We start from the raw sequence: 243,793 nt of genomic DNA, 5'->3' as shown, positions 1-243,793 counted from the left end.
AATAATGTTAAAAAAACATTTTGAGATAAATTTAGCAGAGTTTATTTGAGCAAAAAAATGATTCATGAATTGGCCAGCACTTGGAACCAGTCAAGGTTCAGAGAGGTCTACCCAGCAGCTTCTTTAGGTAGTATCTACAGACAGAAAAAGGAAGGAACATACAGAAACAGCCTGATTGGTTATAGTTTGGTATTTGCCTTATTAGAACATGTCTGACCAGTTTGCCACTTGTGATTGGCTGATATGATTGGGCAAAACTTGGTTGTTTAAAAAATACACTTTTAGTTACATTTCAGTTTGTTTACGTATAGATTATGGTGCAGTGTGTATGAAGGTTTCTTTAGGCCAAATTTAATTTAATTTACTAAGCCTTCAAAAGAAAGAAAAGGCAAACACTCTTCTTCTTATTCACAATTGTTGTGCAGGCTAGATTGGACGGTGGAAAACTACTGGTCTTAGCTTTGGGCTTCATCTTACTCTTTTGTAAAATAAAATTGTTCAAGCTGCTAACGTTATTTTCACCTCCCAAATTTAATGATGACATATACTTACCTCTGTTTTATTTTTAGTGTGTTTACTTTTATTTTGTTTGTTACCAAAACTCCCTAGTTTTCCTAAGTGTTTTTCTTTAATTTGAATATATAAAATAATACAGCAACAAGTGGATCAGCATAAGAATTGGAGGAGGAGAAAATCAAACACAGACATGATTAAAAGAAACTATCAGTGCTATAAAACTTTCTAAATACTTCTGTGATCAATACTGTTCTCTGTTTGGAGTAGTTGGGAGTATAAGTGATTACAGGTAACAGTAATTCAGTACTTACCATACCCCTAATACTGCTCTGTGCTTTAAATATTAACTTATTTAGTCTTCTTAACAATTTTCTGAGGTGTTAGTCTGATATTACAGCTGAAGTACACAGAGAAGTTAAGTAACTTTTCCAACTGAATAGCTAGTGAGTAGTAATATTAAGGTCTGAACGCCAGTGACCTATTTCTGGAGACCAAGCTGTTAACTGCTACATTATATTATCTAGCTTTATAGTGCTCATCATCTGGTAGAGAACATTAAACAAACAAACAAAAATATGCTATAACTATAATACAAGGACTATGCAAGTGTAATAAGTCTTATAGAGCAGTGGTCCCCAATCTGAGGGCTGCAAACCAGTACTACACAGCGAGATGGGGTACGCAGCAGGATGGGGTGCACAGCAGGAGGCCAGCTGCAGGGCAGGAAAGGAAGCATTACCCCAAGCTCCACTTGCTGTCAGATGAGCGAGGCATTAGATTCTTGTAGGAATGCAAACCCCATTATAAACTGTGCATGCGAGGGATCTAGGCTGCATGCTTCTTAGATAAGAATCTGATGATCTGAGGTGCAGTAGTTTCATCCTGAAACCATCCCCCCTACCCCTATCCATGGAAAATTTATCTTCTGTGAATTGTCTTCCACCAAATTGGTCCTTGGTGCCAAAATGGTTGGGGACCGCTGCTACAGAGCACTACATGTTTAATGGAAACTATTGGTTATACAATGCCTATTACGTGTCAGGAACTTTTAATATGTCTGTAAGGCATTCAGTTTCTTTAGTAAATAAGGAAAATGAGGCTTAGGGAAATTACTTCCGCAAGTCACAAAAGTAGATAGCATAATAGGAGCTCCACCTCAGATGCAGGAGAGGGTATTCTTGCCACTACACTGTGATATTTTTATACCCATCCAGTTATGGTGATCCTTAAAGACTTCACGAAATTTGAAAAGAACTCAGAAGAAAGAGATTTTCTCAGGTGAAGAAAGGGCTCAAAACAAAGTAGGGGAAAGCATTCCCAGAAGAAGGAATATTTGTCCCACTGAGCCGGAATAAAGGCTCCTTGAAGGGGAGGTAGAAGATAAGGCTTGAAAAGACAATGAGGTGAAGGGTCTTGGATATCAGACTCAAAAGTTTGTAGCTAGTAAAAGTGAGCCGATAAAAATGTTACTGCTAAGGAACACATCGATTTTTCAGGGAAGACAAGAGTTTTTCCTGGCCTGAGATCCAAAATAAATTTCTTACATGAGATCTAATCAGGGCACAGGGCACACCAAGTCACTGTGAGTGTCAAAGCAAATCTCAGAGTACTTTTATTCCAACAAACATTTATGAAACGTCAGGCTTGGTGTTTCATGCTAAATAATTCAACCTTAGAACAAAATTCAGTGAAGAGAATACGAGGCTAAATTAATATGACTTTAAAGAGCTCCAAAAGGTAGGTTGATCATCTGTTCTGTTAACCATGATCCTGAGATATATCCTTACAGATGAACTTTTCTCTTATAACCAAAGGTTTTACAGTTCAAGATTATACACTTCATTGAGCACCCTGGCCTTGTGGCATTCTTTGCTGTATACCAAGTGCGGATTAATCCGCAGCTTTGAAAATCAGACAAACGGATATCACCAGTTGTTCATCACCACAGACATTTAGCTGGACTACGAATATTGGAAAGGAAAAAAAATGCTCCTGAAAATATGTGGTGAATCCCTTTAAAAAGAAACCAGTGAGAAATATTGCTTCACCTTAAAGCCTAGGATAGTAGCTACCTTTTTTTCTCAAGACTGTCCTTACATAACCTATTGGCATGGGGGAAAAGTCAGTTTATAAACTCCTTAAGAAACTTAAAATCTGAAAAAGACAACTACGTATCATGTCAACTAAAGTAAGATAATTAACACTAGGATCAAAATTTGGAATCCACGTGAAAGATTCTGCGAAGATCACTTAAATCTCAGACCTTAAGCACTATTTTAAATATTTATTTAAGCAGAAATAGAAAATGTCTTAGTCTATTATATTTCCATTTAATTTTCTGGACTTAAGAAATCTATGTGTAACTGATCGAGTTGCCTACTGGGTGCAAACATAAAAAATTTGTATTGGGATTCATTTTATTCTCAGTTTAAAATCAACAGTATCATTTAAAACACAGACACTAATTTTCTGGAAGTTTAACTTATTTGTCCCTCTTATTATCGGGGCTGGTAAAAACGGGCTAACTGAACATGCATTCTAACAAAGATTGCAGCAACGCCTGCAAAGACGGGCCCAAGCTCACCGCATTTCTGTTAAAAACGGGTATTTTTCTGCGCCACCTTGTGGCCATAAAACAACTTGCCCACGTGAAAGTTGACCGCTTTTTCCCGCGCCGGCAGAGCCTTGCCGAGAGCCGCACTGCGGGAATCGGCCTCCAGACAAACGTACAGAAAATGGTGTCTTCCTTTACAACCAGTGACAGGAAACAGACTTCCCCTTCTTCCTACTCAGTTTCCTTTATTCCTTAATTCAATTTCCTCGGCCCGTCCACCCACTGTCCTCACACAGCCGTTTCCCAGTGTGACCTCCTTTTCCAGCTGCACTACCCGACGGAGGCCCTTTTCCCAGCCCCAATCCTCCAGGGTCGCCCTCGCAGCTCTCCCTCCCGGTCCCCGCCCCGCCTTCTCCACTACAGCACGATCCCCGCCACACAGGCCCGCCCCTCCCTCCGACAGCCAATGGCGGCGCGACCCCGCCCCTCCCGCCGGGTCCCTGGGAGTTAGCTGGCTCCGGGAGGCTGGGGACACTGAATTCTGCATCTTGTTTTGGGCTGCGGCGATACAACGCCCCCCAGCCCCGCGGCCCAGCCTCGGGGCAGCCATGGACTCCCAGGAATTGAAGGTGACCGGGCGGGCGGGCGGAGTTCCTTTGCGGCCTGTTGGCCCAGGGGCGCGGAGGGAGCTCGGGTGGCTTCCCTAGGCCGCTGTTTCTCTGCGATGCCCCGGCCGCTCGGGTTGCAGGGTGGGCCTGCAGCCTCTGCCTACGGCGGGTCTCCGCGGGCCCTGCTGGGGAAGCCCAGGTCTGGGCAGCCAGCCCGCGCGCTGTTTCTGAATTGCTGCTAGTCCCCATGCTGTTGGTTGTGTTTACTTTTGCATCATATTTACTAGGAAAGCTTGGGTTACCTATGACACTGCGCCTCCAGGTGCGATTTTTAAGGTCTTAAGGCAAACTAGTGTCAGCTCCCACAATGGACAGTAAAAAGAGCCCAGAAAGATATATTATAGGAAACCCATTAAAGACGTGAGACTTAAAAGTGGAGGAGTCGTTATTTTAGGGTGATGGTCTAATCTGTTTATCACTGACTCATCCATTCAGCAATGACGGTCAACTTAAGAAAGGCTGATATAAAACAGTCAAAGACACGAGGCTTGAAAATAAAATAACTTTTCGGATGTTGGTCTTCCCTATTCATTTGTTCACTGAATCACTCGTTCAGCAAATATTTATGAAGGGTTTACTGTATGTCTATTAGAAGCTGGAGATGGCAGTGAGCGAAACTGAACAGTTTCTGCCTTCTCAGATTTTACAGGCTAATTAATGCTGGGGAAAAACCCGAATTCAGTTGACTCAACAAGTATCTGTCGAATGCCTCATATGTATCTAGCACTGTTCTACGCACTGAAATAATAAAACCAAGAAAAACTCTTCCAATCTTGGAGCTTACATTTGAGTAGGAGGAGTCAGACAACAAATAGGTAAATAAGATGTGTATCCTGTGAGATGGTGATAAGTGGATGGAGGACAATTTGGCAGTGCGGGAGGTTAGGGAATGCTGAAATGTCTTATTTTTCTGCCTGAAGTTTTACATTATCCTCTGTTCTAGCTATCCCCCTATATCCTTAAATTTTTTCATTCCCGTAAATGTATTCTTTGCACTGCCACCCAAATTAACTTTCTAATAAAAACACTTTAATGTAAAAATGGGGTTCCTCATCACTTAGACTTGAGGATCAAGCCCAAGTACTTAATGTGAGGCTCTTCACCCCACCTTCCTCTCCAACCTCATCATCCAATACTCTCTGTCCTACTTAAGCCTCCAGAGCAGGGAATGGCAAACTTTCTCAACAAAGGGCCAAATAGTACACATTTTAGACTTTATGTACCATATGGTCTATCACATCTATTTGGCCATTGTCATTCAAAACAGCCATAGACAATACTTAAATGAGCATGGCTGTTTCAATAAAACTTTATTTATGAACACTGAAATTTGACTTTCATGAATTTTCACGTTATGAAATATTTTTCTTTTTTTTTTTTCTTGACAGCTGGAAAATATAAAAACCATTCTTAGTTCACTGGCTGTACAGACAGCCAGCCAGATATGGCCCACAGCCTGTAGTTTGCCAAACCCTGCTCTAGAGTATGGAGTGGCTTTTACTCATCTTCATCACCACTACCATCCCAATGTACCATTGATGATTTCTTATCTGTGTTGTTGCAGTTCCTCTTCCTAACTCCTATACCCTCCTCAAGAATCATGAAAAGAAAATAGAGTGTATATGTGTGTGAAGGGAGAGTGAGGGGTTTGCAATTCAAGAGTCAGCTCTGAAATCCTCCCCAATAATCTTTCCCTTGATTTTAGTCATCCATCCTCCCCTCACGCCACATTCAGTTTTCAAAGCTGTCCAAATGTTACTATCCCACGTGCCCAAAGCAGTTTATAAGCTCTTTTCTTACATTTACTACATTGTATTTCAGTTAGTCTTCAGATTACAGTCTCATCTGAAAAATATAAGTTTTTTGGGGGGACAGGAACTGTGTCTTACTCATCTTTCTATTCATAGTACCTAGCCCAGTGCCTGGGTACTAGTAGGCAGTCAGTAAATGTTTTAGATTGAACCATCTAACCTGAACCAAGGCAGTGGCACTAGGTATGTTTAGTGGGAGTTAGACTAGAGAAATAGAAGAACCTACTGAGTGGTTCGACTTAGAGAGACTTGGCAAATAGGAAGGGAGGATTCATGAGTAACAGAGTACCTGACTTGGGTAGCAGGTGGAAAATGGAAATACGAATCTGGAACATAGAGAAGAGGTCTTGGTAGGACACATTTTTTTTTTTATTCCATTAACATATGGGATCAGAGGAACTTATTTTTTTCAGAATAGAACTCTTATACTATGATATCTTAATTAATTCTCACAGTGACCTGTATATTTGCATTACTAACAGCATTTTATAAATGAGCAGACTGAGGCATTGTAAGAAGGACTAGAGATTTGAAGCCGGGTCTTTTTGCCTTTAAATTCCTGTCCTTTTTATGGTTCTATATCACTGCCTTTCAGGAGGATTATAGATGCTTAGTGATAGTGTGCAGAAGTCAAGTAACGTATCAAATGTGTCCTTAGTTGTGGCAAAGTAAGAGGTCATTTTGCAACTTTAGGGAATGGAGCATTGAAGGAAAACTGCACTTCACTGAAGTGTGTTGTGGGGGTCTGGAGATGGGGTGTAGATCACACTTTTAAGAAACATGGCTAAAAAGGAGAGTAGGGAGCAGTGATCACAAGGAGGGAGGCAGAGTAAAATTACAGAGAACGGTTGCCTAACTGATCTAGAGAAGTACATGGACTATAGCCCTCCAAAATCAAGAGACGATATACAACAGAGCTGTCGGACGGGCGTGGTGGCTCACACCTGTAATCTCAGCACTTTGGGAGGCCTAGGTGGGCGGATCACTTGTGGTCAGGAGTTCAAGACCAGTCTGGCCAACATGGGGAGCCCCATCTCTACTTAAAAATACAAAAATTAGCCAGGCGTGGTAGTGCGTGCCTGTAGTCCCAGCTCAGGAGGCTGAGGCAGGAGAATCGCTTAAACCTAGGAGGCAGAGATTGCAGTGAGCAGAGATTGCGCCACTCCAGCCTGAGTAACAGAATCTCAAACAAAACAAAACAAACAAACAAAAAAACCAGAGCTGTCTAGACACCCTTAGATTTCAGTCGTGTCACTTAGTTACTGTATTTCTCACTGCTACTGAACAAGCTGTAGAGTACAGGTAGGTAGGAGGTATGGGGTGGCCCAAACTGCTTTCTGGTGAATCAGGTGTATCGTAGTGATGGCGGGAAAGTGTAGTTTCTGTCTTTGATTAGGTTAGCAACCAAGCCTTAGACATAATCCTAAGAAAAATGGTAGACAGCACAGGCCCATTTTTATTCAGAAGTTAGTAGGTCCTGATAGTTTTGTCTTGTATATGGAAATAATATAATTTTGGAAAAAGCTTAAAGACAACCATTTTCATTGAAAAATAGTTTATTTATTTTTAACTGACAATTTATTTGTCACAGAACTCAAAGCCAAGTAAGATAACATTTGATGATACGTTGAAGAATTTAATTTGTCATTACTTTGTAATGCTGTAATAAAATACTGGATATTTTGAAAAGAAGGTTTTTTTTTTTTTTTTTTTAAAGAAACCTATGGTCTGGCAATGGAAGCCTTTTGTCTTTTTTTTTTAATTTTAATTTTTATTGTTTTAGTTCATGTTTATTGTCTGCCTTTCTGTTTTCTAAAACATTCAGGAAAATGTGGGCAAAGGAAAAATGGCGAAAGCAGCCTCATTTCGATGCTGTTAACAAAAACTTTAGGAAAAAGGATTTAAATTATTAGAAAACATTGAATTATTTCAGTAATTTTATGATCATTCAGTTCTGCAATTCTTAGCATTGAGTTCTAGCCATTAACAGTATTTTAAGAAACTTGGAAGAAAAAAGTCACATTGCCTAAATTTTACATTATTCTAGATGTTAGATTAATATCTGCTTCTTAAGAGTATTTCAGAGCACCAGAATTCCTTTATAACATTTTTTCATTATTTCCATTTAGACTTTGATTAATTACTATTGTCAAGAGAGATATTTCCATCATGTGTTACTGGTTGCCAGTGAAGGAATTAAGAGGTATGGAAGTGATCCAGTCTTCAGGTTTTATCATGCCTATGGCACATTAATGGAAGGTACGTGTTAATCATTAAACATGTTCCATCAGTTTTGAATTCTTGCTTTTTACTAAGAACAGTTTTTCATATCATAATCTTGATTTTCAGGTAAAACTCAAGAAGCTCTTCGAGAATTTGAGGCTATTAAAAATAAACAAGATGTATCACTTTGTTCTCTAATTGCACTGATATATGCCCATAAAATGAGTCCTAATCCAGGTATGGTATTTAAATACAATGCTTAGGACAATTTTTCCTATTCAGTTTATTTTGATTTTTCTCAGTTATCAAGTCATTCAGTCTGATCACACTATATTATGTGTTTTCAATAGATATAATTTATACTATATTTATCTTCCTGATAAGGGTATAAATTCATCAGGCACAAGAAATGTGTCTTCTACTACTTTCGTGTTCTTTATATCCTACGGCAGAGATTTCATTAGTACATAGGGATTTTTTTTAGACAACTTAAAGGGGAATGTATATTAGTAATTGTTGTACCAAAAAACAGGTACTATATATGCATAAATTGCTCTGCAGCAGCCAAGTTTACAACTTATGTGCAAATATACAGCCAATGCAGTTTATTTCTGTATATTAAGCTTCTTGAGAGCCTTAAAACACTTTATGAGGGCTATATCTTGAGAGATACTCAGCAAATTTTTATGCAATAGTAGGTTGACTAGATTATAGAAGGAAATTTATACATAAACCAGCAATTAAAGTTGTGTAAACTGCCAGGCTAAGTGGCTCAAACCAGTAATCCCAGGAACTCGGAAGGCTGAGGTGAAGGATTACTTGAGCCCAGGAGTTCGAGGCCAGCCTGGGCAACATAGTTAGACCCCCATCTCTAAAAAAAACAGAAAATAAAAAATAAAGTTATGTGAACTGTCTTAATGTATAGTTAACTTAATGGCGAAGGCAGAAGAGTTTCCCAATTATATGTAATAAAGAAGAAGTAGTGTTATATTCTTCCATATATATCCAGTAACAGCTAATAGGATTGTAAATATAGATTGTGTTTCAAAAAATTAGATAATAAACAAAAGTCGTAGACTGGTTCCTTGAATATTAGATGAGACTTTTTTCTAAAGTCAAGTATGGCATACCTCCTTCACACATATGCAAATCAATACAAAGTTATTTTTTTTTTTTTTTTTTTGAGACGGAGTCTCGCTCTGTCGCCCAGGCTGGAGTGCAGTGGCCGGATCTCAGCTCACTGCAAGCTCCGCCTCCCGGGTTTACGCCATTCTCCTGCCTCAGCCTCCCGAGTAGCTGGGACTACAGGCGCCTGCCACCTCGCCCGGCTAGTTTTTTGTATTTTTAGTAGAGACGGGGTTTCACCATGTTAGCCAGGATGGTCTCGATCTCCTGACCTTGTGATCCGCCTGTCTCGGCCTCCCAAAGTGCTGGGATTACAGGCTTGAGCCACCGCGCCCAGCAATACAAAGTTATTTAAAACATGTAAATATGTGCTTAATTTATCCAAGAAACTATGCCTAATACAGTGAGAAGCTACAAAAGAATTGTAATAATTGGTTCATGCCATCAAGTTGGTAATCTAGTGGAAAAAACAAAATGTAAAAACCACAAAGATTAAATTCCAGTGTTTCTATTAAATAATACAAAATGAAACAAATGAGTTTATAATTAATTGAAGTTGATATGCACTATTAATTTGGAAGAGTAGGCTGAGAAGGCTTTTGAAAGTTTGCACCTTAATCTGATCTTTGAAGGACTGGTAGAATTTGAATATGAAGAGTATTGGCCAGAGAGGAGAAATGGATGGGCAAATACATGGAAGTGGTTCAGGTTTAGGCTCTTCTGTGGATCCCCTTTCTCCATACTCCAGTGGGAGTGTGTTTAGCTAGAGCAGAGAATTTTCATGGGAGAGCTGTAGTCAGTATAAATAAAAGAAATTAGTAAAAAAATAATTTCTTTTTAGAATCAAGTTTTTATTTAATTGGTTATTCTTACCAGTGTTGATTCTGTTGGAAACTGATTTGCAGGACACTGAAACGATGGAATCAGAAATACTGTTTAGAGGAACCTGAGTGCTAACTCTACTTTGCACCAAGGATGATACTGAATGGACTTGAACTCTAGTAGGGGCCCAGATGTCTGTAAATACCACCTAGGAAAGTCCTAGATTGTTAGTATACATTGTTCCAGGATGCCTATGTAAACCCTGCTTATAAAAAAGCTGAGATCTGGCAACAGCTTTGTGCAGACAGTGTTAGAGCTAATTGATACCTCATTAGGGACGTGATGGAAAGCTGAGTAGGAAAGATTTCCTGTACAATGCCTGCTCCTGCCTGGTGAGGTTTTTTTGTTTTGTTTTGTTTTTGTTTTTTTTTCTCTTTTTCCATTTCTGTATCATGGCTGTTTAATGAACGCTTCTGAAGGGGTTGTAGGGATGGGGAGTGGGGAGAGGAGAAAAGGGTCTTCTTGCTAAGCAATCTGTAGACTTACAGAAACAGTTTTGTTTCCTTAACTTGTTATATTGTACCTTGTTAATTTCACATTTAAATTTGTATCATTAGAGTTGAAAGGAAGAGTCACATACCTTTCTCCTTGGTAGCCATTCCTGGAAGATAGAACTGTTGGAATCACGGGGCTCAACTTACATTTCTTCTTCCTCATTGCATGGCTGATTCTGATTCTGATTCCATCCAGGGTTTGGGTATAATTGACTTCTGTGTCCTAAGCAGATACTTTTATATATATATATATGTGTGTGTGTGTGTGTGTGTGTATATATATATGTGTGTATATATATATATGTGTATATATATATATAGAGAGAGAGAAAGCAGGAGAGAGAGAGAGTATATAGATTTAATGTAAGTGAATAGAGTTATCTATTTAAGGGAGCAGTCAGTATTAAACTACATCAGCAATTACGCCATCTTTTTACTGGCCCATAACAGTAACTGGCATGTTTATATATTTTAGAATTGTATTTAAGAAGTATTAATACTTTGAGTACCAGTAGTGGACCTGTTCCTAATAATTGTGATTAGAAACATTATACATTTTTACAAGTCTTATTATTAAAAAATATTAGCCTATACAGCCTTTCTATTTTGGAAATGATGTGAACTCTATAGCTGTATTGTGCATTGCAGTGATCCTTGACCATATACCTCCTCTGTTGCCCAGACTGGAGTGCAGTGGTGCGATCTAGGCTCACTGCAACCTCCACCCCCCAGGTTCAAGCAATTCTCCCTGTCTCAGCCTCCCAAGTAGCTGGGATTACAGGCACCCACCACCACACCCACCTATTTTTTTTTTTCTTTTTTCAGTTGGGGTTTCACCATGTTGGCCAGGCTGGTCTCAAACTTGTGACCTCAGGTGATCCACCCACCTTGGCCTCCCAAAGTGCTGGGATTACAGGTGTGAGCCACCATGCCCGGCCATATACAGCTTTTTTAGTAAGTTTGAGGAACTGAATTTAAAATTTGATTTAATTCTAATTAATTTACTTTTTAAATTTAAAAATGATACTTGATTCAGTTATTAGAAAACTTATTTCGCAATAACTTGAGTCTAAAAATCTGCTTTTCAGCCATAAGTTTTATGAAAACTACAAATCAAGTATTTTTGAATAAAATATAGCCTTTTTTTTTTTTTTTTTTTGAGTCAGAGTCTTGCTCTGTCACCCAGGCTGTAGTGCAGTGGCGTGGTCTCGGCTCACTGCAAGCTCTCTGCCTCCCAGATTCATGCCATTCTCCTGCCTCAGCCTCCCCAGCAGCTGGGACTACAGGTGTATGCCACTGCACCTGGCTAATTTTTTTTTTTTTGCATTTTTAGTAGAGACAGGGTTTCACCGTGTTAGCCAGGATGGTCTTGATCTCCTGACCTCGTGATCCACCTGCCTCAGCCTCCCAAAGTGCTAGGATTACAGGCATGAGCCACCGCGCCCAGCCAAAATTTAGCATCTTAATTGTGATGTGCTGTTAGTATGAAATACCACATTTCACAGTTAGTAAGAAAAAAGCATGCAAAATATCTCATTAATATTTCTATCGATGATGCACTGAAATTATATCTTAGATATATTAGCTTAAATAAAACATTAAGATTAATTTTAATTGTTTCCTTCTATTTCTTTGATAGGGCTACTAGAAAATTTTAAGTTATATATATATGGCTTGCATTTTATTTCTATTAGACAGTACCACTATAGAGAGAAGTACATTTTTTGCCTTGTTAATTATCTGACCTTTTATAAATACTTGATCCAGAATTTAATTTTTATTTAATATCATTTTCCCCTCCCAGATAGAGAAGCTATTCTGGAATCAGATGCCAGAGTGAAGGAACAACGTAAAGGAGCTGGAGAGAAAGCCTTATACCATGCAGGCTTATTTTTATGGCACATTGGTCGCCATGATAAAGCAAGAGAATATATTGACAGAATGATCAAAATGTCAGATGGTAGTAAACAGGTAGCTATTTTTCTGATTTTAAAATAATAACATTAAAAATGCTTACGTTATTGATCTATCCAGTAGTATCTGTGGTTTAGTTCTTTATTATTGTCCACTCTATTGCCACTTTGTAAATGACAGCTTTATTTTAACCCACTTATGGTTATCGATATAGTTAATAGTGTATTATAGAATAGGGATTCTCTAAGGTTAGTTTTATGCTACTAACTCTTAAATGATCCCTGCCTGGTTCCTTCCCTCTGTTTTTCTCTTTCTTTTTTTTTCCCTTTTTTTTCCTTCCCTCCATATTTTGTTCTTTCCTTTTCTCCCTCTCTCCTTATTGAACAGCTGTAGATACAAGGCACCATTATTTGTAGTGTTAATAATGTAAAGGAAAATAATACATAAACTTCACTTTCATGAATGAATAATCCAGTAGTGGCATAGAGCACATCCCCAGCTAATATTGTGAGAAAAATGATAGATGATATGAGAGATAAGTGATTAAAGTATGCAAGAAAATAATAGCTAACATATATTGCTTGCTTAGTTTGTGCTAGGCACTGTTTTAAATTAAGGAGAGATCACATGCATAAGTGTTAAGAGAATGTGAAAGAATTTTTTTGAAGGAACTAGCATTTGAACTAAAACCTGAAAGAAGGATACAATTTCAACAGGCAAAGATTATGGAAAAGGGAAGTAGATACTCCCAAGGTGAGAAATAATAGATGGAAATGAGACATGTTACTTCAGTGTACACTGAGATACTCATATTTGATGGAACATAGGATACGTTGGTAATGAGCAGGGAAGAAAAGCTTGGAGAAGTAGACTGAGACAAATTGAAGGATCTTGACTGCTAGTTAGAAATATTTGTGTCTGATTTGACATTCTTTGAGAGGCTACTGAAGACTTTTAATTATGGTAGTGATTTTATTAGAGTGCAAATCCAGAAGATTAATTTAGCAATGGTTTCTTGGATGAAGTGGCTTGAGGATAAACTGAAATGCAGCAAAAATAAAAAAGATAGTCTTTCTTGCAGAAGTTTTTGAGGCATGACACTAAAATATTGTACAGTGAGTACAAAGTTCAGAATTTTTAAATTACCCACAGGACCTGTGAACTGATGATAAATAGTTGGGAAAGATAACAAGTTGTCATGTATTAGGATGTCTTTGAGGCTTTCAGCCTAAATAAATTAGAGACCAGTTAGCATAAATAGAAAATACATTGGCGTAAGAAACTAATCTTAAAGGGAAGTGATCTGACTTAAGACATGCTGTATTTCTGGTTCTGGCAGAACAGTAAGATGGAGATAACAGATGAACTTCTGGAAAAATAAAAATTTAGAAGAGGTTTTGGGCTAGAAATATAGGTTGGGAATCATCTACACAGAGACAATAGTTAAAACCATTCAAATAATGGCACTGATTTAGTGCATAGCATTGGTTAAGGTTCTGATCTGTATTTTCAGTGAAATACAGGGAGGTGAATATAGTCTTGGTTAAACATTTATAAATTTGTCAGTTAACCTAGATTTTTTAAATAGAAGAGCATATTTCACAGTTTTTTATTTGACCTTAAAAAGAAAAATAACCAGTTTTTGTCTTCTTTTCAATCCTGTGTGTCTTACAACCCATTGGCCCACTGACTTGTGTAAAGATAAATATCCATGAGTTCTTCAGTTTCTAATGTTTCAGGCCGTTCACCTGTCATTTGAAATTCAATGGACTAATCAAAGAAGTTAAGAAGATAGTTGCCAGATCATCTGAATGTTTAGGATATGTGAAGCAAGACATCTTCTGTTATTTCATCTTAGTTCATTTAGACTGTTTGCTCAAAAAGAGACAACAAATTCTCATCTATATATTGAATTACATGTTTAAGTGTTATTATTCATCAATTACTAGCAAAGTCTCAGAGAAAATAATGGTTTTAACACTAATAGAATATTTGATAAGCTTCTTAATTTTAATATTGAGCTCAATAGTAATGTTAAAGGCTGAAATTTGTAATATAGTTCCCAAGACACTAGGCTGGCAAGGGTTCAAAAGTGATTTCACTAACAGAATTTTATTGTTCATAACATATTTGTTAGAGTCCTTTTTGTTATTAATTGCCAGAAAAATGACAGTAGGCTCTTTCATTAACATTTATTTATTTTCATTTCTAAAGAAGTAAAAATAGAATTATTCATTTTACAGGGACACGTTTTGAAAGCATGGCTTGATATTACAAGAGGAAAAGACCCTTACACTAAAAAAGCACTGAAGTATTTTGAAGAGGGACTCCAAGATGGGAATGATACTTTTGCTCTGCTGGGTAAGGTGAGTTGGAGTTAGGGTAAATAAATCATGTTTCAAAATGTATTCATAATATATTTGAAACCTGACAAAACCAAGTAGCTCAAAAAAGTTGATAATTTTCATGATGCTGTTGTCAGCTCACAGCTGTAAGGTGGACTGGCATTTGTATAAGACGATGAGCAATACACTAGAGAAATGTATTCCCTGCCAAAGTTCCTGAATCCTGGATCAGCTGTAACTGTTATTGTTGTTGTTATTTTGGTTCAGACATTCTTTCCTCAGCATTTATCATGTGTCTTATGTATGTGAGGCGTCCCTTTAGATACTAGAAACCCTGAGCAAGAGAAAACCTGTTTTTATGGAGCTTGTATTCTACTGATGGAGGCAGACAATAAACAAAATAAGTAAGTTATATAATATATTAGAAGGTGGTAAGTACAATGGAAAATACAGCTGTAAAAGCTGGGGCATGAACTTCCAATTTTACATGAAGTGGTCAGAGAAAGTGACATTTGAGCAAAGACATTTAAGGAGGTGAGGGTTAAAGCCCTCCAAGCATCTTGGGGAAAGTATTTCAAATAGAGGAGATGATGAGTTCAGGTACCTTAAGGCGTATTCAGGGTTAGCAAGGAGGCCAAAGTGGATTGAATAAAGAGAACAGAAGTGAAGGCCTGAGGAAGAAAGGTGGGATGGGGATGAGGAGGAGTGGTGGGCCTGTTCTGTGAGGCCTTTGGCTTCTACCTTCAATTAGAGAGACAGGCAGCCAATACAAAGTTTTGAACAGAGAAATAACATGATTGGACATACATTTTGAGGGATGAGTCGTTAGAACTCATTGATGGGTGGAAATATTTAATTAGGACCCTTTCTTCCATCCCCATTGATGCTTTCTAAATGCCTTAATTTTTTTTTTTGACTCAGCAAAAAGAAATTATGAGTTGGGAACAACAGTCTGTTAGATAAGCAGTAATTTGGAGGGATAAAAAAGAAAGGGGAGAGGATTCATGTGTTGACTTTTGTTGATGTCTCCACATCACTTTTCCTGTCACTTTGTGTGGACAGTAAGCCCGTTGGACATCTTGTTCAGGCCTCAAGTTTTACCTAATGTCACTGCTGTAGAAATTGGCCATACACTTGTCTTGATCATTTTTCTTCTCTTAAAGAAAAGCTGTTGGATAAAAATTTGCCTCATCATCTCTTTTTAATGTACTAACTATATTTATAGCTTTATTTTTTCTGACTATGAAAGTAATAAATGAACATAGTAAAACTTTTTTTAGAAAATACAGTAACATCTGAATGACAAAATGAACATCACCATTGGAAATAAACAGTTAAACTATTATATATAATATCTCTTCATGTCAGTAAATATACATCTACAAATTTAGGTCATCATTTTTAATGATTACTTAACATTTTATTAAATAGATATATTATAATTTTCTCCTCTAGGTACATTTGGGATTATTTTATACATAAACAATTCTGCCATAAATATCATCTATATACTTCTGTGTGATCTTTTCCAGTTATTTCCTTCAGATAATTCATAGAAGTGAAAATGTTGAAGTAGAGGGATTTATTTGAACTTTATTTTGCTTTTTCTTTAAAATTGTATATTCTTTAACCTGAAAATAATTTCTTAAAAAGATGCAAAGTTTCTAAAATTTCTTAAAATTTTAGATACTACTTGAACATTTCCTGGAAGCATTTTAATCTAAAAAGACAATTTTCCTGTTCTAAATGGAAACATTATTTTATGGTATTTCCAAGAACATTTTAAAAAATTTTATCCTTTAATCATGTTTTTCAGCCATTTAAAAGTAAATTTTAAAACACAATAGTTTATATAATGTATTTGTATTATTCTGTGATGTTTTAAAATTTTGTTTTGACAAAAACTTACTGTTTCTCTCATTAAAAGTGATAACTGCTCCTCACAGAAAAGTCAGTAAGTATTAAATGCTCATACTCTGCCTGCTCTGCACCTTTTTTTCTCTTCCATTAGGCACAATGCCTTGAGATGCGCCAGAATTATTCAGGTGCCCTGGAGACTGTGAACCAGATAATCGTGAACTTTCCAAGCTTCCTTCCCGCTTTTGTTAAGAAAATGAAATTACAACTAGCCTTGCAGGATTGGGACCAAACGGTTGAGACAGCACAACGGTTAAGTAATAAAAGTTGACACAAGTCTCTTTGGATTTGGTTATAATTTTGAGAAAAGGCGAAATCTATGTGAATTTTTTTCATAAGAGTTTTTAAATTTGATTGTTTTCAAACAGTGTGGAACCAAGAAAATACTTAAAGTCACACTGCTTTTAAACATTGAATTTATTGATTTACATAAATATTTGATTCCTGTTTTAAGACAGATACTCTCTTTAGGCAAACAGACCAATATCCCTGTGGTCATGAAGCTTATATTCAAGCGAGAGGAACCATATACTAAGCGTACCAAATAAGTATATTCTGTAGTATGTGTTAGAAAGTATAAGTGCTACAGGGGAAGGATAAACCAAGAAAGAGATGGGGAGTGTTGAGGAGTTCGGTCTTATGGGATGGTCATGGACGGCTGAGACCTTTGAGCCATCTTCTAAAGAAGGTAAGGGAGTAAGCCATGCAGATGTTTGAGGGAAGACTTTGCAGAAAGAAGGAAAAGCAAATGCGGAGTCCCTGAGGTGGGAGCACATGTCATATGTTTGAGGAGTGGGAAGGAGTAAGAGAGGTGAGTAGGGTGTGAGGTCTGAGACAAAGGGTGGGAGTGAGCCCGTGCTAGATGATGAAGGGTCTTGTCAGCCATATAAGGATTTGAGGTTTTCTTCTGAAGCATGAGGTTACTGGAGGGTTTTGAGTAGAGGAATGCCATCATCTAAATTCTGTTTTAAAAGAATCACTCTGCCATGTGCAAAACAGACTGGGCGAGCAGGCAAAGGCAGAAGCAGGGAGAACCTTTTGAAAGCTGTTGCCATCATTGAGAAATGGTGGGGGCTGGCCCAGTATAGTTGTGGAAGTGCTTTGAGAAGTGATTGGAGTCTGGGCCTGTAGCAATTTTGTTTAGGAGTAAGAGAAAGGATAGTTTAAGGTGATTCCAAGGTTTGTGGCCTGAACTACCAGAATAACAACAACAATGATGATAATGAACTGTTGTAAAGTGTTCAGAGTGCCTGGCTCATAGGAAGTGCTATCTATTTATTCCCAGGGTAACCCTAAGAGGAAGGTACTATTAGTATTTCTGTTTTACAACTGAGTAGACTAAGGTACAAAGAGGTTGAGAAGTTTCTCCAAAGCCACACAGTTACTTAGTGGTGGAGTCAGGATTCAAATTCAGAGCACTCTAGTCCCAGACTCTGTGCTCTTACCCACTACTTGTACTAGAGGATGCAGTTTGCTTCAGCTGCACAGGATGATTATGGAAAAAGAAGGTTTCAGGGCAAGGAAGGAGTTTAGCCTTCAACATTGTAATTTCGAAATGCCTATGAGAAGTCAAAGTAGAGATGGATGTATGGGCAGGCAGCTGTATGTCTGAATCTGGAGTTCTCGAGAGAGGCCTAGGCTATAGCTAATATTTTGGAGTCACTGACACATAGATGTGATTTAAAGGCATGAGATCAAGAATAAATGTATTTGAGTCACAAATCAATACTTTCTAATGGATGAATTCATGTCACTTAATACTGAAATCACAGAAAAGTAAATTTCATAGGTAATACAAATATACCTTTAAAATCAGAATGTCTTAATAGAACTTCTCATGCAAACAGTAGGCAAGATCCTTTCAAGATACAAATGAAGTATAAATTGCATAGAAAGTCACCTTTACTTCAGTGTGGATCAAGGTTTATAGTCTTAGAATCTTCAGAATAAGTGACTTGCAAGCATGTCTAACTTTCATCCATATCTGACAAAATATTAATGGCTATCTCAGGACCGAACATCTTGGTAACATCTTTGCTAAGATCATCTATCATTTATTATGAAGAATTTCAGATTTATGTAAAAGCAGACAGAATAGCATCATGAGGTACTCTTATCTGTTTCCTGCCCGCAGCTACCATCACCACATGACTAAACCCCCGTTTGCTTCCTGGGTTTAATTTTCAGTTTGAAGCAAATTCAAAACTCTGCATCATTTCATTTGTAAATATCACAAGATGCATTGAAAAAATAGGATAATTCTTTTCCTTCTACAACATGACAATGTCATTATCACATATAAAAAATTAAAAATAGTTTTTTAATATCAAATATCCAGTGTTCAAATTACCATTAGTCTCAAATATTGTGTTTTTTAAATAAATTACTTTTTAATCAGGATCCAAATAAGTCTACATATTGTGATTGGTTTATATCTTTAAAGTCTCTAGGCTCTCTCCTAGTCTCTGTAAGTTCTTTCTCACTCTTTCTTTCTCTCTCCCTTCCTATCTCTCTCCTTCCCCTCTTCCCTCTCCCTCCCTCCTTCTTCCTGCCTTCCTATTTCCCTGTTTCCCTTCTCTTTTTCTTCTTGCCTTCTTTTTAAGGTAAAGAAACCAGTGTTTTGTCCTGTAGCATTTTCCATGATCTAGATTTTGTTGTTTGTCTGCCATGGTGTAGTACAACTTGTTGCTTTATCCTCTGTAGTTGGTGGTTGGATCTGGAGGTTTGGTTAAATTCACATTCAGTTTTGTTGTTTTGGCAATTACTTCATGAGTGGTACTGTTGTGTTTCATCACAGTGACAGAATGTCTGCTTGTCTCTCTCTTTCTGTGGTATCAGCAGTTATTCATGCTCAATACCTAAGTGCTTGATTCTTAGGGATTATAGTAGGATTACATTTGAATTCTATCATTCTTTCTTTGTTTCTTAGCTAGAATACCTATAAAGAAAAACTTCTCATCTCCTGGTTACTTACTGAGTGGTGTAGTTCATATAAGAAAAATAGGATAAGGTGCTTAAGTCTTTTCCTTTATTTCCAGGTTTTAAAAAAAAATGCCAAGAATTCCTTAGCATCCTTCATTGGTAATTGATTAGTGGCTTAGGTTTGTTTGTTTTACATGCCATGGATTTAGATTACTGCTTCTGGACATTTCAGTCATTATAATTGTACAGTCTTATCTCTGACTATTAGGAGCTTCGTCAAGTTGTTCTTAAGTCTTTTTGACATGATCCTAGTAGTCTTTGATAGTTACTTTGCTATTTGGTATGACAAGCTGTCCAGGCTCATTTTGTGTATTACTTCCCCAAGTAGGTATCAGTCATTTGTCCAGGGCAATCTAATCTCTTTTAGTGTGAAATGATATTTGAAGGCCACAATTTGGGCACTAGTAATTTTTTGATGTATGTATCTGTCAAGATTTTTTTTTCTAGGTGCTGTGTGTGTGTGTGTGTGTGTGTGTGGTTTCTATATATTTTTAAAATATGTTTATATTTTGAGGGTGTTTTAAAAGTAAGAAATAGACTCATAATGTACTTTTAAACTTGTTTTTCTCTTTAAGAGAGTGTTCCATAGATATCATTTTATACCTATTCACATAGATACACCAAATTGTTTTTTAATAAACAGTATTTTTAGGGTACTTTTATACTCACAGCAAAATTAAACAGAAGGTACAGAGATTTCCCATACATTCCTGCCTCCACACATAGATGGTCTGCCTAATTATCAACATCTCCCACCAGAGTGGTACATTTGTTATAGTGGATGAACTTACACCATAGTCACCTAAAGTCCCATCATTTATATTACAGTTCACTTTTGGTGTTGTACATTCTAGTGGTTTGGACAAATGTGTAATCACATGTATCCACCATTATAGTATGATACAGAATATTTCTACTTCCCTAAAAATTATCTTTATTGTGTATCCACTGTATATCCCTCCATCTCCCCAACTCCTTGCAATCACTGCTCTTTTTACTGCCTTTAGAGTTCTGCCTCTTCTAGAGTGTCTATAATATAGAATAATGCAATATGTAGCCTTTTCAGATTGACTTCTTTCATTTAGTATTATGCATTTAACTTTCTTCCATGTCTTTTCATGACTTGATAACTCATTTCTTTTTAGTACTGAATAATATTTCATTGTTTGGATGTACCACTGTCTATCCATTGAAGGACATCCTGATTGCTTCCAAATTGTGGCATTTATGAATAAAGCTACTATAACCTTGTGCAGGTTTTTGTATGGGCATCAGTTTTCAACTCCTTTGGATCAAATACCAAGGAACATAATTGCTGAATCATATGATAGGAGCATATTTAGTTTTGTAAGAAACTGCCAAACTATCTTCCAAAGATGTTATACAATATTATATTCCCACCAGCAATGAATGAGAGTTTCTCTTGCTTTAAAACATCTGCATCAGCATTTGATGTTGCCAGTGTTCTGGATTTTGGCCATTCTAATGGGTTTCTAGAGGTATCTCATTGTTATTTTAATTTTAATTTGCATTTCCCTGGTGATATGACGTGGAGCATTTTTAAATATGCTTATTTGCAGTCTGTATATCTTGTTTGGTTAGGTGTCTGTTAAGGTCTTTGGCCCATCTTTTAATTGGTTGTTTGTTTTCTTATTCTTTGGATTAAAGAGTTCTCTGTATATTTTGGAAAACCATCCTTTATCAGGTATATCTTTATCTGATAAATATTTTCTCCCAGTCTGTGGCTTGTCTTTCACAGAGCAGAAATTTTTAATTTTAATGAAGTGCAGCTTATCACCTCTTTCTTTCATGAACTATGCCTTTTGTGTTGTATCTAAAATGTCATCATCAAACTATAGGCCATCAGATTTTCTCCTGTATTATCTTCTAGAGATTTTATAGTTTTATGTTTTACATTTAGCTCTGTGATCTATTTCAGATGGATTTTTGTGAAGAAGGTGAGGTCTGTATCTATATTCATGTTTTCCATGTGTATGTCCAGTTTTTCCAGTGCCATTTATTGAAAAGAGTGTCTTTTCTCCAATGCATTGTCCTTGCTCTTTTGTCAAAGATCAGTTTACTATCTATATGGGGCTATTTCTGTGATTTCTACCCTGTTCCATTGACCTGTTTGTTCTTTCAACAATACCACACTACTGTCTTGATTACTGAAGCTTTATAGTAAGTTTTGAGGTCAACTAATGTCAGACTTCTAAATTTGCTCTTTTCCTTCAATAGTATGTTGCTGTTCTGGGTTTTTTTTTTGCCACTCTGTATAAACTTTAGGATCAGTTTGTCAATATCCACAAAATAACTTGCTGGGATTTTGATTGGGATTGCATTGAATGAGTTTATAGATCAAATTGGGAAGAACTAACATCTTATATTGTCTTTGCATCCATGACATGGAATCTCTCTCCCTTTATTTGGTTTTTCTTTGATTTCTTTTGTCAGAATTTTAAAATTTTCCTCATAGACATCTTGCACATATTTTGTTAGATTTGTGTGTACCTAAGTATTTTACTTTAAGGAGTGCTAATGTAAATGTTACTGTGTTTTTAATTTCATATACCACTTGTTCATTGCTAGCACATAGGAAAGCAGTTGATGTTATATATTAACCTCATAGCCTACAATCTTGCTATAATCACTTGTTGATTCCAAGAGTTTTTTAAATTGATTCTTTTAAATTTTCTACATAGATGTTCATGTCATCTGTGAACATCTATTTATTTCTTCCTTTCCCTAATCATTTTAAAACTGAGTAGCAATCTGTGAATTGGAAACACAAATAATTTATTTAATCTCTCCCCATTGGTATGCACCTAAGCTGTTTCCAATTTTTCACTGTTCAGCATAGTGCGGTGTGCACACACGCATACACACATACCTCTTTGAACCCAGGTAGGACTATATATGCAGAGAAGTTTCCCAAAGGAGAGATTGTTGAATCCAAGATACTGTATTTGTTAGGGTGGGCTAAGCTGCTACAAAAATAGATCTAAACATATAATGATTCAGTATAATAGAAGAATGTTTTCTCATATGTAACTGTTTTGGGTAAATGTTAGAAGTGATCAGGCAGCTTTGCTCCACACTGTTTTTAACAGACCTAGACTCCTTCCATCTTGCAATCCTGCCATCTCCCAAGACCTCATAACAGCTGGCAGAAAGGGAAAGATAATGTAGAGAAGTCATTCCACTTTTTATAAAAGCCCAGGCCCAAAAATGGAATGTATTATTTTATTTCACGTTGACCACCTCTAAATGCAAAGATGTCTAGGAAGTGTTGACTGGCCACATGCCCAAGCAAATAAGGAGAGAATGGATTTGAGGAGACGACAAATTGTAGTCTCTGCCTTAAGTATATAAATTTAAAATTTTGATAGGCACTGCCACATTGCTCTCCTAGGAAATCGTACTAATTTACACTCCTACCAGTAATCTATTGAATGTTCCCTTACCTTATCCTCACCAATTCTGGCCATTTTCAGTGTGTGTTTTGTTTTGTTTTGTTTTGTTTTGTTGTCCAAGCCATCTGAAACAGAGGTGTCTTATTTTTATTTTCATTTATTTTATTGTGTTGAGATTGAGCAACTTTTCATATGCTAAAAGGTCTTTTCTTTGGTATATAACTGGTTCTAAATATGCTTTTTTTTTTTTTTTTTTAAGTGAGCCTATTCTCTCCTTTTTGATGGACTCTGATAATTTTTATCGCAAGTTCTCCATCATGGTTTTTTGTTTTTTGGTTTTTTTTTTTTTTTGAGATAGAATCTTGCTCTGTTGCCCAGACTGGAGTTCAGTGGCGCAATCTTGGCTCACTGCAAGCTCGGCCTCCTGGGTTCAAGCAATTCTCATGCCTCAGCCTCCCGAGTATCTGGGATTACAGCCACCCATCGCCACGTCCTGCTAATTTTTTTGTATTTTTAGTAGAGACAGGGTTTCACCATGTTTCTCTTACAACAGTTTTGTTGTCTCTTTTTTTTGCTCTTGACTGTTATAATCAATTTACAAAATAATAAAAAAGAAACCATAGAAGATTTTGGTTTGAATTGCATTAAATTTGTAGTCATTTGTGGGAAAAAAATTTTTCTTAACCAAAAATGAGCATTATTATATCAGGCCGCTATTGGTGTATAGCAAACAACCACAAATGTCAGGGCATATAATAATAAGTATTCTTTCCTCACATTTTTGTGGGTCATCAAGGGTCTGCTGATCTCAGGCAGGGCTTGGCTGGGGCCCTGCTTCAGTTCAGATCCAGCTGGATGAGTGTGGCACATCATTGCAGTTTGGACTTTTGTCACCTCCAGGAGTGTATTCCCCTGGACTCACAACAAGTGGCAGCCGCTACTCAGAGGAAATTCTTCCTATACTGATAGCAGGTGCAAGAGAACAAACAGAAATATGCAGTGCCTCTAAAATTTAGCCTGGTATACTGCTATTCCTGCCCACATTCCATTGGCCAATATAAGAAAAATGTCTAAGTCCCTAGTCAAGAAGCAGTAGGGTACACCAACTTTTGTAGTTAGTTACATGGCAGAAGACACGTACTCAGGGAGGGTTAAAAAACTAGAACCAGTAATTGTGATGTGTACCACATCATCCATGATAAGAGAAGTCTAGGGCGTTACCTTTTTAGTTCAGTTCTTTTGAAAAATGTCCCTGAATACAGTTTCATAGGAATTTTATAGCTTTTGCATGTTTCTTAAGTTTATGCTTGTTATTTTTTTCTTTTTTCTTTTTGTTCCATTTATTAATAGGATTTTTTAATGTAATATTTTCTCATTTGTTTTTATCACATAGGAATCTGTTGTTGTGAATAATATTAGTAGGTATTGTAATGTTTGACCCAGCTTTGCATTCCTGGAATTCCTGTAATAAATCAGCCTGGTTAAAGTGAATTATTCTTTTACTATGCTGTTGTATATAGTTAGCTAATACTTTATTTAGGATTGCCACAAGATTTAATGAGACTAGTATAATCTATTCATATCTCTTAAAAACATATTAAAAATTAAATTCCAGAAACTTTTATTTGTTTAAATAATAAAGTTGATAAGTTTCACAAAGCAGATATCATTTTACTAATGAAAATTACTTATTTTGATCAGTGGAATAGTGAGGCAAGCAAACCAACTTTTCATGCCCTCAAATAAAAGAAAATATATAAATTTATTTTGACATTAACTAAATTGTTTTCCTGCAGGTTGCTGCTCCAAGATAGCCAAAATGTGGAAGCACTGAGAATGCAGGCACTCTACTATGTGTGTAGGGAGGGGGATATAGAGAAGGTAAGTGGCATTGTATTATTTAAGTTTCCTATATTAAAAAATATATTTCATTACACATACACACCCACATACACACACACACGTGTGTGCATGTGCATATACATTAAAGCCTTGAAGTTCTCTTTTAGACTATATGTCATGGTAGTTTTTAGTTGATTATGAGACTATACCTTAACAAAGAAGTCAGCTTCTGAAATCTATTAGTAAAGCAAAAATATTATACGATTAACATTACCCTTGAAAATCCCTTAAATCATTAATTATAGTATATATGGCTTTCTGTATGAAACTCCTGTGTATGATTAATGTAACCGGTGATACTAGATATGAAAAAATATGTATGCAAAATGTAATTTATAGTATATTTACAATTTAACTGAATTTGCAAAAATTAAATGGGCTTAGGATAAAATCCCATTGTACCTTATAATAAAGTATATCTGTTTCTGTAGTAGTGAACACATTGACTGTAGATTGGATCATGGAGTGCCAAACTCTGATCTGAAGGAAATAGTGTTAGTATAACATGTAGTAGATTTGCATTGTGTTTAGTGTGGTTAAATTGGTTAATGTGACAGTGCCTGATAGATACTTCAGTAAATACTAGGAGTATCTTAGTAGGGGTAAATTTTCCAGGCATTGAAATTACTTGTACTAAGTACCATAATAATTTTTTCTATTCTAGAAAATATTTTGATTATAAACCAGTCTATAGAGGCAACTGAAGGGCTGATCTCATATAATTTGTAAATACATTATCATTCATATTTCATTTGTTCATGAATTAACTGTTGGAGGGGGAGCTGGGCATGTAAAGTTAATGAAATATTATGGGTGTCTTTGCCTATCCAAAGGTTTCCATTCAATAACAAGTATTAAAGAAACACATTCTAAAACACATTTATAATTACTGAGTTTGTTAGAACCTTAAATATGTTTTATAACATGTAATCATCCATTGGAGGAGGAGGAATATATAAAAGCAAAGGTCTTTTAAAATACTAGTCGGGTTATGCTTTGTTAGCATATATGTGCATGTATTATGTTGTTTTTACTTAGTGTATTTTAAAGTTAATACCAGTTGCTTTTGTTTTAGGCTTCCACCAAGCTGGAAAACTTGGGAAATGCATTGGATGCCATGGAACCACAGAATGCTCAACTTTTCTATAACATTACACTCGCCTTCAGCAGAACTGTGAGAGTGCCTACCATGTACCAGAGCTCTGTTATCTATAGTAGAGGGCATAAAATAAGTGGAAAAGGTGGAAGCAGGGAAGAGCATATGGCCTAGAGTGCAAATATGTATTTAAATATATGACATACTCCTAAGAAAGGCAGCTTAGAGGAGATGTGGTTTCCAGCTATAAGAAGCCCTGATGGAGGCTTCGTGGAGGAAATGCCACTTATTGATCTTTTAAGCATAGCCAAGTGCCTTCCAGGCAAAGGAAATAGAAGGTGGTTTATTTTCATCAGAGCATAGATTTATGACCAGGATTGCTCTTAGCTTTTATTTTTTAAAACTATTTTTAAAAAGTTTTAAAGTGTATAAAAGACCATTTTGGTGGAGGAAATGGTTGGTAGCTTATTTTTTTAAAAAAATAGGAAAGAAATGTTTTTATTATAAGCTCCTAGTAAAAAGAAGGTAATCAAGAATGAAATAGAAATATACAATAGAATCTCGAAATCAATACAAGGAATGACAATATTGAAAAGTTCATTAAACTAAGAAGGTTAAAATAATTAGCAAGCATAAAGTTGAAAGAAAAAAATAAAGGATATTAATTGTTAAATGACATGACTATACTGAATTTTCTTATTTAAAAACAAAGATATCAGATTGTGTAAACTTTAGAGGAAGAAAACTCTGTGCTATAACGAAAGTTTGAATTAAGGAGGTATTTACCTTTTTCGCTTACCATAGTCCTAGACACATTATTTCAATTACTTTTTTACTAAGCTTATAAAAATTATATAAGTTGGTTCAAACATTTGAATAAGTATTTTACTATTAAAGATTGTTGTCTTGAAAAGTTATGTACTTATTCTAACAACACTGCTATTTCTTGAAATTTTTTTCAAGAAGATTCTAAGGCATGATCTTTTAAAATATTCTCACTGGTGGCATAGCTAGTGTTTAGGGGGAAAACAGATCCTAGTCCTAGTTTTTTATTCAATAAGAAAAAACATACATATATTATACACACATACACACACACATATACACATGTAACCATAAAATAATGGTTTTCTTGTTTATAAAATAGTCATGAGACAGCTTGGAAAAGGAGTTCAAAAAAATATGTTTATGTAGTGACATCATTAGAAGTGTACTTTTCATACTAGTTATTTTGTAAAAGCTATATGTTCATTAGGATATATAAGTTCTGATAGAATATAAACTCTTGATGCATTGTGTAGATAATAGGAAAGTTTTATTTTTCCTTAATTATTATTTTTTTTCTTTTTCATCACTGCTGTGAAGTACAAATAATATATATGTTTAGAAAAAATAATCCTTCAGTCTTGGTAGAAATGTTTGACTTTGAAATCTTACGTAATCTTTTTTTCTTTTTAGTGTGGACGTAGTCAACTCATTCTTCAAAAAATTCAAACGTTACTTGAGAGAGCTTTTAGTTTAAACCCTCAGCAATCAGAATTTGCTACAGAACTTGGATACCAAATGATTTTACAAGGAAGAGTTAAAGAGGCACTGAAGTGGTATAAGACCGCCATGACACTTGATGAGACTAGTGTGTCTGCCCTAGTTGGTATGACAACTGTTTTCATAAATATTTATAATACAGATACAAGTAGCAATTGCTTTTAACTTGCCATTAGAGAAGAACACAAGTATTTTATGGTTTTCTAAACTTAAATTGTTCTCTACTGCCCAGATTCGAAAAAGTCATGTCTTTAAAAATAAAATTTTTAATTCACAAATAATATCTCGAGAGAACAGATTTATATAAGGTGGTTCCTATAAATTATGAATTCTTCAGTAAATGATTTTATAAGGTCCAAGGCTACCCATTTTATTTTTTTTTCACTGTTTTCATTTTCTTTCTTTCTGTTGTTTTTAATCTAAAATGTTAAAGTATTGTGATGGGGGAAAACGTGTTTTGTTAATGTTGTCATGTTAGCTTGAAGAGTGCATGCCTGAATTGGTGTGGACTTTGACTGTCTTTCTCCTGTTTGATTTTAGGATTTATCCAATGTCAGCTGATAGAAGGGCAATTACAGGATGCAGATCAGCAGCTAGAATTTTTAAATGAAATTCAGCAGTCCATTGGAAAATCTGCGGTACAGTATTTTATTTTATCAGATGGTCGATGCTAGCTGTTTATAAAATATGAAATTATAAATCAGTCTTATTGTTTTGTAATGGCTGGAAAGCACTAATGTACACTAATTTTAATATGTAATTGCATTTATTAATTTACCTCCATGCAAAATGAAACTTTATTCTTCTGAATGATTCTAAAAGTCTATTCAAGCTAATACTTGAGTTTGAACAAATAATTGCGTATCAGTAGCACATTATATGCATTTGAAATCTGAGTAAAAATAAATGGCTTTATAGCTAAATGGAATAATTTATGAAAACTACTTATTTTCTAGGAATTAATCTATTTACATGCAGTTCTTGCCATGAAGAAAAATAAACGACAAGAAGAAGTTATTAATTTGTTAAATGATGTCCTGGACACTCATTTTTCACAAATTGAAGGTTTGCCTCTTGGCATACAGTATTTTGAAAAGCTAAATCCTGATTTCTTGTTGGAAATTGTTACGGAATATCTGAGCTTCTGTCCAATACAGGTAAGTAATTATGGGACTTACTTTCAAGGATGCATTTACATGATGTTTTATGAAAGAACTTAAAAGTTTTCTTTGATGCATTAGACTATATCGGCATCTTAAAATGGTAGTATTTGTATCTATGTTAGTTGAAATTGCTTTTAATCAGACTGTTTTTAGTAATGACTGCTGTCAACTACTGAAAGTATTGGTTTGCAGATATTCATTTGTATTTCATAAAATCTTAAAATCTTCAGTTTAAAGAAATATTAAAAGTCATCTAATTCAGACACCTACATTATATTTGCATCCAGTCTGTAACATCACTGTCAAGTGCCTATCCCACATCTGGACATACTTAGAAATGAAGTTCTTATCATATAACTATGATTGTTAGCCTGTATTTCCTGTGTTAAGTCAAACTCTGCTTTTGGTTTAAAAAAAAAAAAAAAAAAAGGACCATTTACTGGTCCTCCTTCTGCTCCTTGGATTGACATAGAGCAAGTCCAGTTGCTTAGAGCAAGGATCATTCCTCATTCATAAACAGACCTTCAGATATTGGCAATTAGTTTTCATGTTCCACTAAACAACTCCAGGTTTCCAGCCATTTATTTTTTATATGAAATAGTTTTGAGAATTCTGTTTGTGAATCTGATGATATTCTTTATTTTGTCTGTTCCTCTCATTAAGCTCACTATTCCAGATGTGGATTTGACCTGCAAGAACTAGAATAGACCTTTTCCTCCCTTATTCCAGAAGTCCATCCAACTTTCTTTTTATAAATCACATTACATTAATTACCTCTATTGAATCAACAGTTAATTAAAAACTTTCAGTCTCTTGTTGTACCTTTGGACTCAAATGTAGGACTCTACATTTATTCTATGAAATTTTATCTTTTCAGATTCATCTCATGAAATGAATTCAGATTCATTCCATGTTATCATATCCATTCCATGTTATCATATCCATTCCATGTTATCATATTCCTTGTGGATCATGACTGTCACCTATTTTAAATGGATCTTTATTGTCATCTGTCATCTGCTTTATCTAGCTCTGCGATAACTGTTACTATAATGTTCTCTTCCAAGTTTTGAGTAGACCTGAAGATAAAACCCTATGTTGTACTACCAGAGAGTTCTTTCCAAATTGATGTGGATTTATTAGTCAGCACTCTTATTACAGATAGTAAGCAGATACAGATGTCCTAACTTTACTGTATTCAGCTCACATTCAACACAGGGATATCAGGGCAGGCACTATCAAGCATTCCATTGCTGAAAGCAAACTTCTTAGCATTCTCCCTGATCTACAGCTTTGGTAACTGTGTTAACATGGGAAATAAGGAAAATGACCTTCCCTTAGGGAACCCATACAGCCTTTTCGATTATCATGTCCTTTTCTAGGCTTTCATTGCTATTTATTTTTTAAACTTAAACCCTCAGAGAATTGTACCTGGGATTGACCTCAGACTCCCCAGTCATAATCCATTTCACTTGCTTGGAAGTTGGAATACGTTTTTTTCAGTATTAATCTAGTATTCAGGATTCATTCTACGAATGTTTATAGAGTACCTAGCACTCTACTTGGAGCTGGGGAAATACCCATGTAAAACAAACTACATTCCTTTCCCCTGAGGCATGTATTCCAGCGGGAGGAGACAGATAATATAATGAAGTCAATTGTATACTATGTTTAGAAAATGACAGGAGAAAATAATAGAGCATGGTGGGGTGATGGTGATTTTAGATACAGTGGTGAGGATAGGCCTCATGAAGAGGGTAAGATCTGAACAAAGACTTAAAAATAGGGTGTGTGTGTGTGTGTGTATATAACTAATATATATATATAAAATGAATAGTGTATATAACTAATAGTATGTGTGTGTATATATATGGGCGTTTATATATATACTCCTTATATACATATGGGAGTTTATTAAGGAGTATTAACTCACACGATCACATTGTCCCACAGTAGGCTGTCTGTAAGCTGGGGAGCAAAGAAGCCAGTCCAAGTCCCAAAGCTGAAGAACCTGGAGTCTGATGTTCAAGGGCAGGAAGCATCCAGCATGAGAGAAAGATGTAGACTTGGAGGCTAAGCCTGTCTAGTCTTTTCATGTTTTTCTCCCTGCTTTATATTCTGGCCATGCTGGCAGCTGATTAGACAGTGCCCACCCAAATGAGGGTGGGTCTGCCTTTCTCAGCCTATTGGCTCAAATGTTAATCTCCTTTGGCAACATTCTCACAGACACACCCAGAATCAAGACTGCGCCCTGCAGTAAAATCAAGTTGACAGTATTAACCATCACAGAACATGTGAAAATATGGTAGAGTGTTTCGGACAATGGGAGCAGCTGGTACAGAAGCCCAAAGGGACTCGAGGAGACAAATGTGGCTAGGGCAGGGTGAGGAGGAGGAGAGTAGTCAGAGATGAGGTTATCCCAAGGAGACGAGCCCAGGTAGGGCCATAGCAGTTCTTATAACTCCTTTGGCTTTAATTCTGAGTACAGTGGGATACAATGGGAAGTCACCAAAAGGCTTCTAGCATGATGCAAGTCAACACTTTAACCCAGTGTTTTAATGGATTTCTCTATCAGATGTGCTGAGAATAAACTGTAATAGAACAAGAAATAATGCATTAAGTGGTAGTTGGGTCTCTAGTTCAACTAGACATCCTATTTTCCTTTACCAGGAAATTCTGTTTTCCTTTACCAGCATGATAGAAAGTAATCAGCGTATGTGATTCTATTTTCATAGGGAAATATGAGAAAGGCAGAATTGTCTCTTTAGCTCTGTTCCTACTTCTTTGACCTTTTTATAGACATAGTTTTGTTTAGAATTTTAGTTGAACAAATGATATCTTAAAGATTGTCTGCATAACTATTTTTTCTATGATTGCACATTGAAATTGTTTGCAGTAAAATGATGGTTCTCAATAACTCATTCTTAGCAGGTGACAAAGAACATTATCAGAACCTCACCATCACTTACACTTTCACTATTTTTACTTAGGCTAAAAAAAATACATATTTTTAAACTATTTGCTATGTATCTATTATTGTGCAAAGAAGCATAAAAATCTTATCTTCAAGACACATAAAAACCCTTAGGCCTATAAAAGAAGCAAAACTAAATAAGAAACTACCAGTAGAACTGTATAGGTATTATAGAGTGTTAAATTTTATTATATAGATTATATGTGAAGAATTTAAAGAAATTGAAGTATTCTAGGCAATAGTAGTCATATTCTGATTATCTTTTTGAGCGATACATTGTGTGTGTGTAAGTTGTAGCACTTTCTTGTTAGTAATAATGGCTCGTTATAGGAGTGATTTTCCATAAGAAGGCACAGTCCAGTTAAAGATCTTTATGTGTCAGGGGGCGTGGGGTGGAGAGGATCAGCCTCATATAAAGAAACAGCCGTAGTAAGGCAAAGCAGGAGGGATGAACATTTTATATTTAAATTCTGATATCACAGTACTAAACTTGTGATTGGATGACCATTGGATAAAGGTTGGTTGGGTAGACAGCCATGATAAGAATAAGAAACAGTGAAAAGAATTAAGCAGTGTTCTAGTATCACTTTAATTATCATACTCATTATTAATTGAAAGGAAAACTTTGAGGGTCTAAAACATGTCAGGCTGAAGAGTGGGGAATGTAAAGGTATGAGACATTTAGTTTAATATAGTGAATGTTCTACCTTCTGTTTACCAGTGGGGGAAATCTGAATTCTTTAAAAACTGGCTTCACAGTACTCTAGGGGATAATGAGAGTAATTGAATTGAGCAAATCACAAGGCATATCTAGAATTTGAACACTTACTGCCTTGACTGTGTCAATTCTAGCAAGAAACTCTACCTCTCAGTTATCTTTCCTTTAACAGATATATTTATCTGATAAAACTTTTGGACAGATATACTCACTTGATATGTTACCCATTTAGTAATTGTATAATAGTTTCATAATTGTTTTGCTGAATAAGAGCCATTATTTGTATTGTGTGTTCATAGATCCCAGGGAAATAAATTAGTATTAGTTAAGTCATAGTAAAGATATTATGAAATAAGTGAAATCAAAGAAATTTTAGAAAAATATGTATAGTTTGGTTAGTTATACTAAAATTAATATATGTTTATTTTTAGCTAAATATTATTTTACACTTATAAAATGATCTGCTGATTTGTTTTGTTTAGCCTGCAAGTCCTGGGCAACCTCTTTGTCCACTTCTCAGGCGTTGTGTCTCAGTCCTGGAGACCGTAGTAAGAACTGTTCCAGGTCTTCTGCAAACTGTCTTCCTAATAGCAAAAGTGAAATATTTGTCAGGTAGAGTATACCTTAAAAACTTTTAACCTTTTTATTCTGATGTTGATAAAAACAAGTGTGATTAAATTAAGCACTCTGTATATAAGAGAATAGTCACATAAAATGTACATTTTGTATATGCATAGATAAGTAATTTTAATCCAAAATAGAATTGCATAACTTACTATTTAATCCTTTAAAAATTACTATAAACTTGTGTGGCTTAAGTGAATTGCTGGGAAAATGCAGTTGTACCACTTTTAAAAAAGTCTGTCAGAAATTACTGGAGACTAGCAATAAGATTTTACAGTCGTTAATCCATGGTTGTGTTCTTACTGTTATAACCAAATGCAACATTTGCCAGATTTCAGGCCCTAATGAAAAGTACTGAGTAATTCTTGTTTAGTTTCTGTGAATAGTTATGGATAGCTTAAAATAAAAATGACTCAGTTATAACCTTAGTTTTCTAAGGCACAGACAAATACATGACTTTACACATAGAAATAGACCATCATGGCTGGGCACGGTGGCTCACACCTGTAATCCCAGCACTTTGGGAGGCCAAAGTGAGCAGATTACTTGAGCCTGGGAGTTCAAGACCAGCCTGGGCAACATGGTGAAACCTCATCTCTACAAAAAAATACAAAAATTAGCTGGGCTTGGTGGCATGTGCCTGTAGTCCCAGCTACTCAGAAGGCTGAAGTGAGAGGATCACCGGAGCCCAGAGAGGTTGAGGCTGCACTGAGCCAGGATCACGCTACTGCACTCCAGTGTGGGTGAGGGGAGTGAGACCCTGTCTCAAAAAAAAAAAAAAAAAAAAAAAACCGAGCCTGGTGCGGTGGCTCATGCCTGTAATCCCAACACTTTGGGAGGCAGAGGTGGGCAAATCACGAGGACGAGGTCAAGAGATCGAGACCATCTGGCTAACATGGTGAAACCCCGTCTCTACTGAAAATACAAAAAATTAGCGAGGCATAGTGGCGGGTGCCTGTAGTCCCAGCTACTGGGGTGACTGAGGCAGGAGAATGGCCTGAACCCAGGAGGCGGAGCTTGCAGTGAGCCGAGATCGCGCCGCTGCACTCCAGCCTGGGCGATAGAACAAGACTCCATCTCAAAAAAATAAAAATAAAATAAAAATAAAAAACCAAAATTCCATCATATCATGCTTGTCAATATGTACCTTTGCCAACTGAATGCTATAAAAGTAAATAAAGTTTGTAAAACTGTAAGAGCAGAAACCAGCTTAAAAGGTTTTTTCATAAAGTTATTTCCTGTTATATAATGGAGTGATGAGATTGCCTTTACTGCTTCTTTGGACCTCTGTGTTCTTTATTTTTTAATTTTTTATTTCAATTTTTTATTTGTGTTGGGTACAAATAGTTTTTGCTTACATGGATGAATTGTATAGTGCTGAAGTCTGGAATTTTAGTGCACCCATCACGTGAGTAGTGTACATTGTACCCAATATGAAGCTTTCTATCTCACACCCTCTTCCCATCCTGCCTCTTCTAAGTCTCCAAAGTCCACTATATCACTCTGTTTGCCTTTATACCCATAGCTTAGCTACTACTTATAAGTGAGAACATAACAGTATTTGGTTTTTTCCATTCCTCAGTTACTTTATTTAGAGTAATGGCCTCCAGTTCCATCCAGGTTGCTATAAAACACATTATTTCTTTCTCTTTTTTTACGCAGCTAAGTAGTATTCTATGGTGTATACATACCACGTTTTCTTTATCCACTCATCGGTTGATGGGCACTTATGTTGGTTCTATATCTTTGCAGTTATGAATTGTACTGCAATAAACATACACGTGCAGGTGACTTTTTGATATGATGACTTCTTTTCCTTTGGGTAGATATCCAGTAGTGGGATTGCTGGATTGAATGGTAAATCTACTTTTAGTTCTTTGAGAAATCTTCATACTATTCTCCAAAGAGGTTGTACTAGTTTACATTCCCACCAGCAATGTATAAGTGTTCCCTTTGACCACATCCATGCCATGCCAACGTCTTTTTTTTTTTTTTTTGCCTTTGTAATAGTGGCTATTCTGGCTGTGGTAAGGTGGTCCCTAACTGTAGTTTTAATTTACATTTCCCTGATGATCAGCAATGTTGAGCATTTTTTTAAATGTTTGTTGGCCATCTGTGTATCTTCTTTTGGGAAATGTCTATTCATGTCATTTGCCCACTTTTTAATGGGATTATTTTTTTCTTGATGGTTTGTTTAGATTCCTTATAGATTGTGGAAATTACAGACTTCTGTTTTAGCTGTTAAAAACATTTAGATGATGTCCGAGGGTGGTTTTACCTCTGAAATATTTCAGTTGTAAGAAGTGATACTAATACCTTCTGATTGAATTGTACCATTAAACCACAGGATATTTCAGCTTTTCTCCTAATTGGAAGGGTTATCACCCACTATATAATTAGACTGGGACTTTGATTCCTATAATTTATTAAGTGTTTATTTTATATTGTGAAAATTTATATGAGTAAGTCACAATCTAGTAATACTTAATCGTTAAAGTCTCTAGTCATGAAAATTTCTTATATTAATCCCATTTTTAAGAAGAACAGTCTTACATAAGAATGATACAATGGACTTTGGGGACTTAGGGGAAAGGGCAGGAAGAGAGTGAGGGAGGGATAAAAGACTGTATACATTGGATACAGTGACTGGGTGATGAGTGCACCAGAATTTCAGAAATCACCACCAAATAACTTATTCATGTAACCAAATACCACCTGTTCCCCAAAAACCTATTGAAATAAAAAATACAATTTCTAGTAACCAAAAGTTAAAAAAAGGAAGAGCACCCTTAAATCATGTGAAATACTGCTAGCATGTGTCTAAATAGTAGTATTTTTGCTAAATTGCCAACTGAAATGACTTCTGACACCAACTAGTTGGAGTTGGGCCAAACATCACAGGTTAAGGGCACAGTCTTCCATAAAATTGCCCTCACTTCAGACACCAGCCACAGATTTGGGCATTCCTAGAGCCTCCTGTGCTTTTGACTAGCTGCAAATGTGGAGGTCCCTCAGTTTCATTAATTTACTAGAATGAATTACAGAACTCAAGAAAGCACTAGGCTTAAAATTACAGTTTTATTATAGCAACAGGATACTAACCCAAATCAGCAACAGGAAAAGATGCACAGGGTGAGGTCTGATAGGTTCCCAAATGTAAAGCTTCCATTGTCCTCTCCCCATGGAGTCAGGAGATATCACTTCCTGACATGTCGATGTGTGATAATCAGAGTATTAGCATCCAGGGAAGCTCACCAAGGTTTGGTGTCCATAGCTTTTATTGGGATTTCATTAAGTAGACATGGATTAAATCATTGGCCATATGATTGAATTCAATCTCCAGTCCCCACCGACTGATAATGTGGCTCTAAGCCCCAACCCACTAATCACAGGGTTGGTCTTTCTGGCACAGCCAGCCCCCATTTCAAGTCTTATCTTTAGCATAAACTATGTAGGGGCGCACCATAAGTCTCCTCATTAGGATAAACTATCAGGGTCCATAAAGAGTAATACAGATATCCCTAACATGAGGGAAATTCCAAGAGTTAGAGACTCCTTCCAGGAACCCAAGACAAATGCCAGCCAAATGCTTTATTACACAGAACTCTGACAAAGACAGATACACAGGACTGAAATGTCTTTCAGTTTCACTCAAGGGAAATTGCACTGCTCTTAGAAAGAGTTGGTGTTGATCTCTGGTGACGTGGTCTATTTTCCTCAACAGTAATGACCCACTTCTCATTTTTAAATATTTAGTATCCTTCTAAATATTTTAAATATTTCAAAATATTTAAAATATTTAGTTTCCTACCCTACATATCCATCTCCTCACCCTTAAAAGAAACAAAGATTCTCATTTCTGTTACTCATACAGTACTCATTTTCTTCAGTCTCTTACTTGCAAATCTTAATTCTCTATGCACTTTGTCCTGTTAGTACAACCTCTTTCTTCAAATTATCGCCTTAAGCCTTCTCCTTCTTAAGATAATTTTCACACAAATTTATTATGCCTAACTTTTCCTTTTTTTACCTGTGCAGTTTTGAGTGTTGGATTGTATCACAATAAATAAAGAATCTAGCATCGTTAATTATGCTTGACGTTTGATTGCTAAACTTTGATGCTATGTTTAGTAAGTTACTATGCTCTCTCAGCCAGTTAGTTTTCTGTTAATCCTCCGTCTCTGAGAAGAACATTTTCAGTCTCAGTGCATTTCTATTACCAGTAAGTTCAGCCTTATTTTGCTGACATCAGGTGAGGTTGAGGGGCATAATTCAACAGAAAATCATTTAGGCTGTCTTCTTCCCGCATTCTCCTAGCAAGGTTGAATGGGGAGTTGTTCTATTTACATCTTCTTAAGGCCCATTTATGAGGTGACTAAGTGCAGATCAGTGTGGGTTACATCATGAGAAACTTCTAAGACTTAGAATCAATGCAATGTTTTCCTCTGAAGAGCCTCTTCTTACCACATCTATCAGCCCAAGGTCAATTCCTCGATTCCCGTCACTTTAATCTTGATTATTTCCTTCTATTTTAAGACTCCCAGATACATAACTGGCATTATTTCAGTTGGTATTTAAAGGTATTTTAAATCTATAACTCATATTTCTGAATCTCTGAAGTATATCCTTAGGCCTTTTTTGTTATTTTATGTGTAGTAGTAATAGAATTTTTGACCAAGAATGATTACTAGACTAATATGCTCTTTGTTAACGTAAGTGACACTACAAAATTCTAGCTATTTAAATGAAATGTCTTTGTTATGCATTATTTATTTTAATGAAATTATAAATAAAACCTTTCTTTTTTGGACAAGGAAAATAAAGGTCGGTTTATTGGCCTCTCAGTAACGTCAGTGCTTGGCTCTCATCCTTTCCTGCTTTCCCTGGCTTGCTCGTTAGGATCAAGGGCTTGCCTGACTTGCAGGTGTATTCATTCATGTGGACTAGAAGGAAGCTAACTAGTGCAGATGGAATTAAACCATGGCCTATGAACAGCAAACTTTAAGTTTACAAACACTAGGGCTGTCCGTAAACTAAACAGTCTTCTTCCTCTTGCCTCTCAGATCTCTATTTCTTAATCATTTGAATTATAACAATGCATTGTTTTTCTTATTAGGTGATATTGAAGCAGCTTTTAATAACCTTCAGCATTGCTTAGAACACAATCCCTCTTATGCCGATGCTCATCTGCTGCTAGCTCAGGTTTACTTGTCTCAAGAAAAAGTCAAATTGTGTTCTCAGTCTCTTGAACTTTGTCTGAGCTATGATTTTAAGGTAAGTATTCCAGACTGAAGTGGATAAGACATGTCACCCTCCTTGAAAGCTTATATATTCAAGTATTTTGTGTTTTAGCCTGTAGTATTTTGCTAACAGTTGCATGCTTAATGGAAAAAAAAATTGAACTCACAAGCAGTAGGAGGAAAAATTGAGGCAACACAGGTATGGATAAAAAACTATGTGGACTTGGTGACAAACATCCTGAGGTTAATATCTGGTCTTTCACTTCTCTCTGAGCCTCAGTTTTCTTTTCTGTAAAACTCACTTACTAATACTTTGCTGTTACAATGAGAATTAAATGCAATAATGAAGGTATATAAAAATGATGATAAACTCCAGATCCTTATGTCAAATATTTTTATGTATAAAGATAATAATTGTTTATTTCTTGGGCCTTAGTTTTTAATAACTTCTTTTTGGATTCATTGTGAAAGAACATCTTGTCATTTTGAAAGTAATCTTGTGGTTTGAGGATATAAACACAGTACATTTCTATCCAAGATATTACGTGTTACATCCAGTATCCCCTCAACGTTAGGGAAAATCTTAGGTTCAGTTGCTTCCTGTTATCTCGAGTCATGGAGGAGCTCTTATCGCTTTTGCTTTGCTTCACAGGGTCATGAACCCTGTTAAGGGAGAACCCTTCAGTGAATTAGAGAATCCTAATTAAGATTTGCAGAAAATATCACTTGCTTCTTAGGATAGTGGTTTTCAAGACTAGTGGTATGTCAGAGACCCAGTGCTGGTGCCACACCTCTACTGAGTCAAATTCTCTAAGGGAGGAGCACGAGTGTGAGTCTCACACGAAGCTCTGTAAGCAAATGTCCAGGCTGCCTAAGGTTGAGAACTTCAGCATCAGAAGGACTATAGACTTCCTAATCGCTAGGTGACTGCCATGTCACCTCATTCTGGGTCCTGTCCTTCCCTTTTACTTCTTTTTCCTAACTCATTTTATTATTATCTTATGTTTTCTGTATATACTGTTTATAGCCGACGTAAAGATGGAAGCTTTAGAACTGCATATTTAGGAGTAGTGTCAAAGGGGAAGGTCAATGCTTCATTAAAATGTCCTGAAACTTTTAATCTTCAAATTTAAAAAAGGGGAAAAACCGTGTTTCTAGAAATCTAATAACTTTGTATCAGTCCTAGAAGTGCCAGATAAAGAAATTCCTTTCCTGAAAATTCAAATAATCTCTTAGAATGTAGTTGCTAGCCTTATAAACCTTGTTTACACTTTCTCTTCTGTCACAGGAGAAATATGTAATCAACCTCTTTGTCATCTCAAAGGATGCAGGGAGAAGCAATTTTCCTAAATCCAATTTAATATGATAAATAATCAGAGGGTTAATAAGAGGGCAGAGATAGACTTCATGCATACAATCAAAGATGGACTGTTCTCAGTGATCTCATTATTTTAATGTTTGATGGATTATAAATTATGTGTTGATGTTGTAGGCACTCCAAGGAAATATTATTAAATATTATTTTTCAGGTGAGAGAATATCCTTTATATCATTTGATAAAAGCTCAGTCACAAAAGAAAATGGGAGAAATAGCAGATGCAATTAAAACACTGCATATGGCAATGAGTTTACCAGGAATGAAAAGAATTGGAGCTTCCACAAAATCAAAAGACAGAAACACTGAAGTTGATACAAGCCATCGTTTATCGATCTTTCTTGAATTGATAGAGCTTCACCGCTTAAATGGAGAGCAGGTAGGTCAAGTTTTAATTTAAGGGCTCAGATGTGAACTTTCTTATTCTAACATATATATTAGTAGAAAATGAAAAGCTGGCTGGGCACGGTGGCTCACACCTGTAGTCCCAGCACTTTGGAAGGCCGAGTCGGATGGATCATCTGAGGTCAGGAGTTTGAGACTAGCTGGCCAATATGGTGAAACCCTGTCTCTACTAAAAATACACAAAAATTAGCTGGACATGGTAGTATGTGCCTGTAGTTCTAGCTGCTCAGGAGGCTCAGTGAGGCAGGAGAATCGCTTGAACCTAGGAGGTGGAGGTTGCAGTGAGCCGAGATCACGCTATTGCACTCCAGCCTGGGTGACAGAATGAGACTCCATCTCAAAAAAAAAAAAAAAAAAAAAAAAAAGAAATGAAAAGCTAAATGTATTTCCTTGACCAAGTGGTAAACTTTAGAAAAATTTATTTCTCATTACCTTGTACTAAAACATAAACTTCCTGTAAGCCCCTGAAAGTTAAACATAATTTGCTCCTGGGTGACCTAAAGTATCAGTGTGCTCATGTTGACTACAATGGAACATAATAACATGATGTACAACTCTTTTGGTTACTGTGAATGTAATAATATAATGCAGTTATAATCCTATGAATCCCTAAAAAGACTTACACACATATACAGAAACACACATTTATGCACACTCTAGAACTATTGAAATAAAAAGAAAGTACCAACCTGAAATTCTAGTAGATGAGGAAACAAAATAAATGAATGAATACTCATAGGAATATTATAAAGTCAGATATTTTAAAAAATAATAATATATACAGATAAGATAGAAAGTAATTCTGGGAGAATTAAACTTTGTAGAAAATGAGGAACTCAAAGTCATTTGTATCAGTTGTTTTAGGTTGCAGCACTTGCTAATCACTTATTTTTCATATTTTAATGAAAATTAAGAAGGCTGTATTTCTAAATATTTGCCAAATCACAAAGAATTTCCATTTATTTATTGTATTTTTTAGTGATAAGGTCTCACTCTGTCTCCTCGCTGGCATGCAGTGATACAATCATAGCTCACTGCAACCTCCTGGGCCCAAGGGATTTTCCCATCTCAGCCTCTCAAGTAGCTGGGCCATGCCCAGCTAGTTTTAAAAATATTTTGTAGAGGGTCTCCCTACGTTATGCAGGATGGTCTCAAACTCCTGGGCTCAAGTGATCCACCCAGCTCGGCCTCCCAAAGTGCTGGAATTACAGGTGTGAGAGAATTTCTGTTTTACTAATTAACCTAAAGTACATTTAACAAGAAAGGCCAATTATACCCTATATAGTTGATTCTAAGGTACACTTAAATTACATTTTAACATTTCTGGAATTCTTGTAATCTATGAAGTTGAGATGATTCTTAAATGACATTTTCGATTCATCAAGGTACACATTTGGAAATAAGGTAGAATATTCACCTAAAGTGTAGCAACAATGTTGTTCTGGTGGAGGGAATAAAGTAATCTGCCACTTAATGAAGACCCAGTGTGTACAGCTCTTCATTATACAATGCTGGGTGCTAAGTAAGTGCTCATTAATATAGTAGCAGTGACCCTCTGTAGCAGCTGCTGTTGTCCTAGGTGTGAAAACATTTATCTAGCTAACAGTATTTACAGCCTCATCTGATTTTGGTCATGGGTTTAGTTTTAAATTTTTGAGGTTTCAGAAAATTCTATTAATTTATTTCATAAATATTATAAATGCACTAGCATTTATTCTGCGTTATGAGAAAATCTCTCTTTCTAGTGTTATTTGTTCACTATTTTCGAAGAATGATATTTTAATTTCATCTTTACAGCATGAGGCAGCCAAAGTTTTACAAGATGCCATCCATGAATTTTCTGGAACATCTGAAGAAGTGCGGGTTACCATTGCTAATGCAGACCTAGCTCTAGCCCAAGGAGATATTGAACGGGCTTTAAGCATCCTTCAGAATGTTACAGCCGAACAGCCTTATTTTATAGAGGCCAGAGAAAAAATGGCAGATATTTATCTGAAGCACAGAAAAGATAAAATGTTATATATCACTTGTTTTAGGTAAGTAATTGTCTCAACCCATTATACTTTGACACATTTAGCCACTAATATTGATTCCCAATTTTTTTTTTTTTTTTACTTTCTTCAACTGCTTTGCAAATACTTTACAGATCGTTTTCTGAATGTGGTCTTGATTCCTTCTACCACCAACCACAATCACTGTAACCAAGTTGTTTGCTCTCCCTAAAACATAATTATGATTCCTTCAAATTGGCTTACTGTAGTTTCTCAGCTCTCCTTATCAAATATTATTTTCAGACCCTAGATCTTCCTGTTTGAGAAGGGAAAGTGTACCCTGTATTCTAATAACTTAACAGCATCATGTAATGTAACAGTAATCCAGGGGACAGGCAGGCATATTTATTGTAATAGTTATAGAAAAAAAATTATTTTAGTATGTACCGTGCTAAGATGTGGGTTACAGATATTTCTTGGTGAAAGAACATGATCTTAAAAGTATGTCACATTGATGCCCTTATGAGTTATAGGGATACACAACACACACACACACACACATACACACACACGGAGAAAGAGAGAGATTGCTCTTCCTCTTCTCCCCAAACAGAAGGGTAAACATAGAAGCATACACTCTATGTAAGGGAAAATTAACGTTTTTAGCTCTTGAGATCATAGTAAACTGTTGATGAAGTAATTCAGTATTGGTTCACCTATATTATATCAAACTCAAAAAGTTGCTCAGATTCTTTTAAGTGCTGAGTGATTCAAAGAAACTGAGCAGCACTGCATGTTTAGATGGATGGACTGGAGTTCCTAGATTGTATTTTCTAAGGTATTTCCAAAAGATCATCACTGTCATCTCTAATGATATGAAAATAATTCAAAATAGGGTTGACTTATTTTTGATGTAGCATAATGTAATAGTTAAAAGCACAGATTTTGTTTCAGGAAGATCTGACACATCAGCTGCAACTCTTAACATCATCTATAAAACCGAGATAATTCTCAAGAATTTTTGGACCAATTAGATGAAATACTCTATGTTAAAGACTTAACACCACATTGTTATTTCAATAACTTTGGTAATATGACCTTTAGTAGTCTGTGTTTTCAGGTCAAATGTAAGCAACAAATACCGAAATAAAAGACTTTGTATTTTCTTAAGGTAACTTATTTCAGCATATAATTTATGCCATGAGTATCAGCGCTCAAGATGCATAGGAGGACAGTAAAATTTTATTCTCCCATCGTTTTTTTGGTACCTTCACTCCCACATCATTTCAGAAGTAAACATAGCAAAATGTATAGGTCCAGACAAGGAGAACTTAGATATTTACTATCTACCTGTACTCGGTTACCTACATTTCAGAAAATGGAAAGATTCAGTGACAGAAATAACTGATCTAGCATATACAATTTGGTTGTGGGTATGCATGAGGTTTTTATAATATTACACTGTTGGATATATAGAGATATTCTGAAGGCTACTGGCTAACTGAAATAAATGAGCTTATTTTTTATTTTATTTTATTTTACTTTATTTTTGGAAGAAGATACCTGTATTCAATATACTAAATAGTGTTGGTCTGATTTCCAGAGAAATTGCTGAAAGAATGGCTAACCCTCGGTCTTTTCTTCTCCTCGGTGATGCATACATGAATATTCTAGAGGTAAAATTTCTGATGTTACTGAACTGCAATTTTTAAAAAATTATTTGTGATGAGTACAACTTCCTATTAAAAGGATGTTTTTTAAAATAATATTTAATATTTGAAGATCCAGTCATCACAATAAAAGGGAGATATCCATTACAATTTTAAAAAATTGGTTTTTCTCTTTTGAGTTGATGCAGAAATTCAGCACTATTATTATTTGAAATAGAGATGAGACTGGGTGCGGTGGCTCATGCCTGTAATCCCAGCACTTTGGGAGGCCAAGGCGGGCGTATCACTTGAGGTCAGGAGTTCAAGACCAGCTGGCCAACATGGTGAAACCCCATCTCTACTAAAAATACAAAAAATTAGCCGTGCCTGTAGTCCCAGCTATTGAGAAGGCTGAGGCAGGAGAATTGCTTGAACCTGGGAAGTGGAGGTTGCCGTGAGCCAAGATTGCGCCATGCACTCCATCCTGGGCGACAGAGCAAAACTCCATCTCAAAAAAAAAAAAGTAGAGGTGATACCAGAAGTATGTTAGGAATCTTCTTCTTTTTACTAAAGGATAAAGGGAGCTACAGACTAAGATGGTGTTTTCTTCAAAGGGAACCAATCCTCCAGACCTCTATAACTGGCACTTATAATGACTTCTGGAAATGAAAAGTCAACATGGTGTCTCTTAGTTCACATACTGTTATTTATATAGACAAGAGCACAATTAATATGGGTAGAATTATACTAATAAATTATACCTACCCATACCTGCTCTTCTCATTTATCACCTTTTTGAAATTGTTAAAGTTCCTGTGCTTTAATATATGCTTAGTCCTAGGTAATCTTCCACATGTAGAGCTTAATTATAGAAATGTTGCCCTTTAATGGGACCCAGTTATGCTATTTTTTATTGCTTATTTTTTGTGTCTGGCAATATTAGCCTGAAGAAGCCATAGTAGCATACGAGCAAGCATTAAATCAGAACCCGAAAGATGGGACATTGGCAAGTAAAATGGGCAAAGCACTTATCAAAACTCATAACTACTCAATGGTAAGTACTTTATTGTTTGAAATGTGTCTGTTGCATCAAATTTATCACACCCTGTTCTCGAGAAGCTTCAGCAAGCACCATTTGCATCTTTAATGGTTGTGAACTCCAAATTTGTATTTATGAACTGGGATTTGTGTTAAAGTATCTCAGATTCTTCATTGCTTCATTTTGTGATGATTATTTGGACCCTAGAGCTTGCTTCATCTTGCAGCTAGAATCCTTGCTATCAAATCAATTACTGTAAAGTTGCTATTCTTCTATCTCTTTCATTATGTAACAAAACATGATAAATGTTCTTTCTGTTGCACCAGTTTTTGCAAGCTATGTGTTTTGAGTTCATTTTTTTTTTCCAGTAGGGGAAACAGATTTTTCTTTAACTGTTATATTCTTGCCCTATTCCTGGTAATTGTTGACCATATGTACAATAGCTAGCAAAATGTATGCCTTTGATAAGGTTCCCTGGCCTCATAAAACCTGTAACAAAATTATTTGCCAAGTACCGTTCTTTAGTTACTTATCGTAAGAAATGTTAGTTGTTGGCCAGGTGTGGTGGCTCACACCTATAATCCTAACACTTTGGAAGGCCAAGACGGGTGGATCACTTGAGTTCAGGCACTTGAAGCCAGCCTTGCCAACATGGTGAAACCCCATCTCTACAAAAAAAAAATACAAAAAAAAAAAAAAAAAAAAAAAACTGGGCATGGTGGTGAGCTCCTGTAATCCCAGCTACTTGGGAGGCTGAGGCAGGAGAATTGCTTGAACTTGGGAGGCAGAGGTTGCAGTGAGCTGAGATTGCGCCACTAGCTTGAGTGACAGAGTGAGACTCTGTCTCAAAAAAAAAAAAAAAAAAAAGTAAAAGAAAAAGAAATGTTAGTTGTTTCATGTGATGATCTATTCTCTGAGAAGAATGGCATACTTAATTGACAGGCAGGCATATGCCTACAATGCTTCCTGGTTATTTCTAGTTATACCTATGCTTTAAGTCTGTAATGTGTTAAATAGCTGTGCTTGAATGCCATTCTCATTGTCTTGTTCCCTTAAATGAAATGAATTTTGTTTAGGCAATCACTTACTATGAAACTGCTCTGAAAAGTGGACAAAAGAATTATCTTTGCTATGACCTGGCTGAGCTCTTACTAAAATTGAAATGGTATGACAAAGCAGAAAAAGTTCTTCAACATGCTCTGGCTCATGAACCTGGTATGAAAGTCTTTCTGGTTTGAAAAAAGTCTGATAAGTCTGATCCATTTTATTTTTATATTGCATAAATATGTATTTGTATTCTCAATATTTTATATGTGGTTGGTTATATAAATACATGCATATTTTTTCTTTTATCAGAATGCCACTCTACTAAAATGTGATATTTTAAAACCTAGTAGCAGATTTATGAAACAGTTAATTGTGTTATAGAAATATAGCTTACTTCCCAAAATAATAGAAAGTAAATTATCTGTAAATAACAACTACCTCATATTTAAGCACATTAACATTTTTGTAATCTTTACTTTTTACAAAAGTAGCATGTTTCTTTTTTAAAATTCAAGCTCTATAAAAGAATATAATGCATAAGTCATCTGTTTCTCCTATGAATTCCATTTGCCTTGTTCTCAAATTACCTCCCTAGTAGCTTGTAATTTAATATTCTATATATGTTTGTGTATATATAAATGTAATGTGATTTTCCTGCACAAAACTGTTATTCTTGCTTTTCTGCAATTTTTTCCACATACATGTCCCAGATAGTTTGATGTCAGTACATCATGCATTTAATTTGCATTTCTTTGATGAGTGATAAAGTTAGGTATTATTTTGTTTATGTGTCTTATTTTCTTCTAGGAATTTTTATTCATATTATTCTATCTACAGGCATCATAATGTTCCATAATGCCAATAAATTACTTAATTTTCTTGAAATTATTGGATGTTTAGTTTGTTTTCCATTATTTTGATATTATAATCTGTGTTACAACAAATATCATTGTATCATTCCTTAGTGTACATTTGCATGTATTTTTTAAAGTAGGGTGCTGAGTTGAAGATTTTGTACATTTAAAATTTGTTTAGATACTATCAAGTTACCTTCTTTCAAGTTTGTGAAAATTTGCCTTTTAAAGATCTTTATTTTTCAATAAAAGTGATTACCCATTGCGAGAATTTAAAGATTACAGAAGTGAGTAAAAGTTGTGTCCTCTCCTACTCTCCAGAGAAAACCATATTTAACAACTTGTATATCATGATAATCAGTCTCCCTGCCCCCATCTTTACCTGTCTCATATATACACAATTATTATACCTACCACTTTTTTCTTTCTAAATAGATTATAGTGCACCTATAATTCTGCAGTATGCATTTTTCATTTAATAACTCCTTTCCTTATTAGAAATATAGTTCTTCTTTATTTTTTAGCATATGTAGAGTATTCCACTGTATGTGAATATCATAATTGACTTGATGAGTCTCATATTGGAATACACATTTAGCTTGAGGAATAGTTGGAAGCAGTACTGAGATAAAATCCTTCTTTATATACTTATACCTCTCTGTACTTTCTAGAATTGAATCTGGCCCCATTGTTCTTTCTTAAGGCTAAAAACTTCCTGACATTATGTCATATTAGTCATGAAAAATAAACTTATTTTAATTTGCATTTCTTTGATGAGTGATAAGGTTAGGTATTTTATGTATCTTATTTTCTTCTAGGAATTTTTAATTATATTCTTTGTCTTTAATCTTTTACCTAATATTCATGTTGTAGATACTTCCTCCCAGGCTGTCTTTTATCAGATTTGTTTATTGTATCTTTGATCAAGTAGAATATTTAATGATCATATATCTGCTTTTCATGTCTTTTTTTTGTTTCTGAATTTCTTGTCATTCTCTAAAATTTCTTGTCGTTCTTCCCTAATCCTAACATTATGAAAGTACTTCCATATATTTTTGTCATTTATATTGTTTTAATTTTTATGTTGAGAACTTTAATCCATGTACTTTATTCCATATACAAGTTTTAGTATATAGTTTCCAAAGTGTATAGCCAATTTTATTTTCATGCCATTTATGGAACTGCCTCCTTTATTTTATAATAAACTCCTTCATATACATTACTCTGATGATAGGAATCTTTATTTTATTCCATTGTGTATGTTCCTTTTCTTTTGCCAACAACATGTTTAGTGTAGCTTTAAAATACATTTGAACACATGATGAGAGAAGCCGATTGTAAGTTTTCTGATATTTTCAAAATGATCTTTTAGTTTAGCTTTGATGATATTGGTGCTTAAATTCTTCTAATTATAAACGTATTTATTGTATGAAGTATTATTAGTTCCATAAAAATATATGCATGGATTTATCAGATCTTCTTTTGAAACACTTGAAAGGCCTAAATGTGGATATACATTTTGAAAAGTTTGTACGGGGAGAGAGATTCAAGTATCATCTGTTTTAGTTACAGTGGGTATATTATATTCATGTAACATAAAATCTTTCATTTAATATTTGCTGAGCATGCCCATGACATACGCAGATGCCTTCATATACATTTCATACATTATCTCCTCAGGATTCATATTCATCTTTGAGGCAGATATAATCATACCCATTTTAAATTTAGCAATCTGAAACTCAGTTTTATTGATACGTTCAAAACTACCTAGTTGGCAAAATGGCATGGCGTGTCATGAACTGTACACTTGACAGATGGTGGAGGAAACATTTTTGTTAATTATCTAGGGTTATTTTTTTATATAACCCTATTTTTTATAAAATTTTTTATAAAGTATTTGGCATTAACCAAATATTTAAAAAGCACTTACCATGTACCAGAGTTTGTTTTCATTACTTTGCATATTTTAACTTATTTAGTAACTTATTAGCTTTTAAAATCTTACATCCACCCTGTGAGGTAAGTGCTATCATTTTTCCTATTTTACAGATGAGAGGGAATTACAGAATGGTTAAGTACCATGCTCAAAATTAAAGGGCTAGTAAGTGGTAAAGCCTAGATTTGAAACCAGACTGTTCAACATCAAAGTCAGTGCTCTTAATAACTGTACTTTATTGCTTATCAAGTATCTTTGATTTTTAAAAGAGCAGTTATCTTCTTAACTGCATATAGCAACTACCGTATCTTCTTTTAATGACTTCTGTAAACAAATTTTTATACACTTAAGGGTAAAACTGGAAATTATTGTGGTATTAAATTGTTATCTCTTAATATATGTCTAAGAAAAGCCTCTGGTTGTTAACCAGTTCTTAAACTTTTCATCCAGCCAGTTTTTATCTTAAATCTGTTCTTTTCTTTTTTTTTTTTTTAATTTGACCATTCTTCAGGTAACTGAGAAAATTTTAACTGTATTCAGTATTTTTCAAAATCATTTTTTCTAGAGCCCAGTTTTTAAAATTCTGGAAAAATGTGAATATTTATTTAAGATGAATAATTTTTTCCATTACATTCCATTCTTTCATAGTAAATGAACTGTCAGCTCTCATGGAGGATGGACGTTGTCAAGTTCTTCTAGCAAAAGTTTATAGTAAAATGGAAAGACCTGGTGATGCGATCACTGCATTACAACAGGTAAACGCATTTGTCTGTGAGTGTGGTCATGAGGTAGGAGGAGATGGATGCAGAAGGAAATATGCCATGTATAAGAGGAAAGCAATCTCTTTTGGCCAAACAGCTGCAGAAAATATGTCAAAATCGAAATACTTATTGAATGCTTATGGATTATACATTTTAAATATATTATTACTACTATTATAACAATTAGGAAAGATTGGAATTTTTAAATCCTGTTTTATAGCTGAGGAGACTTGGTTGAATAACTTGTGTGAAGTCATATGACTAGTGTCATAATCAGGATTTGAACTTAGTGCTTTCTTCCTCCATTTATTTAGTTGTTCTTTTTTCTCTTAATATTTTGTGGTTCTCAACATAGAGGTTTTACACAGATTTCCTTAGGTATGTTCCCAAGTGGTTGATGTTTTTTTTTGTGATGATTCAGTTTCTGGTTTGCTAACAACTTCTTTATAAGTCACTTAAATTATTATCAAATATACTCTCTGCATCTGTCAAGATGATCATATGTCTTTCCTCCCATTTTTCTTTTCAAATGTGGTATATTAAATTGGTTTATTTTCAAATGTTAAACTACACTTATATCACTGAAATAAATGTTACTTTGATACAATTTTTTAAAAGATTTGTTGGAATGTAAAGATGTTTTACAGTATTTTGTTCAGGATTTCTACATCTGTGTGTTCAACAAATTGATGCTAATTCTTTTTTTCTTTTTTCTTTTTTTGTTTTGTTTTGTTTTTGAGACGGAGTTTCACTCTTGTTGCCCAGGCTGGAGTATAATGGCGTGATCTCAGCTCACTGCAACCTCTGCCTCCCAGGTTGAAGTGATTCTATTGCCTCAGCCTCCCGAGTTGCTGGGATTATAGACGCTTACCACCATGCCCAACTAATTTTTGTAGTTTTCGTATTTTTAGCAGAGACGGGGTTTCACCATGTTGGTTGGGCTGGTCTCAAACTCCTGACCTCAGGTGATCCACCTGCCTTGGCCTTCCAAAGTGCTGGGATTACAGGTGTGAGCCACCGCACCTGGCTGCTAATTCTTTGATGTTTGGAACAATTCAGTGTTCCAGACCTTGAGACCCAACTCTTTGAAGGAAAGGTTTTAATAGACTTCAGACTGATCATTTTCAAATTGCTTCTTATATCAATTTGGATTTTTTTAAGTAGTCAGTTTATTGTTAAATGTATTAACATAAACTTATTTATTGTATCTTTTCTTTTGAATGTCTACAAATGCAGTGAAAAAGATCCCCTTTTACAAACCTGGTATTAGTAATTTTATTTTTCTTCTTTGATAATCAATTATGCTAGGGGTTCATTATCTTATTAATATTTTCGAAGGGTCAACGTTTGCCTTTTCTGGCTTCATGAAATATTTTCTTTCAACCTCATAATTTCTTCTACACTCTTTGGGTTTGGTTTACTAATTTTTATTTTATTTTAATTTTTAGCCTCTTGAAATAGTATGTTAGGTAATGGATTTCAAGCTTTTGTTCTTTTCTTATTCATTTGAAGCAATAAATTTCTCCCTCAACACTGGTTTATCAGCATTCCACAAGTTTATTATTATTTTATTATTATTATATTTATTATTATTATTATAAAACATTTCCTCATTTTCACTTTGACTGGTTCTTTGACCAGTGGGTTATTTAAAAGTGTAGCATTCAATTTTTATGGAGTTCTGATTTGCTTGTTATCTTTTTGATACTGATTTCTAGTACACTTCTGCTGTGCCAAGGCATACTTTGAATGATTCAATCCTTTGCAATTTGTTGAAGCTTGCTTTACATCCCATGTTATAATCAATTTTGGTAAAGGTTCCTTGTGAACTTGAAATAATGTGTTTCTAGCATTGCTGTAACCATAATTATTTTTGCACCAACTTAATAAATACTTAGTTCAACCATATGTCAATTAGGTCAGATTTGTTGATTGATTTCTCTACATCTTCCCTGTTCTTAGGGTTTGGTTGTTATTTGTTTGCTTGGTTTTGGTCTGTTTGTATGAGAGGGATGTTAAAGTCTTTCAGTGTGATTGTGGATTTCTCTTTTTCCATTTAGTTGTATGTATTTTTGCTTCATTTATTTAGAAGATACATTATTGAATGATCCAGATTTAGAATTACAATATCTTCCTGGTGAATTAAGTTCTTTAAAATAATAAAATGGCCTTCTTCATTTCTAGTAATGCTTCTTGCTTTAAAATCTCCTTTGTTTTGTGTTTATATGGCTAAGTCCAGCTTCCTTTTAGCATGGTATATCTCCTGCATTCTTTTACTTTCAATTTTCCGTGTCCTTTTATTGAAGATCTGTCAGCATATAATTTTTTTCTTGACAATCTTAATCTATTATAATTTTTTAACATTTAATATAATTATGAATTATATTTGGATTTGGATTTGCCATCTTATAATTTATTTTTTTCTGAATTTTCTTGACTTTTATGAGTTAAATTATTCTTATTCCACTTTCCCCTCTATTATTGTGTTATTTATACCTCCTTTTATTATTTTTCAGTGTTAGCTACATTACAACACACATTTCTTCTTATTCAAATTCTGTTATTCTACTTTTGCCTTTTCCATTATTGTTGTCAGGCATTTTAAATTAGTTGTTTGAACCTTTGTTTATAGGGAACACAATGTGATATATTTTATTTCAGTATCAGATACTGGAAGATTTTTAAGTAAATCTTCTAGGTTCTCCATCTCATTTAAGCGATTTTGCCTATCTGCTCTATCTATTATGTGTTGATTTTGCAGCTTACTTCTGAGAGGGATATTCTTACTTCCCAAGTTCCCTGGAGGCACTTTACCGTTCCCCAGATAGGATCCATAATATTGGTTTGTTTTGCAGTTGTCTAGTTGTGAAATCATCACTTGCCTTCTTCATACTTGATTTTTTTAAAAAGACCATTTTTATCTCATTCTATTTATCCTGTGTCTGTGAGCTCCTGTGATATGTTGGAAGCACAGGTCTCTGAGGTAAGCAAGCAGTTTATGTAATACTGTGCTCATTTTTCCACAGAGAGTATCTGTCCAAGATTATACAGCTGGTTACTAGAAGAGTTTGAAGTGGAATGCAGATGCCTCAGTCCTAACCCTTTGTGCTTTCCAGGATACTGTACTAGTCACCTTTCGATTTGATTCCCGTGTACCCGGAAGAGTTCTGCATTCTGCAAATAATTTATAGTGTTTTGGTTTTGAGATTTAACCGACAGGGGTGTGTATATGTGTGTGTGCACGTGTGTGTGCATGAGTGTGGGTGCTTACCCAAGTTTCAGTAGAAAGTCCCAAAATTTTTTTGTCCTAGCTGTGAATGAATTGAGCTTGGATTATTAGATTCTGTGATATCCATCTAAGTTTATGATATCATTAAAGTATGTAATCTTAAACAATGTTAATATCTTATCCTTAGTGGTTGGTACATTTTAGCTCTTATTTTCTGAATCACATGATAGAGAATTGCACCCAGCAATAGGTTAGCTATCAGAAGCTAGAAGGAAAGTGTAATCTTTGGTAAATGTAGACTTTTAAAACGTTTTAGAAATAAATTTAGCTCAGTTCACTCCTTTATGAATATCATTAGTCCCAGTCACCATAGTTGTATGAGGCCCTGTGTTATAAAAGCAGACATATGAAGCAACATCAAAAAACAGCATGCCATGGCTAGGCAATACCAGCACCCCAAACTGTTGAGTTTATATGTTAGAGCCCAGGGATTATTCATCTTTGATAAGGTGTGAGGAACTGTAACATTCTTCCCAATGATGACAATGCTGTATATTCTGAATGACAAAGAGACAAATCTGAAGATGCAATTCAAACAGAAACCTGTAAGTGGAGTCAAAGTTTTTGATATTTTCTGTTCATTTATTCAGAGACCATTTATTGAGCTTAATTTTTCACATGATGTAACTTAGGGGTTCTGTCATAGTGTTTTTGCAAAGTTGCTAAACATTTTTGGCAGTGACAGAAATGGTAAATTTAGGGAAATCTCAAGTCTTTGGAATTTTGCTTCCTAAACATTTCAGACTTTTCCAATAACTCTGCATTTCTGTAGCCCTCTCTGTCATCTTTTAGCCGACTCCATCATTATTTCTTGCTTACGGTCCTGAAGTATCCTCCTGATTGATCCCATCCTCTTCCAGTCTCGTTTCCCTCTAGTCAGTTCTTCACAGTGCCACCAGGGTGATGGTTCCCAAAGGCAACCTGGTCCTGTCATGCCAATGCTTATAAACATGGCGTAGTAGCTTCCCATGGCCTCTAGGATAAAATGTAGATTATTTAACAGGCTTACCTGTTGTATATTCTGTGTATCTTTTCAGCCATTTTTTCTTCTAATTATTTTATCAAACAGTGTATCCCTTATTCTCTTTCCTTCACATGTGATTCCTAATGCCTATGAACCATTCCATCTCTTCATGCCATCTCTTTTTCCCCAACTCACCAGGGTGTAACTACTAGCCATTCTTTTAATTCTCACCTGACTTCCAAGACTGAGTTAGGTTTTCTATTATGTACTCCCATGGCAACAGCATTTTCCGCTTATCTTGTTAGAAAAGGGACAACTGTCCTCTGGGGGCAGTTTGCCAGGGTCCTCTGTCACCAATATTTGTTCCACTTTCTCTTTAATTTTCACTTTCTTTCTTACACTTGCAATTCAGAGTCCAGATGTAAAACAGTAGAGGGCCATAAGTGATGGGACATCTTTAACAAAATTCTTGGAGGCTGCTACCTGGAAACTTGTGTCCTTGGGATGGTACCCTTACCCCTGAGGTGCTAGGAATGGGCCCCGGGGTCTTTCCCTGCTTTCTACTTTCCTATCGGCTAAGTGATGTCAGAGGAGGACATCTTGATATGTAGAGGTACAAGAATTCAGGGATGCAAGGATGCCTTCCTGCAAGACAGAGATCGTCCTATCTAAACCAATTGTTTTCAGGTTTTTTACTAGGAGCACATGCATGAGTGTGTGTATATGTGTGTAGCTATGTAAAAACATGAACAGATGTATGCATATGTATAATCCAAAACACACAAAGGTACATATACTGACATACTTAAACACATATTAATATAACCAAAATAAAAATTTCATGAAACAGTTTTAATGTTAACCACATGCTATATACACTTATATTTTTATTTCATTTGCAAAAGAATGCTGTTATGACTCTCTAAACCTCTGGCTTGAGAGGATAAAAAAAAAGAAAACCTGTTTCAAAGCAATTGTTTGCTAACATTTTGACAAGACTCCCAAGAAGGGTGCCCTGTGTGTAGCATAATATATTGCATGTGGTAGGCATTTACTATTTGTTAAATGAATGCATTCATTAGTGAATCATTATGTATAGCTGAAACGTGAATTTTATTTTTGAAGACCTAAAACATGGGAGTTCTTACCATTTATCAAAGGAACATGTCAATGTTCCAGAAACCAGATGGATGGGTGGAAAGGCTGATATTCTTCCAATTTAACAATCTACTCTACATTCTTACCCTGAGGAAGGCCCCACCTCTTTGTATTTGTTTCAAGGTTGTATTTCCTCCTTAGTGAACTTCCTATACACGTGCTTGTAACAGTGAGAAAAGACTCGGTAATTCCGTAAGTGTTTTGTTGGAAAGATACATGCATGCTGGCTCATTTGCAAAGAAGTACATGCTTGAGATCTCAAGAATACATTTTCTTTGGATCAGGATTTGTTAGATCAAGGGTTCATAATGTTTAAATAAATCTGTAAAATTATGCTGTGTGTGAGTTATAGAGAATTTAATTTCCTTTCTTTATTTTTTTTATTCCTTTTATCCTGATTTTTTCTAGGCTCGAGAATTACAAGCTCGGGTACTAAAACGTGTTCAGATGGAACAGCCAGATGCAGTTCCTGCACAGAAACATTTAGCAGCTGAAATTTGTGCAGAGATTGCAAAACATTCTGTTGCTCAGCGAGACTATGAAAAAGCAATTAAGTTTTATAGAGAGGCTCTGGTTCACTGTGAAACAGATAATAAGGTCAGTACCTTTATAAAATTTTAAGTACCTTTTATTCCAGATGTCCTCTAATTTCCTCAGATGTAAAATTTTTTCCAGCTTGTTTTAAAAGAAGATGTAGGCAGGGTGCAGTGGCTCTTGCCTGTAACCCTAGCACTTTGGGAGTCCGAGGCATGTGGATCATCTGAGGTTAGGAGTTTGAGACCAGCCTGACCAACATAGGGAAACCTTGTCTGTACTGAAAATACAAAAATTAGCCAGCATGGTGGGGGGGAGGGGGGGTGCCTCCTGTAATCCCAGCTACTTGGGAGGCTGAGGCAGAAGAATCACTTGAACCTGGGAGGTGGAGGTTGCAGTGACCCAAGATCGCACCACTGCACTCCAGCCTGGGCAATAAAGCGAGACTCTATCTCAAAAAATAAAATAGAGAAAAAGAAGAAGATTTACAAAGAAATATAACAAAAATACAAGTTAAAAGATTAATATTATTCCTCAAAAACTTTCAAAATCTTATATGGTGCCTTACATTAAGAATATTAAAGTTTAAGGCCAGATGCAGTGGCTCATGCCTATAATCCCAGCACTTTGAGAGGCCAAGGCAGGTGGATCACTTTACTCCAGGAGTTCAAGACCAGCCTAGGCAGCATGGCTAAACCCCCATCTACTAAAAAGTACAAAAATTATCCAGACGTGGTGGCATGTACCTGTAGTCCCAGCTCCTCAGGGTGCTGAGGCAGGAGGATCACCTGAGCCCAGAAGGTCAAGGCTGCAGTTAACTATGATAATGCCACTGTACTACAGCCTGGGTAACAAAGCAATACCCTGTCAAAAAAAAAAAAAAAAAAAAGCAGAACATTACAGTTTAAAAACTGTAATGGAACAAGTAATATAAAGCAACTTGCAAATTGTTTTAATATTTATGTTTTTAATTATCAAAATAACTTAAATAATTTTCAAATTAATTTATTTTATCAATTTAATTTATCAAAATAATTGAAATAATTTTAAAATAATTTAAATAATTTCTCAATCACAAATATCTGGATTTAGATAATTCAGTTCCTTTTACTAAACAGCTGTTGTACACTCTGTATTTCAATTGGTGTTTAGTACTAAGGATGCAAAAATGGCTAGGCTGAATCTATGGCCTCATATGGCACAGTGGGAGAATAAATGTAAAGATAATTTTGGTGTAGTACACTTACATACATGACTGGTTATATAAAAACTAAAATGTTTTAACTGTCAAGATCTGAGAAGATCTGGAGAGATTATTAATTTTTGAAAATAATTAATGGCTAAACACTTAAGTAAGTGATCATGTACAAAAGACAACTATCCTCTAGAATTTAATGACTAGTTTGGACATTTTTATTAATATAGTTTTTTCAGATAAAGGGCAAAAACAATCTTTAGCAAGGCATAACCAAACAGATACCTTTTTCAGTGGTGGCTAAAGGAGTTGGAATCCTACTTTTAAATCTGAGGCATACCTTAGAGATTATCTGCTTGAAGCTTTTTATTTTACAAATGAGAAAGCAGATTAAGAGAGGTAGAAGGGACCTGACTTGGCCCTGTCATGGAGGAGCTGGGACTAGAATCCAATCTCCTGGTTTTAAGACCAGTGTTCTTTTCACAATGCATTATGTCACTCTACTTTTGAAGCGAGTTACTACCTATTTCTCTGTTTTTTGTTTGTTTGCTTTGTTTTTTTCTCTAGTGTAAGAGAAAATAGAGATGGTATACATACAGTTTTTTGTGGGGTTTTTTTTTTTGTCTATTATACTTGGCATTTTTATTGCAATGACTTTTGGTCAACTAAAGTTTAATCTGTGTCCACATATTTTCCTCATTCACTTTTTATTCTGTACAGTGTCTGATGAATCTAGCCTTTTGCTTTACAGATTATGTTGGAACTGGCACGATTATACCTGGCACAAGATGACCCTGATTCCTGCCTGCGGCAGTGTGCTTTACTGCTTCAGAGTGACCAGGATAATGAAGCTGCTACCATGGTCAGTCCAAGGAACTTCGGTACAATAAAAGCAGTTGTGTTTTATAAGTTTTAAATTTTACCCCATGGAACTACTACTAGATGATGAGACATGGCTCATGTTGGCTTTTGGAAGAAATAACATTTTTCTTACATTACTACATTTTACCAATAAAGACCCAGAATCATTAGGATTTTATTTATAAGAAAGATAAACCTAGGTCAGGTTTTTACATGCCCTTTTGGGTCTAGTTACTTTTTTATTTATGCCTAAGGGGATGCTTGGTTAGGTGGAGTTCATGTGGTAACACTAATTTGCTAAGAACTAACTTTTAAGTACTTAGGAATGGTGGACACATTTAAGAGTTTGGGTGGAATTTTTGGAGTTACAGGGGAAAAAAACAACTTCATATATCAGTCTAAGATGTTCTATTTTGAATAGAATTTTGGTTGTTTTTTTTTCTTATTTTTATGTGGACTAAAATATTTGTTAGCTGTGCAGACAGCTACGTGGATGACATTTTGTGAGGTTTATTTAAAGTTATTGTGGTTAAAAAGAAATATATGAAATCTGCATTTTAAAGCACATAATAAGAAAAATCTCAGTAGGTCTTGCTCATTTTTAATTTTTCAAAATAGTTATGATTTAAATTTTGTTTTGTTTTTGAATCTTCTCATTGTTATTTTAGTCAGGTTCAGTGAGTTATCTTTTCTACAATAGCACATACAGTGTGCAATTCCTTTCAAATTTCTGTTTTTAAAACAACTGCTAGGAACATATTTTTTGCTAAAAATACAATTTTGCAAGCAGAGCAATCTGTTTCACATCCTTGATTATCTTCTGTTACACTGATCTCCAAGTTATTCTGCTCAAGGTGGGCTTGAACCTTAAATTCCTCCTTTTTATAAAATGCTACCCCCTCCTCATGTTTATCATCTATATTTTTCTAGTGTTAAATCTTGATTGGAAGAAGATGTTGTGTAAAATACATGGCAATATTTTTAGAACCAACTTTTATCTTTATAGATGATGGCTGATCTCATGTTCAGAAAACAAGACTATGAACAAGCGGTATTTCATTTACAGCAGCTTTTAGAACGTAAGCCAGGTAAATACCCACTGATAGTATTTTTTGAGTTCAGTCACCCCTCCCTTACTCCTTTTTCTTCTGTTTAGTGGTTTTGCCCTTGGGCAAACTCCATCCCTAGTTGAATCAGACTGTCTACTTGTTCCACACATGGGCTTGAATAGCTGAAATGGCCATAAGGAAAATGCAACACTGTTGACGGGTCTCACTTTAAATTATGAGCACAAACCTGGCAATCCTACTGTATTCCAAGAATGAATTCATTGATTCTAACTATTTTTTCCCACTTTCTCTTGTCTCCTGAAAACTATCAGGGGAACCAGCCCCCAATATTTCAACGTACGTTCTTTTCTATTTTCCCTACGTGTCAGCTGGTCTAAGAAATAAAGAGAAAGAGTACAAAAGAGAGCAATTTTACAACTGGGCCTCCGGGGGTGACATCACCTGTTGGTAGGTTCCATGATGCTCATTGAGTCGCAAAACCAGCAAGTTTTTATTAGGGATTTCAAAAGGGGAGAGGGATATGAACAGGGAGTAAGTCACAAAGATCACATGCTTCAAAGGGCAATAAAAGATCACAAGGGCAGAGAGGCAGAGCAAGATCAGAAGGCCAGGGTGAAATTAGAATTACTGATGAGGTTCCATGTCCTGCTGGGCACGCATTGTTGTTGATAAACATCTTAACAGGAAACAGCGTTTGAGAGCAGACAACTAGTCTGACTAGGATTCACCAGGCTGGAATTTCCTAATCCTAGCAAGCCTGAGGGCACTGCCGGAGACCAGAGCGTATTTCATCCCTTATCTTGAATCGCATAAGACAGACACTCCCAGAGCAGCCGTCCATAGACCCACCCCTGGGAATGCATTCCTTTCCCAGGGTTATTCCTTACTGGGAAAAGAATTCAGCGATATTTCTCCTATTTGCTTTCTGCAAGAAGAGAAATATGACTCTGTTCTGCCCGGCCCTGCAGGCAGTCAGACCTTATGGTATCTCCCTTGTTCCCTGAAAATCACTGTTATCCGTTCCTTTTCAGGGTGCCCAGATTTCATATTGTTCAAACACACATGTTTTACAAACAATTTATACAGACAATGCAATCATCACAGGGTCCTGAGGTGACATACATCCTCAGCTTATGAAGATGACGGGATTAAGAAATTAAAGACAGGCATAGGAAATTATAAGAGTATTGATTGAGGAAGTGATAAATGTCCATGAAATCTTCACAGTTTATGTTCAGAGATTGCAGTAAAGACAGGCGTAAGAAATTATAAAAGTGTTAATTTGGGGAACTAATAAAAGGCCATGAAATCTTCGCAGTTTATGTTTTTCTGCCGCAGCTTCAGCCAGTCCCTGTGTTTGGGATCCCTGACTTCCTGCAACACAAACCTCCAATACCCTTGCCCCATTTCTTGCCCACAGTTAAAAGCCTTGCCACCTACTTCACTAAGAGAATACTTGCACCTGGAAGAGAACTTCTCCATTCTTTGTCACTAAATTTACCCACTCCTCAGCCTTTGTCCTCCCCAGGCCTGTGATCCCGCCTGTGTCCAGCTTCTCACCTACCAAAGGGCTTTACTCTTACAGTTCTCTCTCTTGAATTATCAATTTTTGCTAATCAACATATAACTGTGCTGTGACATCTTCCTGCTCTAAATAAATCAGTCAATAAAAATCAACTCTTAACTCTTATCCCCTCCCAATTACTGTGCCCTTCTTCAGTTCTTCTTGACAACAAATTTTTCTCTGAAGGATTTTCAAACATGCTGTGTTCACTTTGTCTCATCCACTGCTGCACTCCAGGGAAGTCGCTTCTGCAATGTGGTCGGTGACCCCCATACTGCCAGATCAGATTCAGTTCTCAGTTCTCTGCTGACTTGACCTGTCATCGTATTTGGCACAGTTTATCCCCCTCCACAATGAAAGACTTTCTTCATTTGTCTCTGAGATCCTAAACTCACTTGGTTCTTCTTTTGCCCCATTGCCCACTGTTTCATTCTCCTTTGTTGGAGTTCTCTTCTCTGTATGACCTTTAAATATCAGAACACTCTTAGCTTCAGTTCCTGAACCTCCTTTCTTTTTATATATTCACCCCCTAGGTGACTTTGTCCAGCTGCATGGCTTTATATCCCATGTATGTACTGATGTGTCCTAAACATTTATCTGCAGCCCTTACTTATATACACCTCTGCCTCTTTGCATTCCCACTCAGATGTCTAGGAGTATCTCAAGCTTAACATGTCCGAAATAGAACACCTGATCTTTCCCTCCCCTCTAAGTTTGCTCCACCCCCACCTCTCACCTCAGTGAGTGGCATCACTGCTCCCTGTTATGCCAGCCCAGACCTCACAGTTAATCTTTGTCTCATCTTTCTCTCATATATCACCTCCAGTCTATCAGCAAATCCTTGTTAGTGCTACATTCAAAGTATACCTAGAATGCCATCACTTTTTACTACCTCTGTTACTGCCACCCTGGTCTAAACCATTGCCATCTTCCACATAGATTATTGCAACATCGTCATAACTCATCTCTCTTTCCATCCCTAGCCTATGAAGACTTTAGAAATGCTTTCATCGAAAATGGCAGAGATGCCTCTGAAAATTCTAGGCTAAAAAAGCACAGCTTTTAATTTTCTGTCTGTAAAAGAAATCTAAAAGTACACTGTGTAGGGGTTGGTATGGCAGTTCCACGGTGTCTTCGGGAAACCAGAGCCTTCTCCCTTTTTGTTCTACATTGTTACTCTGACTTGCCTGAGCATCACCTCATGGTTCAAGATGACCACTGCAGTGCTGGGCATTGATGTTCCAGGGCCCAGATGGGGAAGGTGGGTGCAGAGCTGGACAAAAGGGCTTCCCAACCAGCAAAAAAATAAAACCCAACCCTTAGTAGTGTCAACTCCATGGCTGCAAAAGAAGGTGGGAAATGTTATGTTTTAGCTGCATCTAATACCCTGTAGAATAAAATCAGAATTCTGATAGTAAAGAAGAAAGGGATAACAGAAACTAGGTAGGCAAAAGCCCAAGCCAGTTACAGCCTTGAGCCTTTTTGTTTGCTGTTTCTGCTTCCCAGAATGTGCTCCTCCCAAAGGTCCATCTGGCTGCTGCCTCATTTTCTTTTGGGCTTTTGCTCCGGTGCTGCTTCTTCCTTAGAATGCCTTTCCCTCACTGGCCTACATCAAGTAGCACCACTTCTTGCTCTCCATCCCTTTATCCTGTTTTCTGTTCAGTTGGGTTTTTAGGGTTTGGCTTTTTTTTTTTTTTTTTTTTTTTAAGAATTTTTGGGTTTTGTGTAGCTCTTGTGAAACAAAACCAAAAAAAAACTATAAATCATAGAACAGAAGCATCAAGTGACCAGAAACGTTGCCCTTCACTGCTGTGTTTCCAGAATTGAGAAGGATACCTGGCCTAGTTAGTACTCGACAAATACTGGATGGGAAGAAGAGTGAGGGAGAAAAGGAAGAAAGGGAAGCAGGGACGGAGGGAGGAGAGGAAAGAGGAAAAGAAGAAAGAGAGGTGGGAACTGTTTGACTAATAGATGACTGTGTGTTACTACCCGTGTTACTAAAAAAGAGTTTGAAATGGCAGAGAAAGTCCTACAGCTGTGTTTCAGTTCTTCTAAACCCCGGTCAAAGCTGCCTGGTTAGAGCCGCAGAGACACAGAGGTGGCAATCCTTCAAGCAGGGCAACTCAAAGAACTAGATATGCTCTACAGGCTACCTCTACTAATGCTTTTAATAAAAAGACGTTTGAATTTAGAGAACATCAGTTCATACTTAGAAATAAAATATCCCCAGTTGGCACAAAAATTGAAAGGAAAAAATATGGTCTATTTTTTACAGTAGTATCAACACTTTCTCTTTATTATTTTTACTATTTAATTTTTTTTCCACCTTGGGACTACCAGAGGCCATTTCATTTGTTTTTTGCCTTGTCTTTTCCAGAGTATACTTAGATGTTACTTAAAAGAATGCTGTGAATTACTTGACCACCTCACCTCTTCCACTCACCCTGGGTCCAAAATATGGGCTCATCTTGCCACCCACATTGCCCAAACCTACTTTTATTTTCTTCAGGCTTGTGTCGTTTTTTTTTCCCTGCCATTTCTACCGTGTGTTCCACACTGTTTTCTCTTATTCCTCTTCTCTAAACTACCATTTGAAAGTAATATACATAATATTTTCATTCTATCTCAAGCGGTTCCCATTTCACAGTCTTTCCCTTTGAGACAATGATCTAACTTTATTTCTTAAAAAAACAGACTTCTTCTGTTGTGAATATTTTTAAGGCATTAAAAGTATTACCGTTTTCTAAGATTTGAAGAATCTCACACATTATAGTTTTCTAAGATTTGAAGAAGCCTTCATGTGTCTTGTGGGTTTTGTTTCACTTAAGTTTCTGTTAGTTGGCAGCAGCCTTTTTCCCAAAAAAATTGGCTGAGTAGACTGACTGCTTTGGATTGTTGGTAAACAAATATAAAAGCAATTTTTTATAAATGCAATATAAGGATCTTGTATTCCAGCAACACCAAATGACATGCAACCACGCTTCCAAGTCTTTGCTTGGGTTTTTTCCTTTTGCCTAAAATGAACTTTGGCTTCCTTATCTCTTTTCTCTTTCCAAACACATAATCTAAAATATATCCCTCTTGGGAGAAAATACAAAAGTAAATCTGCATCCCATTACCACTACCTACATTAAAAAAAGTCTTAGGTGATGCTGGGTAGCATGAGCCACCATCCTAGATTTGCCTCAGAGCGAAGGGTTTTCCTGAATGCGGGGCTTCCCATGCTAACAGAAAGTCCCAGGCAAACTGGGATGAGTTGGTAACCCTAATCCTCGGTTACTTTGTCCATGCATATTTATTACTTATAGTATTTTACTAAAAATATTTATGTGCATATTTGTGTTGTTTATTAGACTGTAGACTCCTCAAGTTCAGGGAACTCACCATATTTATCTTATATTCCCAATATCAGACAAAATGCCACGCACATGGATGTGGCAACATAGATGTTTATTGGTTGAATGGATCAGTGAATGACTGTAAAACACCAAGTCAATTAAAAATACAACAGGAGAGTCGCTTGAACCTGGGAGGCGGAGGTTGCAGTGAGCCAAGATCACGCCACTGCACTCCAGCCTTGATGACAGAGTGAGATCTCAAAAACAACCACAAAATTTTCAGTAAATTTTTATTGTCTATGTGATATTTTTAATCGTAAGAGTTTTTAATCTTGTGTTGTATGCCTTGTTCTTACTAGTACCTTACACACTTATCCACAGATCTATTTTGTTGGAATTACTCTAAAACATATGTATCTACATTCATTTTATGTGTACATTATTGTTTATCCTCAGTAACTCATCTTGTACTTTAGATTAAGGCTCTATTTTAGCTTATTTCAGAAATGTACCATACAAATTTGACTTAATTTAAGTAGTTGAAAAATTCCTCTTCTAGATCTAATTACTGCTGTCATGACAGATTGCCCCTTTTCTCTGTCAGAATCTCCAGATCGCCTTGAGCTTTCCCCTTCCTTCATAGTAATCGGTTAAGGTGTCTCCTCAGTTCTGTTTGCTTGATAGCTAGCCAACACATCCAGTCAGTCTAGTAAGATCTTCCTCCTATCCTTGAGGCTGCTCAAAGGTCAACTCCTATGTAAAATTTCCCAACTCCTCCAGGCAAAGTTCGGAATCCTGTGCTTTGTAATACCATACCATAGCATTGTATGCTTGCCACATCTCATCACCCTATAACTATTTTCATATCTTCTTACTAACCATCAGTAAAGATGGACCAGCTAAGTTTTTTAGAGGGTAATACACATTTTAGTTTTTAATGGATTTCTTAAGTGCAGAAATTTGCAAATGTCATGGTTAACCAAAAGACAAGTGAATGTAATTTAATCTGTCACTGGTAATTATAACTTGAACTAATAATGAATACATTTCAATAGTATATAAGAAATATTCTAGAAATTGCCTTCCCAATGTTGACAATACTAGCAGTATCATGCAAAAAAAATTTCACCAGAAATTTTAACCTTTAGTTCTTGCTTAATCCAGTACAGCTTCCAGATGCTGTGGCTTTATTATGGGGTATTCTATTTCTTATCAAAATTTTTGAAGTATAAATATTATTAATAACATTTGTAATTTATAAATATTTTTCATGGCTTTATTTATATAGCAGCACTCCTACAGTCAATATTATAATGCTATTTTAAGAAAATAAGTGGATTGGACTCAAAGAATTTGAGAAATTTGTTTGAATTCACATAGCTAAACGACAAGACCAATATTTGAGTTGTCTTTTTCTGAAACCATATTCTTATTGTGCCCTTTTTAGTGATGCTAAAAAGTGTGATGAAGAAAATCTCTGGACTTAAGATTGTGTGTCAAGGGGACAAACGATACTATCAACCTGTATTAGTTTAACATCCTGTAATTGAGTAGATACAGTGTTTCCAGAAGTTCTTTTTTTAAAGAATATTTTGTATTGTGGTGAAACATATATAACACGAAATTCATCATCTTAACCATTTTTAAGTGTATCATTCAGTGGCATGAAATGCATTCACATTGTTTTGTAAGTCATCACCGTTACCCATCTCCAAAACTTTTTTACCATTCCAAACTGTAAGTCGGTACACCAGTTCCTCATTCTTCTTCCCGGAGCCCCTAGCAACCATCATTATACTTTCTGTGTTTATGAATTTAACTATTCTAGGCACCTCATGTAAGCTGTATCACACAGCATTTGTCCTTTTGTGTCTGGCTTATTTCACTTGGTATAATGTCTTCACAATTCATCCGCGTTGAAGTGTATGTCAAAATTTTCTTATTTTTTATGGCTCACATACAATATACAATATTCCTTTATATGTACGTGCTACATTTTGATTATCTATTCAACTGCAATGGACATTTGGGCTCTTTCCACTTTTTCTGTCTATTATGAAGGTGGTTGCTGTGAACATTGGTGTACAAATACCTGTTTGAGTCTCTGCTTTTAATCTTTTGGATATATACTCAGGAAAATTGCTGGATTTACATGATGTCATCTCTTTTCAAATAGCAAAATAGAGTCAAGGATAAATAGCTTTAAAACAAGCTTTTTTGTTTTTGTGTTTTAATTCTAGAAATTCAACCTAAGAACATGTTGAGAATAGCCTAAGGGTTTTTGCAATTCCCCTATGTATCCCTAGTCCTGTGCTAACTGAAACTTGAGCACCCAAACATCTAAAAGATACCACTATAAAGAAATAAATAATGTGAATCATCAGTAAGTAGGCCCTTATGCAACCATTAAAAATCATGTTTTGGAAGATTCTTTAATGACAATTGGGAAATGTTTACTGTTGAATGTTCATCAAAATCAACATTAAAACTAATCAAAACCAATCAAAATCAAAACCCCAAATGTGACTCCAGTTTTGTATATATGTAAATAAACATCGATTTTGTATGAATGTAAACAAAGAGATAACGTATCTTTGCTTACATTTATATATCGGTTGGTTTTCAAATATATGAAAGAAAGCACACCAAAATGTACTAATCTCTAGCTGGAAATATGTTGATTTTTTTTCTTTATACTTTTTATATTTTTTCCTTATTTTCTGTAGTGTCTATACATTATTTTTACAATCCTAAAAAAGATTTATTAAATTATTCTGTAACTTAGTTTGTTAGTGATAAGAGAGAATTAGATAGAATTGGGAGAAGGCTTTCTAGGAACCTGCCAGGAAATTATACCTGAGATCAAAGGAATGAATGAATGAATTAACTTTTTTAGAAGAAGGTGAAACAGGATTAAGATATGGGAACTAATATGCTAAGGTTCTAGTATGGTAAGTTAGCATATGGTATGTTAGCTATATGTACATATCAAAGAGAGACTGGAGAAAAATTTCTTATTGCCCACCCCATACATTATTTGTCAATTGTGCTGTTCCCACGTCCTTCCTAGCAAGAGTAAGTAGGAGAGGGGTTCTCAGAGACCTACAGTGAACTTGCCCTGTCCAATTAAATCGGTATCCCTGAACTACACAGTTGAAAGTCTAGATTACCTAGGTAGAGGCTGTTTCTCTAAGGTTGTCGTCCCCCAAACAGTAGAAAAGTTACAAGAAATATTCATTTTTCCAGATTTGCCTATGTAGATGTGACCAACCCAGCCCAAACTATGTCATTTAGTAGATCATCTAGTTGGCCATACAGCATCTTTAGGGACTTATTCCCTGAGGCATTTTTTACTTATATTTAAAATGTACTTTATATAAGTAAATTATACACTAATGAAGTAGAATTATAACCAACAAAAGAAACAATATAAAATGTTGCCCATATCTGAAGTATTATTTGTTTCCAGATAATTATATGACATTATCTCGTTTGATTGATCTCCTAAGAAGATGTGGAAAACTCGAGGATGTCCCAAGATTTTTCTCAATGGCTGAGAAACGTAACTCCAGAGCAAAGTTGGAGCCAGGATTTCAGTATTGTAAAGGACTATATCTTTGGTAAATCTATTGACAAATAAATGCTACATAATTTTTTTTTCTCATTGTAAATCAAGTAGAATAAGCTTTTCTTTGTAGTAAAAAAAATGTACTTTTCAAAATAGTTCATCAGTTTTATTTACCAGACAGATTATAAACTAATATAAGTTTTGTAGTCAGTGATTGAAATAAATAATTCTTTTAAACATCTAACAAGGTACACTGGAGAACCAAATGATGCCCTTCGACATTTTAATAAAGCTCGGAAAGATCGTGACTGGGGCCAAAATGCCCTTTATAATATGATAGAAATCTGTTTGAATCCAGATAATGAAACTATTGGAGGTGAAGTATTTGAAAACCTGGATGGAGACCTGGGGTGAGTTATTTGACATATTATCCTTTTTTAAAAAACACTTGTTGGAGATAATAAACAGGATACTACACAAAAGAACTAAATTCTAGGATAGCAATAATGAAAGGGCAGATGAATAAAATAAATAGACATTTCATTGCCTGTTTCAGAGAATAGTTATTTTAGCAAATTGAATAGTTATTCAATAGATTAGTTATTGCTAACATAACTATTCTCTGAAACAGGCATAAAATGTTTTTAGGTTTCCTAAATAATAATAGGTATGTTATGAAGACACTCCCCTAATTGTAGAATTTGACAACTATGGCAAAAATTATCCACACAATAATAGTAACTACTTAACAAATGGTAGGTATTTTCCAGACCCTGTCCTCTATACTTTCTATGCACTATCTCATTTGTTTTCTACAGTAGTATTGCAAAATAAGCTGAGTCAACTTGTTTAATGTGATAGTAATGATGGAGGCAAGATTTAGACTGAGTCCTGACTGCTGCTAGTGTGGTATACTGCTAGTCAATGGTTATTTATCAACCTGCATTAGTAGCCTGTCCTCTCTTTAGACTCGGGCAAGGCATGTGGGGAATGTATTAGGACATAAAGGGAATATGAGGTAGTTCCTGCCTTCAGGAGTGTGTAATTTACTTAAGAGGCAAGACAATACCTGAAGCCTTTCAATCTGCAGCTAAACATAAATGGATTTACATGGATATTAAGTATTGTCAGAGTTCATAGGAATCATAGCAGTGCATGAGGTATTCAGGGGAAGATGCATGGAGGAGCAGGAAAAAATACTAGATTGCCAAGAGATTTCAATGACAGATTTTAATGCTTGGATTACAAAGATCAATTAGAGCTAGGAAGTGGCATGTTTATGGTTGTTATAGGAAGGTTGAGGTAACATTGCTGTTACGGAACTATAAGCTATCCAAGTGGAAATCTTCTGCAGGCAATTCAAAATACAAAACTAAAACTCTGAAGAGAGGTCACAGCTAGGGATAGAGATTTGGGAGACATCTGCAGAGTGCATAGTTGGAACTCTATGAATGGCCTCTTTGAAAGTGGTAGAATGAAGTAACAAAAATCTGAGTACTAAATGTTAAGTTTGTTAACATTTAAGGGATCTGGAGGAGGAAGGAAGGTCAGAAAAGGGCAATCAACATGGTAGAAAGAGAACTAAAGCCATGTAGTGTTACAGAAGCCAAGGAAGAAGAACTTTGAAAATGGTAGTCAACAGCGTGACATGTTTTAGGTAAGATAAGCCTAAGGTCTGAGAAGAAGACCAGTGGCTTTAGTGATTGGACTTTGAGTGTTTAATTTCCTTTTATTAATTGATTTGTGTGTATGTGTGTGTGTGTGTGTATAAAACAAGAAAATTACTATTAAATATTCAAATTGCACTTGAAATTACCTTTTGACACACATAATTTCTGAGAGTCTGATAGGCAATATGGTGAGGAGAACAGAGTAGATTTTATATGTCTGATAAACTTAGATTCAGGTCCTAGGTTTACCACTTATTAGCTGCATGACCTTTAGCAAATTACCTGTTTGAGCCTCAGTTTTCCTGTGTGTAAAATGGATTAAACATAGAATGAAATAAGACAGTATTTGTCACTTTTTCCTCCTCCTTTTCTTTCCTTTCACTTTTTGAATAGATATATGTTAATTTTATTGTTCTACTTATAGTTTTATATTTGCTGGAATGCACACATTTACAACATGTAGATATTGTCCAACTTTTGTCTTCATTCTAGAGGAAATTAATGCTTAATGGTGTTTTATTGAGTCCCTATTAATTTTGTTTAAAATGCATTGTAACTGTGCTTCAGTTTGTATTAGAAGAGAATGAGTGACATTCTTCACAAAAGATTACTTTTAAATGAATGACAAAAAGTATAAAAGAATGCCCAGAGATTTTTTGTACAAAAGCCAATTCTAATCTCAATGAATTGTATCATGAGTAAGAGACATAAGTGATTTATTTTTAATTATATACAGTAATTCAACTGAGAAGCAAGAATCTGTGCAATTGGCAGTAAGAACAGCAGAAAAACTTCTTAAGGAACTAAAACCTCAGACTGTTCAGGGTCACGTACAGCTTCGCATAATGGAAAACTATTGCTTAATGGCTACCAAACAGAAATCTAACGTTGAACAAGCATTAAATACCTTCACTGAAATAGCAGCATCTGAGGTTAGTGGATTTTCTTTTTCAGCTTCATATGTTATCTTTATTTGGTAGTATAGAAACATGTATTTTGATTAGTTGTTTATTTTCTGAAGAAACATTGACTTAATTTCCTGTTTTGTTTTGTTTTGCTTTGTTTTGTTTGTTTGTTTGAGACAGAGTCTTGCTCTGTCGCCCAGGCTGGAGTGCAGTGGTGTGATCTCGGCCCACTGCAAGCTCCGCCTCCCAGGTTCATGCCATTCTCCTGCCTCAGCCTCCCGAGTAGCTGGGACTACAGGCGCCCACCACCACACCCGGCTAATTTTTTGTATTTTTTAGTAGAGACGTGGTTACACTGTGTTAGCCAGGATGGTCTTGATCTCCTGACCTCATGATCCACCCACCTTGGCCTCCCAAAGGGCTGGGATTACATGAGCCACCGTGCCTGGCTTAACTTTTATTAAAAATTAGGTATATAGTTGGGCATATACAATGTCCCCTTCTTTGCAGAAGAGACGATGTTACTGTTTTGATGTGTTGTTGATGTATTTCTCTCTACTGGAATGTTAAATTCCAGAGAAAGGGAATTCTTCAAAAGTACATAAGTTAATTCTCAAGGGAGCCACTTTATCCTCTGGAGAATTTCTGTGTTGTAGATGTAGCCAAGATTAACTTACTAAGTGGAAGTAAACACCTGGCTGCCCTGATGTCTTACCTCTTCACTTACATGAACTTGGAATTTTTCCAGCTATATAGCTACATGAGAGCAATACTGACAGCTTCTAACTTAGTCATGCAAATAATTATATAATTTTTTATTTTTTTTATTTTTTTGACACGGAGTCTCACTCTGTCGCCCAGGCTGGAGTGCAGTGGCGCAATCTCAGCTCACTGCAAGCTCCGCCTCCCAGGTTCACGCCATTCTTCTGCCTCAGCCTCCCGAGTAGCTGGGACTACACGCACCCACCACCACGTCCAGCTGATTTTTTGTATTTTTAGTAGAGATGGGGTTTAACCGTGTTAGCCAGGATGGTCTTGATCTTCTGACCTCGTGATCCACCCGCCTCAGCCTCCCAAAGTGCTAGGATTACAGGCGTGAGCCACCGCGCCTGGCCACAAATAATGATATTCTTTGGCAACACTGAAATAACCTCCTGCAATCTTTTCAGATTTGTTATTTTCATAGTATTATTCTTACAAAATCAGAGGCTTTCTTCTCTTCGCTGTGCTTGAATCCACCTTTTTTCCTTTTCTTTGAAACGGAGTTTTGCTGTTGTCGCCCAGGCTGGAGTGCAATGGCGCGGTCTCAGCTCACTGCAACCTCCGCCTCCCAGGTTCAGGCAATTCTTCTGTCTCAGCCTCCCAAGTAACTGGGATTATAGGTGCCTGCCACCATGCCCGGCTGTTTTTTGTATTTTTAGTAGAGAGGGGTTTCGCCATGTTGGCCTGGCTGGTCTGGAACTCCTGACCTCAGGTGATCCACCTACCTCGGCCTCCTCCACCTTTTTTCTTACTCTGTAGATACTGTTTTTCCTTCCCTCACACAGCACTTTATTTCTTCAATTACTTGATATTAAGAAAGGAATTCTAGATACCCTGCCATCAGCAGTTGGTAAGTTACTTTTAAACATATTCATTGGATTTCATGTTTATTCTTCCATTCAGTGATGCTGTAGGCCACTGGAAGCTCATTTTGTGTCTCTCAGAGGACACACAGAATTTTTCTGTGATTTCTTATGGTTCAGTGGTCACAGTGGCAACAATAAACTACCCAAAGCCCTGTACAGTGATCTCTTTCCCCTCACCTTCCAGGGCCCTGGAGGAGATTGAGATGTCAGGGGTTTGGGAGACCTGCAACTCATGTTGTGGCTTGGGTACAAGTATCCTAGATGGCAGCTTTATTACCACACTTGGAACAAAAGAGCAGGGCAGCACATCAGCAGCAACCCTCCAAAGCAAGGCCCTTCTGCACACATTGAAGTAATGTGCTCAGGGGTCATGCTCTGTTGAATTGGCTTTGTGGAACAGATGGATGACAGCTGCTGAATGAAGACAGAGCAGAAGTAGAGTAATCATGTACATCTAAGAGAATCTCTAGGAACATGAGGAAGCACAGTCTCATGTCAAGTGCCATAGCTACTGAATGCTGTGATGTGCTATTCTATCTCATAACAATGATAAAGTTTATTTTGACTAAATCCATTATCCCTACTGTGAAGTCTAAGAGAGGAAAGAAAGCCAAAAGCAGTGAATGATATTACAGCTATTTCCTAGAAAGACTATGCCTGCTTTCTGTTGATGAGACTACGTTATTTTTTTAATCATCCTTACGTATGTGGTTAGTAAAATACTATCTTCAGATATGTTTACTAACCATATTATTCAAAAGATAATGATACATGAGCTGAAGTTTCATAAGCATCAAATTTTATCTCACATTTTTTTCTTTTAACTCATAGGCTGCATATATTCAATATAATGAATATTCATTAAGCAGCCAGCAAGTGCTAAGCATAGTGGGAAACACAAAGATAAATAATGTATGGTCCCTTTTTTCAAGTTTCTCATAGTCTATGGAAGACAAGGCAAGCATACTGACTATGATGACTTAATACAAAGCAAAATGCGTTACATTCCTTACTAGAATTGCAAATAAAAATGCTGTAGGAGACAGTATAAGGAGAGTTGGGGGACCCTTTTGTAAAGAAGGTATGATTTAAGAAAAAATAGGATTTAAGAAGCAGGTATGATTGAAGAACCAGGATAAATTGCATTTTAACAGGCAGAAATGAAGACAGTGTGTTCCAGAGGAAGAAGAAAATGTGAATGAAGTCAGGGAGGCAGAAAAACATAGGGTATGTTCACAATCCTGTGTGTCATTCAGAGGGACTGAAAAAGAGGTATGTGACAGGAAATCATGGAGGACATGCTGGAAGATACATTAAACCCAAGCTAAAGTGTTTCTACTTGCTTTCATTGCATCACCTCAAACCATAAAGATGAGATGTTTGTAATACAGCTGTATTGTCCACATCCGAGTCTTGTCCTTGGCAATCTAGTTACTGCAATTTAGAGTTATTGAGAGACAGAGAGAGAAGCTGGCTCTAGGTCTTAGGATGTCTGCACCAGAAAGAAATACCTAATGCAGGGATTAGAACTCAGGTTTGCTTTTAGAAACTGTTCTTCAGTTCACTCAGGAGTGATCAAGTTGTGAAGAACCCGTAGATTCTAATCAAACTCAAAGTGTAAGTCAGAGAGGTTATTTTTAATTGTGTAGTGTAAGGGGAATGTGGGACCTTTTAATAGGACCCTCTTCCTCTTAGGCTGTCCTAGGACCTTGCTGACAAATACATGGCAGGCCTCTATTTTCTCTCCTCTCCTGGCCCACCTGAGGTGGGCTGGGTTGAGGAGAAGGTGAGGCTCTGTTATTGGTAACATCCAACAGGTCTTCGTAATCTACAACCAATTGGTTGGATTTAACACTCAAACCATTTTGCCACCCCTTACCTAGAGGAACAGATTACATCTTGGAAGTTTATTGATAGACATAGAATTTGAGGTAAGGAAGTTTTTATATTTCTAAAAGCTGTTTTTATAAAACCCTGATGTACTGCCCTTCTCTATTCCAGAGTTATTTCTTACTTCCAACCATAATCAGTTGGACATTGAACATTTTACCACTCTCCTTTTACAATATTCCTTATTAGTTACCCAAATTTGCTATCTTATAGTATACTTCTATTATAGTAATGATATCATCAGTCCTCAGTCACAATTTCTTACCCTTTGTTTTTGTTTTTATTTTGAGACAGGGTCTCATTCTGTCTTCCATGCTGGAGTGCACTGGCATGATCCTAACTCACTGTGGCCTTGAACTCCAAGGCTCGAGATCCTCCCACTCCAGCCTCCTGAGTAGCTGGGACTACAGGGGCCGGCCACCACACTCAGCTAGTTTTTCTTTGTTATTTTTAGTAGAGGTGAGGTCTCGTTATGTACTAGCCTCAGCCTCCCAAAGTGCTTCGATTACAGATGTGAGCTGTCCCCCTGGCCCCTTTATTTGTATGTCAAGCTGAGGCTTCTTTCTTTATAAATGCATCGTAATCTCTCTGCTGAAATTTAAGAAGCATCCTACCTTAATCAAGAACATACACATTATTGCTTATGAAAGTTAGTTGTCTGGATAGATCACTAATGGCCTCCATTTTATATGAATTCTCATTAACCTATTGGTTTCATAGAGTGACATTCTCTGACTTCAAACTCTATCCAAAAGAATATCATATAGATTGTTTTAGGAAGCTGCAGACTCCAAATCTAAAAGCATAATTTAAGGCATTAGTTTATTTCATGTACTTTCCAAGTGGTGAGTTAATTATGTGCCTTATTTTTAACATTTCGTTGTTCAAACTTTATTGGGAGAAGAGGTTTTTGGATAAAAGGAGAAGGGAGGGGAATAAAGCAATAGAAGTCATAATGGGTAAGGACCATCGTCAGGTAAATTATTGTTACTCGTCTTTGACAGGTGAAAGAAGTAAGGAGCCTAAATGTTAAATCTGAAATACAAACTGCTCAATAAGGATTTTACTGAAACAGTTTTATTTTTTCTGTTTCTATACAAAACTAAAACATGACTATTTGAACCCCATTAAAGATAAAGTCTCACTAATTATTGTAATTGTGTGCATGTGGCATCTGAATAGTTGTCATTATCTTGAATTATCTTGACCACACAGTGCTTGACCAAGTTTCTTCATAGCAGCTTGAGGGTACTTGATGTGTTAAATAATGATCTGTAATCACAGTTATCTGTAATGGAGCTAGAAATGGAATCCACAAACTAGTTCTCATGTAGCATTTTCTGCTTTCTGTGTGTTTTTGAGACATTTATGTTTGTGCATCTTGTGGTCTAAAAGTTTATTTTCTTATAGAAGGATCATATCCCAGCACTCTTGGGAATGGCAACGGCTTATATGATCTTGAAACAGACTCCACGAGCCAGAAACCAGCTGAAACGTATTGCGAAAATGAATTGGAATGCTATTGATGCCGAAGAGTTTGAGAAGAGTTGGCTGCTACTTGCTGATATTTACATTCAATCAGCAAAATATGACATGGCAGAAGAACTATTAAAACGGTGCCTGCGTCATAATAGAGTAGGTGATTGAAGAGTAAAAAATAATTATTGACCTTTGCTGCATAAGCTTTCCATATAGATATCATTGAGTGTTAGTCCATTTCCAAGGATTCCTGTGTGATTTTTGAAAATTAAATGTTTATTCTTACCACAATCAGAAAACAAGCATTAATAATAAGAAAAAAGCCATTTGTCCTTTAAAGTTAAAAAAAAAAAAAAAAAGATTTATGCAATTTCAAGTTTCAGCTCTAGTGATGCCCTACTTAACAGAAAGTGTTTTTGGAATGTCAAACATTTGCCTGTGATTATCCATCTCATCCCAGAACTAATGAAAATTGCAGAAGAACATTAATTGCGGACGTCTGTCCCTCCCATTAAGAAATACTCTTGAATTTACTGCAGCTGCATGTCATTTTCTCATTATTAGAATCTATTATGCATAATATATTTTGTGGGAGAAAGTCTTTTCAGCTTTTAATTTCATTTGTTTAATAAAAATTCCTTATCTTTAGGTATAAAATTGAATATTATAAAGTCCTTAGAATTTAAGACTTTTTACTAACATTTTGATGTTTAATTACAAAAGATGGCATTATAGCAGTTCTTTAAAGTTAAGATTTATTTTTTTGTTGAGAAATAATTGCACACAACTTAGAAATGATATTTATCTTCATATATTCATATCAATTACTTCAAAACCTTAATCACAGTAAATCTGTTTTATTCTCCTTGAGTGAATTAGATTACAAATGGACCATTTATTTTTTAAAGAGGAATTGTGATTATCTAGTACTATTAAGATTCTTTCCTAGGAACTTAAGAACCTGAATGATCCAAGCATTTATCAATTTATAAACTATTCTAGATGATTAGTTACATAAATTTTATATTAAATTGGCTTTGAAAAGCAGAATGCTCATTAATAGGTTTTGAAAATCTAAATTGCTGAATAGTTTACCCTTTCATATCTAGTCTAGGATTAACCAAGATTGCATGGGAATTTCAGTGCACACAGAATTTCAGTTTGCCAGAATGCTGATAACAATACTTTGCATGGTTGAACATGATAGCTGCTTTAGAAGCTTCATTCAGCCCTGCTGGTTGAATATGTTGATATTGAAAGCATGACATTTAAGAACTAAAGCTTAGGAACCTTGAATTACATAATTTAAAAAATGGAAGTCATCCATATCTGGGGCAGGAAATGTACAAGATGACACTAGACTGTCTTGCTGTACCAGATGATGAAGGAAGCTATCCATGATGATTAGAGTTTGTGTCAGAGATCTAGAGGCCAACTTGAAGACACCTCCAGCACGCGAAGTTGGGATACTTTAAGTATCGATAAGAATGATAACTGCAATATATTGAAACACATAAAATATGTTTAAATCCATGACTTCTCAAAGATCCAAAATAGAAAAAACAAAACAAACAAAAAACCTAATTGGTGACCACTACAGTATGCTAGTGAACTGACTGCTATTTCTAAAGCTTGCAAATAAATATCCTGCCTTTTCTATACAGAATTGGTTAACCAAATAGTCAATGAGACGTTTCTCATCATAGACATTTTCCAGCTAACAAATGAAGAAAGACTGATAGACTATCCCCATTTTTCAACCCTGATAAATTTATATATGGATATAACATCACAAAAAGATGGAGAATCAGACATTTTGTGCCTCCCAATAGAAGAACATACATCAATGGCAGGGGTAGGGTTGGGATGAGACAAGGGAAACACTCAGTAATCAAGATAAATAATAATTTAATGCAGCTGTGCTGAACTTTATTGGAGCCTGAGTCAAAAGGGAATATGTGCGTTCCTATATTCATATTTTTATGTTTTTTAAAAAATAGGTAATTGGTAATGGTTTTAATGAAAATGTGGCTGGTGAGATTTCTTCCATTAAAGTGAGAAAAGTAAAATGATAAGAAATTAAGTTTAGGTATAAATAAAATGTTCAGTCTTAAATGTAGTGATTTTTAATATATACTTTCAGATTCTTCAGTATTTTTAAACTCATATTCTGGAAAAAAAATACAATTAAGAAATATACAAAAACACGCATCCATGTTTTTACGCCTCAGGCTCCAGTGTGGCTTATCATGGCACTGATGTTAGAAGTAGATTCACCCCTCCCCTCCAGAATCAAAATGGAATCCCAACCTCTAATTACAGTTTTCAGAAAATGTCAGTGACATAGGAATATGTTATATAAACACCACAAAGATGTAGTCAACTAAACCTGCGTTGTGAGAAATTTGGGGATAAATATTCGTTTCTATTGCATTTCATTTCAAGAAAAGAGACACAGAGAGACAGACAGACATACTAAAGGGAAACCTCTAGATCAAAAAAGACTAGATCAAAACATTGACCACTTACAATGTTTGATCCATATTCAGCCCTCATTCTAACAAAAACAAATTATATTGAGACAATAAAAATTTGGACAGTACTGGATATTTGGTGCTATTAAGGAGTCGTAAACATTTTAGGTGTGATAAAATTGTTTCCGTTTAAATAACATCTTTAGAGATGCACACTAACACATTTAGACTTAGTTGATATGATATCTGAGGATTTTTTCTGTTAATACAGAAGGGTAGGTTTGTGAGATAGAGGTGAAACAGTATTAGTCACGAAATAATTGTTGAAGATAAGGGTTCATGGAGTTCATTATGCTCTTATCTCCATTTTTGTATGTGTTGAAATTACTCATAATAGTGTACATGTGCTTGTGTAAAATACAAATGCCCTGTTGTGCATTTCTGATTCTGTAAAGAAAACCCTGATTCTGCAGATTTGTAATGGAGACTTGCCATCAGAATCATTTATTAAGTTCAGTAAAAAATTTGATTGCCTAGCCAAGGTTGAAAACCATTATTTGTTTTGTCATTTAAATGGGTTAATATGATTGACTCTATAGTCACGAACATCCCATAAAATCTTAGTGATATCAGGTTTAATCTATTGATGTCGCCCATTTTTCTTCAGTCTTGCTGCAAAGCTTATGAATACATGGGATACATTATGGAAAAAGAGCAAGCGTATACAGATGCTGCCTTGAACTATGAGATGGCATGGAAATACAGCAATCGGACAAATCCAGCAGTAGGTGAGTTTGGCAATCACCTAGATTTTTCACAGAAAAATTATGTTTTATTTATTACTTTTCATTTAAATGCATTTGATTATTTTCAAAACAATAAACATTGAGTCAATTTTCATCGTCAACCTTTCTGAAAGGAGAATACATTTTATATTTATAATATATTATTAGCTACTAATAGTTCAATTTCCTGAGTTCCAAACTTGTCCTCAGTCACCTCAGTGTACATCTAGTCTAATTCTACCCCCTTCTCTTCCTTCTAAAAGGAGGTGCTATTTTGAAATTGGGAATGCCATGGAAAAAGATGTTTCCATTGCCAAGTAGGTTAGGAAAATATTGCATTAAATTTAATTACACAGGTTTCTTTACTTCTCAAAGCTGTTAAACACTAATGTATATTGCGATGGATATCACAGGGGGGCCATGTTTCCCACAATTATTTGACCATGGGCCATTTTTTTTTCTCCTGAGCATCTCGAAACATCATCCACTCCCAGTGTTTTATAGGCTGTTTGTTTGAGTAATGCTAGTCTACAGTGTCCCTAACAGAGGTGGCATCAGAATATATGTCATGACCAACCTCTCCCCTCATGCCAGGGAGCTCATCCTCATGTTTGTGTACTCTTTCTTTGTGTTGGGTTGAAATATGCCTCCTTGAAACTGCCCAAGTCTGTTTTCCAGAGCAACCTACAGAATGCCTCCCTCTTACAGATCATGACCCTTTAAACTGCAATCTTCTGTCTTGTGTCCTAGGGCTTCTTTTCAAGCCATCTTCAGTTACTTGTCCATTCTTCCTAAGATTGAATTCTGTCTGAGTCTCTCATATTCCTTGTTGCTGTCTCCTGGAAGCTCTAAAATAGTGTTTCCCAAACTGTGCTTTGGAGCACTTGGGGAGATTTTAATAATTATTATTATTTTTAACTAAAAAGAATGGAGTATGAAGGTGGTAGATGCCATGGCCATGTAAGTTTGGAAAGTGCTGCTTTATTTTACCATGCCCCTCTGACCTGTTGTACCATAAATGAAAAACCTCTTAACTATGGTTTGGCTAGTTATAATTAAGCTATTTTTTTCTTTTGAGTAGGCATTTTGTCGTCATTAATTCAGCCTAAGATGGCATCAGTCTTTTCAGCAGCCATGTCACAGTGTGAATTCAATTTTGATTTGCAGTCAAATGAGTCACCCTCACACTAACTGCTGTCAGCTTAGGTCTTCCCTCATCTTTTAGTTTCCTGGAATCTGTTCTTATACTATACTAGACTTGTACAAAGCACAAGAACTAATGATTTTATAGTATTTTTTATTCTAAGGTGTGACATATCTTTCAGAATAAAATCACTTCATAAAATAAAAAGCCCTTAAATGTCCTTAAAATATTAATTTTGACACTTTATTCCACAGAAAGAATGTACATAGAAGTTAAATTATTTATATATTCCATTCCTTGGAAGACCTCAACAAATAAAGAGATTCCCAATGACTAGTTCTTTCATTGTGTCATCATTGTATTTCATAGATTATTTTATCAGTTCCTCCAACTTTGCTTTGGTAAACATTTCTTTCTAAGGCTCTCCATTAATTACTCAATTTCATCCTTAAGATTGTCATTGCATCTCACTTCCTCAACCTGCCTGCCAAATAAACAATGCATTTCATTTTTTCAGTTGTCAGAAAACCCTTAAAATCGTGCTTATGGCCAGGCGTGGTCGCTCACACCTGTAATTCGAACACTTTGGGAGGCCAAGGTGGGCGAATCACGTGAGGTCAGGAGTTTGAGACCAGCCTGGCCAATATGGTGAAACACCGTCTCTACTAAAAATACAAAAATTAACGGGGCATGGTGGTGGCCACCTGTAATCCCAGCAACTCGGGAGGCTGAGGCAGGAGAATTGCTTGAACCCGGGAGGCAGAGTTCGCAGTGAACCGAGATCACACCACTGCACTGCAGCTTGGTTGACAGAGTGAAACTCTGTCTCAAAAAAAAAAAAAAAAAAAAAAAAATCATGCTCATGCTCTTTCCATAGATTTCAGGATTGAATATTATTATGAGAGGCACCAGGATGAATGATGAATGGATAATTTGCTTGACTGCAGTAAATTGCAAAAATTTATTTATAAATAAATATATATCCACACACATATATACACACCCACATCATTTTGTACACCTTAAATATATACGAGGAAAAAAAGAAACACACTAGGAACAACTGAGATCCAATGAGAGAAGAAACTGTTCATGTTGCCCCCTCCATACCCATTCTCAGGTTACGTGACAGTCATTAGACTGTGTACAATGTTTGCGTTCTCTCTGTCTCTCCTGGTTGCATGTGGTTGAGTTCTAGTAAGTGTGGCAGGTACAGTGCAGCTGCAGTGCACATTTTCTTTCCCCTTTTGAGCTCTTTATTTCCTCTGAAATTTTTGTACTAGGTCATGTATCAAGTTTCTTCCAGTGTTAAAATTCTGTGATGATAATATATTGAATGTTTACATATAAAAAAATGCTAATATTTTGTGGTATTCTAAGGTTTTAAAAACCATTTCACAAGTATTTTATGTGATTTTTAAAATTATACTAAGAGTTAGAGGGAGGAGTTGTTATTCCTGGTTTAGCAATGAGGAAACCTGAAAATGACAGCTCAAGCCACTTGCGTAAGATCCCAAAGCTAGTCAGGAAGCCACAAACCAAAACTGACATCTTGACTAGTTTCCATGTAAGTATGTTTGGCATGACATCTTAAAAATTGCTTTTCTTTTTGAATGTCACAAACCATTTTAGTTCATTTTAGACATTTGTTGGTAATGACATCAAATTTACCTCTCTGGAACATCGTATTTTTGTCTAAAATCTGAGCTGTGAGTTTCTGTCATAGGCCCTGCGCACGTGTACCTGTGTGCGTGTGTGTGTGTGTAGATATGTATATATACAGTCATGTGTTGCTTAACAGTGGAAATATTCTGAGATATGCATCATTAAGCAATTTCATTATTGTGTGAACATCTTAAGAGTATACTTACACAAACCTGGGTGCTAGATCCTACTACACACCTGGGCTATCTGGTATAGCCTATTGCTCCTAGGCTGCACGCCTGTACAGCATGTTACTATCCTGAATGCTATAAGCAGTGTGTGTATGTAAACGTATAAAAGGTACAGCAAAAATACAGTATTAAAATCTTTGGGACCACCATGATGTATGTGATCTGTTGTTAATGAAACATCATCATGCAGTGCCCGACTATATAAAATAGTATGAATTTTAGATCATTTCTGTTTCTTTCTTTTTACTACCATCTGATAATGTTCTTTTCAAACACTTAAAATTTTAAACATTTGTTTTGGTACTTTTATTAGAGCCCAAGAGCACTATTCACATTTCTTATTTCATATTTTTAAGAGGTAGAGTGAGATATTTATTATTACACATTATTTTACATTGCATTATATCTTGTTTACTGAGTGCACAGCTGCTGTTACTTTTCTTGTCTTCTTTTCTCATTTTTATAGCATGTTACAGGAGAACAACATCCATTAAAAGGAATGTCTTAAACATTCTTCCAATTGTTGGTAGTAGAAATGTGGCATTTCACTATCACTAATTGTGATAATTCTTACCAGTCATTGATGACTAATCTGCCTTCCTCTGTGTCGCCCTCCTACGTGCTTTGTCTTTTCGCCATACTCCAAGTTCATCAACTCCCTATGTGTCCTACCACTGGCCTTAATCCACGTAGTTTCCTCTGTCTGAGAGTGTCCTTGATTCCCACCTTAGGCTAGTTTATGCCTCATTCTTCAGATTTTGGACATCTCTTGATACTCTCTTCTTCCCCGATTCAGGTTCTTTATGGTAACTCACTTGGCCTGGATCTTTCTTTCATAGCATTTATCTCAGTTTTGAAATTATTCATTTACTCAAGAAACTATTTTAAAATGTATCTTTTCTCCTAATAGAATGCAAACCTCATAACTGTAGGCATCAGTTTGCCTGTGTAAGTGCTAAATAAATCTGTACTGTATAAATGAATGGCTGTGTTGTCATTTACTGCCTTATGATGAGTTTTTACTATAACCTGAAATAAATGAGACTTTTCTAGTAAAGTTATAGAAACCACAGTTGTGGGATGGCAGCTTTCTGACTGATCAGTGTACTCACCGTGATCCTTTTTTCCAACTCCACTTTCTTTTCTTCTTACACTTCTTTTGTGTCACTCTGCCTTCTGTTATCACACAACTTCTCTGTATAGGGTAGTTTAGTTGTTCATTCACCAGCCTCCCTTACAGATTCTCTAGTGAGTAAGCAAAAAGAGGAGGAGGCAAGGAAAAGTAATAGTAGCAGTGTACTCCATCATTCTGTTTTATGGTTTTTGTCTTAACAGGATACAAACTGGCATTTAATTACTTAAAAGCAAAAAGATATGTGGATTCAATTGACATATGTCACCAGGTAAACACTTAAATTTAGATTCCTTAAAATTTTTCAGATGCACAATTTCCTACTTTTTAAAATCTCCAGATGTGTATGAATAGAAGTAGAGGATATATAATTATAGTTAAATAATTTATCAAGTATGTTTAGGAAGATTATCCATGTTCAAAATTTAGAAAGTGATGTTCACCTAAATAAAAAACATGTTTTTACTTTGAGATCAAATAATAAAATGTTTATGTCAATTTAAAGACAAAGACCACTGAAGGGTACATATTAAACAATAAACCATAGAATATTTACATGTATGGAAAGGAGTAGGATTAAAGAGGTGGAGTAAAAGAGACTTTTACTTTAAAAATAAATAAATAAATAAAAAGGACCAGTGGCAGAAACATGTTAAATAAAATTTAGTCTTTAAGTTAGCAGATATTTGAAGATAATATAGATTCTCCAGATCATTGTTCTGATTAGAAGTTCTTATGAATGTGTCTGAATCTGGTTATTAGAGAATTCAGATTGATCAATTAGAGATAAAAAGGAATTCTGTTAGAAGTCATTCAATTACGTTCTGTAATTCATCCCCTACGAAATGATCACCTACTTAAATGACAAATATTTAAATTATGGTTTTAGAATTTACAGTCTCTTTATATATACATTGTCCCATTGATGTTCCATGTAAGACATTCTATTAAACACTGTGAGGACCTCCAAGAGAAGTTCCTTAGAAAAGAATTTTGTAATGCCCCTTATCCCACAGAGCTATCTGTTAGCATCATTACAGTAAATACTTGGCCTTAGTAATTGCGGTTAGTTACTGAGTCTCTGTAAAGCAGTATTTCAGTCAGGTTAGGGTTGTATGCTAATGTAAGGCTATATATTAGGATCGTTTTTGGAGTTATTTAAAAAAAAACAAGTATCTCCCCACTCTTAGACTCAGTAGATCTAGAAATAGGTATATCTCAAGATCATTTCAGGTAAAGCTAATGTGTGCTGCTGTATAAAAGTCACTTTCTAAGGGTTTATCAAATATTATGAATGAAAAGCTAAATTACAAAACTATTCTAAATCATTGATACACAATTGTTTTATACAACTAATCTATTAGCTAAGCAATTATATTTGTTATATTTTCTACATTTGATATTCACATTCTATTGTTCTCATCTCACTACCGTTAATAGAAAGGAATCATCATGTTACATTTAAAATGCCACCATTAAAAAGTGTTATAGCCGTTGTAGTATTAGTACAAGGAAATCTTAACTGTAATGCTCATTTCTAGTAAGTTTTTTAGCTCCGTAGTTTTTGATCATTAGTTACAAGTTTTTGTGGGTTCTTTATTTGTTTTGCAGGTTCTTGAAGCACATCCAACTTATCCAAAAATCAGAAAGGATATACTTGATAAGGCCCGTGCATCTTTAAGACCTTGAAAATAATTTTAACTTAGGTGTTGGTTTAACAGGAAATGAAAGAAATCTAACTTTCAGTTCTTCCTGTTCAAAACAGGTTTGAGCTCAGTGCTTTGTTAATAGAAGTATCCCCTTTTTTGTCCAGCAGAGGTTGCTGCTGTACATCAAGAAAAGTACTGTGGTACTATGTGAAATTGGTGTTTCCTAATGGAGTTGAATGAGAGCTGCTCTATTTGACTCTGTTTTGATTAGGTACAGATTTGGTGACTCTGTGGTAAAGACTATAATTATTTCTATAAAGAATATTTTGTTAAAATCTAGGTAATTAAATACTCTGTATCTTTTCTAAGGAATATTGTTTATTTCAGGAAATATATTTAAAATGCATTGTTCTCTTTTAAAGTGGTTTTGTTATATTCTTTTTTTTTTTTTTTTAAGACGGAGTCTTGATCTGCCACCCAGGCTGGAGTGCAGTGGCACGATTTTGGCTCGCTGCAACCTCTGCCTCCTGGGTTCACGCGATTCTCCTGCCTCAGCCTCGCGAGTAGCTGGAACTAAAGGCATGTGCCATCACGCCCAGCTAATTTTTTGTATTTTTAGTAGAGACAGGATTTCACCATGTTAACCAGGATGGTCGTGATCTCCTGACCTCGTGATCTGCCTGCCTCGGCCTCCCAAAGTGCTGGGATTATAGGCGCGAGCCCATGCTCCCAGCCTGTTTTTGTTGTATTCTGTGTTGTTTCAAAGATTGGAATAAATCTGCCTGCAAATAACTCATGAAAAAGACAATATATATATTTTAAATATATATTTTAATAAAGGTTTTATAAATGTATGGTTTATATTCCTCTTGGAACTCAAAAGACGTGGTAAGTTTTACAAAATCAGGGTAAGCTCCCCCTGCATTCTGTAATGTTAATGGGTGGTGCTATATTGCAGAAAATGTAACTTTCATTAAAAAATCTTTTTTGGAAGAGGATAAAGAGTGTGTGTTTCCCTTTCCTTTCTTGAGCTCATTCTTCCTGCTTTCAAGGCTGCTGTGGTCTTAAGAAATAACCAGGACCTGAAATCTCAATTTAAATAGGTCCCTTATTAGGGATATTTAACCCTAGCCTAGAAAACTTAGTCTGCAGGTGTAATTTCAGACACTGTAACATTTGATGGTAAAGGCTGACCAAATACTTTTGGTCAGCAGGGAGTCACAAAGCACACCATGTGAAGGCAACAGTTTCCCCAGCTCTGTCTAATAGCACCCTGGCATAGAAGCTTTCACTCTTACACTAAATTTAACCTAATCTAGACTTAATCCTTAGCATTATTTTTAATTTCTCATCTACATCTTTTTCAATTTTCCCTAAAATTGTAGTAAACACAGTCCTCAATTTTATTTGCATTTACAATAAACAGTATTTATAAGTCATTTGCTGCTTTTTATTAAATGTCCTGTGTTTGTTTTGAACGACATTCTCTCGTTTCTGATCATTTCTCCCATTTTTCAAAATCCTTTTCATTTCAATTATGTTATAAAATTCCAAATATTCCTCTTTTCACTTAGCAAAACAGTTGTGTGTGTGTGTGTGTGTTTTGTTTATTTTTATTTTTTATTTTTTTGAGAAAGAGTCTCTCTGTCACCCAGGCTGGAGTGCAGTGGTGCTATCTTCCCCACTGCAACCTCTACCTCCTGGATTCAAGCAATTCTCCTGCCTCAGCTTCCTGAGTAGCTGGGACCACAGGCGCACGCCTGACTAATTTTTGTATTTTTAGTAAAGATGGGGTTTCACCATATTGGCCAGGCTGGTCTCGAACTTCTGGCCTCAAGTGATCTGGCCGCCTTGTCACCTAGCTTTTGTTTATGGCATTTCATAGAAATGTTTAATAATAAGAGCATTTATGAGGCACTTCATATATGTTAAAATGCTTTTATATTTCTTACATTTGATCTTCGCAAACCTATAATGCCAGAATTATTATCCCTGTTTTACAAACCTGGAATCATGAAACATTACCTCTTTTTCTTAATTCAGGTGGAAGAATATCTTTCGGCCTGAGTGGACTTTTTTTTTTTTTTTTTTTTTGAGACGGAGTCTTGCTCTGTCCCCCAGGCTGGAGTGCAGTGGCGCGATCTCACTGCACTGTCTCCCAGGCTGGAGTGCAGTGAGTGGCACTCACTGCAACCTCCGTCTCCTGGGTTCACACCATTCTCCTGCCTCTGCCTCCCAAGTAGCTGGAATTACAGGTGCCCGCCACCATGCCTGGCTAATTTTTGTATTTTTAGTAGAGACGGGGTTTCACCGTGTTAGCCAGGATGGTCTCAATCTCCTGACCTTGTGATCCGCCCACCTCAGCCTCCCAAAGTGCTGGGATTACAGGCGTGAGCCACCACGCCTGGCCTCTGAGTGGACATTTTTAAGGACAATGCTATGGACTGAATGTTTGTGTCCCCACAAACTTCATATGTTGACATCCTAATCTTTAATGTGATAGTATTGGGAGGTGAAGCTTTAGGAAATAATTATGTCATAAGGCTGAAGCCCTTGTGAGTGGGATTAGTGCCCTTATAAAGGGGACCCCAGAGAGTACTCTAGCTATCTTTCTACCATGTGAGGATACAATAAGAAGTCAACTATTTGCAACCAAAAGAGGGTCCTCACGAGAACCTGTTGGTGCTGGAACCGTGATCTCAGACTTCCAGCCTCCAGAACTGTAAGAAATAGATTTGTTTTCTTGATAAGCCCACCGGTTTGTGATATTATTGCAGCCGGAGCTGACTTGGGCAGAAATCGCATAACAGAATGCCTTTAGTAGTTCCAATGAACTTGCATCATGGGATGCTAGAATCATGGAAATTGGATAGAGAAATAGAGCATCTGTTCTCTCAGCAAGACATTTCCAAATCAGTTTTCCTATCTGTAAGAGGAGAGGAAGGTTTTGTTTGTTTTTTAAGCAGCCATTTATTTTGCACCTGCCATTTGTTAGATGCTATTTTAGGGACTTTCCTTACTTTATGTCTTTTAATTTTCAGTCAGCTATTAAGAGAAATAATATTCCTACTTTTCAGATAAGAAAGATAAGACCTGGACTAAATGATTTGCCCAGGGTCACAGAGAAAAGTATCAGAGCCTGAATTCCATACTGGCCCAGTCAGCTTCAAAGCCTCTGCCTTATTTATTATATTAAGATGCCTTCTATAACTAAGAGATAATGTTTCTATAAGAAAAAGTTATCTTGTCTACCTCTGGCTAGCAGAAGAAACTGACTGGTGTATCACAGAGATAGCTAAGTAATGAAGAACAAGATGAACTGAGTGTAATGAACAGCTGTTACAAATGGAGAAACTATCAAAGAGCAGTCTAATTGAGGAGCAGTGTAGTGTAGCAGTCAAGAGCACGGATCTGAAATCAGACCAGCCTGGATTTAAGTTTTGGCTCTACCATTACCCAGATGTTTCATCTTTCTCCAAGTTACACACTCTCAGCCTCAGTTTTTTCACCCATAAACAAGCATATAAGGATAATAACCTGCCTCAGGTTGTAAGGATTAAAGGGAACTTATATAAAACCTATAATGAATCTGACTCACTAGGCTCTTAATAAATAGTAGCTCCTCTTATAAGCAGAACAGGGCCAAGTAGTAATTACAACTGAGAAGAGAAAATGCTGTTCAAAGCAAGATGAAAAAGGTGAGTAAAGTCCCTTAGAGAGCTCAGCCCTACAGGATTTGAGATTCTCATTCATACCCTCTCTCCTTCCCTCCTCATTTTTCTTCTTCAACTACTTCCCTCTTTTCCTCTCTCTCTCCCCACCAAATATTATGCTAGACTCCACATGCAGCATGTCATTTTATCCACCTTGAGCTTGCTTTTGCCCTGCTTTCCTCGCTGTGAAATTCTCTTCCTCCTGTCCCTCCCTTCACCCCCACTTCCTACTCTGAGCTTCCTTCTCCAGGTTTGCTCCTTCTTTCCATCAGCTATCACTTTATCACCACCTCCTCAAAGAGGCCATGTTCATGTCCAGGCCCACAATCTCAAGTAGCCATCCTGTGATTCTGTATCATATTATCCTTTTTAAACTCTATGCAGCACTTACTACCTCTGATGTTTGTCTTCTTTAAGGATTTGATTGCCTCATGTGACAAGCCCAAGATCTGTGACAGTTGGAGCTCAAACTAGGCAGTCTTGATTCCAGACTCCTCTAAACTAGTATTTCAAGGAACTAATGCCCATGACATGTTAAATGGAAGTTTGGGGACTTACACTCAGGATGGAAGCAGGGGGACCCAGCAGAAATGAAAGAATTTTCTGTGGATCTGAGATCTGGACACCTGCCCCCCTCATGGTAAGTACGCAGTTGTAAATTTAATGTACTTTTGACCTTAATTCAGCTAGTATGGTGAACTGGGTCCCAAGAGGAAATAGCTTTCTTCCCCAGAAGTCAAGAACCTAGAGCAAATCTGGAATCTGGAAGGCTTTTATGCATGGACAGCTGAGGAAGCGGGTTGAACTTTGCACTAGAGTAGAAGTAGATAATGGAATCACTATGGAAACCAAAAGACCAATTAAGAATCTGACAGGAGCAATCCTAGTTTGTGACTGGAGATGACAAGTGAATAGCTTTAAAATAGGATCATATAACAGCATTCATGCTGATAGATTTTTTTAAATGCAAGGTTGGCAAAGGTGCAAGGAAACCACCACATTCGGACGCTGCTCGTCGCAGTGTAGCACAGCCTTCCTGAAGGGAATTTGGCAGCACAAAATAAGAGTCTGTCGTTTAACCAAGTGATCCCATGTAGAGAAATTTATCACAGGAAATATTCCGAAGTTTTCTCAAAGGTTTCCAATTTTAAAAATTGTAACAGTGAATTTTTTGCTGCTTTTGGTTATCAAAACATCCAACATGAGTTTGTCAAATATGTAAGATTTGACCAATAATATAGTACTAGGTAGTTATTGAAAACTATTTCAAGGGTTTATTTATGTATTTAATTTTTTTGGCTCATGCCTGTAATCTCAACACTTTGGGAGGCCGAGGCGGGTGGTTTGCCTGAGCTCAGGAGTTTGCAACCAGCCTGGGCGACACGGTGAAACCTCGTCTCTACTAAAATACAAAAAATTAGCTGGGCATGGTGGTGTGCACCTGTAATGCCAGCTACTTGGGAGGCTGAGGCAGGAGAATTGCTTGAACCCTGGGAGGTGGAGGTTGCAGTGAACCGAGACTGCGCCACTGCACTCCAGCCTGAGCAACAGCGAGACTCCTTCTCAAAAAAAAAATTTTTTTTGAAAGATTTTAACTGCTAAAATGCTCACAAAATAAGTGAAAAAAGAGGAAAATGTAACTATTCAAATAATAATATATCCATTTGCCAAAAATATAGATGCATATAAGAATATACGAAACTAGATGAAACTAACCCAATTGTTAACATAGTTATATCTGAGTGATGAAATATTTATTTACCATTGTAAAAGTTAACTGGAATTAACATATTATTCTACACTAAAAAAAAGTTTTTGTTGTTTTTTAGAGAACAGCCTTCTCAAACTTGCTTTTTGCTGTTTAAAGTTATTTTTCTGAACACAGACGAAGAGAAAAAGCTAAACAAAAGCTGACATTTCAACTCTCAATACCACACTTTACTATTAATTGTTAATGCAAAATGTAATCTATATTACTTCAATGGCCAGCGGTAGAGATTCAGAAAGTGGAAGATAGAAAAAAAGACAGCGACAAAGTAGTAGTAGGAGTGGTAACAGAAGTGGTACTAGAACTTAAGAGTTCCAGAGGGGATGTGTAAGAGCACAGTCCTGCAATTACATAAAGAATTGAGAGCAAACCCAGTACTCTGTAATTTTAGTCCATTATTCCAGTAACAGAGTTTTAATGATGATTCTACCAAATATAATAAATTAGAAGCCAGTGGAAATATCTGAAATCCTGCCGAGCCTCCACGTGTGGTCATGCGGTGTGTGCACTGCAGAGGGTGACCCAGCCAAGGGCGCAGGAGATGGAGGCAGAAATCCTCCAAGTCTTACCACTCTGCAACTGCATCCGCATGCAGGAGGACTCCCTTTTCTAATTTGAATACAACTTTCTCATAGGCTAGTGGAAGCCCTGTGAATGGAAGGCGAGGAACTCGAGTCGGTATAGAAAAGATTTTAGAAATAAGGCTGAGGGTGAAGAGTGATGTGTCCATAAGAGTGTGAGAAGTCTGTCTTTTAAGATAAGAGCTACTTGGGCATCTATAGAGGAAAAAAAAAAAAGCCAGTAAATATTGAAGGTACGAGAAAGAGAGGAGGGGAAAACCTGAGCAGAAAAATGGTGGCGTCCAGGGGGTGCACAATTTTTGCAAGGGGAGTGAAGGAACAAATGAACTGCAGAAAGAGTCACTGATATAAAGGTGACTTCAGGAGCCCTTATGCTAATTGGCTCCAGTAGTTTTATAATGAATAAAATAGTCTTTGAGCTAAGGGCAGTACCACTCCTTCATATGCATAGGATCTTGGACCTCTGTTTTCTTTGAACTCTTAAGGTATTTTTCACTTATATCTAGGTTCCTGGTTGTGGTTGCTGGAAGTCTGCCTGCCAGATTAGAGGGGAGTTACTGTAACATGATAAGTCCCAGTTATGAGCAAAAATGTGCTACCCTCCTTCTAATACTTTTCTTAAGAACCAGATGTTTTCTAGAAAAATGTTTCACTCTGCAATCTGCCTTACAGTGCACATCAGTGAATCTGGCACAATGCCCATAAAAGCAATCTGATCCCATAAATGAAGGATGCGAAGTAATGAGCAGGTTCTAAATGTCTTACTTCTGAGTGGTATAACATGAGACTCGATGGCAATCCTTAAACCAGGCTGCTTTCAAATAGTATGTATGTTATTTTTATCTTCCTTCAAACAAATTATTTTGGCAATGTAAAAGAAACCCTGTTGTTGTTGTTTTTTTTAAGGGGGTATTTTAAGAAGGTAATTACTATTTCCATTTTCACCAAAAGCAGCCTAGTTTTATTTTTAATGGGTAAGTGATGTAAGAACTTTAAAAAACCACTTGCAACACAGAGGACAGAGCTGCAAAGTGTTCAGTAGTGTCCTTACTTATTTTGGGTCAGGGCAATAGGTCCTTTTTCATGGTTACAGATTCAACTTTCTTTGAAAAACACACTTAAGAACTTTGAGGAAAAAGAATGCACTAAAATGGTAAGCAGTTACAAAAATGTTCTTCATATAGTTTAAGTTTAATATATGAAGTTGCTCTAGTAAATAAATAAAAACTCCTCCCTTACATAGTTTCCTGAAGAATTTTTTGTCCAATTTTTCACATTGACTTAAGTTACAAATTGCAGAGGATAGATTAAGGGGGACTCTGGGTGGGGGCAAACGCAGGACATTGAGAAATCGCAAGTGCAAAGTTAAAATGATTGAATACATACCATGTGAAGAATCAAGGTGAGGAAATGGGACAAACGACGTGTCTAGATCCTGATGTCACTTACTTGTGTTAAACACATAAATCTACTGCCTCTTATAAAATGTATGTGCTGGGTGGTTGTTTTTGTAGATTTTTTAAAATGCCTAATGTGCACTATTAAAGTTTCAATAAAAATGATTTTGTTTCTACAAAAAGGAAACACTTTTTAAATTTTTTATTTGGAAAAAAATTGAACTTACAGAAAATTGCATGAATAAGATTGCAAAGACCATATGTACTAGGTAAACATTACAATATTGCTAATATTTTGGACCATCTGCTTTATCATTTGTGCTATGTGAGTATACGAATTTTATATATACATTTACAGTCACACAGATGTATACACACATATATACATATGATTTTTTTTTCTGAAGATTCTGAAAGTAAGTCGCAAGCATCAGACACATCCCTGTACCCCTAAGTACTTCAGTGATATTTCCTAAGAATATGGATATACTCCTATATAATCAAACTGTGGTTATCAACTTCAGTAAATTTAACACGGATACCATACTTTAATCTATATCATTTACCACCAATTGATCCAATAAAGTCCTTTTCTTCCTCCAGTCAAAGATCCACTCTGGAATCAGATATTGTGTTTACTTGTCATGTCTCTTTATTGTTGCTTAATCTGGAGCATATCCACAGCCTTTCTGTCTTCTACAATATAGACACTTTTTTAAGAAAATGTCCCTCACCCTCTTTTTTTGTAGTAGAATGTTTTTCATTTAGGGTTCGTCTGATATTTCATCATGATTCAATTTGAGCTAAACATCCCTGGCCATAATGCTATGTAAATAATGTGTCCTCGGGGTATCACATATGGATACACACATACTTATCTGCCCTCACTTGTGAATTAATTTTGATTACTCCTTCAAACGTCTACACTACATAGTTTTTTTTTTTCTTGCAACTAATAAGCAATCTGTGAGGAGACACTTGTAAATCAAATATCCTGCTCCTCTTCAAAACTTTCTACTAGATTGATCATTATTCTTGCCCAGTCCCATCTTTACTGTGATGGTTATAAAGGCTCCACATGTACCCAGCAGTCAGTACTCAGTGTTTTACCATAAGCAGGAGCCCCACCTTTGCTTATTTATTATTGTTTTTGCTTTTAATTTTTATCCATTATTTAATATAGAAGGACAGTAGTGGACTCTGGAGCTTAAACAAACTATCACATAGTGAGGACTGAGAGTTGAGCTTTTTTTTTTCCCCTCCTGGAGAAAATAATTTTATTCTATATTATTCTATTCTATTCTATGCTACTCTATTCTATTCTATTCTATATTATTTGTTTAATATAGAAGGAGAATAGGGGACTATGGAGCTTAAACAAACTAGCGCATGGCAAGGATTCAGATTTGAGCTTTTTGTTGTTGTTAAAAATATTTAACATCATACAGTCTTGTGAAATTCTATTTTTTCAATATTTCATCATCCATTAATGTCTTTAATTATTTTGGTGTTCAAATTGTTTCAGATTTGTCCAGCAGGAGCCTCTTCAGGCTTATTCCTGTGTCCTTGTGACATGCTCTCATTGTGCATTTTTCTTTTTTTGAGCACTTTCTTACTTTCTATCCTAACAAGGTATCTCAGGCTCAACTTCTGATTTCCCTGCCTCAATCTTGGAATCAGCCGTTTCTCTAAGGAGCCCTCGTTCCTTTTATTGAGAATGATGTTAGAGATGAAGATCCGAGTGCTAAGTCTGTTCACGCTGATAGGGTGTAATTGCTTCTAGATCCTTTCAGCAGATGGAAAACATATGCGTGCATACATACATATGCATATACAGAAATATGCTCGTAGACACACAGGTGTTTGCATGAATACTGTGCATACACGCAGTCTCACACACACTGACCTCTAGTTCTTATTTGTATAACCCTTTTCCAGAGTGTGATCCTGGATCCTAACAACCTCAACCTATTTGTCCATTTCTTCAGCCTTATAATCTACCTAAAATGGTTTCAGAATTGCTTCACCCAAACACTTATAACAAAAGCAAGTCTACAAAATCTACAAAAACGAGTTCAGAGTTTGTTTTCAGTCTCCCACCTCCCACAATGCCACCAACTTTGGTCGATTTTTAATTTGTTGTTGATAAATTTAACAATCTCTCTTAAAATGTTACCAGAACCATTTCCCAATAGTATGATGTATTCTAAAAATCAAACTAGGCCAGGCACAATGGCTCACACCTGTAATCCCAGCATTTTGGGAGGCCGAGGTGGGTGGATCACCTGAGGTCAGGAGTTTGAGACCAGACTGGCCAACGTGGCAAAACTTATCTCTACTAAAAATACAAAAATTAGCTGGGCATCATGGTGGGTGCCTGTAATCCCAGCTACTCAGGAGGCTGAGGCAGGAGAATCATTGCTTGAAACCAGGAGGTGGAGGTTGCAGTGAGCCGAGATCGCGCCACTGCACTCCAGCCTGGGCAACAAGAGCAAAAGTTGTCTTAAAAAAAAAAAAAAAAAAAAAAACTAAATTAGTTATTGCTGATAAGAGTGTGTGCTCTGTCTCATGGACCAGCTTTGCAATTTCCTTCCAAATATTCATCTACTTGCAAAATAAATGCCATCCCTTCCCACACCAACCATATTGATGATGTAGTGGCAGGAAGGAGAGTGGGGGGCTCTGGAGCTTAAACAAACCATCACATGGTAAGGATTGAGAATTGAGCTTTTTGTTAAAAATATGTTGTAGATCTACATTATTATAAACTGATTTTTCTGTTTGACCTTAAGTATTTTCAGCACTTTTACTGTGGTAGGTTAACTGTCAGCCATAAACATTTCTAAAGAAATAGGAAAATTTTCTTCCTATATTATTCAAAATACAAATTTCTGGTTTATAGCAACTAATGCTATTTTTTCCCCTCAACCTGCCATTTCCAACTGCTTCCTCTTCTTATTGAGTGAATCCTGGTCTTTGCTTGAAAAAGTTAGATTTATATCCTCTATTCTTTATTTTTGCATTTACATTTTATATCTATTTTCTTGAGTCCTACAGCCTCACAAAATCGTTTTGAATAGCAGAGCTGCAGAGCTGATGGGGAGGTCAGTTATGTTAATTCCACAGTGCCCCAGTCTTCGGTGTGAGGTTGCCTAGCAACCCATCTCTCAGGCCTCCTTTGTGGATGAGAGAAGAGAAAGCGATTCTTCTACACACTCTCAAGCCGAGATGATTTTTATAAAGTGAAAAACCTTTCGCAAAGGGTCTAACACAACCCCTGCTTCTCCTCCTCTGCCCACTTTGTACACTTCACATATGATGAGAGAAATATTACATCCTTTTATGCTTTAGATCTGATACAGATATAAAGCAGAACTAGACACTGTATGGCCAAACAGTGGAAGTGACCTGTATCTTCATGTTAAATTGAGACACATTAATTAAACCACTCGTCTTCCCTTTTCCCTTCTATGAAAGCATAGTTACCCCTCAAGTTCTAAAAGCCAGTTACGTTAAATGAAACCGCAACTGCCTGCTGAGCATCAGTTACCATAGCGACGAGAGCCAGGAGTGGTGTTTTTCTCCTTAGGCACAGGATGACTGAAATGTGTTCAACCAGGGGATTCAAGCAGCCTGCTGACTAGAAATCAGGCATCTGGGAAGAGCCTTCTCAGTTGCTTTTTCCTCCACACTCATTTGAAAAAATAACTAACCCCTCTGCTATTCCCTTAAAGCTGTTACCTTTTTTGGAACCAAACTTCAGTGGGTGGTAGAAGTGCCCTACCTTAGGCATATAGGAGAAAGGGGAGCAATGATGCATGCCAGTGAAACCCACACGAACAGCTGAGAGAGCTGGCGAACAGTGCAGAGAGGATGCACTGCCCTTTCAGATGTCTCTGAGAATACAGAGTACCACATGTATTTTCCAGATTGTGAAAATACTTAGGTACATTTTTTGAAACATTTATAATCCTATCACATTATTTTCCAGGCAGATGATGTTATTCAGAAGAATATTGTGGTTCCAATGGATAATGCTTTATGGAGGGTTGTTGTAAGTTAAAACAAGTATAAGGAAAAATGCTTTGTGCTATTCTCATTTGCCTCTAATTATGGCTGAGAATAGAGAGGAGGTTGACCTCCTCTGCCACTTAACAGTGTGACTTGGGGCAAGTTCCATAAGCTGTCTAGGTCTCACTTTTCTAATTTTTACAAAGAAACTAAAAAGAGTATTGTTGCCAGTGTGAAGTAAGAAAATATACATAAAGTACCTGACTGAAACACTGATGACTGTTATAGTTTTGCTTAACTGACCACTCAGTACTGATTGAACACCTGGGTACATGCCCATGCTTGATGTGAGAAGAGTACTGAGGTCCCAGCCAAAAAGAGGGCAGCCAAGTTTGGGGACTGCAACTGCAGGTTGTCTACCTTTCCGATGCTTCAGAAAGGTTTGGTATGTCATCCTCACCAATGTTCTATCCATAGTGACAATGACATGATACTCCTTGTGGGTCTACCTCCATGGCCAGTTCGTAGGGAAAACTCTTACTGCTGTTTCATAACTAAATTTTGCTTTTCTACCTGAACTGTCATTACCAGGTGGCACCCTCAGTCATCACAATCATTAGACTGGACGTCTGTCTCCATGGAGAATATGTGAATACCTCCGAATATACTTCCTGAAGGAGCTGCCAAACCATTTTCAGCAATGGCAAAACATAGAACGTAAGTGAATTCTCAAAGTGCCTTCCCTGGGCATTCTTTTCTAGCAACAGTATACCTTCTGATGACTTTCTAACAAAGCAATTACATAATTCCTGGAAAGCATATACTTTTAAAATTTTAGATCATTGAATCTAAACCTTTCATTTTAGAGATTAAAAGGGAGCTCAGCACATTGATTAAATTGCCCAATTCATTTTTATATATGCATTTTTATATATATATGTATACACCCCAAAATAATACCATATAAATATATACATTTACCTAAACACACATTCATGTATAAATATACACATATGTAAATAGAAGGAATCAGTTATACAAATACATAATTTTTTTTCAAATTGTCTAAAAGTATACTCCAAGTTCCCCCAAACTAGAGACCATTATTATCATTGATTGCTCTATAATTTGCAAGTCGCAGAAACCAGCTTAGGATGGCCTGAGTTATATGTAAGTCTTCAAGTTGGCACTGGAGCTGAAAGGTGGGAAGCAACTGGAATCAGGGACTGGAATGTGGGCAGGACTCTATACCTTTCCTCTGATACTTTCTGCATGTTGGTGTTCACTCACCTATCCATCTGTTTAGGAATCCAAGCCATTTGACAGATATTCACTGAAGACCTATTCTATGCCAAGCACTGTGCCAGGCAGAGGGAAAGCCCTCATATCGGGCAGAGCTGGTCTTCTCCAGTAGATCTTGTGAGACTTATTGGCTCTCATTCTGTCTTGCCACTGCCATGTAAGTAGTAGCTTTTGCCTTCCACTATGATTATGAGGCCTCCCCAACCATGTGGAACTATGAATTTATTAAACCTCTTGTATTAGTCTATTTCCATGCTGGTGATAAAAGACATATACCTGAGACTGGATAGTTTACAGAAAAAAGAAGTTTAATGGGACTTACAGTTCCACATGCCTGGGAAGGCCTCACAATCATGGTGGAAGCCAAGGAGAAGCAAGTCACCTCTTACATGGATGGCAGTAGGCAAAAAGAGAGAGCTTGTGCAGGAAATTCCTCCTTATAATACCGTCAGATATTATGAGACCTATTTGCTATCACAAGAACAGCACAGATATTATGAGACTTATTCTCTATCACAAGAACAGCACCTGCCCCCTTGATTCAATTACCTCCTACTGAGTTCCTCCTGTAACATGTGGGAATTCAAGATGAGATTTGGGTGGGAACACAGCCAAACCATATCACCTCTTTTTCTTCCCAGTCTCAGGTATGTCTTTATCAGCAGCAGGAATACAGCCTAATATAGTAAATTGGAACCAATAGAGTGGGGCACTGCTGAAAAGATATGTAAAAACATGGAAACAACTTTGGAACTGAGTAACAGGCAGAGGTTGGAACAGTTTGGAGGGCTCAAAAGAAGCCAGATCAATGTGGGAGAGTTTGGAACTCCCTAGAGACTTGTTGAATGGCTTTGCCCAAAATGCTGATAGCAATATGGACAATAAAGTCCAGGCTGAGGTGGTCTCAAATGGAGATGAGGAACTTTTTGGGAACTGGAACAAAGGTGACTCTTGTTATATTTTAGCAAAGTGGTTGGCAACAATTTGCCCCTGCCCTAGAGATTTGTGGAACTTTGAACTTGAGAGAGATGATTTAGGGTATCTGGTGGAAGAAATTTCTAAGCAGCAAAGCATTCAAGAGGTGACTTGGGTGCTGTTAAAGGCATTCAGTTTTATAAAGAAAGCAGAGTATAAAAGTTCAGAAATTTGGAGCCTGACAATGTGATAGAAAAGAAAATCCCATATTCTGAGGAGAAATTTAAGCTGGCTGCAGAAGTTTACATAAGTAACGAGGAGTTGAATGTGAATCATCACCAAGACAATGGGGAAAATGTCTCTAGTGCATGTCAGAAGTCTTCAAGGTAGCCCTTCCCATCACAGGCCTGGAGGCCTAGGAGGGAAAAATGGTTTCACTGGCTGGGCCCAGTGTCCCTCTGCTGTGTGCAGTCTAAAGACTTAGTGCTCTGTATCCCAGCCGCTCCAGCCATGACTGGAAGGGGCCAAGGTAGAGCTCAGGCTCTTGATTCAGAGGGTGCAAGCCCCAAGCCTTGGCAGCTTTCATGTGGTGTTGAGCCTGTGAGTGCACAGAATCAAGAACTGGGATTTGGGAACCTCCACCGTGAAAATTGAGAATGTATGGAAATGCCTGGATATCTAGGAACAAGCTTTGCTTCAGGGGCAGACCTCATGGAGAACCTCTGCTGGGGTAGTATGGAAGGCAAATGTGGGGTGGAAGCCCCCACACAGAGTTCCCATTAGGGTGCTGTCTAGTGGAGCTGTGAGAAAAGGGTCTCCATCCTCCAGACCCCAGAATGGAAGATCTACTGACAGCTTGCACCATGCACCTGGAAAACTCACAGACACTCCATCGCCAGCCCATGAAAGCAGCCACACTGGCAGAGCTGCCCAAGACCGTGGGAACCCACTTCTTGCATCAGCATAACCAGGATGTGAGATAAGGAGTCAAAGCAGATCATTTTGGAGCTTTACGATTTAACTGTCCTGCTGGATTTTGGACTTGCATGGAGCATGTAGCCCCTTCATTTTGCCCAATTTCTCCTATTTGGAATTGCTATATTTACCCAATGCCTGTACCTCCATTGTATCTAGGAAGTAGCTAACTTGCTCTTGGTTTTATAGGCTCATAGGCAGAAGGAACTTGCTTTGTCTCTGATGAGACTTTGGACTATAGACATTTAAAAGAGTTAGTGCTGAAATGAGTTAAGACTTTGGGAGACTGTTGGGAAGGCATGATTGTTTTTGACATGTAAGGACATGAGATTTGGGAGGGGCAAGGGAGAGATTGATATGATTTGGCTGTGTCTCCACTCACATATCATCTTGAATTCCCACGTGTTGTGGAAGGGACCTCATGGGAGATAATTGAATCATGGGGGCAGGTGTTTCCCATGATGTTCTCGTGATAGTGAATACATCTCACAAGATCTGATGGTTTTATAAGGGGGAGTTTCTCTGTGCAAGCTCTGTTTGCCTGCTGCCATCCATGTAAGACATTACTTGCTCCTCCTTGGCTTCCACCATGATTGTGAGGCCTCCCCAGCCATGTGGAACTGTGAGTCCATTAAACCTCTTTTTCTTTATAAATTAGCCAATCTTGGGTATCTTTATTAGCAGCATGAAAATGGACGAATACACTAGTTCTCACAGACGTTTCACTACTCCCATGTTGTAAGTTTGGCCACATGTAGGGAATGATGTGTAGTTTCTTAGTCCCTAACCCCACCACCACTCTGGCAAGGAGGAAGTCCAGGAGGTGACACAGGTTACCCAGGCCCACATCTATGGATCAGAAGGTTGCTGGGCAGACACCCTGGAGGCTCCACTGCAGTGTGTTATCCGATCCTTTTGCACTTCTCCCTCCACAGTATTTAGTCCATTTTTTTAAATTCACTCAAGTGCTAGCTTAAACACCTACATTTAAAAACCCACAACTTTTAGTTAAACAATGTAGATAATTACTGAACTTTCATTGATAAAGAAATTTGCAACATGGTAAGTTATTTGTTCAAAATCATAATTCTCCCATCTGTTTTATTTCTCCAAATGTCCAAGAAACCCAAACCAGGACAGTACCAAGGGCTGCACCACCATAATGGTACCACCACAGGGTACTACCATGACTAAACTAGGAGTTTAGTTGGATCTATGCTTCTGAGAGTATCAGTGAGTTGCCCAGGCTTGCACTTTTCCAAAACACAGAAGCAGCAGCCATAAAGAGCTGGGCTCATCAAAATTGAGTATAAGCAATTCTCAAAGACCATGTTGATATATAACAAGACCTTTGACCTTTATATTCTTCGTTTATGTTCTAGGTGGCCCTTACATTGACACGTTTTTAAATTATTCTCTAAAAGGAGCCATTAGCCATTGTCCCAGCTCATGTAAAAGATGAAGAGATGCTGGGAAGATATCAAATCAGTTTGGGTCCAGTTAGCTCCAAGGATTCTTTGTTAGGCCACGCTACTAAGTCTCTCAGACTTTAATCCCGTTTTTGGGGGGCTCACATATATCCTGGGGCATTGTGAGGTAAGAATAAGTCAGTCAGGAACCAAACAAAATTCAAAGAAATGGATAGGCATCACGATATGGTTTGGCTCTGTGTCCCCACCCAAATCTCATCTCAAATTGTAATCCCCACATATGGAGAGAGGGACCTGTTGGGAGGTGATTGAATCATGGGGATGGTTTCCCCCAGGCTGTTCTTGTGATAGTGAGGGAGTTCTCACAATATCTGGTTGTTTGACAAGTGTCTGGCATTTCCCCTGCTTGCTTGCTCTCTCTCCTGCCGCTTTGTGAAGGAGGTAGCTTGCTTCTCCTTTGCCTTCCACCATGATTGTACATTTTGAAAGCCCCCGGCCATGCAGAACTTTCAGTGAATTAAACCTCTTTTCACTGTATCTTTATAGCAACATTATAACAGATTAATATTAATATATAACGCTTCTTTAGGGAAGTCAGCAAACAAGATGCTAACTGATGGAGTGAAATCCCCAGGAGATGCAGAAGGCAAGTGCAGCTAACTGAGGTCTCAGAGGCAGGAGATGCCCATCGGGATGAGAGCTATGGCTTTCTCCAGCGATGACTCTGCTTCTATGAGGTCACTAGTAGTAGAACCATGTATTGCTGGCATACACTTGGGGTAAAAATATCATTGGCAAAGTTGCTTAAGATCCAATCCACTTAACTGTGACTACCTCCCCCTTCCCTATTTCCTACATCTTCCTGTTCATATACACATAGTACTTTCCTCTCCCTTTTTCTAGTTCATCCTCCTGGGAGAACCGCTTTCTTGCTTAGAGTGAAACCCTACTCTCTTGTTTATATTCAACATATTTTGTTGATGCTCCAAATTCTCTTGTTCTGGCTTCTAGCCAAGGCATTTTGTCCTCTTTTTTACAACTAATGTAAAAAAAAGAAAAATCCTTGAACTTCAACCCTTTTTATAATAAACCTTAGTGATCCATCAGACTCAAATGTCTAATCAACAAAAAGAATTTGAAAACATTAACTGTTGCTCAAATACAAGAAGAACTTAAACTCCAGACTCTTCTAGCACAGCAAGGAAAGAGAAACAACAATACAGCTGGTTCCATATTAAAATAATAGGAAAGTTCATCTCCTTCCATAATTCAAAAAATACTACTGAAGAATCAGAAAAGTAAAAATTCTGCTTGTATAAAGAGTTCCTGGATTGTGCTGGCTTCTTATATCAATCATTTCTCTCCTGCTTTCCTGTAGATGGCCCCGCCTCTCCTGGACTTCCATCTGTCATCAGGAGAACATGACCATCTGGAGTCAGTACAGATCATCAATCCTTCCACATATACAAGTTCATTTTAAATTTTTAAAAATATAATACAACTGAGAAGTCTTCATTAAATTGCTCTGGTAGTCCTGTTTTCTGTTAGGGATCCATTACATCTCAGAGTCACATGGGTGATCCCAGATTGCAGGATTGAAACACGGCTTTAGGGGTCTGTTACTTTCCTATTGCTGCTATTAAAAATTACCACAAACTGTGTGGCTTCAAATATCACAAATTTATTTTCTTACACTTCTGGAGGTCAGATGTCCAAAATGAGTCTTAGAACTAAGACCAAGGGGCAACAGAGCTCCCTTCCTTCTGCAAGCTCTAGGGAAGGCTCTGTTCCTTGACTTTTCCGGCTTCTAAGGCCAGCTGCATTCTTTGTCTCATGATCACATCACTGTGACCTCTACTTCTGTCATCATGTTTCCTTCTCTAACTTTCCTGCCTCCCTCTCTCCCTAAAAAGGACCTTTGTGATTATATTTGGGCCTACCTGGATAATGCAGCATATGCTCAAGATCCCTAACTTAATCACATCTGCAAAGTTGCTTTTGCCATGTAAGTTAACACATTCACAGGTTTTAGGGATTAGGATGTGGACATCTTCAGTGGGGGTGGGGGCATTATTCTGCTGACCACAGGGTCTGATATAATCAGAGGCCCACTTCCTAGAAATCAGTGAACCTGAATTCTAGTCCGCAATTAGGACATTCGATTAGGAGAGTGCATAGGGATTGTTGGTATCCCTGTTTTACCTTTGACTTATTAGACTGTAGCCACGAATTCTGGCCCCAGCCTATAGAATGTTACGATGAGAAGCACTGGCTTTAAAGTAATACTAACTTGACTGGGATTTTTTGTTTGTTTGTTTGTTTATTTGTTTTAGACAGTGTCTTGCTCTGTCACCCAGGGTGGGGTGCAGATCATGACTCACTGCAGCCTCAGCCTCCCAGGCTCAAGTGATCCCCACACCTCAGCCTCACAGGTAGCTGGGACTACAGGCGTGCACCCACCCCACCCAGCTAATTTTTTTATTGTTTGAAGAGATAGGGTCTCAGCTATGTTACCCTGGCTGGTCTTGAACTCCTGGGCTCCAACAATCATCCCACTCCAGCCTCCCAGTGCTGGGATTACCCTCATGAGTCACCATGCCTAGTCTCACCTGGATTTTCATCTCATAGGAACCGTGAGAGCTTGGGCAATTTCCTCAACTTCTGTGAACTTCAGTTTTCACCTCTCTTCTCTGGGGAGGTCTTAGAGGAAACAGACTCAGAGACTTACCTGCAGGATACTCTTGGGAATAACACTGGTAAGGGAGTGAGAAAAGCAGGATTGGACTCTAATAAAGTCACAAGGAAGGCTTCAGCTGATCCCAAAGGGACTATGTTGATGGGATGGCCTCCCATGGCCTCCCTTTAAGGCAAAGGAGACAGACATTGGTTTCCCCTGAGTCAATCTGCCAGGGTTGGGACTACATAAGAAGAGTGAGACACGCCTTGAGAACAAAATTTAGAGGGTGTCAAAAAGCTCAGTAGCCAAGATAAATAACATTTTAATACATTACTGTTATTTAAAACGAAATCAATGCAAAAGTCAGTCTTTATTTTAAAATTTCAGTATTTCATTCAGGGTGAACTTTTGCATTGGTTTGTATTTTTTAAATAATGCTTTAATATAGACTGTTTTGGGGAGCCATACTGGAGCCTCAAGCAAAGAGAAAAATCAGTCATATTGATTATATCTTTATTTAAAATTGTGATATTTTGATAATTACAGAATCTTTGCATTTTTTATTTTTAAAATATTACATTAAAATATTGTTTGTTTTGATTACTGAGTCTTTGGCATCTGTTTAAATTTAGCACTCAAGGCCAGTTTTTCACCCTATTCCTGGACTGCATTGTATACAGGCTGCCCCACTCTCTCTTCAGGAGGAAATATAGTCTTAATCCAAGGCCAGTGCTTGGAGAGGGGTTTAACTATGAGCCATTAGCAGTCAATACTCCTGGCATCTGGGAAAATGAGTGTCTTGATTTTGAACAGGGTCATGGTGCCTACCATAGTACCCACTGTGACACTATGATGTCTACCTATAATGAGATTATTTTGTCATATAGTCATTCACTCATTGGGATAGTAAGATTGTCATGAAGGACATAAAGACTTATGTGAGAGGAACTTCAAGAAGGCTGACTGGAGGCATCTGCCACTTACCTTTTCCACAGACAAGAACCAAAATAGCAAGTACATAATCAAACTTCAAATAGAGCATCTTAGAGAGAATACTGGAATTCAACAGAGAAGGAACAGGAAGCACCTGAGGCGTGGAAGGAGCAGGAAGGGAGGGAGTCAGCTCATCTGGGATCAGCGGGGAGCTCATAGAGCCTCCCTAGTTCAGGGAAGCGGTAAGGAGGAATTCCCACCTGTCCATATTCCCACCATGGACTCCTGAGACCTTAGCCATGGGGGACCCCATCACAGGCTCTGAGAATAACATAGGGACCTGCCTGGAGGTGACACAAAGGCATTGCTCTAGAGAAGGAGTTCATAATGGTCCAACACACCACCAAGTCCTAAGCAGATTCACCATTTTGAGAGCCTAGACCCCACTGGGGGGCTGCATCCTGCCCTGGGGCCTGATAGCCCCTGCACCTTCACATCCCTGGAGCCCTATTGATACCCTTCTGTGTCCACCCACAGAGCTGTAGCAGCAATAACACCAGTCAGATCCAGCAGAGTGGCGGGGTCCCCAGCACTCCAGCACACAGTACCCTGTATGCCAGGTAAAGGGTGGTGCAGCACCCTAGGGAGGCTCTCCCAGGACAAAGAAAGCCAAAGCACATACTCTTTATGGCCAGAGAAAGACCTACCTGGGACAGCTACTACATATAACGACCCTGGCCCCAGCAGCAGGGCTGCTGCAATCACACTCTGAGGACGGACTCTCTTATCACCAGCCACAGCCACTATTGCTGCCACCAGAAGCCAAAACACATGCAGCTGGTCACGACTCCATCTACCAAGCAGCAGGGCTGCCATCACACATTTGCACATTTCCTGAGAATTAGTTTTCCCTGCTGCTACTACTGCTGATATACCACTGCCACTGCCACTGGAGACTAAAGCATCCCTCCTCCCGCACAGCCTAAGAACTGCCTGCCTGTGGCTACAGTTACTGTCAGAACCTCTGCCTCTACCCCAACAGCAGGACTGCAGCATACTTGGACATGCCCTAATGGCAGGCTTTCCCTGCACATCACCCCTGTTGTTGCAGCCTCCCAAGCTCTCCACTGGAACCTGAGGGTCACTCTGCCCACCATAGCCAGGACATGATTACATTCCTGGGGTCCCTGGAAACAAGCCTACCTGGCCTGGCACTCCCCTGACTTCAGTGCCCTAGAACACTGTCTAGGGGCTTGCCTCACCCTGTCCACAATCACTGGCATCTGTGCAGTCCTCCTGGGGCTTCCACCACCACAGCAGCACCCACTGCACATGCTACCTGGGGAACGAGGGAATAACCTACCCAGCTCATTGTAGATATGACTAAAACCAATGTGTGTCACTTCAGAGCCCAAGGATTGTCTTGCCATTATTACTGCCATTACCCTGGCTATCCAGGGACCAAGGATCCACTCACCTGACTGACCCACCACTACCACTGCAGCACCAGAGCCACTTGGAGGCCCAAGTATTGGCCTGTTTCAACCCACTAACACTGGTGACTGCATAAACCAACTGGGAGCCCAAGACCAGGCATGTTCGGTCTACTGCTGCCATGACTGGGATATGATGACTGGCCTACCTGTAATCCTCATCCTCAACAAAACCTCACTGTAGCCTCCACTAACAACAATAGCCCAAGCCACTGAGGAAATCACAGACACAACCTTTGCTGTTTACAACTGAATAAATCATATGGAGACTACACTACTGCATGCACCCAGAATCAAAGCTAGTGTCCTACCCAATGAACAGCATCGATGTATCTTCAGGAAAAATTCCTTCCCTTGTAAGAGCCAATCCGAAAAAAAAAAACTGGAAGAAGTGACTGTTATACCAAAGGTACAGTTATCAACATAAAAACACAAGAAACCAATCCAGACAACATAGCAAAGGCTTGTCTGTGCTAAAAATAAAAATAAAATGTTAGCCAGGAATGGCAGCACACTGCAGGCTGTAGTCCTAAATGCTTAGCAGGTTGAGACAGGCTTGAGAGTAGGAACTTGAGTTCATAGTGAGCTATGATTGCAAACACAGAAAAATAATTGAAAGAAATCAGAAAAACAATTCAGGATGTGAGTGAGAAATTCACCAGAGATAGATATAATAAAAAAGAACAAACCAGAAGTCCTGGAAAGAAAGAATTCAATGAATGAAATTTTAAAAATTCATCCAAGAGCTTCAACAACAGAGCAAGCAAAAGCAAGAATCTTAGAACTTGAAGACAAGTCTTTTGAAATTGCCCAGTCAGATTTTTTAAAAAGAAGAAAATACAATAAAAAAGAATGAACAAATCCTGTGACATAAGAACACCATAACACAACTAAATACATGAATTTTGGATGTTTCAGAAGGTGAAGAGACCAAATACATGGAAAACCTATTTAACAAAATAATAGCTGAAAACTTCCCAAGTCTAGGAAGAGATTTAGACATATAGACATGGGATGTTTATAATCCCTAAATAGATATAACTCAAAAAAGTTGTTCTCCAAGGCATATTAAAGTAAAACTCAAAACCAAAGAGAATTCTAAAAACAGCAGAGAAAAGTGTTTAGTCACACATAAGGGAACCTCTGTTAGACTACCTGGGGATTTAAAAATATATATATAGCAAAAACATTGCAGGCTAGGAGACAATAGGATGATATATTCAAAGTGATTTAAAAAAAAAAACCTGTCAGCCCAGAATACAATACCCAGCAAAGTTGTCCTTCATAAATGAAAGAAAAATAAAATATTTCCCAGACAAACAAAAACTGAGAGAATTCATCTCTCCTAGACCAGAGCTACCAGAAATGCTCAAAGGCATTCTATACCTGGAAACAAAAGAATGATGTCTACCATCATGAAAACACATGAAAGTACAAAACTCACTGGTACCGCAAACACACAAATAAGGAAGAAAAATAACCCAAATGTTACCTCTACAGAAAAACACCAAACCACAATGATAAACAACAAAAGAGAAAGAAAGAAAAACAGAAAGGAAAAAGATAGAAAATCACCAGAAGGTAATTAACAAAATGACAAGGATAAATCCATACTTATTAATAATAACCTTGAATGTGAACAAATTAAATTTTCCAGTTAAAATATATAAACTAGCTAAATATAATAGATTTTTTAAAACATGACTCAACTATATGCTACCTATAAGAAACTCATTTTGCCTGTAAAAACACATATAGACTAAAAGTAAACGGATGGAAAAAGACATTTCATACAAATGGAAAACAAAAAAATAAGCAGAAGTATCTATATTTATATCAATATCATATAAAACAGAATTTAAGTCAAAAACAGTAAAAATAGACAAAGAAGGTCATTAAGACACAATAAAGAGATCAATTCAGCAAGAAGATTTAAAAATTCTAAATATATATGCACCAACATTGGTATATATAAATTAAATATTATTAGACCTACAGGCAGAGATAGACTCCAATATAATAATAGTTTTAGACTTCAACACCCCATTATCAGCATTAGACAAATGATCTAGAAAGGAATCAACCAAGAAACATTGAATTTAAATCACAATTTAGACCAAATGGACCTAATCAACATCAACAGAACATTTTCAACAACAGTAGATACACGTTCTTCTCGTCAGCACATGAGACATTCTCCAAAAAAGACCATATATTAGGCTACAAAACAAGTCCCAATAAATTCTTAAAAATTTAAATCATACCCAGCATCTTCTCAGACCATGGCAGAATAAAACTGGAAATCAATAACAAGAGGAACTTTGGAAACTGTACAAATATATGAAAATTAATATGCTCTGAGCAGCCATTGGGTGAATGAAAAAATTAAGAAGGAAATTTAAAAAAATTCTTAAACCAAAAATGAAAACACAACCTACCAAAACCTGTGGGATATAGCAAAAGCAGTGCTAAGAGGGAAGTTTATAGCAATAAATGCCTATATCAATAAGGTTAAAAAATAACAAACTAACAAACCAATAATATACCTAGAGGAACTAGAAAAGCGAGAACAAACCAAACTCAAAATTAGCAGAGGAAAATAAATAATAAAGATAGGGGCAAAACTAAATGAAATAAAGACAAAAAAGTTAAGACAAAGGATCAGCAAAATGATAAGCTGATTTTTCTAAAAGATAAATAAAATGGATAAACTAACCAAGAAACGAGTTCCCAAATAAACACAATCAGAAATGAAAAAGGAGATATTACAACTGATACCACAAGAACACAAAATACCACCAGATACTATTATGAAAATCTATACAACACAGTGAAAAACATAGAGGAAATGGATGAATTCCTGGACATGTATAACCTACCAAGAATGAATCAGGAAGAAATAGAAAACCTGAAAAGGCTAATAACAAATAACAAGATTGAATCAGTAACAAAAAGTCTCCTAACAAAAATGAAAGTCCAGAACCACGTGGTTTCACTGCCAAATTCTACCAAACTTACACAGAAGAATTAACACTAATTGTTATCAAAATATTCCAAGAAATTGAAGAGGAGGGAATTCTTTCCAACTCATTTTACAAGGTTAGCATTACTGTGACACTCAAACCAGACAAGAGCACAACAAAAAAAGAAAACTACACATCACTATACATGGTGAACATAGATGCAAAAATCTTCAACAAAATACTAGTAAACCAAATGCAATAGCACATCAAAAATATAATACAAGTGGGATTTATCCCAGAGATGCAATGGTGGTTCAACATATGCAAATCAATAAATGTGACACAGCACACCAACAGAATGAAGGACAAAAACCATGTGATAACCTCAATAAATGCAAAAAAAAAGCATTTGATAAAGTCCAACAATCCTTCATAGTGAAAACTCTCAACAAACTAGGCATACCAGAAACATACCTGAACATAATAAAGTTCATAAATAACAACCCCTCAATAAGCATCATAATAAATGGGGAAAGACTGCAAGCATTTTCTCAAAGAATTGGAACAAAACAAGGATTCCCACTTTCATCACTCGTATTCAGCATAGTACTGGAAGTCTTAGAGCAATCAGGCAAAGAAGAGAAAGAAAAGGCTTCCAAATTTGAAAGGAGGAAATCAAATTGATCCTCTTTGCTGATGACATTAAACTGTTAGATCTGATAAGTAAATTTAGTAAAGTTGCAAGATACAAAGTCAACATAAAAAAATCAGTAGTGTCTTTACATATCAATAATGATATAGCCGAAAAAGAAATCAAGTAGGCAATCCTATTTCCAATGAATCCCATTTACAATAAACTAAATCCAGGAATAAATTTAATCAAAGATGTGAAAGATCTCTATAAGAAAAACTACAAAATATTGATGAAAGAAATTAGAGAGGACACAAAACAAATGGAAAGTCACCCCATGCTCATGGATTGGAAGAATTAATATTGTTAAAATGACCATACAACCCAAATCAATTTACAGATTCAATGCAATCCCTATTAAGATATCAATGTTATTTTTTCACCAGAATAGAAAAAACAACTCTAAAATTGTTACAGAACAACAACAACAACAAAAAAAACCCAGCTCTAATGGCCAAAGCAATACTGAGAAAAAAGAACAAAGCTGGACGTATTACACTACCTGACTTCAAAATATATTACAAGGCTATAGTTATCAACACATTGCTGTGTTGGTACAAAAACAGACACAGTCCAATGGAACAAATACAGAACCCAAGGCTAGGCATGGTAGCTCACACCTGTAATCCCAGCATTTTGAGAGGCCAAGGTGGGAGGATCACTTGAGGCCAGGAGTTCAAAAACAGTCTGGGCAACATTGCAAGACCCCATGTCTAAAAAACAAAACAAAACAAAATAGCCAGGCATGTGGTCGGCTTCTGTAATCTCAGCTGCTTGGGAGATTGAGGCAGGAGGATCGCTTGGGCCCAGGAGGTTGAGGCTGCAGTGAAACATGATTGTGTGATGGAGCAAAACTGTCTCAAAAACCGAAAACAAACAAAAAAACAAAAAGTAGAGAACCCAGAAATAAACCCACATTTTTATAGCCAACTGATTTTCAACAAAGCCTCCAAGAACACACATTGGGGAAAAGATATCCACTCCAGTACGTGGCGAAGGTAAAACTGGATATTCATATGCAGAAGAATAAAACTAGATAGCTATCTCTCATCATATAAAAATATCAATTCCAAATGGATTAAAGTCCTAAAAATAAGACCCAAAACTATAAAACTACTAGGAGAAAACATAAGGGAAACACCACAGGATATTGGACTAGGCAAAGATTTTATGGCTAAGATCTCAAAAGTGCAGGCAACAAAAACAAGAATAGACTGTGTTAAACTAAAAATCTTCTGCACAGCAAAGGAGATAATCAATAGAGTGAAAAGACAACCTGTTGAATGGGAGAAAATATTTGCAAATTATTCATCTGATAGAGACTAATATCCATAATATGCAAGGAACTCAAACAACTCAGTCAAAAAACACTAATAATCCTATTAAAATATGGGCAAAGTACATGAATAGACATTTCTCTAAAGAAGACATACAAATGGCCAACAGTCATATTTTTAAAATGCTCAGTGTTTCTAAGCATCAGTGAAATGCAAATCAAAACCACAATGAGATATCATCTTACCCCAGTTAGGACTATTAGTAATTTAAAAAAACAAAAAAAACCCAAAAAAATCAGATGTTGTTGAGGATGCAGAGAAAAAGGAGCTCTTATACACTGTTGATGGGAATGTAAATTAGTACAGCCACTATGAAAAATAGCATTTAGATTTCTCAAAAATCATACTATCCAGCAATCCCATTGCTGTGTATCCATAAGAAAGGAAATCGTATCACAAGGATACCTGCACTCACATGTTTATTGCAGCACTGTTCACAAAAGCAAAGCTATAGAATCAACCTGAGTGTCTACTATTGGATGATTGGATAAAGAAAATTTGTATATATACACAATGTAATACTATTCACCTTTCGTTAAGAAAGAATGAAATCTGGTCATTTGCAGCAACATGGATGGAACTGGAGGTCACCATATTAAGTGAAATAAACAAAGCACAGAAAGACAAATATTGCATGTTCTCACTTGTATGTGGGAGCTAAAAAAGTGGATCTCATAGGGGTACAGAGTGCAATATTAGATTGGTACAAAAGTAATTGCAGTTTTTGACATTTAAAAGTGACATTAAAAGTAGTAGTTACCAATTGGCAAGAATGTGTGTGGGTGGGTGGGTAGAGGAATGGATGGGCATAAATTGGTACAAACATACAGTTAAGTAGAAGGAATAAGTTCTAATGTTTGATAGCAGAGTAGGATGTCTATAGTTAGCAACAATGTATTGTATATATATCAAAATAACTGGAAGAGAGGACTAGAAATGTTCTCAACACATTGAAATGACAAATACTCAAGGTGCTGGACACCCTAAATACCCTGACTTGATCTTACACATTCTATGCATGTAACAAAATACCACATGTACTGCATAAAAATCTACAAATAGTATGTATCAATTATATATATATATATATATATAAAACACTATGGCTACCAAAACTCATTATTTCAGGTGCTAGCGAATGTAGTCACAACCAAGACTAGGCTTGAACTCTTCCTTTCAGCTTCCCGACGGCCAAGTAACAGAGTGAAAGGTCAGATAATTTACTTAGACCTCAGGCTGCCATTAATATTGTCAACGAATTGCTTTGATCTATGGCTCATTAGCTTTGGTTAGAATTGCTAAGCAAATAAGCCGAAGTGAAATTTTATTCTATCCCATGGCCTATCTAGTACCTTAACCCCAGACAACCTTTTTACATGATGATCACAACCAAGCTGGTGGATGGGCATGAACCTTTTATTGCTATCAGAAAAAAAAATCAAAGTGCAAGCTCTTTCGAATGTGAGTGAGTGAATGCCCATGGTGTATCTAGAATCTATATACTGTGTTCTAGAAGTGTGTTAGTTTGGCTTAAAGAAAAACTATAAATTCTTTGTCTTCATTCGGAAATCAGTAATTCTCAAAAGAGAAAGTAGTTTATAACCCCTAGGAAGATCAGTGATTCTCAAAAGTGGGTACGGTTTATAACCTCTAGGGGGACACATCAGAATCTCCTGAGGAAAATACTGAACTATGCAATCCCTTCTCAACTTTCCCCTAGAGAGAGATTCTGACAACATTGTCTCCTATCTAAGATTTCATGACGACTGTCATGAATCCCCATTATTGATGGGAGAAAAAGTTTACATCAGGTGTACTGAGATGCAAAAGGAAAAGAATCGTTGTTATAAGCTGAAATTGTTAATAGAAGTGCACACAAAACAAAACAGCAGCAAGATATTATGCAATTAGCTGACATGCGTAGTGACATGTTTGCCACATTATACAGAAAAAAAATAACTAGTTTTTTCATGAGCCAAATTTCAATAACAACTATTAAGTGGTATTTTAAATGCACCATTTATAGAAAGAACCTTTTTCAGAAGCACTGGAAAATTTTAACTCATATATACTAGTTGAAAGAAAAAAGGTACTTGCTTATATTTCAATAAGCCCTCTCTGCACTGAGAAAACAACGTTGTTGACTACCTTTTGTTTCTTGCCTCGATACTGGTTCTCTAGCTTTCTCTTTTTTGTGTGTGGTTTTCTTTTTTTTTTTTTTTTTTTTTTTTTTTTTTGTTAGTACACAATTCTTACTATTGCAAACCTCACATTGACTCAGATGAAGGAGGCAACAGAATTTCTGGACACCGTGTACCCTTTAGATAATGTACCTCAACAATGATTCAGTTTCTTTTTCTAATTTTGCAGATCATTTAACAAAGTGTACAGCTGAAAATGGTTTGTGTAAGTGGTTTTTCATCTGTGAGCTTATTATATTTCCTTTGAAAATTGTTCTTTGTGATTTCAACATCTTCTGGGGGTAGGGTGGTGACATTTTATATATATATATGTATTTTTTTTCTCTGTCTCTCTCTGTATGCTTTTTAAATCCAACAGTCACTTCCCTTTCCTCGTGATAATCACTTCTTTTATAGACTGAAAGCACTTTGTGCTTTTTCCTCTGTAATCCTAGTTGATTATACAGTATCTTCATTGTTGCTCGGTGTATAAGTCTTCGAGGTTTCAGCTGCACTCTCCAAATCATGATGAGCTTCAACCATGGCCACTGACGAAACCTCAGGCATTTCAGCTGGTATTTTGAACAAATTTATTTACTGCCTTTATTATAATGTTGTCGGACAGTTGTGCATCTAGATGAACTGATGGAGTTTACACTTCAGAGTCACTGGGAATGCCAAAGATTTATTTGTCTCTCATTCATTAAGAAGGAAAAAAGAAAGAAAATGTAACTAATTGAAGAGTCTGGATGACAATTATCTTTTTGTGAGTATTTTCTCCTCGATCTTCTCCTAATTTAAACCAATATAATGCTTAACCAATGCCCATTCACATTTCACAGGTATTTGTTCTGTTTTTTTAAGACAACTAACTCCTCCTATACATAAAGGGGAAGAAAATAGAAATATTTTTTAAAACCCAGGAAGAACTTTTAAGTCCTAGAATATTAAAGGAAAGTTGCAGATAAGTTAACCTCGCAAGTATACTACTAAAAGGAATTATTATAACATAGATTCACTTCTGACCTTTAAGGTGGAAAGTATAAGAATGATATTCTTAAGTTTCATGAATTGTACATGTTTTAATTATTGTTGTATTATGCTTTAAAAGTATCTTTCCACTGGACATTCTTAAATCAAGGTAAAAATTACATTAAAATTGTAGTTGCCATTGTATTTCTTCTAATTTATATGTATATGTATATCAGAAAAAATTGTATGTATGCATATATTTCTTTTTACATTTGCCATCATTGACAAGAAAAGTTTGTAAAATGTCACAGAATACATCAAGAGTAGACTATTTTATTTTCACCACTAATGGTAAACTTGATTATTTTCAATAATTTTCTACATTGAATATTGCCACCTATCACTTGTTGGTGATCTTTCTCTGAATGTTACTGCTCAGAAATATAGCTACAGCTGTGTCACTTTTTAAGGAATGAAATTATTTTGGGGGAAACTATTACATGTAAATTTGTGATATAATGTTATTTGTGGCTTGAGAGTATATTGAAGATGTTAGATTTACACAGAAATATTTTCTTAGTATGACATCAGGGTTGATAGTACATTATTACTTAATAATATTAAAGAAATACAGGCACAAATTACAAGATAATTTTCTCATTTTAAAAATTCTTCTCATGAAAATAACCTGTGAACCCTTGAAAAAAAATTTGTTTTAATGTTGATTTAAGACATTATTGGATTATGTGTGATTATAGAAGCCCAGCATATTGCAATTCATGCTTTTTCGAGCTTTTAAGTGTTGCTATCCTTGTGTGCCCTCTGTGCTTACATGTTGAAAATTTTTCATGTGACATTCAGGCTGTTCTGAGGGTCATTTGATGAAACTGTTTGTGCATCCCATGGTGCAGGGCCCAGACCACCCAATGTTTCTTTAACAGTTGCACTTCTGCAAAGAGGCATGATGGTCGATGCTGGGAGGCTCTTAAATTGAGAAAATACAGACCAATTCAGAAATAGTTTTGCCACTGAGCTTGTGTAACCAGCTTGGATGGCCAGATACATCTTCTTTTATAGTGACCAAATGGGACCAAGAGGTTATTTATTTATTTATTTTTCTTAAAAATGAGATAACAATATTTACTAGTTAAGGTTATTTTAAGGATTAAGGGAAGGGAAATGGTGATCTGCTATTTATAGAGTATCGACTATGAATAGGGCATTTTGTTTGGTGTTTGAAAGGCTTTGTTTGCAGGTCACACTTTAGGTACTGTTGGTTATGTTAATAGCTCAACTTCAGAGAACTTCTAACAAAAAGGTGGTTACTGTAATTTTATTACAATTCCACTGCTAAGTGTGGAGATATAGCCCCATTCACAAGGTTTACTCTTTGCAGCTGGAGAGTAGCATTCTAATGAGAAAAAAGGCTGAGAAGTTATTCATACCTCTTCAGATGAAGTAATGTTTGTACCTTCCAATGCTAAATTTTGTTGTTGCTATAACAAGAACTAAATAAGATTTAGATTTTGTTAGCCTCTGAATATTCTGGAGTTAGCCGAAGAGGAAAAAAAAAATAAACACCTTTTTTTAACTCATTGGTAAAATTCAGGAGCTGCAAAATAAAATAGGTACTACTAAATTCTATCTGTTCCTTTTGGTTGATCACCTTATAGAAAGAAATGAACTACGAACCCTAAATGGAACACATATATCTATTAGTAGGCAGAGAAATCCAAATAAAAACCTTGACAATTTATTTAAAGTAATTTTGAACAGAAAGGATTCCCTACTCTGGGTACCACAAAGTTTTTATAACTTCCCCTGGATAATTGAGGTTGGTACATATACCCTAAAGTAAACAGCAAGTAACTTCTCTACATGGTTGTCACAAAACCCATGGACCTTTATATATATATATATGTATTCATATTATATATATATAAGCATACATTTTAGATAGATTAGATAGGTAGATACATAGAGAGATAGATAGATAGACAGACAGATAGATAGATAGATAGATAGATAGATAGATAGATAGATAGATAGATAGACAGACAGATAGATGCACACACACAAACACAGACACAGGAAAGGACATGACCATGATAGGCATAAGGATGGCCAAGGGAGGGTATAACATCTGAAAAAAAATCATGGTAAAAAGAAGTAAAAGAAAACAGAAAACAGAGAGAAAATGTACCAAGAAAAGGCAAATTGAATTTGTAAACACGTGGAAGTTCAAGACTATTCGCATCAGGCCAAGTCCTAACATTCCAGTGACACTTGCAGACATTACTGTTATAGCACATTAATTGTTATGGGTACTTGGATATTCTATGCCATAAGTCTATAGTTAATTTCTAATCACTGCAAACAATCAATAATTCTACTGAAAACATTTAGATTTTTTTTTTTTTTTGAGACGGAGTCTCGCTCTGCTGCCCAGGCTGGAGTGCAGTGGCCGGATCTCAGCTCACTGCAAGCTCTGCCTCCCGGGTCCACGCCATTCTCCTGCCTCAGCCTCCCGAGTAGCTGGGACTACAGGTGCCCGCCACCTCGCCCGGCTATTTTTTTGTATTTTTTTAGTAGAGACGGGGTTTCACCATGTTAGCCAGGATGGTCTCGATCTCCTGACCTCCTGATCCGCCCGTCTCGGCCTCCCAAAGTGCTGGGATTACAGGCTTGAGCCACCGCGCCCGGCCTAGATTTTTTTAAAAAGGGAAGTGAACTAACAAAAAGTAGTCATTAGGTTAAGTGATGAATCACATAAAATAAACCGTAATTCTCAAAAAGTGTAGATAAATGAAGTTATTTCTTATTTACCCTATATTTATCCTTCATCTATCTTATCAAAATGGATAAAATCACTTTCAGCCAAATTATAACATTTATTGTAGGGCATATTACCTCAAATTTATAGCCAAGGGTAAATACTGTATTTAAGGTAAGGACTTGTATCTTAGGTTTTCTGTTTTGTTTCACTTGTTTTCATTTTTTGGTTTACTTATTCACTCATTTATTAATGTATCATTTCCAACTTCCTGAAACACTGGATTGAAAATATATTCTTGACCCTATGTCTAAAAATGTTAAAGTTGTGTGATTATTTGGAGAAGGATTATGTTAGCTTTTCCTAGTATTTCCTTCCTTATGAAATCAGGTTGACCAGGACAAAAGAACAATTCCATTGGCGCATTCTGCCTTGCAGAGCAAGTTGTCCACAGGAACCTGTGTGTGCAGGTTCCATAGCCCTTGATTGGTGAGTGAATGAGAGGGACTGACAGTGGAACTCAGGCTGAAAGGCTCTTTTTGCTATTTATACATAGAGTAACGATCTACCACGAGACTGTTCTGCTCAAAGGCAATGATTTTGTCGAACAGATTCTCTTCCATTAAGATAAGACTAATGAACAAATTCTAACAATGGCCAAAATATTTGCCATCGTGTTTTCTCCAAGTACAAATCTAAGAAATTAATTATTTTATCTTTAGAAAAAATTTTCCTCTGCTCCCCACAGCATTCAAACCACATTTTCCTGATGTGGCTTCCTTTCCCAATAAAATGTTGGGTACATAGTTTTGTAAATTCAAATATCCAAGGTCAGCATAAGCTCTTAGCCAATAACAATAGAGCTTCATTCCACAGCAGTTTTAGTTGTCTTTGGGGATACTTCAACTGCTGAGAGATGAGTTAGTCACACTCTGTAGTTAATAATGTTCAATCATTAGCTGTCTGGTCAGGCCTGTCTCTTTTTTCCCTCCATATTTTTTCAGTTCATTCTTGACCTCATTTCCATTTTCCCTTCCCCCACAAGCAGCCATTCCAATGAGTTTGATATATGTCATTGAGTATATAAATATCTTTGAAAAATACATAAACTCATTATATGCATGCATGTTTTAATTTAAGTAAGTGGTATTGTGCAATAGATTTCATTCTCTGCCATATTTTTTATTCACTCAAACATGCTGTTTTTGAGATGATGCTATAACTACTCATTCATTGCTACCAACTACTGCATGTTATTCCATAGTGTGCATTGAATATATTTTATTTATCTGTTCCCTAATAATAGAACTTGTTTGACACCAGCTCCTAGCTCCCACAAAATACGTGGGAGACCCTATCATTGGATCTAGGGTACACCCACAAATTTCTTCAAACATTACTAACTGACCTCATCAGTCCTAGATTCCCACTAACCTTGTACAAAGGCTGCAAGTCTCACTGTTCCCTCAACACCTAGTATTATGGAAAATTATAATTTTTACAAACCTGATGGATATAAAGGGATATCTCATTTTAATTTGTGTTTTTCTGGTTATTAGTGAGGGTGACCATTTTACCAAACATTGTTAGCCATTTGAAGTTCTCTTCTATTAATTGTGTTTTCAAATCTTTCCAAATATTTAAATTTGTCTTACCTTATAGCACATTCACAGTTTTTTTAATGTAAAATGATTGAAAAAAATTAGGATGGCTACCTATCTAGCATCTTTTGGCTTAGAAGATGGCATAGAAGTTGGAAATTAGATTACTTGGGAAATTTTTCAGATCGTGAGGACTATTAAACATGTGTTTGAATCACAGTTTTACAATCAAATTGCTGGGTGAATTAGAGCAAGATACTTTTTCTTTGTGTGTTTCTGGCTGGCTGTGCGTGTGTAAAATGGGGGAAATAATTGTGACTTATTGTATGGATTTGCTATTTTCTGTAAGATGACATATAAAGTTTGCAGTATAGCGCATGGACAACTGCAGGTGTTTCATAAAAATTAGTTTCTTCCTATTCTATATGATATATATATATATATATGAGGAACTCAGTAAATAAAAGCTCAAAGTACTGATGTCATCATCATCATTATCATTGTTTGGAAGTATTTAGGAAAAGCCTAACCTGAAGATGAGTATAGACCATCTGTCTTCTTAAGATTTTGTCCAGTCCTGTGTATTCATATAATTCACTCACACAAATTTGCCTTAGTGGTGATAAGTTATCAGATTTCTTATGTTCCCTTGCAGGCCTGGTAAATTGCTGATGTTTGTCATTTTCTTAAAATCTTGTAATTTCTTCAGATGTTTTCTATACTGATTTGAAAATCATCAAATTAAACCTAAAAAAATCCATACAATTTAACTAAGGCCATATTCCTTCCATCTTTTCCTTCTCCCTCCTTCTTTCTTTGTCTCCCTTTCTTCTTTCCTTTTCCTTTCTTTTCTTTGCCTTTCTTTCTTTTCTTTCTTTCTTTCTTTTTCTTTCTTTCTTTCTTTCCTTTCTTTCTTCCTTTCTTTCTTTCATTCTTTCTTTCTTTCTTTCTTTCTTTTTCTTTCTTTCTTTTCTCTCTTTCTTTTTCTTTTGGCTATTTTATAGCTTATTTATAACCAAACACCTTATATTACTTACTTTTGCTGTTTAATAAATTACCCCCAAACTTATTATCTTAAAACCAAACACTTTTATTATCTCACACTTTCTGTGAGTCAGGAGACTGGGCATGGCTTAGTTGAGTCCTTTACTTACTGTCTCACCAGTCTTTAAGCAAGGTGTCAACTGGGCTGTATTCTCATCTGGAGGCTTAACTAAGGAGGAATCTGCTTCTAAGCTCATTCACATTGTTGGCAGAATTCACTTCCTTGCAGTTGTAGGACTGAGGGCTCTGGCTTCTTGCTGGGTGTTGACTGGAGGTTACCCTCAGCTCCTAGAGGCCACCCTCAGTGCCCAAAGGCCACCTGCAGTTCCTCATCACCCACGCTTTCCTAACATGGCTGCTATTGTAACTTCATCAAGCCAGGAAGGAGAGTCTCTAGAAGAGTCTGCTAGCAAGACAGAATCTTATATAAATGTAACATAATCACAGAGTGACACCTGATGACCTTTGCCATATTTCATTGGTTAGAAGCAAGTCACAGTAGCTTCTGGCCACATTCAGTGGGAAGGAATTATCCAAAGATGTGAACACCAGGAGGCAGAAATCTTGGAGCATTTCTGCCACATGACTCAAACACCACCATCTGCAGGTAGACAAACAAAGACAAAGACCAGAGACTCTGCTGAATAGTGTTATGCTCTATCCTACTTATTTAGAAATCTTAAAATCTGTGAATTAGGTAACTCTTCAATACTTTACATTTAGTTCTGCTTCTATCTCTTATTCCTTAACGTTCGTTTGCTATTCCATTTTTCATATCAATTTCTGTATGAGTCCCTCCCTCCATCTCTGCTTCCTTCCTTCTTCCTTTTCCTGCAAATGCTTATTTATCCCCCTTTATATTTGCAAACACTATTTTAAGTACTGCGGATACAATGATGAAAAAAATGCCCAGTCAGTCTTAATCTTCACAGAGCTTATAAGTAACTAGGGAATCAAAATTATATAGACAATCCCAAGATACTGTCACAAACAGGATCACAGAGAAAGCCCAAAGTGATGATCGGGCTACCCCACCTGGGAGGGAACCCAACCCATTCTGGAGGGGAAAAAAGACTTCTCAGCAGATGTGACCTCACAAATCTAGTTAAAAACATAGTATAGTAGTGAAGTGGTAGAATGTGGAAATCTATATTGAGGACTAAACATTTTTGATCTAAAGAGCAAGAAGAATTGCCTTTATTTCACATGCTTGAAATTGTAGCTTATACTTCAATCGATAAGTACATATAGTTCTACTGATGCATTAGTAAAAAGAATCTATAAACAAACCCAATGAAGATTATATTTTAATATCATTTAATAAAAATTACGATTATCTAAACTTGGGCAAACTCTTTACTTTTTGTATTACACCATTCTTGTGCTGTTATGAAGAAATATCTGAGAGTGGGTAATTTATAAAATAAGAAGTTTGGCTCACAGTTCTGCAAACTGTGCAAGAAGAGTAGCAGCATCTGCTTCTGGAGTGGCCTCAGGAAGCTTCCAATCATGGCAGAAGGCAAGGCCAGGTGTGGTGGTAGCTCATGCCTATAATCCCAGCACATCGAGAGGCCAAGTGGGGGCAGATCGCTTGGCACAAAATATAGAGACCAGCCTGGGAAACATGGCAAAACCCCATCTCTACAAAAAAATACAAAAATCACCTGGGCATGGTGGTGCATGCCTATGGTCTCATCTATTTGGGAGGCTAAGGTGAGAGAATTGCTTGAGCCTGGAAGCTTGAGGCTACAGTGAGCTATGATTGCACTATTGCATAAAAACCTGAGTGACAGAGTGAGACCCTTTCTCGAAAGAAGTCAAGGGGGAGTACGCACATCATGAGGCAAAAACAGGAGCAAAAGAAAGGAAGTTGGGGTGGGAGGGAGGTGCCACACACTTTTAAACCACGTGATCTCAGTGTTGACTCAGAGCTCACTTATCACCAAGGGGATGGCCCAAGCCATTCATGAAGAATCTGCCCCCATGATCCAAACACCTCCCTCCAGGCTCCACCTCTAACACTGGGGATTACAGTTCAACATGAGATTTGGGTAGGGACAAATATTCAAACTACCTCACTTCTCTATGCTTCAGGTCCCTTATCAACAAAATGAGTGGGTACTGGTCATTTCTAAAGCATTTTACTAGTTCAAAACTCCATAAATCTATGAGTGTGTAGGGGGTGAGAATGGCATGTTATGTCAACAAGAATGATGCTCTTGGAAGACACTTTAGCCGAGATCCAAACTTAGGTCTCTCATCCAGTCAAGGTAAGACCTCCCTCTACTAGCAAAGCCTCCCTCTACTTTGTGTGAATTATCAAAAGGCGCCACCTCCTCGCGGATGCACTGAAAGGCATCCCTTCTGCAAGGCACAGGGCTTTTCAAGAGCTGTGAGGGATGGATTTTAGGCACCCCTGATGCTCCCATGCAGAGCGGAAAAAAAGTACATCATGGTTCTGAGATCAATGTTATTTCTGATCTAGTTGTGACATTTAAAGTTCTGGCTTCATGAGAAATGAGAGACGTTCTGGCAGAGGTGTAGGCAATGATTTGTCCATGGTCACTACCAACCTTATAATACATATAAATTCCTGAACACTGCAGTTTAGGAAAGGAGGTCCTCTTGGATTTTAACAGTATTTTTCTTGGCACTTAACATTTTTGTAGGCAGAATTGTGTGTTTGCATTTAAAAAAATCTATTTTAGTTTTCTCTTTAGCCAGTCTTTTTTCAGACTTTGGTATAATTATACTTAAGATGTTTTGGGAACAGCAAAATGATCAGCTTTACAATGCACAGCCCACTGTCTATTGAGGTAGATTTACCATTCACCCCTTCTGGGTGAGGGCTCCTGTCGCAGCCCCTCCTCTGCTGCGGAGCTGACAGACTGCATTTCTTGCTCTTCCTGGGATCCCAGACACCCCTCTTCCCTTCTCCGAGGGACTTGCTACTACCCACGGCTCAGCCTGTGACTCATCTCTCCAGAGTAGGCTGCACCACTGGCTGCCTGGTGGCTATTCAAGAGTCATTATTTATACCTGTTTAAATCCCCACTGGTTTCAAAGCCTCAGAGGAGGTGAGTCCCATCCAGCAGATGTCTTTCTTTTAGATAGAATTAACTTAGGCTTGTAAATGCCCTAGAAGCTAAATACCTTCTTTGCTGCCTCACTAGCTGACAGATGGATGGATTGTATTTTTTAATTCAATTTTGGCACTGTACTAGGTCGCCATGGGCTGGGCAGATCCTGAAGAGAACCAACTTGAGTCTGACAGTCCTTCCAGAACATGGCACCCACCTCCACCATATGACACAGCCAAGTACGGCCTTAAAATGAAAATATAAGATGGGAATATTATATACAAATGTACATATTGGGCAATTAAATAAAATAAACCACTTCTCTGACAACAGAAATTTACTGAGAGTGAGCTTAGAGAGAGAGTCATCTTTAATCCTCACTATCATCAATATCATAATGGCTAATATTTATTCATCAATCATTTACAATCTGCCAAACTTTTGCTAAGCATTTTTCTGAATTACCTTATTTAATCCTAGCTAAGTTGCTATTTTATTTTAAGGGCAGTCTCCTTTATTTTACAAACAACTTTCCAATAATTAATTAGTAAAAATGTTTAAATGACTCCGTATATGGTGTTAAATATGGGATTGATGAATATGTATTTACATGGAAAGATGCCCATGAGACATTTTAAGTTGGGAAATGAACAAAACAAAAAAGCTGTTGCAAAAGATTTTCTTTTCAACAACTTTGAACTTTATGCAAAAAAAGGATTTTTTTTTCATTTGGAAATAGAAAATGTATATTATACATGTGTATATCCCATTATATAAAAACGATATTTACATACAAGGAATAATTGGTTACATTGTAATATGGTTAATTCCAAAGAATGGGATGGAAGTGAAGGAAGGGGGTGAACTCTCTTCTTTCACTTTACTCACGTCCTTATAATTTATTTTAACTACAAACACTATATTGATTTTTGTAATAGAGAACTTTTTAAGGTAAAAGTAAATGAATGAAAGATGTCATAGACTCATCAAGTTCTAAGCATTTTCTTTATACCACCCAAATGAGTGTTTCATCTAAGTTCTGAAGCATCAATGTAATGGCAAGCCTATAAACATTCACAATTGACTAAAGTTAAGTAAACCTAACAAAAACAAAGAAGTCTGTATCTATTTTTCAATTGACCTAAATAGAGATTGTTCATAGTAGAGCATGCTGGCAGTTAGCCAGTTCCTTGTAATAATTTAATGGCGGTGATGATAATTATAACCAACATTTATACAGTGATTCTCAGATTTACAGATTAAAAAAGCAAGCTCACTTATAGGTTTCATCTGACCCTTATAGTGACGCTTTTAAGGAGATATTTTATGCTAGCAATAAAAGCAGTGCTATATTAAGCACCTGCATTCCCAGGTGCCAAGCACTGTACAAAGTGGACTACATATGCCATCCCATTTAATCCTCAAAAAGATCCTATGGATTAAGCATGTGTTGGGTTCAGCAGCAAGTTAGAGAAAATAAGTAACAACAATGGTTAAAAAAAAATAGAAATGCATTTCTTTCTTCTCTAAAACCCTGGGCTTTGGTGGTGATTCCATGGTCAGGAGGGATCCAGGGCTCTGCTCTTGTTCTACTGTTCTCAACACAGTTTACATTTCATGGTTCAAGATGACTTCTCTAGCTCCACCCATCATGTCTGAATTCTAGCCATAAGGAAGAAAATGGCATTCTCCCTCCTTTTTAAAACTTTTAAAACTTCTTGGAAGTTACAGCCACCACTTTTATTTAGACCTCCGTGTCCAGAATTTAACCACATAAACACATCTAGCTGCAAGAACAGGCTGACAACATGGACTTCTTTCTGGCATCTGTGTCTAGCTAACTTTTGGGGGTATTTACTGATGAAGAAGGGGAGAATGGATATTGAGGTAAAACTAGCAGTCTCAGACATAATATATTATTATTCTCATTCTACAAGTGAGAAGCTAATGAATATATCCAGTGTTACAAAGCCAGTAAGTGATAGGGTTAAGTTTGTTTGACTGTGAAGTTTATGCTCTTTCCACCACAGTAGACTGTCTCTTATACTCTTAATCTATTTCCTAAGATAGGTAAGTTAGAATTCAGCTAATCAGATATAAAACACTTTTTAAACAAAAGGCCAGCTATCAAAGTTTTGCTTTTGGCCTGGATACCTATTTGCTACATCAGCTAGTGGGCTTACCAGAAATAAGCAGGTACCCCATACATGTGTACTTTTGGTTAATACATAGTTTAAAAATAGAAGTTTCTAGAATAAATTATAATATTCCCATCTAATAGCTGTAAAAGTGACATTCAGTAAAGAATAATAAGGAAATCTTTGGATAAAGAGAAATGACATCTCTATAGCCATCAAGACTGGCTTATATCTCAATACAAGAAACTGTTTCATGTAAGATTGCATTAAATCAGATATGGGGTTGGAATGACACTTGTTTAATGATGATTGCAATAACAATGTAATACAGTTACGTAATTAATTAGATGCTAAACGCTATGTGTCTAAGAGTTTTATGCTGTAACAGAAGTAAAGGAGATTCATGTGTGGCTACAACCGTGCTGTCTATTGAGCACTTGAAATGTGGCTGGTCCAAATTGCGATGTGCTCTAAGTGCAAAATACACACAGGATTTTGAAGACATAGTATAAAAATAAGAATGTAGGCCGGGTGCGGTGGCTCATGCCTGTAATCCCAGCACTTTGGGAGGCCAAGGTGGGTGGATCATGAGGTCAGGAGATCGAGACCATCCTGGCTAACACAGTGAAACCCCGTCTCTACTAAAAATACAAAAATTAGCCGGGTGCGGTGGCGGGCACCTGTAGTCCCAGCTACTCCAGAGGCTGAGGCAGGAGAATGACGTGAACCCGGGAGATGCAGCTTGCAGTGAGCTGAGATGGTGCCACTGCACTCCAGCCTGGGCAACAGAGCGAGACTCCATCTCAAAAAAAAAAAAAAAAAAAAAAAAAGAAGAGAGAGAATGTAAAATAACTCTATAGTTTTTATGTTAATTACATGTTGAAGTGATATTTTAGATATATTGGGTTAAATAAAACATAATATTAACTTTATTTTCACCTATTTCTTTTTACTTTTTAAATGTAACTGCTAGAAAAATTTAAACTACATATATGTAGCTTGCATGAGAAGCTCATGTGAGATATACTTTTTGAACAATGATGGTCTACACAAAGAGAAGCAAAGGAGAAAACAAGGACAGAGGGTCTTCACCATTGTTTACGAAGAAAAAAAAAGTTCTCACTGTGAAGTGTCTTGAATCTCCCAGTCACTAGAGAGGGGATCTTGTTTCTGGGTTGCAGTACTTCAACAGGATTTCTAAAGATTTATTTCAAGCTCTCTGAAAATTCATCCCATTCCCTTTTAAAGAACTCACCTTCAGGAGGGAAGGGAGGAGTTGAGGCAGAGAAATTTCCAATAACTAATTTGGTTTCCCAGATCTTCCAATAGAGGAAGGAGTGTCTAGGGGAAGCAACTAATGCCTTGTGGTTATTGGAAAGAATATGCCCCACTGGAAGTAAATGCACTGATCTTGAATCAATTATAGCACTTTTCACTGCAAATAATAGAAAAACTGGCTTAAGCAATGAGGAAACATATTGTCTCAACACCAAGTCCAGAGATAAAGCAGGCTTCTGCTCCATTTTTCTGCAGTTTCTCAGGCTCTGCTTTTCTGGGTATGTTGGTTTTCTTTTCAAATTATTTTTAATAACATAATGAATTCGTGGCTTCATTTCTTCTTATTATTCTATTTATTTTTTACCACACTATCATTAAAACTTTCCAAGAATTTTGCAGGCTTTTTTTGGCCTTTATTTATTTATTTATTTATTTATTTATTTATGTAGTGAATATATTTATTGAGCACCTACAATGTGCCAGACATAACACAATTCTTGTTCTTATGGAGTTCGCCATCTCTCTCTTATTAGATAAAACAGACAAGTACACACAAATCATCTCTCAAGTTTGTCAAAACAATAAGGTTCTTCAATAGACTTAAAGTTACCTAAATTCAAGTCCAAAACTGTCTTTGAAATCCAGTGGCCAAATTTGGTGGAAGAACCAGCCTGGTCAGTCCAAGCCATTCCTGAGAAGGGACTTGTATCAGCAGGTTTTTCTGTTCTTCAGTCCGTGCTTTGGATCCATCAATGACTAATGCTTGTGGAACTGTGTGATGAATCTTGCCAAATATCTTTGTCAAAGAAAGAGAGTGAAGCTTTAATTTTCTGTGAAATTCTGTTTTTCTTTTTGCCCAGGTGAAACACTAGGGAGGCTCCGTAAGGCATGACTCTTTGAAGAAGGCCACTATCTTTTACTGCCACGACACCATTTCTCAGAACGCATCACATGGCCCCTGAGTGGTCAGAAGTCCAGAGAAAAACAAATCAAGCCCTCGTTTAATAGTAAAATTGTTGTCTGACCCTCTCAAATGGCTTTTTAGATCTCTTGCAAACTGAACCAGAAGATCTTTGGTTCAAGTTCCTGACTTAGCAATTTTGGATATGTTATCTCACATGCAATGATCAGGTTCTTTGTGGAAGTTCTCTTTAATTCTTTGTGAAATAGGTTGTGCTTTGTTTTATTTTTCAATGCCTATTTGAAATCTGAGGAAACAAAAGCTCGGAAAGTGACTGGGTCCTTGACTTCCCAGCTCTTTGCTACAGTTATTGGGGAACACAGTGACCCCATCCCTAATCGCTTCTTCAAGAGGTGCAAGTGACCCAGGAATTCCCCGGCCATTGCACAATGAACTTTCCATACCTTTATTGGGAATTCAATTGTGGGGAGGAAATCAAAACTTCCAAAAACATTATCAGGAGGCAAAAATGAAACCCCATCTGCATTTTAATTTTCCAGTTTCTCAGTGTCAGTCACTTTGTCATGGTTTGGCTCCCACTCGTTTTCTGCTTCAACGCTCAACAAGAAGACACAGAAGTGCAGCACCACCTAGAAGTCACTTGGTAAATCCTGTTGAAAGAAAGAAAGAATGAACGAATGAGCCCAGGTTTTCTCATCCTAGAGATTGCTATGAACTTCTGTCTTTAAAGATTGGTTTAATTTCAGGCCCATCTCAGAAAGAATAACCAGTTGGTGTGATGAAGAGTTTTTACATATGGGGTTTCCTTCTAGAGCTTTTATTACATTTCATTACCATTCTCCAGAGCAGACATTTTTTTTGTTTTTGTTTTTGTTTGTTTGCTTGTTTTGTTTTGTTGTTTGAGACGGAGTCTCGCTTTGTCGCCCAGGAGTGGAGCGATCTCGGCTCACTGCAAGCTTTGCCTCCCAGGTTCACGCCATTCTCCTGCCTCAGCAGAGCAGCAGAGCAGACAATTTTAACCAAGGATTAGGAGAGCTCAAAATATCTTTAGCATGCCTCGGTTTTCCCACATTTTTGACCAAGATACAGGAAAGAGAACAAAAAGTAGGGAGAATGACTAGCCAACTCTTAATTCTTCAGGTTGGAAAGAAATGCATTTCCTGTGAGTTGGAAAAGTCCTTCCGTTCTTTACAGGTGAGTGGACAGCAGAAGTATTTTTCTTGGTATTCTAAGTAGAAGTGGCCCTGGAAGCTGCTGAATCTTGGTTTTAACCAGTCAACTGAATTTGGCTGTGTTATGGGAAGTGGACCGCTAATCATGAGTGCCTCTTCCGGTATTCCATAAAATCCTCCCACTCCATTTCTTGGCACTATAGGCCCCTTGTTTTGACAGATAGCTCTTACCTAATGATACAGATAGTTGTTCCAATTTATGCATAATGTTTTTAGTGCTAAATTCATAACACACCATGTACTGTTTACAGCAGTGTATTGATAACACACACATATGTATGTGTAGCTAAAGACTAATAACTTTCTATTTTGTCACTTACAACAATTTGCACTTGTTAATGATTTTTTCCCAATACTTACAATCCAGAGGTAGAGTCATTACAAATAAAGTGAGGGACCTATGGCAAGAGAGGGTTTGCTTTTCCCCAAACTACTCTCTACCATACCCCCTGACATCCTATCTCTATCTCCCTTCCCTCATCTAAAAAAAAGAAAACCACAAAATCTCTCCTAAGGATGTTTGTCAATGATTAAAATTCTACCTTCAATGGCATATATTCCTTTGATAGACTGCATCTCTTAATGGTATATAAATTACTCTGGAGAAAGGTTAACGTTGTGATTTTGCTATTTAGCCTTTGATGTTGATGGCGAAGAATGCATAGATCATGAAGCTGCTAAATAAATCCTCACAGTGGTATTGGTGGTAGGTGAGATTGCACCAGGCAATTTTGAGTATCAAGGGAAATTTTTGTCTACTGAACACTGTGGGCAGGGTTGGCATTCAGATTGTGCTTCTTTCTTCTTGCTTGTGGCTATAGAAGGCTAGAAAAGTATTATATAATCATGAAAAGCACTTGGAACGACTCCTGGTACTATCAGCTTTGTTGAAATTTGTACTGACTTGAGTTATGTTAACTAAAGTCTAATTGTTAAAACATTTATTATCAGAATGTATTTCTGATAATGTTTATACAATTAAGAAGTGGCAAAGTTGGCCTAAGAAGCCGAATGTATCTGATTCTGGATACAAACCTTACTGTTTTGGAATCATATACATTAGGCTTCTTAGGCCAACTTTGCCACTTCTTGATCATATAAACTTCAACTATCAGAGCCTCATTTTCAGTTAAAGTTTATTTAAGTCAAGAGTAGTCTCCCTTTATCCATGGTTTCAATTTTTGCAGTTTCAGTTAGCCCTGGTCAACCTGAAAATATTAAATGGAAAATTCCAGAATTAAACAATTCTTAAGTTTTAAATTTTGTGCCCTTCTGAGTAGCGTGATGAAATCTCATGCTGTCCCGCTCTGTCCTCCTCGAGACATGAATCCTCACCTGCACGCTGTACACACTACTTGCCTATTAGTCACTTAGTATCCGTCTTGGTTATCAGATTGACTGTCCTGGCAGCCCAGTGCTTGGACTCAAATAACCTTTATTTTACTTACTAATGGCTCCAAAGTGCAAGAAGAGGGATACTAGCAATTTGAATATGCCAAAAAGAAGGCGTCAGTTGCTTCCTTTAAGTGAAAAGATAAAAGTCGTCAATTTTAGGGAGGAAAAAAATCATACGCTGAGATTGCTAAGATGTTCTGTCTGTGAAATTGTGAAGAAGGAAAAGAAATTTCTGCCAGTTTGGTTGTCACATCACAAATTGCAGAAATTACAGCCACAGTGCATGCTAAGTGCTTGGTTAGATGGAAAAGGCATTAAACTTGTGAGTGGAAGACATGAACAGATACGTATTCCAACTGATGGCCATCAGGTGTGGTACTCTTCTAGGTTTCAGCTATCCACTGGGGTCTTGGAACTTATCCCCCATGGATTAGTGGGGGACTGTTGTACTTATTTTATAGTATTAGTATAGTATATTGTATAGTACTTTATAGTATTACATATTAAGTAAGATAATGTGTGGTGGTTATTTAACACAGTGTAGATTTACTTAAATAATAAAGGTAACAATGATGATAATGATGATGATAGATGAGACTTTAACAGATGCATGTCAAGGTTTTACTCTTTTCAGTTGCTATATTAGTATTAAAATAAAACCTCTTAGGTTCCTAAGTAAAGACGTTTTTGACGACATGGTAATAGAATTTTTGAACATTAATGTCTTTTGACATGATAAGTCCAAATCTATACCTATTCCCAAGGCCCAACCTAGATCTATTATTACTAAAGATATTAATACATGCTTTGAGTTCTTTGCAATATAAGTAAGTCAAATGCTACATATCATCTTACCTCTTTCCTTGACAGTCTGTGAGCTCCTTGAGTTCCATCCTGCATACTTTTTAGACCGTGCTTCCGTTTTGACTTCAATCATTTTCATAGAATCAACCTACAGTGATTCCTTACCCTGTATGCATCCATATACCCAACCACCTATGGTTGTCTCCATCTGAATGCCCCTCCCCAGCCCACCCTTACCTTCTTGGAGCCTTTAGAATTTGGTTTAGATATCACCTCTTCTAGAAACCTTCCCTTTCATATATAGTTCAAGAGTTCCTCTTCTGAATACTTACAAGTTAGATTATATACTTTGTGTAACGTGACTAGTTGGCAACACACATGCTTGATATATAATTAGTATATCATGAATAAAGTCACTTGGTCCTTTCAACCACTTCTATTTTCACACACATATGCTTCACTCATTTATATTGCACATGTCTTATAGATTACTAATTTATTTATCTATGCTTAATGCATCTTCTGAGCTTCACGCATCCTGTTTATTTTCTTGCCTTCTACAGCCGAATTGATTACTTGCAAATACGCATTACAGATTATGTATTTTTATCATTCAGTACCACCAATTTGAAATACTATCTCTTCTTGAAATTTACCCTTGACAGTTTACCCTTTGAACCTAATCCAGGTATTAAAGATTTCTAATTTAAAGGAAAAACAATTTGTTCCTTTAAGTCTCAAGGTGATTTACAGAAGTCAAGTTAAATGGCACCTTGGTTAACTACTTTAACCTCTCTAAGCTTTAGCTTCCTCTATCATAAAAGTAAGACTTTATATCAGATACATGTGAATGCTGCCATTTCAGCTTCATAGGGGCACGGGGGCATGTTCACTTTTGAATGGTTTAGCAGATCATATAGAGTGAGTATCTCTCAGGTCTAAGGATAGGTGGAGAGGGTTGAATATCTAAATCAATACAAGGAAAAATACCCTATAAGGCTGGGCATGGCAACTCAGACCTGTAATCCCAGCACTTTGGGAAGGTGAGGAAGCAGGATCGCCTGAGTCCAGGAGTTTGAGATCACCCTGGAAACACAGTGAGACCCCAAATTTTAAAATTTTTTAAATTAAAAATTAAACTAGCCGAGCAAGGTGGCGGGTACCTGTAGTCCCAGCTACTCAGGAGGCTGAGGCAGGAGAATGGCATAAACCCAGGAGGTGGAGCTTGCAGTGAGCTGAGATCGTGCCACTGCACTGCAGCCTGGGTGACAGAGCGAGACTCCATCTCAAAAAAAATAAAATAAAATAAAAATAAAATAAAATTTTAAAAAAATTAGCCAGACATGGTGGCAGGCACCTGTCATCCTAGCTACTTGGGAGGCTAAGGTGGGAGGATCCTTTGAGCCCAGGAGTTCGAGGCTGCAGTGAGCTATGGTTGTATCACTGCACTCCAGCCTGGGTGACACAGCAAGGCTCTGTCTCCAAAAAAGGAAGATACCCTATAACACAGAAAGAAATGCTTGCTGCCATGTGGAGTTGCTTTCAAACCTTTAGTGCAGTAGGCCTACCCATGCCTTTTCCATGACCAGTTAGTAAGTAAGTGGCCTGCTGCTGAATAAGGTGACCAACCATTCTGGTTTGCCCAGGAGTCTCCTGGTGTTAAGAGTGAAAATTCTGCAACCTGGGAAACCTCTCAGTCTCGGGCAAATCAGGATGGTTGTTGAACCTATTGCTTAGTCTCTGTTTCCTCAAATATAGAGGGGGAGATATAGACATATCCATCACAGCAGTTACAAGGGCTAAAAGAGGTAATGAGAGTAGAGTGTTTAACAACAATGCCTTCACTATGAAGGCCATGAACATCATGTTTCTCAACCACCAATCTAGTTTGGGGTTTCATCATTTCTGAGTAAACTTGTGCTTATTTTTATTTTATTTTACTTTATCTCATTTTTCATGAAACACATGTAAACTGTCAGAGAATGGCAGATGGTTCCTCCTAAAAGTGCTGGTTTGTAACAAACTTAAAGGATAGAGTTTCCTCCTCTGCATATTATTATATGCAGCATTTGACTGCTAAGGGTTAAGGTTCCTCCTGTGTGTGGTGTTCATAGTTCAAATCTTTGGTGCAGTAGGCTTAGCCATGCCTTTCCCACAACCAGTTAGTAACTAAGTGACCTATGCAGATCATAGTTTCAGTCAATATCTTCCAGGCAACTGATTAACTTCCCGTAGTTCACTGTAAATCAGAATAGGCAAAATTTTCCCTACTAGCCAAATATGATGTTCAACCTAAACTTAGAGTTTCAAAACATTTCAAACAAATGCAGAGTAAAATGTTCGGTAAGTGTAGCCAGATTTGACAATTACATTTTGAATGGCTGATTACATGTTTTACAGCTGTTTAAATTTAAGTGTTTCAATTTGGATGCTTAGTTACCTTCTCCCCTGTGAGAGCACCTTGACTACTCTGAGCTTTTATACCCTTCCTTGTAGCAATGACTTCTTTGGAGGAAGTCAAATCTCATTCTCGGTGGCAGAAATAAAGTGAGCAGTGAAATGTAAACAAGGTCTCTTGACTTGACAAGATGTTCAAAATCCAAAATCCCTCTTCGCAGTGTAATAGCTATTGACAAAGTTTAAACATATATACTCTTAGCAATCATGTTGCACCTCATTTAACACTGAATTATCTGCCTCTATAAATCAAGCTGCAACATTTGTGGGCATCTGTTTTCAAAGATTGTTTTAGCTTTGGAGAAGGTTTCACTGGCACTCTCATCTCCCTTTCTTTTCCCTAAATTTGAGACACTTTTGAATTTGCAAAGTAATCTATTTTCTGAAATTCTGTTTCTGGCATAGGAATGTATTTAGATAAGAGAGGGAACTGATGAAATGTGAAGAGAAAAAGAGGATTATTAATCCAGGTAACAGTTATATTGTGTTTGTCGTAGGTAATTTATCATTATGTGTCATCTCGACTCTTAGAAAACAAGGGATTGCTATGCCTCAGAGGGGCATCCTCTCCAACACTCCAACTTACCTTCAGCTGGGATTGGATGACCTGTCTTAAACTTCAAGGAAAGATTAACACTTTAAAATGTCTATAGAGAATCAAACAAGGATATTGTCTAGTAGATTTTAAAGGAATAGAGATTGAGAGGCTGTTCCTAGATGGGAAGGGAAACTTACAAGTCACAAGGTCTGATACTAGGTGGGGCTCTTGCTCATTCTAGGGCCTATTCTTCTCTGCATAATTTGTCTATTGTACATGACTTGATGGCACAAATCAACAGCAATCACTTCTTGTTATTATGACGTCTCATGGTTTTGGGTGCTTACTGGACTCAGTGAGGCGGTTCTTATTGGGGTGTCTCATATGGCCGCAGGCAGTGATTGCAACATCTGGTGCTCCTTGATCACCACTCTCTATCATGAGGTCTTTCTAGCATTGCAGCTCTGGGGTGTTAGATTCCCGCATGGCTCTTCAGGAGTTCAAAGGCACACAGTTTCCAGTCTACTTCTTAGTTCTTCATTATTAAACATGAACACACAGCCAAGGATCATCAGGCATTTGAGGAAACTGTCTAACACAAATGATAAAGACTAAAATAAAACAGGAAAAAAAGGAACTTAGAGGAAATGGATATAATAACATATCATATAGGCTTCCTCTTTTCCAGCTACTGTTCTGAGTGCCAGGTACATTTTGCTCTCGTTTGTACCTCACAATAATGCCATGTGTTATTGTGTACTCTTATTGTTTCTATTTTACTGAGACAACTGATGAGCAGAGGTTAGATAACTTGCCCAAAGTCATAGGCACAGTCAATGGCAGTACTGATTGGCATTTAAGCTGGATGCAGAGTCTAAATTTCCAGCCAGTACACTATATACTAGAAACCATTCATGGAGTAACAGGAAAAGTTTCTGTAAGTCATATCCCCAGAAACAAAAGTAGATTTTGCACCCATGAAAAAGAACAGAATGCTGTCTAAAAGGAATAAATTTTTTAAAAACTCTTTAAATTTAAAAAAACAATACAGTAACACAAATAAGAACAGAAGAATTTAAACACAAATTTTGAGAAAGTCAGAAACTAAAATAAAAATCAAAGACATGAAAAACAGTATAGAAAAGACAAGAATCAGAGGTTTCACATCCAATTAACCCATTTATGCAGGAGGTTGCAAATTTCTTTTGTGTGAAAAATCAGACCTTGGCGATGACCTTGAGCAGTAAGATATAAATAACTCTCACAAGCTTAGTGTTCCAATAATGGAACACTAGGCATAAATGGATTAATAGGAGTTCCACAAACAGAGAAGAGATAAAACAGAGGGCATAGCATTATCAAGGAAATCATAGAATAAACATTTCTGGTACTGAAGGGCACATTCTCAGATTGAAAACGCTGATTAAGAACCTAACACAATGAATGAAGAAAGACCCACATCAAGCAAGGCTTATCATCAGGAAGCCAGAGATAAAGAAAAGACCTTAAAAGTCTCCCAGAGAGAAAAATCAGTTCTCATTACAAGGATTCAGAATCCAGATCAGATTCCACTGAACCTCTCAACAGCAGCATGGGCCCCGTTCCAGTCGGAGCACTGCCTTTAACATTCTGAGGGAAAATGATTTCCAACCTTGAATTTGGTACTGTGCCAAGCCACAATCAAGCATGAGAACAGAATAAAGATATTTTTGACATGCAGTACCTCAATATATTTACCTCTCAAATCCTACTTCTCAAGAGGCTGCTGAATGATTTGCTTCTTCACAATGAGAGGGTCAACAAAAAAAGAGGAGGACATGAAATCTAAACTATACCGGGCTGGTTAAAAATGAGAAAGAATGGGAATACTCAGAAAAAAGCAGATGACATTTCTAGTACCACAGCAGTTCAGGCTACAAAATCATTTTTGGTAAAGACTTGCAAGGGGAATAAAATTAGCCATTTGAGAGTAGGATGAACTAAGGAATCTCTGGAAAAGTTCTTGTAGAGAGACACTCTTGGGAATCTGTGTCTATTTTATAGGCAAAACACAGCAACATTTGCTCTTTCCTGGTTATCCCTCACTCACACAAGAAACCTTATTTGAGACATAGGAAAAATAATCAAAATGAAAATAAAGTTGTATCTTCAGGTCACAGGTCAAGACTGCTCTTCACTAAATATTGAGTTTTATTGTCATTTGAATGAAGAGATACAATTAGGAATAATAGAGTATCTGCCTTGGACCAGAGAAGCAAAAGGACAGACAGCCCCAGGAAGACTGTCTCCATGAAAGGAAAAGTACTACCGATAGTTCACCTAATGTGTCTTAATTTTACTGAGAGTTTAGCAGCAGTATCAGAAGATTTGAGATTGCATGAATGATAGGCACATAGGAAACAAGAAAACAGAACAGTGCATGGCTATTTTAAAGGCTAGGAATAATGGAAATTAATATGAGAAAAGAAATGTAAATTACAAAACATGGCATTTTTCAGCTGTGATTGATAGGCACAGTGACATCAATGGAAATATTAAATATTAATTTAACCCCAAAGTCTGCTATAGAGTAAGAAGATGGAAGGAGGGACATGTATTTGTGGTGTGTGGTGAGAAGCGTGCATCAGACTGCTTAATCTTAATTTCTCATACAGGGAAATCATTCAATAATGATATCTAAAATTGAAAAGTCAGTAAAGTGGGCAGGTAGTTTAGAAATTTGGAAATACATATAAACAAATCAAGTGTTGAAGATTCTGCTTTTGAAGTGAGGCGATGTAGCAGGCAAGCTACTTTTATTAAAAGCTCTCTAAGTGCTATTTTACTTTGTAAAAGCATGCATCTGTATATTACTCTGATAAAATTAAAAATTAAATAGAATTGAAGCGCCAATGAAATAATATTTATCAGTAGCTCCTATCTGTATCTATGACTGTGACTAGAAACTAAGAGCTGTTGCCCCGCTTGGTATGACTATGGATTTAACAGAAAACATACTGTTGCAAGAAGCCTGAATTTCCTTGATGGAACAGACTTCTTTCCACTGAAGCACTGAAGGACACTTTTAAATTGCTCTTGCTACCTGGAGTAGTAACACACTGGTCTACCATCAGTCATTAATTTTCAAAATAGTTCATCAGTTAAAAGAGCATCATTTTGGAGTGCCTTGAGGAAACAAAGCCAAAGGCTAAAGCATTCAGAGGGTATAGAGTGAGGTAAATCTGGTCTTTGGGGCCCCACCTAGAAGTTCCGTCTGCAAGGACAGAGCTGAACGAGATGGGGAGAGGCTTCAGGCTGAGGTGTAACAGTGTCAGCTGAAAAGGTTGGGCACTAGAGAAAGCGTGGGGGAAGATTGGACGGCAGTATTCAAAATAATACATTTTTCTATTTCATAGGTTTGCCGTAGGCTTGTTTTGCAAAATTAAAGACCTCTATGGTTTTATCCATTTAACAGACACATTTGGATTTAAATATCTGTAGAAGTATAAGAATTATTTTTATTCACTTTGGAAAGATTTCAAAACAGTAACTTCTTTTTCTAAATGTAGTGTCTCCTAAAGGTATTTGTTAACCTGATCTAAAAAAGAACGTCCTGGTACAAACAGACGTGTGGGGGGGAAAGGACAATGCAGTTTTTTAACTCTAGTAAGAAAGGGAGACTGGTTTTTTTTTTAGCCTACTGAAAAAATTATTAACATTATATTTGAAAACAGATTTAAGCAAGGTCTCTTGTTATCTTTCTAACCTCCTGAATGAAACAGTAACCTTCCAGCTCATTCATACTAAAACTTCTGGGTTTTTCTCCTATAGTTAACTTGTAGGTTCACAAGATTGTTCTCTCAGCAACTTCTTTGGATTGGTGCCCAACTTCATGTAACACATACCTTTTCTATTGTTAGCATATTTCAGCATCTCTAAGCTGTACTCATTTTTCTATAATCTCATAGACTTTTTTCTTAAGAAATATATCCAGTATCATCCTCATCTCTTAATCCTCTATCCCTCCTAATCACTTCCTTTACCCAAAATCTCCTTCCAAATAACCTTTGTGTAAAGTAGAAACTACCTTTAAGGATATTAAAACCATTGGTTTTAACATTGTTGAGGGAGAAGTTAAGAATACATTTCAAACATTTTAAATATCCATAGTCAGTAATCTTTGGGAATAAAACCTAAAGAGATAATTAGAGAAACACACATTGGTATTTGCTATAGTGTTATTTAAAATTGAATTGAAATTACTTAAATGTCCATCAATAGTGGATTGGTAAAATATGTAAAATAAAATCTAATATGATGCAGCACTTTAAGTGGTGAGTTGGAGATCTCTCTGTCTAATCATCTACTTATTTTATAAATTTTAAAGAGTATATTGTTACTTTTAAAAGAGTATGGTATTTTAGAGGAAATAAAATGTGTCTTCTACATTCTTGGGGTCTCTGACTAGACCTAAAAGTCAAATTGACATAAGATAGATGAATAGGAGAAAAGCACATAGGTTTTATTAGAATGGTACATGTACATGGGAATCCTCACAGGAAAATGGAACCATGAAGAAGTGACCAGAGTAGAAAGCATATGTACCTTTTGGACAAAGAAATGATGAATTTGTGAAGAAATGACAAGACAAAGTGGTTTGGGTTATGGGGCAGTTAATTGTGGGGAAGTAACTAAAAGATAAAGTGGGGAAAACTAGTGGACAGTAAGAGTTATTTCAGTAAATGTGTGTATATGGATTTATTTTAGTGTTGATTCCCAGTCTCTGCTGATAAGGATGTTCTTCACTTTTTGATACAAGGAAGGCATCTTTTTCATATGAAATTTTATGGCCTGTTTTTAAATAGAAAGGGGGTGGTCAGAAAGTCCTTCTAATACCTACTGTCTCCTAAATGTCTTTTTTAAATTATTATTTGAGACAGGATCTCACTCTGTCACCCAGGCTGGAGTGCAGAGGTGTAATCTTAGCTCACTGGAGCCTCCACTTCCTGAGTTCAAGCAATTCTCCAGCCTCAGCCTCCTGAGTAGCTGGGACTACAGGTGAGTACCACCACTTCCAGCTAATTTTTGTATTTTTTTGGTAGAGATGGGGTTTTGCCATGTTAGACAGACTGGTCTCAAACTCCTGACCTCAAGTCATCACCTATGTTGGCCTCCCAGAGTGCTGAGATTAAAGGCGTGAGCCACCATGCCCAACCCCAAGTGTCTTTAAATCAAAATAATCAGTACGCCAAAGGGACATATTTTGGGGTGGCAGGTCCTGAATTCCTCCAGTATTATCCCATTTGTTTTAAAAACTGTGTATGCCTAATGTCTATCCATATAAATATCTGAAAGAATGTTCATGAACATTTTCATAGTGATATTCTTTGGGTACCTAGAAATATAGGTGGGTTGCATTGGGTTTAAACAATTTTTTAATGAATTCCCCTATATTGTTTTGCTATAAGTAGGCATTATTTTTAATCAGAAAGAAAGAATAAGTTATTTTCATTTAAAAATACATATGGAAAATGAATTACTCTTTAGTTTAAGTTCTCTACAAATCATTTCAATAAAGAGTTTATCCTATTCTTTATATATCTGAATTAATTATTTGGTAAAAATAGCTAAACAGCTTTCAAATCATAAAGCAATGGTCTTGGAAGCAGCTCCAAGATATTGCCCTGATCTTTGAGCAAGATAATAATTAAGTTAAATACTTTCATATATTTTTCCATGGGAATATATTTAGGGGCAGTGTTGGGAGTATAATTAAAAGGCCAACCATAAATCTTAAATGGAACGAGCAATGCCTTTTGGGCCGAGGCAGTAACTGCTTTCATATACTGAGTGAATATCACTAATGAGAACATTTTATTACATGTGCACAATGGAAGTCAAAATCTCACTGTTCCATGAACACATTGTGAAACAAAGTATGCCGACTTGTCAGAAACCCTAGGAATACAAATGTGAGTTTTAAGTTTCTTAAGTAAGACAAAAGTGCAAAAGTTTTGACCGTACCATACACATACTTTCTGCTCATCAGCAGAAATTAGCACAACTTGATTAGAAAAATTGACCAGAGAGAAACTGGAATATCTAGAACCTAAAGAAAGGTTGTATTCACCTGCAAGGCTCAAACTCATTGAAATAGAAATGAAGTGGATTTCTCAGAGCTTTCAGAGTCCCTCATGTTAGTTCCTAGGTTTATCCAATTTCCTTGCCCGACAGTAAATATGGATTGCTTTTGTAAAATTTTTTACTTTTATACTAATTGCTATTGCTCTTATTAGTGAGGACAAGTAGCTTGGATTAGGTCCAATTTAAGGTCTGTGGAAATTAGTTTGGTTTCCTTCCAGACTAAGCCAATGAAAATAACTGGTTCCATTCATTTATTAGCCCAGATAAACAGAGCCAGTTTTATTCTGGGCATAATGCTTATCTGTGTGACTGACCTGCACTGAAGCAGAGGGGAAGACAGAAACCATGAAAGGCAGAAACTGAAAAGTTGGCCTCTTTTCCCAAGAGCTAATTGTGTTCCAGAGCAAAGAGAAATATTACGCAAAGGAGCTGATGTTAAGAGCAATAGGCTCTCTGGTGTTTTGACCTTTGATAGGGAAAGGTCAAATTAATTACTGATTAAAGTAATTTTACAGTGTATTCTGCAAGAACAGTTTTTCTTAGTTTGTACTCAGCTTAAAGATACACAGGAATGCAAATGAAATTACTCACTAAGGTACCGCTCCCTATTTGAAAACAATACTTCTCTCTTCCCAAACTGTGTGAAACGTATTTCCTTTCAAAATTAGATTACCACTTACTTTTTATTTTGAGATCTTTAAAATAATTCTACAAGTTCTTGAACTTTTCAGAAATGATCTTGTAATAAAACCAGGACTGGGAAATACTGGTTTATTAATTTGGGCATTAATTTCATGATTGCATATCACATAGCCTCTAACTAGCCACTATGGAACTGACCAAAAATGGCTTATCTCCAGTAGTTATTCTTTCTTTAATTAAATAATTTTTAATAAAAATATATTAGCATGGTAAAAATCACATAATACAAAGGACAGACAATGAAAAGTGTGCCTGCTGCTTTGTCCAGATTCCCATCCAGAAATAATCACTATATGTACTTTCTTGCTGATCTTTTCAGAAATGTTCCATGCATACATAGCATTCACGTGTACTAAATGAATATATAAAGCACAGAAAAATATTTATGTCTCACCAATGGAAATCTTCCTTGTACCTATTCTGTACTTTTCTTTCTCTCTTTATTTTGTTTGTATTTGTGTTTTAATTTAAAAACATGTCCTGGAGATCATTCCAAATAAGCTCATATAGATCTATATTATTCTTTTTAATGACTGAATAATATTAATTATATGGATATATCATAATTTAACTAGTTCTCTACTGAAGGATAGTTTGGCTGTTATCTGCTTTCTTTCCCTGCAAACAATGCTTCAAAAAACAATAAACATTCAGATATATAAATCTTTGCACATATGTATAAGTATGCACACATAGAATAAAATTCTAGAAGTGAAATTGCTCAAAGTTTCTCTGCTTCATTTTAAAAGCTCCCTGCGTAATAAACTTTACAAAATTTTGTCTTCATTGGAATAACTTCACAATGAAAACATTAAAAAGCCAAAAAGCTAACTATATAAGATAGAAACAGTGATGGGCGTTGATTTAAGGTCAATAATATACTCATTTTTGCATATTCGGTGTATTTTTAAAAATCAGCATATTGATGCAGCTAAACCAAAGAGAAAGGCTCTCCACAAGCTTATGCCCCTTTAAAACATGTGCAACTTTCAGTTCCTGAAAGAATTTGCCACCAAGTTGTGAAGAAGATACCTTCTAGAGCATTTAAAATTAAATTCTCTAGTAATTCAGTTGAGATCTGCAAGTCTCTATTGCCTGCCCACTCTTTACTAAGCCCACATAAACTGAAAAAAAAAAAAAAAGGATTCTCTACTATTCATGTATTGTAGGGACATGGGAGTGAGAGAAAGCAACTCAACAAAGAGTTTAATGAAAGAACCCTATTTGGGGCCTATTTTCACTGTAACTTGGAAAATTATTTATCATATTTCTCATATAACATAATTTTGATATGAGGTGATTTCTATTATATCACTTATCATGGGACAAAGCTACGTTATATAACAGGTGATATAAGGAAAGTCATATTTTTCTAGCACATTGTAGATATCAACAAATGTATTTTGAAGGAAAAAAGGAAGGAGAAAGGTAAGGACAAAACGACACTAAAAACAAAAACAGTCTCCAGCACGCATCATCCAAAAATATTTCCTTCATGTCTTATTCATTTTTGTGTCTCCATTGCTCATGTGATGTACCCAAGTACACATCTTATAATCCCATCTCTCTTGGCTGCTTTGTCTTTTTCTGTAACATGTACACACACAGACACACACAGAAACACAGACACACACACACACACCTTTTGCCTTTTCACCCTTCTATGCCTTTGCAACCATTGTTGGTTTCATCAGGAATGCCTTCCCTGCACTAATCCACCTAGCAATAGTCTACCTAATCTTGCATTGCTGACTCAAGGATCATTACCTCTCCTTTGAATCTGGAAGGTACACCCATGTCTTCCTCTAGGATCACATGCTCCTGGGGGATATCTCTTCATTTTTTTAAGAGATGGGGTCTTGCTATCATGCCCAGGCCATGATGAGGAGGCCATGTCTCAATTATAGCTTTTTTTTTCTTCCTGATCCCTTATTCTTCTGAACTATCAATTGGACATATCTGATCTTTCTTGCAATATTTATTACATACCATCTTTATTATGATCACTTGTGAATGTCACTTATGACTAGGCTATAATTTCTTTCATGTCTTCCCTAAAAATACAAGGAACATTCATATTTCTTACATTGTTTAACACAGTGCACTATAATTAAAAGAATGGCATCTACTATCCGGGTAATATGGCAATGTAATGGCTTATATTGCATCACTAAACACTTGGTAATAATAGCAAATGGTTATAGGGCTTACCATGTGTAGTCACTTATTAAAGTACTTTATATCATTAACCTATCTGTTTAACTTACAACTACTGAGAGGTCAGTTTGCTATTATCATTTCTATTTTCAGATGTGGAAACTGAGGCACTGATAAATTCAATAATTTGCCTAAGTTTAATAGCTAAGTGTTAGCACCAGTCTTCAAACTGAGGCAGTTTGGCTTCAGAGTCCATGCTCTAAGTTGTTATACAAGACTGCCTTGAGGCTTGAGGAGATGTATACCTCAACGCTTTGGGCTAAACATCACAATTCCTATTTTAGAGTGGAGGCTTAGAGAAGCAAAATAACTTATTCACAGTCACCACAGCTCATTGGTGAAGATGGGTTCAAAATTATTTTTAACTCTCAAATCCATACATTTTCTACTGCCTATGCTTCAACTGGAATCAAAGTTCTACTTCTCCCTCGGGCATGACTCACGTCTCAATTTGTATTTTTCAGCAGAAGTTTTTGCCTGCCCAGCATGTTTCCCCCAAACACACTGTTATTTCTTCAAGGATCTATCCCCTCTCACTCTCAGTCCACAGAGGCAGCACAAGATTTCTATTGCCCTTATGTTTACATGTCTTCTCCCCGGCAGGATTTGAAGCTCCTGAGAACAAGGATTCCTCCCAACTTCTTCCTTGTCCTCCTTCCTTCCTTCTCCTCCTCCTTCTTCTCCTTCATTAAGTTGAATCTTATGCATGACACATAGTAGGAGTTGAAAATATTCATTGAATGAATTGCTTGCATATGGTACTTGCTTACTCAATGTTTGTGGGATCGAGCTATTTGTCAAATTCCATAGCAAATAAAATGGGGTTCACCAAAATGTTAGAATGTCAGTAGGCAGAGAGAGATTAAGTATCATAGATGCCCCAGGAATCCTCTACTTCTTTGTACCGTTCAAGGACAAGAGTATTTGAGGCACTGGAGATTTCCGAGGCAGTTTTTATGGGAGGGACCATGTAGAATACTTAAGCATAATTAACCTGTTAGTCATAAGGGAGTGACCATACTGACAGATTCCACTTCTTAAAAGGGGGAAAAACACAACATTCTCCGGATAGGGCAGTAAAGGGATTATGATACCTACAAAATGGCAAAAGTCAAGTAATTCCTATGCAGTCTTGGACTAAATCAGATTAAGACATTTAGAGTTTCTAAATAGTAAAGAAGATTACAATGTCCATCCACCTTCTATCCTTCCAAAAATATAGTTAAAAACAAACAAACAAACCAAACAAAATGAACTCTAAGTCAAAAATAAATATAACAAAGTCCTGTGAAATTCCAAATTTTTCCACTGATAACTGTTTAAAGAAGCATCAAATATCTATTTTTTTCCCCAAAAAAATGTTTATAGGAACCTTCCCTGCTGTGTCCTAAATATGTTCTTGATTTTTCTTTTGCATAGTTTTGTGCTGACTCTAAGATGAAAAGCAATGGTGATGTAAGTGCTGACACAGTCGTGAAAGGTGGCCTCTCAGATTATGTCCTCTGTTGCTGCACAGAGACCCTGACTTCAGACTTACTGGTCTACATGGATTCTCTGTTTCTAGAATTCTATTCTATTCTATTCTATTCTATTCTATTCTATTCTATTCTATTCCATTCTATAACAGACATTCACTTTCCTTGTTCGAAAACCACCATTTATTTCCCATTATCCACAACAATATTGCCCTGAGTATTTTCTGAAGAAAGCAGTCGTAATCTTCCTAATATTCCTAATTTTACACTGCATCTGCAGTACAGAAAAAGTGCTTTGAGGTCACTCATATATGGGCCACTCTATCTCATTAATTGGGGATATCAGATTACACTTATTATCATATAAAGGCCCTAATGGGTAAAGAAGGTGAACACAATGATAATATTGGAGTCCCAATCATTTGGCTTTGAGATACCATATTTATCAGGGAATGAGACAGAAATGAAGAAGGGCAGTGTAAATGAGGAAGTTAGAAAAGATGCAAATAATTATATTACCATTCTTCTTAGTACCACACTCTAGTTCCTGCTTCTAATTAAAGAACCTGATATTTCAATCAGTTACTGTCCACACTGCTGAGCCTAGTTTAGGATGATTATATTTTTGACTCTGCATAACATAAAATTGTAGGAGTGGAGGTGAAAAAGTTCAAGGGAGAGGGGTATGAAAAAGGAAGTGTTTACCAAGAGAAGATTTAGCGTAGGTCTACATTACTTCCTTGCGCAGCCATTGATACTTCTCGTTTTGCTGGTTTTAGTCTAAGTTTTCCACTTTATGTCTCCATTTGCTGAAAGACAACAAGAGGAAAGCTGCGCCTGGAAAGGAATTGGCCCACAAGATAGTTTTAATAGTGGCTAATATTTTGAGTGCTTACAATTTGCAATCACAGTACTAAGACTTTGATGATCTGACTAAACCCGGTGCCCATGATATAGGTACTATTGTTAACCTAAGTTTACAAATGAGGAAATGGAAGCTTAGATTGGTTAAGAAAAAATAAAACTTACTAAGGCACAGTTGTGCTTTAATCACTACTCTAAAATGACAAATGAATGATGTGAGTATAATAACCTGAGATGAGACAATGGCTGAGTAAAAAGGGTTTTGGTCTAGGAATAAAAGGACTGTTTTTCAAATGCCTCGATTATGGGGTTATTGTGAAAAATCAGCTAAGATACTGTCTCTTTTAAGGCCTCTGTAAATGTACGCAAAAACAAACACAATGCGTTACTCTATTACACATAAGACAGAATGGTTTGAGAGTTAGCAAATTCCCATCGAAGAACTAAAATTGAGGGAGTTCACACTTGATATTAGAGGGAGAAAGATGGCTATATGACTATGTGATTAGGTATTCTGATGCTTGGGAAGTTGGGGCAGACAGAGGAGGATGGGCCCAAGATTCTTTCTAGGAAAGCAAAAGAGGAAATACCAAATGATGAGTAGGTGTTGGCTAGCATGGCATGGAGATGTTTACATCAAAATAATAATAATAATAATAATAATAGTAATAATAATAAAGAAGCAGAAGGAGACAGAGACATCCAAAGCCCAATTCCAAACTAGAGTAACAAGGAAGTGGATTTTTCTCTGGCTGTTGGATTATCTATGTTTGCTACTGTGGCTGCTGAAACAAATGCTAACCTGCTCTGAAGAAGAGGAAACTGGGTCCTTGGTCTTCTGCATATTTGTTCTGTGGATGCATGGGCCATCTAGGTTCTGTCTACGGGCTTCGCTTGCTTTGCTTTTTCCTTCCTTCCTTCCTTCCTTCCTTCCTTTTCTTCCTCTCCTCCCCTTCCTTCCTCCTTCTCTCCTTGCCCCCTCCTTTCCCTCCCTCCCTCTGCCTCCCTCCCTCCATCCCTCCCTTCTTTTCCTCCCTCCCTCCTTCCCTCCTTCCCTCCTTGGAAGCTCATGAAGTTGAATTTGAGATTTTTGCCAAATATCTTAAACTAGTGGTCTTCAAATTTAGTAAGCATTGGAATCCCAGGGATCTGCTTGCCAGATTTAGCAATTAAAAGTACAGGATACTCCATTTAATTTGAATTTCAGATAAACAATAAATAATTTTTTAGTATATGTATGTTCCCAATATTGCATGGGACAGACATACTTATACTAAAAATTAAATTTAACTGGATGTCCTATAATTTATCTGGCTCCCCCAGCTAGGGGGAGCTTGTTATATGCAGACTTACTAGTTTCATTTTCTAACTCTGTCAGTCTGAAATGGGGACACATGGGCCTCCAGGTGATTCCAGTGCAGCTTGTTCTTGGACAACACCTTGAAAGATATTGGTCAGGCTTGGATGATGCTGACTCGAGGATGAAACATTTCAGGAGGAGAGAAGGACATCTGGGAGCAAGGAGGGAGCTATGCATAACCATGGTAAACCCAGGGATGCTAGAGGACCTAGTCCTTGAGTAAGACCAGAAACAGCTCTGAGTGCTAGGACCCCAGTATGGTAACAAAAGAAGACATTGATTGAGTCCCACTGTTGTCATTTAGTCCTCTCAACAACCACATGAGAAAGATAACTATTATTATCTGTATCTCATTAGATGAGGAAATAAGAGCTCAGGATTAATTAACTTGTCAAACGTCCTATAGGTAGTACTGAGTGGAATCAGGGTTTGATCCTAGACTGGTTATTTCCAAAGTCCACATTCTGAGCCAGTCCTATGAAAAAATAGTAGGTTTGAGGAGTTTTGTCAATACAACTATGTATATATATTGCTAAGTTACCTAAAGAATAGTCAGGGATGTGACATTTGCCCTCTGGAAGTGCTCAAACATCTCTACATTCTAATATATAACAGGCAAAGTGCCTGCGCATTTGTGAAAAGCCTAACGATTTAAGCTACTAAAAAATTTGGAGACTGATTAGATGAGATATTGTTTAAGGAAAGCTTTTTTTTTTTTTGTCTAGAAGGCTCAGCCACATACCCAAACCCATCATCCTAAAGAAAAGTATGTCAAGGGACCACTTCCTTTGGAGAATAGACCAACAATTCTCTCACCAGTTGACTCAAGACAGCTTAAAAGGCTCTGAAGAGAATGTCATGTAAGATCACTAGATACAGGGAACAGGTCAGTGGAGGAATTAGAGCCAATTAGACTAGAAGAAAGACAGCTTGAAGAAAACATGGCTAAGGATTCCTAACATTTGTAGAGCTGGTAAAGAGAAAAGGCAATGGGGAAGGAGGGATATTAGTTGAAAAAGGATTTGACTCAATAACTATGTGGTACATTGCACTGTTATTCCAGATATTTACTGCTGTTCTCTGGGTTGTCTTGCTCTTGTCCTTCTCTCTAATGGGCAGTAAACGATTCTCCAGGACCTCTTTTCCTCTGCCATGAGATCAGAAATGTCCCAGAGAGGGGCTTCTCCCTCAGCCAGGATCCCATATGGATATCAATATATACCGGAGCCAAGCTGATTTGATAGGCACATGTTAGCAAAAAAAAAAAAAAAAAAAAAAGCCTCTGTTGTATTAGAGTTGACATTTTAGGGCTATTTGTTACTGCAGAACAGCTTAGCTATCCTGACTGGTGAAATAAGAAAGCATGCTCTAAAGTCACAGTTGTTTAAGCATGGAAAGGACTACTTGAGGAAGTATTAGGTTCCATGGACTGGAAGTATTCGATATAGCTATACGACCAGTTTGAATGGAGAATGTTAAAAGAAAGGAAAAAAAACAAAAACAAAAAAAAACCGTCCTGGAGAGAGGTGGATTGAAATCTTGCGGGGAGTAGTTGGATCTTAATCTATTTAACATACCTGAGAGTCTATACTATGTTAATGGAAGATAAAAGTAGATACAAACTGAACAAGACAAATTGTGTGGATCCATGCTTTCAACTCACTTGAAGAAGAGGAACACAGAGACATTAGGGTAGATTAATATCAATTTGTGGTTACTGAAACATATCATTGTTTGAGAACAGGCTTCTGCAATGTAACTAAAAGGAGAGTTAAATATTTATATGGTTTGAGATTAACCATAAAAGACCTTCAGTGGAGGATTAGAACACAAGAATAGCTAGGGAAAGTGCAATCTGGTCACTACCATGATGAGTCTCTCCTCAGAACGCTGCTGTTAGTTGTGCAGTGCCAAGCCACACGCTTGGCCAGAGATCAGAGAAGACAGGGTCACGGGGTGGGATACCACTATTCCATCACATCCACAGTGCCCAGAGAAGTATCTGGGTAGTGTTCACTCTTCTTCTCTCTCCTCTTTCCTATTTATTGCCTTCATAATCCTGAGCTTTCACCCCTTCTTCCCTTTTATTCACCTCTCACTCTTAACTTCATCTCTCTTAATGATTTAATGTCTCATTATTTTCTCATCTGTCAATGATCTGACCTTATTTCCATCAATTCATCTACATAAGTCACCAGTGAGAAAGCTAGGAATGAAAAAGCGTAAAAACAAAGCAGAATTATAAAAGAAGGGAAGATTTTATTCACAAAATGAATTAATCAGCATGTAGTGGTATGTGTACTATGTGCCAGCATGACTTGGGGAGAAAAAGAGATCTTGTCCAAACTTCAGCTCCACTGCTTATGCCCTGGGTGGCCTTGAATGAATTACTTAGCCTCTAAGTGTTCACAGTTTTCTAACACTTAAGATGAGGCTAATAACTACCTAGCAGCGTTGTTGTGAAGATTAAAGTATGTTATACCATTATTACATAATAGGCACCAGATAAAAGGTTTCTATTATAGATTATATAACACTTTAGTTCAATTTGATCTGTATTCACCACTTCTTATTTCAGTTTAAATGCATTAAAAGCTGAGACCATTTTCTGTTGGTTTTCTTCAGTGTCTACAATTTTGCGGGGCATAGGAAGGTTTAATACGTATTCTAATACATGGAGCAAAAATTGACTTCTGGGAATATTCTATATTATTTTTAACATAGAAATAAATAATGGTCTAAACGTTTATGTTCCCCCAAATTTATATGTTGAAGCCCTAACCTCTAGTGTGATGGTATTTGAATGTGGAACCTTTGCGGGGGGTGCTCAGGTTTAGATCAGGACATGAGGATGAAGTCCCCATGATGGGATTAGTGTCCTTATAAGAGAAGAGAGGCCAGAGAACTCTCTCTCCACCATGCAAGGACACTAAGAGGAGATCATTTAAACCACCTAGTTCATCATATTTTGCTATAGTAGCCTAAGATGACCATGAATATGTATATTTATCATCTCTCTCTAGTTTTGTGCTCAAATAGCACCCCTCATATTAAAAAAATTGAGTGAAATTTGGGGATACTGCCTTAGTGTATAGAATTTGTAGTGTCGAACATTTTTCTTATGGTCTGAGTTCTATACACAAAGAAGAGAACAGGCACAATCCCAGCCTTTAAGAATTTTACAGTCAAATGAACTAGGGCATTTAGGCAGATCCTTTCTGTCCCTTACCAAATATTCATTCCTCTGTGTCCTTTGCTACTAGAATTTAAGATTTTGTTTGAATTGTCAATATGCCTTTTCCTAGGCAATGTCTCACAATGGTGCCAAAAATGAGAATCTTGTTTTCTGCTTTTCTACTCTTTGAAATTTGTGGCCTTGAGATGTAAGGAGGAGTCGCTAAGAGAGCTTCTGGGAAAGCTTTTGCTTTTCTGACAAAAGAGACAAAGATAGAGCTGGCAGCCCCTCCCTCCATCCTGCCCTCGCTCGAGCACTCAAGTATTAGTGGGCAATAGCAGCCATTTTGTGACCCTGATATTACACCTACCAGGAAGGAAACCCAACATGTTGAAGATAGTGAACAGAAATATAAAAAGACAAGACAGTTATTGATTATATTGATGAATAACTGAAAGAAAGGCAGCAACCACCTACTTCTTGACTTGTTACATGAGAAAATAAACCTATATTTAAGTCACTATGTTATATATTTAAAATCATAACCAAATACATTTTCAATAAATACCAGATAAAAGGAAAATGTATAGCAGAATTTCTGCTGCTGTGAATTCAGGACAAGTAAACAATAGGGCGAAATATCATTTGCATGGAACCAATGAAAAAGGGGAACATTTTTCTGAGATGCTTTTTCTTTTGTTGTTGTTTGTTTGTTTTTGAGATGGAGCCTCACTGTGCCACCCAGTTTAGAGTGCAGTGGTGCCATCTTGGTTCACTGCAGTCTCCACCTCTCAGGTTCAAGCAATTCTCCTGCCTCAGCCTCCCAAGTAGCTGGGATTACAGGCATGCACTACCATGCTTGTCTAATTTTTGTATTTTTAGTGGAGACAGGGTTTCACTATGTTGGCCAGGCTGGTCTAGAACTCCTGACCTCAAGTGATGGTGCTTGCCTCCTCCTCCCAAAGTGCTAGGATTACAGGAATGAGCCACCGCACCAGCCCTGAGAAGCTTTTTATATTATAAAGACCCCATTTATGTAAGCAAATATAATCTTCACCGTGCTAAGAAATGATAAGTAGAGAACAGCTGTCAGTGGTATTTTATTTTAAAAAAATTGATTTTCAATATTTAGAATATTCTTAAAGTAGATATATTAGGGAACATAAAACTTTATATTTTAATCTTAAAAGGAGAAGAAAAAATATATATAATACATACATTTCAAAACATAAATAGGGAATGCTAGATGGATATGGCTATCTGATGATGAAAGAAAGTTATTTTAGGGAAACTTTTTATAGTAAATATTAGTTATGTGACGTTGGCAATTAACACAGTTTTTACCAGCTGTCGCCACATTTGTCAATATCATGTGATGCAATGCTTAAAGGAAACTAAGCATCAATATATTATATTTAAATTTTTTTTAAATTTGGCTGTAGTCTGATTTCTTATTTCTAACTAGTCACCCCCTTACCCTCATATCAGTTTATGTCCCCATGCGAATTTGATTGTTTTGGAGTGCTTACCTTACTGCTAATTTCTACTGGGACATTATTTACCTCAGGATTAATTTAGTAATCTTCCATACTTTTTTAGTTTCATACATCTCTGAGTTTTATGTTTCTGTGAAAAACCTTTAATACAAGCAGGTCTTACCTACAATTTTTTTTTTTAATGCAAGTGTTTGATTAGAGTTGGGCAGTTTGTATACCTTTCTTGTTGACTTCTTTTAAAATTGGCCTTCCTATATTCATAATACTTCTTTGGTCATTACAAAGTTTTCCAACTCAACACTTTGTGACTTGCTATGCTCAGAGGGATCAGAGCCAAGTACAGATGTACCAAAGACATTTCTTTAACATGTTTATCTAGTTACAGTAGCAGTTTAGATTGTGCAACTAACTGATGTTTAGAGTTGCACAGTATAGTAAGCACATCACCTTATTAGAGTTGCATAGTATAGTAAGCACATCACCTTATTAGAGTTGCATAGTATAGTAAGCACATAGCTTCTACATCAGCTGGCATGAGCTGAATCCTCACTTTGCTGCTCACTAGCTTTGTTGCATTGGTTAATGCACACAAATCTTCTAAAACTCAGTCTCCTCATCTGCAACATGATAGTAATATTACCTACCTGAAAAAACTTTTGTACAAAATAGAGTATGTAAAGTTATTGGTACATATAATATCATTAATATTCCATTGATATTTTTATTATTATTTGATGTATGATTTTTGATTTTTTTAAGGGTGGATGCTTGCTTTGTGATATTGGATTGAAGATTAGAAAAGCATCTCTGTGCTGAGTATTTCTCCACCAACAAAGCAATAACAATAGCCAAATAATTTAGGGCCCAATGTATTTTGCTTAGAAAATTTTTGCAGTTCTCTATTTAATTTGCAATATAAACCTATGATGTTTCTTATCATAGTACTTAGTGTCCAATAATTTCTCATTATTAATATCAATGATTGCTCATACATACACTGGATTACTCATTTAGTACTGATAAAGCATATTAGTGAGTGCACTACACCACTGAAATGAACACATAATGAAGTACCTAAACCACTTTATCTTAACTGCAAGATAGAGTCTTACAGATTTCTGGTTCTCATCGAAGAGACTATCAGGGGCCCACACATTAAAAACAGCAGAGTGCAAGAGCTGGGAGGGTACCAGTCTACAAACATTTTAAAATAATATTACCATTTGCTTGATTCTAATTTAATTAATTTGGAATTCTTATAACATTGGGAAATTTTGAAAAGTAGGATATTTACACAAAGAGAGTATAAAAGAAATAATTTTTTGGAATTGCGCAATGCATTTCTTTTAAGAGATATCACATTCTAATAGGCCTTCACTGATTAAATTTATTAGATATAAATTTATCTCATTTATTAGATATATATGAGAAGCATGTGCTTCTGGTAGTATTGTACCCAGAGGATTTTAGCTAAGTCAAGTCTGTACTTTTACAGCATTTGAAATATACTTAGGTGGGCAATTAATGGATCCTCTTCAACTTAAAGTAGATGATTGTTATAAGAGAAAAAATGTACAAAAAGAGTTACAGAGTAGACAAAAATAAATTCTTTTCCAGTGTTCCAATTCTGATGATTTTTAGGAGTTATAGCTGAGGAAGTATCCTCCATCCCTAAAATTGGTTTCCTGCATAACACATTATTTTGAATGTTACCAGTTAGCCCTTGGGCTTCTTTAAAAGACCGAATAATAAGATTGAAAATAAAGTGAATGCATATTTTGGTCCTATAAATGAAGACATCAGAAGTGTAACAGAAGGCAAATGAAAGATAAATACATTTGTTTTTCCATCTGTTAAGATACAAGTGGCAGGGCGCGGTGGCTCACTCCTGTAATCTCAGCACTTTGGGAGGCTGAGAAGGGCGGATCACGAGGTCAGGAGATTGAGACCATCCTGGCTAACATGGTGAAACCCCGTCTCTACTAAAAATACAAAAAACTTAGCCGGGCGTGGTGGTGGGCGCCTGTAGTCCCAGCTACTCAGGAGGCTGAGGCAGGAGAATGGCGTGAACTGGGGAGGGTGAGCAGAGATCACGCCACTACACTCCGGCCTGGGCGACAGAGCGAGACTGTCTCAAAAAAAAAAAAAAAAAAAAAGAAGATACAACTAAAACATTCTTCCCATTTTTTCCTTAATATTTTGTTTCCTGGCAACAAATGACAAAAATTCCCAATCAACCACATCTTTCAAAATTCTAGGTTTTCTGAAATGCCAGCACTAACATTATTATTTAGATTTTTAGTATATAAAATCATTTTCAGAAAAGGTGAGTGCACTACATTAAAATGATATATTGTGTATGTGTGTGTGCCTGTGTGTGTGTGAGAAAGAGAGATAAATTAATAACGAAGCATGCCATTAAAACCATAAGTGTGTTATATAAGCACTTTGGAAAATAATTGGCATTATCTGGTAAATTTGCTACTACCCAGCAATTTTACTCTTAGTTATTTTTCCAAAAGAAGCTCTTTCACATGCTCTTTAACCAGAAGGAGAGTATAAAAATGTTCTTAGCAGCACTATTTGTAATCTCTCTCACACATACACATGCAGCTGGAGATTTTTCAAATGTTCATCAAGAGCAGAATGGATTAACATAATACAGTGTGAAGGTTAATTAATTACAGCTACATGCAACAACATGTACAAATCTCATGTATCCAATTTTGGGCAAAAAAAATCAGGTAGCAAAATAATATCCATACACTTCATTAATATACAAAGCTGTAAAAAGTGTGAAATTAACCAGTATTTTGTTTAGGCATATGCAGTGAACCTCTAAAGAAAAACAAGGAAGTGATTGAAAAAATTCAGAATTAGGAGGGGACAGGATCTGAGAGGGTTCCATGATAGATACAAAAATATTTTTCTTTAAGTAAGTAGTAGGTACATAGTTGTTTATTGTATTATGATTCCTTATGCATTGCATGTATTTAGTAAGTGTTCCTTTGAAACTACTCAATATTTTGTAAAAGTATAAAACAAAGGGTGCTAATATTTATTGCCATTATTCTATCTAAGCAAAATATTTTAAAAGTAATATAATCCTTCAGTCCTTCACAACTCATCCACTTGTGTGTGGTCTGGAACATTATTTCATGATTTTGTGGCAGTGTTTAATTGCTGTTTTAAAAAAAAAGATAAGATGGCAAAACGGGTAATACCAGTTCATCGTGGTTTGTGAGGCTGCAAAAAGTCAAATTCCATAAAGCAAATTGACAGGCTGTCTCAGGTCTATTGTGCTTCACAATATGTAGAAAGGAAAAGTTACTGTGGAATAATGGTCATAATCGAGATATTATAAAATATTTTTATTTATGAGTATTCTCCTCTTATTTTGGTCGACCTTTTCATGAAATAATTTCATATACATTTGGAATGACTCTTTAAATGCCTCTGAAATTCCACATATCTAGGGCTTTGTATGTATTTTAATAAAATTAAATGATAAAACTTACAGTTCTAGTTTTGATGTTAAATTCATTGTATCTTCTCATTTCACATTTTTGCTTCTGTCAAGAAATTGCTTTAGTTAAGAATTATTGGTCCAAAAGTCTTTCACTCTCAACTAAAGTTTATGGAGAGACCTAAAGGAGAGACCCTTATTTTTACATCAGGATATCAATTTGGAAGAATTTTATTTATTTTTTTCTAGTTATAATTTAATGGACCAAATTATACTATTAAATATTATAAAGTATTACTTTGGATCATTTTATGTTTTAAAAATAACACATACAGCTGGGTTTGATAAGCTCAAGCATGTAATTCCAGCACTTTGGGAGGCCGAGGCCAGCAGATTGCTTGAGGTCAGGAGTTTGAGACCAGCCTGGGCAACATTTAGTAGAAACACTGTCTGTATTAAAAATACAAAAATTAACTGGGCATGGTGGCCACTTAGGAGGCAGGAGAATTGCTTGAACCCAGAAGGCAGAGGTTGCTGTGAGCCAAGATCACACCACTGCACTCCAGCCTGGGCAACAGAGTGAGACTCTATCTCAAAATAACTAACTAAATAAATAAATAAATAAAAATAAAAATACCACATACCAAGTTATTATACAATTATACCAAAATTGTTACAATCAATTTTTTAAAGAAACCTCATTATACTTAAAGTTATACAGTACCCAAATGAACAATGTTCTTATTCTTAAATAAAGCATTGTGTCAACCCAATTTTGTACTCCCTTTTCCCTCTGAGTTATCTAGAGTTTCCTGTGTTCCTCAATGTTTTGATTATAGAATTAAGTGTGTTTGCTTTTTGGTATGACCCTGTTTCATAGCATCTTATATTTGAAGGAATCTCTATGTGAAGTGAAATTAACAATTTTGGCTTTATTACATTTGAAAATGTTCTAAAATTTATACATGAAAACAAAGCCTTCTATTGCTTAATATTTCCACATATTACTCCTGTATGAATGGAACAAAAACTGGGAAAGTAGAAATTGTTTATGAATGCCAAAGGGCAAGCTAATGATGACAAATTATTTACCCTTGGATTCCAGGTAAAATTATTTTACAACTTCTATGATATAGTTTATAGAGCATGGGTTTTGAGTCTGGCAGACCTGCTTTTACATTTCAGCTCTTTAGCTATACATCTTTGAGTTTGTCACTGAGGTCTTCTCACCTGTTACGTAGGGTTTTCTGGAGACTGAATGAGATAATGTAGGAATAATTCCTGGTACAGAGTTAATACTCAGTAAATGAACTCCCAGCTCCCACATCCCAGCTCAAAGTGGGGAGTAAGATTTTTCTCAGTGTAAGAATGTCAGGCCATTGCAAAGGACAACAAGCTACTTCCTTATCATCCAAAGCACTTTCCAGTGTTTTATGTGCAATAAACCACAGACCTCTGGAACCCTGCCCTGTTGTCTCCTCCCACACACTTCATAGATGTTTTCCTATGCACCTCTTGTATCCTTGGGGCTTAGGGCAAGGGAGAGAAATAGTTGTCTCAGGGAATAGAAAAACTTACAATAAAGGAAGGAGATGAAAAGTAACAAGCATCATCATCATCATCAGAAAAAGATTTTATAATACATAAGTTGTGAATAACATGCTTCCTACGTGCAATGGCAAAATAATAGAAAAATGATAGAAAAATGCTATCATGCAGTTTTCTAAGGTAAAAGACCAAGGGAAAATCTACTGAGGCAGAACATTCAGCAGGCATTTCCTTTTTATCGATTTTCTGTGATAATTATCACTATGGAAGGCTTTATAGTGCGTGCCAGTTTCTGAAGACAGAACCAGGTATATAAGAAACTTAATCTAACATTATTTTCCTATGTCTATGCCTAAGGTTATTTTTTTCTCTTAAATCTCTATTACACCATGTGACAATAGCTAAATCTCAGTAAAATTGGGGACTTCTCCTGTTTCACTAGAGATGCAGCTAACTCCATGGATCCTATCTAGCATAAGATATATAGGATGGGAGTGGTAGGATGCATTTGTATAAGAAAATTAGGCCATCGCAGGTATCAGGCTTTCATGCTCTGACACTACACCCTGGTCCCAATGTCAGCAGCTGAAGACAATGGGCCTTTCGATTATGGTCCACATGGTTTATTTGTGTTTTGTATTATTACACAAGGCTTAAGTTTTACCAGTTCTTTGTGTTTCATCTAATATAAGGACTTTTTAAAAATAAAGGACCAGATAGTAAATGTTTTAGGCTTTGTGTACCATATGATCTCTGTCACAACTACCTAACTCTGCTATTGTAGTGTCAAAGCAGTCATAGGCAACAGGTAATGTATGGGTTTGCCTCTCTTCCAATAAAAACTAATTTACAAAAACATGTGGATCTAAACCATTCTCATCTGCACTGAAAAACCACTTTTGGGCTCTCTGCATCTTCCTGGGACATATGAGGGCTGTGGGACTGCCTAAGGCCTGTCTGCCTCAGGATCCTCTTTAGAAATGTTTTCTGTTCTTACTTAACATTGGGCAAGGAATAACTCTGGGGTCTTACCAATCTCCATCGTAGGGGCTATGAGCCTAGCTTCACTTTCATTGGTGAGCCCTCTCACCAGTCTGGTTTCAAAGGTCAAGATGCATTACTAAACATCTTACTCTATCTAAATGGCAGTCCATGAGGTTGTGCAATATGGTATTCTAGCATGGTGAGAGGCTACAGGGCTTTTTCTCAGGTGCATTGTCAATATCCACCTCTGACCCACCATCTTACCCCCGACTCTCTTCTTTCTCCAGTCTGCACCAATATAATCAAGATTTGAGGTGGAAATAGAAAACTGGCTCAGACTGAGAACATATTCTTCAAAATATATGTTTTTTTGGCATGGTTTTGTACAGAGTCCTTCAACGCTTAGACTTCTAAATTCCAATACATTCAAGCTTTTGCATCTCAAAAGCTTTATCTGTATGAACAGGAAGAGTACAAAGGATGTACAAATGCAAAAAGAAAGTGCTTATGTTCATGTTAAGAGACTGAACTTAGGTGAAACAGTTAAAACACTCTCTCAAAACTTACTGGCTTAAGACAACAACAATTTAATATTTCTCATGATTCTGTGGGTTGACCAGGTGATTCTTCTGCTGGTTTTTGCCTGGGGTCCATCACCAGGTTGCATTGAGCTGGCAGGTGGCTGGGGGCTGTGCTCAGTGAGAGCATCTGGGAAGCTGAGCCTCTCACTCCACATGGCCTTTCACCCCAGACTTCATGGTGTGGTGATCTCAGGGCAACATTCCAAGGGAGTGAAAGCAGAAAGTGAAAAATCTCTTTTAAGACTTAGACCTGAAAGTCATGCAACATGACTTTCACCATATTTGATTGGTCAAAGAAAGTTGCACAGCTACTCTAGATTAAAAGGTGAAGAAACGGACTTTACCCTTGATAAGAAGAGCAGCAAGACACGTTCCAAAATAACATGCCTATTGGAGAGGGAGAAATTTATAGCCGTGTTTTACAATTCAATACCAACTTTCTGTGAATCAAATACATAATGGATCTTCATGAAGGCTATGATTTTTATGAGAAAGTTCAGGTAATTATGCCAAATCTGTACAGAGTTTGCAGTGGGAAGAGAAGGAGAGACAAAGAAATTGGATGTTGCTCCTGGTTTAGCTTCTGTGCTCCCTGTACATTCTTCTCAAGAGTGAAGTTACTTCCTTAAATCTTGGGGGGGATGTATCCCCAAAGATTCTCCTTGGGTGTTCAGAAGATGTCCCACATGGGTGACTTTTTCTTTGCCTTCTACTCTTCCCCTGTCCACCTTTAAAAAAACCATTTTCTAAGCCCTTTAAACCTTTCCATACTACAATATCCCCATCCTCACTCCCTTTTTATATGTTATACACTAACTCTTCCAATAGAAACAAACTTCCTTCTCTTGCAGTGACTTGACTTTTTTGTATGCAACCCCAAATGTCAGCTGCCTGTCAGGGACTCCTGTCCTTGAAGTTTTGCAGAGGGGAGAAAGGGAATGTGATCTCAGGGTCTGTTGACTTACTTGGGAATGGAGAATTGGCACATTCTGATTTTGTGATTAGATGTAGGAAAGGACTATGGTGATGGGATTCTACCTTGGGCAGCAAATGCCTTTTCTTCTGGTAAATAAAAAGTAAAATATGTAAGTATACAGAAAAAGTATAATTTCCTTCAAAATTCCCCTTCTAATATGCATAAAAATTATTTCTCTTTTGAATTTAATAACAATAATGCTATTTCTTTTGACCTGTTACTTCAAACCTAACATGCTAAAAGAGCATCCTCATCCTCTATGGCTTGAATTCCTTAACAAATTATTATAATTTACCTGGCAACAAATTACATCAAACCCAGGTAGCATCTCTCTGCAACTCTCCCTTTGTGTTATTGGAATCAAGAGAGAGGTGAGGGCCAAGGGAGGAAGGAAATTTACTTTATGCCAATGCATTGGAATTACAAAATATCAAGGTGATTTGAACTGATCCAGGAGGCTTGTATTAGTCTTGTTCTTATGCTGATAATAAAGACATACCCAAGACTGGCTAACTTATAAAGGAAAGAGGTTTGACTCACAGTTCCACATGCCTGGGGAGGCCTCACAATCATGGCAGAAGGCAAATGAGCAAAGTCACATCTTACATGGTGGCAGGTCAGACGAGCTTGTGCAGGGGAACTCCCATTTATAAAACCATCAGATCTCATGAGACTTACTCACTACCACAAGAGCAGTATGAGGGAAAGCACCCCAATGATTCAGTTATCTCCACCTGGTCCAGTCTCTGAGATGTGGGGACTATTATAATTCAAGGTGAGATTTGGATGGGGACACAGCCAAACCATGTCAAGGCTCCATGGGAGACTAGGGTCTTCAGTTGGGCTGGAGGGGATTTGGAAAGGGGGAAGAAAATCATATTAGAAGATACAAAGATTTTCACAGGTGGGAAACTGACTGTGGTATGATTAGAGGAAAATAAGAGATCTGAGTTTTTAAAAATAAGTGGGGTATTCTATTTCCTTATTTCTAAAATTATAAGGTTTTCATTGAAAAGAACATTCTGTATGAAGGTCTGGTAGCTAGAATTAATATTCTTATTATTTTTCATACCAATAGAAAATGGTAAATTGTTAATATGTATTCTACCTCTTGTTTTTGTGATATGATGCCTCTAATAATATTGTCATGGTTTAGGATCTGGATAATTGACACAAAGTGGCTTAATAAAAGTCAGGGCTGGGCATGGTGACTCCTGCCTATAAGCCCAGCACTACAGGAGGCTGAAGAGGGATGACTGCTTGAGTCTAGGAGTTCAAGAACAGCCTGGGCAACACAGTAAGACCTCATCTCTCCAAAAAAAAAAAAAAAAGCCAGACATGAGGTAACATGCCTGTAGTCCCAGCTATTCAGGAGGCTGAGGTGGGAGGATCACTTGAGCCTGGGAGGTTGAGGCTGCAGTGAGCCATGATTACACCACTGTGATCCAGCCTGGGCAACAGAAGAAGACCCTGTCTCAAAAGACAAAAATATCCCTGGCCTGGTGGCTCATGCGTGTAATCCCAGCACTTTGGGAGGCCAAAACAGGAGGATTGCTTGAGTTCAGGAGTTCAATTGCAGCCTGGGCAACACAGTGAGACCCCATCTCTGTATAAAACAAAAACAAGGCCGGGCGCGGTGGCTCAAGCCTGTAATCCCAGCACTTTGGGAGGCCGAGACGGGCAGATCACGAGGTCAGGAGATCGAGACCATCCTGGCTAACATGGTGAAACCCCGTCTCTACTAAAAAATATAAAAAACTAGCCGGGCGACGTGGCGGGCGCCTGTAATCCCAGCTACTCGGGAGGCTGAGGCAGAAGAATGGCGTGAACCCAGGAGGCGGAGCTTGCAGTGAGCTGAGATCCGGCCACTGCACTCCAGCCTGGGCAAGAGAGCCAGACTCCGCCTCAAAAAAAAAAAAAAAACAAAAACAAAAACAAAATAAAAGTCAATTACAAGAAAATCATCATAAATGTTTCAACAGATGAAGCATATGACCATTATAGCACTGCTTGCAATAGCAAAATTTGGGAGCAATCTTCATTGTCCAACAGTAAGTGACAGATTAAATAAATCCTTACAAAGGGATATCAGGCAGTCATTAAAATAACACTGTAAAATAAATTTGTTGACATTTAATTATATGTTAAGTAGGAAACTTTGGCTACAAAACAAGTCCCCAGAATGATCTATTCTGGTTTATTTTACAAACCTGTCTCTGTATCCCTCTATGTTCCCCATTCCATGCCGCACCTCCGGCTAATTTTTTCAATAAAAAAAATCTGGAAAGATACATGATAGAAAGGGTCTGAGAGCACTGATTCATCTCAGTATAAGGAATTCTGAGTATTTCAAAGCTAATTTCTTTGCATTATGTGTATTTTCTGATTTTTCTGTAAAGAATATTAATTTCTTTTCAATTTAAAGAAGCATGTTACAGAAAAAGAGAAATCAATTTAGGAAAGGAGTCAGTGAGGGATACCCGAGTACATCACTGAGGTCAACATCATGCAAGACTATCACCATGGTTTCCCACAAAATATTCTTTGGTGCCACTGTCAGAATTTAGAGCCAGTTAGATTGAATATTATTCTGACTCAGCATGACATTTCTTTTTGCTCTTAGGCTAATGCTTAAAAGCTTGAAACAATGCACTCTATTCAATACATTTCATCAAATATTTATTGAGTGCCTACTATGTGCCAAGTACTAAGAATACAAGATTAGCAAGACATAGTTTTGTTGTAATCTAAGTCAACCCCTCATAATATGTGTACCACTTTGAAAATCTGAGATGATTGTTCTGAGATTCTTCAGGGGGAAGGATCATAGAAAACAATGTCCAAAAAAGTTCATACTAAAATAACCTATTTATATTTTCACTGTTTTAACTCTTGCAATATTTTAAACACAATGTAGAATTATGTTGCATCATTATTTTAAAAATACCCACATATTTGTGGCTCTTCACTGTGATACTACCTCTACTCTCTGCTTGAATCAGTAACATTTCTATGCTTATTACTGCTTTGAGAAGAAATTATTCCAATCTGTTCAGTCTTTGAGCAAAATCTCTCAGTCTGACTTTGAGATCCTCTCTAAAAACTCTAGTTCCCTCATGAGGCAAAACTCTTTCTAGAGTATGTTTCAAAGCAAAGTTGTGTAACCAACAATTAAACAATTAACAAACTGAAATAGTTTAAAGTTGGGCTTAGTAACTTTACACATTTACTTATTACATTATATATTACAACTATTATTTATGAATTAAAATTTTGATCTCAGTTAAATAATTTCAGTTTCTTCATCTTTGTTGTCCCATTAATTATTATTGCTATATCCAGAAGGTTTTATTTATTTGTTTATTTATTTGCCCAATTCTCTTGGCATGGAGTTTATTTGAATCAGAATGTAAAGAAGCCTGGAGATCATCTTCTACCACTATTTTGTTTTGTGGAAGAGAATATTGAAGCCAGACATAAAGTAACTTGTAGGAGTGTAAATTGTTTTGCATAGTATCTTTTGAAATGTAGATACGTGAAAGCTGGTATCTATTCTTCTTAGAATTTTGTAATTCAGATTACCAGTCTAGTGTTCTCACCCCGCCTTGGATTATTTCTCCTTACTGTTGGGTAAAACCATTCTTTAGACCTGTAAATTGCTCAAGACACTAGGTATATTTTTTTATGGTACTTGATGGGTCAATTTATTCATTTAACACATATTTATTAAGTACCTACTAAGTGCCAGGTGCTGATGATCTTGGCATTAAATGTTAACAGAAAGTATTAAGGAGTAAGTATTGTTTCAAATCCATACAAATGACCATTTTGTGGCTAGTCGTGTGTGTGTGTGTGTGTGTGTGTGTGTGTGTAATAAGTGTGTGTGTGTGTGAGAGAGATAGAGAATGTTTGTTTCCTTCCTGTGTAAAATCTGCCCAATTTTCTATCTTAACTGTCATTATATGTCAAACATATGCTATTAAAATTAGCTTATTTCTGAGAAGCATGTCTACATTAAGGTTCCTGGGTTTTATTTTATGATGAAATGCTAACTTCTGTTTATGAAATAAATTATTTATTTCATAATTTTGAATAGGATGGTACTTTCAAAAACCTGCCTCTGATTAGATTTGGGGCATTAAACATTTCAATATGATAATTTTTTTTCTTGGGCCTGTGGCATCATTTTATTGTGACAGAAAAATTTTTATTAATAATAAGGCTTTGCTTTCAGAATGCTATGAAATAGTACAAGTAATGTTGTGTAAAATAGTACAGATGCAGCATCCCTAATCCACAGATCCAAAATCTGAAATGTTTCAAAATTCAAAACTTTTTGAGCACCAACATGACACCACAAGTTGAAAATTCCACACATAAGTATTTTACACAAACTTTGTTTCGTGCATCAAACTATTTACAATGTTTTATAAAATTACCTTAAGGCTATGTGTATAAGGTGTATATGAAACATAAATGAATTTTGTGTTTAGACTTGGGTCTCATCCCCAAGATCTCTCTCTCTCTCTCTCTATATATATATATATGTATATATATGTGACACTCAACATGCACAAGTAATGCCACACTCAGAAAAACTGCTTCCTTCTTTAAATTGTTCGTCTCCATTGTAAAACTGACAGTCAAATTTTAGTAACTCCTGATCATTTTTATGTTTCTTCTGTTCTTTTTATACTCCTCATCCAGCATTTTGGTCCTGTTTGTTGGCTCTCTCTTTTTATAGGTCTGCCCTATCTTCTCTTTTCAGTTGTTATTTGACGTTACTAGTCTTGCTGTCGATGCGTCTCAGTCTTTGGATTCCAGATTGCTATTTTATATCCATCTGCTCTGTCCTGATTGTCAGTGAAAAGTGTTGCTCTTCGTTTGGTGGGACATCAAAACTCTCACAATCTTTGACTCCTGCTTCATTCAGAGATGGGTGGTGTGTGAAAAAGGATACAGGTTTCTTGGTTATACATTTAGGATACCTTACAAATTTTCCCAAGACTGACATTAACCACCAGTTAGGGATAAACGACAAAGTGGCACAACGAAGAAGAAGAAGAAGGAGAAGGAGAATTTGAGTAGTTAGTATTTTCAGTTCTGGACCTGGACCTAAGGAAAAACACTACCAAGTTAGTATATCAATACACACAAGTAACTCCTGAACTATTTTTTGTTTGTTTTTCGAGGGAAAGGGAGCTTGGCAACTGCTTGTAGGTACTGATACTAAAATGTTGCAAATAGATGAAGGTTCCTTGGTGCTTGCAAAATAAGCACAACATGTAAAACAAGCATAGAAATACCTAGTTTACTAATGTCTTAAACCTAACTCATAGGTGTCATAGTATAAAATAGTACTATGGATGCTAAAACCAATGTCTCAGACTAGTCAAGTACTAAAGATACACTTGTTGATACTACACTAACCTGTATTTTAAACCTTATTTTTAGGTCACGCGTAGCACTAATAAAACAGTAAATAAGCACCATAAGAGCATGTCAAAATGTAGGAGGAAGACCACAACTAAACTTCATAGTAAAACCTGCCACCATATGATTAAACATGCCACCAAAGAGTTTTTAGCTAGTTTTCGATTTATATCCCTACATATCTTTGGGATGGAGCCAAAGAAATGAGTTCACGGAAAGGTATAAAGGTCATTTTAAGTCCTGGTTTTGGGAGTGTCAATGTTTGTTACAGCAGCAGAAGGAAGGCTGAAACAGAAAGTTGTGTCATAAACGGAACAAACACTGTTTAACAATTTTTTTTTTGTCTTAAAAACAGCAAACCCCACCATCTTCCTGGAGTCTGCGTTGTCCCCTTCCAGAATAGATGTGGAGTTTTTAAACGAACCTACAATAGAAGCAAGCCTCCAGGAAATCCCAATCTTTTTCCAAACAGGAACAGCAAGGGTTCTCTCTGTCGTGGCTGTTTTTCCCTCTGGGAATTGGTTTGCCTTCTGAGAGCATCCCAGGGAGGGGAGGTGCGCCCCAAATTGGCGAGGCTCTGCCAAATACCAAAGGCTCTTCTTTGGGAGGAGACTCCTCCTTTGGACGTGAGGCGCCCCTACCAGAGCGCCCGCGTACAGAAACGGAAACCACTAGCTGCGCTGAAGTGAGTCAAGTGATGAAATCAAGACTACACGGGAAGGAAGCTCACGAAACCTAACTGGTGACAGAAGCTGCTGAACCCTGCCCGAGGAAACCACATGAGCCAGCAGTTGCTGCCCTCCCGAAGTGGTCCTCGGAGGCAGCGCACCCCTTCATTTTGGCGAACCAAGGAGGAAGGGAGGAAGCGTGTGGGGGAAATCTAGAACTTCTGTTTCCCCAAGGACCCAGCAGACTGCTCTGGCTACAAGGTGATCACTGCCACCAGGTCAGTGCAGGATTCCTTCAATGTAGACGGGCCGGAAGCCACAACTTGCGCGGAGCAGCAGCCTCGCCGACCGCGCAGAGAGAAGCCGCGCAACAGCCAGGCTTGGCCCGGACGGCGCCCCCACCCCGCGCGCGCGGTCAACGGTTCTCACCTGGAGCGCTCAGGTAGTGCTGGGGCGGGGCGGGAGGCTGGCGCGCAGGCGCGGGAGCGGGGCCTCGCCTCTGCCGACGTCGCAGACCGGAGCTCACCTGGGAGACTCCAAGAGGAAGCCGAGCCGCGGTTCTGCCTCTCCAGGCAACGCGGGAGGCCCAGCGGGAAGGCAGGAGGCGGCGGCGGAGGAGGAGCTCTACTTAGCCGCAACTGTAGCGACAGCAACCGGAGTCGCAGCGGCAGCCACCTGCACCTGGAGCCCAGCCCACGTCCAGCGCCCGCCCGGCCGCCGCTTCCCGCCGCCCTGCCCTGCCCTGCCCAGCCCACCCGTCAGGTAAGCCGGCGACAGGCGGAGGGAGATGCGGTACCCCTGGGCTGCGTTAGAGCAGGCGGGAGGACAGCCGCGGGGGTTCACGTGTTGGGGACAGGGCTACGGTCCAGGTGGCCGGTTGGAGTCGGTCTCGAGAGCAGTGTTTCGGTTGCCCCTGGAGAGACCCCGAAAGGGGCTCCCCGGGCCAAGGGGCAGGTGGCGCCCCGGGGGGAGCCCAGTCACACCCTCTCGCCCACGGTGCCCCGCCGGTCCTTATGGGGCGGCCCCAGAGGAGCTGGACCGAGATCAAAGACCTAGTGGCCCCGGACTTGCCCCTGGGAAGGTCGCAGCGTGGGGACCCTGAGAGGGAGGGCCCGGCGGGAGGCGGGCGCGCTTCCACTGCGGCTAACAGGTTGCCTGTCTCCTCCAGCCTCTCTGCCCGAGAGGGCATCCCGCGACGGCGAAGGGCATGGCTTTGCCAGGCAACTTTCCCAGCCGGGGACCCCAAACGTTCTAGGCAGCAAACCGTGGCCGCCGAGCCATTTAAATGGTTTCCGAGTGGTTTGGAAAGGGCTCTGTGGCCGGGACGCAGACACCCCTCTCTCTCTGTTTCGACTCTGCACTTTTCCGGGTGCGCTCTCCAAGCCAGAGTTGGGCCCACTTTCCTGTCCAATGGAGAAGAGTTCTTTTCTTCCGTGGCGGGAGGAAATCCAACTGCCACGCACCAACCACACACCATCTCTTTAGAGGACCTGTTGACTTAAGGACCTGTATATCGCGGTTATGGTTTGCCTGTGGCATATGACTCAAAGGTTCAAAAAAAAATTGTTTCAGGATCCTGCCACGTCTAAGCTTGGGTGTGCCAGGCCCAAATTCCTTTCCCTGCCTAATTAGGCTTTTCTGAAGCCTAAGAATTGAGGGTGAAACTGGCGCTTACCTTAGACTTTTATTTCCTTCTCTTTCCAACACATCAAAGAAACTATTTCTGTTTTAAGAATCCCATCGAGTTACCAATATTTCCGATTCTGAAAACGTTATTAAGTTAACATAACTTGCTAGAGAAGTTACAGTACATAATGGAGACATTTACACTCAAATTCTATAGCTAAAAAATATTAAAGTGACAGCATTTTAATTAGAAAAATCTCTGCTTGTGGGAAAATCTGTTGCTTCTTTTATTGTATATATTTTTTCTTTGAGTTTGTGGCTAAAATCCATGAGGTTAAAGTCACACCCTGCCATCAGATTTTTTTAAGTTTAACTTTTAATATTTGAAGTCTAGCGCATGTTAAACTTTCCGAGCAGTTTGTACCGAGAATCTTTCTTTATGTATTGCTTTAGCCAATATTTTTACAGAGGAGTTTCTAATAATAATAACAATTCCACTAGATTTGTTTTGTTCTATCTCTGCATATTTTAAAAATATATTTTAAGTTGCACGTTTATCTTAAAATGCCTTATGCAACATATAGTGGGTTTTTTCTTCTTCTTTTTAAGATTAGATGGAAAGCTAAAAAGCCAACCACAGCATAACAGGACGTAATTATTAATTCAACCAGGAATTTTCTACATTTCTTGAAAGACTGTCACCTGATCTCTTAATCTCGTCTCCATACAGAGAAATAAATGTGCTAAATACTGTTTAAATATTAGATATAGGAGTTGTTCCCTGAATTTTGAATATTAATCTTCATTACTTACTGGGCAGATGTTATCAGACTGTCTTTCCTCTTAACCTCTAGTGAGAAATGTAACATGTTTTCATTAGCCAGAGTAACGGTGTGACTTAATCTATCTGTTAAATAGGAAAAATAATACTTTCCTAGATTAAGATAACAGAGCCTTAAAAACAATCAGGAATATCTTCCAGCCCTAGCCTTCTCGGGATCCCTTTCTCACTTTGGAGATTCACTAGTGAAACCATTCATTTGTGAAAAATTGAAGGCGAGAGAGGTATTCTAACTTCATTTCACCCAGAGATGGCATGATCATTCCAGTGGCTTGACTCATGACTCCTGTATCTTACTTTTCACCACCCACATCCTCACTTATCATAAGATGTTTATCTTTTTTCTTTCATATACTTTGTAAGGCCTTTGTAATTACAGAATAGTCTATTGCTTTTACTTCGGCTCTGATTTACCCTCATTTCTACTTTTTCCAAATGATGCCTGACTTCATGGAGACTACCCAGTGAAGGCATCATGCTCCTCTCATTGTGAAATAGCATGCATATTGACGATGCTATGTCAATTGAGATTTTTTGTTCCTTCTTGGTATTTCCAAGCCACAGTTAATTTTTTAAGTCAATGTGGATAACATTATTTAGTCTTCTGATCTTTTTATTATATTGGCTTAAAATATATTTTATGAGGCAGCTACCCAGTGCCTTTCATCCGTTTGCAACACTCCAGATTTTTGGTTTCAAGCACACATCCTTAACACTGTTTCTTTAAACTTTTTTTTCTTTTACTGCAATCCTCAATAACTAATTTATTCTCTGCCTCAACTCCATAAACTCCAGTGTGAGTGTATATAAATGAAACAAGTTTTATTAATATAAAACAGTGCTTAACCTTACAACTTGGACGTTCTTTATTATTTTATTTTTAAAAATATTGGTTTAAACACATTAGACCTCTTTATAACCACGAATGTGCTGGAGCCTACAATGTGAAAATAGCACTATTCTGTTGAATTTTTGTTTTTTTAAAGGCTGATTTTTCTACCAGCTTTCTTTTTCTCTGTGTCATACATGCACATGCACACACACATACACACACACATACACACAGGCACATCCCCACTCACATGAAAGAAAATAAATTATTTCTTAAAAACTGTACTGTAAACCCTAATTAAACATGTATTGTAGGGCTTGAGGCTCCAGGACCTTGGTGCTAGATTAAGCCTTTAAAATCTTAAGAACGTATGAAGCCTTGTTCATTATACATATTTTGTGTTGAATGGGTTCTCATCATGCTGTAGTGTATTTGGGAACAGGAAAAACTAGAAATATTTTTTTCTGAGGGGATTTTGATGGTAAGAATTAAGTGAAATTTTGAGGGAGAAACATTCTGTCCAGCTCTATTCTGAACTCTTAAAGTTTTATGACTGAGTTAGAGTCCTGGGTGGAGTCTAAAAAATTTATTAGAGAAAACATAGCCAGTTTATTATTTGGTTTATATTCTGTTAATATTTAATACTTTTCTCTTTTACTATGAAACAAGTATAAGAGACAAATTATAGGAATTATACTTCCCCTCTCCACCAAAAGACTACATTGGGAGATTAAAATAGATCCCTAAATGATTTGTAGGAATGTAGTCTTGGAAGCTCTGATTGGATAATTAAGCCTTCTGTAGACACTTTCAATTTTAACCTGCCTTTACATTCTTGGTGAGTGAAGTATTTCTCCTAAGGAAAATATTATCATATTTAGGATTTTGGAAACGATCAGTGCCAGAATCATCTTCACATGTATTCAGTTCTCTAGTCCATCAAGTGTAAAAATACATTTGGAATGATGGATACTTTATGGATATAAAATACTATTGAATAGGAAGGTATTTTCAATTACCTGTTCAATTATGCATCTAGTTAGTATCAAAATAATTCATACTATGTAATTTGGGTAAAATTTAACACAACTCATGTACACTCAGGGGGAAAACTGAATTCAAATCAATTCCAGCAGTGGCAGGAGACGAAAGTACATTCACTTATTGAAAAGCAAAGACAAGTAGGACTCTGAATTCTAGGTCATTAGAGACTGCTGACAATTATATGACATTTCCTTGGGTCATTCTCAGAGTTGGGCTCTTATTTTTGGCACTGAATAGAGAATATTCCCCCAAGTAAACCTTTTCCCTATAATTGTTTCAGTTTCAAACTATCCAAACTAATTTTCTTTTCTATATGATTGTCTCTTGGACATCTTTAACATTTCTTCATCACCAGAGATTATATATGTTCAAACCAGAACCTTCATCTCATCAAAAAACAAACAAATGAACAAACAACCTGCTCACTTTCTGTATTCTATCTATAGATAGCAGTACATTGTACCATTTCTTATCTGTAATTCCAAAATCAGCCTCTGAAAACAAAGCAAAACAAAATTTAACTCATTTGTTAGCAAAACCTGAACTCAATTGGGGCAAAGCCTGAGTGAACTGTCAGGAGGCTATTGTGATTGTGTATCCAACTTAGTGGATTATGTCCAGCTGCAGAAATAGTGCTGTTTGATTACATAATACTGCCCCAGGCCCTGCTGGGGTACACTCTTACATTGGGTATGGAAACCATATCACCTTTCTAATATCCAAAAAAAATCTGCTTTTTTAATGAGACAAAGTCTCACTATGTTGCCCAGGCTGATCTTGAACTCCTGGGCTCAAGTGATCCTTCCATGTCAGCCTTCCAAGTAGCTGAGACTACAGGCTGTCAAATCCTGAATTTTGAAACACATTTTGCTGCAGGGATTTGGGGGAGTGAATCATAGATGTGTACCACCATCCAGGTGCCATACCAAAAATCCAGAGGTAATTTTAAACTCTTTTTCTTAGCCTCTACAACTGCTATGGTCTGAATGTTTGTGTTTTCCAAAATTCATATGTTGAAATCAAATCCAGTGTATTGGTATTAGGAGTAGGGTCTTCGGGAGGTGATTAGGTCATGAGGGCCTTGGCCCCTTTTGTTTTTATGAAAGATAATGTTCTTATAAAAGAGGACTGAGAAAGCTTGTTAGCCTTTTGCCCTTCCTCCATGTGAAGTGACATAGGAGGCCATCTATGAGGGATGTGCCCTCGCCAGAAATTGAATCTGCGAGCAGCTTGATCTTGGACTTCCCAGCTTTCAGGCTGTGAGTGGTATATTTGTGTTGTTTAAATTACCCAGTCTAAGGTATTTTGTTATAGCATGAACTAAGACAACAACCATTAGAACACTGAATCCACTTAGCATTTACACCTTTCTCCAAGCCATAAATTCTTCTTTTACTTCTACTGCTCTAGTTAAGGGTCTTAACATCTCTTAACTAGGGTATCATAGCTGCTTCCTACCTGGTATCTCAGCAGATAGTGTTGTCATCCTTAAGTCCATCATCTGGAGGATGAGGATGATCTTTTTAGAAATGTAAATTCTCCCTGTCACTTAAAATCCTTCAACAATTTTCTGTTGCTTACAGGATATCCCTTAAAATGGTCCCATGGGACCTGACACTTGCTTAACTCTGGATTGATACTCCATAAGCTGAAATTTTATTTCCCAGCAATAGACTTCTTGTTTTTTTTTGTGTGTGTGTGTGTGTGCGCTTTTCTTTTGCACTTCTCACTGCAGAGAGTGTCTTTCCTTCTACCTTTACCTCTATCTATAGCTCTTAATGACTCTTAAGACTGAAGAAGGTCTTGCCTCATTTGGGAAACTGTGTCCCCTCACCCACGTCTCCACATATACCTGAGCAGTGTGAGGTGTCCTGTGTATACTTCTTTTATTTGCTTGACATGATATAAATATACTCTGCTTTTGCTCTTGTCTGTCACACACACACACACACACACACACACACACACACACACACACCTTTTGGATTATTTGCAAAACATGCAAAATTTCCCTTTCCATTAAGACTTTTGTGGAATAAAAATTTTGGAGTAGCAGTGTCACAGAGAGGGGAGAGGCATCAGCAGGCAGTATAAGTCAATCCGCTTTTTTTTTTTTTTGAGACGAAGTCTCGCTCTGTTGCCCAGGCTGGAATGCAGTGGCATGATCTCGGCTCACTGCAAGCTCCACCTCCTGGGTTCAGGCCATTCTTCTGCCTCAATCTCCCAAGTAGCTGAGACTACAGGCGCCCGCCACCACACCCGGCTAATTTTTTTGTATTTTTAGTAGAAACGGGGTTTCACCATGTTAGCCAGGATGGTCTTGATCTCCTGACCTCATGAATTGCCTGCTTCGGCCTCCCAAAGTGTTGGGATTATAGGCGTGAGCCACCGCGCCCAACCCAATCTGCCTTTTTAATGGGAAGTAACCAAAGAAACTGGGGAGTAGCGAACTTGTTTCACTGACTTAATTAGTCTTTAATTTGGTTTGCTGTTACTTCCATCTCATTACTTTGAATTCTATTTTATTTTGGGGCCTTTTGGTTCTGTTCCAAGATCTGGGGGTTTTATCATTTAAAAGTGAAAAGTTAACTTTGTAATTGAAATGTCTTGCAGCTTTTGCTTATACATATTCCACAATTGAGTATATTATTATTGTTGAGGAGCTTAAAGGGAGCAGCCTTTACTTAAAAAATATAATTGAGTTAGACTAGACTGAAACCCTCTCCCAAACAAAGAAAAATAAAAATGAGGCAAAAGATTTCTTGGAATTAGCAGTCCTCCTTTCATCTCTTCCTAGCTAGTCCTATGCCAAGTTCTGTCAGTTTTACTTTCTAAATGTTTCTCAAATCCATCTACTTTTATTCATTCCTATCTCTATCATCATCTCTTGCCTGGACTTTTGCCATGGCCTCCCTGTTTGTCTATCTGAGCTAATTCTGGCTTCTTGCTTCTTGGTTCCTCACCTTGCACCCAGAGTGATCTTTTTAAAATATGTGGTTATGTTATATCCTGCATAAAGCCCTTCATGGCCCTTAAGATAAGGCAAACTCCTTAACATGCCCAAAGGCCTGGCATGATTTGGCTCCCATCAAACACATAGCACACTCATCATTGTTCCAGCTCCACCACTCTTTTTATATTGCTATGTTCCTTTTGCCTCTAGGTCTTTGCAAGTGGTCTTCGCTGCCTGGAAGGCTCTTCCTCCCCTTTTGGCCTAACTACTTAACGTGCAGTCTTCAAATTCCAGTTTGAGCTCCCACTTTTTCATCCCTAACTGTAACTTGGAATTTTTCAACAATCTCACCACATCCTTCCCCCTAACTATGGGTTAGAGGGAAGACTGTAGCCTAAAGAAATAAAGTCCTATTTAGTACCTGAGAACATTAACTTATAAAAACAAAAGTTTCCCCACAAAGGAGGCAGACATTAATATATGGCCCATATTTTTAAAAATAGATTTTAGTTATTAATGCCTTTATATTTTTATCAAGTAATAATAGTTTGTATTTATTCTCATAATAAGTATTGGTCCTTATTTACTATTGAACACTTACATGGCAGGCATATTTTAAGCAATTTACATGAGTTTACTTATTTAATCTTCAAAGCAACCCTATGAGGTGCATGCTATTTTCCTCCCTATTTTAAAGATAGGAAAATTGAGAGATTAAGTAGTTTGCCTCTATTTACAAGGTTAGTGAAAGATTAGAGCCAAGACTCAAGTCCAAGCAATACAATTCCAAATCCTGCACAGTTCGCCTTCTATTTCCATGAATTCTGTGTCTATAGATTCAAACAACCTTAGATTGAAAATATTCAGGAAAAAAGTAATACAGCAATAAAAAATAATATAAAAAAGCACAGTATAACAACTATTTACGCAATATTTACATTGAATTAGGCATTATAAGTAATCTAGAGATGATTTAATGTAATTGGGATGATGTGCTTAGGTTAAATCCAAATACTACATCATTTTATAAAAGCGACTTAAACATCTGCAGATGCTGGTATCCACAGGGGTTATGGAACCAATCTCCTGCAGATACCAGGACATGACTGTACATTTGTCCTACTTACATGTAAATAAAATAAAATAGGGTTATTAAAAGACTTCCAACAACAATAAAAATCCAGTCAACTCTGCCCCTCCTTTCTCATCTCCCCAGTCCTGTTGCCTAAAAGCAACTACTTTCATTTATTTAAATGTTTCTTCCAGCACTTACCTTTTCAAATAATATACTTATACTGCTGTTTCTTAATGTATCAATATTTGGCAATATCTACTGACTTCCCATTATGGTAGATAAATATTTAGATCTTTCATACACAGCCACCTCTACTCTCCCTCCTTGACCTCCCAATATAATTCTCACATTGTTTTGTTTGCATTTTAGTATTTATTTAGTGTGATTACATAGATATTGTTTACTACTGAGTCAAGCAAGCATATTACGAGTAGGATTCTTTACTTGTAGAATTTTTTTTTTTTAATCCTAGGAGTAATAATGAACTCATTTAAGAAAACACTTGGCTTAGTGTTTCCATATGTCAGTTAGAGTGCAATTTCTGTGTACTCTAACATCTTTTCAGCTTGGTTTTACATGTAGTCTAACGTAACAGATTTATTGGTCCCTTACTGGAGCAATCTGTGCTCTTGTCCCCGTTTTGACTGTTGCTCTCTAGGCCTGTTCCATGGTGGTTGTTTGGAATTTCTTTTTGTTGACATCTCTGATAGAGCCTCTATTCCTTAGGTACTAAGACTTTTGTTTTTTATTCACACCCTCATTTGGATGAAACACATATCCACCACTAGCTTCCTGAAAAATGGTGCATGGAATTAAGAAATGTGAGATATTGCATGCCTAAAACTCTTTATTCTACCTTTACACATTTTCCTTTCTGTTTTATTTAATTCTTAAACACGTGTTAGTAGTTGCAGTTGTTTGTGAACTCCAGTTGTTTGAAGTTCGCAATTTTCAAAAGTTAGGAAGGGTATATGATAAGTCTTCCTTTCACTGTTGTCCTCTGACACCAGTTTTCTTCTCCAGAGGTAACCAATGCTATTTTTTAAAAATATAAAAACAATACATATGTATTTTCCTTCTTTTTAAAATACAAATCTTGCTTTTTTTTGTTCCCATTTAACTACATTGTGGGGATCATTTCATATCAGGATATAAATTAGCTTTGCTTTTTATTTTGCATAATATTTAATCATATTACTCCATCATAATTTATCTCTTTCCCTATTGGTAGAGTTCTAGGTTGTTTCAACCCTTTGTTATTAGAACAGTGCTTTAATGTGCAAGTTACAGGTGTGCCATTTCACTAGTGCATTAGCATATCTATGGGATTTCTAGAAGTCATCCTCACATCTGATTTATGCTTTGATAGAGACTAGAGTAGTAAGCAGCCCTGCAAGTTTGATAATTCTAAGTCAAATGAGATAAGAAGAAAGGGGGAAAAACATCTGATAGTAAATACTTAATGGCAGAGTGGGCTTATTTCTAGAGGACAATTAATAAAGCAGACAGGGTTTCTAATAGAAATTATTGTTTTCTTTGAGCTTTTTGAACATGACCTTTGTTTTTTCAGATGTGACCCATCATTTTGAACTGGATAAAACTTATTTCTATTATGACCTCAGTCTCCTTCTTGTACTCTACCCTCTATCATTGCCTCCGTTAGTTTCACTGGCCTCTGGTCTCATATTTTTGAGTTCTAGGTCTACCACTGAAGATAATGCAGAAGAGAAAGCACTCCATTAGCTAGCACCTTTCTTTTTTGGGATGGGATCTTGATGTGTTTCCTAGGCTGGTCTTGATCTCGGGGGCTCAAGCAATCCTCTTGCCTCAGCCTCCCGAGTAGCTGGGATTACAAGCATCTAGCTAGCTAGCACCTTTCAACAAGTCCAGAACACATCTTTTTTTTTTTTTGAGACGGAGTCTCGCTTTGTCGCCCTTGCTGGAGTGCAATGGGGCGATCTCGGCTCACTGCAAGCTCCGCCTCCCAGGTTCACACCATTCTCCTGCCTCAGCCTCCGAGTAGCTGGGACTACAGGCGCGCACCACGACGCCCGTCTAATTTTTTGTATTTTTAGTAGAGACGGGGTTTCACCGTGTTAGCCAGGATGGTCTCGATCTCCTGACCTCATGATCCACCTGCCTCGGCCTCCCAAAGTGCTGGGATTACAGGCGTGAGCCACCGCGCCCGGCCCAGAACACATCTTTAACACCCATCACAACTTAACAACCTCCGTAGCCTCCACATTGACTCATTTGCTGAGTTCAGCTAACTCTACTTCCAAAATCTGTTTCCAAGCTTCCATGCCCCTTATATTTATCTCTTGCCTGGATTGCTTTTAAGGGTATCCTAAATGCCTTTAGCCTCCTATCAGGTTTTTCTGCCTCCCCAAAAACTCCATGTTTAGCGCAACTTCAAGGATAATCATTCTAAATTTCAGTTCTCATTAGGTCATCACCTTGCTTAAAACTCATCAGGGCCTCTCCCTTTGCCTAAATAATTAAGTATGAATCCCGTGGAATTAAGCACCCCACCCTCCCTTATTTGGAACTTGGCATTCAGTGTGTGTTTAGTAGGCCTCACTGTATACGGTAATTGACTATGCATGGTTCTGGGTAAAATTACCCTACTTGAGGCCATCTGTTGATAGAAGAATTAAAGTTTAGGCTGAGACTGGTTTATTTCCAACCCAAATTTTATATTAAAGGAATTTTTCTTGTACCTTAACCATGAAGAGTGGATAATGCAGGAATTTCAGATGGTAGTTGGAGAAGTGGAAGGATATTGTTTGCTTCAAATTAGGCACATATATAGCGTAATCTTATAGGTAGACACAGATTTTATGTATAATAAAAAATGATGTTATGGAAGACTTGAAAAGAATTCTGTTTTACATCTGGGGAGGTGGCAGCTAATGGGGAAGCGGTAAATATGGGGAGACTTATAAATATTGAGATTGAAGTCTTTTAGAATTTCTACAGCAGGGGTTAGCAAACTATAGTTCTTAGATCAAATTTGACGCACTACCTGTTTTTGAAAACAAGTTTAATTGGAATGCAGCTATGCTCATTCATCTACAAACTGTCTTTTTTGTACTACAACGGAATTGAATAGTTGCAGTAGAGACAATATGGCCAGCAAAGCAAAAAATATGTCTGTTATCTAGTCCTTTACAAAAAGTTTGTTGACACTTTTTCTATAGGGTAATGGAAGCTGAGAGGTGGAGGAGGAGTCTCTATCACTTCAGCATTGGTAAACCTGTAGAAAGTTAAATGCAAAATGATAACAATTGAGCAAGCAATCTTCTTTATTCCTTCACTCCCTACTCCTTAATATTCTTGGGGCCTCAAAGGAAGAATGAATGGAGAGAAATTGCCTACTGCTTGTATGTGTTTGGACTCCTTCAGAATAGGAATGTTTGGTTGAATTAATTGAATGCAATCTATCCATCCTCCAAACACATGCCGTAAAAAGGCCCAGTACTTCTTTCACTAAAGTATTAAGTAGTACATTAGTGAAGGGATTCCCTTTTTCCATGAAAAAAATCTGTGGCTGCTCTCCTTTGTAGACCATTGAAATTGGCTCTCTGATTTCACTGGAGATGATGAAATTCCATGGCAGCAAAAGCCAAGTGGCAGTAAGCCCTTATCCACCAAATAGATATACATCCACAAGTATATACATATTATCCACCAAGTATGTACATCTCCCACAATGAAAAGCTGGGACGTAGAGGTATCAGAAAACATTGGCTTGCAGATGTTTTTGAGAGCTGAGATACTGTCTTTGGTATATGCCTAGTGGTAGCTAATGAATGATTTACGTAAGTAGTACTATAGCATCCCTTCACTATATAATAGGAAAAGCTCTAGCTCTGGTAGCAAAAAAGTTAACTTTAGTTGCTACAATCAAGAGTCACAGTATCTTACTCAGTTTTCAGGCCTAAGTCAATTCACACTCCCAGAGCTTTTCCCCAAAGGGAACTGTAGCCATTTACCAGAGAGTATGCTTTGGGGAAAAGGAAATAACCAGACCTTTCATACTAATTCCTAGGGGGGCCCAAAAGTGTTGTGGCCAGCTGTTCAAAGTGGAGACTTACAGTGCTCAGGTAACACATGGAGTCTTAGTTCCAGCTGTACTCATAGTGGGTCCAGGGGGTCAGCAGATCTAGCCTGTGCTTATTTCCCCAGTTCTTTAGTGAATAATTGGAGTAGACACACTGGGTAACTGGCAGAATCTCCATATTGACTCTCTAAACCAAGCTTGTTTAACCTGTGGCCCATGGGCCACATGCCACCCTGGATGGCTTTGAATGTGGCCTAATACAAATTTGTAAACTTTCTTAAAACATTATGAGATTTTTTTTGTAATTCTTGTTTTTTTTTCCCCCTCCAGCTCATCAGCTATTGTGTTAGTGTGTTTTATGTGTGGCCCAAGACAATCCTTCTTCTAATGTGGCCCAGGGAAACCAAAAGATTGGACACCCCTGCTAACCCATAGAGGGAGGACCATGTGATAGGAGAGCTAAGTAGAAGACTTTAGAATTTCCCTTTTCTTCAAAGATAGTAAATCAAAAGTAATAACATATCCCTGAGGAAACTGTCAAGATTGATGTCACTATCAAAGATTTAAAATAAGACTTGTGATATCTATCACATCCCCATTTAGCTCACTTATTTTGCCTAGGCAGAAGTTAAATGGATCTTAGAGAATGGCTGTAGACTACCCTCAACTTAATTATTGGGTGACTCCAAATGTAGTTGCTGACCCAGATGTAATATCCTTATCAAACCACATAGCCCCTGGCATTTGGTATGTAGCTATTGACTTAGTTAGTATCTTTTTCTGCCAATTTACAAGGACCACCGAAAACAATTTGTTTTTATCTAGCAGGGCCAACAATATGGCTTCACAGTCTTGCCTCAGGGCTAGATCAATTCTTAATCTTAGTCATCGTAATATTTCACAAGACATCACACTGATCCACTGCATTGATGATATTATGCTGATTGTCTCTGATGAGAAGAAAGTAGCAAATACTTTAGATATCCTTGTAGAGCATATAAGAATCAGAGGGTGACAAATCAGCCCCAGAGAAATTCAGCAAAATTTCTGGGCATTCAGTAGCCACTATGCTCGATAGACTTTTTTTTTTTTTTTCTTTTTTGAGAGGGAGTCTCATTCTGTTGCCCAGGTTGGAATGCAGTGGTGGGATCTGGGGTCACTGCAACCTCCGCCTCCTGGGCTCAAGCAATCCTCTCACCTCAGCCTCTTGAGTAGCTGGGACCATAGGTGAGCACCACACCCAGCTAATTTTTGTGTTTTTTTGTAGAGATGCGGTTTTGCCATATTACCCAGACTGGTCTTGCACTCCTGGGCTCAAGCAATTTGCCTACCTCAGCCTCCCAAAGTGCTGTAATTACAGGCATGAGCCACTGCACCCAGCCTCAATAGTCATTTTGGAATTTAGGGGCAACATTTACAACATTTGAATATGCTACCTCAACCTGTTTACAGAGTAACTCATAAGGCTACCAGTTTTTAATGATGATCAAAGTAGAAGATGGCTCTGCAGCAAGCCCAGCAGTACAGGCTATGCTACCACTTCAGCTTTATGATCTAGCAAACTCAATGACTCTCTTAGTATCTGTGCCAAAGAGAAATGCTCTATGGAGCCTCTGGAAAGTGCCGATGGCAAAATCACAATGCAGACATCTAGGATTTTGAAATAAATATTTTCTTCAGATAACTGTTTACTTTTTGGTAAACAGCTTCTAACTTGCTACTAGGTAGATATTGAATGTATAATTATGGGTTACCATGTGGACCAAGTTTCCCATCATTAGGTAGAATCTGACCTATCGTGCCATAAGGTTGGCAATATACAACAGCAATATATCACTGAGTGGAAATAGTACATGAGACAGAACTAGAGCAGATCTGGATAGTACAAATAAGTTGTATGAACCAGGGACTCAGACTTCTTTGGTAGCAACTCTAATGGCATTGCCTTGTCCCCTTCAACTCATGCCTGTGGCTTCTTGGCGATTCCCTTAGTCCAGTTGTTAGAAGAAAAGAAAAAAAAAAAAGCACCTCAAATCTGATTTACAGATGAATCTGAATCTGAACAATACACTAGGACTACCCAAGATTAGACTGTATAGCACTACAGCTCTACCCATGAGTAACTGTGAATAATACTCGATAAGGGACATTCTTTCTGTAGGCAGAAATTTGAACAGTCAATATGGTTGTCCACTATGTTGGGAATGAGACATGCCTACAAATACAGATCTATATTGGTCGTCGATAGGTAGTCGTTAAGGGTGTGTATGGTCAGAGTTGGAAGGAACAGGATTGGAAGATTGGTGACAAGGTCATTAGTTTGAGGAAGAAGTATGTGAACGAATCTTTCAAAATGAAAAGACCTTGAAAAAATGTGTATCCCATCTGAGTGCCCACAAAAGCACATCCATTGCAGAGGAGGTTCTTAATAATCAAGTGGACAAAATGACACATTTTGCACATCAGTCAACCTCTCTCTCCAGCTGTCTCAGTGCTTGTTCAGTGGGCCCATAAACAGGGTCTTTGTGGCAGGACTGGAGCTGTGTATGCATGGGCTCAGCAACATGGCTTCCCCTTTCTAAAGTTGACTGGGATAGCACTGCTGCTGAGTTCCTAATCTGCAGAGACCAACATTGAGCCTCTACGGGGATCAGCCAGCCTCTGGGTGGCAGGTTCATTGTACTGGATTTCTTCCTTCATTAAGGGGGCAGAGACTTCTTCCCACTAGAAGAGACAAATATTCTAGATACGGATTTGCCCTTCCTTGACATCACCAACATCTGTGGACTCCTAGAATGCTTAAGGGCATGGTGAATACAGAGTAGTAGTTAGTGTAAGAAAGAAGCCATAGATACTCATTGTGACTTCGCAGCCAATTAGGTAAGTGAGGATTATCGTAGGTTTGCATATTTTTTTAAAAAATTTTTTCCATCAGCTTTCCCAGGTTCAATGCACATTTTTTCTTTGCTTCTTATATCTAGGTTTTTTTTTGTATATATTAACAATTTTATTCTCTCTCATTTTCATTTTAAAAAAAGTTAAATAGAAGCCGTTGGAGATCAACTTTACAAAATAGTAAAATATTAGGTAACAGAATATTTAGTGAGACTGTGATACAATTTAAGGAGTAACTTAGAGTCACAGCAGTGGCTACAATGGCTGTTAGGACTCTATGTCTCTCATTTTTGAGGCAATAGAACATCTTCACTTATAAAGAACGACAGTTAGACTTTGTTAGGTGAAATATAGAATTGCGTTGTTATTGTACAGGAGTTTAAGTGTGTGGAAGAGGGTGCATGTGGAAGCTGAGTAGTCAAAAGTTCAGACTTTGCTGCTTATCAGTTTATTGTCTCTTAGTTCCAAATTTACTGTATTAGCCTGCTCTGTAATAATGGAGCTGGGCCTTGTAAATATTTCTTTTTTGCTGGCTCGTTCAATGTTAAGCCTTGTCAGTAGAGGGCACTGGAGGGACACTGAAGTGGCTGAGGCTTCTTTTTCTGGTTTCTGTGATGCTCACTGGCTAAGCTCCTTTGGAGCATGGTTTTCCTCTACTGCTCACTCCCCAATATGATTTTCTCCAGTACTAGGTACCTGCAGAACACAGCTTTTTCTAGAGTTGGTGTCCCCCACACACTCCACTTTCTTTAGAGCTTGATTTGGGCAGCAGTGGTGTACCCTTGAGCCACAGACACCATGGACCTGCTCTGTCACCCAAGTCACTGCTCCCCAAACTCTCACCTCAGATCCACACATGCCAACTGGGAGACCACAAGACTGGGTGTCTAGGGAGCCGGCTGCCCACCGTTGTCCCAGGCAGCCAACCCAGAGCTGTTGTTGCCTGTGTGGCACATGAAAGTGCACTAAACTCCTGCAGGGGACAACCTCTGTGATTCCAGATTCCCTCAGCAGCCGGCAGTTTTCCTCAGCACTTAGCTAGTTCTAGGGTTCTGTCCCCAGCTGTGAACAGCCTCTTCTGGAACTTCAGGGGCAGATTTCTGATAAGTCCCATGAATGAAGTACTTCTGTGACTTTTCTAGCAGGTAGTCAAAACTAGGGCATCTCCATAGACATCTCTGGATCTCAGCCCTGGTGAGAGGAGAGCTCTTCCTTGAACACTTATTTCAGCCTTAGGGGGAATGGTTGCCCCTTATACTGTATTTACAACTCCTATATTCTTTAGAATTCTCCTTAACTCCCACTAGGCAATTTCCTGTTACTCCAAACCTCTTTTAATACTAGATTGTATTAAACTCTCTCTGTTCAAATTACTATGTGGTTTCTATCTCCTTACTAATCCAAAAGCCACCAACTATGTTTACAAGGTAAATAGATGGACAAATGTTTTGTTTTGTTTTGTTTTGTTTTGTTTTGTTTTCTTGAGACGGAGTCTCGCTGTGTCACCCAGGCTGGAGTGCTGTGGCACAATCTCGGCTCACTGCAAACTCCGCCTCCTGGGTTCACGCCATTCTCCTGCCTCAGCTTCCTGAGTAGCTGGGACTACAGGAACCCGCCACCACGCCCGGCTAATTTTTTGTATTTTTAGTAGAGACAGGGTTTCACCGTGTTAGCCAGGATGGTCTTGATCTCCTGACCTCGTGATCCTCCTGCCTCAGCCTCCCAAACTGCTGGGATTATAGGCGTGAGCCACCGCGCCCGGCTGATGGACAATGTTTTAAAATGCAGTGCCTCTGCCTGGGGGGGAGGGAATACCAGTTACATGAATAATCTCTGGATCCACCTAAATCACTCCTCAAAATTCCTCTACTCCGTAGTATGCCATAAGTAATCAATGCATATCTTTCATCCGTAATGTAAAAGTCATTCACAGGTGCAGATGTGGCATGAAAGAGCATGTGAGACCCTGAGTTTGTGATTCCCTTGGCAGGTAATGTAGTATCATAATTACTGGTTTGTGTCAAACTGTCGAGGTAGAGAGTTGACTATCTCACAAATCCATATTCTATCAGCAACCTTTCACATTCAGAGATGACGACAAGGGAGATGTCTAGGGGTAGCTGAGAAGTTGGATGTCTCACCCTGTCCTTGTCAGTATTGAAACCTGTGCCTCACAGTTGCTGATGGTTAACTCTGTCACTCAGCTTTTTGTCTCACAACCTGCAGATATCTTTGTTCAGAAAGCTGTTCTTAGTTTACAAAAATTGCACGTAGTTTAGTTATCCGCTGGTGGCGTTGTCCCTTTAGCTGAGATCTTTGAGGTGTGTCTACTGCTACCCGCTCTGAGACAGAATGTGGCTGTCTCCATGCAGTTTGATTTGCATCAGTGTTTGTCTCTTGTCATACATCCACATGCCACTTCCTGCTCAGAAGAAATGCTGCCAAGGGTGTAAACATGAACTTAAACATAATCAAAACTAACAAACTACAGCAGCAAAACACCATGAGATTTGATCCACCAATAAATGCAAGCAGAAATGACTTTCTGCCACTCCTCTGTTCCGTAACACTTTAACCAGTAGATGAGGGGCACATAATACAACTTCTACTCAAGCACTTGAAGGTTTGTTATCAGGGCAAGATCTTTAAATTTTGTTTTTCTTTGTTTTGTTTTGAATTCAGTTAGGAAATACAGATGATAGGTAATGTGTGGCAAAGATCCAGTGAGTTTTACAATAATTCACAATAGTGTACTTTTCTTAATCTATAATCTGTATTAGGATATTGGGATGTAATTTTGTGTTTTTTTCCTGCTTAGTGTGGTTACCCCTAACTCGTTACAGCATGCTTTAACTCAGTAGTAAGGAAGTTTTATATACCAAATTAGACATCATGGCAGTTAAATTCATCAGGAACCAGACTTTAAACCTCTGGAGTTGTAATGGTTTACTTTAAACCTCTGGAGTTGTAATGGTCACAAACATGGAAACAAGAAGTGAAAGGAAACACTATCTTATTTCATTAAATGTTACTTTCATGTAAAATTATAATGTTCTGCTTTCCACTACTTCAGAAAATTGCTTCAGTTGGAATTTTTAGGTTAAATGAACAACTAGTATTTCTGCAACCTATGCTTCTCCATCTAGAGGGACAATCATGATGGATATTACCTTGATATTTTCCCTTCTCAATTTGTGTTTAAACAAGATCCCCAGGTAATTCATAGTCACTTTAAAGTTTGAGAAGCTGTAGTCTAGCTAACTGGAAGCCACCACTTTTTAATTAGGTTATTTTAAATTTGTAAGATTTCAGATGGAAGCATATTTTTACCCCTGAGAATAATCCATTGATTTTAACACAGTGTCACAACCAGTTAAAATTGTGTGTATTGCTTTAGCTTTTCACTTTATGAATATTTTTATTAATGACTTTTTTAAATGTCTACATATATACCAGGATACAGATTAATACTTTTTAAAACCAGGTCTCTGAATTTGACTCTTAGAAATTCATAAGAATTTAGAATTTAGAAGATCTCTGAATTTTTTTTTTTTAATTTTTAAAAACTATTTTATGATTTTTGACTTCTCTTCCTCTATGAATCTGATCTTTGGTAATTAGCAAATAGCCGTATTGGACATAGCATTTAAAGGTTTTAGAAAGTGTACAAGAAGAACAAACCCTTTATCTGCTAATCATTTCTAATGTGCAAATATGACACGTTATATCCTGAGTTTGCTGTTGTGCTGGTTTTTTTCTTATCAATTCTCAAACTTCGGAGTCCAACTGGAAGTTGACTGTAGGAGAGATTTGTTTTGTTTCATGAGCTGTTTTTACATAGGTCTTCCAATTTGGCAGGTAGTACTGACAAGGAACATGGCATTATTCCCAGAAAAAGGAATTAAGAATCCTGGTTTCATTTTACTCATTCATTTATTGTGTGTCTTTTGGCTTATGTCTTTCATTGTTCAGGTATCAATTTTCCCATTTTTGTGATTGGAATAAGATATTTATAAAATGATTTTACAGAATCATAATTTGCAATAAAACCTCAGTGCCTCATGTATATCAGCGTAAGTCCCTGTGTCCTTTTGGAAAACTGTGGGTCATTCCTGCTTTGGATTTTATCATATATCTCCAAGTCTAAATAACTTCTATTCATTTACATCAAGAGTCTATTTTGAAACACTCATCTTTGGCATATTAGAAATTAGTAATGTGATTGCCTTTGGACAGATATAACCCTTATCAGATGCTAGTTTTGATTTGCCCAAATCTTGTGATCTAGACAAGTAATTCTTGCTTGTTAGAATTATCTGGAGAGCTTAAAGTAACAACAAAAGCAGAGTATATACCCTGCTCCCACACCGATTAAATCAGAGGTGAAGTCTAAGGCACTTTATTTTTTAAGAGCTTTCCACTAATGTATATCCAGAATTGAAGACAACTGATAGAGATGCTTAGTGTTGAGTGGCATTCAGCATTAATGGAAGCCTGATATTGCACATTAACAGCAAAGTACAGAAAAGTCATAATGGAAATCCCATCGATGTTGGAATCTTTAAGTGATCAGGGTTGATAAGAGAAGATTCAGAAATAGTCTGAAAAGATCAAAACATCATCTTCCTATTTCTAGGCTCTGCCTCTGTAAGGTTCTCAACTTCTTAATCTTCCATTTTAAGATCTACAACCTTATTTTCAATCTTTATTTCTGAAAAGGTGCTTTGAAAAGTTTTAAAATCATTTATTTGTAAAACATTACCCAATGATAGGAAGCTATTTATAGTTTTTATGGTTTTTCCTCAGTTTTTTTTTCTTATCCCTTCTATTTAGGATATTAGTTCTTGACTCTCAAACATTTTATTTTAGATAATTTCAGTTAAAAACTCAGGATTTTACATTGAACCTGAGTTTGAACACAGTTAGAAAAATGCTGGTTTTAAACTGAACTGGCATGGCCAAGCCACCTAATCTCTTTGACTCTCCATATCGGTCAGTAAAATTGGAATAACAAGGGCTAGATGCAGTAGCTCATGCCTGTAATCCCAGCACTTTGGGAGGCTGAGATAGGAGGATTGGGGAGGTCAAGATCAGTCTGCCTGGGCAACATAGCAAGATCTTATCTCTACAAAAAAAAAATAGTAATAATACTTCACAATATTGCTGAGACAGTGAGAACTTATGTATTAAATGTCATTTAATACCAGGGACCTAGTCAACATTTAACACAAGTTAAGAATTGTTTTTGTTGTTGTTTCTGATAAAATCTTGGTCCTCTTTCTTCCTTTTTCCAGTGAACAAATTTTTCTGGGTGCCTACCAACATTGTGGTAAGTGCCAGAAAAACAACCATGAATAGGATGCTATCCATGTCTTTCGTAAGCTTTCCTCGACGACTCTGTTAGAAGCATCCCAAACTAAAACCTACTGAGTGGGTCCTTACATAGATACACATGCACTCACAATGATAGGATTATTGTCCTTCTGATGAAGAATTCCTCTACTTTATGTTTTATTCCTAAAAAGAACTCTCTTCTATCTGCATCATTAATTCTATCCTTCTTTTCAATTCCCACCCTACCCACAGATATGATTTCTGACATAAAATGTTTTGGGAAAACTATCACTACTGTGGAAGAATCTAGTTCTGTCATATCCTCCTATTCTGTGCTTTCTCTGAACTCTTTTTTCCATGTTCTGTCAAAATATCTCAGGGAAACCAGCTCAATTCTTCTCAAATTCCTAATTTAGCCTACCTCTAGCTACAGAAAAATTGAGTATCACTAGATAGCCCTGGGGAAGGCTATCTATTTTTGCCTTTTTTTTTTTTTTTTTTTTTTTGGCGGGGCGGGGAGGGGTAGTCCTCTCAGGAACAGAAAGGAGGTGAACACAGGTTGATGAATGTCTACCTTTCATCAAGATACAGTTAGAGGGGATGAGGTTGTAGTTCATCAACTGGGAACCACTTTCCTGTGAGACCCCAACATTTTGCCCATTCTTACCTTCCTGGAACCCCATAGATGAGGTTACTGCCCTATTATTCTGGAAGTGCCCTGAATCCTAAGCCTTAGGATCTTGAAGGCATGACTACAACTACTCTCTCTGCCAAGGTTCTCTTCTCATTTTTCACTAAAGCCCATTAGACCAGGTCTAATGAAGTTCAGTTTTAAAGGTCAACCAACTGTTACACATTTAACATCTCTCAAGTGTGAGATAAGATTGTAAAATTACCTCCACTTGACATGGATAATTTATCTGTGTTTTCATTTGTGTTTTTTATTTTTTTGCCTGCCCCTCACTCTTCATAGGATTGGAAAAATTGGACTTTCTTTCCAGTCAGTCTCTTTTTTTCTACCCTTAAATGTAGGTATTTCTCTGTCCTATTTGTTTTACATTACCTTTACCCCAAGACTGACTCAAATTTTCATCTCTACTGCAGAGCTTTTTCATAATTTCCTGTCCCATATATCTTTTTGCTCATCCAAACTCACTTTGGAAGTTCCATTAGCATATTACATTTGCTACGTCCAAAACTGAACAAAGTATCTTCTTAATTCCTACCCTGAATCTGTGCTGCTTCCTGTATTTCTTGTCTTTGTTAATGTTATCACTTTACTCATTTGTATTAGTTTGTTCTCATGCTGCTAATAAAGACTTACCAGAGACTGGATAATTTACAAAGAAAAAAAGGTTTAATGGACTCACAATTTGACATGGCTGGGGAGACCTCACAATAATGGCAGAAGGTGAAAGAGGAGCAAAGGCACGTCTTACATGATGGCAGGCAAGACAGCATGTTCAGGGGAACTCCTTTTTATAAAACCATCAGGTCTCGTGAGACTTATCCATGACCACGGAAACAGTATGGGGGAAACCACTCCCATGATTCATTTATCTCCATCTGCCCTGCTCTTGACACATGGGGATTTTTACAATTTAAGGTGAGAGTTGGGTGGGGACACAGCCAAACCATATCACCATTCATCTCCCATTCTTCCCTTTCTCTCACCAAGACTGTTGTTTGATTCCACTTCCTGGACTTTCTTGAAATCATTTCACTCCATCCTTTGGCTCCCCTCATCTCATTAACATCCATCACCTTTACGGGGGCTTAAAAACTTGTAATTTTTCTAAAACAGAAATTTGATTATGATCTTTCCTTTTTTCTTGTTTTTGTTTGAGACAGAGTCTCGCTCTGTGGCCCAGGCTGGAGTGCAGTGGCTCAATCTCACCTCACTGCAAGCTCTGCCTCCTGGGTTCACGCCATTCTCCTGCCTCAGTCTCCCAAGTAGCTGGGACTACAGGCACCTGCCACCACACCCGGCTAATTTTTTGTATTTTTAGTAGAGACCGGGTTTCACCATGTTAGCCAGGATGGTCTTGATCTCCTGACCTCGTGATCCTCCTGCCTCAGCCTCCCAAAGTGCTGGGATTACAGGCGTGAGGATTATGATCTTTTCTTAAAAACAGTTTTCTCTATTCCATCTATTTTGGAAAAAAATTGATAATTTCCAAATTCGATGAAAGATGTACAAGACTTCATGAACTGATCTTTAACTGACCTTCGAGTCACATCAGTTGTCATTCTCTCCCTGTGCCTTCCGCTTATGCTGTACTGAAGGACTGATCATGCTTTTTCTTGCTTTTATGGTTTTGCATCTGACATTCCCTCTCTGTTTTCCCTCCTGTCTACCTGCCTAAAATGTACTTGTATTTCAAGATTTTGCTCAACAGTGTCATCTCTAAGAAAATTTCCCTAATATTTCTCCTGACCCTCTACGCTGTTTACTTTTTCTTTTTTTTCGAGACAGAGTATTGTCCTGCTACCCAGGCTGGAGTGCAGTGGCACAATCACAGCCCAGTGCAGCCTTAACCTCTTGAGCTCAAGCCATCCTCCCACCTCAGCCACCTGAGTAGCTGGGACTACAGGCGTGTGCCACCACATTTGACTAATTTTTGTATTTTTTTGTAGGATGGGGTCTTGCTATGTTGCCCAGGTTGGTCTCAAACTCCTGGTCTCAAGTCATCCTCTGGCCTCAGCTTCCTAAAGTGCTGGGATTATAGGCATGAGCCACTGTTCCAAGCCTGTGTAGCTTTCTTTGTCTCCTGTCATAACACATATCACACTGCTTTGTGACTGGCTTCTGACTTCTTATATTTCAATTTTGCTTCTTGAAGGTAAGGGCTATCTTTAATTTTGTAACCACAGCCTAGCACAACATTTGACACATAATTAATTACACAACTGTCATTGTGTGGTTCTGTAACTTCTTATATTCTTTTCAAAAGCTTAAGCGGTCATTTTGTTTTTTACATGAAGTTCTTAAAGCAACCAAAGCTCAGAAATATTGGAATCTCACTTTTATGAGCAATATATGCCAGAATTGGGGTTATCTTTTGGAGCAGAAGTGTCCACTCCATACTGAAAAGAATATAGAATTAGAAATAGTATATAGAACTAAGTTCTGCCTATTTTGTTTATTCCGCTTAAAATTTCCTGCCAAAAACCAGAGAATCCATCTTGGAACCTGGTTTTCTTATTTTAAATTTGGTGAGAACTTTGGAAGAGAAGTTAAAGAAAGTGTCAAAAGTTAATTTTCATTGCTATAAATGATATTTTCTTTAAAATGTATTTAGACCATAGGAGGAACAGGCATTTTTCCTCCCCTTTGTCCTTGCAAATTTCTTGACTGGCTATCATGGCTCATAGTATGTAATCGTTTCCTGAAAAGTCCTATTTTTCTTTTCCTTTGTTCCTGTTGTCCTATATTAGGATTTAATAAACTTGCTGTCCCTTCTTAGGGTCAATTGCAAGCAATATTTTATCAAACCAAATTCTGCATTTTTAACTTAATGACCTCTATAGGCTCCCTAGAGACATTGCAAGTAAAGCTAATGAATTCTCTTTTTACTATTAGATCTTGTATTTCTGTGAGCTATTAAAACTAGCTGTTATAAAACAACAAATTAAATGCCACCGATTTTCTTGTTTTTAGGGGTTCCTTCAGGATTCACTAGTACTATTGGGTCAGAAAATCTGGGAGAATGATAGTTTACTTACTGATGAAACTGCTATATTACCATCATTGGTTAAACTGGAGTACACCTTAGTTTGAGAGTAAACTATATAAAATGAAGGCCACTATTTTAGGTGGATGCCTGGTAGTACCTATCAGTATACCCTTGCTTCCTTATGGAGCTCTCTTTTTTGTAATTCATTTAATGAGGTCCTTTGATTCCTTGGTTATCAAGTGAAGATATTCTTTTTTAACTCAAAATATATTTATAAAATTAATTTTATAAATAGTGGATATTAGAGTTTAAAAAGAATGTATTTTTGAATGGAGACGAATATCAATATTTTGCAACAATTAAATCGTAACAATTATTTTCTTCTAAAAGTGTAATTTTCTTGAGGATGAGATATCTTTGTTTTCTTGTTAACCATAAGAGTACATTGGTAGCTTGTGTTCGGTTGTTGGTTAAATGAATGAGTTGAGCCATGCCTGTAGGACTGAATAACTGCTAATACCATCTACCATTTCTGTTTATAGGTACTACCATTTAAAGATACCTTCTTCTCAGCAAATCTATGATAAAAAATATAAGTAACAGAAGAAATAACTGTTATTTGTCAAGTGACAAACTTTTAATGTCAGAATGGCTCACCTAAAGCGACTAGTCAAATTACACATTAAAAGACATTACCATAAAAAGTTCTGGAAGCTTGGTGCAGTAGTTTTTTTCTTTATTATAGTTTTGGTGTTAATGCAAAGAGAAGTAAGTGTTCAATATTCCAAAGAGGAATCAAGGATGGAAAGAAACATGAAAAACAAAAACAAGATGTTAGATTTAATGCTAGAAGCTGTAAACAATATTAAGGATGCAATGCCAAAAATGCAAATAGGAGCACCTGTCAGGCAAAACATTGATGTTGGTGAGAGACCTTGTTTGCAAGGATATTATACAGCAGCAGAATTGAAGCCTGTTCTTGACCGTCCACCTCAGGATTCAAATGCACCTGGTGCTTCTGGTAAAGCATTCAAGACAACCAATTTAAGTGTTGAAGAGCAAAAGGAAAAGGAACGTGGGGAAGCTAAACACTGTTTTAATGCTTTCGCAAGTGACAGGATTTCTTTGCACCGAGATCTTGGACCAGACACTCGACCTCCTGAGTATGTTGAAGAATATTTATTGTTTATTCTTTATCATCAGGCTTTGCAGGGGACAGAGGGGTGAGCTAAGGAAGTTGCCTGTTCTTCAGCTACTCTAAGGCAGAAAATCAGCAAATACTGTTTATTTAACCTGTTGTATTTATTTTTTGCTTATAATGATTGAGGCTACATATCCCTATTTATGCTTGGTGAGGCAGTACAGATATGAAAATTATTAGCTTGGAAATTAGAAAACGGAATTCTAGATCTGACTGCTATCCACAAGGAAATCCTTTATTCCTAAATACTGTAGCTTTCTCATCTATTTAGGGGGAATTATTGGACAATTTTTATGGGAAATATAGAAGGTAGAGGAATTGTTTCCATTTCTCTGTGTATTTCTTTAGAATAAAAATGTTTAAAAATATGCCAAGATTTTGGAACTGATGGATAATATTTTATAGATTTGTAAACCAATTCACAGTCTTTGTGATTACTTTGACTCAAAGTCTTTGAGTACCTAATTATATTTCAGAATGCCCTATTTTTTGTGAACAATCCCGAGTAGCTGGGATTACAGGCACTTGCCACCGCAGCTGGCTAATTTTTTGTATTTTTAGTAGAAACAGGGTTTCACCATGTTGCCCAGGGTGGTCTTGAACTGCTGACCTCAGGTGATCCGCCTGCCTCGGCCTCCCAAAGTGCTGGAAATACAGGCGTGAGCCACTGCGCCCGGCCCACCCTCAGCAGATTATTCATTATTATTATTATTATTGCTATCATTATTTTGAGATGGAGTCTTTCTCTGTCACTGAGGCTGGAGTGCAGTGGTGTGATCTCGGCTCACTGCAACCTCTGCCTCCCGGGTTTAAGCGATTCTCCAGTGTCAGCTCCCAAGTAGCTAGGACTACAGGCATGCGGCACCACTTCTGGCTAATTTTTGTATTTTTAATAGAGATGGGGTTTCACCATGTTGGCCAGGCTGGAGTGCAATGGCATGGGTCTCCGCTCACTGCAACCTCTGCCTCCCAGGTTCAAGCGATTCTCCAGTGTCAGGCTCCCGAGTAGCTGGGACCACAGGCACACAGCACCCTGTCCGGCTAATTTTTGTATTTTTGAAAGAGACGGGGTTTCACCATGTTGGCCAGGCTGGTCTCGAACTCCTGACCTCAAGTGATCCTCCCACCTCAGCCTCCCGAAGTGCTGGGATTATAGGCGTAAGCCACTGCACCCAGCCCCTCAGTAGATTTTTAATTGTACAAGATAGGCCAGGTTTGGTGGCTCACACCTGTAATCCCAGCACTTTGGGAGGTCGAGGAGGGCAGATCACCTGAGGTCAGGAGTTCAAAACCAGCCTGGCCAACATGGTGAAACCCCGTCTCTTTTAAAAATACAAAAATTAGCCGGACAGGGTGCTGTGTGCCTGTGGTCCCAGCTACTCAAGAGCCTGACGCTGGAGAATTGCTTGAACCTGGGAGGCGGAGGTTGCCGTGAGCGGAGATCCGTGCCATTGCACTCCAGCCTGGGCGACAAGAACGAAACTCCATCTCCAAAATAAAAAAAAAAAAAAAGTACAAGATAAACTGGAAGCAAACAATGCCTATGTATTTAGCTTTGCTTTCTGGATATTAGAGAATTACATTTGGCGGTGAACTTGAAGATAACTTTTGGTCTATTGTTTCACTCAGGTTTTTCTAGATTTAGGATTATCAATACCGGATCCAACTGTATGAGTCCCTTAACGTTGAAACTGTGTAACTTAGATTTCTGTTGAGCTATTCTAGTCTGATTGATTCAAGTTTAAGTTGCTTATAATTTTTAGATGAATGTGTAAAGAAACTAATATCTATAAAATATTCTAGCTGTTATAACAAGGCACATTATAGTTCCTTTTATATAGTAATAGATTAGAATGCAGTAGTGCACTTTACTGATTTGAGGAGAGTTTTTGACTGAAAGTCATCTACATTAAAAATCAATAATCATGATTTTTATTCTTTTGACATGACAATCAGTGACAGTGACAGCCTCAAAATGAACTTTTTTCTCCCAATATAGCATTAAGAAGCTGCAATAATTTTCAATAGTGTTAGTCACTAAGTAAGTGAAAAACAAGTAAGCACATTAACAACATTTTTTGGTTGGAGTTGAAGATTTAATTATTTCTTACTTTGGACAGGGTTTGTACAGGTGGTAAAGATTTGTTTTTTGACTTCATGATCCACCCACCTTGGCCTCCTGAAGTGCTGGGATTAAAGGCATGAGCTACCGCGCCTGGCCTGGCCAACATGGTGAAACCTCATCTCTACTAAAAATACATAAATTGGCTGGGCGTGGCGATGCGCGCCTGTAGTCCCAGCTACCTGGGAGGCTGAGGCAGGAGAATCGCTTGAACCCGGGAGGCGGAGGTTGCAGTGAGGCAAGCTTGCACCATTGTACTCCAGCCTGGTGACAGAGCAAGACTCTGTCTCAAAAAAAAAAAAATTTTGTTTTGTACTTCGAATGTAGCCAGTATCAGCAAATAACACGTTTTCTGAAGAACTGCTAATGTTTTCCATGCTCATTAGAAATATAGATCTAGTTTCTTCCAAAGCCAGATGGTCATGTGACTGATAATTTAGGCATGTTTCTATGTGCCAGGTTTTTCAAATGGTTTGACTGGGATGATACAGTTGCTTTGGCAAGTTATTTTAATTGCACTATTTTAAATGTGTAAAACAATTTTCAAAGCATACATTTAACATGTTAATTGTTTCAAAAGGAATGGAGTTTATGAAAGTATATTGTGAAATTTTATTAATTATGTTAATGATATAACATGACATTTTTACTTGATATTGGTAATTATCAGTTAAGCAAATAAATCCTAGTTTAAACTGATGGAAAATTTTGCAAGATTAAAGTGATAACATTTTACTAGTATGAATTTTTGTGAAATTTTATACTTTAAATCTTCAAAATCGTTTTATAATTATCGATTAATACTATATTAATTAACCACACAGCAAATAAAGGTAGGAAAAAAATCTTAAACTAGAATTTCACTTTCTCCTCAAAATGCTTATAACAAATCATGAGTTTCCTCTTTTTTTCTTTAAAAATAAAATACCATAGTATGGAATTTTTCATAATTTTTCCTTCTAGTTTATGTTGGTTATAAACTTTTATGGGTTCAAAATATAAGCTTATATTTAGTTATTTATTTCTGTGTAATTGTGGTTCAAGTGTGTATATGAATAGTTTGTGTTTGAGCTTTTTTTTAATTGGCAGTTTATCCAAAATTCAATTTAGAATAAATAATTTTATTTATGAATGATGAAGGTGCCCGTGCACCTGTATCACGCTTTGAAATCATGAAGAAACTGAAGAGCAGTGCCACTTTCACTCAGAACCCATCCTCTCCTTTTTCTAATCTGTTGTTGACATCTTCTCTTGATATTTTGCTCCAATCCAACTCCTTTTTTATCACTACAAATATTCCATTTGAAAGACTTGCTGTTAGAAAAGGGTATCAGAGACATTCCTATTGAGGTATGACTATGAAAGTAATTAATGGGATAATTTGTGTATCTTTTTTTAGGGTGGTTTTCTCAGGCCCCTAATATCACACTGGAAGCTACAGTTTCCCCATTGGCCCTGGCAGAGCAACTGAAGGGTGTTGGGCTCTTATCTCCATGAGTAAATTTAAATAATATTAAGAAGAACATAGGTTTTACAGTAAAGCTATTTTTTCCCTTTTGATTCTGTATACAGATTAAGTAAATTGATTCAATAAGTCTAGGAAATAAGAAACCTATATTACATACTTAGGTAAATATGTAATTAAAGATGATCTTTATAAAAATGATTTAATAGGCTGGGCACAGTGGCTCACGCCTGTAATCCCAGCACTTTGGGAGGCCGAGGCGGGCAGATCACAAGGTCAGGAGATTGAGACCATCCTGGCTAACATGATAAAACCCCATCTCTACTAAAAATACAAAAAATTAATTGGGTGTGGTAGTGGGCGCCTGTAGTCCCAGCTACTTGGGAGGCTGAGGCAGGAGAATTGCGTGAACCTGGGAGGTGAAGCTTGCAGTGAGCTGAGATCACACTGCTGCACTCCAGCCTGGGCAACAGAGCAAGGCTCCGTCAAAAAAAAAAAAAAAATTTAATAAGGTGGTACAATTTTTAAAGTTGCAAATATGAAAAATGGATGATTTCTGCATGAAATAAGAAAAATTTGGTTTTTATTTGAGCAATTATAAGGATTTGTCATTTTTACATGCTGTCTCATCATAGGTTATTTTCATTATTTAAGATGTTATTTGTATTTTAAATTATATTGTTGAGAATGCTATAATAACGTGTTGTAATTCTTGACATGTTGCCATCTCTGTTGGTGGACATCATCTCTGGGTGAGTGATTTGCTTGTAAAAAATTTGTTTTGATTTATTTACATTTTATATAGCATTCAGATTATATTACATAGAAGAAAACTATCATTTTTCAGTGATAAATATTCAGTAATGATAATGTTAGCAATGGTATAGCTGTGAAATAAAATAATAAAATTTATAACTGTTTTCTACTTCTGTGACTTCTTCTAGATGTATTGAACAAAAATTTAAGCGCTGCCCTCCCCTGCCCACCACCAGTGTCATAATAGTTTTTCATAATGAAGCGTGGTCCACGTTGCTTAGAACTGTCCACAGTGTGCTCTATTCTTCACCTGCAATACTGCTGAAGGAAATCATTTTGGTGGATGATGCTAGTGTAGATGGTAAGAAAGCACATGCAAATTAAATTGTTTCCCAAATCCATATGGTGGTATCCCAAGTCTACTTGATTATATGGTGCTCTCTCTATGCCATCTCAGAGCTTGAATATAATAGTTTGGATAGTGGGTATGCTGAATGAAATTAGAATCCAAGGATGGACATATTCAAATATTTTCAAATGCAGAAATGTATGAAACACTATTATTCATAACTGTATAGTCCTCAATGCGAGACTGTTATTGTAAGACATAAAGGTTAAGAGCACAGACTTGAGCCTTTGAGTCAGGCTGCCTTGATTTGAATCCCAGCTCTTTTCCTAACCAACTATATGACTTGGGCAAGTTACTAAACCTCTCTGCCGTGATTTATCAGTAAAATGGGAATAATGCCGTATTTCATCAAATGTATTATATATCATTAATTTATAAATTACTAGAGAAAACCCACAGCTAATTAAACTTAGCATGCCATTGATTATAAGAAATTGATTATAAGAAGAATCCAATTATGTAGCTTAAAATTGAGGAAATACAGAACTGGTACATAACTTCTAGAGTTGTTTTAAAGTCTAAATGAGTTAATATAAATACTATATCAATAAATAATATAAATGAATAGTTAAAAATCACTAAAGAGTCACCGTGTTCTATTTTATTTCATTGTTCTTAAATATTCCAATATTACTTACCAGGTTAGCTAAATTCTTTAGTACATTTACACTTAAAATTGGAAGTCAAATACTAAATTACACATTTTAAATTGGAATCACAAGGTGAATTTAACAAATACTCTAACTTGTAAATTTTCAAACATCACAAGTATTTTAAATATTGTATCAAACAGATACATATTATTTCAATGATTACAAAATTTATTCCTTAATAAATCCAAGTTTGGAATCAGATTCCTGAAGGTCAGATGTCTCATTTTATCCTTCCAGCAATGTCTTGTGATGGTAAGTCCTACTATCCTCATCTTAAATAAACTGAGATGCAGAAAAGGTAAAATTCCTTGCCCAAGATCACATAGCTAAAAGTAATTGTGCTATAAAGTGAAATCAGGGCATCTGATTTCATGTAGCTTTCTGTTCTCAACCTCCCAAATAAAGGGTGTGCATGGGAGCTAAATTTAGGGTGCAGATATAAATTTACAGGAATTTCTTGTGTTGTGGGTAAGTTAAAAGTTTTTTTTTAAACAAAATCCAACAGTGAGAAGGTATATTGAAGGAATCCGTAGTAACTCCATTTAAAATAATTCTAATCAAGAATGTTGAAATTTTTACAAGTCTCTTAAAACAGAAAATGTTTATGATTATGTATTTAAGATGAGTTAAAATTCTGCTTGTCTTGCTGAGAATTATATCCGAGGTAGTTAGAAGGTGTTAAAAGCTTAATCTGAGAATTATTTTGAGGTAGTTAGAAGGTGTTAAAAAGTTAATCTATCACTCTGAGACAACAGTGTTTAGATAGATTTATTTTTCCACAAGGGTTGTTCCTGCACTTACCTCTCTTATGAATGTTTAAGCTTTAAATAAGCAGCTCTCTTAACTGAACTACTGGAGAATTGAAAAAAAGGTTATATTATCACAGATAAAGTCAAAGTCATCTGCATTTGCTTCTAAAATCTGGCAGAAGAAAACTTTTACCCCAGGATATTTATTGATTTTCTTAACATTCCCAAATCTTTTTGAGGCTATGTTTTGGGCCCATGAAGGCTGCTTGAAGAACTGCATTTTGTACTCAATAAGAAATCAAAAATGTAATTGTGAAAAGCAGGCTTAAGAAGTTGTTTCAGAATACGAACAGCTCGGCGAGTGGCTCAACCTATAATCCGAGCATTTTGGGAGGCTGAGGCCTGCAGATAGCTTGAGTTCAGGAGTTCCAGACCGGCCTGGGCAACATGATGAAACCCCATCTCCAAAAAAAAAAAAAAGAAAAGAAAAATTAGCTGGGCGTGTTGGCACATGCCTGTGGTCCCAGCTACTTGGGAAGCTGAGGAGAACTGCTTGCGGCCCAGAGGCAGACGTTGCAGTGAGTTGTGCCACTGCACTCCACCCTGGACGACAGAGCACGACCTTGTCTCAAAACAAAACCAAACAAACAAAAAACAACACTTGATTGACATTTATTAATAACTTTTAAAAAACCTATTATCTCAATTTTTGCTTATTACAAACCTTATCCAATTTGGGATATTGAATATCTTAAAGTATATACCCAATACTAAAATTTGCCTGGTTCATATTTTACTAAATAAAACTCCGTCAGGAGACTCCAAAGCTTTCGCAAATTTTTCTGCTGATTCTGTGGAGGAGTCGTCCGAAAATGCTGTAGCCGTGGACTTTCTGACTTGTCTCAACATTTTGATCTTAAATTATGTTGATCCTTAGTTAAATATGAGAGGTCTTTTGATATTTGACATTTTTCTTTAAGATTTCTAGATTTAAATACTAACGTCAAAGCATTGAATATCTTTTTGACCAAATTCCATATCTTTCACTCTGATAATCAGTCTTCTCAGACCTCTAAATGAGTCTTCTGAACAGCTAGGGTTGACTCCATTTGAAGGTTCTCACTTCCCTCCCAACACATTATATTTATTGATAGGAAGTGTACAGAATAAGTATGTGTTACAGTGTTATGTGTTACAGTAGTGATCATTTGCATAGCTAGCCTTTTTCCCCAGTAAGGAGTTAAAGATAAAATTTTCATTTTACTGGAAGGACACATGCAACTGTTAAGATTATGAATTTGGAAGGATCATTACTCTGTGGTTTCATTAGCTTTCATAAGCTATATATGAAAATAAATTTAGAAAGAATTAATCCTGATTTGTTTTTCCTTACAGAGTACTTACATGATAAACTAGATGAATATGTAAAACAATTTTCTATAGTAAAAATAGTCAGACAAAGAGAAAGAAAAGGTCTGATCACTGCTCGGTTGCTAGGAGCAACAGTCGCAACAGCTGAAACGCTCACATTTTTAGATGCTCACTGTAAGTATATCTGTATGGATATGGTTGTAACATTTTCCCTCCCTCTGTCTCTAATTTAAAAGGTAAGGAAGGCTTTTCTTTTCTAAATGCCTAATTGCATTTTCTTTAACAGCGTTTTCAACTGGTGATTATAGCAATGACAGCCCAAGCAGATAACAGCTCAGCGGAGAAAATTCCTTTCACTTATGCAGAATTCTTACCTCCTTTGTGTTTAAGTTTCCTCAACTTTAATGTTCTCCAGTTACTAGCTGTTCCAGCCAGTTATCCATGCCTAATTTTTTTTTCATGTTTCTTTTCTGTTTAAAAAAAAAAAAAAAAGTTGTTTTTTTTTCTTTGTTGTTGTTTTTTTTTGATTCCCACACTTTGAGTGAAAGCTTATTTACTACTTAAATGTGGCGGGGCACAGTGGCTCATGCTTGTAATCCTAGCACTTTGGGAGGCCGCAATGGGTGAATCACTTGAGGTCAGGAGTTCATGACGAGCCTCGCCAGTAAGGTAGAACTCCATCTCTACTAAAAATACAAAAATTAGCCAGGCATGGTGACGTGTGCCTATAATTCCAGCTCTTAGGGAGACTGAGGAATGGGAATCACTTGAACCTGGGAGGCAGAGGTTGCATTGAGCTGAGATTGTGCCACTGCTCTCTAGCCTGAGCGGCAGAGTGACACTCCATTTCAAAATGAATGAATGAATGAATGGATGAATGAATGAATGAATGAATGTAATCCACCCTATCATTAAACTTTGTCCTAGTACTGTTGCTTTTTTATATTTTAGTTTTTTTTTTTTTTATTTGCAGACTCCTTGGCATAAAAAGGAGTCTGCGAATTTTCAAAAAAACCCACAAAACCAAAATATGTTTATATATATAGTTTTTATGCCGGGTTAGGGGTGCCCCATCCCATCTTCTTTGGTATCCCTTACATAAACATTGTCAATTTTTGTTTGACTTTGTTGCTGTTGGTTTTTCTTTGTCCTTTAATTTTTTTCAGAGTCAAATTTTTTAAAGTATTTAGAAAGCATTTTTAGAGTCAATGTGTCATATGCATGCTAGTTATTACTAAAATGTCATTTAGTCCCTTGAGCTTTGAGTTTAGTGGGCTATACTCTATGAATGTGTAGCTTTGAATTGGCCAGTGCTTAGGTTATGTTTCACCCAATTACTGGTTTTGAGCACACACTGATTATTACAGAAGGGCTTTTGCATGTGCTTGGGTTGCTTAGAGCCATCACATTCAGTTCTCTTTTAATACCAGACATTTAGAAAATGAAGAGAAGACTAAAGGTAATCCTAGAGAGGTGTTTTAAAAAGGAAAATACCATCCTCTGGTATTTCTTCTCGTTGTTCAAAATTACAATAAGATCATACTGGACATTCTTACCCACTACCCACTGGGTGAATGTATCTGATGGTCCTCCTGGACCATGACTGCCAAATACTGCTTTGTGGGGAGCCCAGAATAGGACAGCACTTCATTGGCTGAACTTGCTGTGTGTTATCTAAAACAACCTAGCCTGTGAGCAGGGCCCAGACCTATCTCAGCATGAAATTCCTTGGCCCTCCCTTTATATTAGGTCTGGGGCAGCTTTGAATGGTCCTTCTCTAGTTGCTAAAATCGGAATTTATACTGACTCCTTATTTTCTCCTAAGACCCAGTCAGATAAATGAAAATTTCAATTACTGTACCTTACTCAGGGAGACACAAGTTTAAATAAATCAGAACACGTTTAGGGCCAGGTGACGTGGAACAGCAAAAAGCTACCTTTGATTCATAGGTCATTTTAACACATCATCTAAACTTTAAATACACTAATGTTATTTTGCATCTTTTGTAGAAGAAAGAAGGTCATCATCTGTAGGGGAGTTTTTCTAACTGTACTGAATCTTGTTTCACCTTTTTCATCCTACCTTAATCTCATCACAAGAAACCTTTAAGAAATCTCACCTTCTGAGGATCAATTGTACAATGTGGTGATTGTAATTCATAATAATGTAGTGTCTACTCAAAAATTGCTAAGAGTAGATCTTAAATGTTCCTAACCACCCACTCCATAAGCCAATAAGGTGATGGATATGTTAATTAGCTTGATTGTAATAATCATTTTACAATGTATACATATATAAACACTATGATACACACTGTAAATATGTAGAATTTTTATTTTGTCTGTTATATCTCAATAAATCTGAGGGAGAAAGAAGTCTCTATTATATACATGTTCAAAACACAAATTGACTCTGTTATTCTCATTTCTCTGTAAACCTTCACCTAAATAACTAAATAACAAACTTCATTGTTTTTATTGAATTAGTTAAAATTCTGTTCCCTCCAGGTGAGTGTTTCTATGGTTGGTTAGAACCTCTGTTGGCCAGAATAGCTGAGAACTACACAGCTGTCGTGAGTCCAGATATTGCATCCATAGATCTGAACACGTTTGAATTCAACAAACCTTCTCCTTATGGAAGTAACCATAACCGTGGAAATTTTGACTGGAGTCTTTCATTTGGCTGGGAGTCACTTCCTGATCATGAGAAGCAAAGAAGGAAAGATGAAACCTACCCAATTAAGTAAGATGATTGCTCTCAGAGTTTTATATTTACACCCTGTACCATACATTGAATACGTACACACTGTTTGCTTTATAGCGATTGCCTCTGAGGTAATTGATAAAGAACACACATATTCTATATAAAGAGAATCTAAAAGTCATGAATTTGTGTACTCACTTACTCATAATGTTGCTGAGTAAGAGGTAGCAGTAAGTGAGCTCTTATGTCCTCCTCATCAATCATTACTTAAAAATCTTAAAGCATGATTAGGAGAAGACATTTAAGTTTGTTCCAATGGGAGCAGACACGAGGTACTCCCCCCGACCCCAAAAATCTTGACTTTGAAGATAGCATTTCTAGTTTTTATTAATCTGAATAAAAGCTTTGAAAACGTGATATGGCTTTAATTTTTTAAATTTGATTCAGTTCTTAAAATATGCTGTTTTATCTTGTTTAGTTTTTATAACACAATTTGACAATGGATTATTTTTCAGAACACCCACTTTTGCAGGAGGACTTTTTTCCATATCAAAAGAATATTTTGAGTATATTGGAAGTTACGATGAAGAAATGGAAATCTGGGGAGGTGAAAATATAGAAATGTCTTTCAGAGTAAGTTTATGGGAATTAAATATTGCAGATATATTAAACAATGAAATATATTGTGTTCTAATTGGCTGGTACAGATGATTACAGATGTGCGCACTCTACTTTTTGTGCTTTCTAAAACTTAATTGCTGGAAATTTTGGAATAAGAATATTTTCTTTTAATATGTAACTTAATATATTTGTTCATTGTTGCCAATGCAACAAGAGGAATCAGTTAAACTCCTGTGTCCAGGCAATAACACCAATTAATGCACTTGTAGCTACTGAATTCCAGCCAAGATAAATATAATTAAATCTGGTGCTTCAGGAAATGAGTTGATCATCAAGGGAGTTAGAATGGAAAAACATTTATGAATAATTTTAAAGGACATTGGACTTAACTGTTTGGATTGAATGAGCTGGATTTTTTCTATACATAAGTTAATATAAAAAAAGGCTTTGGGTAGACTCCGTATGTACCTTATGTATTTGATTTCATGAGTTTCATTTTCTGCAGTAACTTTATCATTCATTTTTCATCTCTTAGGCTGGAATGTAGTGGAAAAAGAACTGAACTAGGAGTTAGAAGATTTAAGTTTTGGCTCTGGCTCCATCACATACTGGCAGTGATGATCTCAGCCAAGTTTGAACTGCTTATGGCGGGGTCTTGTTTATTTATTTCAGTATTTCCAACCCCTAGCACATGTTGGGTCACAAGCACAGTTTGTTGAATTGAACGTATCACTGAGTCTTCTCATTTGTTCAAGAAAGAAAGGAGAGAAAGAGATTGTAATCACTTGCTCTACTACTAGCACATAGTATTAAATATGACTTATTTTCTGATTCTTTGCTTGGTAACTATGGCAGAGTCAATTATTAAGATATTTAAGTGAAAAGGCATTGATTTCATGATTTGCCATTTTATTTAACATTAATGCAAATCAGGGTTTTTTTGACATTTTATCTCTAAATTGGCATGAATTTTTAAATAATCATCCACTACTTTGCAAGTTCAATAGAATGGTCATTGGTAATAATAGCCATCTGGAATTGTTTTCTTAGTTACAAAATTGAATATACAAGAGGTAAATAGGGTCTGAGTCCACTTCTACCCAAGCTTAGAAGAGAAACTCTAGTTTAAGTGAAGGGACTATGTTGGTAGTTCAGACGAAGTCAAATGCGTAAGAGCCTTTAGTTTTCTGTGCATATTAGAGAACTTACATAATTATTTGCAAAAACAAAAGCCTGGAATTCATTTTTATGAAAAATCTGAAATCACCATTTTGTTAACTTACTGAAAATGCACTTCTGTTGTCTTTAGTGTCTATGCCATTTAATGAAATAATTCCTTACATTTAAGAACTTAAGTTGAAATGGCAGGGGACAGAGACTATTTGTAATATTATAATCTCTTCTTTAATTTTGTTTTTCATAATATCTTAAAGGTGAACTTAAAAGCAACAATTTGATTTTTCTAAAATACTGTAAATTTAAACAAATATCATTAATTATCAGGTATGGCAATGTGGTGGGCAGTTGGAGATTATGCCTTGCTCTGTTGTTGGACATGTTTTTCGCAGCAAAAGCCCTCATAGCTTTCCAAAAGGCACTCAGGTGATTGCTAGAAACCAAGTTCGCCTTGCAGAAGTCTGGATGGATGAATACAAGGAAATATTTTATAGGAGAAATACAGATGCAGCAAAAATTGTTAAACAAGTAAGTTAAAGCTAAGTAGTTAAACTGCAATAAAACCTATAACAAGTTCACATGTCCTTTTGCTTCAATTCATCTCAAGTACAAAACATCAAAAAATTTGAAAGTAGATTTTTAATTTTAACTCTTAAGGTACATAACTTAGGAATCCGAGTTTCCATTTTTAGGAAAAAAGCTAAATAAACTGCTTTTTAAAAATCAGGAATGCTACTTGATGTTTTTAATATGAAAGATATTTCTTTTCTTTTCTTTTTTTTTTTTTTTTTATAACTCAAAGAAAATTAAGTGGAACTGTTTTTACTGGTTTTAGGAGATATAACACCTAAATAAAAACACCTAAATAAAGGTTCTAAGTGACTTTTTGCACTGGAGATATAGTGTCTTAATGTGGCGTGAGAATAAACCAGGAGTGCCAAGCCTTTTTTTTTTTTTTCCCAAGCTCTAGTTTCACTACTTACTGGAGATGTTACTTTGGCAAAGCCTTTGAGAATGTAAAATAGGGAAGACACTTCATAGAGTGGCTGCAAGGTGGCTGGACATGGAGTGCATGCTTAACATGTTTCTTTTCTCTCCTGTGTTTTAAGAGATGAAATACACATCCTGCCTCTCTCCCAGAGTAGCTGTGAAATAAGAAAGTGATAAGTGCTAACAAATATATGGTACTCTTGTTATTAACCTACCATAAATAGATTCTGTTCTGCAGAATCATGAAACTTAATATGTGCTAACAAATATATGGTACTCTTGTTATTAACCTGCCATAAATAGATTCTTTTCTGCAGAATCATGAAACTTAATATATTAGAAGTAAGTTCTAATAGTCTTACTAATACTAGATACGGTAAATTAACTAGATAGTTTAAGACCATGCTTCAGTGAATAGTACTCGTCTCTTTATAGGAAATAGTGCTAATTTGCAGGGTGAGGGAAGGTGGAGTATTTATTGGGAGTCAAGGGTATCAGTATTTTGGCTGTTGTGGTAAAGAACGATTTGGTTACCTCTTTCGCCTTTTCTTTGGTCTCCAGTATCTCCCTGTTAGGATGCAAATTCAGAGCACTATTGAGTTAGATTGCTATCTTTTTACCCAAGGCGGTGAAGACAAAGTGATAGCACTTGGCTAAGCAGGCAAGTGGTCACTAAATGAAGCTTCTGCTCTGCTTGTCCCCCACAAAGGGGCACACGAGTCAGCAAATACCTGTTTGTTACCACAGGACACATAGATCTACATGGTAAATGTAATAAGCTAGCCAGAAGTCCTAAAGACTCATACTTTTTGCTGAAATGCCTGGGTTCAAGACATCGAAGTTGGCATAAGAAAATATTTTCTTTAGTTGAACTGATAAGGTTGAGTATTTACTTTTGCATACATTTAGATATTACATGTACTTTTTCTCTAATATTTTGCCTGTAGGTCAGATACCTTGAAGTTTAATAATAGTTTTTTTTTTAAATTATTTTCTTAGTCCCTTAAAATAAAGGAAAATAAAATTCATTTAACTTGAAAATTGCCTTTTTATACTAAAGGTTCAGTTGGGGATATTGTTAACAACAAGCAACATCCTGAAACTAGAAAAGTTACTCCCAGTGGGTTATTTCTTGCTGGTGGTTTTCTGTGATCTCGATGGAGAAGAGATAGAAGTTGCATTGTGTATTGGCACAGTTTGTCTTTACCAGATTTCTCACACCTCACTTTGCAGATCACTTTTAGGTATAAAGTTGGGACCAATTTTGGATGCGCCTACCACCATTACTTTGCCCACAACATTTTACTAGAAATCTTTGTCTTGTAGGGAATGTTTGTGGCACAAATGAAGAATAAAATAGCATCATTTTAGTATTTTAATCAGCACTGAAGTGGTCTTGACTGTCTTTTAAAGCCAGAAATGAACAGGCAGACATACTTTTTACTTGAATGAATGATGAAGGCTGTTGAATTGCCTCTTGAATTTTTAGCATGGATTTTTTTAAATACCTAAATAGAAATACAAATAGTAGCATTTTAAGTACTTTCTCAATGTTGTTTTAATTAAGCATTCCCTTCATTTCTCATCTTTCTACAGAAAGCATTTGGTGATCTTTCAAAAAGATTTGAAATAAAACACCGCCTTCAGTGTAAAAATTTTACATGGTATCTGAACAATATTTATCCAGAGGTGTATGTGCCAGACCTTAATCCTGTTATATCTGGATATGTGAGTATTTTCCTGTTCCTTTTTTACTTAATATACTCTTTGCCACTAACCTTTATGGTTCTAAGAAAATTGCTGAAATACTTTCTGGTTTATTGCTTTTGAGATTTTACATTATAATCATTAACATTACTTTCTAAGTTATTTTAAAAATATATAAACCACATGGATTAAAAAACTTTTCATAACTTGAAAATTTTCCTTTAGATTAAAAGCGTTGGTCAGCCTCTGTGTCTGGATGTTGGAGAAAACAATCAAGGAGGCAAACCATTAATTATGTATACATGTCATGGACTTGGGGGAAACCAGGTGAGCACTCACTGCATTAAAAATCCTTCACTTGTAAAGCATTTACCAGCACAAGTGAGATGTTGCCTATATTTCAGAAGTCCCAAAGCAGCTTTACACTTGGGTAAGCTGGTGTGTGAAATGTTTTTGGACTGAGTTTGGCAATTGATATTGATGAGTATTTTTTTGGTTTTTATTCTGGCTCTGAAAACAATTTGAGTAGCTTAACCATTCTAAGAAAAAAAAAAAAAAAAAGGAGGCTGGGCAGAGTGGCTCACACCTGTAATCCCAGCAGTTTGGGAGGCTGAGGTGGGTGGATCACTTGAGGCCAGGAGTTCGAGACCAGCCTGGAGAATATGGTGAAACCTCATCTCTACTAAAAGTACAAAAATTAGCCGGGTGTGGTGGTGCATGCCTGTGTTCCCAGCTACTCAGGAGGCTGAGGCTGGAGAATTGCTTGAACCACGGAGGTGGAGGTTGCAGTGAGCCAAGATCACGCAATTGCACACCAGCCTGGGTGACAGAGTGAGACTCTGTCTCAAAAACAAACAAACACACAAACCAAAAAAAAAAAAAGAAGAAGAAAAACGAAAATGAGAAAATAATAGAAAAAGCCATTTGAATTTTTTTTAAAAAGAAACTTCTATTTAGCTCTTTGATGCTTTGACTTTTGCATGACTATTGGCATGATAATTTTGCAAGTTTACACATAAAGGCCACATATAACTGTATTGAATCACAAATTACTTCAAGTGTTAATAACAAAATAGAGCATTATAAATTAATTTTGTGGGCCACAATATTATTTCAATATGTTCCTCCTTCTCCCACAAAAGAGGACGATTCTCCTTGATTAGTGACATCCCTGCTTTACTACCTTTTGATGATTTTACTGATTAAGATTCAAATGTCAAATATTACTATTTAACGTGCCTATGGGTAGAGAACATGTTATATACAAAGTTTCTGTTTTTTTAAGCTTCCTTTCCTTACCTTTTGCAAATTAACTCCTGGAAAGATTAGACTATTTCTCTCATTTGTTCATTCAACAAATTAATTGAGTGAGCCCTGTATGCCAGATACTCTGAGGAGTTCAAGCTATTTAGACTCTAACTCCTTTAGGAAATCGGTAAACTAGCAGTTCCTGAGGATAAAGCATTCAGAGTGTTCTCGGGGTATAGAAAAGGGCATCTGAATGAGAGTGGGTGCCACACATTTTCCTGAGAAAGATGACATTTGAAAACATTAAAAAAAAAAAAAAAAAGTAGGTAGGAGCTAGTGAAGTGGCTGTTGGGAATGGCAACAGAATAAGAAGAGTGTGAAGGAAAGTGAACTGAAGAGAAGAGCCTGGAGTATCTCTTATGGGCATTGCAGTTATTTCGATGTAGAGTCGAAGATGTATGTGGAGGAGTTTTGCAATAATTAATATCCATGATGTCCTATTTTAATGGGATGAAACTTTGAGATGTCAGTTTTAGGAAAAAAGAACCAGTTTATCTCCTGGTCCATCCTCTTCTGTATTTCTTCCTACCCATTAGGCTCAGCTTAATCTAGTTCTAATCCTTATTCACGTAAACCAATCTTTCTACTGAGGGCAGACGATACAGATGCCCAGAAACCAGAGCTGGTGAACTGGATCTATTGCTGGATGGTTAAGGTGTAATTCTGAAATAGGATGGAGATATATATGGACACATATAGACATACATACATCTATACCTATATCTATATACATATATCTGTACATATATGTGTATGTGCATAAATCTATATGCATCTTTTTAAGAATGTTGTTACCCTTCATATATTAGAAGAAAAATAGTTACATAAATAATTGCATTCTATGGAAATAACACTGATCTATGCTTGTAAAAATTAAGATTTTGAGCAAAAGGAAATATCTCTGCATTTGTAAAAATCTTATCACTAAATGTAAATCCTTATAAATTTCTCTTAGGCTTCTTCTAGCATTACATTTATTTCATCTTAAAAGCTGAGGATATATTGTACACATTGCTTTTTTCCATTTTTCTGTTATTGTCATAAAGATAACAGCTTTATGATAGCTCTGTATCAAAAATATGTTTATATTTTAAGTAGAATATAGCTATCTTTTAGAAATTGGGGGGATGGGAAAAATTCACATATTCTTTCAATAAATATTTGTTTAGAACCTATAAAGTAGCTTGTAATGACTGTTACCGTAGTGAAAAGACAAAGCTCCTGATCTTGTGGAGCTTGTTCCACAGGAACAAAGAAAAAAATACGTAGTTTTGGGCATGAAGAAAAATATAGCAGGTAAGAGAATAGTGTGTTTTGGGGTGAGGTGGTTATTTTAAGAGGTGAAGGAAGATCTTTTTGGAAAAGCGACCTTAGAGTAGAGGCCTGAATACTTTGAGAGAGTGTTCCAGGAAAAGATGCTCATCTTGGAGGAAGGATTTCCAAGGGTGGAGGCCCAGAGGCAGATACATGGAGAAAGCAGACAGCCAGTGTGCCTAGAACAGAGTGGTCTAGCAAAGAGGAGTAGGAAATGAGGTCAGGGACATTGATAAGGCCCTGATCATGTAGGGCTTAACAGGCCCCATTAAGAAACTTGGACTTAATTCTGAGTTTGACAGAAATGGTTGAAGAGCTTTGAACAGGAGGATAAATATTATCTGGTGTACATATTAAATAGAAAAATTTGGCTTTTGTTACCCTAACACAGCTATTGATTTTATTTTGGTTCATTTCCTTGACATTTTATTTTTAATCAAGCATTGCACTTAAACCGTTTTGTAAATTTCAGTTCCCTGAGTGCTAAAATTTCGTGACATTATATAACTTGATCATTTTTCATGTTTCCTTTTACTTTTGATCAGATAATGTCTTTATAGCATAAAACTTCATTGTAACAGTATTCATGTATGCCAAGTAAAAATAAATATTTTGGTTATGTGACTAAGTTAGCCAATATTACTAGAGCAATGCAGTTTGAGTCATTATAACTTGATTATGTTTACTGCTTTGCCTCTTCCACTTTCTCTACTCGTTCTAAGTAATGGGCCTCTCCAACATTCTTAGCTATTCAATTATGTGCTCTTTTTTGTTACCAAAGTACTTTCAATATTTTCAATTTTTTATCATTTTTATTTTAATGACTTTTTAATAATGGGTAAAATACTTCACAGCCTTTGTTACCATCTTCGAGATCTTAAGGCTTCTCTTTCTTAGCCAAGTATAGCTAGAATGCTATTTTCATCATCTAAACCCATTTTCTTCCAGTGTTTCCATCTGAAGAACTACTAGTTATAAAAATGACTGATGTTTTGCTTGTGGGCGGAGATAAATTAAGCATGAGACTAAGAGTAGGGAAACTCAAGATATGTGGCTCTGTGAATTCAGCAAATGTTTGTAGAGTGCCTGCTCTAATATACATAAGGAGTTTAACACAGTGCCTGCCTCGCATGTAATAAGGACTTAACAAATACTAATGCTCCTACTAATTATTTCATTATTGAAAATCAATTATGTTAACTTATTTTATCTTTATAATGTCAATATTATGAAATATTGGATTTGTAATGGGTTTTATGACTCGATAAATTACCTGACTTCAGTCTATGGGGAAGCCAGCTCTATATACCACACACAATTCTAATACAGTGCTAGAAAAGTTATGTCTGATGTACTATGGGAACCTTGAAAAGAGTGTAATTTTGTGCAGCAGGGCAAAATCAGGCAAAGCCAAAGAAGGAAGGTAATATTTGAGTTGGCTCTTGAAGGATTAAAAAGGAGTTAGCCAGGCAGAAAAGGGTCAAAAATATATTCCAGGCAGAGGACAGACTGTAAAGCAAAATCTTAGAATTATAGATACACATGTTCTGATTGGTGGAATTGTGTGAAAGAAGCATAATATATAACTGGGGCAATGGTTGATGCAAGATCAAAAATGATAGATTTCATGTACCAATTAAGGAGTGTGGACTTTTAGCTCAGCAACAGTAGTGATTCACTTAAGCAAGGGCAGTCAGGGATCAAACCAATGTTATAAAAGACTATCTGGCAGCAGATTGGATTACTGGATGATAGGAACAGAAACTGGAGGTAGCTCTAGGTGTTTCAGTAAAATTCTGAGAGTCTGAGTAACAGAAGTGAGTAGACAGAAGTAAGAATGGATGGGATGTTAACATCTGAGAGAAATAGTACAGCTAAGGGACGAATTATTTGGATATGTGGAGAAAGAGAAGCGTCAATAGTAACAATAGCTAAAATGTATGAAAAGTCACCATGTGCCAGTCATTGTTCTAAGTGTATTATACATATTAACCCACTTATCTTCATAACCCTATGGGGTAGGAACTAGTAAATTATCCATTTTCAAGTGAGAAAACTGAGGCATGGTGAACACCCTGAAGTCCCTAGTTTAGTGAAAACACCTTTAATTGAGATGAAGAAGAGCAATGGAACACTTGTGGGAGAGAGGCAATTAAAGTGCTTGTTAGCTCTTCATTCCCTTTTCTGAGGAATGCCTGGGGTAGTCTCCATTCTCCTTGATAACTTCCAACTTGTGGTATGGGAGGAAGACAGTACCTTCTTAATGAAGTAACCAACTGTTGATGAAGGAAGGCTATTGTATCGTCTATCATAAAAACTCAGTGTATGTTTCTGATAACTATTTTTATTGTATTATTTTGTTGAAATAGAAATGACTTCATTATTTAATGAGGTGCTGATTTATTTATTTATTTTGCAACTGAGCACATGGGTTGCTTTTGTCAATAACAGTGTATTCCTTCCATAGTACTTTGAATACTCTGCTCAACATGAAATCCGGCACAACATCCAGAAGGAATTATGTCTTCATGCTGCCCAAGGCCTCGTTCAGCTGAAGGCATGTACCTACAAAGGTCACAAGACAGTTGTCACTGGAGAGCAGATATGGGAGATCCAGAAGGTACCTCAGTGCAATTAATTCATCTCTTTAACTGTTTTTCTTAGCTCTACTTGCTTATCTGGGAAAATGAGTGGAACATGGTACATTAATATTATCTATCAGAATTTCTCTCTTTATTAACTTTGTGGTTATGTGTTTCTACCCATGTGATAAGAGAATATATCTATGAATTAAGTACTCTTAGTAACAAAAAATTAAGTTGCTTGGTTGAATCATGATATATGCAGATGAGCACTTCTGTGAATTATTATTAGTCGCTTGCTTTTTACTATTTAGGGTTTCTTATAATGCTTTTGGCAACAGTCATTTTTTTTCTGGCAGAGAGAAGAAAAATTATTATATCTTCTCGCTTGAAGAGATTAATTTTTTTCTACCCTGTTTTAGCACTTTTTCATGAACCTAGAATTGAGAGAATACATAACAGGTCTATTCTGTTTTTAAACATGTTTAAGGCTTAGCTGTATTGTAGCAATTCTTACCCGAACATTGTTTTGTGCAATACTAGAAAACCTTAACACTGGCTTTTATGATTTATGATGTTTTTAAGAGTTTGTCACTTACGAATATATCAAGGGAATACTTCTTGTTTGAAAATGTGATTCAAACCTTGTTCTGTCTGCCTCTCTTCATTATGTAATACCTTACTAATTGAACAGTAGTAGCTTAAAAAGGTGGCATTTTCACTAGAAGTCAAAAAGAGTTTATCAGACATGGCTCACCTTAGAAAGATTTACTATTAGGTTTGCTTCCATTAAGCCATAAAATCTTTTTCATATTTATCACTTAACTATGAGTCTTGAAATTTAATGTCTGTTGTTTCCTTTTATTCTAGGATCAACTTCTATACAATCCATTCTTAAAAATGTGCCTTTCAGCAAATGGAGAGCATCCAAGTTTAGTGTCATGCAACCCATCAGATCCACTCCAAAAATGGATATTTAGCCAAAATGATTAAGTGTTCCTTAAAATTAAGTTGAAAAAGGAGACATTCTTTCTCATAAAACTGTGACTAGGCATACACTGTAGGTTTTGAAAATTATGCAAAAGCAGCTAAATGTAACTTATTCCAAGTGCATTTTTCTTATTTATATCTTAAAATATCTATGTAGCACTACTACAGAAATTCTGCAAGTTTCTGTTTCAAAGCACAGTAACTAGTAATACCAAAGACTATTTCAAAATGTCCAGATGTAGGGGAAGAGATGTTTACAGTATGATGAAAATAATTTTCAAAGTAAAGTGATGTTTGTGTGTTTTGTACACTTAGGGATATATATAGCTACATTCACACACTCACAATTTAAAATATTTCCCCTAGTTTTTTGGGGGGATAGGAAGAAAGATTTGTTACTGTATTTTTTTAACTATATAGAAATAGATCAATGAAGGTCAGCATTGGCCTCTGTGTACAAACCAAGAGCTTTTACAGATCCAGAATTTATTATTTTAAAATGCAGGTGAATTTTTTTTTTTGCCTTTGGTTTACTTGTCTGCTAAATGTTTCTTTAAACATGAAACTGAATAAGGAGAGGAGTATTTTTAACACTTAAATTTCTTGGAAATTTTTAAACCATTTTTTAGTCTGCAACCCACTCCACTTGAAGCACTTAAGTCTTCCTTAAATGAATTTTCTTAAGTAACGATACTGTGTGTTTTCCCAAAGCACTTTTAAAAACACTTTTATAAATTACTATCTGTTGAAAAGGTGTCCTTTTCCTTTCTGCTAGTGTTTTTTTTCTTACCAAAATTCACTAATCTTGAATGTTTGTGATATTAAATTTCAAATGCAGAATACTTGACTCATTTAAAGCTAAATTTTGTTACTGATTTAATTATAATTGTAATGGATTTTTGACTTTGTAATGGATTCTTTTCATCAAAAAGCCTTATTTTTTATCTATATAGAAAACACAATAAAAAGTCCTCAACACTATTGTAATTATTTGATTAAGTGTTTTTCCTCTTTTGGGTAAAATCTGTAATTGATAATAGGTGGGGGAAAATGAATTTTATATGCTGAATTTCTAAGCACCTATCATTTGTAAAGCCATCAGATATTTCTTGAGGCACAAAAAATGAGGAATAGCAAAATTTCTGTGTTCAATATTTAGAAAATTTTGTGTTAATTTCTGATACTTTTCCTTGAGCATCTGATAGATGACTTTTTTTAAAAAAATTGATGCTTGCTTAGGAGATTTAATACTTTTTTTTTTGGTTTTGGTCATTTTATATTTAGATCTACTGTATTCTTGTTCCAGAAGTAAAGTATGATTGGTTTCATATTTTAAATCTGGCAAAGCCTCAGCTGTACAAAAAAGAGCATATGTTGGTTATTGACCCCGTCTTCTCATTGTTTGTTTGTAGGTTTGAATTTGTATTAAAAAGCCTGCATTCCGAGCTGGACATGGTGGCTCAGCCTCTAATCCCAGCACTTTGTTAGAAAAGGTGGGAGGATCATTTCAGCTCAGGAGTTCCAGACCAGCCTGGGCAACATAGCAAAATCTCACCTCTACAAAACATAAAAATAAACAAATGAAATTAAAAATAAAATTAGATAGGTGTGATGGCACATATCTGTAATTCCAGCTATACAGGAAGGTGAGGCAGAAGCATTGCTTGAGCTTGGGAGATTGAGGCTACAGTTAGCTATGATTACACCACTGCATTTCAGTTTGTGTGACTGAGCAAGACTCTTTCAAAAAAAAAAAAAAAAAACACAAAGCCTACATTCTCCAATTGATTACTTCAACTAATGTGTATTATGTGCCTAATTTTCTACCAGAAGTTGTATTAGTCCGTTTTCACACTGCTGTTAAAGACATACCTGAAACTGGGTAATTTATAAAGAAAAATGGGTTCGATGGACTCACAGGTCCGTGTGGCTGGGGAGGCTTCACAATCATGGCGGAAGGTGAAAGGCATGTCTTACATGTTGGGAGACAAGACAGAATGAGAACCAAGTGAAAGGGATTTTCCCTTATGAAACCGTCAGGTCTCGTGAGACTTACTCACTATCACAAGAACAGTGTGGGGGAAACCACCCCCATTATTCAATTATCTACTACTGGACCCCTCTCACAACATGTGGGAATTATGGGAGCTACAATTCAAGATGACATTTGGGTAGGAACACAGCCAAACCATATCAGAAGTGCTGGTAGGCAGAGTAAGACTTGTTACTGCTTTTGAGCTATGTCTCATGGGTCAGAAAGAAAGGCAAATAATTTTAAAGTAGATAGTACCAGTAGGCATGAATATCCATGAGCATATATTTCTCTTAGAGCTTATATCTCTAAACACAAAATTATTTCTCAAATATATTTTATAAATGAACTTAAGAATATTTTTAAAAAAACCAAAGTGAGTGCCCTGTATGTATCACTCATATGTTGTCATATCATGATCCAACTGAAATGTACTTAGATTAGGTTGATATTATTATGGGAAAGTCCTTCTTACCTGATTTGGCAGCCTCAGGCTATTGCTCAAGTTTCATACAAATCATGTCATTAAGGACTGGACCTTTAGGGTAGGCAGTGCCTTTTAAAAGTCTGAGTTTTGGAACAATGATAACAGGGAGTTATTTATGGAGCCTGGCTGCCATCCACCTGAGACTTAACTGCACTCAAGTGTGAAATTGTGGAGTTCTTGCTCAATTTGAAGCTGCCATGGCAAATGGTCTGGTTGCTACAGAAGACCTGGCATGCTGCCTTCATTCCAGAGGACCAAGTCCTAAGAATTCTAGGTTGGTAAGCTGCACTGCCAAATCCACTAGGGTTAACCTGATGGGCAAGTCCACTGAAATCTGAGAGGGGATCACATAGTTAACTATAGGAGAAAATAAGCAACACACTAAAATTGCCTATTACTATAACCAATGATGATGGATTTTTTTAAGCCCTTATATTACCAGAGACTAGTCTTGGACAATTTAGTTAAGTACTTTATATACCATCAAAATATAAGTGCAAAAAGGACAAGGTTGACTTTATAAGAAAGGCTAGAAAAAAGTCAAATCATTTTTAAAATGCTGTTATGTGTAGATGAGAATTTTAAAAGATAGGGAAAACAAAAATCTAGGAAGATTCTGTACTCAGATTGCTTCACAATTCACTTTAAAGACAGCAGAAATAAATACCTTTAGACAATGCATTTTTAGTATGCTTTGTGCAGGAAAGATGTTTGCAGAACTCTCAGAAACCAGTTCATACTCCAATAAAAGGCCTTGACTCTACAATAGAATATCTGTGAAGGAATTAATGTACATACAAATGTAGCGGAGTGTGTGTGTGTGTGTGTGTGTGTATTTGAAATTAAAATATTTGACATCTTTTTTATGAATTTATATTTTAATTACCTTTCCAAATTATCAACCTACCCAATCTTCCCTTTTGCAATCCTACAGTCCTACCTTCTCCATATCACCAAACCAGCTGCTAAAGAGATTCCTCCTGCACACATAGTCCCTCTTGCTCTCCCGGCTTCCACAATATCTAGGAAATTTTTTGTGTCTGCTTTAGGGATTTTATTAGGCACCAGGCACTAATAATATACAAAATAGTCCCCATCTGAAGGCAGAGAAAGTTATAGTTTAGTAATGTGCTCATCAATGTGGTCTCATAATGATGTTTTAAAGAGAAATAGTCCCATGATGAATTCAACATATTCACCTTCTGGTGAGTCCACTGACAAGAGCTAGAGGAGAAAACAGGCATCCCATATTTTGGAGGTAAATAATTAAAGTAATGCTTCTTAAACCTTATTGTACACACAATAGTAAGATTCTGATTGATTAAGAATCAATCAGATTGAGTAAGATTCTGATTGATTAAGCCTGGGGTAGAGCTTGTAATTTTGTATTTCTGACAAACTTTCAGGTGATACCAAAGCAGCTGGCCCTGGTACCACACTTTGAATAGAAAGGCTACCCAGTGAACTAATGCCCAGGGTTCTCTGAGACTACCATGATGATTCTGACCATGCTTGACATCCATAATTACTTCGAGTACCACCAGAAGTCAATGCCTCTCTATCAACCATTATCATAATTATTCTTCCCTGGTAGCTCCTACATCCTTTGTATATCTCTAAGTTGATAAATCCCCCACCTTCTGATTACCTTCTACTCGGTAAACTTCTTTGATTAGAAAACTCTTTAATATCAGCAATTTTGTCTCTGAAAATTCTACGTATTTTCTTGCCCTAACTGAAACTGGACATTAATTAAGGATACATCTTCCAATTCTAGTGAGGGTTATTGGTTTTTGTTTTTGTTTTCTATCATTCCTCTTGTACTTCAAGGCTAGGATTTGGGATAGGTGTGTCCTTCTTCAAAAATGCCTCAGCTTATTTGAAGCCATGTCATGTGGATATATTATGCCCTGCCCCTTCGTGGCACTGTCAACCATGAATCTATAGGTCATTTATCTTAATTCATTCCCTACATTAATTGAATACTTTAGTTCCTGTTGGTCTTTCTTTATACCTCTACTTGTATCACCCTATGGGTGACTTCATTATCGGTGCAGATAACTCCAGCATTCTGAGCTCTCAGTATTTGACCCACATTTCCTTCCCTCAACCACACATTCGCTAGTCATCACTAGAAACCATATCTTCTCTAACATCTTGATCACCTTAACCTCTCTGACTACCACCTCCTTTCCTAGCTCATTTATGCTAGTTCTTGCTCTCTAGAAATTTTTTTATATCTCTTCAGGACTTCTAAACAATTGATTTTGCTACTTGTTCACTATCATTCTCCTCTAGTCTATACTTTTATTCTTATCCAGAATGGTTTTAATATTTCATCATTGTAACAACTCTCTTTCACTGTCAATTCATGTGTCTGTTTTCCATCGTGCTTACCTAGAAAACCCCAAACCCTGGATAAACCAAAATATTTGCAACCACTACTTCTGCATCCAAACAATTGTCATGCTGGGCACATTCACCATCTTTCTGGGGATATCCTGTTTCCTCTCTCTCTTTCATATGTTAGGTCTCCTGTTTTGTGTATACTTATAACTTCCTCTTTCTTGGTTAACTTCCTCATTTTGGAGGAGTACATTACACAGTAATGTTCTGGGGAATGGTTTAGGATGCATACAGTTTTTGAGACCTTTATATCCAAAATACCTGTGTTCTACCCTCACAATTAGAAGGTTAGCTGAGTATAGATTTCTTGGATGGAATTTCTTTTTTCAGTATTTTAAAAGTTTTGTTTTTTTGTTTGTTTCTTTTTTTTCTAAATTTCAGTATTGAAAACTCCAGTCTATTTTTGATTCTTGATTCTTTGTTAGTATTTTATTATTTTCACTCCAAATACTTATAGATATCCTATTTGCCCCAATGTGTTAAATTTCACTGTAAGTCTTATATTACAGTATGCTTTACTGTGCTCTTTAAATACTCATGTATTTAAATTATGACAATCTTTTCCAAATATTTATTAATTTTATCCTTTGTAGTCTCAATTTCTTTCTGGGAATCTTATTATATCAGACCCTTAACATATTGATTCTCTAGTCTATATAGGAGGGAAGATTTCTGACCTATATTTCATCTCTTTGCATACTCCAGGATGTATTCTTAATGTACTCCTTTAAGCCTTCTGTTGAGTTTTTCTTTTCTGTCATTTGTAATTTCCAAGAGCACATTCTTGTTCTCTGAATTTTTCTTGTATACCACTATTATTTTGTGAATGTGATTTTTTTTCTTTTGTCTTTCTGAGATTATCAATAAAAATATTAATGGTAGTTCTTTTTTTAAAGGTTTCATCTACTTGCATAGTCTATTTCCTCCAAGCTGCTTTTTCCCCCCTATTTACTCTCTGCATTTCATAACAGATGCTTTCCTCTAATGTCTGGTGATTTATAATTGTTTATATTGAACAGAGGATTGAATACGTACTAAAAGCTCTTTTGTCTGAGGAGGGCTTATTGACTATAGTCGTTCCTGTAGGCTGACCCAACTGCAGCCATTGTGCTGGAAAACAAAATGACAAGTTAGATCCCCAGAGAAAAATCTTCCAATCACCCTGGAAGGTGTAAACCCGAGTATCATTGGGCGAAGAGGACTGGGGATACATTTTCAACATAAGATTCTTGTCCTCAACTGTGCTGGTAGCCCCTGTTCTACAGATACTCTATTTTATCCTATCCAGTGAATGAATGTCTAAGCTTCCATTTGGGTGTGGGAGAGGAATGAGGAGTCTAACTGATTCGTAAATGGAGCATCAACTCCTTTTCCTCCCCAACTGTATCTTTCTTATTTTTGGAGGCTCCTGGTTCCACTAGTTCTTGATCCTTTCTGTGGTTCTGTAGTATGAAATGCATTACTACCCTGCTTTCTCCAATGATAGCTTTGGACTAACTACTAATTAATTTGCTTTCCAGGCTTCAAAACGGTGTTGCCATTAAATTTCTCCTACTATTCTCCCCATGGATATATATTTTTTTCCTATATCTTTACTGTCATTTTAATGGGATTTTGGAAGAGAGCAGAAGAAAATCAGATAGAATCTGATATTCTTGACAAGAAATCCCCATTAATTCTTCCATGACTTCCAATATATCTTCTGCCACAAACAACTTGCAAGTTGCTACATTCAATACCCCTTTTCCTGCCCTCATTTTCTTAATCTCTGCAGCATTTGAAACAATTGATTGTGCTACCACTTCTGAAATTTCTGAAACTCTTTCCCCTCTGGGATTCTATGGCACCACAAGCTTCTGTCTTCACCTCTGCTTCAAACTATCATTCAATCTCACATGGACTAAAATGATGTCTTAACTAATTGCTCTATTTTTGGGTCATTCCTCTAGTTGATTTTTTCACAGCAACTTAACTTTTTAAATAAGAAACAACATTGCTCCTCTGCTTTGTAACCTTCCAATGGCTCTCAAATTGTTCTTGGAGTAAAATTCTTGCTTCTGGTTATAGCCTGCAAGGACCTATATGACCCACTCCTTGCCAATTTCTCCTGCCTCATCTAGGCCCACCTTATCTGTGCTGAGTGTGCTTCAGACAGAGTAGTTGCCTCCTGGATTTGTCTTATGTATCAAACTGATTCTTGCTTTAGAGACTATGTTTTCTTTGTGTGGATGCCCCTAGTAACAGTATCTTTTACATGTTTCTGTTCTCTGCTCAAATAAAACACTCTGAGAAGAGACCATCTTCTTCTATAAAGTAACCCAATCGCTACTGAATCACCATGTTTATTTCCTTGTTACATTTACCACTACCTGAAATTTTATGTGTGAACTTATCTTTTGTCTCCATAAATGTCATCTTCACAAAAGCAAGATAAGAAATAATGAAATCCATATCATGTTCAAATTTAGGTAACTTCAGCATATCCTCAAAATAAAACAACACTATTTTTCAAGGATGTTTACAATAAACACAGAAGGTGCCAGTGAGGATGGGCCATGAGCATAGGAATGGAGGATGAAGAGAAAAATATGGACAAAAATAAAAAAGGACAAAAAAGACAGATTTTTCTTAGACTGATGAAGAGCAACAACAAAAATTCTTGATAGGAAAAGTTTTCTGAGAGGATGCATTATTTCTTCAAAAGATATGTTACAGAAAACATAGGTTTATTTACAATATCCTATAGTACAAGAATAATGGAACCAAGAAATAGATGTACTAGTTCGCATAGCACACAATATATCTGTGAAACTCATTACTCAAAAGAGTTTATGTAAGTGGAAATTTTGAATAGACTCAACAAAATTGATGACAAATTCACAATCAATAAGAAAAAATAGAATGTATAGCATGTCCCCATATTTTCAGAGTCACATAGAAGAGAGCATCTTCCTAAACATATCCCTTTGATACTACATCAGCCATAGCATGTTCCCTTGAATGTTAGTTATTAGAGTATTTGCTTTTATTTAATATTATCATAATTGTTTGTTGTTTTTTTTGTTTTGTTTTGTTTTGTTTTGTTTTTTGTTTTTTTTTTTTTGTGAGACGGAGTCTTGCGCTGTCGCCCGGGCTGGAGTGCAGTGGCCGGATCTCAGCTCACTGCAAGCTCCGCCTCCCGGGTTCACGCCATTCTCCTGCCTCAGCCTTCCGAGTAGCTGGGACTACAGGCGCCTGCCACCTCGCCCGGCTAGTTTTTTGTATTTTTTAGTAGAAACAGGGTTTCACCGTGTCAGCCAGGATGGTCTCGATCTCCTGACCTCGTGATCCGCCCGTCTCGGCCTCCCAAAGTGCTGGGATTACAGGCTTGAGCCACCGCGCCCGGCCCATATTATCATAATTTTATGATATTCCTTTAGAATCTCAGCTAATCATTGTGTAAAGTATTATGGGAGAAGTCTATTTTTTTTCCAGTGGATCTTTTGAAAATTTATCTCCTTTAAAACATGATGTTAACTGTGAAAAATACTTTTCTTTGAAAGCACAGGTGGAATTCATGGTGTCAAAAAAGTTATATTTAAGTATGTATTTTTAAAAAGAAGACCAAAAGCTTCTACTTGTTTGTAAAATCCTTGTTAACTAGGTGGAGCATTATTTCTGTTATTCTGTGTTAGAGTGCATTTATTATTTTATTTTTCCATCAGAGTCAGTATTGCCAGCAATAGAAATTAACTCTGGATGATTTAAGTGGAAAAGAAGTTTGTTGAAAGGATATTGAGTAGTTCACAGAGTCATTTGGAACACTAGAGAAAAGGCTTAAAAAATGGGCAGGCAGGATAAAACAAAGCGCGTAGCTTTGAAGCTAAAATTATGCTGCAGAAGTTGACTGGTGAGGATATTCTTTCTGCTGCCAGGAAACGCTAGATGAATGGTTTGTACCTCTCATTTCCCTGGTATTGGCATTGTTTGCTGCTGACACTGGCTACTGGATGACCCCCCTGCTATAGCTGTGACTAGATCCTCGAAGCAACTGCCACCATTATTGCTGCCAGAATGAATTCTCCACTGAGTGCTTCTTTTCTCACTAGTTCCCAAGTCAATATCCAAACTGAATTCAGAGTAACTGAGCCTATTCATGTGCCCTGCCCTCAAGGAATGGAGGCTATGAAAGCAAGTATCTGGCTTTGTAGCTTCTGCAGTTGAAGGTGGAAATTTCACAGGCACAGAAAGGGAGTTCAGATGCCAGGTGGCTAAGAAAAAAAAAAAAAAATGACAAACAACTTCAGTACAAACCTTAGGATTTGAAAACCATAGCATTCTTTTCCTCACTATTTTTTCCTTTAAGCTGTAAACATTTAAATGATTATACACACATATAAATGCCATTCACTTAATCAGATTGTAGGAACTTTCTTGCTTTTCTTTTGTTGACTTTCAAATAGGTCAAAGATATTACTATATTTTTTATTTTGTTCTCTGTACAGTTAGATGGTATATTCATAATTTGTTTTCTCAGAACAGCAATTTTTATTGTTTTTTAATTAATTCTTTTTGCAAAATAATGTGTATATAATAAAATGACAGAATTTGAAAGTTCAGTTTAATGAGTTTTGACTTGTAGATATCCTTGTAACTGCCACCCAAAACGAGATCTAGAATATTTCCTTCATACCACAAAATGTGTTAGGTAGTATATTAATATTTTGTTTTCTCCGAGCAGCAATTTTTATTGTTTTTTAAAAATTAATTCTTATTGCAAAATAATTTATATATAATAAAATGCACAAAATTTGTTCAGTTTAATGAGTTTTGACTTGCAGATATCCTTATAACTGCCACCCAAAACAAGATCTAGAATATTTCCTTCAAACCAGAAAGTGTTTTGCATCTCCCTCCACTCAAACTTTCAACCCTGAAAGCAACCATCCTGATTTTTATCAGCATGCATTAGCATCAATTATTCATTTGTTTCATCTAAATGGAATAATACATTATATATTTTTGTACCTGCTTTTGGTTGTTCATTATAATGTTTTTTGATATGAATCCGTGAGGTTTTTGTCTATTTGTGACTTTCTTTTCAATTGCTGTGTATTATTCCATATATAGATATACCACAGTTTCTTTGTCCATTCTTTCATTGACAGACATTTGAGTTATTTCAAGTTTTTGAATATTTTGAATAAGGGGGCTATGATCATTCATATACAAGTCTCTTTATCTTTAAAAAAAGTGAAAACGTGGCGGGGCATGGGGGCTCACACCTGTAATTCCAACGCTTTGGGAGGCCGAGGCCGGCGAATCACGAGGAAGAGGTCAGGAGATGGAGGCCATCCTGGCTAGCACGGTGAAAACCCGTCTCTACTAAAAATACAAAAAATTAGCCGGGCGTGTTGGCGGCTGCCTGTAGTCCCAGCTACTCCGGAGGCTGAGACAAGAGAATGGTCTGAACCCAGGAGGCAGAGTTTGCAGTGAGCTGAGACCTCGCCACTGCACTCCAGCCTGGGCGACAGAGAGAGACTCTGTCTCAAAAAAAAAAAGGGGGCGGGGGGAGAACATTAAAAGGTTTTAGTTTTTCACTGGAGAAAAAGTTCTACAATGAAACATCTTTAACATTTTCCAGTGAGAAATGTTTTCACTTTTTTTAAAGGTAGACACCTAGGAATGGATTCATGGATACCATGTATGTTTAACTTTAAAAGGTATTGCCATAGGTTTTTTTAAATGGTTGTAATATTTCACATTTCCACCAGCAATATTCCCAGGGGTTTCACATCCTTGCCAAAACTTGGTATTTTCAGTCTTTTTTATTTTAAACATTCTAGTATGTATCTTGTGGTGGTTTTAATTGTTATTTCCCTGATAAGCACCTTTTTATGTTCATATTAAACAGTAATTTTTTTGGTAAAATGTTTACATATTATATGCATATTGATTGAGTAGATTTCTTCATTATTGATTTGCAGGTCATTGTATATTCTAAATACAAGTCCTTTTGTTAGATATTTGTATTGTAAATATTTGTATTGTAAAATATTTGTGTTGTAAATATTGTCTTCAAGTCTGAAGCTTGATTTTATTTCTTATAATATTTTTTAATGTGCAGAAGTTCTTATTTTTGATGCTGTGTTATTTATCAAGTTTTGTTTTATGTTTGGTGCTTTTTATGCTCTAAAGAAATCTTTGCCTATCCCAAACGTATGAAGACCTAGTTCAATGTTTTTTCTAGATGCTTTATTTTTCTAACTTTTATTTTAGGTCAATAATTAATCTTGAAATGTATTTTGTATATAGAGTGATGCAGGAGGTTGAGATTTGTTAATTTAATTTTCCATTGTTCAAACACCATTTGGGAACTTGCTTTCCCAAAGGAATTGTTATGGTTTGGCTGTGTCCCTACCCAAATCTCATCTTGAATTAGAGTTCCCATAATCTCCACATGTCCTGGAGATAATTGAATCATGGGGGCGGTTTCCTCCATCCTATTCTCGTGACAGTGAGTGAGTTCTTATGAGATCTGATGGTTTTACAAGGGGCTTTTCCCCCTTTTGCTCTGCACTTCTCCTACCTGTCATCATGTGAAGAAGGATGCATTTGCTTCCCCTCCTGCCATGCAATTAAACTACTTTCCTTTATAAATTACCCAGTCTCAGGCAGTTCTTTATAGCAATGTGAGAATGAACTAATATAGGAATTGTGTCGGTACCACTGTTAAAAATCAGTGGATGCTATGCTTGTATGTGTCAATTTCTGAACCGACTCTTCTATTTTATTGGTCTAGATGTCTTTGCTTATGGGAACCGCAGTCTTGATTACTGTAGTTTTAAGAGGAAAATATTCACTGTTTTACCCTTAAGTGTGGTCTTTGCTATAGATTTTGCACTTATCAAATTCAGGAAATTTCCTTCTATTCCTAGTTTGAGAGTTTTTATCATGCATAAGTGTAGAATTTTGTCAAACATATTTTCTGTTCAATTGAGTTCATGATAGGATCTTATCCTTTATCCTACTCATGTTGTGCTTTTCATGTGTGAAACCAACCTTGCATACTTGGGATAACCTACACTTGGTCATAAACAAGTATTCCTTTTATAACATAGGATTAAAAAAAGAATAATCTACTTGTCTGTCTGTAGAGATATTCCTATGCTTGACATTTTGTATAAATGGAATCATGTAATATATGGTTTTCTGTGACTGGCTTATTTAATTTAGGCACAGTGTTTTTAAGATTCATGCATATTGCAGCAAGTATCAGCATTTTTTCTTATGACCAAATGGTATTTCATTATATGGATAAGCCACATTTGTTTATTCATTAATCACCTGATGGACATTTGATACTTTTTGACTTTTATGAATAATTCTACTGTGTATACACAAAAACATTAGTTCATAAGTTTTTGATTGAATGCCTGTTTTTGTTTTGTTTTGTTGTTTTTTGAGACTGCGTCTGGCTCTGTTGCCCAGGCTAGAGTGCAGTGGCATGGTCTTGGCTCGCTGCAGCCTTGCCAGTCTCCCTCCTTAGCCTCCTGAGTAGCTGGGACTACAGGCACATGCCACCATGCCCAGCTAATTTTTGTATTTTGTTTAGAGATGGAGTCTCACTTTGTCATCCATGCTGGTCTCTAAAACCTGAGCTCAAGCAATCCACCTGCCTTGGCCTCCCAAAGTGCTGGAATTACAGGCATGAGCCACCATACCTAGCTGAAAACATGCTTTTAATTCTGTTGAGTACATATCTAGGAGTGGAATTGCTGGGTCGTATGGTCTTTCTATATTTAATCACTTTAGGAATTACCTATTGTTTTCCAAAATGGCTGCACCATTGTACAACTCCACCAGCAATGTATGAGGGTTTTGATTTCTCCTCATCCTTACCAACACTTTTTATTATCTAACTTTTTTATTCTAGCCATCCTTGTGTGTTTGAATTGGTATCTCATTTGGGTTTGTATTTGCATTTCTCTGATGAATAATTGTGTTAAACATCTTTCATGTGCTTATTGGTAATTTTTGTGTATTTTCCTTGAAGAAATGTTTATTGTGATTATTTGCCTATTTTTAATTTGGATTGTCTTTTTTATTAGTAAGTTGTGTTATTTATATATTCTGGAAAGTCCCATATAAGAGATATGATTTGCAAATATTTTTTCCAATTCTGTGAAATTGTCATTTCACTTTCTTGGTGGTTTCCTTTGAAGGACAGGGTTTTAATTTTTATTAAGTTTGAATTATCTTTTTTTTTTCTTTTGTTGTTCATACTCTTCATGCCATAGGTAAGAATCCTTTGCCAAATCTGAGGTCATGAAGATTTATGTCTATGTTTTCTTCAATGAATTTTTATAGTTTTCAGTTTTAAATTTAAGTCTTTGATGCATTTTAAGTTTGTTTTTGTATATGGTGTGAGGTAAAGGCTCAGCCTCATTATTTTGCATGGGGATATCCGATAGTCCCAGCCCCATTTGTTGAAAAGACTATTCTTCTCCCATTTAATGGTTGTGGCACTCTTGTCAAAATCAGTTGACCATAGAAACATGGTGTCTCAATTCAATTCCATTTATCTATATTTTGTCCTTGTGCTAGCACCACACTATTTTAATTGTCATTGTTTTGGAGTAAATTTTGAAATTGAGAGGTGTGATTTTTTTCTACTTTGCTTTCTGTGTTTTCAAGATTGTTTTAGCTCTTATGTATCCTTTGCAATTTTATATGAACTTTACCATCAGCTTGTCAATTGCCACAATGATATCTGAGATTCTGATAGAGATTGCCATTTTAACAATATTAAGTCTTCTGATCCATGAACATGGGATGTTTTTCCATTTATTGTAATACCTAATTTATTTCAATAATGTTTTATAGTTTGCAGACTATAAATTTTGGACTTCTTTTGTTAAATTTATTCCTGTCTTTCTTTTTGCTGCAATTATAAATTTTCTTAGTTTTGTTTTTGAGTTTTTTTTTAATTCATTGCAAGTGTATAGAAATACAATTGATTTTTATATATTGATCTTGTAGTCTGAAACCTTGCTGAATTTTTAGATTTAATAGTTTGTTAGTGGATTCCTTACGGCTTCCTATATATGAGATCATGCTATCTGTGTGTAGAAATAGTTTTAGTTTTACTTCTTTCTTTCTAATCTGGATACCTTTTATTTCTGTTCTCACTTAGTTGCCCTGACTACAACCTGCATTACAAATACTTTTTATATTTTGATTGATTTAATTTGTTAAGATTTTGTGGGGTACTTTTGTGTCTATATTTGTGAAAGATATTAGTTGGGAATTTTCTTATAATGTGCCAGGTTTTATTATCAAGGTTATGCTGGACATAGAACCATTTGGAAAGTTGTTTCCTCCACCTTTATTTTCTGAAAGATAATGTGTAATATAAATATTATTTCTTGGCTGATGCAGGGATTCATGCCTGAAACCCCAACACTTTGGGCGGCTGGGGCAGGAGGATCACTTGAGGCCAGGAGTTCAAGACCAGCCTCAGCAATATAGTGGGACTCCATCTCTTCCAAAAAAAAAACCCACAAAAATTAGCCAGGCATGGTGGTGCATCCCTAAAGGTGGAAACTTCAGTAATTGGTTTTAAACCCTTTTTCTTGTTCAAAGCTGTAAATTCTCCTGTAATACTTCAGCTGCAGCACACCACAATTATGATATATGGTGTTTTTATTATCACTTTATTCAAATTATTTTTCAGTTTATCTTTTCAACTCATGAACTCTTTACAAGTATATTGCTTAATTTCCAAATTTGATGATATTCTAAATATCTTATTTTTGGTTTTTTTTCCAACTTTTAGTTTAGATTCAGTGAGTACACGTGCAGGTTTGTTACATGAGTAAATTGTATGTCATGAGGGTAACACTTTTCTGCTTGTCTTTTTTGTTATTGATCTCGTACTGAGTGTTGTGTATGAAAAACAGTAGAGACTGACAATGTTTATCTACAGAAAAGGGTATGCTCCTCTGTTAAGCTGCTGGAGTTGGGTGAATCTAATCTGTTCTTAAGCAACATTTGAATTTTTTATAACTTTAATAAGATTCAGCTCACTATTGTATAAAGACATTCTGAGGGCAGAATTAGGGTCTTCAGCAGAGCTTGAGGATTGTTCATCAGTGAGATTTCAGATCTCCTTGTACTTTATGGCACAGACACCTGTTTTTCAAATCATGGAAGAGGTCTTTCTGTTTTATAACTAGACTGTCCAACTCTCTAGGTCACTTGGGAGTTATATTTTCTCTGCAGTATGGCCCCCACTTTTCTGCAACTTGGGGTACTTCTCTTGGCCTTTCACTCAACTTTCAATGGGCAGCAGGTGAAGTTCTAGTGCATATCAGATGGACTTCTCTCAGGTTGCCTGCCCTACCCCTAGACTGATACCTGAGATGGCTTCAGGATATGTCAGTCAACTCTACTGCCCCAACTTCCAAACTTTGGTAGATTGCTGCAAAGCACTTGGAGAAACACCTTCCCTCTTGTGGTAACAAGTATATTTTTCAGCTGCCTTGCGTGCACCTAGCCTTTATTAGGCCATCCAGCAGCAATTTTTAGAAGACGTGTAGTACCGATTTTGTTTCAATACATACTTTTATTGAGAATCATAAATTCTTCACTCCCTATTCTTGCCAATTATTTTCCTCTCCCTGTGTCTTTGTGGAGAAGGCGAGACTCCAGTTTAAATGAAAGAATAGATGTTCTCTGCCATATTAAAAAAGCACAAATTAATATTTTTATGTTTTTAAGCTGCATGCTAAGCACATTTTCTACTCCTTTCTAAAAATCACATTAGTTTTAAAGTGCTATGACTCTGGGATCTTTGAGTACTTGGAGATGCTGAGTATGAAGAATGTTTACATTTTTATTTTATAACCTATTTTTATAACAGATTCTTTACTTGGACACATTTTTATCTATTTCCATTGGAATAATCCACTGAAAATGTTTCAGAAATTATTTGTTCTGGTGCTTATTTCTTAAACTGTATTTTTATATGGGCTTTTATATTGAAACTGCTTTTGGTTAATAACTTACAGAGTTGAATACATCATTTGCCCACTGAAAGCCTACGATGACTTTCTCGTTTTTCAGGCAAGGTTTTTCTCTGTCACCCAAGCTGGAGTGTGAGGAGGCAACCATGGCTCACTGCAGCCTCAACCTCCCACCTCAGCTTCCCAAGTAGCTGGGATCACAGGTGTGCACCATCACATCTGGCTAATTTTAAAATTTTTTAAAATTTTTTTCTTTTTTTTAGAGATGAGATCTCACTATATTGCTCAGGCTGGTCTCAAATTCCTGGTTTCAAGCGATCCTCTTGCGTTTGCCCACAAGGTGCTGGGATTACAGGCACTAGCATCCATGCCCAGCTACAGTGGCTTTCTACTCTTTGGTCAGATAATGTCCAAAAGCTCCAGTGTCATAATTTGGCCTCTAGTTTTTTTTTTTTTTTTTTTTTTTAAGGGATTTTTTCCCCTCACTATATTCCTTCGCATCACTTACATCTAATGTACTGACCTCATTATTCCCTGAAATGCCATTCAATTTTACACTACCATATTTTGCCTATTGTTTATTACTTTCCTTAATGTTTGAAATCTATGGTCTTCTAGGCCCATTTAAATTACCTCTTGTGTAAAACTATTTTTCTAGGCATTGTTTATATTTTTAATTGCCCACTAAGATAAAGGAGTAACTATTACATTTTTTAAATTCTTGCATTCTCAATATTTAGTTTACAGTGATTAGCATCTCTTATCGGCTTGAATAAATATTTGTGGCATGAAAGTTCACACACACACACACACATACACACACACACACACACAGGCACACTTCATTATTTTTTTGCCTGAATCATTTTGGGATCATAGGAGTTGTAGTCAGCATGTCCCATGATTCCTAACACCCCATAGTACATTTCATACAAAAAACACTCTCCCACGTAATAGAGATACCACTATCTAAAATCAAGTAATAAACATTGATACAATACTGGCATCCAATTATTCCAAAGATCTCATCCAAATATTCCTGTTCCCATAATGTTTCTTTCTCCTTCTTGTTCTAGAACTCAAAACAGGATCATGCATTGCATTTGGTTGTCATATATTTTAGTCTCCTTCAGCATGGAGTGACTTGACAGTCTTTTCCTTGACTTTCATGTAGTTTTCAGTTTTAGAGCATAAGCCATGTCAATCAACCTGGAGCCATCTAATATTTCCTCTGTTCACAATCAGGTCATACATTCTTATCAGGAATAGCACTGAAATGATACTGTACTTCCAGTGGTATATCAGGAATCCTTCAATGTTAATTCATCTGAACTCTGGAGATGTTAACATTGACAACCTGTTCAAGTTGGTGTCTGACATGTTCCTGGACCATAGGTCCACCATTTTCCCCTTTGTGAGTGAAAGTGTTTTTTGGGGAGATACTCAAGACTGTGCAAATATATAATTCTTCATCAAATTTCTGCCCACTGGCTTTGGTATCCACTGATGACTCCTACCTGATTCAACTTCCTCTCTGACACATGTCATCTTCTACATTAGTTCGTTGGCATTATACTGCAAGAATTTTTTCCTTTAATTCATTTATTTATTCATTATGGTCTGATGGATTCCTACTTTATTCAATGGGTTATAATCTGGTTACTATCATCATTTATTCTGATACTTCATTTGTCTCAGATTTGGCCAAGAGAGCCTCTTCAAGCTAAGTTCTGTGGGTTTATTTTGCATGTTTCCATCATTCTTAGAACATTTCCATACTTTCGGGCTAATTTTGTACTTTCCCTGTACCAACCTTGGAATCAACCATTTCTCTCTGCAGTCTGGTTCCTTTTAGTAGAGGCATTTATAAATCCAGATCTGGGTGCTTAGTATACTCATTACTACCAGGCTGACAGAGCTGGGTTTATAGATCATCTATCTCTATATATCTCCATCTAATTATAAAAGTATATCTATCTATCTATCTATCTATATATATATATATATGTTTCATCTGTACCTTTCTCTCTCCCTCCTCTTTCTCAATGACAGCCTAATACCTTAGCGTTCTGCATTTTCATATATATATATATATATGTGTGTATATATATATGTGTGTATATATATATGTGTGTGTGTGTATATATATATGTGTGTGTGTGTATATATATATATATATTTTTTTTTTTTTTTCTCTGAGACAGAGTCTTGCTCTGTCATGTAGGCTGGAGTGCAGTGGTGAGATCTCGGCTCACTATAGCCTCTGCCTCCAGGGTTTAAGCAATTTTCCTGCCGCAGCCTCCTGAGTAGATGGGATTACAGGCACGTGCCACCACAATAGGCTAATTTTTGTATTTTTAGTAGAGACAGCAGTTCGCCATGTTGGCCAGGCTGGTCTCGAACTCCTGACCTCAAGTGATTCATGCACCTTGTCCTCCGGAAGTGCTGGGATTATAGGCATGAGCCAAAGCACTGGCTCATTTGCATTTTTATAAATCCCTTCTCTGACAGTGAGAAACCTGGCTCTCATTATCTTCAATATTTGCTTATTTCCTTAATCCCCCTGCATGTAACCAATCTACTGACTATGTCATCAGCTTTTTTTTGGCTCCGGACCTCACGACTATCTCCTCAGCCATTTTCTCCTTGTTCTTCTAACTTCCTCAGCCCCCAGTCACCTCCAAGCAAAGGGAAAAGAAAAGGAGAAAGAAAGGGCCAAGAGGAAACACCCTCCTTTTTTAAAGAAAAAAAAAATTGTATTTTTGGTCAAATTTTATCTGCATCGCTGTAGTTGAGCATAGAAGAGGTGTACTGAATACATTTTAAAATGGCACTAAATATAAGGGACATTTTGATTGCTTTGTAAAGATTACGTATATAAAAATCAGGAAAACATTTGCAACATGTGAATCAGTTTCCCGATTCCACTACACAAATTACCACACAATAGGTGGCTTAAAGCAACATAAATCTGTTTATCTTACAGTTCTGCAGATCAGAAGTCTGAAATGAGTCTCATTTGACAAAAATCAAGATGCTGGCAGAGCTGTGTTCTTCTGCAAGCTCGAAGAGCGAATCTATTTCTTTGCTGTTTCCAGCTTCTAGAGCCCCCCAGCATTTCTTGGTTTGTGGCTCCATTCCTCCATCTTTAAGCCAGCAGTGCAGCACCTTCAAGCCTCTCTCTGACTCTGATCCCTCCTCCACCTCTCTCCTACTTCTAAGAACCTTATAATTCCATTTAGTCCACTGGATAATCCAAGGTAATCTCCCTATTTTAGGCCAGTTGATTAGCAACCTCAGTTCCATCTATAACCTCCATTCCCTTTTGTCATGTAACATAAGATATTCAGACGCTTTATGAGGACTAAGATGTGGACATTTGGGGGAAGTCTTATTCTGCCTGCCACAAGTGACACAGACAAAAGTTTGAAATCTTTAATTATATAACCTCATAAATACATAAGAATAATAATACCCTAACAGAAAAAAAACCATTGATAAGCAATTAATAAAAGAAAAAGTAGAAAATGGGTAAAAACTTTTAAAATGTTTAATCACGCTAGTAGTTAAAGAAATGCAAGTTAGAGAAAATATGAAACACAAATTTTCACTGATCAAATTGGCAGAGATTTTTTTTTTCTTCTTCATTATGTTCAGTGCTGGCAAAGAATGAGAGAAAATGACACTCATTCATTGCTGGCGGGAATGGAAACTGACATTACTTTTCTGGGTGGCAATTTAGCAATATATATTAATGGCCTTAAAATTGTACAAACCATTTTGCTCAACAATCCTAGTTCTAGAAATTTATCCTAGCATTAAAAAAGAGGATATTTGCAACATTTTAACAGAAGAATATTTGTCAGGGGTTTGTTCAGTGGAAGATTGGAAAAAATACAAACACTTATTGGAATGAGACTGCTTTAATGTATTTTCATATATTATGAAATAGTATAATTTTCATATGGAAATTTTTACATATGAAACATGTATGGTATAAAAATAATAAAAAATATTTGTGTGTTTGGAATTATGGCTAAACCCTTAACAAGTTCAATTCTCTCATTTACAAAACACCCAGTCTTCTGAAAAAAAAGTTTTTTTATTTATTTTGCATTATGATTTTACTACATGCTTAGAGATTCATATACGGACATTAAACATTATGGCTTTAGAAGTGTAATTATTGAAATGGGTAGATACCCAGGATATGTTGAATGAAACAAATCAGGTAAAAGACCAGAATATTCAGAATTATTTTATTTAAAAATACATGAATTCAGGGAGGATGTGCAGCATTATAACCTGCTTAATTCTGGATGGTGAGGTAATGTCCGATATTTTAATGTCTTTTTTTTTCTTTTTACTAACTTTAATTTTATAGCTTACTTTAAAACAGCATAGGGGCTTATCTTGAAAGTTATAGTTAGAAAAGTTTAATTAAAAGCTACTAGCTTTTTTTGTTAATATTTTGTAGACCTGCTGTTCACCTCCTAATTATGAAAGTAAAAACAATTTCCAGTTGTGTTATAAAAAGTAGAAGATAATTAAATCATATTTTTAATTTATGTAGTACCATGCACATGTGTTTGTTTCTAGGCATAAAGTAAAGTGAAAAGTACCACTTTTTGTAACACCATTATTTCACATGTATCCACGTGGAAAGGTCTCCTCACCTGTGCAAATGACACAGTAACTGAAATGTCATGAGACGCCGCATGCCTGAAGCTAGAAAAATGCAAGGAGCACTCACAGAACTTCTTCTTTAACGGAAGAGACACTCAAAATTCTTTATTTCCAATAAATTTGGAATAACAAGAACACATATTCTGCCTTACAATTTTTAAATATTGGTATTTAATGTTAATGAGGTTTGTCCACATTTATAAAATAAAACAAATATCAGATGATACTGTTATTATTAGTAAAATTGATAAAATAATTTTTTCCCTCGAAGAACATCCAGTTTAATGAGGAAGAGGGACAGCTGTTGCTATGATCACAGTAGGAGGGAGAGCTGTTGATAGGGGTTAGCACAGAGTGCACAGGGGGTTAAAAGGTTGACCCTGGTCATTGCATGTGGGTGTCAGAAAAGTTCTACTGGAAGAGGAAACCCTGAGCTGCATTTTGAAGGACAACTCAGAGTTTGCCTGGCTGACTGCCCTTCAGCTTCCCATTAGTAATCTGGAGTTTCTTCTTCAGATGGGCAAAAGAGGGTGATCTTCCACCTACTCTGAAGAGCAGGAGGTGGGCTGTGGTGAATTCAGAAGCAGAGAAGGCAGAGTTGCCACCTCTCCTGGCCTTATGGTTGGAGACCTCCAGCTCCAGATTCACATTGACAGACCACCTCGATGCCCTGCCTCAGAGAGCCCTACATCCCCAGTCTCTCTCCTTCTGACTTCCCTGCAAATGACTTTTGTAAACTCCCAGGGAAACTGAAGCCGTGCTGTAACGGAGAGCCTCTGTCAGCTCATCTTCTGGGAGATGTCCTCTCTTAGTGGCAATGTTGATCTTTCTGTTACTCCACTAGGCTTGTGATTGCTCCAAGTTTTTTTTTTTTTTTTTTTTTTTTTTCCAAACTAAATGTATGTATTTTCAGGGGGAAATAGGTAGTAAAACTCTAAAGAACAGTAAGAGTTGAACTAACCCACAAGACAGTGATTAACAGTAAACTAGAAACATGGTTACCTCAGAATGTGGAAGGACACGAGCATGACAGTACGCAAAAAGACTTCAAAAATACATTCTATTTATTAAAGTGGATGCACAGCTGTTCACTGTATTACTATTATTTACCGTGAAGACATAATTTATGTAGTCTTCTGTATATAGGAAGCATTTAATAATGAAAAGGAACAAGGTTAGATGAAGAAGGCAGAAATAACATTTTAGGCAGGGAGAATAAGTCTTCTCTGGAGGGCGGAGGACAGATTGATGTGTGACCGAGGACAAGTGACAAAGAGAAGGTGGAGAGTGAGACACCATCCAAGGAGGGAAAAGTGGCGGTGGCGGAGGGCATGCACATCACAGGGGTGGTTTGCTTTCCTTACCATTATTTAATTCTTATTTTCTCTAAAATAGTCTGCTTGTCTATATCCTAAAGCATTTATGATAAATACTAGTTTATTTGCATCATAAGAGGCATTGCCAAGCAAAATGCTTTGTAAATTAGATGTGGAACTTAGGATTAGTTAGAAGCACCTACCGGATATTAAGCCTATATACAGTCAAGGCAACAAGCATTGAACAAACGTAGCATAAAAGGATTTGCAATGTATTTCAATCAGAGAGCATTTAATGGAGTGATAAGGGAACCACGGGAATTGTGTGTTTATGTAATAAATAGTAGAATTCAAAAGAAGTTGCCACTGTTTCAGTTAGGAAAGGCTTAGTAGAGGAGATAGGATTACCAGCCATTTGACAGAAACAGGAGAGTTTGAACTGGTGGGAACAAAATGTTTCGGCCTTTGAATTATTTGTGGTCATGTTGCTATTTTGACTATTACGGAGCAGGAGCTGCCTGCATGGTGATTTCCCAAGCCTGCAATGGATTGTCCAGGAATGCTCCACTGTGGCTTTCACCTCCTCTATGGCAGTCCTTTCTCCAAACCACAAAACCCAAATGAATGTGCTTTTCTTCTAAATGGGCTTGGCCTTAAATACAAAACCAAAAATTTTGGTTAAAGAAGAGTCAACGTTTTGATGGCATTTATATTTTTGGTTTTTATTTTTTAAGTGCAGCAGTAAAGATAAACTAACTTTCTCCATCTGTGCCTACATGCCTCCATAGTTAACCTAAAAGTAGACACCATGGTTCCCCTCATGTTCACTGCTCGTTCTTGTCTACTTGCTACTTATTTTTAGATCTGTTTCTCTCAACAGTGGAATTGTGCCTGCCCTTTGGCATTCAAATTTATTTTGTGATGAGAGAAGAGAAAAAGTTACCAAAAGCCTTATGAGTCAATGTTCAGTAAAGATAGTTTTCAACATCTTCTCACCTAGCTCTGTTTTCTGCTTCTATTTTTAAGGCTATTGTTTATTTTCATTGCCCTTCTTCCTCTCCCATGTCCCGAGGTCCTCTTGTTCTTTTACACTGACTAACAAAAGGTTCTACATTTGAAAAGACTCTGATAAATTCCTCCAAGAGGGGACTTGACATAATATACTACCCCCACCCTCTCATTGTTAATTACAGGAAAATTTTGCCTGTACTGTCAAGAAGATCAAGGATATAATTATAGGGAGAAGTTTGAAGAATTGTTTAAATTGACTCTAGTGATGGAGTCAATTTATTTATTATTGATAAAAATTGTATCCTATTATGCTAGTGGTAAGATGGAATTATTTTTTCTATTCTGTATGTAGAAAGTGCTTGTTATATGAAGAGAGTATCCAGCTAAATAATGCAGGAAAAATATTATAGAGACAGGTAAGTTAATTAACAAAATTACTACTACATTTTTTGAGACAGGATTTTGCTCTGTTGCCCAAGCTGAAGTATAGTAATGCAATCATGGCTCACAGCAGCCTCGGCCTCCTGGGCTCAAGCAATCCTCCTGCCTCAGCCTCCCAAGTATCTGGAACTACAGGCACATGTCACTATGCCTGGCTAATTTTTGCTTTATTTTTGTAGAGATGGCATCTCACTATGTTAACCAGGCTGGTTTTGAACTCCTGGGCTCAAGTGATCCGCCTGCCTGGGCCTACCAAAGTGATGAGATTATAAGCATGAGCCACTTTGGCCAATTGTTGTTTTTATTAACTTTTGTGACATTTTTGAGATTTCAAAATGTATTTGTTGAGATTTAAATGATCATTTTCAGTATTTATTTTTACACTTTATTTTGTGTTCTCATTTTTTTAAATGAGAAACTCCCAAATTATGTAATCTTCAGCTTCCACAACACTTATCTGCCTTTGGTTGTCAAGAAAGTGAACAATTGCAAGTTAAATGAAAAGATCATATTTCAGTACCTACACAGGAAGATGAAATATAGCTGATCTTACGCTGTGTTTATCATGTTTTTGGTTCTGCTTCTTTAACCCATCTTTTTTTATTTACTGCTATTATCACAGAATATTCTTTCAAATAGTCAAGTTCATGTTCAAATAGTCAAGTTCACTGTTGCACTTATTCCTTTCAGAGCCTCAGCCACCCTCTTAATTCAGAGCTGTGCTTTTTGATGAGCTGGAAACTTGCCCAGTGTGCATTACCCTTGTGTACCCATTTGATACAGTACTTCCATGAACTGATGTTTAATAAATATTTAATAAAATGTGTTCAGCTAAATTAGGTCAGCAGCTAAGGTAGAAGAAGAGCTGTATCTTTAAAAATACTGGAGTGGCTTTAAATGTTGAAAAGCATTAGAAAGCAAAGGCTCTGGTAGAGTGGACAAGAGTTACTCTGTTCTTGTTTTCAGAGAAGTCCAGAAGCTGCTCCAAATTTCTAAGGAGATGTTCCAGCTATTAGAAACTGGAACCAAATGTTGATCTGAAAGCCCAGGGAGAGATGTTATGAGCCTTTATCCTTCAGAGGGTCTGGAGACTCACCCAGCTAGCAGGTTTTGGATCCATGGTGATTTGGAGGATTTAGTGGTGAAGGGTATCATTTCCAGACCATACGCTCAAATGATTCAAGGAAAAAGATGTTTGAGAGTTAAAGCAAACAAGGTAAAATGTAATATTTGGGGGATTTGAGTGAAGGGTTTATGAAAATTTTCTGTACTACTTAGTCAGCTTGGACTAGTATATTAAAAGAAAACACATACACACACCATAGATTAGGGGGCTTTTGAATAATAGAAATGTATTTCTCACAGCTACAGAGTCTGGGAGCTTAAGGTCAGGGTGCCAGCATGGTTGGGTTGTGGTGAGCATCCTCTTCTAAGGGGCAGGGTGCCATCTTCTCATTGTATCCTCACGTGACAAAAGAAGTCAAGAGAGCTCTCTGGGGTCCCATATATAACTGCACTAATCCTACTTATGAGGGCTCCACCCTGATGACTTCATTGCCTCCCCAAAGCCCTACTCCCTAATACATTAAACTGGGGATTAGGATTTCAACATATGAATTTGGAAGGGATACAAACATCCCATCCATAAAAGTACTCTTACAACTTTTCTATAAATTTGAAAGTATGTAAAAATAAAACACGGAGAGCAAACAACAGCTACAACAAACTAAAAACAAAACAAAAATAAAACAACCATGGATTTCTATTTTTAAACCTTACTTTTCCCTTAGTATAATGAAGATATCATGACATAAACTTAATTTAAATAGAGGAATGGATCCACCTCTCGGACATGTCATGTTACTGAAACCTGAGCATTATTGAGTTTTTTTGGTTACAAATTATTATTAAGTGCTTCCTATTTAGGGGAATTGGGATTGCATGAGGGATGGGAATTTGAGTTTTTTAGGACTTGATAATTCAGTTTCACGTTTCAGACAACCATGAATACTATAAGAGGTAGTGCCCCTCAAGTTATTTTAAAAGGTGGGATAATATTAGAGTCTCTGGCATTCTTGTCTATAGCTTAATTTGTTCTTTAGTTTTTTATACTGCCTAATATTCCCTAAATTTTATATGTATCTTGAGTTATAGCTTCCATCATAAAATAAGATAGGTATCATTGAGATGATAAAAAGTTATGAATGAAATAAAGCCTTTTTTCTAAACTTAGTTGAGACTTTGGCACTGTGTTGAGGAAATAAAAGATTTGTTTGTTAAGTGGAGGAGAGTTTTGGTTGGGGTGTGGCTGGCCTACTTGTACTATATCTGTGAGGGTGCTGTGGTCCAGAGGAGAAGGATGGAGAAAACAATGAGAGATGGAAAAAAGACAAGGAAACATGCAAATGCGTTTTCCTTAGACTGCTCTACGTGCAGGAAATGTAGGACTCATTTGTTTCTTCTTTAGGTGCAGTCTTTCTTCTCCCCATGACTTTCTATTTCCAGAATTTTTTTTTTTTTTTAATTGAGATGGAGTCTTGCTCTGTTGCCAGGCTGGAGTGCAGTGGCGTGATCTCGGCTCACTGCAACCTCCGCCTCCCGGGTTCACGCCATTCTCCTGCCTCAGCCTCCCGAGTAGCTGGGACTACAGCTCCCGCCACCGCGCCCATCTAATTTTTGTATTTTTAGTAGAGATGAGGTTTCACCGTGTTAGCCAGGATGGTCTCCATTTCCTGACCTCGTGATCTGCCCACATCTGCCTCCCAACGTGCTGGGATGATAGGCGTGAGCCACTGCGCCTGGCCTCTATTTCAAGAATTTAAGATAGGACTATTTGAACTGTTCTTCTGCTGTTATTTCAAATAGATTTTTAAAATCATATCATAAAAATCTAAAAGCATATTAACCATTTCAACCACTTACTACATCTCCTAAAATAGATTTATATGGCTCTAAGCAACTAATTTAGAGATAATTTTAGAAACAAAGACTGCAAACTAAGAAATGCATTGTGCACATGTCACTTTGAATCAACACCTCTTTCAGTAGTGCACATACTAAATTAGGTACAGCCGTACAAGAGGAAAGTTGATCTTGATACAAGAGGAAATTGAGTCTTAAGTTTCATCTCTCATACACCTGTAGCATTTGACCAAGTGTACCTGAAGCAAATCCTTACCTTCTTTGTGCTTGACATAATGTTCTTTAGCAGCTTATTCTTACGATCCTGACTGAATTTCCTGTTCAATTATTTAGCATCATTTCTATCTCAGTAGTCAAGCTAAGTATATTCTAACTATCTTTCACGTTCATTTTTTGGTCTTCCTGGAAAAGAAATAAAAAATTATCTCATTTCTGGCAAAGAATAAAAAAAATACAGCATTGTTTTTCTCTATATGGGCAATCATGAGGATCCTTGAAGACCAAGTTTCCAAGTTTCCAACCTGGATATCTGAAGTGCATTCCAGAATCTGTATTCTCAAATAACATCTTTATCCAGCTAAGTTTGGGGAACACTGCCCACGGAAAGAGGAAACTGGATAAAATCCAACTTCTAGCCAAGAGGAAATCCCAAATGGTGCTGAATCCTTAAGTCAATCATGCAGTGAAAAACCTTCATGAACTGTTATCCAACTAAATGAGAATTCTTATTTTGTTTTCCCTAATGTTTTTTTCTTTAGATAATTTTTTTTTTACCTAATTTCTTTCACTCACACCTACCAGTAACAGAGTTGTAGCTGAAACAGAAATTTAAAGAGAGAAAAATCAGCTAACATTTATTGTTCCCTTATTGTGGGCAATGTTTTGTTTGTAATCTTCAAACAGCTCTGTAGGCCTATATTACTGGCTCTATTTTCCCCACTTGGGAAAGCCTCAGTGAGAGATGGGAGAGACTCAGATAAGTCAAACACCTTGGCCAAGTTTTTCCTGAAGGTGAGTGGCAGAGCTAGGATTTGAATTTAGATGGGTGTGACTACTCATAAGTGCTGCTAAAATGTAGTTTCCTGGGGAGCAATATAGATTCAGACCTTATCTTTTCTATCTGTGATAGCAATGAGACTACTACACAAATGATGAGCTTAAAACTATGCAAAAATTTAGCATAAAATGTTTATTATGTTTCATTTAGTATTGCAGGAAGAATAAACACATCTAAGGGATTCTGATTAATCTTGAACTAGTTTAACACATTCATTGAGTTAAATTAGTTTCTGGAATCTAGACTTGCTTCTGATAATTACTATTAAAATGAGTATGCTTATAGTTTGCAGATTTTCTTTAAAACTTTTTAAAAAGTAAAATAAAGGGGTCTGATACTGGAGGACCTGGTAACTCCTCAAGAAAGTTCTTCCCCATGTCACACATCTTCCCGTGACACATGCTACTTCCTGAGGAGCCAGTCCGCTGGGAACTGAACTTCAGCCCCAGTCTACCATGTGACAGGCACTATGTCAGCATCAGTCACACAATCAGTCATAACAGGCAATGTCTTGGCCTCATGGAATTCACACTCCCAAAAGGAAGAGATAATCAGCAAACAAACAAATGAGAAATATCAGATGATGACTATTACGAAAGCTATAAAATAAGGTAACAGACAATGCAATAGAAAGTAACTGAGTGGGCCGGGTGCCGTGGCTGACACCTGTAATCTCAGAACTTTGGGAGGCCCAGGCGGGAGGATCTCTTGAGCTCAGGAGCTCAAGACCAGCCTGGGCAATGTGGTGAAACTCCATCTCTTCAAAAATACCAAAATTAGCCAGGTGTAGTGGCGTACCTGTAGTCCCAGCTATTTGGGGGGCTAAGGTGGGAGGGTCGCTTGAGCCTGGGAGGTCCAAAGTGCAGTGAGCCCTGTTTGTGCCACTGTACTCCAGCCTGGGTGACAGAATCAGATTCTGTCTCAAAAACAAAAGAAATATATATATATATAAGGAGAAAGTAACTGGGTGCAGCGAACTGCATAGCCACCCAAGGACTCTCAGAGAGCTGAGCGACAAGAAGGAGGCAGTCATTGACCATCCAGGTAAGCATTTTTGGAGCTGCAAGAGTGGTCTCTCCACCCATTTCCGGATGAAGTCCTAAGTTTGATTGCTGTGAGGGAGGAGATCTATAGTGGGACTGATAACCTGAGGTATACAAATAAATCTATGAAAAGGGGCAAGATACTAGCTAGTATCTGGGAAATATAGCCCAACTTCTGGACTCTTATTTTAATTTAAAAGGCTATGTTCTCTGCAATAAAAAAAAAAAAGAAAGAAAGAAAAAAAAACTATTAAAAATGGGCAAAAGATTTAAATGGCCATTTTTTCCAAAAAAAAAAAAAAAAAAAAAAAAAAAAAATATGCACATGGCCAATAAAGATGTTGAGCATCATTATCCATTAGAAAACTAAAAACCACAATGAGATATATTACTTTTTGCCTACAAGCATAACTATAATAAAAATGGAAAATAACAACTGTTGGCAAGGTTGTGGAGAAACTGTAATCCATATACATTACTTGTGGGAATGGGAAATGATGCAGCCACAGAAAAGGTGGAAAGCAGTCTGACAGGACCTCAAAAAGTTATACATATGACTTATGACCTAACAATTCTACTCCTAGAGGCATATATGACTTATAGAACTGGAAACATATGTTCACAAATACCTACAGAAAGTAAAAATTGTTGCACAAATAAAATTATTCATATTAGCTAAAAGGTGGAAGCAACCCAAATGTCTGTCATTGATGAAGGGATTACAAATGTGGTATGTCCATTCAATGTAATATTATTCAGCCATAAAACGAAATGAGATTCTGATACATACTACAACATTAATGAACCTTGAAAACATTATGTGAAGTGAAAGGAGCCAGCCATAAAAGACCACTTGATTATTGTAAGATTAATTGACATGAAGTGTTCAGAACAGGCAAATGCATAGAGTGAGAAAGTGGCTTAGTAGTTGCCAGTGACTTAGAGAAAGGAGGGAGAATGGTGAATGTCTACTAATGGTTAACGGGTTTCTTTATGGGGATAATTAAAATATTTGGAATTAGATAATGGTAATGGTCAGACAACTCTGTGAATATACTAAAAACCACTGAATACCACACTTTAAAATTGTGAAATTTATGGTATGTGAAGTATATACCAATAAGAAATATGTTTTAAAATGTTGTGTTACCCCAGTGAGATGTAAATATTGAGTTATCATCTATCAGTGAAGTAACTGAGAAGATTTTTACTGTTGTGCCAGGAAGATATCTATCTATACTAACAGAACATGTAATTGAAGTTATTTGCAGCTGGTGTGGTGGCTTATGGCTATAATCCCAGCACTTTGGGAGGCTGAGGTGGGAGGATTGCAGCCATGAGTTCAAGACCAGCCTGGTAGACAAAGTGAGACACCCATCTCTATAAATTTTTTTTAAAGTTCTTTGGGTATTTATTTTTAAAACTTTGTGGAAATAAGTGAAATATAGTTCATAAAGAGAGGGAACTTGAAAATCTAGGCACTTGACTTGGATTAAGGTCTTTAGTCATTCATTCTTTCTTCAATATTGCTTTAGGAAGTATCCACAAGCCTCAGAGCCAATCAGATCATCACACCGAGGAAGAAATAGACTAGCAATTCTTCATCATGATCTTTAAAGAGCAGCCATACTGACACCATAAGAGTTCCAAGGTCAGTACTCACCTAATGCTGGATAGCTAAGGAAGAGGCAGGACCCGACCTTTAGTGAAACCTAACATTCAAGAATGGAAAGACTTCAGGAAGAGGGAAGTCTATGTATCAAGGTAGTGAAACAGAAATTAATGGGGCTTATTCAGGGGGAAAATATATCCACTATTTTGCTTGCTTATAGAAGTAAGGATATAGAAATAATGGGATAATGTGGGAAAGGTTGGCCTAGACTAGGGGAAGATACCTTGAGCGCCAGGATAAAGAGATAGAACCAAACTAAGATAATTCCACTTTTGTCCTGGATTTTCCCTAAGTCCCGGAGTGAAGTTGAACAATTTACTTCACTCCTAGTGCTCCAGGATGCTTTACAATAATAAGATATATTGAAGTTGATTTCTATAGAAAGTGTTTTATTTGGGGTAATGCTCTTTTTCATGAATAACTATACAAGTTTCCAATGATTACTATAACAAATTACTACCAACTTAGTGGCTTAAAACAACACAAATGTATTATTTTATAGTTCTGGTCGTCAGAAGTCTAAAATCAAGATGTTGCAGAGCATCATTCTTTTTGAGGGTGTTAGAAACAATCTGAGAATTTATCTCCTTGCCTTTTCTATCTTCTAGATATTGCCTGCATCTTCTAGATGTTGCCTGCATCCTTTGACTAATGGCTCTCTCTCCCCTATCTTCAAAGTGCATCATCATCACACCTTTTTCTGGCTTCATCATCACATCTGTTTCTGATTTTGATCCTCTTGCTTCCCTCTCATAAGGGCCCTTATGATAACATTGTGACCACCTGCATAACCAAATAACCTTCCTTCTCAAGATCCTTCACCACATCTGCAAAGTCCCTTTGCCACTGAAGGTAACATGTTCACAGGTTCTGGGGACAGCAATGAGGACATTTTTGGAGGACCATTATTTAGCCTATCCCAGTTACCTATTGATTTCCTAGAACACTTAATATATATGTTATGAATGCATCTCATTCTAGACCTCCAGGAATGGAGTCTAGAAATAGGCATTTTAAATAAACTTCCCCAAGTCTGAAGTGCACTGCTGTGAGAAAAGGCACGTCACTAAAGATCTTTTAGGATAAGTAGAGGAATGAAATTAGTACAACAGTGCTTTAAGATAAGCATTGACACTTTCAAAATCATGCAAAAGTTAACTAATATTAGGAGTTATTGAGTTTTTTGTTTGTAGTCATTATTTATTTATGTATTTATTTATTTTGATAAGATTCTGCATAGAATTTGGGTCAAAAAAAGAAAAACAGAAGGCAGTTGGTTTGGGTGTGATAGCATAGGCAAGCCTGCTCTTCTAATCTAGGAATTACCCTGTTTATTCAACTCCTTTGCTCCTTGGGGGAATCACTGCTTCATAAAACCTATTTTCCTATGACATTGCCTGCCAGAAAGGAACCCTCTCAAACCCTGTTGCAGTCTGAATATGGACACATACTGTGACAGCACCCAGGCACGTGGAAAGAGATTCAAAGCAAAGTCCTGAATGGCAAGATCTCCCTTCTCCCATTAGGTAAGGATCCTCCTATTTGTACTACTTTCCTTCCAGTCGTGCATGTGGCAAAGGCTTCTGATTCCTGAGAGAAAATGGAAAATTTCTCTTGCATTATGGTTAGTCTTTAGGAGGAGAAGCTTGCTTGTGGAAGATGGCTTTCTTATTTCAATTTGGCAGTTTCCCCTAACATAAACACATAAGCTAAAATCAGCCAAGCTGTCAGGGGGCTTCCTCCTGGAGGCAGGGTCCTGAAGTCCTAGCAGGTGGCTCAATTTCTACGCCTTACATTAGGGAAATGGTTCTCAGCACAACCTGCACTTTGAGATCATATGAGAGACTTAAAAACAAACTATCCTGGCTGGATATGGTGGCTCGCATCTGTAATTCCAGGACTTTAGGAGGCCAAGGTGGGAGGATTTCTGGAGACCAGAAGTTTGAGACCAGCCTCAGCAGCAGAGTGAGAAGCCATCTCTAGCAAATTTTAAAATTAGCTGAGCATGGTGGTGCATGCCTGTAGTCCTAGCTACTTGGGAGGCTGACATGGGAGGATTGCTTGAGCCCAGCAGGCTGAGGCTGCAGTGAGCTATGATCATGCCACAGCACTCCAGCCTGGGTGATGGCGTGAGACCCTGTCTCAAACAAAACAAAACAACCCTCATAAATAAACAAAAAACAACCAAGAAAAAACCTGTCTCTAAGTCCCATTCTTTCACATGGTGATTTAAGTCATTTGAGAAGAATACCTGCTATCAATATTTTAAAAAAACTCTCCAAATAATTTTAATGCAAAGCCAGGGGTGAAAGCCACTGATTAGGAAATCTTAAGTGGTTCCAGGTTAGGAAATAACTAGTAGTTGCAGTTGTTACCATGTTTTTAAAAATGGAATACAATTAAGAATCCTATTTTGGGTTGTACGCAAAGCTCATTCAATGTATTTATTACATGGCACTCACTTAGTGATGATTAAGAGTTAGAAGGGATTTTAGAAACATTCTAATGGGATTTCGTAGAAAGAAATTGGGTTTTGGAGACAGACGAGTTTGAATGAATTTTGATCCTTCCAATTATTAGCTGGGAAATCTTAGGCACTTAACTTTGCTAAGCTTCAGTTTCCTCATCTGTATAATCTGCATAAAAATCACGAATTTATGGATTTCTTAAAAGGAATAAATAAGACTTACATAAAGCCCCTGTCATATTAATAAGCACACAGAAAATATTATTACACTCCCTTTTATACAGAAGAGGAATTTAGGCAAAAAATAATAAATAAATAAAGTCACACACGCACGCGCGCGCGCACACACACACACACACACACACACAAACACATGCAGGCCTCCCAGTGAGTGTCCTTCCTAAGTAATACAATTTACTAGCATAAAATCTGGGACTAGAATTCATGACTTCCATCTAGAATCCAGTTCTTTTGTAGAATCACTGTAATGTGGCTGATACATTATTCAGAAATATTAATACCTTTCCCCTTTCAGTCTTGCTTGTAGAGGATTATTGCCTGTAACGGCCCAGATAATCATGCCTCCGTTTCCTCCTCTTTAGCTGCATAATTAAATTTACAACAGTCAGTTAGGGCAGGCCAAGGCACACCTTATACAGCAATAATAATAATAATAATATACTCTAAAGCAGATAATAAACATGCTACTTTGTGAGAGAATGCTGCTAACTGTGGCTCCTGCCTGGCCAGCTCTAGCTGGTGCCACTCCCTGGATTTGACTGTGATTCTAGAACCTTGATACTCAATACATTAGTCCTAGCCATGTGTAGCTATTTAAAATTAAAATGAACTCAAATTAAATCAGTTAAATAATTTGGTTACTCAGTTGCACTGGCCACATTTCAAATGCTGAGTTGCCGCTGGTGACCAGTGGCTACTTCATTGAACAGCATAGATATGAAACATTTACATCATCATAGAAAATTCTGTTAGGCGGTGCTGTGTTAGAGGACTTTATATCTTTGGATTTTTTATTGTATCTAAATTTATCAATTGAATTTTCTCTATTAATAGCTATTAATTGTGTAGCTATAAAATAGAGAAAAGTGGAATTTGATATGAAAATAAGCTGAGAGCAAGGGTACAAGAGGAAAGAGAGAATAGACTTGATTTGCCTAAACTGACAGCTGGCAGTTGACAATTCAAGCAAGAACAAACTGTCCCTTAGGTTAGTAGGCAGAAACACCCTGGCTAAAGAGTTCATTATGCTTGTTTCTGAAAGGCTGGGGATGGCACACTGATACAAAGCTCTGGCAGCCAGTGCTCCTACTGGGCTCCCAGTGGGTTCCTGTGGGCAGCTGTCACCATGGCAACGCTTAAGATTGAGGCTGGAGCCCTGAAAACAGCTGCTCTCATGCCGTTGCCCCACTCCTGACATCCATCCTGAGAAGCCCTAACCAGGCAAATCGATCAATCCCTGTGGAATCCTCAGAGAGCTCAATTTAAGCACAATTTATTTTAATAAAAAGTAAGACTTGAAAAGAAGTTCAGACATTAAACCTAACCAGCAAATATAATGTTAGGCCTCTTTCTGTTAAAAAAGAAATCAAAATATAAATTTTGCTACATCCTGTCACTATTTTGGATTCTCAGCTATGAAAGCACTGTCCTCTTTCCCTACATTAAGATGAAGTTCCTCAATTAGGGTGAATGTGGGAGTTATTGGTGCTGTTCAGCAATGTTTCTGTTCTTCTTCCAAACAT

General features: G+C 36.8%; 2 protein-coding genes and 1 long non-coding RNA gene across 16 annotated transcripts in view; 2 read left to right on the top strand and 1 right to left on the bottom strand.

Annotated features, from left to right (window-relative positions):
- The first annotated feature begins 3,549 nt into the window (after positions 1-3,549).
- Positions 3,550-100,974, top strand: TTC21B (tetratricopeptide repeat domain 21B). 7 transcript variants are annotated; one of them, XR_002516125.2, is made up of 32 exons: positions 3,562-3,699; positions 7,679-7,808; positions 7,899-8,009; positions 12,078-12,244; positions 14,431-14,553; positions 16,544-16,701; positions 24,641-24,725; positions 25,822-25,920; positions 27,301-27,493; positions 27,928-28,025; positions 28,344-28,544; positions 32,725-32,854; positions 37,983-38,140; positions 39,636-39,860; positions 41,684-41,922; positions 43,481-43,553; positions 44,470-44,580; positions 45,642-45,780; positions 49,054-49,160; positions 54,986-55,174; positions 57,058-57,168; positions 58,174-58,255; positions 66,609-66,759; positions 66,956-67,117; positions 69,114-69,309; positions 74,211-74,435; positions 77,421-77,541; positions 87,489-87,711; positions 90,093-90,244; positions 95,420-95,545; positions 96,135-96,287; positions 100,829-100,974. XR_002516125.2 is itself a non-coding variant. In XM_031651318.1 (30 exons), the coding sequence occupies exons 3-30, from the start codon at positions 7,802-7,804 to the stop codon at positions 83,396-83,398; spliced, it is 3,807 nt and encodes a 1,268-aa protein (XP_031507178.1). In that variant the 5' UTR covers positions 3,568-3,699; positions 4,379-4,553; positions 7,679-7,801; the 3' UTR covers positions 83,399-84,209. The 7 variants fall into 7 exon arrangements, 4 of the variants coding, with proteins under 4 accessions (XP_031507175.1, XP_031507177.1, XP_031507176.1 ...); XR_002516126.2 differs by lacking the exon at positions 90,093-90,244; XR_002516127.2 differs by lacking the exon at positions 96,135-96,287.
- Positions 100,975-117,999: 17,025 nt separating this feature from the next.
- LOC116269155 lies at positions 118,000-144,295 on the bottom strand. Its single transcript, XR_004176538.1, has 3 exons — positions 143,181-144,295; positions 125,221-126,182; positions 118,000-118,715 (listed from the first exon to the last, which is right to left on the bottom strand). It is a non-coding gene; the product is annotated as an uncharacterized LOC116269155 (long non-coding RNA).
- An 18,029-nt stretch (positions 144,296-162,324) lies between these two features.
- The window catches only part of GALNT3 (polypeptide N-acetylgalactosaminyltransferase 3), an 82,745-nt gene continuing 1,276 nt past the window's right edge, over positions 162,325-243,793 (top strand). The window contains exons 1-12 of one of the 8 annotated variants that reach the window (XR_002516121.2): positions 186,349-188,529; positions 193,099-193,271; positions 196,117-196,266; positions 198,601-198,835; positions 199,312-199,429; positions 200,921-201,121; positions 203,180-203,311; positions 203,516-203,617; positions 208,380-208,532; positions 239,427-239,542; positions 240,172-240,415; positions 240,968-243,793. The exon at positions 240,968-243,793 is cut by the window's right edge and continues 1,260 nt beyond it. Coding sequence is in view for 5 of the 8 variants with exons in the window: in XM_003907557.5 (XP_003907606.1) it covers positions 188,015-188,529; positions 193,099-193,271; positions 196,117-196,266; positions 198,601-198,835; positions 199,312-199,429; positions 200,921-201,121; positions 203,180-203,311; positions 203,516-203,617; positions 208,380-208,532; positions 209,365-209,487 (1,902 nt within the window). In the remaining 3 variants the exon portion in view is untranslated. Of the gene's footprint in view, positions 163,789-164,026; positions 164,108-186,348; positions 188,530-193,098; positions 193,272-196,116; positions 196,267-198,600; positions 198,836-199,311; positions 199,430-200,920; positions 201,122-203,179; positions 203,312-203,515; positions 203,618-208,379; positions 208,533-209,364; positions 210,475-228,401; positions 230,300-239,426 lie in introns of those variants that run through there. The other 7 variants (XM_003907557.5, XM_017946612.2, XR_002516120.2 and 4 more) reach the window with 7 other exon arrangements.

Source organism: Papio anubis, chromosome 10 (genome assembly GCF_008728515.1).
Source record: "Papio anubis isolate 15944 chromosome 10, Panubis1.0, whole genome shotgun sequence".
Taxonomy (NCBI): Eukaryota; Metazoa; Chordata; class Mammalia; order Primates; family Cercopithecidae; genus Papio; species Papio anubis.
The sequence above is the reverse complement of the archived record's forward strand: the minus strand, read 5'-3'. Positions and strand labels throughout refer to the sequence as shown.

What these genes read in the sequence shown, in the direction of transcription:
- TTC21B (XM_031651315.1), top strand. Translation starts at nt 3,679, where the DNA reads ATGGACTCCCAGGAATTGAAG. An exon ending in TAAAATGAGTCCTAATCCAG is followed by an intron (nt 8,010 to 12,077) that starts GTATGGTATTTA and finishes TTCCCCTCCCAG; the next exon opens with ATAGAGAAGCTATTCTGGAA. An exon ending in GTCTGAGCTATGATTTTAAG is followed by an intron (nt 38,141 to 39,635) that starts GTAAGTATTCCA and finishes ATTATTTTTCAG; the next exon opens with GTGAGAGAATATCCTTTATA.